This window comes from Oncorhynchus mykiss, chromosome 2, assembly GCF_057628025.1.
Source record: "Oncorhynchus mykiss isolate SJ-2025 chromosome 2, ASM5762802v1, whole genome shotgun sequence".
NCBI lineage: Eukaryota > Metazoa > Chordata > Actinopteri > Salmoniformes > Salmonidae > Oncorhynchus > Oncorhynchus mykiss.
The window spans coordinates 57,348,778-57,567,264 of record NC_143023.1 but is presented as its reverse complement, the minus strand read 5'-3'; the positions used below and the strand labels follow the sequence as shown (position 1 = coordinate 57,567,264).

General features: G+C 42.9%; 11 protein-coding genes and 2 non-coding genes across 22 annotated transcripts; 2 read left to right on the top strand and 11 right to left on the bottom strand.

Moving 5' to 3' along the window:
* Positions 1–21,134: 21,134 nt before the first annotated feature.
* LOC110492368 (transmembrane emp24 domain-containing protein 6) lies at positions 21,135–24,040 on the bottom strand. Of its 2 annotated transcripts, XM_021566627.3 has the most exons (5): positions 23,772–24,040; positions 22,905–23,031; positions 22,659–22,813; positions 22,201–22,353; positions 21,135–21,282 (listed from the first exon to the last, which is right to left on the bottom strand). In XM_021566627.3, the coding sequence occupies exons 1-5, from the start codon at positions 23,991–23,993 to the stop codon at positions 21,196–21,198; spliced, it is 744 nt and encodes a 247-aa protein (XP_021422302.1). In that variant the 5' UTR covers positions 23,994–24,040; the 3' UTR covers positions 21,135–21,195. The 2 variants fall into 2 exon arrangements, with proteins under 2 accessions (XP_021422302.1, XP_021422308.1); XM_021566633.3 differs by having other exon boundaries at positions 21,135–22,353; positions 23,772–24,037.
* A 311-nt stretch (positions 24,041–24,351) lies between these two features.
* On the bottom strand, positions 24,352–28,986 carry LOC110492381 (transmembrane emp24 domain-containing protein 6). Of its 2 annotated transcripts, none has more exons than XM_021566646.3 (4): positions 28,341–28,986; positions 27,941–28,067; positions 27,635–27,801; positions 24,352–24,999 (listed from the first exon to the last, which is right to left on the bottom strand). In XM_021566646.3, the coding sequence occupies exons 1-4, from the start codon at positions 28,533–28,535 to the stop codon at positions 24,763–24,765; spliced, it is 726 nt and encodes a 241-aa protein (XP_021422321.3). In that variant the 5' UTR covers positions 28,536–28,986; the 3' UTR covers positions 24,352–24,762. The 2 variants fall into 2 exon arrangements, with proteins under 2 accessions (XP_021422321.3, XP_090059450.1); XM_090203324.1 differs by having other exon boundaries at positions 24,352–27,234; positions 28,341–28,837.
* Positions 28,987–29,166: 180 nt separating this feature from the next.
* Positions 29,167–37,729, bottom strand: LOC110492347 (zinc finger DHHC-type palmitoyltransferase 7). 2 transcript variants are annotated; one of them, XM_036951386.2, is made up of 8 exons: positions 37,419–37,729; positions 36,346–36,454; positions 35,891–36,196; positions 35,437–35,561; positions 35,065–35,161; positions 34,574–34,655; positions 31,925–32,055; positions 29,167–31,228 (listed from the first exon to the last, which is right to left on the bottom strand). In XM_036951386.2, exons 3-8 carry the CDS (start codon positions 36,188–36,190, stop codon positions 31,049–31,051), a joined length of 915 nt encoding a protein of 304 aa, XP_036807281.1. In that variant the 5' UTR covers positions 36,191–36,196; positions 36,346–36,454; positions 37,419–37,729; the 3' UTR covers positions 29,167–31,048. The 2 variants fall into 2 exon arrangements, with proteins under 2 accessions (XP_036807281.1, XP_036807283.1); XM_036951388.2 differs by having other exon boundaries at positions 36,346–36,450; positions 37,419–37,725.
* Positions 37,730–51,294: 13,565 nt separating this feature from the next.
* LOC110492386 (pro-adrenomedullin-like) lies at positions 51,295–53,215 on the bottom strand. Its single transcript, XM_021566659.3, has 4 exons — positions 53,073–53,215; positions 52,459–52,574; positions 52,189–52,311; positions 51,295–52,017 (listed from the first exon to the last, which is right to left on the bottom strand). Exons 2-4 carry the CDS (start codon positions 52,560–52,562, stop codon positions 51,648–51,650), a joined length of 597 nt encoding a protein of 198 aa, XP_021422334.3. The 5' UTR covers positions 52,563–52,574; positions 53,073–53,215; the 3' UTR covers positions 51,295–51,647.
* A 34,274-nt stretch (positions 53,216–87,489) lies between these two features.
* On the bottom strand, positions 87,490–112,616 carry swap70b (switching B cell complex subunit SWAP70b). The gene is made up of 12 exons (XM_021566512.3): positions 112,246–112,616; positions 108,069–108,209; positions 103,975–104,148; positions 101,390–101,617; positions 100,864–101,010; positions 100,603–100,711; positions 99,983–100,164; positions 92,781–92,888; positions 91,762–91,928; positions 91,056–91,254; positions 90,586–90,682; positions 87,490–90,370 (listed from the first exon to the last, which is right to left on the bottom strand). Exons 1-12 carry the CDS (start codon positions 112,339–112,341, stop codon positions 90,252–90,254), a joined length of 1,767 nt encoding a protein of 588 aa, XP_021422187.1. The 5' UTR covers positions 112,342–112,616; the 3' UTR covers positions 87,490–90,251.
* Positions 112,617–115,098: 2,482 nt separating this feature from the next.
* Positions 115,099–137,977, bottom strand: LOC110492278 (wee1-like protein kinase 1-B). 4 transcript variants are annotated; one of them, XM_021566469.3, is made up of 9 exons: positions 135,939–137,977; positions 134,708–134,931; positions 134,310–134,376; positions 133,948–134,120; positions 133,510–133,778; positions 132,269–132,456; positions 131,987–132,157; positions 118,182–118,327; positions 115,099–117,104 (listed from the first exon to the last, which is right to left on the bottom strand). In XM_021566469.3, exons 1-9 carry the CDS (start codon positions 136,413–136,415, stop codon positions 116,966–116,968), a joined length of 1,854 nt encoding a protein of 617 aa, XP_021422144.3. In that variant the 5' UTR covers positions 136,416–137,977; the 3' UTR covers positions 115,099–116,965. The 4 variants fall into 4 exon arrangements, with proteins under 4 accessions (XP_021422144.3, XP_021422152.3, XP_090059306.1 ...); XM_021566477.3 differs by having other exon boundaries at positions 134,720–134,931; XM_090203180.1 differs by lacking the exons at positions 115,099–117,104; positions 118,182–118,327 and adding an exon at positions 126,891–127,820.
* Positions 137,978–140,721: 2,744 nt separating this feature from the next.
* On the top strand, positions 140,722–148,059 carry LOC110492272 (uncharacterized). The gene is made up of 8 exons (XM_021566455.3): positions 140,722–140,926; positions 141,212–141,431; positions 143,494–143,871; positions 145,417–145,538; positions 145,932–146,091; positions 146,333–146,585; positions 146,789–147,382; positions 147,559–148,059. Exons 2-8 carry the CDS (start codon positions 141,219–141,221, stop codon positions 147,774–147,776), a joined length of 1,938 nt encoding a protein of 645 aa, XP_021422130.3. The 5' UTR covers positions 140,722–140,926; positions 141,212–141,218; the 3' UTR covers positions 147,777–148,059.
* A 719-nt stretch (positions 148,060–148,778) lies between these two features.
* LOC110492414 (A-kinase interacting protein 1) lies at positions 148,779–150,322 on the bottom strand. Of its 4 annotated transcripts, none has more exons than XM_021566735.3 (5): positions 150,243–150,322; positions 149,788–150,006; positions 149,573–149,659; positions 149,375–149,485; positions 148,779–149,206 (listed from the first exon to the last, which is right to left on the bottom strand). In XM_021566735.3, exons 2-5 carry the CDS (start codon positions 149,935–149,937, stop codon positions 149,063–149,065), a joined length of 492 nt encoding a protein of 163 aa, XP_021422410.2. In that variant the 5' UTR covers positions 149,938–150,006; positions 150,243–150,322; the 3' UTR covers positions 148,779–149,062. The 4 variants fall into 4 exon arrangements, with proteins under 4 accessions (XP_021422410.2, XP_021422403.2, XP_021422417.2 ...); XM_021566728.3 differs by having other exon boundaries at positions 149,788–150,144; positions 150,243–150,316; XM_021566742.3 differs by having other exon boundaries at positions 149,788–149,991; positions 150,243–150,313.
* A 1,231-nt stretch (positions 150,323–151,553) lies between these two features.
* Positions 151,554–156,048, bottom strand: rpl27a (ribosomal protein L27a). Its single transcript, XM_021566755.3, has 6 exons — positions 155,979–156,048; positions 154,318–154,392; positions 153,679–153,742; positions 153,516–153,591; positions 152,700–152,874; positions 151,554–151,726 (listed from the first exon to the last, which is right to left on the bottom strand). Exons 2-6 carry the CDS (start codon positions 154,318–154,320, stop codon positions 151,598–151,600), a joined length of 447 nt encoding a protein of 148 aa, XP_021422430.1. The 5' UTR covers positions 154,321–154,392; positions 155,979–156,048; the 3' UTR covers positions 151,554–151,597.
* LOC118944168 (small nucleolar RNA SNORA3/SNORA45 family) lies at positions 152,288–152,418 on the bottom strand. The gene has a single exon (XR_005039480.1). It is a non-coding gene; the product is annotated as a small nucleolar RNA SNORA3/SNORA45 family (small nucleolar RNA).
* On the bottom strand, positions 153,215–153,344 carry LOC118944169 (small nucleolar RNA SNORA3/SNORA45 family). Its single transcript, XR_005039481.2, has one exon. It is a non-coding gene; the product is annotated as a small nucleolar RNA SNORA3/SNORA45 family (small nucleolar RNA).
* Positions 156,049–166,568: 10,520 nt separating the features above from the next.
* ric3b (RIC3 acetylcholine receptor chaperone b) lies at positions 166,569–175,141 on the top strand. Its single transcript, XM_036951336.2, has 6 exons — positions 166,569–166,844; positions 168,214–168,437; positions 168,827–168,908; positions 170,651–170,744; positions 173,059–173,189; positions 173,408–175,141. The coding sequence occupies exons 1-6, from the start codon at positions 166,733–166,735 to the stop codon at positions 174,541–174,543; spliced, it is 1,779 nt and encodes a 592-aa protein (XP_036807231.2). The 5' UTR covers positions 166,569–166,732; the 3' UTR covers positions 174,544–175,141.
* A 45-nt stretch (positions 175,142–175,186) lies between these two features.
* On the bottom strand, positions 175,187–190,573 carry LOC110492362 (proteasome subunit alpha type-1). Its single transcript, XM_021566614.3, has 10 exons — positions 189,633–190,573; positions 187,676–187,720; positions 187,415–187,516; positions 187,121–187,224; positions 186,668–186,756; positions 186,338–186,408; positions 186,076–186,205; positions 184,150–184,229; positions 183,854–183,958; positions 175,187–175,472 (listed from the first exon to the last, which is right to left on the bottom strand). The coding sequence occupies exons 1-10, from the start codon at positions 189,633–189,635 to the stop codon at positions 175,413–175,415; spliced, it is 789 nt and encodes a 262-aa protein (XP_021422289.1). The 5' UTR covers positions 189,636–190,573; the 3' UTR covers positions 175,187–175,412.
* Positions 190,574–218,487: the final 27,914 nt, after the last annotated feature.

Here is a 218,487-nt window from a genome sequence, read left to right as displayed (position 1 = left end):
GTAACAGTATAACTTTAGACCGTCCCCTCGCCCATACCCGGGCGCGAACCAGGGACCCTCTGCACACATCAACAACAGTCACCCACGAAGCATCATTACCCATCGCTCCACAAAAGCCTCGGCCCTTGCAGAGCAAGGGGAACCACTACTTCAAGGTGTCAGAGCAAGTGACGTCACCGATTGAAACCGTATTTAGCGCGCACCACCGCTAACTAAGCTAGCCGTTTCACATCCGTTACACTAGGACTAAAATCTTGACATCTTGGGAGCACTTACATTATGCAAAGTGTCTGCATAATCTGGGAATCCGGACCATGAGACTTGAGTTTTTACCAAAACGTTCTATTTTGGTTTCATCTGACCATATGACATTCTCCCAATCTTCTTCTGGATCACCCAAATGCTCTCTAGCAAACTTCAGACGGGCCTGGACATGTACTGGCTTAAGCAGGGGGACACGTCTTGTCATGTATTGTCATGTTGTGTCTTGTTTCTGTCCTTTCCTTTCACCCTGTCTCCCCCTGCTGGTCGTACTAGGTTACCGTTTCTGTCCCTCTTTCCCCCAGCTGTTCCTTGTCTTCTCTGACTACCTCATTCACCCCTTTTCCCACCTGTTCCCTTTTTCCCTCTGATTAGGTCCCTATATCTCTCTCTGTTTCTGCTCCTGTCTTTGTCGGATTCTTGTTTGTGTGTCTTATGCCTGAACCAGACTATCATCGTGTTTGCTGCAACCTTGTCCTGTCCTGTCGGAATCTACCTGTCCATCTGAGCCCACGTGTGTTCATCATTAAAGAAACTCTGTTTGTTAATTCGCTTTTGGGTCCTCATTCACGCACCTGACAGAAGAATCCGACCAAGAATGGACCCAGCGACTTCGGATCCTCTCCACTCAGCCGTCGAGATCCAGGGAGCGATGCTAGGCAGACACGAGCAGGAATTGTCTGCTGCTCGACATGCCGTTGAGACCCTGGCCACCCAAGTCTCCAACCTCACAGAACAGGTTCACCATCTCCGCCTCGATCCACCGACCACTTCCAGGGCTTTCGAATCTCCGGAGCCCAGAATCAATAACCCGCCGTGTTACTCTGGGGAGCCCACTGAATGCCGCTCGTTCCTCACCCAGTGTGATATTGTGTTTTCTCTCCAGCCCAACACTTACGCCAGGAGCACTGCTCGTGTCGCCTACGTCATATCTCTCCTTACTGGACGGGCTCGTGAGTGGGGCACGGCAATCTGGGAGGCAAGGGCTGAGTGTACTAACCAGTATCAGGACTTTAAGGAGGAGATGATACGGGTTTTTGATCGATCTGTTTTGGGGGAGGAGGCTTCCAGGGCCCTGTCTTCCCTATGTCAAGGTAATCGATCCAAAACAGACTACTCTATTGAGTTTCGCACTCTTGCTGCCTCCAGTGGCTGGAACGAGCCGGCTTTGCTCGCTCGTTTTCTGGAGGGTCTCCGCGCAGAGGTAAAGGATGAGATTCTCTCCCGGGAGGTTCCTTCCAGCGTGGATTCCTTGATTGAACTCGCTATTCGCATTGAGCGACGGGTTGATCTTCGTCACCGAGCTCGTGGAAAGGAGCTCGCGTTCTCCGTTGCCCCCCTCTCCGCATCACTACCATCTTCCTCTGCCGGCTCGGGTGCTGAGCCTATGCAGCTGGGAGGTATCCGCATCTCGACTAAGGAGAGGGAACGGAGAATCACCAACCGCCTCTGTCTCTATTGCGGTTCTGCTGGTCATTTTGTCACTTCATGTCCAGTAAAAGCCAGAGCTCATCAGTAAGCGGAGGGCTACTGGTGAGCGCTACTACTCCTGTCTCTCCTTCAAGATCCTGCACTACCTTGTCGGTCCATCTACGCTGGACCGGTTCGTCAGCTTCCTGCAGTGCCTTAATAGACTCTGGGGCGGAGGGCTGTTTTATGGACGAGACCTGGGCTCGGGAACATGACATTCCTCTCAGACAGTTAAGGGAGCCCACGGCCTTGTTCGCCCTGGATGGTAGTCCTCTCCCCAGGATTCAGCGTGAGACGCTACCTTTAACCCTCACTGTTTCTGGTAATCATAGCGAAACCATTTCTTTTTTAATTTTTCGTTCACCTTTTACACCTGTTGTTTTGGGCCATCCCTGGCTAGTTTGTCATAATCCTTCCATTAATTGGTCTAGTAATTCTATCCTCTCCTGGAACGTCTCTTGTCATGTGAAATGTTTAATGTCTGCTATCCCTCCTGTTTCCTCTGTCTCTTCTTCACAGGAGGAGCCTGGTGATTTGACAGGGGTGCCGGAGGAATATCACGATCTGCGCACGGTGTTCAGTCGGTCCAGGGCCACCTCTCTTCCTCCACACCGGTCGTATGATTGTAGTATTGATCTCCTTCCGGGAACCACTCCCCCCCGGGGTAGACTATACTCTCTGTCGGCTCCCGAACGTAAGGCTCTCGAAGATTATTTGTCTGTAGCTCTTGACGCCGGTACCATAGTCCCCTCCTCCTCTCCCGCCGGAGCGGGGTTTTTTTTTGTCAAGAAGAAGGACGGGTCTCTGCGCCCCTGCATAGATTATCGAGGGCTGAATGACATAACAGTGAAGAATCGTTATCCGCTTCCTCTTATGTCTTCAGCCTTCGAGATCCTGCAGGGAGCCAGGTTTTTCACTAAGTTGGACCTTCGTAACGCTTACCATCTCGTGCGCATCAAGGAGGGGGACGAGTGGAAGACGGCGTTTAACACTCCGTTAGGGCACTTTGAATACCGGGTTCTTCCTTTCGGCCTCGCTAACGCTCCAGCTGTCTTTCAGGCATTAGTCAATGATGTCCTGAGAGACATGCTGAACATCTTTGTTTTCGTTTACCTTGACGATATCCTGATTTTTTTCACCGTCACTCCAGATTCATGTTCAGCACGTTCGACGTGTCCTCCAGCGCCTTTTAGAGAATTGTCTTTTTGTGAAGGCTGAGAAGTGCACTTTTCATGCCTCCTCCGTCACATTTCTCGGTTCTGTTATTTCCGCTGAAGGCATTAAGATGGATCCCGCTAAGGTCCAAGCTGTCATTGATTGGCCCGTCCCTAAGTCACGCGTCGAGCTGCAGCGCTTTCTCGGCTTCGCGAACTTCTATCGTCGTTTCATCCGTAATTTCGGTCAGGTGGCAGCTCCTCTCACAGCCCTTACATACCTTAAGGGAACATTTCGGCATTTCGTGTATGATCAGTGAGAAAGTCCATATTGCAAATGTACGGTCCCTTACCCGACGTCCGAAATCGTTTGTAAAATTCGCGGTCGGCGTCGGGCCGTGCGGTAGGGCCAGACCTACCGGGAAGTCATCGAATGAACTTTGTCGGACTTTCGGTTCCCGTTTAAAAAAAAAAACAAGTTTCGGACCGTTTTTCCGCCGTCCCGGACACTCCCACCAGATGGCATACGGAATCATATGGCAATTTGGCAAAACATCACGAATCGCGACGGGGCCTTATCTCAAAAACTGAAAATATTTCGAAGCCGAAACTTGGCGAGCGTAGGTTTGGCTCAAGGGGCAGTTGGCCCCGAACGGGATGGCGTCTAGGCCTCGACGGTTTTTGAGCTACGGCCATTTTTCTGGGATTAAAGGCTTAAAATGGAAGTAGAGAAATTATTTTTCCACTTCGGGTCAAAGCCAAGGAGCCTCCGGTGTCAATAAAAAAAGAACCAGCCATTTATCTATCGTCATTTAAGAGAAACGGAACAATGACAAATTGGTGATGGTCACAAATAGGCATTTTTTTTTTTCAACGGTTACAGATCCAGTTGCAGGGTGTTCATACGAATCTTTTTAAAGTGTGCTGCGGAGCTCTGCGACATTTCTGTGATTTTCTATGATTTTCTGAAATAACACAATAACCGACCATTAGAATAGTAGGCCCAAAATGAAGCCTGCCCCACAATGTCATTTGCTTTTGAGTGACAGTGAGAGAACCGTTAGGGTGAGAAGAAAAATTCCACCACATGAATGTTCCTAAGGTCCTCCCGATCTCAACAAGCCTAACCTTGACCGTGTGGCATTAACCCTTCACAGTAAAACAGGGTTTTTTGATCTCACAGATTACAGTTTCATCTCTCCCCATAGGAATACATTGCCTGCACCCCTAATTTCAACCTGAGGCCTATGTGGGTTATGAATGCCGTATGAACCTGTCTTCGGTACCAGTCCATCGGGCCACTATGAGGTCTACCTGTGTCGATTCTAAGCTTCCTGGACCAACCGGAAGTGGTTCAAATGCCCCTAAAAGTGTTTACCCATACACTGCATGCAGTTTGATAGACATAGTGCATTCAACCCTGTGTAGATCAGTCAATTCTTAACGTAAGGACTTAAAACTCAGGATTCTGTAACAGCATACCCCAATGAGGATATGTGGTGACTTATAGCTTCCTGTGCCAACCGGAAGTGCCATAATTGGTGTCTCAGGGGCTGTTTCGAAGGGTTAAAAAATTCAGATCTGTCCAAAACTTCATATATGTGATTAGGCAACCCCCATGAACTGTAAATCAGTCATTTTTCCCAAAAAAAATCAAAGGAAAAAAAAATTGCACTAAAACACAACTTGGATGGAGGGACGTATTGGGGTGCGTAGAGACAGACAGTGGCCGCAATAGTTAGCTTTGTTCGAGCTAAAAAAGAACGGTCGGACCTAGAGTTCCGAAACTTTAGAAACCTGTTCTAGACCTCCGGGCCATGGTGCGTGGCGAGTTACGTGGCTCTAGACGGTTCTCGGACCGAGAAACAGCCTCGTACATTCGCAATAACTTCAATTCATTTTTGCATCACGAAAATGACGACGTTTAGAAAAGTCTCAGAGACGCAAGGCTAGGTGCGTTGAAACCGGCTCGGCCCATAGAGACGGACCCCAAAGTTTCTGTCCGATAGCTCGTTCAAGGACCCCGTAGCAAGGCATGGAAATAAGTGGATTTTCAGCACCAATTAGGGTTTTTCTCGGACACCAAATGACCTATCGAGCCGAAACTCGGGATTCGGGGTCGCCTCACATAGGACTTCACATAATGTCCGAACTGGACCCGCAGCTAGAACGTAACTATGTGTTTTACCTTTTTATTATGTTTTAAACTAGAGGCGCTGTGAATTATGGGACTGCTCTGACATATATGATAGTTGGCATCTAAATGAGTAGGAAACAGTGGGTTTGGTGTCATAATGACATCTAATTGACTGATGGACACTGACTTGCTAGTTGACTTTTGTACATTTGCAATATGTTTAAACAGAGAGGGACCATCACCAAAATGGCATTCCGAAATCAACACAAAAAATGGCATCACCATAGTCTCCAGACTGTGCTGAGTTCAACGAGCTATCCCGCTTGACCGTAGCTCGCTCGGTCTAGGCGCAGCAACCATTAGAATATTAGGCCCAAAATGAAGCCTGCACCACAATGTCATTTGCTTTTGGGTGAGAGTGAGAGAACCGTTAGGGTGAGAAGAAAAATTCCACCATAGGAATGTTCCTAAGGTCCTCCCGATCTGAACAAGCCTAACCTTGACCGTGTGGCATTAACCCTTCACAGTAAAACAGTGTTTTTTGATCTCACAGATTACAGTGTCATCTCTCCCCATAGGAATACATAGCCTGCACCTCAAAATTCAACCTGAGGCCTATGTGGGTTATGAATGCCGTATGAACCTGTCTTCGGTACCAGTCCATCGGGCCACTATGAGGTCTACCTGTGTCGATTCTAAGCTTCCTGGACCAACCGGAAGTGGTTCAAATCACCCTAAAAGTGTTTACCCATACATTGCATGCAGTTTGATAGACATAGTGCATTCAACCCTGTGTAGATCAGTCAATTCTTAACGTAAAGACTTAAAACTCGGGATTCTGTAAGTGGCCATGTCAATCAAGACATGTGGTGATTTATAGCTTCCTGTGCCAACCGGAAGTGCCATAATTGGTGTCTCAGGGGCTGTTTCGAAGGGTTAAAAAAGTCAGATCTGTCCAAAACTTCATATATGTGATTAGGCAACCCCCATGAACTGTAAATCAGTCATTTTTCCCCAAAAAAATCAAAGGAAAAAAAAATTGCACTAAAACACAACTTGGATGGAGGGACGTATTGGGGTGCGTAGAGACAGACAGTGGCCGCAATAGTTAGCTTTGTTGGAGCTAAAAAAGAACGGTCGGACCTAGAGTTCCGAAACTTTAGAAACCTGCTCTAGACCTCCGGGCCATGGTGCGTGGCGAGTTACGTGGCTCTAGACGGTTCTCGGACCGAGAAACAGCCTCGTACATTTGAAATAACTTCAATTCATTTTTGCATCACGAAAATGACGACATTTAGAAATGTCCCAGAGTCACAAGACTAGGTGCATTGCGAACGTCTCGGCCCATATAGACAGACCCCAACGTTTCTGTCCGATAGCTCATTCAAGGACCCCGTAGCAAGTCATGGAAAATAGTGGATTTTCATCACCAATTAGGGTTTTTCTCGGACACCAAATGACCTATCGAGCCGAAACTCGGGATTCGGGGTCGCCTCACATAGGACTTCACATAATGTCCGAACTGGACCCGCAGCTAGAACGTAACTATGTGTTTTACCTTTTTATTAGGTTTTCAACTGAAGGCGCTGTGAATTATGGGACTGCTCTGACATATGTGATAGTTGGCTACTAAATGAGTAGTAAAAAGTGGGTTTGGTGTCAATTGATATCCATTTGGTGTCATAATGACATCTAATTGACTGATGGACACTGACTTGCTAGTTGACTTTTGTACATTTGCAATATGTTTAAACGGAGAGGGACCATCACCAAAATGGCATTCTGAAATCAACACAAAAAATGGCATCACCATAGTCTCCAGACTGTTCTGAGTTCAACGAGCTATCCCGCTTGACCGTAGCTCGCTCGGTCTAGGCGCAGCAACCATTAGAATATTAGGCCCAAAATGAAGCCTGCACCACAATGTCATTTGCTTTTGGGTGAGAGTGAGAGAACCGTTAGGGTGAGAAGAAAAATTCCACCATAGGAATGTTCCTAAGGTCCTCCCGATCTGAACAAGCCTAACCTTGACCGTGTGGCATTAACCCTTCACAGTAAAACAGTGTTTTTTGATCTCACAGATTACAGTGTCATCTCTCCCCATAGGAATACATAGCCTGCACCTCAAAATTCAACCTGAGGCCTATGTGGGTTATGAATGCCGTATGAACCTGTCTTCGGTACCAGTCCATCGGGCCACTATGAGGTCTACCTGTGTCGATTCTAAGCTTCCTGGACCAACCGGAAGTGGTTCAAATCACCCTAAAAGTGTTTACCCATACATTGCATGCAGTTTGATAGACATAGTGCATTCAACCCTGTGTAGATCAGTCAATTCTTAACGTAAAGACTTAAAACTCGGGATTCTGTAAGTGGCCATGTCAATCAAGACATGTGGTGATTTATAGCTTCCTGTGCCAACCGGAAGTGCCATAATTGGTGTCTCAGGGGCTGTTTCGAAGGGTTAAAAAAGTCAGATCTGTCCAAAACTTCATATATGTGATTAGGCAACCCCCATGAACTGTAAATCAGTCATTTTTCCCCAAAAAAATCAAAGGAAAAAAAAATTGCACTAAAACACAACTTGGATGGAGGGACGTATTGGGGTGCGTAGAGACAGACAGTGGCCGCAATAGTTAGCTTTGTTGGAGCTAAAAAAGAACGGTCGGACCTAGAGTTCCGAAACTTTAGAAACCTGCTCTAGACCTCCGGGCCATGGTGCGTGGCGAGTTACGTGGCTCTAGACGGTTCTCGGACCGAGAAACAGCCTCGTACATTTGAAATAACTTCAATTCATTTTTGCATCACGAAAATGACGACATTTAGAAATGTCCCAGAGTCACAAGACTAGGTGCATTGCGAACGTCTCGGCCCATATAGACAGACCCCAACGTTTCTGTCCGATAGCTCATTCAAGGACCCCGTAGCAAGTCATGGAAAATAGTGGATTTTCATCACCAATTAGGGTTTTTCTCGGACACCAAATGACCTATCGAGCCGAAACTCGGGATTCGGGGTCGCCTCACATAGGACTTCACATAATGTCCGAACTGGACCCGCAGCTAGAACGTAACTATGTGTTTTACCTTTTTATTAGGTTTTCAACTGAAGGCGCTGTGAATTATGGGACTGCTCTGACATATGTGATAGTTGGCTACTAAATGAGTAGTAAAAAGTGGGTTTGGTGTCAATTGATATCCATTTGGTGTCATAATGACATCTAATTGACTGATGGACACTGACTTGCTAGTTGACTTTTGTACATTTGCAATATGTTTAAACGGAGAGGGACCATCACCAAAATGGCATTCTGAAATCAACACAAAAAATGGCATCACCATAGTCTCCAGACTGTTCTGAGTTCAACGAGCTATCCCGCTTGACCGTAGCTCGCTCGGTCTAGGCGCAGCAACCATTAGAATAGAAGGCCCAAAATGAAGCCTGCACCACAATGTCATTTGCTTTTGAGTGACAGTGAGAGAACCGTTAGGGTGAGAAGAAAAATTCCACCACTTGAATGTTCCTAAGGTCCTCCCGATCTCAACAAGCCTAACCTTGACCGTGTGGCATTAACCCTTCACAGTAAAACAGTGTTTTTTGATCTCACAGATTACAGTGTCATCTCTCCCCATAGGAATACATTGCCTGCACCCCTAATTTCAACCTGAGGCCTATGTGGGTTATGAATGCCGTATGAACCTGTCTTCGGTACCAGTCCATCAGGCCACTATGAGGTCTACCTGTGTTGATTCTAAGCTTCCTGGACCAACCGGAAGTGGTTAAAATGCCCCTAAAAGTGTTTACCCATACAATGCATGCAGTTTGATAGACATAGTGCATTCAACCCTGTGTAGATCAGTCAATTCTTAACGTAAGGACTTAAAACTCAGGATTCTGTAACAGCATACCCCAATGAGGATATGTGTTGATTTATAACTTCCTGTGCCAACCGGAAGTGCCATAATTGGTGTCTCAGGGGCTGTTTCGAAGGGTTAAAAAAGTCTGATCTGTCCAAAACTTCATATGTGTGATTAGGCAACCCCCATGAACTGTAAATCAGTCATTTTTCCCCAAAAAAATCAAAGGAAAAAAAATTGCACTAAAACACAACTTGGATGGAGGGACGTATTGGGGTGCGTAGAGACAGACAGTGGCTCCAATAGTTAGCTTTGTTGGAGCTAAAAAAGAACCGTCGGACCTAGAGTTCCGAAACTTTAGAAACCTGTTCTAGACCTCCCGTAGATGGTGCGTGGTGAGTTACGTGGCTCTAGAAGGTTCTCGGACCGAGAAACAGCCTCGTACATTTGAAATAACTTCAATTCATTTTTGCATCACGAAAATGACGACATTTAGAAATGTCCCAGAGTCGCAAGACTAGGTGCATTGCGAACGTCTCGGCCCATATAGACAGACCCCAACGTTTCTGTCCGATATCTCATTCAAGGACCCCGTAGCAAGTCATGGAAAATAGTGGATTTTCAGCACCAATTAGGGTTTTTCTCGGACACCAAATGACCTATCGAGCCGAAACTTGGGATTCGGGGTCGCCTCAGCTAGGCCAACACATAACATAAGAAATGGACCCGCAGCTAGAACGTAACTACGTGTTTTATGGTTTTTTTATGGTTTGTACCGAAGGCGTTGTGAATTTTGGGCCAGCTCTGAAGTATGTAATAGTTGGCTACTAAACGAGTTGGAAAAAGTGGGTTTGGTGTCAGTTTGTATCAGTTTGGTGGTCAGAATGATATCTAATTGACTGATGGACTCTTGTCCACTTGACTCTTGTACATTTGCAATATGATTCTATAGTGAAAAAACATCACCAAAAGCGACATTCTGAAATCAACCCAAACGAGCGATTGAGATGACCCAGAATCACTGCAAAGCCATCCCGAGTTCATCGGGCCAGTCAATTTCACATTCCTGCAGGATTTTTATAGCATGACAAATTCGTGATGGTACCTGCCCATTGAAACATATTGCAAATGCACAGTGACTTTGAAAAAGTAAGGAAACATAAACAAATTCGATAAACAAATTCGTGATGGTACCTGCCCATTAAAACATATTCCAAATGCACAGTGACTTTGAAAAAGTAAGAAACAAAAAAAAATACATCTAAAATTTTTTGAGCAAGACAAATTCGTGATGGTACCTGCCCATTGAAACATATTGCAAATGCACAGTGACTTTGAAAAAGTAAGGAAACATAAACAAATTCGATAAACAAATTCGTGATGGTACCTGCCCATTAAAACATATTCCAAATGCACAGTGACTTTGAAAAAGTAAGAAACAAAAAAAAATACATCTAAAAAATTTTGAGCATGACAAATTCGTGATGGTACCTGCCCATTGAAACATATTGCAAATGCACAGTGACTTTGAAAAAGTAAGGAAACATAAACAAATTCGATAAACAAATTCGTGATGGTACCTGCCCATTAAAACATATTCCAAATGCACAGTGACTTTGAAAAAGTAAGAAACAAAAAAAAAAACATCTAAAAAATTTTGAGCATGACAAATTCGTGATGGTACCTGCCCATTGAAACATATTGCAAATGCACAGTGACTTTGAAAAAGTAAGGAAACATAAACAAATTCGATAAACAAATTCGTGATGGTACCTGCCCATTAAAACATATTCCAAATGCACAGTGACTTTGAAAAAGTAAGAAACAAAAAAAAATACATCTAAAAAATTTTGAGCATGACAAATTCGTGATGGTACCTGCCCATTGAAACATATTGCAAATGCACAGTGACTTTGAAAAAGTAAGGAAACATAAACAAATTCGATAAACAAATTCGTGATGGTACCTGCCCATTAAAACATATTCCAAATGCACAGTGACTTTGAAAAAGTAAGAAACAAAAAAAAAAACATCTAAAAAATTTTGAGCATGACAAATTCGTGATGGTACCTGCCCATTGAAACATATTGCAAATGCACAGTGACTTTGAAAAAGTAAGGAAACATAAACAAATTCGATAAACAAATTCGTGATGGTACCTGCCCATTAAAACATATTCCAAATGCACAGTGACTTTGAAAAAGTAAGAAACAAAAAAAAATACATCTAAAAAATTTTGAGCATGACAAATTCGTGATGGTACCTGCCCATTGAAACATATTGCAAATGCACAGTGACTTTGAAAAAGTAAGGAAACATAAACAAATTCGATAAACAAATTCGTGATGGTACCTGCCCATTAAAACATATTCCAAATGCACAGTGACTTTGAAAAAGTAAGAAACAAAAAAAAATACATCTAAAAAATTTTGAGCATGACAAATTCGTGATGGTACCTGCCCATTGAAACATATTGCAAATGCACAGTGACTTTGAAAAAGTAAGGAAACATAAACAAATTCGATAAACAAATTCGTGATGGTACCTGCCCATTAAAACATATTCCAAATGCACAGTGACTTTGAAAAAGTAAGAAACATAAAAAAATACATCTAAAAAATTTTGAGCATGACAAATTCGTGATGGTACCTGCCCATTGAAACATATTGCAAATGCACAGTGACTTTGAAAAAGTAAGGAAACATAAACAAATTCGATAAACAAATTCGTGATGGTACCTGCCCATTAAAACATATTCCAAATGCACAGTGACTTTGAAAAAGTAAGAAACAAAAAAAAATACATCTAAAAAATTTTGAGCATGACAAATTCGTGATGGTACCTGCCCATTGAAACATATTGCAAATGCACAGTGACTTTGAAAAAGTAAGGAAACATAAACAAATTCGATAAACAAATTCGTGATGGTACCTGCCCATTAAAACATATTCCAAATGCACAGTGACTTTGAAAAAGTAAGAAACAAAAAAAATACATCTAAAAAATTTTGAGCATGACAAATTCGTGATGGTACCTGCCCATTGAAACATATTGCAAATGCACAGTGACTTTGAAAAAGTAAGGAAACATAAACAAATTCGATAAACAAATTCGTGATGGTACCTGCCCATTAAAACATATTCCAAATGCACAGTGACTTTGAAAAAGTAAGAAACAAAAAAAAAAACATCTAAAAAATTTTGAGCATGACAAATTCGTGATGGTACCTGCCCATTGAAACATATTGCAAATGCACAGTGACTTTGAAAAAGTAAGGAAACATAAACAAATTCGATAAACAAATTCGTGATGGTACCTGCCCATTAAAACATATTCCAAATGCACAGTGACTTTGAAAAAGTAAGAAACAAAAAAAAATACATCTAAAAAATTTTGAGCATGACAAATTCGTGATGGTACCTGCCCATTGAAACATATTGCAAATGCACAGTGACTTTGAAAAAGTAAGGAAACATAAACAAATTCGATAAACAAATTCGTGATGGTACCTGCCCATTAAAACATATTCCAAATGCACAGTGACTTTGAAAAAGTAAGAAACAAAAAAAAATACATCTAAAAAATTTTGAGCATGACAAATTCGTGATGGTACCTGCCCATTGAAACATATTGCAAATGCACAGTGACTTTGAAAAAGTAAGGAAACATAAACAAATTCGATAAACAAATTCGTGATGGTACCTGCCCATTAAAACATATTCCAAATGCACAGTGACTTTGAAAAAGTAAGAAACAAAAAAAAATACATCTAAAAAATTTTGAGCATGACAAATTCGTGATGGTACCTGCCCATTGAAACATATTGCAAATGCACAGTGACTTTGAAAAAGTAAGGAAACATAAACAAATTCGATAAACAAATTCGTGATGGTACCTGCCCATTAAAACATATTCCAAATGCACAGTGACTTTGAAAAAGTAAGAAACAAAAAAAAATACATCTAAAAAATTTTGAGCATGACAAATTCGTGATGGTACCTGCCCATTGAAACATATTGCAAATGCACAGTGACTTTGAAAAAGTAAGGAAACATAAACAAATTCGATAAACAAATTCGTGATGGTACCTGCCCATTAAAACATATTCCAAATGCACAGTGACTTTGAAAAAGTAAGAAACAAAAAAAATACATCTAAAAAATTTTGAGCATGACAAATTCGTGATGGTACCTGCCCATTGAAACATATTGCAAATGCACAGTGACTTTGAAAAAGTAAGGAAACATAAACAAATTCGATAAACAAATTCGTGATGGTACCTGCCCATTAAAACATATTCCAAATGCACAGTGACTTTGAAAAAGTAAGAAACAAAAAAAAATACATCTAAAATATTTTGAGCATGACAAATTCGTGATGGTACCTGCCCATTGAAACATATTGCAAATGCACAGTGACTTTGAAAAAGTAAGGAAACATAAACAAATTCGATAAACAAATTCGTGATGGTACCTGCCCATTAAAACATATTCCAAATGCACAGTGACTTTGAAAAAGTAAGAAACAAAAAAAAATACATCTAAAATATTTTGAGCATGACAAATTCGTGATGGTACCTGCCCATTAAAACATATTCCAAATGCACAGTGACTTTGAAAAAGTAAGAAACAAAAAAAAATACATCTAAAATTTTTTGAGCATGACAAATTCGTGATGGTACCTGCCCATTGAAACATATTGCAAATGCACAGTGACTTTGAAAAAGTAAGGAAACATAAACAAATTCGATAAACAAATTCGTGATGGTACCTGCCCATTAAAACATATTGCAAATGCACAGTGACTTTGAAAAAGTAAGGAAACATAAACAAAAAAACATCCCAAAAAATGTTGGGTAACCAGCTGCATATTTTAGATCACAAGCTTGAATTTTGAGCATGACAAATTCGTGATGGTACCTGCCCATTAAAACATATTGCAAATGGACAGTGACTTTGAAAAAGTAAGGAAACATAAACAAAAAAACATCCCAAAATTTTTTTTGGGGGTTACCAGTTGCATATTTTAGATCACCAGGTGCACATTTCAGGTCACCAGGTGCACATTTCAGATCACCAGGTGCACGGAGGAAAATATTTACTTTTGACTTTGACTTTTGACTTCCTATGACATCATATTGCAAATGGAGAAAACATATGCCTTATGCACAAGTAAAACAAAAAGAAATATGTAATACAAGTTGACCAAGGTATAGTTTGAGCAAAGTAAAGTTTGAATTTTGAGCATGACAAATTCGTGATGGTACCTGCCCATTAAAACATATTGCAAATGGACAGTGACTTTGAAAAAGTAAGGAAACATAAACAAAAAAACATCCCAAAATTTTTTTTTTGGGTTACCAGTTGCATATTTTAGATCACCAGGTGCACATTTCAGGTCACCAGGTGCACATTTCAGATCACCAGGTGCACGGAGGAAAATATTTACTTTTGACTTTGACTTTTGACTTCCTATGACATCATATTGCAAATGGAGAAAACATATGCCTTATGCACAAGTAAAACAAAAAGAAATATGTAATACAAGTTGACCAAGGTATAGTTTGAGCAAAGTAAAGTTTGAATTTTGAGCATGACAAATTCGTGATGGTACCTGCCCATTAAAACATATTGCAAATGGACAGTGACTTTGAAAAAGTAAGGAAACATAAACAAAAAAACATCCCAAAAATTTTTTTTTGGGTTACCAGTTGCATATTTTAGATCACCAGGTGCACATTTCAGGTCACCAGGTGCACATTTCAGATCACCAGGTGCACGGAGGAAAATATTTACTTTTGACTTTGACTTTTGACTTCCTATGACATCATATTGCAAATGGAGAAAACATATGCCTTATGCACAAGTAAAACAAAAAGAAATATGTAATACAAGTTGACCAAGGTATAGTTTGAGCAAAGTAAAGTTTGAATTTTGAGCATGACAAATTCGTGATGGTATCTGCCCATTAAAACATATTGCAAATGCACAGTGACTTTGAAAAAGTAAGGAAACATAAACAAAAAAAATCAAAAACATTTTGTTGCACATTTTAGATCATCAGTTGCACGGAGGAAAATCGTTACTTTTGACTTTGACTTTTGACTTCCTATGACATCATATTGCCAATGGAGAAAACATATGCCTTATGCACAAGTAAAAAAAAATATATATATATGATAATAAAGTATGACTAAAGTATGTTGATAAAGTTCTTATATATGTGTAATTGACACAAAAATCGAAAGAATTTTGAAAAAAGGTCCAGAAAGCACTTTTTTAAGGATGTGTGAAGTTTTTTACCAAATTTTGACATTTTTGACTTTTGACTTTTGACTTCCTATGAAATCATATTGCAAATGGACAAAACATATGCCTTATGCGCATGTACTTAAAAAATATATATATATGATGACAAAAGTATACTCATACAGTTCTTACACATGTGTAATTGACAAAAAACTCGAAAGAATTTCGAAAAAAGGTCCAGAAAGCACTTTTTTAAGGGGTTTTAAGTTTTTTTTTTTTTATTTCATTTTTCAAAATTTGGCTTTTGGATGTTGACTTGGATGCCATTTGCAATATGAAATGCCCCGGTGGAACGCACACGCCCCCTATTGGAATTTTGAAGTGTTACAATTGGCAATTGCCATATGGCATTTGCAATATACTTTGCATGAATCAACGCCAAATTGGGTGGTATTGACCATCGTGTACATGGTTTGTCCAATGCCAATATACCGCCATTTGTTTTTGTCCAAATCAGGGGGGTATTCCCTTACTTCTGTCAAGACGTGCTTTAAGTGGTCCGTTTCCGCCCAGGGAGCTTTTGATCTCCTCAAGAATCGTTTTACATCCGCTCCTATCCTTGTTACACCTGACGTCTCTAGACAGTTCGTTGTCGAGGTTGACGCGTCAGAGGTGGGCGTGGGAGCCATTCTTTCTCAGCGCTCCCTCTCTGACGACAAGGTCCACCCATGCGCGTATTTTTCTCATCGCCTGTCGCCGTCGGAACGTAACTATGATGTGGGAAACCGCGAACTGCTCGCCATCCGGTTAGCCCTAGGCGAATGGCGACAGTGGTTGGAGGGGGCGACCGTTCCTTTTGTCGTTTGGACTGACCATAGGAACCTTGAGTACATCCGTTCTGCCAAACGACTTAATGCGCGTCAGGCGCGTTGGGCGCTGTTTTTCGCTCGTTTCGAGTTCGTGATTTCTTATCGCCCGGGCTCTAAGAACACCAAGCCTGATGCTTTATCTCGTCTCTTCAGTTCTTCAGTAGCCTCCACTGACCCCGAGGGGATTCTCCCTGAGGGGCGTGTTGTCGGGTTGACTGTCTGGGGAATTGAGAGGCAGGTAAAGCAAGCGCTCACTCACACTCCGTCGCCGCGCGCTTGTCCTAGGAACCTTCTTTTCGTTCCCGTTCCTACTCGTCAGGCCGTTCTTCAGTGGGCTCACTCTGCCAAGTTAGCCGGCCACCCTGGCGTTCGGGGTACGCTTGCTTCCATTCGCCAGCGTTTTTGGTGGCCCACCCGGGAGCATGACACGCGTCGTTTCGTGGCTGCTTGTTCGGTCTGCGCGCAGACTAAGTCCGGTAACTCCCCTCCTGCCGGCCGTCTCAGGCCGCTTCCCATTCCCTCTCGACCGTGGTCTCACATCGCCTTAGATTTTGTCACCGGACTGCCTTCGTCAGCGGGGAAGACTGTTATTCTTACGGTTGTCGATAGGTTCTCTAAGGCGGCTCATTTCATTCCCCTTGCTAAGCTTCCTTCTGCTAAAGAGACGGCACAAATCATCATCGAGAATGTTTTCAGAATTCATGGCCTTCCGTCAGACGTCGTTTCGGACAGAGGTCCGCAATTCACGTCTCAATTTTGGAGGGAGTTTTGCCGTTTGATTGGGGCTTCCGTCAGTCTCTCTTCCGGCTTTCACCCCCAGTCTAACGGTCAAGCAGAACGGGCCAATCAGACTATTGGTCGCATCTTACGCAGTCTTTCTTTTCGCAACCCTGCGTCTTGGTCAGAACAGCTCCCCTGGGCAGAATACGCCCACAACTCGCTTCCTTCGTCTGCGACCGGGCTATCTCCTTTTCAGAGTAGCCTCGGGTACCAGCCTCCGCTGTTCTCATCTCAGTTCGCCGAGTCCAGCGTCCCCTCCGCTCAGGCTTTTGTCCAACGTTGCGAGCGCACCTGGAAGAGGGTCAGGTCTGCACTTTGCCGTTATAGGACGCAGACTGTGAGGGCTGCTAATAAGCGTAGAACTAAGAGTCCTAGATATTGTCGCGGTCAGAGAGTTTGGCTCTCCACTCAGAACCTTCCCCTTAAGACGGCTTCTCGCAAGTTGACCCCGCGGTTCATTGGTCCGTTCCGTATTTCTCGGGTCATTAATCCTGTCGCAGTTCGACTTCTTCTTCCGCGATACCTTCGTCGCGTCCACCCGGTCTTCCATGTCTCCTGTATCAAGCCCGTTCTTCGCGCCCCCGCTCGTCTTCCCCCCCCCCCCCCCCCCATCCTTGTCGAGGGCGCACCCATCTACAGGGTCCGTAGGATTTTGGACATGCGTCCTCGGGGCCGTGGTCACCAGTACCTCGTAGATTGGGAGGGGTACGGTCCTGAGGAGAGGAGTTGGGTTCCCTCTCGGGACGTGCTGGACCGTGCGCTGATCGAGGATTTCCTCCGTTGCCGCCAGGTTTCCTCCTCGAGTGCGCCAGGAGGCGCTCGGTGAGTGGGGGGGTACTGTCATGTATTGTCATGTTGTGTCTTGTTTCTGTCCTTTCCTTTCACCCTGTCTCCCCCTGCTGGTCGTACTAGGTTACCGTTTCTGTCCCTCTTTCCCCCAGCTGTTCCTTGTCTTCTCTGACTACCTCATTCACCCCTTTTCCCACCTGTTCCCTTTTTCCCTCTGATTAGGTCCCTATATCTCTCTCTGTTTCTGCTCCTGTCTTTGTCGGATTCTTGTTTGTGTGTCTGGTTCAGGCATAAGACTATCATCGTGTTTGCTGCAACCTTGTCCTGTCCTGTCGGAATCTACCTGTCCATCTGAGCCCACGTGTGTTCATCATTAAAGAAACTCTGTTTGTTAATTCGCTTTTGGGTCCTCATTCACGCACCTGACACGTCTGGCACTGCAGGATTTGAGTCCCTGGCGGTGTAGTGTGTTACTGATGGTAGGCTTTGTTACTTTGGTCCCAGCTCTCTGCAGGTCATTCACTAGGTCCCCCCGTGTGGTTCTGGGATTTTTGCTCACCGTTCTTGTGATCATTTTGACCCCACGTGGTGAGATCTTGCGTGGAGCCCCAGATTGAGGGAGATTATCAGTGGTCTTTTTTGTCTTCCATTTCATAATAATTGCTCCCACAGTTGATTTCTTCAAACCAAGCTGCTTACCTATTGCAGATTCAGTCTTCCCAGCCTGGTGCAGGTCTACAATTCTGTTTCTGGTGTCATTTGACAGCTCTTTGGTCTTGGCCATAGTGGAGTTTGTAATGTGACTGTTTGAGGTTGTGGACAGGTAAGTTCAAACAGGTGCCATTAATACAGGTAACGAGTGAAGGACAGAGGAGCCTCTTAAAGAAGAAGTTATAGGTCTGTGAGAGCCAGAAATCTTGCTTGTTTGTAGGTGACCAAATACTTATTTTCCACCATAATTTGCAAATAAATTCATTAAAAAATCCTACAATGTGATTTTCTGGATTTTTTTTCTTCTCATTTTGTCTGTCATAGTTGAAGTGTACCTATGATGAAAATTGCAGGCCTCATCTTTTTAAGTGGGAGAACCTGCACAACTGGTGGCTGACTAAATACTTTTTTGCCCCAATGTATACACTTTTTTTAATGCAAAAAGTGTGTGGCTCAAAACAGGTAGGGCATCTTGGCTGGAGCCTACAACTATACGATTTACCTGCAATCCCAGAAATTTGTCATGGATCCCAAATCGTTGCAAAATAACATCTTAAAATCGTGTAATGTATGATGTGCTTAAAGATGCACTCCAGGATCTTAAGCACAACAAATTCATAACATATAGTACAAATTGGATTCCTAGCAAATTGCAAAAAAATTAAAGTACACAATTTGATGACCTAATACACAAATGGGGACCACTTTTGGCTCGTGAGTACCACTTTCAAAACTACTTGCTGAAATTTTACAAAGGTTCGAGAGTGCTTCTTTAAGGCTGCATTTGCATAGGCAGCCCAATTCGGATATGTTTCTAGTAATTGGTCTTTTGACCAAACAAATCATGCTCTTTTGCCAATAATTGGGCAAAATATCAGTATTGCGCTGCCTGTGTAAACACAGGCGCTGAGTGGAATTTTGTGTCCGAGAATTTTTGATGAAAGCAATGCTTTTCAATAAGAGTCATCCATTTCAAATGGTCCGTCTTTTTACATATTCAAATTGTCTGACAATAGTTGACTTGAGTTGTACTTTTGACAGACCAAAACGGAAAATGATGTAGGTCATATACAATTTCATCCATCTAATCAAAGATTTATACAGGCAGCCCAATTCTGATAGTTTGCCACTAGTTGGTGTTATGACCAATCAGATCAGATCTTTTGCCAATAATTTGGCAAAAAAAATCAGAATTGGACTGCCTGTGAAAACGTAGCCAATGTTCTCTACAAAAGGCTTCTATATAGATCCTTTAGGGGTGCTATACAAATTTCGTCATTTGACGAATCACATCCGATTTTTTTCACATCAGCCCTTTTTTAGAGCTGATCTGATTGGTAAAAAGACCAATTAGTGAAAAAATGTTCCGAATAGGGCTGCCTGTGTAAATGCAGCCATTGAACCTTTTTTCAAAGAGTGTGGTAACCTTGCTTTCACCTATCCAACAGTTAACCCACTGTTCCTTGGCCGTCATCGAAAATAAGAATTTGTTCTTAACTGACTTGCCTAGTTAAATAAAGGTAAATAAATAATTAAAAACAGAGCATTTTGATTTCTATATAGTATCATTAAGGGCTGATTCTGTAGTTTCTAAAACACCTTTTAAATAACTCAAATTCAAGAGGTGAGCTATTTTTCAAAATATCACTTTTTCCAAGAATAACCTCTGTTCCATGCGATCTCTCGCAGCATCATTGTTCAGGCTAGCAAAGCTTAGTAACATTAAACCAATTGGCTATTCTGTTCTTTTGAAATGTTTCTTTACATAATGTTTCTTTGTAAAATGACATTTTGATGGATTTCTTTGATGAATTCAACTCTTGAATTGTTGCGTTTTTTTATTTTTTTACATATAGCCCACAGCAGGGGCAGACAACCATATTCCTAAAGTCCTGCAGGTACCAAACTGAGCAACTTATGCTGGTCATGCATTCAGTGTTGCCAACTAATTTTCAGGGTAAGAGGCAGGTTGATTTGCTGCTAAATTACGTTCTGATGTCATTGCGTGATAACGTAGAACACACAATAACGTTACTCAATAAAAAACTTTTTTTTAAAAATAACGTTACTCAAATTGACTGGCCAGCTCGGCAAAACATATGATTTGACATTTGTTCAGGGACAGACTCCCACTCTTTTCTGTACAATTTTGATTGAGACATGTTGCGCTAGTTTACGATAACTTGCTAGCTAGCAACTTCACTAGCAGTACGAGATATCACACCAAAGAAGCCATTAACGATAAATAATAAACTAAAGACGTCAATTCAACAAGCATATTTCACACCACAGGCTGCTGAATTAGATTTTGATTTCGGCACAAATTATTTTAAACCTTTATTTAACTAGGCAAGTCAGTTAAGAACAAATTCTTATTTTCAATGACGGCCTATGAACAGTGGGTTGGGTGAACTGCCTGTTCAGGGGCAGAACCACAGATTTGTACCTTGTCAGCTCGGGGGTTTGAACTTGAAACCTTCCGGTTACTAGTCCAACGCTCTAACCACTCTAACCATGTGGCTCCCCCATTTGTTGTTTCAGCATTGTCTCAATATGAACAGTCCGCCGTTCAACTAGCCACGTGCGACACTCACACGCCGTTTCGAGCCTACTGGAGTTAGCGGCAGGCGGAGAAGCAACATCCCCGGCCATAGTAAGGATGAAGCCTGAGCTGGAATTGCCAGCGAACTGAAGCTGGATAGCATTAGAAAACCCTAAGTAGATCTAGCTTCAATCACGGTATACCTGTCAGGGTGGCTTAACCATTGCCCACAGTAACAAACTAATAATAATGCTATTATGTTCTTAAAAAATATATACTATTCTAATGTTACCTAAGACCTTCATAAACAACCACATTTTTTCCACTAGCAAATATGACATTTATTTGATTTAAAATCTTGACATCCAAAAGACTCGTCATTGGCTCGAAGTGGGGTCCCTCGAGGCTGTTTTTTTTTCTATACTCTTGCCATTAGCTTCCTCTGCAACCATGATGTAGACTGGCTGAAATGTAAGGAACCTTGTTTAAATGCCCATGTTACGGTGACTATAAATACAGTGTACATGTTATCTTTGTTGTTTGTGTGGGGGGGAGAAAACAATTGTTGTCCTGCTAGAAATGACTAGTAGAAACACACATTGCTGTTCTGAATATGTAGCCCAGGCAAAGTCAAGTTACACTTGGAGATTAAAGTATGATACTTTAAGTGTAACTTGACTTTGCTACATATTCAATTGAGAATGTGGAATAGGAATAGTACATGCTGGAGTTCCTAAAACACCTCTAATCAGTTTAGAGGTCCCTGTCTTGACAAGACTGGCTCCAAGACCTATGAAAAACTACACAATTGAAAAGACAACTGACCTTGAGTAGTTGTCTTTCCATGTGTGCATTTTTTATATATGCACCTTGGATACTAAATTGCTCCCTGCTGCCATCTTGAAAAGAGAGGTTGTGAACATGGCCTTTGCAAAGGTATATTATGGCTATTCATCACCCCATAGTGTTTGAAATCATAGCTCATTGGATTTGGGGGGGGGGGGGGGGATTTGTGCAGGAAATGTAAAACATGCTAACTTGGGTGATAATGACTTGCATGGGATTTTTTGGGGACAGAAAAGCCAGTTCTGGCTTTTCTGTCCCAAAAAAATCCCATGCAAGTCATTATCACCCAAGTTAGCATGTTTTACATTTAGCTTGCCATCTCTCCTTGTCCAAAGCCTGCTTACCCGGGTAAGCAAAAAAAAAAAATTAATGTTTTGTAATTTGGATGAACTATCCCTTTAACGTTGAACAAACACGATCCACAAAGCAACACAAGCAGTGAGTGACATTTTACGAGCCATCCTTCATCAACAGCGGGGTCTATGGGTGTCTGTGTGGAAAAGCCTCTTGAGGAAGAAGAGCTGCAGGTAGCCCACCATGATGATGACCACACTCTGTACCGCAGACCACCAGGTGACGTAGTTGTGGTTGAAGAGGAGAAGGTAATGGTCAGCACCTCTCCTCATGCGAGCGTAGTTGTAGTGCCGCCACATGTGTAAAATGTGACCTTGTATCTTGTTGGTACTCTCCTAGAAAAAAAAGGTTAGGCATAATTGATGACATGTTTTCTAATCTGTTCAAATTGACATGATCAGCTATAAGCCATAAAAGGCTCCGTGGACCCTCCGGTTGTACAACCGATGTAAAATGCATTGGATACAATGGTTGTGATGCGTTATGTTTTTCAGGAATTGTCTGCACAACAAAATGTTTACACAAGCACTGTGGAGACACCACACGAGGAGTGTAAATATTTTTGTGCAGGCAACCTCAGAAATGTCCTTCAGATTAATTGTGAAAGTCCAGAACCCTCTAGTGCAGGGACATCATGTACCTCAATGTTGGACAGAGTGTTGTTGAGGACTTTTTCTCCTTCCTTTGTCTCTCGCTGCATCTCCTCAGCACCCTCGTAGTACACACCGAAGTTGAGAAAGACTCGGACGCCACCAAAGTGGTTCTTATAGTTCCCCAAGCACATCTGATAAAAACCTACAGATAGCAAATGGTTGATTCTCATCAACACGACAATTCAACTTATGAACATAACACAAATGAAAGAGCAGATGTCTGTGGACTTTACCGGTCACTTCAGTTTGGAAGTTGATTTCTCCAATGGTGTCGTCTGTTGAGGCCATGAGGGCCCCTTCTGGGGAAATTACGGTCACGTAAAGATGGTTGTCACTGGCTAGTCCTGTCACCCACTGGACCTGCACACACACACACATGGAACATTGCACAGCCATAATTACCTGATGTCCCTTGATAAAATGTGTTATTTATGCACTACTTGATCTTGGTAAAGCTACACACACAGCTACCATTTTATCACAAAATGTATTTTTAGTCTTCCATTCAGTTATCTTAGTTCTACGTTGAAGCTAAGCAAAGATAAGAAGATAAGGAGTAAAAATGTCTAGCTAGCTGATAAGTCCAAGGTCATGCAATACAATACAAGCCAGGTTCCATAAAGTTACTGGGGTATTATTATATGAAAGCTTGTTCCTATACTCTTCCTCAACTTAAAGTTATCTTCAAACAATATTATTGTAGCACATTTTATTGGCACAATACTGCGCAGATCATTTAGCAAAGGCAGGGAGTAGTCCCGAAAAAGGGGTTTGAACTTGGGACCTTGTAATTGTCAACCCAACACCAGCTGTTCCCCCAACCTCTTGATGAGGTCGCTAGATGTTGGGTTGAGACAGTATGTACCTTTGGGCTCCCGAGTGGCAGTGCCTTAGACCGCTGCGCATCTTAGTCACTACAGACCCTGGTTCGATTCCTGGCTGTATCACAACCGGCCATAATTGGGAGTCCCAAAGGGTGGCGCACAATTGTCCCAGCGCCGTCCGGGTTTGGCCGGCATTGTAAAAAATAATTTGTTCTTAACTGACTTGCCTAGTTAAATAAATATGAAATAAAATAACAAACGGTAAAATGTGCTTACCATGTAGGTTAGGTAGAAGTTCCCACTCTGGTGTGCAAAGTGCCAAAAGCACTCTAGCCCCGAGGCTGGCACCACGATGGCAAAGGCATATCGATCGGACCCTCGGAACAGGTTGTGGTCCTTCAGGCCTAAGCGGGGCTCTGTCTTTTGTCCGCCGCCCCCATGCCCCATAAGGAGTATGACGAGAACAGAGTACCACACCTCAACATGCATGGTCTGCATTCATACACTCACAAAACTCATACTGTTTGGGAGTGGTATACTAGAGGTAGCTACTTTTTTTGTTTGAGCCAATTATACAATACTGTATCATGCCCAGGTGAATGATTAACCACAGTTGTGTCCATTAGGCACAAAACAGTTTTCTTCTGAGTAAAACAGGGAGGAACTACCTGGACCAGTCCAAATAAGAATGGCTTATTTTCATTTTCCATTGCGTAATGTTAAGCTTGTCCCATAATGAACACGACCTAATTGTGTAAAATAAAAAGGTGCTCAACGGTAACGTGCTGCTAACCATCACTGAGTCGGAACACAGAAACTTAAATCCACACCAAATATATGCACTGGAATGACAACATTTGTCAAAAGGTGTGCGACTTTAATCAAATCCAACATAGACACATAGGGAGCAGAACCCATTAGTAACACTTACATTAACAACAGGGTCGGGGTCAATTTGATTTTAATTCAATCAATGTAATGGAATTTAAGGCTGCGATTTTATCCGATCAGTGGTAGATCCGTGTAACAGCACACGTGAAATTCAAAGGTCATTAGAGATTGAGCCAACATATGCAGCATTTACCGTGAATGCAGTCTCCACAAATGCAGGAACATTGCCTTTAAAAGGTGCATAGCCCAAAAGGGGCGATCGGATTGAATCCCGGCCTTAAATTGTTGAGGGCGTCGTTACTGGTTGACTGAATTCAAATGGAATTCATCCCAACCAGGGCACATGAGGGACTGAATACTAAAAGCACCCAGGGACTCAGCAGCGAGTTCTCTCTGGTGCTTCTGTAGTGGGCCTGGTGTTGAAGAGCCTCTTGAGGAAGAAGAGTTGCAGGTAGCCCGCCATGACAATGACCACACTCTGGACCGCAGACCACCAGGTGATGTATTTAGAGTTGGAGAGGAGGAGGTAGTAGTCGGCGCCTTTCCGCATGCGGCCAAAGTTGTAATGTCGAAACATGTGGAAGACGTAGCCCTCCACACGATGGGAAGTCTCCTAAAGTGGTTTGGAGAGTAGTGTTAAAACGTTATTATTATTTAACCCCAACTGACATGGTTAATGCTGGAGATAGGCCAAATACATTGAGTAATATATCCAGACATATATTACCGTCATTGACTGAGTCGAAAAATAGTGTAAATGTTTTAAAAAAATTACATTTTAGCCAGAAGTTACAAGTAGTTTGTTTGGGCATGTTCACATTTTAGTAGCGTATGATATTGTCACAGGTGTGACGAATGCCCTTATTACTGTCCATGCCCATATGCGCTTAATTGAGAGCAATGTGACTGGTTCTCTATGTGATCGTCTCTCTTTAGAACCCTTGTTTCTGTCGTTGGAGGTGTGGTTGCCCAGGTGCAGGGCTTAGTGGCTGAGGTGGTGTTGGGTTTTCTAAAATTAGTATTATGATGATGGAATGATGACTAAAGTTGTTATGCTTTCCCTGCACTGAAACAGGTTTTTGTTTGATTTGATTGTTTTGTGTTATATCCTCCCTCCATTTTGTTTGCAAAACTAAAGTTATCTTGGTTTATGGAAGCCGAAACTCAGAGGGGGAGTGAACTGTTACCTGCCTTGTGGTGTAGGCGGATCTATGGTACTGAACTGAGTTGTCACAGCCCTCTCGGCCAGGGTGTCACATTCTCAATGAGTGGCATAACATTAAACTGTGCTGGCCATGTACTATATAACCCCTGGGTAGTCTACTGCATGTTGTCGCCCTACAGGTTGTTGAGGCCTCAGGATGGTGGAATCGGTTGCTCCCTCTTCCCTTTGCAACCATTCCGAGCATAAACAGGGGCCCTATGGGCAAGTTATTATGGTAAGCTACAACAAATCATGGAAACTATTTACTAAACTGAAATGATTACCAAATAAATGTAGTAACCACAAAAGCTTTGTTTTTAAGCTTTTGGGGAGTTAATCTGCCGGGTAAATGCGGCCAGGATATGGCAAGGATTCAGGAGATGGCTTGTCTATCAATAACTAGCGGGGAAAACTTGTCTAGGTAACCAACTTAATTCTTCGTACCTGTACTACTAAAGTTAAAAAGCATCCGTTTGGTGTAAACATGGGTGAGTTTTCTTCCATATTTTTGTTGCACCAGCCTTGGCACTAACCAGCCTTGGCACTATTTCTTTTAAATCCATGTCACATTGAGATTGACTTTCTAATTTAAATCTAACCTATGGCCTGACCCATTACCTTATTTATTTCTGCCCCCACCCTAGTTGCAAGAACTGACATCCCAAACAGCAGCAGGAATGAACAGGGTTCACAGGATGAAAAAGGACACAAGATCAGTTGGATTTTATTTATTTTTTATTTTACCTTTATTTAACTAGGCAAGTCAGTTAAGAACAAATTCTTATTTTCAATGACGGCCTAGGAACAATGGATTAACTGCCTGTTCAGGGGCAGAACGACAGATTTGTACCGGTTACTAGTCCAACGCTCTAACCACTAGGCTACCCTGCCGCCCCGATAACAAAGCAAGCAAAGTAAGAAATATCTTCCTTTGTACACAATCAGTGAAAGCATTACCACGTTCAGACCACATAATAGGTCAACAATATGTGATTATACTAAAATCGCGATTTCAACTGGTTATTCAGTACAGCAACCGTAACGTTAAAAACGCAGGCATCGTGTTCTGGAGTCGGGTCTGTAAGAGGAGTGGCCTGGAGGCTGGGCCAAGGAAAAGTGGACAACACAGGGAGGGAGGGGTGTTGCAGCGCTTCCAATCACATAAGGGAGAGAGTGAAAAAATGAGCCTGTTACTGATTGAACCATAACGACTTTAAAAAGGGGACATTTGAAAGAAACTTGACTGATTTAAATGCGACTTTGAGTAAGAACTTCAACCAATTGTTTTGTACTTAATTGCCCTAAATTTATATTTACAAAAAAAGTGTGTGGAAACGTAAACATTTTTCTGGGCAAGTTTGTCACAGGTGTGACAATTAGCCTCCATTGTTTATCACGCATGCGTCTGCCTTCTTGATTGATCCTGTAATTTCATTGGCTGTTTCTTTAAATACAATTTTTTTTTGTTTGAGGTGTTGCTGTCTAAATTGAGAGAATATATTTGACTTATCTTGATTTGAAGTTGAATTCATGTTTAGGTAGTGCTTCTCTCGAACCTGCACTAAAACCTGTTTTTTGTTTGTATATTTCATGGCGTTCTCCTGTGTGTTCCTTGTCCATCGACCAGGCTCAAAAACGAGTAGTCTGAGGTTGGTGGAGAAGGAGAAAATACAATGTGTAAACTTGCAAGTTGTTGTTGACCTTGATTTCGCCACTTAACCCAAACTTTTAAGCACAGCATTTGTAACATATTGTACGACTTGGATGATGTAGTACACAAAAAGCGGAGACGTGTTTTGGCTCGTGAGCACCACTTTCAAAACTACTGGCTGCAATTCTACAAAAGTTCTGGAGCATCACTTTAAGAACCTGCATGTTTGGCAGAGCTCCCCATGCTCTTCTTTAAACCTCACAATATATGATATGTGATATTGGACAATAAGATTGTGTGTATGCTGACCTCATTCATTTCCATGTAAAATGGACAAAAGTTATCGTAACATATTGGATCGTACATGCAGTCAAACCCCAAATAGAGCATTACCTCGATGATGGACAGAGTGTTGTTCAGGTCTTTTTGGACTTTCTTCTCCTCCTCCTCCTTCTGTTTCCGTTGGTCATCAGAACTGTCATAGTACACCCCAAAGTTGAGGAAGACCTGCATGCTGCCAAATCGGTTGTGGAAGTTGCTGAAGCACATTTGATAGAAACCTAGAATTCAAAATACAAATGAGTTACATACTTCCACCACATTTCAAAGGGTGTACTGTTTTTTTGTTGTGTGTGTGTGTGTGTGTGTGTGTGTGTGTGTGTGTGTGTGTGTGTACGTTCAAAAGGAGGAACAATGTACCGGTCTCCTCAGCTACAAAGTTGATTTGACCCGTAGCTTCGTCAATTTTGGACAACAGCAAGCCTTTAGGAGAGTTGACAGTGACGGATAAGTGTCTGTCGTTGCCGACACCAGTCACCCACTGGACCTAAACGCAGACAGATGGCTCTCGTTCACTGTCATATGGGACGGCCATGTGCTGCAAACCATATGTTGGGGGCTCTGTAGACTGCCTCAGTAAATGACAATGGAGTAAACCCTGAACAGTGACTTTTTATCTGAATATTATACATTTTAATCCTTTTAATAAAATGTTCAGGCCAAGCCAGGCAATAATTAGTAGGCATAACTCCAAGATAAATATGTTGCACAATAAAAACATGTCCTGTTATTGTACTACTAAACTAGAACAACATCTTACCATAAAAGTCAAGTAGAAGCGCTCCCCTTGGTGTGCAAAGTGCCAGAAGCACTCCAGTCCGGAGGCACGCAGCACAACAGCAAAGTCATACTGGTCCGCTCCCCAGAACAAGTCCTTGTCCGCTGGTAGGTCTGGACGGGGGTCCACCAAACCCAATAGAGCCAGGAGCACAATGAAGGATACCCCAAATAACATGTCTGGTCCTCTTGAATGGATACGTTTTTATAGCAATGAGGTGCAGGTTGCTACTGTCTGCCAGTGTGGATGTGTCGTGGCTTGTGGGACAAGAAATGATTAACTACAACCCGTATGTCTGCTTCACTAAAAAGGTGGGGCTCCGGGGTGAAGCTTCCCCAAGGTATAGATCTAGGATCAGCCCCCCCCACCCCCTTTATACACCTAACCAATAGTGGGGGAAGTGCAAAACTGGCCCAAGGTCAGCGTCCAGGGGCAACTTCATCCTACTCCCTATGATGGGTGGAGTTGTGTGGTATGGGAAAATACAGGTCCCTTCACATATGGCGTTGACTAAGCTGGTCCCAGTTCCCTCCCTAGCCTTTTCCCTCAGCCATAACCCTTTAGCGTTTGCGGATCTGAAGGGCCTGGACAGGCATAAGCAGTGTAAAAGGTGAAGCTTCCATTATATTGCTTCCACCTTAGAGATCTGCCAACATCAAAGGGCTACAGGAAGGGGAAGGGAGCGAATTGGGACCAGTGCTTCACATACGGCTTTCTGAGTACAGCAAATCATTCACCAGTTCCAAGTGGGCTTTTTGAAGTGCTGCTATCTTCTATACAGTCAGTAATGTTGACAAAGAAATCAGGATTTGAGAGGTAGAAATGAAGTTCATTTAAACGGGAGCCAGGGAAAAAGTTAGCATGAAAGGCTTCAAAACAGAAGTACATAACATACTGTATAATCTCATAACAAGAGCATTTTAAAAAAACAGCCAAGTCCTCCTACATTACTTTATCCAGTCCATCAAATGTCAAATGAAAAAAATCATAACGGTTCATCAGAATTATTTTAAGATCAGTATGATAGGAACTTCCCCTGTATACATAGGAGAGTATAACATAGGAGTGTATAGCATGGAGTACTTGAGGGAAGCACATGCACATACTTTTGTGTTAAAGCTCATAAGGTTGTGTACAGTACTGTATTTCGACTTGATAAAGTAAATACCATACAGTGCCATGTAAGCATTTGACTGTTTGAGATAATCATCGACTCTGCTGGAGTCATATAGTCCATTACACACAAATTACCATTTAAAAAAAAAAAAAGGTAGACTCAGCGTTATGACGTTGCCACGACCAGCACCGAAGACAATGAGATGAAAGACTTGGCTCTCAGAGACACACAGAGTATCTGCCAATAGGCACGGGTGTGCTTCGCGCTGCTAAAGTGGTAGCTACGACGGCACCACAACAACAGAAAAGTTTAGCCCCGCGCTTCAACGCTCTTAGTTGTTGCGGAAATGGGCCCAATATTGCTGTTAACGTCGTGCAACACTGAGTTTACCTTTAAATTAGAGTACAGTTAAATTATCATAGCATTCTTACTACCTATTAAAAATAACCATGATGCTAACTTTTGGCTAATGAATCCAGTTCCTATGCCTTTAAAAATGGTCAACTTCACAGCAAATGTCAGACACATTAGTAAAAGTTGACGTGATTGCCTCATGCAGAATCCAAACTGCTGATTATAGTAGTTCTCTACCATCTTGCTGGCATTAATTATTCATATTTCATATGCCTCATTCCCCACCCCAACTCATCGAACTCCTACAAGTGGTAAAAAACACTTTTTTTTTTGGTATGCAAAAACAACAGGATTCACCAGCAATATATCCAGCAATATACTGTTTTCATTAAAAAAAAGTATGATATGGTTATAGTAGTGGTTAACACCAATTCCAGCGCATTGTTTTTCCAGAGGTGCAGCTATCTATGGCCAGGGAAGGACACTTAAACCTAATTTATACCCTACATACAGGATGCAAGATCTCCAATTAGCTACGTAAAACGGCGACCCTACATAGTTCCGTAGCCAAAATACGCAGACGTGTGCAGGTCCAGCAATTTGTAACTCGATACAAGTACAAGATTGTCATTTTGAGTAGCTAATTGAGTTCTTGTATGTATCGTGAGGTATAAATTAGGCTTTACTCCCCCCCCCCCCAGGAGTGAGGAAGAGCAGAAAACAACTAGTGTCTTTAAAAGGAAGTCAATAACTAAACAACAGAACAGTCCTCTGAGATACTAGTGGATCCTCCCTTTAGGCGGCAATTTAGGAAATGTTTACTGTGTAGTATGTTGTGTTTCAGTCCGTTTTAGGACGACAGCGCACTTTCATTTGATCTTTCAACAGTTTTCGATGGGTCTCTTGATCTTTTGATTCCTGCTCCATGTCAGCTACAGGGAGACGTGACGTTCAGAAGCACCATTGTCCATGCGGTTGTATAGAACTTGAGTCTTCCTGGTAGCCGGGCTCGTGTTCATTAGGGCACGCAATGGAAAATATTTAGCAAAAATAAAACAAGAATGTACGTTTCTTATTGGACAAGTCCGCATAGTCCCTTTCCTGTTTCAATCCGTTTTCTTCCGTTTGATGCCTAAATGAACAGGACCCTGGTGTCAGAGACCGGTTCCAAAGATTGTTCTAGACAGTTTCTTAACGAAGCTGCTCATAATGTGAGAGGTCAGACTGAGAACTCGGCGCCGGCTTTCCTGGAGCTAGTGGTGAGTAGCCGGCGCAGTCGGAGACCGGCAAACGGGTTGATCCACAGCAGTGACGGCTGGCCACCAAACACGCTCCTCATGCCCTCCCAGCGAACTTGCCTCTCCCAAGTGGGCTTCTCATTCTTCAGACGCTCAATCTCCTAGTAACACACACACACACACACACACACACACACACACACAGAGAGAGGGGTAAACGGGCAACGCACAGTGAGAATTCAATAAAAGATGAGCTAATGGTCAAATAACCACAATGGTAAAAAAAGCCTGCCATAGGTCACGAGTCTCAACATCACCACCACTAAGTTTCTACTTTCTTACATTACTAACAGTTTTCTGAAGGAGGCTGATGTCTCATTTGTAAATAGGCCCCATTTCCCTCCTGATTCTATTGACAAATGGGACTTCACTACCATGACCATGTGCTTGTTCAGAGGGGCAGGACACTTGGAAACAAATCCCAATAATGCAGAATAGAGAATTTTATTGTTGATAGAAATGGTCAATGTAGAATGGCGTTCTGTAATGCCTTTGCCCTACTGAATAAGCCCTGCATGTCTATCTATGGTTTGTCTATGTGGTTTGGCTCCTCACCGTCTTGTTGCAGATGGAGTGGACCTGAGAATGTAATGTATAACATGGAAACAATTCTTAATCATGCACAAGACTCCATCTAATCTGCATTGTATATCTGAGGTTGTGTGTTCAATTCCCACAAGAATCACATAACACAAATTGAAAATGTAGGCAATCACCGTGCAGAAACTTACTTAGGATTTTTTTTTTTAAGATTTAAAAAATGTCTGCTAAGTGGCATATACTGTTAATCTCCTCACTGTCTCATCATTGCAGATGGAGTGGACCTGAGTGCCAAACATGATAGCTGTGAAGCTGAGGAAGAGGAGGCCCTCAAGGCAGAGGAAGATCATCAGCATCACCGTCACCGGAGGGGAAAAGTCACTGCACTCTGGAGGGGCAGAAACATCATCCAGCATAATGACATCAACACTGACCTCAATGTAGTTATATTTGAAGCTGCAATCCTGAATTTGAAAACCAAAAAACGGCTGCCCCGCCACTTGGTTTGCTATAAAGCTGAGGGATGGGGCAAAAGAAAAATAACCCCTATCAAATTCATAGATGGAGCTATGGATGCAAAGTATGATTGTCCACAAAATTAAAATGGTCATTTTGAAGCTGTAACATTTTCTGAACAAAGACTTTATTTACAAGCAATCTTACAAATGCTTATCATAAATAGTCACCCCCTTGGATTTATTCACATTTTATTCTGTTAAAGTGGGATTAAAATGGATGTAATTGCAATTTTTTTGTCAACGATGTACACAAAATACTATGTAATGTATATATATTATTACATTTGTTTTAAATTATACGTACAGTTGAGGTCGGAAGTTTACAGAATAATAGTTTCTCTCTCATCACATTCCCAGTGGGTCAGAAGTTTACATACACTCAATTAGTATTTGGTAGCATTACCTTTAAATTGTTTAACTTGAGTCAAATGTTTCAGGTAGCCTTCCACAAGCTTCCAACAAAAGAATGTGTGAATTTTGGCCCATTCCTCCTGACAGAGCTAATGTAACTGAGTCAGGTTTGTAAGCATCCTTGCTCGCACACACTTTTTCAGTTCTGCCCACAAATGTTCTATAGGATTGAGGTCAGGGCTTTATGATGGCCACTCCAATACCTTGACTTTGTTGTCCTTAAGCCATCTTGCCACAACTCTGGAAGTATGCTTGGGGTCATTGTCCATTTGAAGACCCATTTGTGACCAAGCTTCAACTTCCTGACTGATGTCTTAAGATGTTGCTTCAATATATCCACATCATTTTTAATTCCTCATGATACTATCCATTTTGTGAAGTGCACCAGTCCCTCCTGCAGCAAAGCACCCCCACACGATGCTGCCACCCCCGTGCTTCATGTTTGGGATGGTGTTCTTCGGCTGGCAAGTCACCCCCTTTTTCCTCCAAACATAACGATGGTCATTATGGCCAAACGGTTCTATTTTTGTTTCATCAGACCAGAGGACATTTCTCCAAAAAAGTACGATCTTTGCCCCCATGTGCAGTAGCAAACTGTAGTTTGGCTTTTTTATGGTGGTTTTGGAACAGTGGCTTCTTCCTTGCTGAGCGGCCTTTCAGGGTATATCGATATAGGACTTGTTTTACTGTGGATATAGATACTTTTGTACCTGTTTCCTCCAGCATCTTCACAAGGTCCTTTGCTGTTGTTCTGCGATTGATTTGCACTTTTCGCACCAAAGTACATTCATCTCTAGGAGACAGAACGCATCTCCTTCCTGAGCGGTATAACAGCTGCGTGGTCCCATGGTGTTTATACTGGTGGTTGAGCCCTCCTCAGTTTTCTCCTATCACAGCCATTAAACGCTAACAGTTTTAAAATCCCCTTAGGTGACAGTGAAATTTCCTTCCTCTCCGGCAACTCAGTTAGGAAGGACGCCTGTATCTTTGTAGTGACTCGGTGTGTTGATACAACATCCAAAGCCTAATGAGTATCTTCATGTTCAAAGGGATATTCAGTGTGTGCTTTTTATTTTGCCCTTCTTTGCGAAGCATTGGAAAGGCTCCCTGTTCTTTGTGGTTGAATCTGTGCTTGAAATTCACTACTCGACTGAGGGACCTTACATTTAATTGTGTGTGTGGTATACAGAGATGAAGTAGTCATTCAAAAATCACGTTAAACCCTATTATTGCACACAGAGTGAGTCAATGCAACTTATTGTTTGATCATTATTTTTAAATGTTTTAATTATGAACTTCTCTCATCGCTGCAACCCCCCAACGGGCTCGGGAGAGGTGAAGGTCGAGTCATGCGACGCTTCTTAACACCCGCCCGCTTAACGCGGAAGCCAGCTGCACCAATGTCCCCACCACAAGGAATCGCTAGAGCACGATGAGCCAAGTAAAGCCCCCCCACTGGCCAAACCGTCCCCTAACCCAGACGACACTGGGCCAATTTTGCACCGCCTTATGGGACTCCCGGTCACGGTCGGTTGTGACACAGCCTGGGATCGAACCAGGGTCTGTAGTGACGCCTCAGACCGCTGCGCCACTCGGAAGGCCCATTGTGTGATTTGTTAAGCAAATTTGTGCTCCTACATTTATTTAGGGTTGCCATAAGAAAGGGGTTGAATACTTGTACACCCATGACATTCGAGTTATTTTTTTATACATTTGTAAACATTTATATACATTTTCTTTTAACCTTGACATTATGGTGTATTTTATATAGATCAGTGACAAAATAATCACAATTAAATCAATTTCAATCCCACTTTGTTATGCAACAAAAAATATGAAAAATACTTATGATGGGTACAGTATTTTGGCAAGGAAAATCCCAGATTGTGTCTTTAAACAGGGCACAGTGAAGTCAATGTAGTTGTATTTAAAAAAGGAACAGTATATTTAGACAACGACTCATATAATGACACTCACCACTCCACTGGACTTTGACACAGGTTACGAACTGGTACCCACTCAGAGTGAGAGCGTGGGTGGAGATCATCGCTATATACATCTGGGGGATAAAAAGAGAAGGTATTATGACTTAACTCTAGTATTGATGGTAAAACATTCATTTCAATTCATTGTGCATTGACAATACCCATAGGCATAAAGATATAACAAAAAGCCACCTGACGACCACAGCCTACATGATCACAGCCTATCCTTATAATAAATTGGATTTCTCCTATCTGGCGAGAGTTAAAAAGCACAGCAACACCAATGTTTGCTTGTAGCAATCAGTTAACAGGGACTGTTTGGTTTACGGGCTTTTATGATAAGCAAGGTGAGACGATGCCACAAATAAAGATGACAGTTAGCCTAATCGTTTTATCAAACCCATTGTTTCCATGCAAAACTACCCAATAGCATTTCCATTGTGCACCTGGACTTAAACAATGTGGATCTGAGATGGAACTCACAGTGAAGAGGACAAAGAAGCGCTGGTTGTTCTCTCCGACACAGTTGTTTACCCATGGACAGTGGTGATCCATCTTACGGATGCAGCGCTTGCAAATACTACAGGAGAAGGAAACAAAACCATGGTCATTAGGCACCAAACGGAAGAAAATTGACTGAAACTGACAGGGACTACTTGGACTGCTCCAATATGAAATGTTCCTTTTTTTTCATTGCAAAAGTTTTACTACGGTGTGGACTAATGAACAGGACCCAGCATATTGGCCTAAATAGGGAATTTTGCCTAGTTACTCGACCAGGAAAAAAACCTGGCCCTAGATACCATAAATCATAATACACAAAGCATTTCTTTTTTTTTCATTTCTTTCTTTCACCTGCAGTGGTGGGCTCTCTCAGGTTTGATGCTGCAGCATTTGGGACACTTATAGATGACTTCTCCTGGTTTCAGCTTCAGGCTCTCCATGTATTTCTTGGTGGCGTTGCCTTTGGGCACAGCTCCCTAAAAACAGACAATAATGGACAGAATGGACACAGGCAGACTGACATATTTGGACAGACTCATTCAAAACCTCAAGGAAACTCCTCGTAAGTCAGTTCTCTGATTGCTAATAGGACAACACGCATGGTTCCTATAATGTGCCCATGGGCATCAGGGTGCTCTCATATGACATTCTTTCTGACTGCTTATTTTACTGCTCGCATGGTCCGTCTTGCCCTCCATTCAAAGTCACTCCCTTTTTTCAAGTCACCCAACATTACAACGCATCCTCGCTTCTTTGTTACGGTGGGCCCTAATGAGCACGGCCCTGCAGTGGTCAGTTCACTCACCGGGTCGGTGAGCATGGTGCGCAGGTGCGAGCTGAGTGCCAGCACGGCCAGGCAGTTGAAGACCACGCCGTTGACCACAGCGTACCAGAAGCTCTTGGAGGGCAGCAGCATGACAAAGGTGACCACAAAGTCGGCGTAGAGCACCAGGAACCAGGTGATGAAGGCACAGACCATGCCACAGCCGTCCTGGATGAACCACACCCGTTCCGCCTCCCCTACTGCGGAACCCGCTGCAGCCTCCTCCCTGTCCAGCAGGGGGTGCTGTTGCTCTACATCTCGCAGCCGATGACCTGAAGACATGCTGCCCTGCAGGGAGAGACAGAAAATGGGAATATGAAAGCCCAGAAAGAAAAATGTAGTATTTGTTCAAATAAAACGCTTTGGTCTAATTGTGGACATAGGTTATTAAGCCCTACTTCGTGCCCATTGACTAATTAGGAGTGCTTTGTACTCACTTTTTGTTAGTGTCCTTTAGAGTGCCATTGTGTCCAATATTCAGCACTACTGATGAGAGCATCCAGGGCCTGACTTCTCAGGCCACATAGTTGAAAGTGAACAGCCTTGCTGTAACAGGGGTGTATTCATTACAGAAACCATTTACAGTTTAAGAATCAAAAGGTAGCAAACAGAGAAAATGGATCAAAAGGGCGAGTGCCCTACCTGGGGTGTATTCATTACAGAAACCATTTACAGTTTAAGAATCAAAAGGTAGCAAACAGAGAAAATGGATCAAAAGGGCGAGTGCCCTACCTGGGGTGTATTCATTACAGAAACTGTTGACCGTTTAAGAACCATACGGAAACAAACAGCAAAAATAGAGTTTCTATTGGACACATTCAGGTAGTTCCCGCCCAGTTTCGGTTGCTTCTGTTTAAGCGGAATGAATACAACCCTGAATTTGTCCAATATAAAAAATCGATTGCGTTTCCATTTGTAATCATTTCTCCAAACAATTGCAAAACTAGCGTTTCTATTAAGACAGATTCGGGTAGGTACCAGCCTGTTTGCGGGAACCTGTCCAATAGAAACGGACATTTTGGTTCGATTGGCAACTGTTTTGTGTAATGATTACGGTGACAGTTCAACAATCCATATCTATAAATCAGAGGTCAACATCTGATCCAGTAACAAATGGTGTGTGCACAGCAGATGGAATACCATTTGCACATCCCTTTTAAACAAACACCTTTGAGAATATGGCATTGTGCAGCTTGCTAGCTAACGCCGTCGTAAACACATATAAAGACAGCTAGCTATTAGCATGTCTAGCCCTCCGTGGTGGTTGACGTTAATAGGTTGTGCAGTAGCAAAGTTCACTCAACTACTTACTAAACAAACGATTGACATCCGACAGTAGTAAGCTAGTGGTGTCGTCAAACTTCTCTTTGACTGATAAACGTTAGCTAGATAACGTTAGCCGACAGCTGGCTAGAAGTGCTAACATTTACACCTGTCTAACATTAGTGAGCAGCTGTAGGTATTTGCGCTAGCATTATTAACGTTAAATATTAAGTAACTCAATTCTTACCCTCAGACAGTTTACAAGTTTCCTTCTGATGGAATAAGGCTTCGACTTCATTCATGACAGAGCCCCACTCAAGGCAAGTAGCTAGGCTAACGCTAGCTACACAACAATGTTTGGGAAGGTGCATTTCCGGTATGGTAGAATATTTTGAGAACTGTCCAATTTTGTTATGATCAGATTTCTATATGTTTTAAAATGTTTTAATCATTTAGCTACTTATTTACTTATTTACTTTATTAAATCAGAAGTTTTTGTGCAACAGGCAAACATAAACCTACCTGTGTACTGTAGGGTTTAGCCACTGGGCCCCTCCCATATTTATGTTACCTATGTTACTGCAGGCAGTACTAAATAAGGTGCCATACAATCTTGAATAAAGAACATTTGTCATTTTGGAGGATCATTCCTGTAAGAATGTGAGAATGCATAAAGCAATAACAAGTTTTGAAACAGGCCCTGAAAAAGTTGGAACATACAGTGCCTTGCGAAAGTATTCGGCCCCCTTGAACTTTGCGACCTTTTGCCACATTTCAGGCTTCAAACATAAAGATATAAAACTGTATTTTTTTTTGTGAAGAATCAACAACAAATGGGACACAATCATGAAGTGGAACAACATTTATTGGATATTTCAAACTTTTTTAACAAATCAAAAACTGAAAAATTGGGCGTGCAAAATTATTCGGCCCCCTTAAGTTAATACTTTGTAGCGCCACCTTTTGCTGCGATTACAGCTGTAAGTCGCTTGGGGTGTCTCTATCAGTTTTGCACATCGAGAGACTGCATTTTTTTCCCATTCCTCCTTGCAGAACAGCTCGAGCTCAGTGAGGTTGGATGGAGAGCATTTGTGAACAGCAGTTTTCAGTTCTTTCCACAGATTCTCGATTGGATTCAGGTCTGGACTTTGACTTGGCCATTCTAACACCTGGATATGTTTATTTTTGAACCATTCCATTGTAGATTTTGCTTTATGTTTTGGATCATTGTCTTGTTGGAAGACAAATCTCCGTCCCAGTCTCAGGTCTTTTGCAGACTCCATCAGGTTTTCTTCCAGAATGGTCCTGTATTTGGCTCCATCCATCTTCCCATCAAATTTTAACCATCTTCCCTGTCCCTGCTGAAGAAAAGCAGGCCCAAACCATGATGCTGCCACCACCATGTTTGACAGTGGGGATGGTGTGTTCACGGTGATGAGCTGTGTTGCTTTTACGCCAAACATAACGTTTTGCATTGTTGCCAAAAAGTTCAATTTTGGTTTCATCTGACCAGAGCACCTTCTTCCACATGTTTGGTGTGTCTCCCAGGTGGCTTGTGGCAAACTTTAAACAACACTTTTTATGGATATCTTTAAGAAATGGCTTTCTTCTTGCCACTCTTCCATAAAGGCCAGATTTGTGCAATATACTGATTGTTGTCCTATGGACAGAGTCTCCCACCTCAGCTGTAGATCTCTGCAGTTCATCCAGAGTGATCATGGGCCTCTTGGCTGCATCTCTGATCAGTCTTCTCCTTGTATGAGCTGAAAGTTTAGAGGGACGGCCAGGTCTTGGTAGATTTGCAGTGGTCTGATACTCCTTCCATTTCAATATTATCGCTTGCACAGTGCTCCTTGGGATGTTTAAAGCTTGGGAAATATTTTTGTATCCAAATCCGGCTTTAAACTTCTTCACAACAGTATCTCGGACCTGCCTGGTCTGTTCCTTGTTCTTCATGATGCTCTCTGCGCTTTTAACGGACCTCTGAGACTATCACAGTGCAGGTGCATTTATACGGAGACTTGATTACACACAGGTGGATTGTATTTATCATCATTAGTCATTTAGGTCAACATTGAATCATTCAGAGATCCTCACTGAACTTCTGGAGAGAGTTTGCTGCACTGAAAGTAAAGAGGCTGAATAATTTTGCACACCCAATTTTTCAAGATTTGTTAAAAAAGTTTGAAATATCCAATAAATGTCGTTCCACTTCATGATTGTGTCCCACTTGTTGTTGATTCTTCACAAAAAAAATACAGTTTTATATCTTTATGTTTGAAGCCTAAAATGTGGCAAAAGGTCGCAAAGTTCAAGGGGGCCGAATACTTTCGCAAGGCACTGTATGTTCACATAATTTAATTACAACATGTGGGACTTTAATTCAATCATTCCTTGGTTATGGAAACCTAGTTCTAAAAACATGAAGTGATGATATTGTGTGGAAACTTCAGTTTTAGGCCAATACCTTGACTCTGTGTATGTATTTTTCTAGTCAGTAGATCCGTTATCACTGAATCTGATTGTGTGTCGAAACCTGCTTGGGATCTGCTTTTGTTCTGTCACGGGCATTGGTATAGCATACATTTTTCACTGCCTGTAATTATTATCTTACATGATGTGTGCTCTGGCAGTGAGCTAGCTCGAAGGACAAGATTAATGTCCTAACGACAAGACCTATGTACTGCATGTATTGTAGCCTAATTTTCTTATAAATTGTTAAACAAATATGTGGCATTTCCTGTCTGAAATGTGCTAATTATTGTTTTCCCAAATTAGTGTCATCCCAAACTAATGCAATATGGTGTAATTACAGACCGCAATTCAGGGCATTTCTTGATGTGGTCGTCCCTTGGTATCAGGAAACACCCATTGGTGCTTGCCATTGGTCAGTTCCGGTGTTTTGAGGGTGATGGTTTCTCAACACTGATGATTTTTGTACATCGCAGGTTAGGATAATTAACGTTGCAGGTTAGGTGAATTAGGATGGCGGGTTATGAGAATGAGGTTAAGGTTAGGAAAAGGGTTAGGCTTAGCTACAACGATACAGTTGTCCCCGATGCGAAAGCAATGACCACGGACCAATGGCCAGCATCAATGAGTGTAACTTTGTATTAAGAAATGCCGATATCAGAAAATGCCCCTAATTGCAGTCTGTAATTACATCCTTCTCAACTAATGTGCTAACTTGGTTTGAAAGAATCAGACCTGGGTTCAAAATACTATTTGAAATCATTTCAAATAATTTAGCTGGGATAGTTTGAGCTAGCCTGGTGCAATGGAACCAATAGAATAGTCTTCCCATCTGGGACTCCAGGCAGGCTTAGTTAGGCAATCGCTTAAAGTATTAGAACATTTGTATTGAACACATTTCAACCCAGATCTGTTAAAAATAAATAGAAGGGAGTATGTCAATCACAGGAGGTTGGTGGCACCTTATGTTAAGGTGCGTGAATGAGGACCCAAAAGCGAATTAACGTAAACAGAGCTTCTTTAATAAGAAAACAAACGTAGGCTCAGATGGACCGGCAGGTTCCGACAGGACAGGACAAGGTTGCAGCAAACATGACGATAGTCTAGTTCAGGCATGAACAACACAAACAAGAATCCGACAAGGACAGGAACAAAAACAGAGAGAGATATAGAGGACTAATCAGAGGGAAAAAGGGAACAGGTGGGAAAAGGGGTGACGAGGTAGTTAGGAGGAGACAAGGAACAGCTGGGGGAAAGCGGGGGAGAAAAGGTAACCTAAAACGACCAGCAGGGGGAGACAGGGTGAAGAGAAAGGACAGAAACAAGACACAACATGACAATACATGACAGTACCCCCCCACTCACCGAGCGCCTCCTGGCGCACTCGAGGAGGAAACCTGGCGGCAACGGAGGAAATCCTCGATCAGCGCACGGTCCAGCACGTCCCGAGAGGGAACCCAACTCCTCTCCTCAGGACCGTACCCCTCCCAATCTACTAGGTACTGATGACCACGGCCCCGAGGACGCATGTCCAAAATCCTACGGACCCTGTAGATGGGTGCGCCCTCGACAAGGATGGGGGGGGGGGGGGGAAGACGAGCGGGGGCGCGAAGAACGGGCTTGATACAGGAGACATGGAAGACCGGGTGGACGCGACGAAGGTATCGCGGAAGAAGAAGTCGAACTGCGACAGGATTAATGACCTGAGAAATACGGAACGGACCAATGAACCGCGGAGTCAACTTGCGAGAAGCCGTCTTAAGGGGAAGGTTCTGAGTGGAGAGCCAAACTCTCTGACCGCGACAATATCTAGGACTCTTAGTTCTACGCTTATTAGCAGCCCTCACAGTCTGCGCCCTATAACGGCAAAGTGCAGACCTGACCCTCCTCCAGGTGCGCTCGCAACGTTGGACAAAAGCCTGAGCGGAGGGGACGCTGGACTCGGCGAACTGAGATGAGAACAGCGGAGGCTGGTACCCGAGGCTACTCTGAAAAGGAGATAGCCCGGTCGCAGACGAAGGAAGGGAGTTGTGGGCGTATTCTGCCCAGGGGAGCTGTTCTGACCAAGACGCAGGGTTGCGAAAAGAAAGACTGCGTAAGATGCGACCAATAGTCTGATTGGCCCGTTCTGCTTGACCGTTAGACTGGGGGTGAAAGCCGGAAGAGAGACTGACGGAAGCCCCAATCAAACGGCAAAACTCCCTCCAAAATTGAGACGTGAATTGCGGACCTCTGTCCGAAACGACGTCTGACGGAAGGCCATGAATTCTGAAAACATTCTCGATGATGATTTGTGCCGTCTCTTTAGCAGAAGGAAGCTTAGCAAGGGGAATAAAATGAGCCGCCTTAGAGAACCTGTCGACAACCGTCAGAATAACAGTCTTCCCCGCTGACGAAGGCAGTCCGGTGACAAAATCTAAGGCGATGTGAGACCACGGTCGAGAGGGAATGGGAAGCGGCCTGAGACGGCCGGCAGGAGGGGAGTTACCGGACTTAGTCTGCGCGCAGACCGAACAAGCAGCCACGAAGCGACGCGTGTCATGCTCCCGGGTGGGCCACCAAAAACGCTGGCGAATGGAAGCAAGCGTACCCCGAACGCCAGGGTGGCCGGCTAACTTGGCAGAGTGAGCCCACTGAAGAACGGCCAGACGAGTAGGAACGGGAACGAAAAGAAGGTTCCTAGGACAAGCGCGCGGCGACGGAGTTTGAGTGAGTGCTTGCTTTACCTGCCTCTCAATTCCCCAGACAGTCAACCCGACAACACGCCCCTCAGGGAGAATCCCCTCGGGGTCAGTGGAGGCTACTGAAGAACTGAAGAGACGAGATAAAGCATCAGGCTTGGTGTTCTTAGAGCCCGGACGATAAGAAATCACGAACTCGAAACGAGCGAAAAACAGCGCCCAGCGCGCCTGACGCGCATTAAGTCGTTTGGCAGAACGGATGTACTCAAGGTTCCTATGGTCAGTCCAAACGACAAAAGGAACGGTCGCCCCCTCCAACCACTGTCGCCATTCGCCTAGGGCTAAGCGGATGGCGAGCAGTTCGCGGTTTCCCACATCATAGTTACGTTCCGACGGCGACAGGCGATGAGAAAAATACGCGCAAGGGTGGACCTTGTCGTCAGAGAGGGAGCGCTGAGAAAGAATGGCTCCCACGCCCACCTCTGACGCGTCAACCTCGACAACGAACTGTCTAGTGACGTCAGGTGTAACAAGGATAGGTGCGGATGTAAAACGATTCTTGAGGAGATCAAAAGCTCCCTGGGCGGAAACGGACCACTTAAAGCACGTCTTGACAGAAGTAAGGGCTGTGAGAGGGGCTGCCACCTGACCGAAATTACGGATGAAACGACGATAGAAGTTCGCGAAGCCGAGAAAGCGCTGCAGCTCGACGCGTGACCTAGGGACGGGCCAATCAATGACAGCTTGGACCTTAGCGGGATCCATCTTAATGCCTTCAGCGGAAATAACAGAACCGAGAAATGTGACGGAGGAGGCATGAAAAGAGCACTTCTCAGCCTTCACAAAAAGACAATTCTCTAAAAGGCGCTGGAGGACACGTCGAACGTGCTGAACATGAATCTGGAGTGACGGTGAAAAAATCAGGATATCGTCAAGGTAAACGAAAACAAAGATGTTCAGCATGTCTCTCAGGACATCATTGACTAATGCCTGAAAGACAGCTGGAGCGTTAGCGAGGCCGAAAGGAAGAACCCGGTATTCAAAGTGCCCTAACGGAGTGTTAAACGCCGTCTTCCACTCGTCCCCCCCCCTGATGCGCACGAGATGGTAAGCGTTACGAAGGTCCAACTTAGTGAAAAACCTGGCTCCCTGCAGGATCTCGAAGGCTGAAGACATAAGAGGAAGCGGATAACGATTCTTCACTGTTATGTCATTCAGCCCTCGATAATCTATGCAGGGGCGCAGGGACCCGTCCTTCTTCTTAACAAAAAAAAACCCCGCTCCGGCGGGAGAGGAGGAGGGGACTATGGTACCGGCGGCAAGAGCTACAGACAAATAATCTTCGAGAGCCTTACGTTCGGGAGCCGACAGAGAGTATAGTCTACCCCGGGGGGGAGTGGTTCCCGGAAGGAGATCAATACTACAATCATACGACCGGTGTGGAGGAAGAGAGGTGGCCCTGGACCGACTGAACACCGTGCGCAGATCGTGATATTCCTCCGGCACCCCTGTCAAATCACCAGGCTCCTCCTGTGAAGAAGAGACAGAGGAAACAGGAGGGATAGCAGACATTAAACATTTCACATGACAAGAGACGTTCCAGGAGAGGATAGAATTACTAGACCAATTAATGGAAGGATTATGACAAACTAGCCAGGGATGGCCCAAAACAACAGGTGTAAAAGGTGAACGAAAAATTAAAAAAGAAATGGTTTCGCTATGATTACCAGAAACAGTGAGGGTTAAAGGTAGCGTCTCACGCTGAATCCTGGGGAGAGGACTACCATCCAGGGCGAACAAGGCCGTGGACTCCCTTAACTGTCTGAGAGGAATGTCATGTTCCCGAGCCCAGGTCTCGTCCATAAAACAGCCCTCCGCCCCAGAGTCTATTAAGGCACTGCAGGAAGCTGACGAACCGGTCCAGCGTAGATGGACAAGGTAGTGCAGGATCTTGAAGGAGAGACAGGAGTAGTAGCGCTCACCAGTAGCCCTCCGCTTACTGATGAGCTCTGGCTTTTACTGGACATGAAGTGACAAAATGACCAGCAGAACCGCAATAGAGACAGAGGCGGTTGGTGATTCTCCGTTCCCTCTCCTTAGTCGAGATGCGGATACCTCCCAGCTGCATAGGCTCAGCACCCGAGCCGGCAGAGGAAGATGGTAGTGATGCGGAGAGGGGGGCAACGGAGAACGCGAGCTCCTTTCCACGAGCTCGGTGACGAAGATCAACCCGTCGCTCAATGCGAATAGCGAGTTCAATCAAGGAATCCACGCTGGAAGGAACCTCCCGGGAGAGAATCTCATCCTTTACCTCTGCGCGGAGACCCTCCAGAAAACGAGCGAGCAAAGCCGGCTCGTTCCAGCCACTGGAGGCAGCAAGAGTGCGAAACTCAATAGAGTAGTCTGTTATGGATCGATTACCTTGACATAGGGAAGACAGAACCCTGGAAGCCTCCTCCCCAAAAACAGATCGATCAAAAACCCGTATCATCTCCTCCTTAAAGTCCTGATACTGGTTAGTACACTCAGCCCTTGCCTCCCAGATTGCCGTGCCCCACTCACGAGCCCGTCCAATAAGGAGAGATATGACGTAGGCGACACGAGCAGTGCTCCTGGAGTAAGTGTTGGGCTGGAGAGAAAACACAATATCACACTGGGTGAGGAACGAGCGGCATTCAGTGGGCTCCCCAGAGTAACACGGCGGGTTATTGATTCTGGGCTCCGGAGATTCGAAAGCCCTGGAAGTGGCCGGTGGATCGAGGCGGAGATGGTGAACCTGTTCTGTGAGGTTGGAGACTTGGGTGGCCAGGGTCTCAACGGCATGTCGAGCAGCAGACAATTCCTGCTCGTGTCTGCCTAGCATCGCTCCCTGGATCTCGACGGCTGAGTGGAGAGGATCCGAAGTCGCTGGGTCCATTCTTGGTCGGATTCTTCTGTTAAGGTGCGTGAATGAGGACCCAAAAGCGAATTAACGTAAACAGAGCTTCTTTAATAAGAAAACAAACGTAGGCTCAGATGGACCGGCAGGTTCCGACAGGACAGGACAAGGTTGCAGCAAACATGACGATAGTCTGGTTCAGGCATGAACAACACAAACAAGAATCCGACAAGGACAGGAACAAAAACAGAGAGAGATATAGAGGACTAATCAGAGGGAAAAAGGGAACAGGTGGGAAAAGGGGTGACGAGGTAGTTAGGAGGAGACAAGGAACAGCTGGGGGAAAGCGGGGGAGAAAAGGTAACCTAAAACGACCAGCAGGGGGAGACAGGGTGAAGAGAAAGGACAGAAACAAGACACAACATGACAATACATGACACCTTAATTGGGGAGGATGGGCTCATGGTAATGGCTGGAGCGGAATGGGTAGAATGGTATCAAATACATTCAATTAGCATCATTCCGTCCGTTATTATGAGCCGTCCTCCCCTCAGCAGCCTCCACTGAATTGTCAATGGGTAATATTAAAATCCTGATAAACTGGTAGTCATTTCATAACACAATGGCATAAGGGGACCACGCTGTTCTGTGTCAAAGGCCCAGCTATGTTGACTGACTAAAATCACAGTCTCTATCTGTCTCTATTTGAATGTCCCAAAATAAGATTTAAAGTTAAAAAAATTCTACTTAGCCAAATTCCAATAAACTGGTAAAAGTCCTGCATAGTCAAAATCATGTTTTTCTTTAAATTCAATAATATTTGGATGAAACCAGATCAAAGTAGGATTACCAAAGTATGAAAAACGACTATTGCTGGTACATTGATAAAGTTTGATCATAAAGTTACTGGTCCCCTCCCCCTGTTAAAACCTTGAATTCAGGAGGCGGGATTATAGGGGCTTTATGTAACATCACATAAAGCCTCTCATTTTAGTTCACAAATGGTAACGTCTTATTCTCATACATAATTTAAATAAGTACCATCTTGTAACCAGAAGGTGTGTTGTAGGGTAAAACCTAGTCAGTTGTACAACTGAAATGTGTCTTCCGCATTTAAGACAACCCCTCTGAATCAAAGAGGTGCGGGGGGCTGCTACATCCATGTCTTCAGCACCCGGGGAACAGTGGGTTAACTGCCTTGCTCAGGGGGCAGATGACAGATTTTGACCTTGTCAGCTCCGGGATTCCATCCAGCAACTTTTCAGTTACTGGCTCAACGCTCGAACCACGAGGCTACCTGCCACACTGTGTTCACAGAGGGGCCCGGTTTACATAGCTAGGTAGCTAGTCTACTGGTTCCAAAAATGTACTTCAGAATATCAGCAATTAGAATTACAGATTTTTCTGTAATTTAAGGCATTTAAGGCAAGGATACTTATAGGTCTCCCCTTTGTCTGGTGAGTTACTGGTTAGCTAGGTCTTCAGCCAGCGTGGAACAAAAGAGGGGGAAGAGTCGCTCAAAACTCAGATACAGTTATGTCAATACATGAAGAGATGCCAAATGGAAGAAGTATAAAAGTTCTTGATATCATTGATAGTCATTGTTTATGAATATTGTCTGGCAGTCTATATAGTACCCAGACCTCATCCTGTCCAATTCTTACTGAAAAAGTCCCAGATTAAACATGGCTGACATTTCCATTTGCGCAAGCTAGCTATGTTAAACAGACAACATTATGTCTATATTGATTATTTTATAATAACCAAACAGTTGCATAAACCAACACAAATAACTTGTGAAACCATGATGTGATGTGGATTTTGCATTCTAATTTCAATGTGCTTGAGATGACCTCAATGTGTCCATGTCACTTGTTGACATAGGTGTCTCAAAGAACTGTCAGTCAAGGTGAGCTCCCTGCCCACTCAGCTATTAGCTCCCCTCCCACTCAGCCTCTTTTCAGACTTCCTGATAGTTAGACATGAGAGAAAATTTACATTTTCTCAAATTCATAGAATTTGTATTGGGAAAAATGTTACGGGGGATGTTTTGGTCACTCAAAAGGCTATTTTACATAGAAATCAGGATGACTGTGCGGGACCTTTAAACCATATTAATCATCAATCAATGCAGATTAAGTAAATACATGCCATCTTGTATATAGAACTTGTTGTGCTTGTCTCCAAGAGCTTGTTGTTTTTTTTTAAAGCAAAGATGGATGGTGGATTGATGGGGGTCAAGGTTTTTTTCACAAAACACACAGGAACATGAGGATGGCTGAAGAAGCGCAATTACATTACTGTAAGTAGTCACAGAGGAAGATAGATGGCAGTAGAACACTTCTCAAAATCTCCCTTGCAAGCTGCCTTCCCTCATGCTTTACTGTGAGATAGCTACATAACAAAGTAGCACCACAATTCCACTGGCTCCTAACCCAAATCTTCTGAGAACTGCCAAACAAAAAGGCTGCATTTACATAGGCAGCCCAATTCTAATATTTTTTTTCCATGAATTGGTTCATTGACTGGTATGTGATTGGTTCAGACCTTTTCACATCAGATCTTTTTTTAGAGCTGATCTGATTGGTCAAAATACCAATTAGTGAAAAAAATATCAGAATTGGGCTGCCTGTGTAAACGCAGCCTAATTGACCCCTTCTCTCCACTTGCGTTTTCAGTAACCATGTTTAGATTTGGTCAGCCAAACAAATGTCACCACTTTCCAAAGAGCAGGATCATCACAGTCTGTTTACCATGACTTAAAATATTCATAACGCCACTGAATGAAACCGCTGAAGCGAAGGGAAAAAATGTATATAACTTTAGGTGTATGGATATTTTAATGTTTGACCGTGTTGCTTAGCTTCACATAAACATGATACATGACCAAGTACCTATTGACACATTAAACTGCAGTACTACACAACTGCTAATCGTACACGTTACAAAGCCGTTATACTCTATTTCATATCATACACAGAAAATTGGCCAGGGTTACCTAGTCTTGATTTTTCAGTGTAACATTTCTAGTGTTAATTCAGGTGTTCAATTATCACCGTAAGTGTTAAATTAATCAAATCAAATCAAAATCAAATTTATTTATATAGCCCTTCGTACATCAGCTGATATCTCAAAGTGCTGTACAGAAACCCAGCCTAAAACCCCAAACAGCAAGCAATGCAGGTGTAGAAGGTGTAGAAGCAAATGAACTTTTCATTGGTGTAAAAGAACCCCACTGTTGGTGTTAATAAACAGAGTTGAATGTTAGAGTGCGATTTTGTCAGTTTTACTCTGTGGGGAGTAAAATGTTCCCATCAAAACCACACCCATCATTATCATATTTCCCAGCATTTAGGTAGCTATATTTTTTGGATATATTTAATTTTCGTTTTTTGCATGTGCATGGTTTAATGATAAATCATATGCTATACACAGATAAATAACATACATTTTTCTGAAATGAATACAATCAGTTAATTAGATTTATTACACCTGTTACTGAAACGGTTGTTCCAGTTAGGTGGTTTCCTTTCTCAATGTTTTTAATTCTGATAGTAATTCTAAATTCAGGTTGCAGGTAAATCGGTTCGGATGGCTTAACTCTAGCTGGATTCCGATTGAAATTGCACATCACTTTGCAAGCCAAAATAATGTTGTTTAGCGGCCTGATGTAGCCTGTAAACAAGGAGTGTCAGGCCACTGTACTAGGGTAAAACTAGGCCTCAAAATAATTCCATATGAGATATGTAATGTACAGTGCATTCCGAAAATATTCAGATCCCTTGACCTTTTCCACATTTTCTTACGTTATAGCCTTATTCTAAAATGTACTAAATTATTTTTCCTCCTCATCAATCGACACATGATACCCCATGATGACAAAGTGAAAACAGGTTAAAAAAAAAACCTGACAGAAATGCCTTATTGACATAAGTATTCAGACCCTTTGCTATGAGACTCGAAGTTGAGCTCAGGTGCATTCTGTTTCCATTGATCATCCTTGAGATGTTTCTACAACTTGACTGGCTGGAGTCCACCTGTGGATAAGGGTACCAAAACAATTCTGTGGATCCAATAAGACTCTTCCTAGAGCTGGCCGCCCAGCCAAATTGAGCAATCGGGGAAGAAGGGCATTGGTCAGGGAGGTGACCAAGGACCTGATGGTCACTCTAACAGAGCTCCAGAGTTCCTCTGTGGAGATAGGAGAACCTTCCAGAAGGACAACCATCTCTGCAGCACTCAGTTAGAGTGGCCAGACGGAAGCCACTCCTTAGTAAAAGGCACATGACAGCCCGCTTGGAGTTTGCCAAAACGCACCTAAAGGACTCAGACCATGAGCAACAAGATTATCTGGCCTGATGAAACCAAGATTGATCTCTTAACCTGTATGCCAAGCGTCATGTCTGAAGGAAACCTGGCACCATCCATACGGTGAATCATGGTGGTGGCAGCAACATCATGCTGTGGGAATGTTTTTCAGCGGCAGGGACTGGGAGATTAGTCAGGATTGAGGGAAAGATGAACGGAGCAAAGTACAGAGATCCTTGATGAAAACCTGCTTTCGAGTGCTGAGGACCTCAGACCGGAGACAATGACCCTAAGCACAAGCCAAGACAATTCAGGAATGGCTTCGGGACAATACTCTGAAGGTCCTTGAGTGGCCCAGCCAGAGCCCAGACTTGAATCCAATCGAACATCTCTGGAGAGACCTGAAAATAGCTGTGCCAACCTTGTAGCGTCATACCCAAGAAGACAAGGCTGTAATTGCTGCCAAAGGTGCTTCAACAAAGTAAAGGGTTTGAATAATTATGTAAATGTCCATTTTTTATTTTTAATACATTTGCAAAGATTTCTAAAAACCTGTTTTTGCTTTGTCGTTAAGGGGTATTGTGTGTAGATTGATTGTGGGGAAACAATTTAAACAATTTTAGAATAAGGCTGTAACTTAAAACATTTTGGAAAAAGTTAAGGGGTCTGAATACTTTCCGAATGCACTATGTACTCGTATTTAAATTGCACTTCTCTCGATATGTACACAAACTCAAGTTCAAGTACAGTATCAATGAGCACAAAATACAGAATCCAAGGCCTTGATAACCAAACATTGTAGATCTCTGTAGTCCCAAATACAGTATTTCTGGTACAACGCTTCTCTCACCACCATTGATTTAGTTTTGAACTGATATTGGTAGTAGATGTTGAATTTGTAAGTCAATCGCATTTATATAGGTCCTCTTTTCCTGTTAGGCTCCAGTCCCAGCCCAAGTCCCAAGGTAAGAGAGGTCACTCTTTTACAGTAGTTGACATTAACAGACTAACTACACCGCTCGCGTCGCGTGCGCTGCAAAATACATTTCGGAATCTGTTATTCAATTATTGCACCCACACTGCTCGCGCGTGCCAACTAGCGTCTGCGTTGCCAAGGGCTAAAATAGAAGTCAGTTCTATTTCTGTTGCAGTTCCATCTCCTCATTGGTTATACCCACGTGGGTGACTGAAAGACAAACAAAGTCGGTGGCGGTAATGCACCTAATTTATGAAAGTTGCCAATCGCAAAATAAAGTCAAGAGAAGAAAAAGCCTGGAAGGAGGAGAAATGACTAGGAACGATTCGGTTGACCGTTTATGTGGATTAATTGGCGGAGTAGAGGACCTTGTGCATTTCAGGTAAAATAACTCAATGTTTATATCCCAGGACAAATTAGCTAGCAACAGCAAGCTAGCTAAAAAGTACAAACTAGCTAGCAAGTGCAAGCTAGCTAGCTTGCCATAAATGTTTACTGCTTTTCAGCCTGTCCCCAAATTAATATAATTGGTTCAGTGTTTGTTTTGATATTTTAACCTGCATGTCGTGATCGCGTTTGGTGTGGGGGGACAAAATATATTTATGCACGATGGCGCACGCGCGCTGACAGTTTGGGTTCCATGTAATTCCAATTGGAATCCAGCTAGTGAGAATATCCAGCATTTGGAATTTTTATTCACCTGCAACCTGAATTAAAAATGACAGCTGGGTTGGGAAGATAAACATATGAAACAAGGAACAACCATTTCAGTAACAGGTGCAATAAGACCAAGTAACAGATTGGATTAGAAAAAATGTTATTTATATTTGAGAAGCATAAGATTAAATAATTAATGTACATGCAAAAACATAGCTATTGAAACAATAAAAAATTAACCTGCAATAGAGCATGCTAGGAAATATGATAATAATGGGCGTCGTTTTGGTTTAACCCTGGCTATTAAAATCAACACTTGGTGTTTTACACCAAAGAGTGTTAATTTATGGCCTGAATTAACACTAGAAATGTTGGACTGAAAAAAATCCAGACACTTCTTATCGCTTCCCTCTTTCACTGCTTTCTTTCATCCACAGTGGCATGAAATTCATTTCCTACTCCATTGACTATGTCCATCCTTTCCCCCACACAGGAAGGGAATGGTCAGGAATAGGACCTCAGCAGTATCTCAGCCAGCCAAAAAAAGCACCTGGCGTTCACTAGATTGACACTCCTCTTCTCTGCCTGACTCAAGTTTGTCTGAACAGGGTAGCCTGTAGATGGATTCCTTAGTGGCTCTCGCTGCTCCAGCCCAATCTCAATCTCCCCGCTTGGAGAGTTAGCAAAGCATAGAGCTGTGGGAGACCTGCGGCGGCGGCGACCGTAACCCTGCGAGCTGATCTTATCCTCCGGGGCTCTGTTGACCTTTAACCTGTTGTTGAGGATGTGCAGCCGATGGACCAGGTTTTGCAGGGTGCATGTTCCCAGAGAACAGCCAGGTCTTTTCACTGAGGTCACAATGGATCTTCTGGACCTGAAAGAGATCGAAGGAGATGAGACAAGAAATCAGAGATTTACGAAGATTTCTAAAGATGACTGAAATATAAATGGGCTTGACCAAAAAAAAAAACAGTTGAATGTGACATTTATAGCAGTAAAACCAAAACAAGCAACAGTGACCATTATTTAAATATAATGTGATTACCTGGAATTAAATACAGAGGAGTCTGTCTCCTCTCTCTGCCCTGGTCCACTGAGGATCCCTGAGTCTAAGGCAGAGCTGCTGTGGAGAGCTGCTCTCAAGCGACTCGGTAGCCAGCCTCTAAATCTACCAAACGAGAAGGCATGGTTAATGCAGAACTAACCCAGTTCTCCCGAGACATATCAAAGACAGAGCACACACCCTATCCAATAATCCTGTACACTCTATTGAATTAGATGGTGGCCACTGTTTGTCTTTCGTCAATCAGCTTACCTCTTTTTCAAATTGGAGTTGAGGCCAACTTTGGTGCCTTTCACCAGAGGTAAAATTGTGGCTAGAACACACAAGCAGATGGTGGTTTGAAGAGCCACTTTCATATTGGCTAGAACCTGTGAATAACAATGGAATGAATTAGCATGATTTCCAGAACAGTACAATTCTCACCTTTCCCCACAAGTAGTTGAGACAATCTCCTGGCTCCAAAAGTATACCTGGATTATACCATGCTTACATAAGAGGGTCCAAAAGGCAGGTTCCCTCCAGCCCCTGGTCATTCCTTTATTGCAGGGTTACATTTTGCCTAATGTAATAGCTGGACAAAAACTGTATTAGCTAGAATTCCTCTGTGTTCAGGAATGCCATACATTCTAAATGGATGAGACTGGGTTATTTCCTTCAGTAAGAACAATATATTAAGAAAGCTGCACCTCTGTACACACACACACACACACACACACACAAAACTGCTTATCTTGGACAACAAAGACAGCACCCCTGTCTATACATTCCTGCCGTGACATCAGCAACAACAAAAAATATATGTTTTACCTAATACAAGTCAGAAACAAAAGATACATTCAGAAGTTCAAATGACAGAGGTGACTTACCTCAGTCTCAAAACAATTTTACTTCACCGGGAGGTTGTGAGGAAAAAGAGTAGTATGTATCCCAATGGCTCCCAGTTGCATACATTCAATCTATCCAGTTGGCTAGGTGTCTTTTTCAAGGCTATAGAGTTACCTATTAGTCTGAGTGTACACAGCCAAATGAGAGGCTTTATAGGGGGGATGGGAGGGACTTATACCTGAGTGACAGTCAATGTGGGAGGGGCTTGTGTATGTGAAAGGTTCTCTCATCCCATTCTCCAGCAGACAGCGGGATAAGCCATTGTCAGGCTCGTGAGGCGCCCATGTAATGTAGCACAGCTATACACTGAGTGCACAAAACATTATGGACACCTGCTCTTTCCGTGACATAGACTGACCAGGTGAATCCAGGTGAAAGCTATGACCCCTTATTGATGTTACTTGTTAAATCCCTGTAGGAAATTAGGGTTAAGTGCCTTTTCACCTTGCCGGCTAGGGTATACAAACCAGTGTTTTTTTTTTGCCCAAGCATCAGCTGTAACTCATTGCTGATCAGACTCCACACTTGTCCTCACTCTCCTTAATCACCACTGCCACCCTACTTGACCAAACTAACATTCCTCCTCTTTGTTCTGCAGTGCATGTCACATTGCACAACGCTGCGGTGCTAGCCGTATCAAGTTTTGCATCTCCATTTTTGTGCATATGGAATATTTTTTTCAGATTTTTTATTTCAGCTCATGAAACGAACACTTTACATGTTGAGTTTATATTTTTGTTCAGTGTAGTTTTGTCCCGTGGAATAGATATTGTCGATCTACAGTTAATGTTTCTCCTTATAATCCTGGACCATGGGACCACCATTTTATTACATTTGCAATCGCAAAATGAATGATTTGCTTAGATTCCAAACAAAGATGATCAAAAGCCGCGCTATAAATTGTTGGACGACCCAAAGATTCCTTGATGCCCTTCCAGACTCCCTGACTCCCTCCCGACCAAGAACCCGATGATCACTCTGACAGTGCTCCAAAGTTAATCTGTGGAGATGGGAGAACCTTCCAGAAGGAAAACCATCTATGCAGCACTCCACCAATCAGGCCTTTATGGTAGAGTGGCCAGACGGAAGCCACTCCTCAGTAAAAGGCACATGACAGCCCACGTGGAGTTTGCCAAAAGGCACCTAAACACTCTCAGGATTCTATGATGTGATGAAACCAAGATTGAACTCTTTGGCCTGAATGCCAAGCGTCACGTCTGGAGGAAACCTGGCACCATCCCTACGGTGAAGCATGGCGGAGGCTGCATCATGCTGTGGGGATGTTTTTCAGCGGCAGGGACTGGGAGACTAGTCAGGATGGATGCAAAGATGAACGGAGCAAAGTACAGAGAGATCCTTGATGAAAACCTGCTTGAACCCGATCGAACATCTCTGGAGAGAATTGAATATAGCTGTGCAGCAACGCTCCTCATCCATCCTGACAGAGCTTGAGAGGATCAGCAGAGAAGAATGGGAGAAACTCCCCAAATACAGTTGTGCCAAGCTTGCAGCATCATACCCAAGACTCTAGGCTGTGATCACTGCCAAAGGTGCTTCAACAAAGTACTGAGTAAAGTGTCTGAATACTTATGTAAATGTGATATTTCAGTTTTAATTTGATACATTTTTATAAATTATCAAACATTTATAAGAACCTGTTTTTGCTTTGTCTTGATGGGGTATTTTGTGTAGATTGATGAGGGGCGAAAAACGATGTAATCAATTTTAGAATAAGGTTGTAACGTAACAAAATGTGGAAAAAGTCAAGAGGTCTGAATACTTTCCGAAGGCACTGTATACAGTGGCGCAACTAGAGTTCTCTACATGGGGTGGCCAGGGGGTGGTCAAGGCTACTTCATGGGGTCCATAGACCATGACAGAACATTTGTGTGTAACCCTAACCTGGCATCTGAGGAGCATGAATTAATCCTATGATTGCTGATTAGAGGTAGAAGTGATAATTCACTTAACCCGGAGTTCTTCAATGTGACAGATAGGGTGGTCCAAAAGGGTTCACTAGAATTCTTTAACATACTATGAATAGTCAGTGTCTACCTTGGAACTGCAGCTCTCACTCACACACACACACACACACACACACACACACACACACACACACACACACACACACACACACACACACACACACACACACACACACACACACACACACACACACACACACACACACACACACACACACACACACACACACACACACACACACGGGTCACTCTCTATTCTTGAATATATAATCTGGTGTTGGGCATCCAAAGTATATTTTTTGGTGCCCATCAATATTACAAACTAACATAATTATATTTACGCTCATATATATTATGTTTTGGAATTGGCCTAATCAAGACCAAATTAAATCTGTGTGACATGACACGTTTTGGATTTATATTTTTAGAATGTCAGTGTACCAGTTAGTACACAGTGCAGGTTTTTAATCATGACCAGAGGGAGTGCCTAAGTGCCAAATTATCCTAGGTCAATTTAAAACAGCATAATTATGCGGTTCTGGTGAGAACTGGCAAAATGTTTCACAAACTCAATCATGTTGAGGGAGTGTGCCAGCCTTGACTCAACACTGAGAATTCCGAGGTGACTTAACTTGTCATCAACCATTGTTGTCCTAAGGTGGGTTTTAAATCAGTTTTAAAGCTGAGAAGCTTCTCTCGCAAGAAGCACTGCTGACTGGTGTAACAACAGAAACCTTACAAAGTCGAAATAGCTCATGGAAGACCTCTTTATAAAGGGTCTGGAAACACAACAACGTCAAGGAGAGTATACGGTCTGTTCCTTCCACTTCCCTCTCTCCTATCAAGAAGTTGCTTGGTTTGATGAACCTCATGTTTGAGGTCCTCTAAATCTGCCTTAAAGGTCTGAGCAACGGCAAACAGAGGCTCTTCGTTCAAGAATGTTGTACACTTTTTGTTGAGAGACAGGACCCCTTGCATTATCTCGCAATTCTTCTTTGAAAAACGCTTCTGCAGCTCAGCTGTTAGACTGTCAAGAACCTGATAAAAGACAGCTCTTTGGAAGCTCTCACCATCACTTTGGTCACTATTTTTCTATCCTCAATGAGTCGTGAAATCTTAAGCTTGTTTTAGGCTGTCTTTTACACACTGTTTGTACACTTATTTTGCAATGCTCTGCAATCTCTTCAACCTCTTTCCATAGTTCTCCATAGTAACCCTCACTTCTGTAGTCCTGTGGTGTGTCTGTAAGGGCACCTACTAGATCCACAGCCCTTGCTAGATCAAGAGAGCTTGATTGGAGCAAGTCAGAAAGACATTTGGCATCCCCAAGCACATTACAAAAGGTAACCAAAAGCCCTATGAAGTGAAAATCTATCTGAGAAAGAAGGCCCCTTGACTCCACTGATCTATCACCACTATTTTCAAGTGTGATTTTCTGTAGCACTCTCAGAACTGCTGGAAGCCTGTCCCTCAGATCACAGCATGCCATGTATCTGCATGCCCTCCTTACGTAAGTCTCTGTCATTCCCTGGGCTGCTGCTGTGGATACAGCTCTTTCTGAACTGCAAGCCACTTGAGATGAACGTACGAGCCAGATACAAAGTTATGAAGCTTCTGCAGGAGAGCAATCAAAGCTAACTGCCTCGGGTTCTGATTTTACAGCATCAACAAGAACCAAATTTAAACAATGTGCAATACAGTGCACGTCAAATGCAAATCTTGCACTGTTGGCGTATTCACCGTCGTAGCCTTGCCCCACAAGATTATTTCTGTAGTCCAGACCATGTTTTTCAGAACTTCCTTCTGGATTTGGTGGCTTGTGTACTTAGCATTGCCACATGCATTCCTCCTTTTCTCTACGAGAGGGTCATGATTTGCTATTTCTTCTAAGATTGTCAAAAATGTACCCTTGTTGTGAGAGTCATTAGACTCTCGGTGACCTCTCTGCGCTATATTTCGAGTGGCAGTTAATAGGAGCACATCTGCAATTGTTTTAATGTAAGTACAGTTTTCCTCCACTTTCTTTTTCCGGACCTCATTTATGACATCTAACATTGATGAGTTGCTGTCAATAGCCCTTACATGCTGATTCCAAGCATACATAGCATTGATATGATGCTCTGCTCCGAATGGAGCTTAAACCCAGAATCTTTCAACAGCGTCTTTTTCCAGTTACAAAAACCCTGACTGTGATGTGAAGGCAGATTCAGGTGAATTGGGCAGAGAAACCTGACTGTGATGTGAAGGCAGATTCAGGTGAATTGGGCAGAGAAACCTGACTGTGATGTGAAGGCAGATTCAGGTGAATTGGGCAGAGAAACCTGACTGTGATGTGAAGGCAGATTCAGGTGAATTGGGCAGGGGAAAATGCCTACAGGCGAAACAATAAGTCGAATCTTGAGTTACAGAATGGTAAAGCCATGAATCGTCCTTATACCAGGAGCTGCTGAAAGCCCTTTTCCTAGTACCATGCTGAGTTCTGGGAAGTGTTTTCAAACACGGCTGTACGGGACCCTCCTTCTCTGGATCTTGAAATGTCTGAAATGCACGTTAAATAATGTGTCATATCTCTATGGAAATGTATAATTAGGGGTTCCACAATATTAGATACTAACAGCTGCTAAGTAAAATGTGTAGTAAAGTATAGGCCTGGCCTACCATTGGGTCCTTCTGGAACAGCATATCTGGTGCTTGGTGCAGTTGGGAGGGGCTCGATGACACCTCCTGGCAGAGGTCTCAGTGTCATCCCCTGATACATCTACTACTTTAAAATCACACAAGAACCATTAGTGTATAAACAAAGTAAAAATTCCACAGCCATCAAAACAAGAACACACATGAATCAACAACCAACTTTTTAAAGTGAGTCTTAATTTGACAAAATCATCTATTACAAGCTGAAGCTAAACTTACATTCTGAACTGGGCATGTGACTGACTGCCTGGTAGATGCTCTGACCTGGTGGTGGTAGACTGGGTCCTTGTAAAGTCTGACCACACTGACTCTGACTAGCCTCAGGTAGGGAGCTGCTCTGGGGTCCAGTGGTGATGCAAGGCCTGGGGTCTGTTTGCACCTGATCTGCCTGTTTGTGCTTCTTTAAAAATAAGTCTGATATCTCTCCCTTTCTTTTCGTGTTTAATTGACCCTATGCAAAAACAAGACAGTCTATGGTTACATCGAAGCATCCAATTACCCAAATGTTAGTCCAATCTCAATCTTAATTACAAATCTCCATTATCATAACTATACCTTAAAATCAACTACCAGCCAAAGTTACTAGTTAGATCATGGCTAGCCCTACTCTGCAGTAAGTAACTTAGCTAGCTATAATTCCTTACACCTTTACGATAGCAAACAGGCTATCTGCAAATTGTGGTAATCTTTTGAGTAGCGTTAACAGATTGATGATAACAATTGTTCGTTTTGAGTTCAAGTACGAAAGTCTATCGGAGTTAATGAATTTCAAATTGCTGGATGTTAACTTGCTGAACACTGACAGCTGTAGCCTACTAGTTACCCCACATTAGCTAAACATTCATATACTCTAACTTACAACCATGCACTGTACATGCGTGTATTAACGTTACTAGCACAGACGTAAACATAATGTTAGGCTAAATTGGGAAACGATCTCTCTTATCTGATTAACTGTCTGTTAATTAATGGAGCCAAAGGTCTAACATTAATTTACACAGCGACTCAACTCTTGAAAAAGTTGTTCAGAAAACCTAAACCCAATGCTAAACCTTAAAACTTCCTTCAAATATGATGCTTTCGCCAATCGCGAAAAGAGCTCGTGGAGCTGTGGAAATATTTTTTCTTCTTCTTCTGTATGTTCTTGTTCTTGTTCTTCTGTATGTTCTTGTTCTTGTTCTTCTATATGTTCTTGTTCTTCTTCTCATTATTTTGTATCTCTCAACCAACATTAATATTCTCTCCTCCTCGACGTCGATTTGAAAACGTCAAAATAAATGCTTCTTTCAACAAGAGGTGAAAATGAGATGTCAATCAGGATCAAACTGCCAGTAGCGAATGAAATGTTGGGGTGGCATCCGGGGTGGCCAATCAGATGTCAGATGACTAAATATTCTATCAGATCAAGCGTTAACCGGCGATAGCTGACACCCGCGTAGCTGCCGCTCGTTCAGCACAAAGCAAAGTTTTGGAACGTTCAGATAGAAATAGGCTATGTAGAACAAACATGCAACTCTGACGTAAAATAAGGAATCATGTCAGCTCTATTCATGGCATTTCTTTGTGCAAATTTCGAGAATGTTTGGCAACTGAACATGACCCTGATCTTTTGGCGGTGTCGGAGGTGTAACTGCATTGGAGCTATCAAATCAGTGAGAAGCTGCTCTTGATCATTGTCACGAAGCCACACCCGTCCCACTCACGTGCCCAGTGCTCCATCGGGGGCACAGGGGCACATGCCCCCTAAGATTTATCCTGTTTAAAAGTGATTATATATTTATTTTTTTATTAAAGTGGCTTTTATTTTAGTTGGCATTCCTGCTGGCAAGGTTGGTAGACTTTAGAAAAGCAAGCAATAACTAAATGTACTGAATAAGATACATTCCTTTCAATCTTTTACCCAGTTTTTTTTAGCAGCGATGCTGATGGTTGAAAAAATAATAATAATCACAAGTCAAACAGATACAGACAGCCCATGAAGTATGCTTAGATATGCAGACAAATTGACATATTTCTGGCATAGAATTCAGCATAATGACTATGGCTCTAGATTGCAGGAAAAAAGTTGTTTCAGGTGTTTGAAAAATGCAAAATGATACAAAACGGGAGGCCTAGTACCCCTCTGGAACACCCCCAGCCATCTTCATGTACTTTGTGCCCCCTCAGATGTTTGGGGTGCATGAACCCCTGCGAGAAAGTGTAGGCGATATAGAAATAATGATGCTCAAATAGAACAATTTTATCAGCCTAATCGAGATGTAGTAGATGACATCTCACATTCCAGTGTTTGAACTTCTAAACAAAGCTGCATGGGATGTATCTTAATGTGATTCCGTGCAGCCAATGGCAATGTCAGCTTTAGGTATAATGCCCGGAGCCGCTTGTGGATTTGACAGCTGTAACGCAGTCCCACCTCCGACACTGCCAAAACAACCACTATGCGGATGTTGGCTAAAGCTTGTCTGATTGAATAGAGCCCTTAATCCAATTAGTCAAGGACTACATAGCCCAGAAATTAGTACTCTGTAGTCAATGTCTCAGAATTATTTTATTTATTCTGAATTTATTACAATTAGGCCTAGTCCTGATTTAATTGAAGCTCTGTCCAAGAAATTGCACCCATGTATACCCAGAAACATAACGATTTAGTTCAAAAGATGGCAAGCGACATTCACTGCAACATTGCAAATAGGCAGTTCATTAACTGTGGTTATGACAATGGCACTTTAAATGGTCCATTAAGTATTATGGATGTGTTTTAAACAGGCGATAAGAAGCTGTGAATGTGCCCAATTGAGATGCACTGCCAGTCTGCACAGTTTCCACTAAATAAAAGTGCTTTGAAACCAAATTGCATGCACCGCGTTTCTACAGAATGGAGATGAAGGACCTTTGGGCAGGATAACCACTGTGGCTTATTTCATTGGGTCGTATTGTATTAGTCAGGATTCGTAGCATTGAAAAATGTCAACTCACTTAATGAATCAATCAAATGTATTTATAAAGACCTTCATACATCAGACGTCACAAAGTACTATTCAGCAACCCATCTCAGAACTCTTCTGTTGACCAGAGCAGTGTACATTTAAAGCAAGCCAATGTGTTCACTAGAAAGTTGCCCAAAGTTGTTGAAAAGCATTGGGATGATAGATTATGATAGTTACGGGGAATTGAAAGTTCTGCAAATGAGAAATATGGCCAAAGAAGCTGGTTGCCAACAGGTAATATGATCTGATATCGGAAGACAGCTATCCGTGTTTCGAAGCCGGAGAAAAAAAATCTAGATTAACTAGACACATGAACTGCCTATTTGCAATGTTGCAGCGAATGTCGCTTGCCATCTTTGTGTGCTTAACAAGTCACATACATTAGAAACTTGCAGGACTCATTCTATGTGCAATAATAGTGTTTAACATGATTTTTGAATGACTACCTCATCTCTGTACCCCACACCTACAATTATCTGTAAGGTCCCTCAGTCGAGCAGTGAATTTCAAACACAGATTCAACCACAAAGACCAGGGAGGTTTTCCAATGTCTTGCGAAGAAGGGAACCAACTGGTAGATGGGTGAAAATAACAGACATTGAATACCCCTTTGAGTATGGTGAAGTTATTAATAACACCCAGTAACTACAAATATAAAGGTGTCCTTCCTAACTCAGTGGCCGGAGAGGAAGGAAACCACTCAGGGATTTCACTATGACGCCAATGGTGACTTTAAAAGAGTTACAAACAGAATCGAGCTAAGCATAAGCATAGGCAAAATCCTAGAGAAAAACCGGGTTCAGTCTGCTTTCCAACAGACACTGGGTGACAAATTCAACGTTCAGCAGGACAGCTAGTTTCCGTCCTCCTCTGGGTACATTGACTTCTATACAAAACCTAGGAGGCTCGTGGTTCTCACCCCCTTTTCACTTTCACTTACTTAGCCAGCAAATGCAGCTAGCTAGTTTAGACTACTCAAATACGCTCAATCTCCATCAATGTAGAAGCAACAGCCATTTTTCACACTTTGGTAGTCCTGGTTTCTTCCAAATATCATCCAATTTCATGAAAAAGTTGATTTGACTGTTTGGGACTTTTAACACAATACCCTACCTGTTTCATAAGGCCCTTCATAAGGCCTTAATTTGATGGCCTAGTCTTTAACCTAATGCAGTGGCCTCAAACTCATACACATCACTTAGAACCAAAACCACACCCCAACCCCACCACATTATTATATTTCCCAACATGCTCTATTGCAGGTTGATTTTGAGAAGCGTATCTTTGTGCATGTACATTGATTGTGCATGTACATCAATATGATGAATTAATTAATATTATGCTTCTCAAAATGTAACTTTTGCATGGTATCCAGTAGGTAGTTACAGTCTTGTCTCATGGCTGCAACTCCCCTACAGATTCGGTAGAGGCGAAAGTTCGAGAGCCATGCGTCATCCGAGAACACAACCCTGCCAAGCTGCACTGTTTCTTGACACTGCTCGCTTAATGTCCAATGTCCAATCGGCGAGTCAATTGCAGGGATGCTTGGATTGTACTACTGGAGTGAATTTGAAGAATCATCAGCTGACCTGAACAAGTTGACTAACGTAATATCTGGCTATATTGAATTCTGTGTTGATTTAGTGATCCCAAAAAAAACATGTAAGATATTTCCTAACAACAAACCATGGGTGACCAAAGAATTGAAAATGGTGCTTAGCAAGAAGAAACAAGTGTTTGTCTCCGGGAATCCACTCTAAAGAAAAGAGGTACAGAGAGAGGTGAACAAAGAGATAAAAAAGGCGAGATGCCGGTACAAGGATAAGGTGCAACAGACACAGCGAGACTCTCGGTCTGCCTGGTTGGGCATTAAGAATATGGCAAACGCCCCCTTCAAAGGGAGGCAATGTATTGATCCCTGCCTGGACGAGACAGCCAATGAAGTAAATTGGTTATTTGCCCGTTTTGAAACAGGGGTGCCCCCGCTCCCCTGGACTGTCTGGAGGAGGATGTCATGCCAACCGAGAGCGCACTTGTCATCAATGAGGAAGTCGCACAACGAGTGTTCAAAAGCACTGGAGCATGAAAGAGCCCGGGGCTTGATAACATAAGTGGTCGTGTCTTGAAACGCTGTTCCACTCAGCTGAGCAGTGTCTCCTGCTCTGTCTTTCAGCGATCCCTGGATACCTTGGAAATTCTATCTCTGTGAAAAAAATCTGTTTGTTGTACCTGTCCCAAAAACCTCTCATCCATCTGCATCAAATGATTACAGACCTGAAGCTCTTACCTCTCTCTTGATTAAATCTCTTGAAAAGATCATCAAGGCATACATAATCAACACCACCAGACACCTGCTTGACCGCCTCCAATTTGCATACCGGTCAGAGAGAGGGACAGATGATGCCATCCTCTCGCTCGTATCATGTTCGCAGATTTCTCCTCGGCATTTAACACAATCAATCCGTTGGTCCTCGCGAACAGACTGAGAGGAGACTTTAGACTTGATGCTATGCTTATCACATGGATCACCAACTTCCTAACTGATAGGTCTCAGCAGGTACGAGTTGGCAACACACTCTCTTGAGGTGTGCACTACTTCAGTTGGAACCCCCCAGGGCAGTGTTCTTTCACCAGTACTATGCATACTGTATACAGACAGCTACTCACAATACCCCATAATGACAAAGCAAAAACAGGATTTAGAAATGTTTGCTAATTTAAAAAATAAAAATTTTAAAAATAAAAAACTGAAATATCGCATTTACATAAGTATTCAGACCCTTTACTCACTACTTTGTTGAAGCACCTTTGGCAGCAATTTCAGCCTCGAGTCTTTTTGGGTATTACGCTACAAGCTTGGCATACCTGTATTTGGGGAGTTTCTGCAGATCCTTTCAAGCTCTCAGATTGGATGGGGAGTGTTGCTGCACAGCTATTTTCAGTTCTCTCCAGAGATGTTCAATCGGGTTCAAGTCCGGGCTCTGGCTGGGCCACTCAAGGACATTCAGAGACTTGTCCCGAAGCCACTCCTGCATGTTGCCACCACCATGCCTCACCATAGAAATGGGGCAGTTTTCATCGAGACATGACGCTTGGCATTCAGACCAAAGAGTTCAATATTGGTTTCATCAGACCAGATAATCTTGTTTCTCATGGTCTGAGAGTCCTTTAGGTGCCTTTTGACCAACTTTAAACAGGCTGTCATGTGCCTTTTACTGAGGAGTGGCTTCCGTCTGCCCACTCTACCATAAAAGCCTGATTAGTGGAGCGCTGCAGAGATGGTTGTCCTTCTGGAAGGTTCTCCCATCTCCACAGAGGAACTCTAGAGCTCTGTCAGAGTGACCATCAGGTTCTTGGTCACCTCCTTGACCAAGGCCTTTCTCCCCCGATTGCTCAGTTTGGCTGGGCGGGCCAGCTCTAGGAAGAGTCTTCTTCCATTTAAGAATGATGGGGGACACTGTGTTCTTGAGGACCTTCAATGCTTCAGACATGTTTTGGTACACTTCCCCAGATCTGTGCCTCGACACAATCCTGTATTGGAACTCTACGGCAATTCCTTTGACCTCATGGCTTGGTTTTTGTTCTAACATGCACTGTCAACTGTGGGACTATATATAGACCGGTGTGTGCTTTTTTCAAATTATGTTCAATCAATTGAATTTACCACAGTTGGACTCAAATCAAGTTGTAGAAACATCTCAAGGGTGATTAATGGAAACAGGATGCACCTGAGCTCAATTTCGAGTCTCATAGCAAAGGGTCTGAATACTTATGTAAATAAGGTATTTCTGTTTTTTATGTTTTATAAATTAGCAAAAGTTTCTACAAACCTGCTTTCACTTGTCATTATGGGGTATTGTGTGTAGGTTAATTATGCATTTTGTTTATTTAATACATTTTAGAATAAGGCTGTAAAGTAACAAAATGTGGAAAAAGTCAAGAGGTCTGAATACTTTCAGAAGGCACAGGTTTTTAGAAATGTTTGTTAATTTCTTTTTTTTAAATAAAAAACGAAATATCACATTTACATAAGTATTCAGACCCCGTTACTCAGTACTTTCTTGAAGCACCTTTGGCAGCGGTTACAGAATCGAGTCTTCCTGGGTATGACGCTACAAGCTGGGCACACCTGTATTTGGGGAGTTACTCACATTCTTTCTGCAGATCATCTCAACCTCTGTCAGGTTGGATGGGGAGTGTTGCTGCACAGCTATTTTCAGGTCTCTCCAGGCTCTGGCTGGGCCACTCAAGGACATTCAGAGACTTGTCCCGAAGCCACTCCTGCTCCATTTTAGAATAAGGCTGTGACATCACAAAATGTAGAAAATGTCAAGAGGTCTGAATACTTTCAGAAGGCACTGTATATGTCACAACAGGTGTAAATATGACCATATTGTGTGTGTTATGTGTTATGACCATATTATGACAGGTTATTATGACAAGTTATGTCAGCTGTCATGACATTTTATGACATTGTTATGTCAAGTAAAGCGTTACTGAAAAATGTGTTATTTCTCTTCGCGTATTATAAGATTAATCAATCAATCAATTGCACAAACATAGATATTAAAATAAACAATAAAAAAATCTACCTGCAATACAGCATGCTGGGAAATATGATAATGTTTTTGGTTAAAAGTGAAAATGTTTCAGGCCCCTGCATTAAGGTAAAACTAAGAAATACATATAGCATTGTGATAAAACATTTAAATAATGTATGATAACATATTCTCTTAGCACCGAAAATGGATGAGTGCAACAACCATGTCTCTGTCACTAACTAATACAGTAATGGGTAGTAACCAATTATTTATATATACGCTAGATGACTGACAGGGGGGCGCAATTTTGAAGCCACCACGCTTCCGCAATCCCTAAACGTTGTAAAAATATTTTAGAAACTATAGAAATGTTACATTTGTTTTTGCAACATTTATTCTATTTCAGACACCTTAATGCATACTTTGAAATTGTATTATGTTATTTAAACATACAGATTAATAATAAACAAATACATAAAAATATTTTCCTTAAAGTATCATTTTTAGAATGTACTAATGTCATGGTCCCCACTACAGCTACAAAATACTAAAATACATGTAATTTTGGCCTTGAAAGAATTAATGGGGGACTCAAACATCTATGGAGGACTCCCTTGAAACGTCTATGGAGGACGACTTCTTCTGGGGAGTGCCAATATGGCCGACCTGTGGCTTCAAAGCCTCTCATTGGCCAATACATAGCATCAGCACACATGTATACACTACATGACCAAAAGTATGTGGACACCTGCTTGTTGAACATCTCATTATAAAATGATAGACATTAATATGGAGTTAGTCCCCCTTTTGCTGCTATAACAGCCTCCACTCTTCTGGGAAGGCTTTCCACTAGAGGTTGGAACATTGCTTCGGGGACTTGCTTCAGCCTCAAGAGCATTAGTGAGGTCGGGCACTGATGTTGGGCGATTAGGCCTGGCTTGCGGTCGGCGTTTCCATTCATTCCCAAGGTGTTCGATGGGGTTAAGGTCAGGGCTCTGTGCAGGCCATTCAAGTTCTTCCACACGGATCTCAACAAACCATTTCTGTATGGACCTCACTTTAGATATCACATGGGTGTTGTCATGCTGAAACAGGAAAGGGGCTTCCCCAAACTGTTGCCACAAAGTTGGAAGCACAGAATCGTCTAGAATGTCATTGTGTGCTGTAGCGTTAAGATTTCCCTTCACTGGAAGAAGCCTAGCCCGAACCATGAAAAACAGCCCAAGATCATTATTCCTCCTCCATCAAACTTTACACTTGGCACTATGCATTCGGGCAGGTAGCGTTCTCCTGACATCTTCCAAACACAGAACCGTCCGCTGGACTGCCAGATGGGGAAGCGCCATTCAATCACTCCAGTGAACGTGTTTCCACTGCTCCAGAGTCCAATGTGGGCGAGCTTTACACCACTCCAGCCAACGCTTGGCATTGCACAAGGTGACCTTAGACTTGTGTGCGGTTACTCTGCCATGGAAACCCATTTCATGAAGCTCCAGATGAATAGTGCTGACGTTGCTTCCAGAGGCAGTTTGGAACTTGGTAATGAGTGTTGCAACCGAGAACAGACAATTTTTACCCACTATGTGCTTCAGCACTCAGCGCTCCAGTTCTGTGAGCTTGTGTGGCCTACTATTTTGTGGCTGAGCCGTTGTTGCTCATTGATGTTTCCACTTCACAATAACAACACTTTCAGTTGACCGGGGCAGCTCTAGCAGGGTAGACATTTGACGAACTGACTTGTTGGAAAGGTGGCATCCTATGACGGTGCCACGTTGAATGTCACTGAGCTCTTCAGTTAGCCCATTCTACTGCCAATGTTTGTCTATGGAGATTGCATGGCGGTGTGCTCGATTTTATATACCTGTCAGCAACAGTGTGATTGAAATAGCCAAATCTACTAATTTTAAGCGACGTGTCCACATACAATATCAGTCAAACGTTTGGACAAACCAACTATTTCAAGTTTTATTTATTTTTTTACTACTATTTTCTATATTTATACAGAATAATAGTGAAGACAACAAAACTATGAAATAACACATATGGAATCATGTAGTAACCAAAAAAGTGTTAAACAAATCAAAATATATTTTATGTTTGAGATTCTTCAAAGTAGCCATCCTTTGCCTTGATGCCAGCTTTGCACCCTCTTTGCATTCTCTCAACCAGGTTCACCTGGAATGCTTTTCCAACAGTCTTGAAGGAGTTCCCACATATGCTCACCACTCTGATGCAGCACTCCATCACTCTCCTTCTTGTACAAATAGCCCTTAAAACCACCTGTAGGTGTGTTGGGTAATTGTCCTGTTGAAAAAAAAACTGATAGTCCCATTAAATGTAAACCAAATGGGATGGCGTATCACTGCAGAATGCTGTGGTAGCATTTATTTGGGCTGCAAATCTAATGGTAACTCTAATGAACTTATCCTTTGCAGCAGGGGTAACTCTGGGTCTTCCTTTCCTGTGGCGGTCCTCATGAGAGCCAGTTTCATCATAGCGCTTGATGGTTTTTGCGACTGCACTTGAAGAAACTTTAAAAGTTCTAGAAATGTTCAGGATTGACTGGCCTTCATGTCTTAAAGTAATGATGGACTGTCATTTCTCTTTGCTTATTTGAGCTGTTCTTGCCATAGGGCTATCTTCTGTATACCACCCTTACGTTGTCACAACACAACTGATTGGCTCAAACGCATTTAGAAGGAAAAGAAAATCCACAAATGAACTTTTATCCACAAATCAACTGTTAATTGAAATGCATTCCAGGTGACTATCTCATGAAGCTGGTTGAGAGAATGCCAAGAGTGTGCAAAGCTGTCTTTATGGTAAAGGGTGTCTACTTTGAAGAATCTCAAATATAAAATATGTTTTGATTTGTTTAACACTTTTTAAGGTTACTACATGATTCCATATGCGTTATTTCATGGTTTTGATGTTTTCACTATTATTCTACAATGCAAAAAATAGTAAAAATAAAGAAAAACCCTGGAATGAGTAGGTGTCCAAACTTTTGACTGGTACTGTACTTTTGAATATACAGTTGAAGTCAAGGTTGGAGTCATTAAAACTCGTTTTTCAACCACTCCACAAATTTCTTGTTAAACAAACTATAGTTTTGCAAGTCGGTTAGGACATCTACTTTGTGCATGACACAAGTATTTTTTCCAACAATTGTTTACAGACAGATTATTTCACTTATAATTCACTGTATCACAATTCCAGTGGGTCAGAAGTTTACGTACACTAAGTTGACTGTGCCATTAAAAAAAATCCAGAAAATTATGTCATGTTTTAGAAGCTTCTGATAGGCTAATTGACATCATTTGAGTCACTTGGAGTTGTACCTGTGGATGTATTTCAAGGCCTACCTTCAAACTCAGTGCCTCTTTGCTTGACATCATGGGATTTTTTTTTAAAATCAGTCAAGACCTCATAAAATGAATTGTAGACCTCCACAAGTCTGGTTCATCCTTGGGAGCAATTTCCAAATGCCTGAAGGTACCACGTTCATCTGTACACACAATAGTATAAACACCATGGGACCATGCAGCCGTCATACGCTCAGGAAGGAGATACGTTCTGTCTCCTAGAGATGAACGTACTTTGGTGCGAAAAGTGCAAATCAATCACAGAACCACAGCAAATGACATTTGTGAAGATGCTGGAGGAAACAGGTACTAAAGTATCTATATCCACAGTAAAACGAGTCCTATATCGACATAACCTGAAAGGCCGCTCAGCAAGGAAGAAGCCACTGCTCCAAAACCACCACAAAAAAGACAAACTACGTTTGCAACTGCACATGGAGACAAAGATCATACTTTTTGGAGAAATGTCCTCTGGTTTGATGAAACAAAAATAGACCTGTTTGGTCATAATGACCATTGTTATGTTTGGAGGAAAAAGGGGGAGGCTTGCAAGCCGAAAAACACCATCCCAACCATGAAGCACGGGGGTGGAAGCATCATGTTGTGGGGGTGCTTTGCTGCAGGAGACACTGGTGCACTTCACCAGATGTGAATAGATGGCATCATGAGGGAGGAAAATTATGTGGATATTTTGAAGCAACATCTCATGACATCAGTCAAGAAGTTGAAGCTTGGTTGCAAATGGGTCTTCCAAATGGACAATGACCCCAAGCATACTTCCAAAGTTGTGGCAAAATGGCTTAAGGACAACAAAGTCAAGGTATTGGAGTGGCCATCACAAAGCCCTGACCTCAATCCTATAGAACATTTGTGGGGTTAAAAAGTGTGTGCGAGAAAGGTGGCCTACAAACCTCACTCAGTTACACCAGCTCTGTCAGGAGGAATGGGCCAAAATTCACCCAATTCATTGTGGGAAGCTTGTGGAAGGCTACCCGAAATGTTTGACTCAAGTTAAATAATTTAAAGGCAATGCAACCAAATACTAATTTAGTGTATGTAAACTTCTGACCCACTGGGAATGTAATGAAAGAAATACAAGCTGAAATAAATCATTCTCTCTACTATTATTTTGACATTTCATATTCTTAAAATAAAGTGGTGATCCTAACTGACCTAAGACAGGGAATTTTTACAAGGATTAAATGTCAGGAATTGTGAAAAACTGAGTTTAAACGTATTTGGCTAAGGTGTATGTATATTCCGACATCAACTGTATGGTGTACATCATTGCTGGTAACTCTTCAATTTACTTGAAAGGCAAGGCACTGGGAAATATTTGAATAAGGCTTTAGACTAAGCATTGTGTTCATTTAACATTGTTCTATTGTCTATATGGGTCCACAGACTCAACACTTTCAGTGTTGTTTTAACACAAAAAAAGTACACTGTGGAATTTGCTGTGCAGTATGTCAAGATACAGTATTAAGGTTATAGTTAGAAAATAATTTCATATGCAAGGGATAATTTCCATTGTGTATAACCAGCATTGACTTGATGAAAACTGAGACAATTTTTTGGGGAGGTAGTGTCTGCTCTCTGCTTATCTACAAGGCTATCATCATTATTAATTGTCAGGGAAGGTGTGGCGTGTGCATTGTTGGCACAGGAGCTTAAGGCGGAATTAGGTAATGCTACAAATGTCAAGTGTGTTTTGATAGCATTTTGAACGACCTGACAGTAAGTCAAGTCCTCTAGAATCTATACAGAGACAAGGCCGTGGGTGATTGATTGGACACATGCCAAAACGTAGGCACACTATGCTGTCATGGTAAAAAAAAATGTGTTCTTTGGAATAGCCAAACCATGATTCAATGGTGTGTGTTCAAACATGACTGTGCAGTGTCTTGATTCAAAAAAAATGTTTTCTTAATCAATACTGCCGATGTAATCTGTGTTCCTTTCCTCTTGGTCCATTCATCAATGGGGTGGCAGGAAGCCTAGTCGTTAGAGTGTTGGGCTAGTAACCAAAAGGTTGCTAGATCAAGTCCCTGAGCTGACAAGGTAAAACATATGTTGTTCTGCCCCTGAACAAGGCAGTTAACCCATTGTTCCTGGGCTGTCATTGTAAATAAGAATTTGTTCTTAACTGACTTGCCTAGTTAAATAAAGGTAAACAAAATCCCCTCTCTCTTCCTCATTCACCTGCTGCTTCTGTTGATGTTCTCTTCACACTCTTGGCTGTGGCTTTCAGTGACTTATTGAGTTTTTGGATGAAGCTGTTATTATTTTTTTAAACAACAATGACATAGTGGATCATGTGATTCTACATAACTGACCGCATTGGCCAGGCATGCGTGGGTCTTGTGTTGAATCAGATCCCCCAGAAACCTCCCTTGGGATGCATCATGGTAAAAGGGCTAATTAAACCTCAGCCCATACACTATATTAAGGAACCGCACATCAACAGCCAACTGATTTAGGTGATACTTTCTTGTTCCCTTCTCTTTTCTGTTACATGCATTTAAGAAAATAATGTCAAGGCCCCAACATTCCACCTGGATACACTCCAAACAATGGAAATTCACTGGGTCGGATATGCTCCGTGGAAAAATACAGATCTGAACGTTTGGGGGACAGGGTTCGCTTCTGGATAATCCTGTTTATGACTCTGTAAGTAGGGCCAATGGAATAAAACTAAATAGTGGATTCATTTCTGTATTGGTGGTTTCGATCTACAATACACTGGTCGGTCAGAATTACATTTGTTTTTTAGAACAGTATCATACACTATATATACAAAAGCATGTGGGACACCCCTTCAAATGAGTGGATTGGGCTATTTCAGCCACACCCGGTGCTGACAGGTGTATACAATTGAGCACACAGCCATGCAATCTCCATAGACAAAACATTGTCAGTAGAATGGCCTTACGGAAGAGCTCAATGATTTTCAACAGGTCAGTTCATCAAAATTGCTGCCCTACTAGAGCTGCCTGGGTCAATTGTAAGTTCTGTTATTGTGAAGTGGAAATGTCTAGGAGCAACAATGGCTCAGCCGGGAAGTGGAAGACCACACAAGCTCACAGAACAAGACGGCAGAGTGCGGAAGCGTCTGTCCTCGGTTGCAACACGAACTACCGAGTTCCAAACTGCCTCTGGAAGCAACATCAGCACAAGAACTGTTCGATGGGAGCTTCATGAAATGGGTTTCCATGCCATCTTATGTTGATTAATGGATGGAGCCAAAACGCTCTCCAGTGGTCTTCTGGAAAGGTTTCACTGAGAGCATGGAAAGCATGTGAAGAAGAAAATTGAAATGTTCTTATACTAGTTCTGTGTAGGTTTCACTGAGCACATTTTTCCTGACTCTGACCCAATGGCACAGATTAACATCAGCCTTGGGAAAGCATATCTATAACATTTTGAGTAGCAAATCCATTTCTTTTGAGATACTGCTACTCAGATGTGTGAAACTCATGGCATGAGGACTACATCGGGCTCGTGGAGCTCATGTGAATTTAAGTGACAGCCACATTGCAAATGGTCAACTTTGAAGCCACAGATCAATCAAATCAACTTTTTTATAAAAAAATATATTTTGAAATGATCTTCCAACTATTGGGTCATGGAGGAATCCATCACAACACCATTTGGGTACAATATTTGTCACTAAGGCAATAAGCGGCACAAATGCGTATCACATTTCCCAGATATTTAGGACTTGACTCTGAGGGGTACACTACAAAGCAGGATCAAGGAATTAGCTAGCTAACTTGCCTAAATATCATGAAATACATATGGAGCATCAGCATCTGTGGGTTCGATTACAGGCTCAAAATGGCCAGAAACAAAGACCTTTCTTCTGAAACTCGTCAGTCTATTCTTGTTCTGAGAAATGAAGGCTATTCCATGCGAGAAATTGCCAAGAAACTGAAGATGTCGTACAACGCTGTGTGCTACTCTCTATTCTTGTTCTGTGAAGGGAGTATCACACAGCGTTATATGAGATCTTCAGGTTCTTGGCAATTTCTCACATGGAATAGCCTTCATTTCTCAGAACACGAATAGACTGATGAGTTTCAGAAGAACCTCTAAAAAGGTTTTGGGGTGTTGTTTTAACACTTTAGGGTTTAAAGCTTTATTTGCATATTTCCCAGGGTGCCTTTTGCGTGAATTTTACAGTTACCAGTACCACACATGACTGTGTTTGCTAGTGACAGAGATATTCAGTGACTTCCAGTCCCATAGCCTTCACCAAGTGAGTGCTTAAGTTAATATTTTATAACTGAAAATAAATACATATTTTTTAAATTTTGTTTATATGTTTTACAAAACATACACATACAAATGACAGCATACACAGACACACAAACATCAATGACATCACACCTGTTCACACCCCCATCTCCAGCGCCCGCATCTCTGCCACATGGGCTTAATAAACTGCACCATTTTGTTTCTCTCCATCGCCCACGCATTTTCAACATTTAGATAGTAAAGCATTTTACCTTTCCATTGTGTTAACGATGGAGGATTGGTTGATTTCCAGTTTTGAAGTATATGTTTTTTCAAGGCAATTAAAGAGAAAAATATTGTTCAACTCATCGGGTATCTCCCTGCACCCTCATAAAATAAACTCTTTATGACAATACATTACATAAGGCCATACTTTGCCAGCCTAGTTTTACCCTATCCCAGTGGTCTGAAACTCCTGGTTTGCAGGCCACATCGGGCAAGTCACATTATGCTGGCTTGCAAAGTGACATGTAATTCCTATTGTAATCCAGCAAAATGTGACTTTTTTATCTCCCGCAATCCACTTAGGATGACTGCCAAGGTAGGAAAAATGTATCAATGAGACTACCTTAACCATGTAAACTGGAACAAGTTTAACTGATAACAGATTAGATTCAGTGGAGTGGGTGTCTGGGTTTAAGGGTCTCTTTCCTGAGCTTAAAAGGATAAACATTCAACATTGGCCATGCTCTCAAACCAGCATGATTTAATATGATGAGATGAGACATTGTTTACTTTACTGACCACTGGATATTCACTCAGTCGTGCTGGTGTGTAGTTCACACTAGGTAGAATTCAATGCTGTATCTGACTTCAGTGGGCAAATGCTCACCTTCAATGGCCACTGGCACACTTGAGAAGGGTGCTCTTCACGGATGAATCTCGGTTTCATGGCGTTGTGTGGCGTTGTGTGGGTGAGCGGTTTTCCGATGTCAACGTTCTGAACAGACTGCCCCATGGTGGCGGTGGAGTTATGGTATGGGCAGGCATAAGCTACGGACAACGAACACAATTGCAGTCTGAGCTGGCATGGTTACAGGTGGTCTGCGGTTGTGATGCAGGTTGGACATACTGCCAAAATCTCTAAAACAAAGTTGGAGGCGGTTTATGGTAGAGAAATTAACATTCAATTATCAGGCAACAGCTCTGGTGGACATTCCTGCAGTCAGCTTGCCAGTTGCATGCTCCCTCAACATTTTTGACATCTGTGGTGTTGTGTGACAAAACTGCACATTTTAGAGTGGCCATTTATTATCCCCAACACAATATTTATTTGCATTTTTTACAATTTAACAATCATCAGAAAAATATGACACAGGTAATGCCACGTTATCCCCCCCACCTACACAAAACAGCAGGCTACATGGGAGCACATCATGCAAAACCCTCCCCAACCCAGTATTAGCTTCAATGATTAACAACAAACAAATGAAACAGAATGACCTTCACATCCAAAGCTAGAAAATAAATGATTATTAATTATTCAACGCAAAAACAACTAAAAAATACATGAATGAAGAAAAGAATCATGAGGCAGCTAAGGTAACTCTAGAAACTGCTGAAAGTCACCCTAGACGTCAGTAAATTCAAAGGGTTTATTATGTAAATTGTACATTGTTTTTCAGATGGAATAGGAAGTTAGTTCTTTAGCCACATCTGCGTGTTTGGCAGAGTGTCACTCTTCCATATAAAAGCTGTGCATTTATTGGCTGCAACCAATATTAACTGGTAGAACGGAGTTATCTTCAAGAAAATGATGGATCTAGTGGTAAAGTCATATTCGTGACCTGTGATAAGATCTGAATAATGTCTTCCCAATAATTGCCTAGTTCAGGGCAGGACAAAAACAAATGCATAAGTGTGCCCACGCCGGTTTCACGGCTTGGGCAAGATTTTAAATATTTAGAATTGATCTTATACAGTCTCTCTGGTGTAAAGTAGACCCTATGTAAAAAATATTGAATTGCATCAACTTGTGCCTTGTGTTAAATGAAAGACGCTGACCATCTAAAAAGAGCTTTCGCCATTCTCCTCCTCAAAAAGGAGACCACGGTCATCCTGCCACTTCATGCAAGCCTTCAGAGCTTGACGACTAGAATACATGTAAGAAATTAAACCTTTTACCTCTTTCCTCTCGAACCACAGTTAATCAGTTGTAGATTTACTCGTAGACTGAATCCTACCTCCCTGTTGATTGGCAATACAATGCCTAACCTGTTGGTACTTGAAGAAATTGAGGTAACTGAAAATGAGATGCCATTTGTTGAAAGGATAGTTGTTCACCTTCTCTGTAGAGATTACCAAATGTTTTAATTCCTTTGTTGAACCAAGAAAATGTAATACCATCTCTCAGGGCTTTGGGTAAGATGGGGTTATTATATAAAAAGTGTTTGTTTATATATAGATCTATGCCCTTCTGTTTGTTTACAGATTTTAAATCAATATATTTAAAGTGTTTTTAATTAAAGGGTTGTTTGTGAGACCTAGCAAAGCTTTAGGTGGGCTAATACAAGGTTTAGATGCTAATGAAACAGGGGAAAGACACTCTTCCTCTGTCTGTCTCCAAGAGGGTGAACTCGTTGTATTTTGCCATACTCACACAGCCTTTAACTGAGATGCCCAGTAATACACCTGGAAGTCAGGTAGAGTAAGCCCTCCTTATTAGTATGGTTTGTATAAAGTTGTGAGTTTCACTCTGGGGGTTTTTTCCTTTCCATAGAAATTAAGAGACCTTCCTATTAAGTTGTTTGAAAAAAAACTTTGGGAATATGAAAGGGCAAGGTTTGAAAAAGGTACAAGAATTTTGGTAATATATTCATATTTTCAAAATGTACCTGCCCAATAAGAGAAGGCTGTAAGCAAATTGAAGTGGGTCTAGGGTGACAGGTAAGGTGGAGGGGGAGGTGACATGATCCTTGACTAGTCTCTCAAAGCACTTCATGATGACAGAAGTGAGTGCTACGGGGCGATAGTCATTTAGTTCGGTTACCTTTGTATTCTTGGGTACAGGAACAATGGTGGCCACCTTGAAGCATGTGGGGACAGCAGACTGGGATAGGAGAGATTGAATATTAACACACCAGCCAGCTGGTCTGCGTATGCAGTCTGGGCCGGCAGCCTTGCGAGAGGTAACACATCAAGTGTGCATATGAAGTGGCTATGTGGAGCGTAAAAGTGATCATTTGCAAAAGATCCTATAGGCTAGATTTAGAGTTATTTGGCAAGGTTAGTTGCATGGTGTGACGATAGGCTATTGATGATTTGAAAGAGTAGTAAAAGAAAGCTTGAGTTCCTTGCCTCAGGCTACAGGCTGCACAGCTGATCATATTTTCACCCATCAGACTATTCTCAATTTAATCTTGTATTTACCATTTAGAATGACCCATTATCAAAATGGGCAGGAACAGGGGCAGGGGAAAAAAAGTATTGTAATCTGTTGGATATTCCGCCTAAACTCTGTATACCATGCATGGGCTCTCAAACCTTGTTCCTGCAGCTACCCAGTGCTTAATTTGGGAAACCAAGTGAAATCTGTTCGGGAACATCAACAGTAACATGTTTTGGCAACAAGTTATAGTGCACTAAACTGTTGACAGCCCGTCTGCGCGATCAAGAATTCAAGGATTCTCTATTTACTAGGCCATTAAAAATCAAATACAAATTCAATATTTTTAGGCTAACTGTAACCTGCTCTGCACAACTAATGGGTAAACAGCCTTGCCTAGGGTTATACATTCTCTCCCACTCATGCATATACATTTTGAAGTGTAGCATAAGGTAACCAGTCCATCCAGTAAGCATAATAATACAGTCTACATTCAAAGGCGATTAGTCAAATTTGTTTACCATTTGGAGTTATAGGCTAGACCAATTATGCACCACAGATATCTTAAATCAGTTTTATGTTTTTCTGCAATGCATAACATTGGGGCGACAGGGTAGCCTAGTGGTTAGAGCGTTGGACTAGTAACCGGAAGGTTGCGAGTTCAAACCCCCGAGCTGACAAGGTACAAATCTGTCGTTCTGCCCCTGAACAGGCAGTTAACCCACTGTTCCCAGGCCGTCATTGAAAATAAGAATTTGTTCTTAACTGACTTGCCTGGTTAAATAAAGGTAAAATAAAAAAATAAAAATAACGTGCGGTAGGCTATGTATTGTATAACAGCACAATCATATTTTTAATTCAAGGTTTCTTCCCCCCCGGGGCTTGGGCTCATAACTTTATACATAAGCTCTAATATGAATTTGGATGTTTTGAATTAATCATCACCTTAGATAGCGCTGCCCATTTCATTAAGGCTTTGAAACAACATCCACAACAACCATGTTTTAACCCTGCGGTTGAACTTCTTTCTTCAAATTGATTATCACAGTGAGGTAAAAGTACGATAGGCCTACTGTTTTGATGGTAAGTGTTTGATGTGATTTTCAATTGCATTGAAGTCAGTGGTTAGAGGGACAACAGCAACCTGAATACCAGGCCATTAAGATCCGATGGTAGTTAGCAAGTTGGGTACTACCAGAGCCTGTCCATAGTGCATAAAAGGAGATTACCATACCACCGGTCAGCTGTAATTTTACTGCGACCATGACTCATCACTGCCGTTGTGGCAGTAATACGGTCACCACAACAGCCCTAGTCAGTGCTAAAACTTGACATGTGATAACAATACAACAGATGAAACTGAATGACATTTACTCTCACGGTTGGCCAAAAGGAACTATCTGAAAGCCACACCCCTACTAAGTCATGCCACCAGTCTTAAAAATACAAATAAACTATGTGACCAACTGGCTGGGTCAAAATAACCCAACGTGTGTTCTGTCCACTATTTACCCAGTGCTGGGTTGTTTTTAACCTAGCATTTGTTGGAGTGCTGGAGGGTTGTCAACACGTGTGTTAAAGGAAAGCCAAAAAAACGAATCTTCCATTGAAAGTACTGTCACGACTCCCACCGAAGGTGGCTCCTCTTCCTGTTCGGGCGGCGCTCGGCGGTCGTCGTCACCGGTCTACTAGCTGCCACCGATCCCTTTTCCCTTTTCTGTTGGTTTTGTCTTATTGGTTACACCTGTTTCTTGTTTAGGTTTTAGTTGGGCTATTTAAGCCAGGAAGGGGCTGAGCACACGGCCCTGAGGGGCCCCTGTATTGAGGATCAGCGTGGCGGATGTGTTGTTACCTACCCTTACCACCTGGGGGCAGCTCGTCAGGAAGTCCAGGATCCAGTTGCAGAGGGAAGAGTTTAGTCCCAGGGTCCTTAGCTTAGTGATGAGCTTTGAGGGTACTATGGTGTTGAACGCTGAGCTGTAGTCAATAAATAGCATTCTCACATAGGTGTTCCTTTTGTCCAAGTGGGAGAGGGCAGTGTGGAGTGCAACAGAGACTGCATCGTCTGTGGATCTGTTGGGGTGGTATGCAAATTGGAGTGGGTCTAGGGTTTCTGGGATAATGGTGTTGACGTGAGCCATTACCAGCCTTTCAAAGCACTTCATGGCTACGGATGTGAGTGCTACGGGTCTGTAGTCATTTAGGCAGGTTACCTTAGTGTTCTTGGGCACAGGCACTATGGCGGTCTGCTTAAAACATGTAGGTATTACAAACTCGGACAGGGGGAGGTTGAAAATAAGTGAAGACACTTGCTAGTTGGTCAACGCATGCTTGCAGTACACATCCTGGTAATCAGTCTGGCCCTGCAGCCTTGTGAATGTTGACCTGTCTAAAGGTCTTACTCACATAGGCTGTGGAGAAAGTGATTACACAGTCTTCCGGTACAGCTGGTGCTCTCATGCATGTTTCAGTGTTATTTGCCTCGAAGTGAGCATAGTAGTTTAGCTCGTCCGGTAGGCTCGTGTCACAGGGCAGCTCTCGGCTGTGCTTCCCTTTGTATTATCTAATGGTTTGCAGGCCCTGCCACATCTGACGAGCGTCAGAGCTGATGTAGTACGACTCAATCTTAGTCCTGTATTGATGCTTTGCCTGTTTGATGGTTCGTCGGAGGGCATAGTGGGATTTCTTATAAGCTTCCGGGTTAGAGTCCCGCTCCTTGAAAGAGGCAGTTCTAGCCTTTAGCTCAGTGCGGATGCTGCCTGTAATCTATGGTTTCTGGTTGGGTATGTACAGTATGTACGGTCACTGTGGGGACGACGTCATCGATGCACTTATTGATGAAGCCAATGACTGATGTGGTGTATTCCTCAATGCCATTGGAGGAATCCCGGAACATATTCCAATCTGTGCTAGAAAAACAGTCCTGTAGCTTAGCATCTGCTTCATCTGACCCCTTTGTTATTGATCTAGTCACTGGTGCTTCCTGCTTTAATTTTTGCTTGTAAGCAGGAATCAGGAGGATAGAATAATGGTTAGATTTGCCAAATGGAGGGCGAGGGAGAGCTTTGTATGCATCTCTGTGTGTGGAGTATAGGTGGTCCAGAGTTATTTTCCCTCTGGTTGTACATTTAACATGTTTATAGAAATTTGGTAAAACAGATTTAAGTTTCCCTGCATTAAAGTCCCCAGCTACTAGGAGCACCGCCTCTGGGTGAGCGTGTTCTTATTTGCTTGTAGCGGAATACAGTTAATTCAATTCTATCTTGGTGCCAGCCTCTGACTGTGGTGGTATGTAAAACAGCTACAAAGAATATAGACAAAAACTCTCTCGGTAGGTAATGTGGTCTGCAGTTTATCATGAGAAACTCTACCTCAGGCGAGCAATGGCTCAAGAATTCCTTAGATATGGTGCACCGGCTGTTGTTTACAAAAATACATAGACTGCCGCCACTTCTCTTACCAGACGCCGCTGTTCTATCCTGCCAGTACATCGTATAACCAGCCAGCTGTATGTTGATATTGTCGTCGTTCAGCCATGACTCCGTGAAGCATAAGATGTTAGTTTTGAATGTCCCGTTGGTAGTTTAATCTTCCCAATAACTTGACTATTTTATTGTCCAAAGATTGCATGTTTGCGAGCTGAATTGAGGGGAGTGTTTTTTTTTCCGACCGCCTCCTACTCCTCAGAAGGCAACCTGCCCTCTGGTCTCTCTTTCACCGCCTCCCCATCACGCAGATCACTGCGGTCGCGGCCTGTTCCCTAGAGAGCCATATATCCTCCACCTCGGGCTCGTCAGAGTCGTGAAAGAAGAAAAAGGATTCTGCTAGTCCGAGTAATCGCAGTCCTGATGTCTAGAAGTTATTTTCGGTCATAAGAGACGGTGGCGGCAACATTGTGTAAAAAAAAAAGTTACAAACAACGCAGATAAACAAACAAAAAAAAACACAAATCGGTTGGGGGCAGGTTAAACGTCTAACTTCTGTCCCGGCACCATTAAGGAATGGCAATTAAGGAATGACAGAGCAGTAACAGATAAATCCTGTTAATTTGACATTGTTAAACACTGGGCCAGAGTCCGTCGATAGAAGGGGGAATCGGGGGACATTGCGGTCAAGGTTATGTGTAATTCCCTTCTCTGGCACAAGAACAAAGCAGTCAATGTTGTCTTAATTCGTAAATAGCAACTGCTGCTCTACCTGTATGACACACTACTCCCACAGGGCACAATACATACAGTGCCTTGCGAAAGTATTTGGCCCCCTTGACCTTTGCGACCTTTTGCCACATTTCAGGCTTCAAACATAAAGATATAAAACTGTATTTTTTTGTGAAGAATCAACAACAAGTGGGACACAATCATGAAGTGGAACGACATTTATTGGATATTTCAAACTTTTTTAACAAATCAAAAACTGAAAAATTGGGCGTGCAAAATTATTCAGCCCCCTTAAGTTAATACTTTGTAGCGCCACCTTTTGCTGTGATTACAGCTGTAAGTTGCTTGGGGTATGTCTCTATCAGTTTTGCACATTGAGATACTGACATTTTTTCCCATTCCTCCTTGCAAAACAGCTCGAGCTCAGTGAGGTTGGATGGAGAGCATTTGTGAACAGCAGTTTTCAGTTCTTTCCACAGATTCTCAATTGGATTCAGGTCTGGACTTTGCCTTGGCCATTCTAACACCTGGATATGTTTATTTTTGAACCATTCCATTGTAGATTTTGCTTTATGTTTTGGATCATTGTCTTGTTGGAAGTCAAATCTCCGTCCCAGTCTCAGGTCTTTTGCAGACTCCATCAGGTTTTCTTCCAGAATGGTCCTGTATTTGGCTCCAAACCATCTTCCCATCAATTTTAACCATCTTCCCTGTCCCTGCTGAAGAAAAGCAGGCCCAAACCATGATGCTGCCACCACCATGTTTGACAGTGGGGATGGTGTGTTCAGCTGTGTTGCTTTTACGCCAAACATAACGTTTTGCATTGTTGCCAAAAAGTTCAATTTTGGTTTCATCTGACCAGAGCACCTTCTTCCACATGTTTGGTGTGTCTCCCAGGTGGCTTGTGGCAAACTTTAAACGACACTTTTTATGGATAGCTTTAAGAAATGGCTTTCTTCTTGCCACTCTTCCATAAAGGCGAGATTTGTGCAATATACGACTGATTGTTGTCCTATGGACAGAGTCTCCCACCTCAGCTGTAGATCTCTGCAGTTCATCCTGAGTGATCATGGGCCTCTTGGCTGCATCTCTGATCAGTCTTCTCCTTGTATGAGCTGAAAGTTTAGAGGGACGGCCAGGTCTTGGTAGATTTGCAGTGGTCTGATACTCCTTCCATTTCAATATTATCGCTTGCACAGTGCTCCTTGGGATGTTTAAAGCTTGGGAAATCTTTTTGTATCCAAATCCGGCTTTAAACTTCTTCACAACAGTATCTCGGACCTGCCTGGTGTGTTCCTTGTTCTTCATGATGCTCTCTGTGCTTTTAACGGACCTCTGAGACTATCACAGTGGTGGATTGTATTTATCATCATTAGTCATTTAGGTCAACATTGGATCATTCAGAGATCCTCACTGAACTTCTGGAGAGAGTTTGCTGCACTGAAAGTAAAGGGGCTGAATAATTTTGCACGCCCAATTTTTCAGTTTTTGATTTGTTAAAAAAGTTTGAAATATCCAATAAATGTCGATCCACTTCATGATTGTGTCCCACTTGTTGTTGATTCTTCACAAAAAAATACAGTTTTATATCTTTATGTTTGAAGCCTGAAATGTGGCAAAAGGTCGCAAAGTTCAAGGGGGCCGAATACTTTCGCAAGGCACTGTATGTGCTAGGAAACTAATGATGATACAGTGGCACACAGGTAATTCTACCTATAGGCACTGCCACATCAAGCTCACAGACTTTCACCCACTAAAAGAGTGCTTTCTGAAACGGTTAACTTCTTCCTCTTCTCCCTTATACTGCTTTCAGGTATTTTTTAAGACAGATATTCAGGTATTTTTAGAGAGTCTACTTTTTTAAAAGGATGCTGGTATAGAATGTGTTGGTCAACTCAACTTCGGCTTACTCAGCCCCAGCCAGAAGAAATCAAGAGAGAAGTGTAACAGATGTATATCGTACTCTACCTGCGTGGTGTTTTGTCCAAGTAAATCACATCAGCCAGTGGTCCCAGTTGAGCATCATTTATTTCTGTTGCTGTTGTTAAATAGGAAACAGCACGTTAGTTGTGCAGGGCTTAACTGTATTGATGGCTGTCGATGGCAAAATCTGTAGCATCAAGACAACTGTGTTAGCAGTGGGCTTATGTGACCATGACGTCGGTGTACGCTAGCTAACACACTTATTTACAGCAATCATATGCCAAAGCACATCCCAGAATGGCCCTCAATCCCTAACAGGTACCATATGCACACACATGTATAAATCAGTAATGTACAGAAAACTTGTGCACATTGTAAAATAGAAAACAGTATTCAGAACGTGACCTACCCCTTGCATCACATTTTCATACTGGGAAGACCTGACGTTCGTGATCTCCCCCTATCTGCAAGCGGGGCCAATCACAACACGCCTTATTGTCATCAGAGTTGAACCAACCAACAAGAATGCTCAAACATTAAATACACCTTTCTTTAGAGGCAAGTGGAAAGATAACCAACCCTGTTACAGAAGCATAAACTGATGTGCTGATTGGTTAGAGTGCAATACTGTCCATGGTACGGTCCATGGGGGGTGTTGATGCAGGTCCTTTTTGCTGAGACACATTTGCACACATTCCTCAGTGTTCTTGGGGGAGGATGAGGAGAGAGAGTCTCGCTTTTAAAGCTCTGTGTCTTGTCACATATACAACATTCCACACACAGATACACAGCAAACAGAGTAGCCCCCCATTCCATGTCCACTTCAGGCTGCACACTTACCTGTACCTGTGTGTGCATGTGTAACCTCTAGCCATAAACCTAATAGAAATCCTGCTGTAGAAGGGGGGATGGCACACCACTCACCTTTTACTTGGCTCAATTGAAAAAGATGTGTTTCATTTTCCTGCAAAGGCCTTTGGCATGACCTTCCTGTAAGAGAGCAGGGTAGACTGAAGTTAGAAACTCTGATTGAAGCCAGATTCCTTTGTCCCAAACGTTGAATCTTTGCCTCCTCACAAATTCCAATTCATTTAAAAAATATAGATATATATTTCACCTTTATTTAACCAGGTAGGCTGGTTGAGAACAAGTTCTCATTTGCAACTGCGACCTGGCCAAGATAAAGCAAAGCAGTTTGACACATACAACAACAGAGTTACACATGAAATAAACAAACATACAGTCAATAATAAAGTAGAAAGAGTCTATATACAGTATGTGCAAATGAGGTAGGATAAGGGAAGTAAGGCAATAAATAGGCCATGGTGGCGAAGTAATTACAATATAGTAATTAAACACTGGAATGGTAGATGTGCAGAAGATGAATGTGCAAGTAGAGATACCGGGGTGCAAAGGAGCAAGATAAATAAATGAATACAGTTTTGGGATGAGGTAGTTGGATGGGCTATTTACAGATGGGCTATGTACAGGTGCAGTGATCTGTGAGCTTCTCTGACAGCTGGTGCTTAAAGCTAGTGAGGGAGTCTCCAACCTCAGTGTTTTTTGCAGTTTGTTCCAGTCATTGGCAGCAGAGAACTGGAAGGGAAGGCAGCCAAAGGAGCAATTGGCTTTGGGGGTGACCAGTGAGATATACCTGCTGGAGTGAGTGCTACGGGTGGGTGCTGCTATGGTGACCAGTGAGCTGAGATAAGGCGGGGCTTTACCTAGCAGAGACTTGTAGATGACCTGGAACCAGTGGGTTTGGCGACGAGTTTGAAGCGAGGGCCAGCCAACGAGAGAGTACAGGTCGCAGTGGTGGGTAGTATAGAATGCATCACTGCCTGGTACGGTAACTGTACGGCGTCCGACCACAAGGCACGACAGAGGGTAGTGCGTATGGCCCAGTACATCACTGCCTGCCATCCAGGACCTCTACACCAGGCGGTGTCAGAGGAAGGCCCTAAAAATCGTCAAAGACCCCACTCACCCCAGTCATAGACTGTTCTCTCTACTACCGCATAGCAAGCAGTACCGGAGCGCCAAGTCTAGGACCAAAAGGCTTCTCAAAAGTGTTTACCCCCAGGACATAAGACTCCACCCGGGAGGCCGTCATCAGGTAATCAAATGGCTACCCTGACTATTTGCATTGTGTGCCCCCCCAACCACTCTTTACACTGCTGCTACTCTCTGTCTACCAAATATGCATAGTCACTTTAACTACACATTCATGCACATACTACCTCAATTAGCCCTACTAACCGGTGCCCCCGCACAGTGGCTACCCGGGCTATCTGCATTGTGTCCTGCCACCCGCCAACCCCTCTTTTACACTACTTCTACTCTCGGTTTATCATATATGCAGTCACTTTAACCATACCTCAATTAGCCCGACTAACCGGTGCCTGTATATAGCCTCGCTACTGTTATAGCCTTGCTACTGTATATAGCCTCGCTACTGTTATAGCCTTGCTACTGTATATAGCCTCGCTACTGTTATAGCCTTGCTACTGTATATAGCCTCGCTACTATTATAGCCGTGCTACTGTATATAGCCTCGCTACTGTTATAGCCTTGCTACTGTATATAGCCTCGCTACTATTATAGCCTTGCTACTGTATATAGCCTCGCTACTGTTATTATTCACTGTCTTTTTACTGTTGTTTTTTTATTTCCTTACTCATCCATTGTTCACCGAACACCTCTTTTTTACTTAAAATTGCACTGTTGGTTAGAGTCTGTAAGTAAGCATTTCACTGTAAGGTTTAAACCTGTTGTATTTGGCGCATGTGACAAATAAACTTGAAAAGGCTCATCTCAATAGATGATCCAGGTGTCCTCTGACATGGCGCAAGTTGGGGGGGGGGGCTTTCCTCTTTTGTTCTCTTTTGCTTCTTTATTCCTCAAGGAAGGGGGAGGCCGATGACATCAGAGGGCACCATTAGGTCAACTCCTTGAATGGCCTACTCCATGCAGTTTTAACTTGTCTAAAAAAATATATATATATTTTGCTCAAAACATTTTTTACCCTTAAAGTACAATTCCACCACTTTTCAACCTCATTTCCCATTCTCCAGCACAATACCAGTGTAATACTGTGTATTACCAGACAAAAGTTTGGACACACCTACTCATTCAAGGGTTTTTCTTTATTTTTTTACAAATTTTCTAAATTGTAGAATAATAGTGAAGACATCAAAACTATGAAATAACACATGGAATCATGTAGTAACCAAAACAAAGTTAATGATATGCTGTAATATATAAACACATTACCTAGCAGTCTATCTGCTTGCACCAATCCCATGGATGTATGGTAAAATACAAACCCCATCTCCCCTCAATGAATGTCATTTATTAATTCCTTCATTACAATGACCGTAATACGATAAAAGTAACGCACTGCATTTTTGTATATTTTGGTACATTTAGGGTATTTTACATTTTGTACCAAGATACAGTTTGATGAATTGATACTCATCTCCGTTTATGAGCTGAGCAAGGACATATGAATCATTGACCTGAACAAAAATTCTCTGCAGACCTTTTAACCTAAACCTACCTTCGAGACTAATGATGTACAGATACTCTGATAAACTGTGTGTCTCGCCAGATGCTTGGTTAAGGTCACTCAACTTTTACTAAACCAACAATGCCTGAGAGGTTCATTGTCTCCAAGGACACTATGGCGTAGCCCCTTTAGTTGAGTATTATAAACTCAAAACAAACAGCATGTCCAGAGACACTTAAGGCTCCTTAACTTGGAGTACCCCTTCACAGCAAATACCTGAAATTCCTTCGTTTTTACATTTGCAGGTATTTGCAATACCTGGGAGTTTCGTTTTCTGTTAATTAAGGTGTCTTTACTTTTACTCAAATGTGACAATTGGGTACTTTTCCCACCACTGATAACCATCATATCGAAGTAAAGTTCTAGTCACGCAATGACGTGTGGTCCTCTCACTATGGCTCGTGGGGAAAGCATGCAGTTTATTAGGCTACAGATGAAATAAATGACGATGAATCTCATAGAGTGGTGAAAGTTCAAAGGGATGAGCTTGATGCACCTTTCCAAATAAATATCGAGGGTCTTATTCTGGTGACTTTATCGATGCTTGGCTGCCGCTCTGTCGTCCATAATAGTCTCAGGTCATATCTGCGATCTGTTGGCTAGTTCGCATGTGCCAATACTAGGGTGGGAACACTCGCTGTATAACACATCATCAGTAGAGTTGAAAATGTGATGGAAACCCATTTAACTTGCATTTTTTTATTTAGCACATGGGAATTTAACCGCAAAATGTATTTTTACGTGCACTACATCATAACGGCACAGCATTTTATCCACAACAGGTCAATTTGATAAACATGTCGCTGGTGGCACAAAGCGAATATTGTTTTTAATTCGGACTTGTTGATATTGCCATGAAAATATGTTGCCAATTGGATGGAAACCTAGCTACAGACTAGAAAAGATAAACTTCTAGTTCAGAGATTTGGCTTCTGGTGGAAAAAGTACCCAATTGTCATATTTGAGTATAAGTAAGACACCTTAATAGAAAATGACCCGAGTAAAAGTGAAATCACCCAGGAAAATACTACTTGAGTAAAAGTCTAAAAGTATTTGGTTTAAAATATTCTTAAGTATCGAAAGTAAATGTCATTGTTAAAATATACTTAAGTATCAAAAGTAAAAGTATAAATTAATTCAAATTCCTCATATAAAGCAAGCTAGAGGACACTCCGACATTAATTATAAAGGAACAATTTGTGTTAAGTGAGTCCGCCAGATCAAAAACAGTTGGCATGATCAGGTTTGTTCTCTTGATAAGTGCATGAATTAAACCAGTTTCCTGTCCTGCTAAGCACTCAAAATGTAACGAGTACTTTTGGGTAAAAATAACATAATTTTTTTTAGGAATGTAGATAAGTAAAAGTACAAGTTGTCAAAAATATAATAAGTAAAGTACAGATATACACAAAAAATACTTTAGTACTTTAAAGTATTTTTTACTTAAGTACTTTTTCACCACTGGATTTGGCCAAAAAAGCTATAAAAACTATTTATTTCAATATGAACGAAAGTTAAAGTTGTTCGGCAGATAAATACAAAACAATGCAGATAATCTTGGTTTACATCTCACTGTAGATTATATTTTATTTTAGAAAGTGGAGGGTTTATGCAGTGAAGTAATGGAAATAGGGACCCCAAACACACACTGTTAATTTTAACAGCATAACATGTTGTATTATCCATTGCATAAGTAAATTATGTTTAGGAGATGACCAAATGAAGGATAACCTGCGTTTTCTAAATCTATAGTGCCCCCTGGAGTACATAATTTGAAAGTAACATACCATTCCTCTTGTTTCAATGGCAGCATCATATCAATTAGAGACTGGGGTCTTGTGTCTATTATGTTCTATTGTGAATATTGTTACATGATATATCAACAATCAGTTCTCTACTTACGTGTGCATCCTTGCAACAACTGCATACAATTATTGTTTAAGACTGAACCCTGTAATAAAACATGACACCAGTCTTCAGCTATTTAAACACATTAACGACTACAAAACACAAAAAGTTGTATACTGACAATTTCACAAATGACAATTCCATCCCCCACCATGAGCGTGGTTCTGGCACCGTGCTACAAAGCCCTGTAATTTGCTACACTGTAAAGGGGTTGCTGTGAATTTGACAGTTACAGGCAATTCAGTGGCAGGTAAAGAAATTCTGCATTTCATTTTCCAGTACACCTACAGTAATATAAATACGGTATCAAGTACTGTGTAATGACAGAGTACAATACCTTAAAATGTACTATTATAAAATAAATGAAATGCTACTGTAATCGGAATGAATGGATGATTGAAGGGAGGGGTTTGAATTTACTTTTCGGTAATTACAAAGGATTGGTGCAAGCGGGTGGTTGCTAGGTGAAGTTTACACATTACAGCATATTAATGAATATTTGAGTGTCTTATATCACGCATACTTCTAGGGGCCAACAAAGGCTTTTAAACTGGCCGGAACTACAGGGCAAAACAGACCAAAAGCACATGAAGATACAACGCTTAACCATTTTTGTTCCACTCCAATCTGTCCCCTATAGAATTTAAATAGAGAGCAATAGTAATGGTGTCTTTTAGTAGGCGCCAACACCGCCATGGCTCGTTGGCCAAAGTCTTTCGGGAAATGAAATCAGGTTTTTGTAGGGGTTTTGGATAAACGCTGAAAATAAAGTCTGTGGTAAACACAGGTTTACGACCTTACACGTTTTGTTCTATGAGATATTCTTCATCGGGAAACATCGCTGTGAATTTTGAAGCATTTCTGTAATCAAAACAAGCATGAAAGCACATAGGTGATGGTACCTGACTGATATCTCATAGATTAAAACATATAAGATCTCCGAAGCCTGTGTTAACGTCAGACTTTATCCCAAAACCCCATTAATTTCCCCCATAGGGATGGCAGTAAATAATTTTCAGTTTTTAGGACTACAACATGGGGAGTTCTATTGATGGGGAACTATAACCACGTAGGAGTTAAAGTGATAGGGCACTCTTACTCACCAGGTGCAACAAATACAGCCTTTACAAGGCATTCCTCAAAATATTTGAATGAGCCAGAAACAACGATACCATGCATCCACTAGTGGCCGAGGGCTGTCGAGTGGCGCAGTGGGCTAAGGCACTGAATGTCAGTGCTAGAGGCGTCACTACAGACCCTGGTTCAATTCCAGGCTGTATCACAACCTGATTGGGAGTCCCATAGGGCGGCGCACAATTGGCCCAGCGTCGTCCGGGTCAGGCTTGGCTGGGGTAGGCCGTCATGGTAAATAAGAATTTGTTCTTAACTGACTTGCCTAGTTAAAGGTTTCAAAAAAATAAAAAAAATAAAGGGGTTTTGGTGTGCCAAAGATATGGTAGGGTACTGTATTCTATGTGGTGAAATTACAGTAACATTTGAAATACAGCAATTCTTTCCTAGCCCATAACATTCTCCCACAATGTTGCCGTAAATCGTTTATTTTAATGTTGATAATACCTCCGATTACTGTACAGTTTTTCATTACAGTGTAGCAGCAATGTTTCAAGTGTAACACCGCAAATGTCCCATTTCTCACAGTATGTGTACGCAAAAATGACATTTAATAAAATGGGAGTAGTACAGTATGATGGCTAGTTATTTGATTATTATTTTCATAAGTAATGAAATTTGATGATGTTAACGTGGAGTTTTGTTCATACTACTTTATGGGTTATTAAGTGCTATCACTTTGGCAATGGAACCAAAAACGGTAACCCACAAACGGATAAAAATTATGCAAGCTGTAGTTTTACATTTACAAAAGACACAAACAATTGTGAAATCCCTTAGGAAGAAAATGTATAATCAAAACACGGTCAAAAACGTTTTGATAAAAGGAATCTAACGTTTCGGACCACACTCCACCTTCCTCAGACATTGAATTACTAGTGTCAAGTGCGCAGCTCCTTCAGTCCATCATATGAAAGCAATTTGAATCTGGCTGTTCATTTTACTCTCAGGCTATGCAGGTAGTATCAAGATCTGTGCAGCACCTGGGTCGAGTTCATTAGGGCACGAAACAGAAAACGTTTCAAATCGATTTGCAACGGAAAAATAAAATTTGCCTTTCCTATTGGACAAAAAGCCTAGGTAGGCCTTCTCTGTTTCAGTTTGTTGACTTCCATTTGGGGCCTAATGAACACAACCCTGGTATCTGTAAAAGTGAGCCTGCCTTCCCTGTTCCCTTTTGAGTTAATGAATGCTGAAGACGCAACATTGCACACTGAGGGCAAAGTTGCATCAATGTTCCATCAATGATTCAGCAACCATGAGTGTGTTGAATGGGGGCTCTACTGGGTCTGGGCGGGTCGGTTCTTCCTCTCCTGCCAATCTTTCTTCCTCAGGCTTAGTTCTGCATCAGTGAAGGCTGCTGGGCCCCAGTTAGTGATCTTCTGAGGCCCCTTTGAACCTGAGAAAACAAAAATCATAAAGGTCTTTCACATCACTGCAGACAAAGGAAAGGAAATGAGGAAGCCACTTTAGATTATTGAGATGTGCCCAGGCCACAGACGGTGAGAAAGCAAAATACCAGAACAGACAGAGAGGGAAGATAACTAAATGAAGAGAGTATTGATAAAAAAGGAGGAGAGAGGGAAAGTGTGCAGTAATATAGTGTTGTGTTACCTGGTTGAATGAGGCGGACCAATCCCTCATGGTGGGCCACTTTATGTTTCCAGGTCCTGGTGTTGTTCGCTGCGTCCTCCAGTTTCTGCATTACGTCCTGTGACAAACAAAGAAGAGACGATCTCAGTCGATTTGTGCAAGTAAGTCATCCCATTTTCAAATTAAGTGGAAGTTGGTTTTTAATACTGAAACAGGACAACCCACGGCTCACCTGTAGAACTCTGGTGCCCCCTACAATTGCCGCCTGGTAGTAGTTGCCAAGACACCGCTCTAGCACCCCCTAAACATCTAATTAGGCATCATTCTAGCACCACAACTCAAGCACCCTAGTTCTAACAGACCCAAATTTAGTCCCTACTCCTGAACTGAAAAGCAGGCTCAATGAAGAACCTCTGTCGAAAGTACATTTTAGTCCAGAAGCAGGCCGTGAATCTTCAATCCTGGAAACCGACCCCTAATGCATGCCTCACCTGGTATTGCTCCAGTGCCCCCTGCCTCTCACTCTCTAGCTGCTCCAGCTGCAGCATGGCGGCCTGCAGGGCATTCTCCTTGGCCGTTCCCTCCTTCTCCAGCTCCTGCTTCTCCGCCTCCGTCTCAGAGATGGCCCTCTGCTGGTGGAGGTGGATCTGCTCCAGCTCAGCCCTCTTGGTGGCCTCCTCCTCCAGTAACCTGGAGAGAGGACGCGGACAGAAAAGTCCAGGGAACAGATGCGTGTGTCACATTCAAAACAGGGGAAGAAAAAAAAAGAGATGCGTTGATCAAAAACACAATTACGCTGCAAACATAAATCCACCCGTAGCGTATACACGCGCACGCGCACCCGCACAAATTCCCTACTCAGAACACAATGTGAGAAATTGCTGGAGCCCAGAGAAGCACAAGTGTCAGCAGAGAGGAAGGAAGGAAGTGTTTCTGTACTGGAGGGACTGTTGCCCGCGTGTATGTAGCCCCCACGTGAATCCATTGATGGGGGCTTTGTGTGTGTGTGTGTGTGTGTGTGTGTGTGTGTGTGTGTGTGTGTGTGTGTGTGCACGCGTTTCCCTCTTCCTCACTGACAAACTCCACTTGTCAGACAATTACAGTGACTCAGCCAGAGAGACAATGAAGTCCATCACCGTACATTCATCTCAAGAGTGCATGCGTATATGCCTGCTTTTCTGTGTGTGGAGCACTGACCGGGCCTGGAGCCTGCGAACCGTCTCCTCGTCCTGCCTGGCGCTTCTCTCCTCCTCCAGGGCGTCCTCCAGGCGGTGGTACATGTCCTCCAGCTCGCGGACGCGCTGCAGGTACTGCTCCAGCTCAGTGGACTTCTGAGCCACCTGCTCCTCCATCTCCTGTCGCACCTGAGGACCGGCGAGAAGACAATTGTATAAAAAGAGCACTACAGGTATCCAAGACTAAATCTAGTGGTGCTCATGGACCGGACGACCCATTCACTAGGAGTCAGCGCTTAGTAGGCTGTAGCACTCATTTAACTTACTTAAAATGCATTAAACTCTACTTTGGGCGAACTATCCCTTTAAAATCACTCATTTAACCCATTGTGTACCACTCGCTTCCTTTTCTATCTTAAGCTCACTAACTTCCTATCATTCAGCCCTACCATTCAGACTATGACAGTTAATGATTGGAAACACTTGCCATTGCGAATGCCAATCTGTAAAAATGACGTTCATTTTCTTTTTTTTTTAATAACAGGAAGAAAGAAAAAGGACGCAACCCTTGTGGGTACATCCTGTAACAGAGCAGACATAGACTTGAGAGAATAAAATAAATGGAAAACCTCATTGATAGATGGTCCTATAAACAAATGTCATTTATAAAGTCTGCCAGTAGGATGTTTGGACTAAATGTCAAAGGTTATGAGCTTAAGAGAATAAACAGGGGGACAAAATAACTAGAAAGTTTAAATCCTTTTTCATGGACGCAGGAATTAACTGAATAAATGAAGAGAAACAGCTGATAAAGCTGTATCACTGGTTAGGGACAACTTGTACCTACACCTTGAAGTCTCACAGGGTGCAGTGGGTCGCTGAAAAGCCAGCGTAATGAAATAGTAGCCAACTAAAGGGGTGCGGCCCAATTTGTTGAAGTCAATTAATTAGCTGGCCACATAGGGGTTAGTAGTCAGCTGTTGGTGTAGCTTACAGTCTAAACAATCTCTTTTGGTCACTAAATTGTGTGTAGGTAGGTACCATTTTCTCCCTCTCAAGGTCCACCCTGTAGCGATCCTGTTGTTCAGTCTGCGTCTGCAAGAGTCTCCTCTCCTCCTCTGCCGCGTTGGCCGCCGCCTCCTCCAGTTTCTGACAAATAGCGGAGGGAACAGTCATTACATAATTGAGCATAATTGACGACAGATACACCTGACGCAACGGTACATCTTTGCACTGGCGGAAGGGCTATAGGTCCAGGGTTGTGTCAGAAATATATTTTTTTATCATTTTCACTGCATGAATTATGGGACTGCAGCTGATGGTAGCGCGAAAGGGCTGGGTTTTGATGAATAAAAGTTAGAGGCTTGCTCCTCACTGGCAAATTAAAATGTGCTCCATGGCTAAATATGTGGTTGCTTCAAATTGTGTATTTACGGTCTTATGTCATCAACTCCAATCTGAATGTTAGTCCATTATAGCCTAGTTTGTTAAATAGCCTACAGAAACAAAATGTAGGCCATATCCCATCTTTGTTAAATACGTTGAACATGTTTGCATTCCACATTGTTCTAAGTTACTGCGGCAGGCAGCCTAGTGGTTAGAGCCGTTGGGCCAGTAACAGAATGGTTGCGAGATCGAATCCCGGAGCTGAGAAGGCAGTTCTGCCCCTGAACAAGGCAGTTAACTCACTGTTCCTAGGATGTCATTGTAAATAAGAATTTGTTCTAGTTAAAAACAATTTAATGGTTTCAATATGTAAAACATAGCATATAGTAGCCACCCTTTGCCTTGACGACAGCTTTGCACACGCTTGGCATTCTCTCAACCAGCTTCATGAGGTAGTCACCTGGAATGCATTTCAATTAACAGGTGTGCCTTATTAAAAGTTAATTTGTAGAATTTCTTTCCTTCTTAATGCGTTTGAGCCAATCAGTTGTGTTGTGACAGGTAGGGGTGGTATTCAGAAGATAACATTTACCAAATAGGGTCATGGCAAGAACAGCTCAAATAAGTAAAGAGAAATGACAGTCCATCTTATTCATCGTAAGACATGAAGGTCAGTCAGTCCGGAAAAATTCAATAACTTTGAATGTTTCTTCAAGTGCAGTCACAAAAACCATCAAGCGTTATGATGAAACTGGCTCTCATGAGGATCACCACAGGAAAGGAAGACCCAGAGTTACCTCTGCTGCAGAGGATAAGTTCATTAGAGTTACCAGCCTCAGATATTGCAGACCAAATAAATGCTTCACATAATTTAAATAACAGACACGTCAATATCAACTGTTCAGTGGAGACTGCATGAATCAGGCATTCATGGTCAAATTGCTGCAAAGAAACCATTACTAAAGGACACCAATAAGAAGAGACTTGCTTGGGTCAAGAAACATGAACAATGGCCATTAGACCGGTGGAAATCTGTCCTTTGGTCTCATGAGTCCAAATTTGAGACTTTTGGTTCCAACCGCTGTGTCTTTGTGAGATGCAGAGTAGGTGAACGGATGATCTCCGCATTCAACTCACACTTAACCAGCATGGCTACCACAGCATTCTGCGGCGATACGCCATCCCATCTGGTTTGGGCTTAGTGGGACTATAATTTGTTTTTCAGCAGGACAATGACCCAACACACCTCTATGCTGTGTAAGGTCTATTTGACCAAGAAGGAGAGTGATGGAGTGCTGCATCAGATGACCTGGCCTCCACAATCACCCGACCTCAACCCTATTGAGATGTTTGGGATGAGTTGGACTGCAGAGTGAAGGAAAAGCAGCCAAACAGTGCTCAGCATATGTGGGAACTCCTTCAAGACTGTTGGAAAAGCATTCCTCATTAAGCTGGTTGAGAAAATACCAAGAGTGAGCAAAGCTGTCATCAAGTCAAAGGGTGGCTACTTTGAAGAATCTCAAATATAAAATAGATTGATTTGTTTAGCACCTTTTTGGTTACTACATAATTCCATGTGTTATTTCCTAGTTTTGATGTCTTCACTATTATTCTACAATGTAGAAAATAGTACTTTTTTATAGAAAAACCCTGGATTGAGTAGGTGTGTCTAAACCTTTATGTAAAAGCGATATTTCTCCATTTCATTTTCAAATAAATTTGCAAACATTCCCATCACTTTGTCATGAGGTGTTGTGTGTAGATGGGGTGAGAGAACATCTATTGAAGCCATGTTTAATTCAGGCTGCAACAACAAAATGTGCAATAAGTCAAGGGGTATGAATACTTTCTGATGGCACTTAACTTATAAAATGCCTCATGCGCTTAGTTCAACTGTCATACCCAATCAGGTACCCAAAACACAACCTTGTTTGTAAACAATGAACATGTAAACCAACACTGTGTAGCCTCAAAACATGGTTCAAGCGTTCATTTTGATCTCATGGAAGTGCTGTCCTTGCATCCATAGCTCGGTCTATGAATTTGAGTTCATTTCTACAACCCCATCCTTCAGCTGTTCAACACAATGGCAGGCAGGACACTTTTTAAAAATTGTTTGAACTGCATCGTCCCTTCCAACAACTACGTTATTTTCAATCAAACTTGGTTGTTAATTGAATCCGGAGTAAGCCGAACGTCTAGAGCTGCCGACCTGTTGAAGTAGAAATCAAGATTAGTGATCGCTGTTCTGACCTCCAGAAGCCGTTTTCGGTCGTAGGAAATAAATGGCGAAGACATGACGTACAAAATAATTTGAAATCAACATAAGAAACAGCAGCTGAATTGTTCAGGACCCTGTAAAACAGCTGCTATCCACGACAGTGGCATCTTCAAAACTGGCGATTAATCCTAATTTGACTCTTTCCGTGCAGCCGTGACTTGTCAATTGACCTAACTCGTTCGTTACTCACTCACTACCTACCGCAGGTTAGTGTGAAGTGACCAACCGATCACAGAATGGCTAACGTGTACAAGTGAACCCAGGGTTAAAGGGTTAATAAAGGGCGCCGACCCCTCACCCTCCAGTCCTGTGTGTACCACAGACCTGTCCTGGACTGGGGAGCTTGAGAGACGGGAACTTGTTGCACCTCAATGGGAGATTGTTGTTCATTCATTATGCATTGAGTACTAGGGGCACAATGAACGTTCAGACACAGGGACATTGTTGCCCCAATAAATCCAATGATTGTCCACAGCTACACTGCATGTGTTACATTGGACAATAAAGTTTTATGGTATTGTCGTATGGCTCATTTGAGCTTGTCCAGATGACTAGTCATGGGTCTCATCTATAAGAGCTCTGCTACAATGGGTATTGAAGAGAAGCACTGGTATGTACCGGAACTTAGAGCGCCATCTTCCTTACCAATCTCTACAGAAAATAGAGGGCGTGAACATATTGAATATGAAATGTTGTTAGTACAATAACACCGACCAGTGAAATAACATTTCCGAATGTTTTTTTCACTCATAACCCGAACTGCTTTGTGAATATAAAAATCAGCTCAATACGTGTTAAAGAGATCAATGGAATTCAACCAAAACAATGGAAACGCCACGAGGGGGAAAGATTCAGAATCTCCTCATTGCCGCCCATCAAAATCAGCCTACAATTTAAACAATAGTCCCGGTGTATTTCACATAATGTTAGGGTAAAAAGTATAATACTAGTATGGATGTCGTCGCAAATCAACGGCATTACACTTTTTAAAAACGGCTTCAAATACCCACCAATTTCTATATGGCTAGCTATGCAACCAGCTTATACGAATGGGAGTTAGCATTTTGCAGACATTTTGTCTGAACCCGAAAAGAACAACTTCTAAATATTATGCAGCGAAAACAAACAAATACAATCTACCACATTGTGGGCCTGTTAGAACACAAATTATGACGAATATTCACTTTCTTAGATCCGATTGAATGGTCGCGAATGGCCTCCATCCCATTAACCTCTTCACCGCATGTATAGGAGAATATTGCCATCATGTATTTGATTTTAACTGTCCATGTTGTTTTCTGCTGCCGAGTGAAATGAGGAAACATCTCATTTAAGTGACATTTCATCTGTAATTAAAAGACCCAACTGAGCAGTGATAATTGGACTTCAACTGTGAATAAACGGCATCAAAAGGCCAGACTAAAATAACTTTCAAATCGGGATTAAGAGAGTTGACTGGGAAAAGTGAAAGTGACAAAAAGCTAAGCTAAGCTAAACACACACACACACACACACACACACACACACTTCATTCCCCTGAACAGCGCAATCCACACTCTCACATTGCGAAACCATTGAGGAAACCAGAAAGTGGGGCTATTCTATTGTTAACATTCAGAAGCACACGTGGCAACGAATCTACCACCAACGGTTTCTGTGGGAGGAACTTCACACATGTAAAGTTACAGTCTTTCAGGTGACCTACATCCCGAAGTAGCACTGTCTTTTCACTTTCATAGGTCTTCTCTTCATTTAAGTGATGACGGTGATGAACCACTTTCCCCCCTGCCCCCCCCCCCCTCTGACTGTTTTAAACGTGTTCCAGCAACTAGCCTCGTGACTTCCAGACTAGACTAAGAACAGTGGAGATAGTAGGTGACTACATTTGGTAACACTTTACTTGACACCCATAACCATGTCATAATATGACATAACCTGTCATGATATGATCATAACACTGTCATTGCCCATATATTTACACCTGTTGTGACGTGTTATTTTATGGCTGGTTATGACACCTACACTAGAGTGTCAAAACCCACATTTATTCCCCCCCCATAAAAATCTTTGCCAATAAGTATCCTTTTGTTTGAACGTTTGTTTATAAAATCCTTTTTCATTTAAAAAAAAAAAAATCATCTTCATTCATATTTGAAATAACTTGTACAGATATACACTTTATGATACTGTCATGAAGCATTATGACCATCCTGTGTCACTTTACTTGGACTAAGAAAATACACTTTATGACACTGCCAATAAGCATTATGACCATCCTAATCACATAAGCCAGATAGGCCTATCACGTACATGCCCTTACTATCAGTCATCCGTCTTGTCTTGCTCCTGAAATCTGCTCCTGCATTCATCCCAGTCTTCAGCATATATACAGTGGGGCAAAAAAAGTATTTAGTCAGCCACCAATTGTGCAAGTTCTCCCACTTAAAAAGATGAGAGAGGCCTGTAATTTTCATCGTAGGTACACTTCAACTATGATAGACAAAATGAGAACAAAAAAATCCAGAAAATCACATTGTAGGATTTTTTATGAATTTATTTGCAAATTATGGTGGAAAATTAGTATTTGGTCACCTACAAACAAGCAATATTTCTGGCTCTCACAGACCTGTAACTTCTTTTTTAAGAGGCTCCTCTGTCCTCCACTCGTTACCTGTATTAATGGCACCTGTTTGAACTTGTTAGCAGTATAAAAGACACCTGTCCACAACCTCAAACAGTCACACTCCAAAATCCACTATGGCCAAGACCAAAGAGCTGTCAAATGACACCAGAAACAAAATTGTAGGTGAGCAGCTTGGTTTGAAGAAATCAACTGTGGGAGCAATTATTAGGAAATGGAAGACATACAAGACCACTGATAATCTCCCTCAATCTGGGGCTCCACGCAAGATCTCACCGCGTGAGCAAACATCCCAGAACCACACGGGGGGACCTAGTGAATGACCTGCAGAGAGCTGGGACCAAAGTAACAAAGCCTACCATCAGTAACACACTACACCGCCAGGGACTCAAATCCTGCAGTGCCAGACGTGTCCCCCTGCTTAAGCCAGTACATGCCCAGGCCTGTCTGAAGTTTGCTAGAGAGCATTTGGATGATCCAGAAGAAGATTGGGAGAATGTCATATGGTCAGATGAATCCAAAATAGAAAGTTTTGGTAAAAACTCAACTCGTCGTGTTTGGAGGACAAAGAATGCTGAGTTGCATCCACAGAACACCATACCTACTGTGAAGCATGGGGGTGGAAACATCATGCTTTGGGGCTGTTTTTCTGTAAAGGGACCAGGACGACTGATCCGTGTAAAGGTAAGAATGAATGGGGCCATGTATCGTGAGATTTTGAGTGAAAACCTCCTTCCATCAGCAAGGGCATTGAATACAAAACGTGGCTGGGTCTTTCAGCATGACAAGGATCCCAAACACACCGCCCGGGCAACGAAGGAGTGGCTTCATAAGAAGCATTTCAAGGTCCTGGAGTGGCCTAGCCAGTCTCCAGATCTCAACCCCATAGAAAATCTTTGGAGGGAGTTGAAAGTCTGTGTTGCCCAGCAACAGCCCCAAAACATCACTGCTCTTGAGGAGATCTGCATGGAGGAATGGGCCAAAATACCAGCAACAGTGTGTGAAAACCTTGTGAAGACTTACAGAAAACGTTTGACCTCTGTCATTGCCAACAAAGGGTATATAACAAAGTATTGAGATGAACTTTTGTTATTGACCAAATACTTATTTTCCACCATAATTTGCAAATAAATTGATAAATTTATTTTCTGAATTTTTTTTCTCATTTTGTCTGTCATAGTTGAAGTGTACCCATGATGAAAATTACAGGCCTCTCTCATATTTTTAAATGGGAGAACTTGCACAATTGGTGGCTGACTAAATACTTTTTTTGCCCCACTGTATATAGACCCTGTAAAATTATCACTGTAATTGCTCACACAATGATATCAGACATGCACCTACCCCAATGCACTGTTGCTGATGATATATATACATACACACAAAACGTTCCATTACACAACAGCCTACTATATATATACATACATGGATACATATATATATATATATATATATATATATACACATATATATATGTATACATATATATATATATATATATATATATATATATATATATATATATATATATATATATATATAAACATATATATATATACATAGTAGGCTGTTGTGTAATGGAACGTTTTGCGGGTTTTGACACTGTTATGTAGGCGTCATAACCAGCCATAAAATAACGCAATACGTGTCGCAACAGGTCTAAATATATGTGTCATGACAGTGTTAGGACCATATTATAACAGGTTATGACAAGTTATGTCAGCTGTTATGACGTATGACATGGTTATGAACGTGTCATAATGTGTTACGACACTGAGTGTCAAGTAAAGTGTTCACCTCCCATTTTCACACTACCTTACTGTGCTGACTTCAAGGTTTTCTTTTCACATTGTGGATGCATAACTAGGCCAGCACAGGGCAGCTCAACTCAGTAGTTTGAAAATGGAGGACGTTGACCGGTGTGAGTGAGCTCACCTTCCTCATGGCCTCCAGTTCCTGCTGCTTGTCCTCGTTGGCCGTCTGCAGCTCCTTCATCCTGAGCTCCAGCTCCTCCTGCTCCGCTTGCTGTTTCTGCCTCAGCTCCCTCCGCTTCTGGCGGGACTCGCGGTGCGGCGCCGGCCGGCCCAGCTTCAGCAGACTGATACACGTCTGGATGGCTGAAATGGAGAAGAGACACCAAGACAGGGGTCAGGTCCAAGGCTGGGCCATGTTCAGTATAGGAAAAGGTTGTGGAATGTTGCAGGTAGAAATGCGATGAGTAACGCTGATATGACTACTTATTAATCGTGACAGAGGCGCGTGACTATTCTACGTAACATATTTCTATCTGAATGTTCCACAATGTTGAGCTCTGCTGAACGTGCCCCTGTACTTATACCAATGAAAAAAGTCTAGATGTCCAGTCCTATACTTTCCATAATAACAACAGGAGATCAAATGCATGGTGAGAGAATTGCGAACTAGAGTTACATTACACAACAGGATTCAAAACACAAAAACTATATACATTTGTAATCTATGAATACGGTATGAGCAATGTACAAGTGCTTTCATTTCTGATGATTACATCCAAATGAAATGCGTCCTCTTCCTACCTTGTATCCATTCCTGTTTCCTCTTCTTATCCGACGCGCTGATCTCATAGCTTTTGTCGGAGCATTTGACGTAGAACAGGCACTTCTTCCCTTCCTTATCCGGTAACGACTGTAAAGACAATTTCATTTACATTTTTTTTACACTCTTCCAACAACATGCATTTTATAGTTCGGTTAAGGGTTCAAATGAATGAATGAGCATTGGTCGTTGTCGTTTACTGTTGTCGTTTGTGTTTGTTGATGTCGTTTAGTGTTCCTTGCCTCCACACAGCAGTTTCCATCCAGCAGGATGTCACCCTTCTTCTCTGCCAGGTCCTCGCTCACGTAGTAGGATATGGAGTTGGGCTTCAGGAGGAACCAGCGCTCTGTCCAGTTCTTTCTCTTGTGACCCTTTTTCATCATGTAGCCCTGCAGCAAGCGAAAAACAGGAAGGCTCAGACAGTTGTGTTTCTGTCTTTTGTCGGTTTGTGTTAATATCGGTGTTGAAAAACTAGCAGAATAATTGCTTAGTTGACCGCCGCACAGCCACCATGATGAGTTTGTGGTGTTGCATTTGAGATTCTAAAATCGTCAATATTCATGTGGTCCATATAAAAAAAAGCGACATTACACTCAGCCAGACATTGTTTTGGTGTGTGGTGTTTAAAAGCTCAATCCATGCTACAGTATTGCTGGTACATAACACTGGTCAACGCTATCCATCGACCATGGACACGTCACATGACGGTAGTTTGGTTGATATCAACATTTGCCAAGGCATGGAGATCTAAATGGCTCTGAGGCCGACCTGTTTGAATACGTCAAGGATGAGCTCGTGGAAGACCTCGGTGATGCCCATAGAGAGGGTCTGGCGGTCCATGCCCTTGCTGAACGTGCCAGTGCCCACCAGGGTGATTATCTCCCAGGCACTCAGGCACTGCTGCTTGGTGCAAAGCTCAAGCTTGTAGTCCTCAAAGCGCTCCTCCACCCAGCTGCCACCCATGGCCTCCGTCAGCTTGCGCAGGAAGTACTCGATCTGAGGGGGGTGGGGGGTTGGGAAGAGACACAGGTGAGTACACAGACATACGTCAGCACGCACGGGCACGCTTATTGTGTTATGTAGGTGGGTGGACTTGCACGAATCCTTGGCTTATGCGAGCCGGTGCGGCTCATAGGACAGGAGCAGCGGCATGGATCCCAATAAATACTACTACTACCACCACCACCACTACTTCAGGCCCTCTCCAAATACTACCGCTGCACCATCGAGAGCGTCCCGGAATTGCTACGTTCCCGACCGCAAGGCCCTCCAGTGGGTGGTGAAGATGGCCCAGTACATTAATAGGACGGCGCTCCCACCCATCCAGGACATCTTGAGGAAGCCCCGCAGCATCATCAAGGGACCAACACACCACCGGCCACGAGCCGTTTACTCCCTTACCGTCAGGCAGACGGTGTCGGAGGATGAGGACTGATACCAACAGGCTCTACCTACAAGCCATCAGACTGCTGAACACTTGAACTGGACTGACCACCTGCTCTGGTTCTCCACACCTTAGCACACAAGCGCGCACACATCACAACTGCTGCTACCATACTATTATTGGGATTTTCTAAATAGTGCACAATTTAAAAACACTTGCTCCCCCAATTCCCCCTTCCCCAAAACACATGCAAAGAAATTGTGCCTTCCTGTGTTATACTTATGCTAAAATGTTTACTCTAGTCAGCCATTTACTTCATGTTCGTATTCTTATCTTTTATGATTTCTTATTGTTGTTGCATTGTCGAGAAGCCCCACACTCTTCTAAATTTACATCAACAACATAGCTCAGACAGTAGGAAGCTCTCTCATCCATTTATAGGCAGGTGATAAAGTCTTATACTCAGCTGGCCCCTCCCCGGATTTTGTGTTAAATGCTCTACAACAAAGCTTTCTTAGTGTCCAACAAGCTTTCTCTACCTTTAACCTTGTTCTGAACAGCTCCAAAACAAAAGGTCATGTGGTTTGGTAAGAAGAATGCCCCTCTTCCCACAGGTGTGATTACCTCTTACAAGTACTTGGGAGTATGGCTAGACGGTTCACTGTCCTTCTCTCAGCACATATCAAACCTGCAGGCTAAAGTTAAATATAGATTTGGTTTCCTCTATTGTAATCGGCCCCATTTCACCTCAGCTGCCAAACTAACCCTGATTCAGATGACAATCCTAACCATACGAAATGTATAGATTGGCAGGTAAGGGTGCTCTCGAGCGGCTAGATGTTCTTTCCCATTCAGCCATCAGATTTGCCACCAATGCTCCTTATAGGACACATCACTGCACTCTATACTCTTCTGTAAACTGGTCATCTCTGTATACCCGTCGCAAGAACCACTGGTTGTTGCTTAGTTATAAAACCCTCTTAGGCCTCACTCCCTCCTATCTGACATATCTACTGCAGCCCTCATCCTCCACATACAACACCCGTTCTGCCAGGTCCCCAAAGCACACACATCCCTGGGTCGCTCCTCTTTTCATTTTGCTGCAGCTAGCGACGAACGAGTGGCAACAAACACTCAAACTGGACAGTTTTATCTCAATCTCTTCATTCAAAGACTCAAATCACGTCTCTACCTTCTTGCCCTTTGTGCTGTTGTCGGTGCCCAATAGTGTTCGTACCATGTTGTGTTGCTACCATGTTGTTGTCATGTTGTGTTGCAACCATGCTGTTGTCGCCATCCTATGTTGTCGTCTTAGGTCTGTCTTTATGTAGTGTAGTGTTATGGTGTCTCGCCTGTCATGATGTGTGTATTGTCCTATATTAATTAATATAGATTTTTCTTATCCAAGCCCCCGCAGGAGGACGTTTGGTAGGCCGTCATTGTAAATAATAATTTGTTCTCAACTGACCGGCCTAGTTAAATTAAATTAATAAATAAAAAAAACAGGAAGTTGCTAACTTCCTTTTCTGTGAGAGCGGATTGGGAGTGGCGAGGGTGTTTCTCCAAAACGGTATGTAAAATGCAACAGTGGATCAGAACAATACTTCTTTACCCATAACCCACTCCCTTCTTCTGTAGTCCACTGTGACAGGAGGTAGAGGTTTCATTGATGTGCACTACGGAGCACGAAAATAATGTTGTATCATGAGTTTGACTAATTAGCTTTACAACTGATGACTGATGTAGTTGGTAATGATCAACCCAGATGTTGCACAAAGTGAGGTTTGTGTCGGGGCTAATTGTGCCAGCATCAGAGCCCTGGTCATGTTCATTAGGACACGCGGCGAAAATGTTTTAAAACATTTTGCAAAAGAAAACAGAAATTAGCGTTTATTGGACAGTGCCTGGCCGTTTCAGTCCTTTTTCTTCCATTGGGTGCCTAATGAACACGACCCCTGTCCAATCTTACCTCCTCAGTGACTATGGCCAGTGGGTATTTGTCTTCGGACAGGAAGTTGAAGATGCACCAGATCTTGAAGGCGTCTTCATCCGAGATGAGGAGGTGTGTCCTGTTGAGGTTCTTCCGAGCACACAGGGTCCAGCACATTCTGTTAAAGTCCTGCCGATTAAAGTTGTCCTGGACCTGAAATCAGGCAACATTTCTCAGCTCACTTGGCTGGAGACATACATTTTTCATATGAGGAAAAACACAAATTAGACAATAGGCTGGTCCTGTACTCAGGACATCTTCAATGTTCTCTTTATGCCACACTATCATTAATTTAAAAGTCCAAAAATGGATCTCGGGTTGCCCCTTTAACTCAAATTCGACAACAGAGAGGGAGGAAACCCTTGGAAACAGTACAATCAGTGCTGTAGAGGGGAAATGTTTTCTTCCAGCAGTGAATGAACATACACTGGCGTTTCCATGGGAACTCTTGGCAAGCGTTCTGCAGAATCATGTAGATTAGGAGCACCCACAGTGGCACTGGACTAGAATACTGTTCTAACACAGGACATCCTGACACCACATTCACATTAACCTCAGCTCACTTAGCCGTTTATGCAGATGTAGGACTCCTCTGCATAAACGGAGCAGTCATGCTAAAACACAACAGAGAGATGGGCCTGATATTGACAATCAGCCATCTAAAAATAGCAAGAGATAACCAGCAGATAAACAAACAGAGATACTATCGAAATGCAAGCTGCATGTGTCTCATCATCATCATCATCATCATCAGGAGCCTGGACATCTTAAGGAGTGTTTAAAACATCCTCCTTAATGAATAGATGGACATATATCCACAACAATGGCATACATTCATACATTTCTATCATTGTTGAGTAATCTGATGGATAGTTTCACAGTAACACCAGTGAGGTTAGCAGATAGAGGCGGAGGGAGGAGCAGTAGAAAAGTTGTGAAAGTTGGATTGGTATGAACTAGCAGCTCTCGCTCTTTGTCCTCACAATGTCATGTCATTGCTCGGCTCGTTCTCGCGCCGTACTAGCCGGTCCAGACTGAGGCAGTGGCTCCCTTTCCCTCTACCTCAATCCCTGCCATTCTCCCACTCTCTGCACATCAACAATGGGGGGCTTTGTCACGGCCCCTCCAGCACCCAGCGCTGCCTCTCCACTGCCGATACACGTGTTCATTAGTATTCTCTGCAGTGGAACATCCTAAGTGGTTTACAAACAGTCTTATCACTGTCCTTGGGTCCTCCAGGAGGCTGAAACATCCTATCATTAAATGATCACACCACACAGAGATGCCCGTTTATATACTGAAGTCAAAAGGAAAAAAAAAAGAGAGAGGGAACAAATGTAATTGTGAAATTAAATGACAAAAAAAAGTACATCTATCAAAAATATGATAGCGCCAATGGATTACTCGATCATGAAAGCTGGATCGAAATATGTTGAGGTCTAGGCAAAGGCTATGCCTAAGACTGATAAAGGGACAGAAGTTGAATCATCATACTAACTTCGCAAACAAAGCAGAATGACACGGTGAAAAACGTCGTCAGCATACTATAAATACAGAATTATACAGAAGCAAGACATGAAATTAGGAAATAATTCTGCCACAGCAGCCTTAAAATGTTGAATAAAAGCCTTGAACTATTTTGGTGCTCTTGATGTTTGTGTAGCCTTGCTTTCTTTCATTCCCCTTCTGACATCAGAGCGCCCAATGAACAATTGCATTCCAGGTTTCTACAGGGTTAGTCGACTAGAAGGAATGCTGTGCTCCACATAGTGAGCGACTGCAGAGGTCCACATGGGAGAATGGGGAATTCTGTGGAACAGTCAGCGATGGACTTGATTGTCTCTCCGGCTGAGTCATGGTCATTGTCTGACAAGTGGAGTGAGTCAGTGAGGAAGAGAGTCACACACACACAACCTTTAGGGTGGAGTATCCCTGGGGAGTGGGGGCAGTGCCCCCAACCTGTGTGGTAGGGTCATAGCCACTTGGGGGGAGGGGGGGGGGGGGGCTCTTGACATTTGTCTATGTCATACCTTGGTAACTGAAACCTTGTCTAAGTACTTGAGCTATGAGAAGTTGAGGAAGTGACAGAAGAGAATATAGCGCTACATCGGATACGACGTAGATACGATGCTCATTGTATGTGGCAGGGCTTGCAGATGATAAAGGATTACATAGGTGTTCCTTTTGTCCAGGTGGGAAAGGGCAGTGTGGAGTGCAATTGAAATTGTGTCATTATGCGAATTGGAGTGGGTCTAGGGTTTCCGGCATGATGGCGTTGATGTGAGCCATGACCAGCTTTTCAAAGTACTTCAATGCTACCGATGTGAGCGCTACGGGGCAGAAATCATTTAGGCAGGTAACTATGGTGGTCTGTTTGAAACATGTTGGTATTACAGACTCGGTCAGGGGGAGGTTGAAAATGTCAGTGAAGATACATGCCAGTTGTTCCGCATATGCTTTGAGTACACGTCCTGGTAATCCTTCTGGCCCCGGACTTTGTGAATGTTAACCTGTTTAAAAGTCTTGCTCACATCCACTACGGAGAACATGATCACACAGTCATCTGGAACAGGTGGTGCTCTCATGCATGCTTCAATGTTGCTTGCCTCGAAGCGAGAATAAAAGGAATTTAGCTCGTCTGGTAGGCTCGAGAGGCAGGGCTTCCCTTCGTAGTCCGTAATATTTTTCAAGCCCTGCCACACCCAACGAGCATCAAAGCCAGAGTAGTAGGATTCAATCTTAATCTTAGTCCTGTATCGACGCTTTGCCTGTTTGATGGTTCGTCTGAGGACTTCTTAAAAGCGTCCAGATTAGTGGTGGCTGAATCATGTTATGGGAATACTTGTAATCGTTAAGGACTAGGGTGTTTTTCCAGGATAAAAACATAAAACTGCTTTCCACCAGATACCGGGAGATTAATTCACCTTTCAGCAGAACAATAACCTAAAACCCAAGGACAAATCTACACTGGAGTTGCTTACTAAGAAGACAATGAATGTTCCTGAGTGGCAGAGATAGATTTTGAAGCAGATTTAATTCAAAACTATGTCAAGACTTGAAAATGGATGTCTAACAATGATCAACAACTAACAGAGCTTGAAGAATTCTGAAAATAATAAATGGGCAAATCCAGGTGTGGAAAGCTGTTACAACGTTTCCCAGAGAGACTTATTTGTAATCGCTGCCAAAGGTGATTCTAACATGTCTCATGGGGTTGAATACATATCTAATCAAGAGGTAACTCAGGCAAAAATGTAGTTTAGCTTTAAAAAACAAATACAAAAACAGATTTGAACACAAATATAAACACAAAATGTAAAAGGTGTTGGTTCCATGTTTCATGAGCTAAAATAAAAGATCACAGAAAATTCCCATCAGCATAAAAAGCTTATTTTGCTCAAATTTTCTGCACAAATATGTTTACATCCCTGTTAATGAGCATTTCTCCTTTGCCAGTGAAGCTGATTAAACAGCATGAGCATTACACAGATGCACCTTGTTCTAGGGACAATAAGAGGCCACTAAAATATGTGATTGTGTCACAACACAATGCCACAGATGTCTCAAGTTTTGAGGGAGAGTGCAATTGGCATGCTGACTGCCAGCCCCTCCACATCCAGCTGATTCACCTGCGGGATCGTCCGCGGTGGTGCTGAGGAGTATTTCTGTCTATAATAAAGCCATGTGGGGAAAAACTAATTCTGATTGGCTGGGCCTGGCTCTCCAGTTGGTGGACCTGGCTCCCAAGTGGGTGGGCCTGGCTCCCAAGTGGGTGGGCCTATGCCCTCCCAGACCCTCCCCTTGACCAGTCATGTGAAATCCATAGATTAGGGCCTAATTAATGTATTTCAATTCACTGAATTCCTTATATGAACTCTAACTCTTAGAAATTGTTGCATGTTGCATTTATATTTGTTCAGTATATTTGAGTGTAATATCTTGTTCTTCTTGTTTATAACTGTTCTTTACTTTGTCATGTATTTGTATGTTTTATGTAGACCCCAGGAAGAGTAGCTGCTGCATGTGCAATTGGTGATGAGGATCCTAATAAAACTACTATATGTGGGGCTCACCTTGTCCAAAATGAACTTGTTCAAGTAGGGCATATAGCCCTGTGTAGAGACGGGGCCTTCGTCGTCATCTTTGAAGTGCTCCTCAAGGGCCACTGGGTCATGGGGGATCCTCATCACAGTGCACAAGTTATGAGAGAGCACCTGCAATGGGTGAAAATTATTATTATTATTTTTAAATTAATTTTGTCATTGTTTTGTTGGGGGGGGTTTACAGGTACCATATACAACTATTATAAACATGAAGTAGTGAGTCTCCACCCCAAACTTCCCATCCCATCCCCCAAGCAACCAGAGAAAGAAAAACTCCCCATACAATTCCTTCCCCGTGGGCCTGAAAGCAAAGACATTTGTATACATGTATTACGTTTTATAGATTGTTTGTATGTGTTGGGCTGAGATTATTCTTTACAGAGTCAAGTTTATTTGTCACTACTTATTAACATCTATCATCTAAATATATGTTCAATCCAGCAACAACGCTCAATTAACATCCCTCTCTCTCTACGTAGTGAGTCAGTTGAACACGTCGGTCACTGGAAGGGTTCTAGTCAACTACACCTGACCTCACTTGAGGCACTGATGGCCTGAGTAGAAAAGGAAACTATTGATTTATCCCATCAGAGTCTGTGACAGTGCCCTGAATGATTTCAGCACTAGGATACAAATACCTTTAAGTGCCCTTCTCACAAAGATAGTCCTCGACTTCGAATGTTCTGTACTATGCATTATGCCATTTTTAAAAAAAACTTAAGATATACTGTACCAAACACCTTAATTCGATGACAAAAACATCTAAATGACTTACAAATTTCTTGCGTCACAGATTAATTGTGAGGATTTTGAGGAAGTCAAAAAGGCTTCCATGTCTACATTGTCTCATGCGGCACAAACATTAACCAAACGTGGAATCTGTCAGGAAACACACCTCCAAGACTAAAATCGAATGTTTCTAATTAGCAGCAGAAGAACAAAACGTGGCAATCGGCGTATTCAGTGGCTCTTTAATTACGGAGCATTTTTAAAGTTAGTTGTTACATCTACTCCCGCTCCCTCTCTCTGGCGTACGTTGTCACCAGTGTAAATTGCAGCGCGCTTGTGGTTAGCCATCTCTTTGAAAACAACTTGTGTGTTAAACATTGTTGCATTTAAAGTGGAACTGAAAGAATTTTAGCAACATTAAATCTTATTCAAATCTGGTTATATACACCCCCAGGAAGAATGACATTTTTTTGATTTAATATTTTCTGACCAGCAACCACTTCGATTTCATTTTTACATTTTCAGAAATTCTTAGAATGTTTGGGAATAACGTATACTAAGGAGTGTGAAAATTATATAGTAATATACAGTGGGAAAGCAGCCTTGCGTTTGGCCAATTAATAGACACTTCAGTAAATTCAACCTAATAAAAACATCTGTCTTGTCCAGGACCGGAGTCTACACAGACCGATGCACTTTAGCCAATCAGAGCTACAGTAGGCCTTTATACAAACAAGCCATTTGCCACACGGGCCTGCCATCATTCACTTTGAACGGGACTGTGTGTTTACAGGCAGTTAGTTACAACAGCGTGACTTTAGATCATTAGAACGCATTCACCAAATGGCACAAAATACACCTGAATGGATTTCTGCAAATACATAAATGATGCACATCAACAACTAATGCTAGAGCAAGATTAGCTAAAATCTAACGAAGGAACATTAGATAAACCCTCTCAAACTTTTTCAGCTAGTTGGCCATCAAAATGACACTGATAAATGATGGGGAATTGTTGCCTCCTCGTCCTTCTGCAGCTTGTCTGCCAATGCATGCTTGCCCCAACCAAGCACCCAAGCTAACTAGCTAAAGTTGGCTAGTTTACTAGCTAGCTCCTCCCAGAAACAAATGAGAGAACACCTCACTCTGACCATTTTACTCGTCGTAGCAGAGCTGGTTAGGCTGTATACATGTTATCTAGAGCGTTCTTGATGATTGACTTTTTTTTGCCTATGTTTACTGACACTGGTCATATTCAAGGGTGTTGCGCATTAGTAAGAGAGATATGCTAACTGGATAAAAGTAATTCCAGTTCTTGCTAGTTGACCAAATAACACCTGCATCTCTACCTGTGTATAGCCACCAAAAAATGATATGAGGGGAAATAGTCAGTCCCTCACCCACTCATCCAGTGGCATGACATCCTCCTAGCAGCTAGCTAGCTATGTAGCTAATGTTAGGCTCCGGGTTTTTAGCTTGCTACATAAATGGATGTTTTTTTTGTCTGTTTTTGTCCAGAATATTGAGTCATTGAAAGTGAAACAGTGCATCCCAAATGGAGCCAGCAAAAATGTACCAGGCCAGCTGTGATTTACAACCTGACAGCAATATTTTTTGGACTACCAAGAAATGTATTGGTGAATTATATTAATCATGCATTGAACTGTATCCATCTATTGTGCCAACAATGCCTTAGTGTACGTCATGGAACGTTGAGTAAAATAAAACCTATTTTTAAAACCTCTAATAAAGTTTGTTTTGTAGCATAAATTGGGAATTTGATATTTATGACTGATATGACTGTTTCATATCTGCTACGTAATTAAAACACTGTCAGTTCCACTTTAATTAGGTCACCGGTTACTTTGTGTGCTTAAACATGAAGAAAAAACACTGCAATAGGAAGTAATAGTTGTACATTTCAATTGGGAAATGCTTAATTGTTGTGTTTTTGCATTATTATTATGTCTGAGTTTACGGACTGCTTATCCTTTAACATCACGCAGTGTGACTGCCGTCTTTCCATCGGCCCTACGCAGTGGCGTATTGGTGCCTGGAGAAGTGGATATGCCAAAAAGTTCCCAAACAGCCCACCCAGCGAAGGAAAGGCACCCTGTGTGGAAAATGTTTTCCAATGGTTTGCAAGTTTTCTAATAGATTATTCAAATTTTCACTCTCAAAATCACACTTTTTAAAATAGAAAAAATACCAAAATGTGACGGTCTAAGTGTACAACAATGCTTAAACCACATCAATCTGATTGGGTGGGCCTGTCAGGGCCTGGCTCCCCAGTGGGTGGGCATCTATCCACCCAGGCCCATCCATGTCTACGCCCCTCATGCATACATCCCATGATGACAATTGCGCATCACAAATAGCCTACTAACCAACACTTTGGACTAAAAACTTTTATAATACCTAGTTTGTATACCCATTGTTGCCTTAGTTAGCATTTACTGGTAGATATAAGTTGAAACGTATTTCCTATCCTACCAGCTACCAATGTTATTATTCTGTGAGCTGCTCCATGCCAAAACCAGTTGAGCGCTGCATACACACTCTTGCTGCCTGCTAATGATTTTCTGTTAAAACTAGGCAGTGTGCGCAGCGCGCATGATAATTACAATCGCAAACTACTTTGTGCATGACTTCTTTATTGTACTACATAATTGATTCATCGTATACCCCCACTACTTTACTTTGATACACATCAGTAGGTATTACAAAGTGGGTATAGGGTTTATACCTGCATATACCCTCCACTACACCACTGGCCCTTTGTGTTATACAAAAGGTGCACTCTCCTTCACGAGTACGACGCTATTACGGTTGCTGTCACACACTGAAGCCCGAAAGGTTCGCCACTGCGCAAACATGTCTACAATATATATAAAGGCTGTTAAGATACTGTATTAATGTTTCAAGAAAGGAGTGTGTATATTTGGCCGGTTTCCAGTAGTACAACACTGCTTTCCTGTGTTTATTTTGTCTCAAAGTATTTCGACCAGCTAGCTGAAGGACAAACCACACAGACAACCGATAAGAGTACATTTAAATGTAACTTCATTCTACATTCTAGCTTGTAAGGAACTTTTACACGATTTGGCAGGCATTCGTTTCAGGCTGTATATAGGCTACCAATTAATTGTGTATTACAGCTTGATTAATCTGACTACCACCGGATCTGAGCTGTAACAGACTGGCAAATGATTTGGGCGAAAATTAAATAATCCCAAACTCATCCTCTACGACTAGTAAAAGGGTCCGTCCAAAATCAGATGGCCTTCACTTTGATGCCAACTTCTCTGTTCAGGACGAGTTTCCTGCTTGAGCATGTCAACATTGTTTAGTCAAATAAAGAAAACGACGTGCCTGGGTTTGTTTGACAAAAACACAGTATATAAATATACTTCCATACCTTTAACTGCGACTTGGACACTTTCCCGCTTTTGTCCACGTCCAACGCTGTGAAAGCATGCCATATTGACTTTAAAAGTTCGTCCCGTAGTGCCATTGCGCTTGCTACTTGGTTGACTGCAGCAGTTAGTATATGGGAAAGTTGATCATACTGGGACACAACGAGACAGTCAGTCACCTGACAAGCTCCACAGCAATGTCATGAAAATGCTTGCTTGTAGCACCGCTCAGCGCCGAGGGAGAGCGCAAACGTTTCTTCTTCTTCCGTGAGTTTTCACCGCGGATGGCATCCAATATGTAACATTACCGACCCAAACTGAACTATAGTATAAATCCATTACACTTTGTGATACAACATGGGAAAGGGGAAACAGGAAACATTTTAATATATAACGAATTAACCCGACACTCATTAAATCGCAACACCTTACTTCACTACTTTAATAACCCTATCCAGCCCAGCCCAGCATATGTATCAGAGTCGGGTCTTTTGCGGGCATTTTAAAGTTTGTTTCTAGTATTAGGCATCACGGAGTTAAGGATTAATTGTTATAAAACGCTTCATATTATCTGGATACTTAATTATTAAAAAGTAATGCTAACCATTTTTCCTTTTCTTTAAGAAAGGGTATGGCATACCCTCACTCAATTTGAGCCCTGGTTTTAACCAAGCTATAAAGACTGCATGGTGACAGTATTGGAGGATTTGGCTATACTGACATATACTGGCTATGCTGACAATTAAATCTATATGGATAACATAATTGCGTCTGTTAAACAGGTATGCCTACCTCTTTTTTTCACATGAAGAAATACGCTCCCTCTTGTTAGTGAAGTCAAATAAAAATTAAGACAATTGTTGAAATGAATTACTTTCAGGGCCCTTTGATTACGCCGCAGCCGTTCCAAAGCTGGTGTCTGCCCGTTGGCTTTTTCAGTCGAGTTTCTCTTGCACTCTCTCTCCACATTAATTTTATTGAATCTTTATTTAACTAGGCAAGTCAGTTACGAACACATTCTTATTTTCAATGACGGCCAAGGAACAGTGGGTTAACTGCCTTGTTCAGGGGCAGAAGGACAGATGTTTACCTTGTCAGCTCGGGGAGTCGATCTAGCAGCTTTCGGTTACTGGCCCAACGCTCTAACCACTAGGTTACCTGCCGCCCAATTAATAAGATAATGCTTTAAAAAAAGTGTCTGTCTCTTTGACATTGTAATATATTTGGTCTATGGGCTACATAAAACACACATAAGGCATTACTCTTATTACCGTCGGCTACATCATTTATATTAAATTAATTGGATGGAGCGTTGATGGCGAGCCGCAGCGTCGGGTCTCTCCAAAAGACCATTGGAGAGGCACGCTGGCCATGGACAAGCTAAATATTTTGGGCACTGCTTATCATAGGGCCGCATCAGCGCTCATCTTTAGCCCTAATGCCACTGGATTTTGTTGGAGATGCGTCTTGGACAGTTTAGCTCGGGAAATGCCGCCCTCGTCAAACTGCCGCTCTAGCAGGCTGCCCAATCCTGCCTAATGGGCAGGCCGGCCGTGGGGCCTAATCATATAATTATATTTAGAATCCCTATTAATTCAATGGTATCTCTTTGGGCCTAATCATAAATATTGGTCCTTTAACACTCCATGTTTTCATCCGATTGTCTAACAATCACTTCAGAGGGCTCCTTTACTAGGCTACCCGCACACGTTCATCCACTCACAACATACTGCACTGCAAGCCTCCAAACAAAGTGGTGAAAGAAAACAGACATCTGTTACGCAAAACACCAAAAAGTGTAAAGACATTTGGCGATTGTCATTAGGCCAGAATTAATGCCTCCACTGCTGCCTGCTCGCGTCTGTTTCAGCCGCTCATCTCAGCCTTGGCAAAATGCCAGTGTTCTTTCTATACTTTCCATAGAACAAACTTCCCATAGGCAACCAAAACGAATATGTCATGTATTTGTGTTATATTAAATATAGGGGAGGGAGTAAAATGTAGGCAAGCAACAAACATTTCAGAACTACTAGTCGAATAAGACATGGGAGATGACGAATTATGGCAGCGATTTATTTATAGTCTAATACACTTGAAACAAATAGCCAAACCATAAACTGCAGACATTACTAGTGCCTCCCCCGGAGTCAAACCAACAAAAAAGAAAATGAAACACAGCCTAGCGTGATCAGAAATCTCAACTAGCAAGCAAGTCGCAGCTATGAAGAATTGAGCACGTGCGCGTTAACGCTAGGGGGGGGGGGGGGGGGGGGGGGGGCACATAACACCGGTACCACCCCTGACTAAAGTTATGATAAAACATGTATTTTTTTATCTTCTAATTGCGTTGGTAACCAGTTTATAATAGCAATAAGGCACCTCAGTCGTTTGTGGTATAGGGCCAATATACCACAGCTATGGGCAGTTCGTATACAAGGCCATACCTGGATACCGCCCACAGCTGTGGAATATTGGCCATATACCACACCCCCTTGGGCCTTATTGCTTAATTATAAACCAGGTGGTTCGATCCATGACTGTATAACATGGTTATGCCAAACATTTACTTTTGCAGTTCTAAATAAGTTGGCTTTATACAAGGGGTGGGTCAAATCCTGGATGCTGATTGGTTAAAACTGCATTCAAGCCCGTGTCTATTCAACAAGCCCTGTTATGTCGTGCTTAAGAAAAAGCCCTTACCCATGGTATATTGGCCATATACCACACCTCTGCAGACCTTATCGCTTAAATATACAATAGGCAAGACCATAGCTTACCATTTTCCTGTTCATGGTTTTATAGTACTTAAGGGGCATACACAGGTTTATGTAAAATAAAGTGAGATGAATGAAGAATGCATTTGATAAGAATTTATTAAAATAAAATACAGGCTATAAGTAATAACCTTTAGCAATGTTAAACAGGCTCCCTGCAGTGACAGTAAAATAAAAAGGCAATTCATTGTCACAAAACAGGTGAACCTACAGAACAATGATTGTTTTAATGCAACACAGGCAGGGTTGGCGGCTATAAATGTACCAGTTGTAATATTGGCAAATGAAAGTAAAACATTTTTTAAAACAGGTTTGATACACACACACTTTTCTTACATGTATTGCATGATCCATTTAGACTCAGAAGAGAAAAAAGTGAACATTTCTTCAAAAGTATATAATTATGGTACACAAAATATGATCACCTTAATAACAATGATTTAAAACTACCCCAATTGGAAAACAAAAAAACATCAACCCCCTTGAACACAGACAAACATGAATAGCAGCAGGTTGTGTGTGGCAAGTTCCCCCGTTGCCTTCAAAGTGCTCTTAATTAAAAGCGTGGTCAGATCCAGACCCTCGGATGGCTGACATCAGGCAGTAAGGTGCGCACATCTGTGGTCTGCTACATTCACACACTGAGAAGGGCTTCTCTGTGCCCCTCTCCAACAAAAAGCAAGACTAGGCTTTCAAGGAAGTGCAGGGACTACAGTGGAGAGCCTTGCCAATCTACTTAGACTTGGGGCTGACAAAGAATAGGTACAGTAAGGAACGAGAAGTCCACCACCAGGATTATTGGTAATTTGATTGAAAGGGCCAAGTCTTCCTACAGAACTGACTGTTTGACAAGTCAGTACTGATTGAGTACAACAAAGTCTCAGAGTTGGACAAGAAAGGCCCACCCACAGCATTGAGACAGGGTAAAGTCCCCTGTGACCATTGGAAATGAGGCCCATTTGGCTGTACAGTGGTCACCAACTGGGCGAACAACTGGTCGATCTCCAAGGCATTCCTAGTAGAGCGCCAAACATTTCTGTAAAAAAAAAACAGAAAGCCCTACGTTCCTATTTTTCTTTATTTGTTTTGCGCTGTTGGCAGTAGGTGCACTTGATTCAGCAGCCATAGAGCCGGGAAGGCGACGTGTTCCCATGTGTGAAAGGTAGAACTCCGCCTACCCGGCAGGCCCAGAGAACAAATCAACAGCACCTATAGGCCTACCGCTGGCCAAGCAGATAGCTCAGATCATTGTCTGCTGTTTCATCGAACCATACTGTAAAAATAAACCTTGAACGCACACCAAAGTTGATACTGTGAGATTCCGGAAGTTTTAAAACCATGACTAGAGAGAACGAATACATCAAAGAGCTGTTGTTTTTATGTTTAAGTTGTTATTCAGCACCGTCAACACTTCGTGCATTTTATGGCTTATAAAAATGTGGAACATTCTCCCTACTTCCATTCATGCTGCAATGAACGAGTGCAGCAAAGTGTTCTGATAAGCTTGCCAAATTTACGGCTTGTCTATTACCAGCATGATGATATACCACATTTAAAAATATATATAATTTCTAAATGGTCTGAGAACATTGGCAGGGCAATTCAAGCATAACCAATTTGCAGTGATAATGAATTGGGCCTATAGACTACTGCACAAACCTCATTGTTACAGAACTGTTTTCAATTGGTTAATGTTGCATAGGCTTAATACGTTTTTAAGTTAAAAAATAAATTAAATTAAAATTAAAAATAATAATAAATCTGCACGGAAAATCGCAGCTTGCATTTTGACCCAGAAAAGGTTGGTGACCACTGCATTAATTAAGTAGAATCCTTGCCACTTTCTTCGAACAGAATACGTAGTCGGAACCTCAAGATTTTTGTTTTCAGTCCATGATCCAGCACCATTATTGCTCCCCACTCAGGGGGATCTGTGTTTGAGTCAGTCTCAGTAAATGTTCAGGCTCATTGAGCGGTTCATTTTCTTGCCGACGAGTCTGGAGGTTTTGGGGTTGGACTGGACAGTGGAGTGGGTCAGAACTTTCTCCTCAGCTGCAGTTTTGTCAATCTGGGCCTTCTTCAGCTCCCTGGGGAAAGCAATGTAGAACAGTTAGACAAACCCTGAATTAGGGATGCACATTTTTGTAAATTCTGCTGCAGACTAACCGACCCTTATTAACCGGTAAAAACATTTTCCAAACAGTAAAATTAGGTGACAAACAGAAAATACTATGCATGCATACAAGGAACTGACATGTTTCATTAAAAGAGTTTAATGGAAACGTGCAACAATAGCAAGCCCATCGTCTTACATTCAAAAGGCTATATAGCCTATTATTGAACATGCAACTCCTGTAATGAAGCAGCTAATAAAACTTCATTTTCAAACATTTGCCAAAATGCAATTGGCGGGAAAACACTGTTTTAAACAATTCTCCTAATGGGAGTTGTGTTAGAAACTTAGGACGGGGAATCCAATAGCAACAACTAGGATGGGTTGCTAATATGACTAGGATTGTGCCTTTGGCTTCTGGACAAAGGAAAAAAAAAGTTGATATGAAAACCAATAGAACAGGAGAGAAATGCTGCTTAATGGCATGGGGAAGTCTTTATAAAATAATTCCCTCCACGTTGCTATGGTTGGATTTTGGCTAGGCTACTACGAAGCAAGGTAAGACGCGCCTCATTATTTGAAGTAAACCGTTCAGGTTTAAAACAATTATACTGCCTCAAGCTCTTACCAGTGGTGGGTGACACGCTGATAGCCGGCCTACCACTGACTATAGCCTATACACTCGAATGGAAAGCGCACTTTAATTATGAGTCGCGATTAAGAAATATAAATATTAGCTATTTTTAAATATCGTGGCAATCAAAAAAAACTGTTTAAAACGCGATTGCATTTAGAATTATGTTGCACACTGACTGGCTTACGAAAAGCACGCTTTCACTCCAGTATACATCTTTTTTTGAGAGGCTGTTCTCACGCGGTCTGACAGGTTGTAGCCTATTCCGCACCTCAAACTTGCCTCTGTATGCCGATGTAAAAGCAAGAGCAAAAAACGAGCTAACCACTGCCTTTAGTGTGTTGACAGAAACAGCAACCTTCCAGGAAAAACATTCTGCTGCAGTCGATCGTTGTTTCAGTGCCTTTCTGTACTTACTTCTGAAGCTGGGCGTTCTTGGACTTCTCTGCGTCGAGTTCCACACGGAGCAGGTCGGCACTCATTCTAGCTGCCGTCAACAGCACCGGGTGCTTGAGGAGGTCAAAGGTGGACGGCCGCCTGGCGGGGTCAGGGTGGATCATCAGCTGCAAGGTGAAGGAGAAAAAAAACATGAGTACTAGCTAGCAATAATGAATAGGCTAACACAATCCAAGGGATGTTTGAGTGCACAGTTCAAATAAATAAAATTGTTATCCCATGCACCGAATACGACAGGTGTAGACTTGAACGTGAATGCTTACTTCAAATGAACTAGATCCCTTTCAATATCACACAGCTTCATCAGTTTGTCTTACACAAGGACAGTGAGCACCACTGAAGGGCAGTGGTACAGAAGTGTATAGGTAGAGAACTAATGATGTGGATTTTTTGGGGCTGATACCAATAGCAATTTCCGGGGGTCAAGGAGGCCGATATTTTATATCATTACATTTGAAGATTTTAATGACAACATTTCCCATGTACACAAGAAACATGGCTGTTCTCTGCGACTTTACTATTACACTTAGCTATTAGTAGAAAGTCATTATTCATGTTATTTATTACCTCTAAATATTAGTCTAGTATACAAATTAAGACATTTCAGATTGGAGGGTAATTAAATAAGATAGAGGATTCCAATTGACGCACTAAACCATTCAAGTCCAATGCTTCCCCCCCACCCACCTTTCCGAGCAAATCGCATAACGTCACCAACGCTGCTGCGGTCATTCTCTGTGGCAATATGTTGTTCAAAGTGGATAAGGAGGACGCATTAAAATGAGAGAAATCATATACGACTGGAAAAATATGCTACTGAAAATATTAGGGTATAAGGCTATGCATCCAGTGGGATGAATCATGAAAGGAGCTGGTCTACGTTTCATTCAGTTGCACCCCAATTAACAAGAGGAAACACAAAACTGACACCCGTTGTCATTTCTCGCACATACGCTGAGCCTGCAACAATACCTTTGTTTCTATCGGATTAAAGAGATCAGACGCTAGGCTTGTTTTAGGAAACTTTCTGAATGGACATAGAGAATTAGTGAACTCATACACGCACACCCACCCACCAGAAAGGACCCATCAATCAAAGCCGCCTGCAGCGCATCCCACTCAGACACACAAGCATATCACATTTGTCCTTTCCCAAAATTGTATTAACCTTGCCTTAACTTCAAATTAGGGATGGGTGGTATACTGTATTTTACTGTAACTTGCATTGCCCAGTTTGAGATTTTACTTTACCTTCTATAACAGTATTTCATTGTTTGGTTTGTTAAATGTGAAAGACAACTCCGGCAGGTATAACGTCCGTTGTTATAGTTTAATTGTTTGCTACGAGTCATCTCCTTCTCCTCCTGCATGCCGTTAACCACAACAAGCCCTGCCGTCACTCAAGGAGAGAGCATTTCGACCATGGAGTCACAAGCACTCCTCATGCCTTTTGCACACCCTGTATATAGACTTTCTTTTCTCTACTGTGTCATTGGCTTGTTTGTTTACTCCATGTGTAACTCTGTGTTGTTGTCTGTGTCACACTGCTTTGCTTTATCTTGGCCAGGTCGCAGTTGCAAATGAGAACTTGTTCTCAACTAGCCTACCTGGTGAAATAAAAAATGTTTTTGTTGCCTTTCACTCTGCATGGTTAGATGGATGTAACAATGTTAGTGACATGCTGCTTTCCACAAGCATTCTATAAATGACCAGTTAGTGTATCTGCTAGTTTGTTTTTTCTTAACAAGGTGCTGCTAAAATAATTTGTTAACTGCTAATGCTAATTGTTATTTAGCTTGCTAAGTGTTTTTGCTTTGTCATTATGGGGTAGTGTGTAGATTCATTTTAGAACACTTTCATAAGCCATAAAACACACATTCCCCCAACAACCAGCTTTGCAGCTGCAATTAATTTGTGCATCCTGTTTCCATTGAACATCCTTGAAATGTTTCCCAATTGAATTTACCAATCAAGTTGTATTGGACATGATTTGGAAATGCACACACACACCTCACTATATAAAAGGTCCCACAGTTCACAGTGCATGCCAGAACCAAGCCATGAAGTCGAAGTAATTGTCCGTAGAGCTCCGAGACAGTAGTGTGTGGAGGCACAGATCTGGGTAAGGGTACCAAAAAATGTCTGGAGCTTTGAAGGTCCAAGAACACAGCGCCCTCCATCATTCTTAAATGGAAGAAGTTTGGATCCACCAAGACTCTTCCTAGAGCTGAGCAATCAGAAGAGAAGGGCCTTGGTCATGGAGGTGACCACAAACCCGATGGTCACTCTGACAGCGCTACAGAGTTCCTCTGTGGAAAACCTTCCAGAAGGACAACCATTTATGCAGCACTCCACCAAACAGGCCTTTATGGTAGAATGGACAGGTGGAAATTAGGCACATACAGCCCGCTTGGCATTTTCCGAAAAGCACCTAAAGGACTCTCAGACCATGAGAAACAGGATTCTCTGGTCTGATGAAACCAAGATTACGGACTACTGTGAAGCATGGTGGCGGCAGCATCATGCTGTGGGGATGTTTTCCAGCTGCAGGGACTGGGAGACTAGTCAGGATCGAGGGAAAGATGAACGGACCAAAGTACAGAGATATCATTGATATAAACCATCTCCAGAGCACTCAGGACCTCAGACTGGGGTGAAGGATCACCTTCCAACAGGACAACAATCCTAAGCACACAGGCAAGACAACGCAAGTCTCAATGTCCTAAGCGCTCTCACTTGAACCCGATCAAACATCTCTGGAGAGACCTGAAAATAGCTGTGCAGCGACACTCCCGATCTAACCTTACAGAGCTTGAGAAGATCTGCAGAGAAGAATGGGAGAAACTCCCCAAATAGAGGTGTGCCAAGCTTGTAGAGTCATATCCAAGAGACTTGAGGCTGTAATTGCTGACAAAGGTTCTTCAACAAAGCACTGAGTAAAGGGACTTAATACTTTTTGCTTTGTCATTATTGGGTATTGTGTGTAGATAAATGAGGGGGATTTTTTTTTTTTTTCAATTTTCAAATAAGGCTGTAACGTAAAAAGTCAAAGGGTCTGAATACTTTCCAAATGCACTGTTTATATACACTACCGTTCGAAAGTTTGGGGTCACTTAGAAATGTCCTTGTTTTTGAAAGAAAATAAGTGTCCATTAAAATAACCTCAAATTGATTCAAAATAAGTGTAGACATTATTAATGTTGTAAATGACTACTGAAGCTGGAAACTGTAGATTTTTTATGGAATATCTACATAGGCGTACAGAGGCCCATTATCTGGTACCATCACTCCTGTGTTCCAATGGCACGTTGTGTTAGCTAATCCACGTTTATCATTTTAAAAAGACTAATTGATCATTAGAAAACCCTTTTGCAATCATGTTAGCACAGCTTAAAACTGTTGTGCTAATTAAATAAGCAATAAAACTGGCCTTCTTTAGACTAGTTGAGTATCTGGAGCATCAGCGTTTGTGGGTTCGATTACAGGCTCAAAATGGCCAGAAACAAAGAACTTTCTTCTGAAACTCGTCAGTCTATTCTTGTTCTGAAAAATGAAGGCTATTCCATGCGAGAAATTGCCAAGAAACTGAAGATCTGTTACAACGCTGTGTACTACTCCTGTCACAGAACAGCGCAAACTGGCTCTAACCAGAATAGAAGGGGTGGGAGGCCCCGGTGCACAACTGAGCAAGAAGAAAAGTATATTAGAGTGTCTAGTTTGAGAAACAGATGCCTCACAAGTCCTCAACTGGCAGCTTCATTAAATAGTACCCGCAGAACACCAGTCTCAACGTCAACAGTGAAGAGCTGACTCCGGGATGCTGGCCTTCTAGGCAGAGTTGCAAAGAAAAATACTTCTCTCAGATTGGCCAATAGAAAAAGATTAAGATGAACCAAAGGGGCCTCCCGGGTGGCGCAGTGGTTAAGGGCGCTGTACTGCAGCGCCAGCTGTGCCATCAGAGTCCTGGGTTCGAGCCCAGGCTCTGTCGTAACCGGCCGCGACCGGGAGGTCCGTGGGGCGACGCACAATTGGCCTAGCGTCGCCCGGGTTAGGGAGGGCTTGGTCGGTAGGGGTGTCCTTGTCTCATCGCGCACCAGCGACTCCTGTGGCGGGCTGGGCGCAGTGTACGCTAGCCAAGGTGGCCAGGTGCATGGTGTTTCCTCCGGCGCATTGGTGCGGCTGGCTTCCGGGTTGGATGTGCGCTGTGTTAAAGAAGCAGCGGCTTGGTTGGTTGTGTATCGGAGGACGCATGACTTTCAACCTTCGTCTCTCCCGAGCCTGTACGGGAGTTGTAGCGATGAGACAAGATAGTAGCTACTACAACAATTGGATACTACGAAATTGGGGAGAAAAAGGGGTAAAATTCTAAAAAAATAAAAAAAAAGATGAACCAAAGAACAGACTACAACAATTGGATACTACGAAATTGGGGAGAAAAAGGGGTAAAATTCTAAAAAATAAAAAAAAGATGAACCAAAGAACAGACACTGGACAGAGGAACTCTTTTACTTGATCACCAGTATTTTCTAGTCAAATTTACTCCCCTTTACCTCCTGAGAAACCAGTAAACATTCCCCCGTTTCAAGTTAATTTGCCACTTCCTCTGCATCCATTTTGCTGTCACGTGTTCAGACTTTGTTACAACCAATTATTGATGTGATTATGATATGCTATGCTATAGGTCAGGCCCAATTGGTCATGTGCATGCGATGCATACATGTTTCATGTAAAGACAGCAAGGGTTGAGGGAATAGGGAATATTTTTCCTAAACAAAATTGGGGGATATCGCTAACATAACATTTCAGTCAGAAAAAGGCTGAAATTATGTTGCAGCTTCAGCAACACGGATGGCACATTAAACGCAGTTCAAGTTCTGTGGTGGTCGCTGCAGCAGGGAGGAGAGAGACAATGAGTGCTCGTCACACAGTCACTTGGTGTAAAAATATATATATTTTTTTTTACAGTGCATTAAGGCTGAGCCCAGCACAATCAGATCAATTGCTGTCAGATGCCCTTATCATTTGTGTGTCTCAGGGCTTGATTTGATTAACATATAGGATGTGTACAGTTGAAGTCGGAAGTTTACATACACCTTAGCCAAATACATTTATACTCAGTTTCACAATTCCTGACATTTAATCGCAGTAAAAATTCCCTGTCTAAGGTCAGTTAGGATCACCACTTTATTTTAAGAATGTGAAATGTCAGAATAATAGTAGAGAGAATGATTTATTCCAGCTTTTATTTCTTTCATCACATTCCCAGTGGGTCAGAAGTTTACATACACTCAGTTAGAAATTGGTTGCATTGCCTTTAAAATTGGGTCAAACATTTTTCCACAAGCTTCCCACAATAAGTTGGGTGAATTTTGCACCATTCCTCCTGACAGAGCTGGTGTAAGGGAGTCCGGTTTGTAGGCCTCCTTGCTCGCACACGGTTTTTAAGCCCACAAATATTCTATAGGCTTGAGGTCAGGGCTTTGTGATGGCCACTCCAATACCTTGACTTTGTTGTCCTTAAGCCATTTTGCCACAACTTTGGAAGTATGCTTGGGGTCATTGTCCATTTGGAAGACTCATTTGCGACGAAGCTTCAACTTCCTGACTGAGATGTTGCTTCAATATATCCACAATTTTCAATTCCTCATGAAGCCATCTATTTTGTGAAGTGCATCTGTGCCTCCTGCAGCAAAGCACCCCTACAACATGATGCTGCCACCCACGTGCTTCACAGTTGGGATGGTGTTCTTCGGCTTGCAAGCCTCCCCTTTTTCCTCCAAACATAACGATGGTCATTATGCCCAAACAGTTCTATTTTTGTTTCATCAGACCAGTGGACATTTCTCAAAAAAGTACGATCTTTGTCCGTATGTGCAGTTGCAAACCGTAGTCTGGCTTTTTTAATGGCGGTTTTGGAGCAGTGGCTTCTTCCTTACTGAGCGACATTTCATGTTATGTTGATATAGGACCCGTTTTACTGTGGATATAGATACTTTTGTACCTGTTTCCTCCAGCATCTTTACAAGGTCATTTGCTGTTGTTCTGGGATTGATGTGCACTTTTTGCACCAAAGTACATTCATCTCTAGGAGACAGAAAGCATCTCCTCTCTGAGCGGTATGACGGCTGCGTGGTCCCATGGTGTTTATACTTGTTCATCTGTACAAACAATAGTACACGTGGTACCTTCAGGCGTTTGGAAATTGCTCCCAAGGATGAACCAGACTTGTGGAGGTCTACAATTTTATTTCTGAGGTCTTGGCTGATTTCTTTTGATTTTTCCATACATCCACAGGTACATCTCCAATTGACTCAAATGATGTCAATTAGCCTATCAGAAGCTTTTAAAGCCATGACATTTTCTGGAATTTTCCAAGCTGTTTAAAGGCACAGTCAACTTAGTGTACATAAACTTCTGACCCACTGGAATTGTGTTACAGTAAATAAGTGAAATAATCTGTCAAACAATTGTTGGAAAAAGTACTTGTGTCATGCACAAAATAGATGTCCTAACCGACTTGCCAAAAACTATAGTTTGTTAACAAGAAATTTGTGGAGTGGTTGAAAAACGAGTTAATGACTCTAACCTAAGGGTATGTAAACTTCTGACTTCAACTGTATAAATTAATTAAAAATATAAAACATTTCAACCGATCGATTGAACAGACGACAGACTCTTGGTCGACCAAGATTTTTTTTGTCGGGGACAGCCCTAATGGAAATGATAATAAAAGTGCAAGAAATGCAGAAATTCATGTAAATGCATAAAATTACTTTTGTTTGGAATTGGATTGAATAGTACAAATTAGGGGTGACAAACATTTCATGGAGGGCCTAGTGTCTGCAGGTTTTAGTTTTTTCCCTTCAATTAAAGACCTAGACACCCAGGTGAGGAGTTATTTTATGAATTAAAGGTCACTAATTACTAAATCAGGTACAAGTGAGGAGCGAAAACCCGCAGACACTTGGCCCTCCGTGGAATGAGATTTACACGTGGTATAAATAGAGAAAGCCCCGTTGAAATCACTTAAAATTGGGTCTCCTGAGTAGCGAGTAGGGGGCTGAGTGGCGGGCTAAGGCACTGCATTAGCGTTGCGGTGTCACTACGGCCTGGGGTTCAATCTCCGGGAGTCCCATAGAGCGGCGCACAATTGGCCCAGCATTGGCCGGGTGGGCCATTACTTGGCTCATCGCGCTCTAGGGACTTCCTGTGGTGGGCCAGGCACCTGCAGGCAAAATTTGGTAATCAGTTGAACAGCGTTTCCTCCGACACATTGGTGCAGCTGGCTTCCAGGTTAAGCGACCGGGTGTTAAGGAGCGCAGCTTGGCGGGTCATGTTTCGGAGGACGCATGTCTCGACCTTCTCCTCTCCCGAGCCCATTAGGGATGCACCGATATGACATTTCTGGCTGATACCGATATCCAATATTTTTCTTGACAAAAAAACCCTGATGCCGATATTTTTTTTAGCAGCCTTAAGCATTCTAGTACAGTTAAATAGTTGAAACACACACTGACCAAAAATTATTTTGTTGGCATTTACGCATGTCCCCATTACCAATTAAAACATCAAAACCTATTTATTTCATTATACTTGCTGTGCTGTTTTGATGTTCAGTCGTTTCAGTTCTGTCTGTCCGTGGCCACTTCCTCTGTGCACACTGTCACTAGGGCTGGGCGATATGGCCAAAATATATCACAGTACTTACATTTTGTGTGTTTTTAATTGAATAAAAAAGGATGGTATTTTTAGTTTTTGAATAATTACAGGTCTACATTTGCTTTATGAGTAGTGAGTGATCCTAGGGTGGCAACACATACATTAAGTGATTTCAAATGAGTCTTTCTCCATTCTGATTGTTTTATACTGTTCAATTCAACCAAAACAAATTTCAGCACTTATCATTTCTGCATTTCCTGCACTCAATTGCAGTGGTGGAAAAAGTGCCCAATTTTCATACTTGAGTAAAATATACTGTTAAGGGAATTTTTATCAATGATGACTAATTATGTATACATTTCAATCAGGACTGACGAATCAGAATACTATTATGTTACTGTATATGTATGAATTTTCTTTTTAATCTTAGTACTGAATATAATGTGTGCAAATATAATCAAGAATTAGAACAATGACTGTCTGTTCCTTGGTAGAAATGAATGAACTATATCTCCAGACTGGCTAGAATGCTTATCTACACTGGCTGACCTTGGCTCTAGGCGAGGCGGGAAGGCTTGAGAACTATAGAGCCTTTCTACCAGTGTCAAGAAGAGACGGAACATTTAGAAAACGCTGACGTCATTTTCAGTTTATAACCTGTGGTAAAATGTGTAAGGAGCAGTACTCTCGTGAATAAATGCTGCTTGACTTTAAGACTGGGTTCTGTCCATTTCTATAAAATAAGGGTCATACAAATCCTTATGAATTGACAGAGTGTTTAATTTTAATTGTGTGTTAAAACAGAGGAATTTAATTCCTATAACAGATACGTAAATAGAAAATGACTCAGGTAAAAGTGAAAGTCACCCAGTAAAATACTACTTGAGTAAAAGGCTAAAAGTATTTGGTTTTTAAATATACTTAAGTATCAAAAGTAAATGTAATTGATCAAATGTACTTAAGCATCAAATCATTTCCAATTCCTTATATTAAGCAAACCAGATGGCACCATTTTCTTGTTTTTTATTTTATTTACGGATAGCCAGGGGCACACCAACACTCAGACATAATTTACAAACAAAGCATTTGCGTTTAGTGAGTCCTCCAGATCAGAGGCAGTAGATGACCAGGGATCTTTGCTTGACAAGTGTGTGATTTGGACCATTTTCATATAACGAGTCCTTTTAGGTGTCGGGGAAAATGCAGTAAAAATAACAATATTTTCTTTAGGAATGTAGAAGTAAAAGTTGTCAAAAATAAAAATAGTAAAGATACCAAAAAACACAACAAGTAAAAATACTTTCAAATACTACACACCACTGCTCATTTGAGAATTTCCACACTGCCACGTAGGGCTGCACGATATGGGGAAATAACCGAGGACTTCCTTTTAACCAAATGTTGCAATTGCTATTGGACTTGCGAATTAAAGCAACTGTTGGAATCATGGAAATAAAATGACTATTCTAATTCTATGGTTAGAATATAATAGTGGGCACTTTGAACACAGTGTTGTTTGAGATGACAACTAGTTAAAATGGTGTCATTATAGAATGCTAGTATCAAATCAAATCAAATGTATTTATATAGCCCTTCGTACATCAGCTGATATCTCAAAGTGCTGTACAGAAACCCAGCCTAAAACCCCAAACAGCAAGCAATGCAGGTGTAGAAGCACGGTGGCTAGGAAAAACTCCCTAGAAAGGCCAAAACCTAGGAAGAAACCTAGAGAGGAACCAGGCTATGTGGGGTGGCCAGTCCTCTTCTGGCTGTGCCGGGTGGAGATTATAACAGAACATGGCCAAGATGTTCAAATGTTCATAAATGACCAGCATGGTCGAATAATAATAAGGCAGAACAGTTAAAACTGGAGTAGCAGCACGGTCAGGTGGACTGGGGACAGCAAGGAGTCATCATGTCAGGTAGTCCTGGAGCATGGTCCTATAAATAGTAGATTTATATTAAGAAGCAAAGTGAAAACAGCATTGTCGTCATCAACATTGTTGCATGTGCTGCATTGACCAGACTGAACGCAAGTGCCTCATGGTTGAGGAACATCAAATGCGCTCCTTGATTGACAGGGGGCGTGGTTAGGTCTGTGTGGAAAGTGGCACGGTGAGAAAGAGCGGAGAGAGATGACTCAAGTAGTGAAGTAAACTATAAAAATGTATATTACACATGGCGTATCACATTTAACAAACCAAACATTCAAATACCAGTATAGAAGGTAAAGTAAAAACCCAAACCGGCCCCTTCATCAATACTGGTATATCATAATATACGATATCCCGCCCAGCCCTAAATGTCACTGTGTCCATTTCCATCTTGCCCAGCTGTGTAACATTTCACGTAAACTCGGTTTCTTGTCTACATTGAAGTAGCGGTCCTTGTACCTAGAGTTAAGCATGGTGGCGACACAGAGGCTCAGAATGCAACCGAATCGCTTGTTCACAGCCTCTAGTACAGTACTTTTGCAAGTTAACCCCACGGTCTGTCAGCAGTTTTGTTGAGCAGGCATTTCAATTCCATGACAGAGGGGATCACGTCTGCTGTAGACGCAGTTGATGAACTTATTTCTCGATTCAGTTGTTCGAATAGAGCTAGGTGTGTGTTCATGGTTTCAATGAGAGTCCACTGGATTGTACTGATTGTTGCATAGTCGGCTGCGTACAAGCCAATTACTCGTTTTTGTTCCAGAAGGATCTCCATCATGTAACAAGTACTATTCCAACTGGTGGAAATGTCTTGCCTTTCCGTTTTCACTCGAAGCCGCTCCTGTATTGCTTGCAGGCTATGCTAGCGGTGAGTGTTAAAAACAAATGACCCACTATCTTCCTACCGGTTGCCACTGTGTCAGATGGGTCAAAACACCTTAGTTCACAGCCAAACGCAGCCAGTTGCAGTGTGTGTGCTATGCACGGCAAACTGGCATCTCCGCATTCTTCCAAAGCCTTTGTCATGTTAAGTGCATTATCACGTAGCACAGCGTGTACTTTGTTCTTGAAGATTTTCCTAGTTTCAAACATGCTCTCAAATGCCATTGAAATGGCAGCAGCGGTATGAGAACCAGCACATTCTTGAGCATGCAATAACGGCTTTGTCAGTCAAAGCTAATAGCAGTGACGCCCATAGCAAGTAGGTCATGGATGTGCTTTTCAACAATACTGTGTAACTCCAGAAGGGGAACACCTGAAAAAGTGTCTACTTGGTAGAGTGTACTGGGGCTCGACCAGTCGGCAAAAGCCAACATCATCCACGACAGAGAACAGTTGCAATGAAATCCATTATCTTGCCGTTAACGGATTTCGTCTTTGAGTTGTCTCGCGGAAAAATGTTCTTACTCTTTCAAATGACTGAACTTGTTGGAAGTGTGCGCTTAGTTTTTTTCTGCTTTTGTTCGAAGTCGCTGAACGTCTGGGGGTGATGCACTTTCAAATTACTAATTACTAGGTTTGTGGTATGGGTGGCAATGTTGACACAACATTTTCATTTGAGCGAGTTATCCGTGGCACCACTTACTGATAAGGGTGAACTTCGGCCTAACCTTTTTTTTCCCCCCCTCTGTATTTTAGGGTTGCCTATAGCACAGGTGGTCGCCTAGATTCCCTTTAGCAGGCCTATAATATATAGCCGAATATATTCAATTCAAACGTACACGTCGTTCTTCTTCACTGTTCCCTTTTTGCACAATCCACGCTGGCAAATCTCTTCAACGAGTAGCTTATACGGTGCTTTCGGAAAGTATTCAGACCCCTTGACTTTTCCACGTTGTTACGTTACAGCCTTATTCTCAAATGGATTACATATAGCCCGCCCCCCCCCCCCCTCAATCTACACACAACACCCCATAATGACAAACCAAAAACTGGTTTGTCCTTTAGGTGCCTTTTGGCAAACTCCAAGCAGGCTGTCATGTGCCTTTTACTGAGGAGTGGCTTCCGTCTGGCCACTACCACAAAGGCCTGATTTGTGGAGGGCTGCAGAGATGGTTGTCCTTCTGGAAGGTTCTCCCATCTCCACAGAGGATCTCTAGAGCTCTGTCAGAGTGACCATCGGGTTCTTGGTCACCTCCCTGAACAAGGCCCTTCACCGATTGCTCAGTTTGGCCCAGCCAGCTCTAGGGAAAAGTCTTGGTGGTTCCAAACTTCTTCCATTTAAGAATGATGGAGGCCAATGTGTTCTTGGGGACCTTCAATGCTGACATTTTTCAGTACCATTCCCCAGATCTGTGCCTCTAAAAACCTGTTTTTGCTTTGTCATTAAAGGGTGTTATGTGTAGATTGATGAGAAAAATGTATTTAATACATTATCAAATAAAGCTGTAACATAACAAAATATGGAAAAACTCAAGGGGTCTGAATACTTTCCTAATGAATATAGACAAACAGCAATATAGTTTGAAACTTATTTGTAATGTGATCACATTGGCCAAATTGATACAGTGCTGCATTGCAAACGTAAAAAATATGGACCTGTTAGTGGCAGTGTATCAGATCATTTATATTGGTCAACAACTTATTTTCACATGTGAAAAGACGGGCAAAAAAAATCTAATAAAAAAGGTGTTCCCGAATAAATAATTGACGTATTCTGGCAGGACGATACTTCACAATTGGTGTGAACAGAGTTTTAAACAAGACATTCTAGTATTTATTTCGGACGAAAATAAGCCTTTTGTTTTCAAAGTTCATCAAAAAAATAAACCATGAAAGTCAGCCTATTTAAAACAGTTTTGACCCTTATTTCATTTCATGGCAGTCTCCATCCATAACCGTCAGTTACACAGTTATTCAATTACCGTCACCGCCCTACATGGGTGCTCTAGTTCCTCAACGGCACAGCTAGGAGCTCAAAAAAAGTACCTTTATAGTTGAAGACTCTTCCTTGAGTCATAAAAGTGCATTGAAATTGCTTAAGAACTGTGCACACTTTGGAAAGAGGTGCGTGGCCAATTGGAGACACCAGTTAGTCCAATTCCTCAAACCCTTGTGATTTTTTTGGTCTTACGTTGCGCCTACCCTACATTTTCCAGGAATAGTCTTATGTTAGTAAATTTATCCAGAGTATTTTCAGATTTCGTATCAGCAAATGCAGCAGTAAATGTAAAATGCACATAGAATCAACAGTATAATGTTTGGACTCGGTCTTGTGTCAGGTGAACTGTTGTGTCCTCACCTTAGGTCTAATAATGTTCCCATAATCCCCAAACTGTTCTCTTTCAATTGCTACCATCGTTATGCATATGCGTTTCATATTTCTTCTGTAAGAAACAATTCAATTTAGCCCTATCCATATAGGCCCATTCCCACAAGTGTAAAGGATTAATAAATACATTTTTAAAAGAAACAATAGATTTCACTTTGTTTTTACCAATCTAATTACATAACATAATGGTAAAGCTCTCGATAAACTGGGTAAATCAAGATGGCATAGGCCTACTCACAATACAGGTGAACGCATTTCAACAAGTGTGTGAGCATGCTTTGAGGTATTGAGCTTGTTTTGGCGTATTTCAGTGGAGTCTGTAGTGCTACAGATGACAAGCGATCCGTTGTCCTTCCATTTTGGGACTTGCATTAGCCTACTGATCAACAACATTTGTATAGAAGCAGCCTAATCTCTTCTTTCATAAAAAGGTGAACTGTCTCTAAAACTGGAGCAGACCGGTCACTCAAGGTACTCCTCTCACATGCAACAGTTCCTCAAGAAAGAGAAAGCAATTTAAACCAGTGAACGGTTTTGGACACAATCATCTTGCTTTGAATATTAAAACAAATAAACTTTTAGGAGGGTGAACTGCCGTTAGCTTCAGCTGTAAGCTAGCAGGCAAAGTTATGCTAGCTGAATGCAACCTATTTTGCTAGCTAGCAAAGTTATGCTAGCTGAATGCAACCTATTTTGCTAGCTAGCAAGACAGTTAAGACCTGTAGCCTGTATATGGACATTTTACCAAACAGTAAATCAATGATCACGTGTTATTATTCAAGTGTGCTTAAGCCAGGAGCTCCCAAACGCAAGCCAACCTATATGCAACAGTGCCCTCGCTCTAAATGGACTTCCGGCTGCGCAGGGCCGATTAGACTAGGAAAGGCTAATATAGTTCTTACCTTGAGTAGACTCAGGAATTGCTGAGAGAGAACTTGTGGGATGGGTGGAAGTTTTCCCTGACGGATCTGGTGCCACTTGTCCCCATTGCTGGGCATAGGCTCCGCCCCAGAGGCACTGATCACAGTCAGCGCCAGGGAAAAGACGTCTGCCTTTGTCAAGTTACTGTAGTCCTGGGAGAAAAGATTGACGTGATTAGGAAAGCTGTAGAGAACCATTTTAATGATCAAATACTACACTTTAGCCAGGGAGAATGTTAAGTTTCTCTTGGAGAGAACACTCACCTCTTGAAGGACTTCGTTTGCTAGGAACCTGCTGTCACCTTCCTCAACTTGAGGATTGTGTAACCTAGTCACGTGGCCAAGGTCACCTATTTTGTACACGACACTGGTGGCCAGTCCATCCTTTTCGTCCTCCTCGTCACACGCATCTACTACACTACCAACCGTCTTGCGTGAGATAAAAATATTGCCTGAAAGAGACAATACGCAAATTAGTTTTCTAACCAGGTTTCCATCCAACCTTTTTATGAGGGTAAAGTACATGGACACATTTTTTTTTTTAAATGACAAGGCCTGATGAAAACAGAACATTTCCCGGTAAAATTCCAAATGTCGACAAAATAAAATTACGCTAGAGAAGGTGGGATCTTGTCGGTAAAATGAATTATGCGAAGTAAACTTGGAGTCACACAATCACGTGTGGTTCTGCTACTATGACTCGTTGGGAAAAGCATGCAGTTTATTAGGCTACAGATTAAATAAAGGATGATGATCGTCACCGGGTGGTGAAAGTGCAAGGTGATGATCTTGATGGTCCTTTCCAATAAATATTAAGGGTCTTATTCCGGTGACAATCAGACGCTTGGCTGCCGTTTGACAAACAAAAATAACCTCGCTCTTTTGTCCCATCATAATAATAATAATCTCATGTAGTAAACTATGCGTGCTCTCTAGCCAACAGCGTGCAGATAGCACTGTTGGCTAGAAGCGCACGTACCAATACCAGAGTGGTCTCACTCGCTTTATAACGCAAAAAAAAACAACAGATTGTGACAAAACCATCAGTAGAATTGAAAATGTGATAAACCCATTTAACTTGTATTTTTTGTGTGTGTACATGGTAATGTAATGCCCAAAAAGTATTTATGTGCACTACATCATCACGCACAGCCTTTTATCTGAAACAAGTCAATTTGATGGAAACACATGTCTGGTGGGAAAACAAGTATATTGTTTTTATGCGGATTTTGGAATAATCTCCTGAAAATCTGTTGCCAATTGGACAGAAACTAGCCAATGACTAAGACATAAACACGTCAAACAAATTGCATTAAGCATTGAATTAGGGATGTGTTTCACAAGATTTCCTGCTGTAAAAAAAATGTAACTTGAAAACAATTTGACACGAGCAAGAGCAGTGTGCTGGTTTCTCTTATTTGCTGTTAAAAAGTTAAACAATTTGTTGTACTTCCAATTCACCTCCTGATACAAAAGGTTCATGCTTTCCCCTCAGTGGTACTTACTAGGCTTGATGTCCATGTGGACCAGCGAGGACGAGTGGATGTACTTGAGGCCGCGCGTCACCTGCAGCAGAAGGCCCTTCAGCTCCAGCTCCGACAGGAAGCCGAACCGCCGGTAGTTCTTGGCCGTGACGTCCGAGAGGGTGCCGGCGTTGCAGTACTCATTCTGGATGAGCATGCGGTCATCCTCAGCCCAGGCCGAGTAGTAGCGCACCACGTGAGGGTGCTGGCCCAGCACGGCGTGGGCGTACACCTCCCGGAGGGCATTCTGCCTATGGTGGGAGGAGGGAAGTACAGATGTGGGAAGATTGAGCATTTCTTCAAGTTTGATGTTTACCGTGCCTGTTAAGACTGTGGATATGACATCTCGCTACTGCCAGCTTTAAGTCTCGAGACGGACTTCAGCAAGTGTCCATGTGCAATAGATCAACTCCAACTTACTCATCCACAGAGCCGACCAGGGGCTTCTTTGAACACTTGATAGCGTACACGCAGCCATCCAGTCTTTTCACACACTTGAAGACTGCACCATACTCCCCACAGCCAATCTTCTCCAGCTCGTGGAACTCTGAGGCATACCTGGAATTCATGTCGCTCTCCATCATGGTTATTCTCTGAGGATAGAGAGTGAATAGAAAATCATATTAATCCAAATAATATATAGTTACACCATGTTATCGTTATCTCACAATAGACTATTTAACTGCATACGCGCAAATGCACATTAGGTTGAGAGCTTTGCTGATGGGATAAAATAACATGACCACAATGCTGTAAAGAATTCAGGACAAGAAAATAACTACCTTTGGTGGGAAAAGGACCTCTTCCTCTGTTTCAGCATCACTCACCTCCATGTCCTCACCACAGGAGCTGAATAAGACGAGACAAAGAGCTTGTTAGCGCACATTCTACACACCAACAGCAGAGTTCATTAGTGACCATGATGGGTTCTTGGTTTCCTGCCAGACTTTTGCCGTACTCATGATTGTCAACGGATTTAACGAACCAGGCTAGAAATAACAATGGGCTACAATCTGTGTGTCCCGACATACAAACAAACACATTCAGGTATCACGTAATAAGATAAAAACATAAGTGTTAAATTATTGTCTGTTGAAAATTGGACTAAGTTATATTGCTAGATAATCCAATACTTAGTTGGGAAAAAATAAAGTCAGTCCTACATTCTAACAATGCTTACTGAGTGACATACTCGTTACAGTGTGCCCTCTTTCTGCTGTTCCTGAGTTGAGTTGTAGACTGGATGAGGAGGGATTCGGGGGTGAAGGGGTTGATGTTGACCAAAGGGGTCTGGATTCTCCTGCTGTCCGGACCAGGTTTTCCTGTGGATTCTACATTCCCGAAGAGGGCTACTCTCCTACTTGAGGACGCTGAGCTGGCAGTTCTGGCTTTGTTCAGCAAACTCTGCAAATGACATAATTAACATATTCAAGACATGTCGAGACACTTACACAAGCCTTTTGATAAAGTTAAAATACCCTTAATGAATTGAAATAACATTATCACATATAAATAACTAATTGAGTAAAGTTGAAGGGAAATTGAAGTGAAAATCTAAATATGCCTTTCAATGTAAATACTGATGTCTGATTTGGAATCTGACTGACGAGATACACAGTGGGGCAAAAAAATATTCAGTCAGCCACCAATTGTGCAAGTTCTCCCACTTAAAAAGATGAGAGGCCTGTAATTTATCATTGGTACACTTCAACTATGACAGACAAAATGAGAAAAACATTTCCAGAAAAATCACATTGTAGCCTACTTTCTGAAGTGATTTGTTTGACAAAAATCAGATGAAAACGTCACAACACCCATGATACGCAAAACAGCCTGTGCAGCGAAAAACACCAGTAAATGGGATAAGATGTTTACATGCAACAGTATCCCAGCTAAGATCAGCATCTCAGGCATATTATTAGGGTTTTGCATAACTGGGACAAGATTCTTCGGGTTATTGTAAACAGGATATGATGTTCATACGCGTCAACTCAAAACAGAATATAACGGGATATGTGTGTGTATGTAAACGTGGTCAAAAGTGGGTTCTTTCGAAAGCTAGTTGTTTTATTTTCTTACTTTCTATAAAGAGAGTGGCAATTGGTGCAAAAATCATGCATTTCATGAAATGTATATTATAAAATGCATAAACTGGCAAACATTGCTACTCCAACGTTAATGCAATATAAATAGTTACATCTTCCTTACTACAAGGGTGGCACATGGTGCACAAATCATATCAGAAAAATATATTATATATCAGAAAATGCATAAAATGGCTACTACTAGTTACTCCATAAATGTTAGCTAGCGTTAGCTACATCGCACCAAGTTGTCAAAACAATATTAGCCAATAATAGTGGGTATGCTTCTTATAGGTTGCAGGTTTTCTGCATGAAAAGTTATCTAACCTTTGGTGTGTGTGGAGTATGAAAAAGGAGTAGTTTTTTGAAGGTTTTGTGTGGCGGTGTGTCGGGGCAGTCTGGAATAGGTGAGCTCGAGCAGTCCCCGTCTTCCTGAATGCATGACCGCTCCGGTGAACTCCAGTACACCCGAGAGTTTTTCCGTGGTGACGCCGGGGAGCCTTTCATGAAAATAACGCTACTGGGGGACTGAAGGTGAGACGGATGACTGAATCCTTCTTCGCCCATCCGGCACCGTTCCACATCATCCGCAGTCCGATTCAAAGGGCTGTCGTCCTCCAGTCGTTTAATATCGACACGGTCCAGTCGCATTGGAGGGTCAATTTCTGTAAAACCCGATACGTCTCCTGTATTGTCATCAATCCGGGCGTCTTCTTCGTCGTTCGGTGCAAACGTTAACTTTTTACCTATTGGTCGGGCGTTGGGAGATACATTTCCATGACGACGATAACTGTAACGCTGCATTTTTTCATTTAAACCCTGGCTATCACTTCTTTAAAAAGTGGGTTGTTTGTATTTAGCTAACAAAACGATTGTAACCAACTCAACTGTTAGCTGATCCGCGTAAATTACTATGCAACTATAACGTTAGCTAGCTAAATTATCTACCCACCAGTATATATCACAATACGATTATTAGCGTGTGATAAAGAGTCACTGTGCACCAGAAAAGTCAAGAAACCGACGTCGGCTAGCCGCGCAGCAAAATTGACATTAGCTAGCAAGCTCCAGTAAATTAGCTACTGCAGCAAACGAGAAGTATGGCAAAAAGTAAACACACTTGCTCAGAGATCTCCTAGACCTTACATTCCGAACACTTTGTCATTAACTTGACTTGATGTATCGCACATTTTACATAACTAGCAAGCCTATGTTCATCTGATAAATTTGCCCCGAATACGTGTATATACATTTCTACGTTCGTTAATATAAATCTAGCTAGACGCCCATGCCGTGGCCACTCCTACTAGCTAACGTTACATGCACAGATAACACAATGAGACAGATATTTCACTGGATGTATAAATGTGAAGCATCCGTTTTTCGGTTCCACTCACTACCAAATATGGTAGTGAGAGGAAGCCTACGCGGAGAAGTGGAAACAAGATGGGTTTTGGCCGACATTCTCCAAATAGTTTTCTGTTACTAAAACTCCGATGTATTATGAACAATGGTGGAATACGTTTTGTAGACCTTAGCCTTTACAAAAGTGTTTAAAATGGCGCTGTTTAGGGGGGGGGGGGCAAGAGTTATTGCACATGCGCACTTCCCAGAGTAGGCGTTTCCTAACGGAAATATGCAGTTATATACTTGCACGCGCCAATAGGGTATCGCTAGCGCGTGTTTGTCTCTTCCCACCTCTTTGCTTGTTCTACCCACGATGACTCATTTGTTCCCATTGGAAACGAAAAGCTGTGGTCTCTTGGTTTAGTTATAAAAATCTTTGTTACGAGTTAACCAAGTTATTTTAGCTACGGCAGAAAATGGCTGCGCGGCAAAGCAACTCCTTGTCCAGAAACAGTAACCCCCAAAAAAAGAATCGGCTATTTTAAAACATTACAAACTAGAAAAAATGTATTTTCTAGCTAGCTATGTTTACAAAAATGGTTTTAATGTTCCTCCTATCACGCGCATCGTGCAGTACTTCCCCGCGACCGTTGAGATGACCTACTCAGCAGCCAATAGGTGCGACCCATGAGTTTTCAAAAGAAGAGCGTTCCGGTGTGTGTAACCAAAGATGAGGTAATATTTTGACAAGATGGTAGGTAGGCAGGCAGGACCATCTCTAGCCAATGAGCAACATGTCGGATTATTCTGTAGGTAAATCCGAGCTCTCCCTTATGTTACATTTCTATGTATTTATTTTTGCATGTCCATCATCCGTTTTGTATAATGTGTTACAAATTTGCAAACGTACAATACGTTACAATCGTATGATATGTTACAAATGTAAAAATCTACCAGCCACTCAGCCAAAATAATTTTTTTTGTGCTAAAATTACACCAACAAAACACAGAAAACAGATGAGCATGCTTTATAATGTTTCCAAAACAAATGTATTACTAGTAAGAAGTCATGTGTTATAATTGTTTCATTTCATTTTTTGGGACCTGAGTCTTAACCAAAATATTACAGATTACCCCAAAAATGTGTTCATGTTACTGGAGTAATGTGACTCAAGTCATGTTTGTGCCTGTGAGATTGAGTCTGACTAGTAGAAGTGTTGTCTTTTCTTCTGTCGTGGAAATTCTTACACAGGGACACTCAAAGTACATTTTTAATTAATCATTGTTTATTTGTCAGGGTGCTGGAGAGGTTAATAATACAACAGGGGCAGGCAGTAGACAGGTCAAGGCAGGCAGGGGTCAGTTAACCCGAGGTGGCGCAACGGTACCTGACAGCAGACAGGCTCAGGGTAGACAGAGGTCAAAAATCCAGAGGTGGGGTACAGGTTAGCAGGCAGAGTGATCAGGCAGGTGGGAGTCAGGACAGGCAAGGGTCTAAACCAGGAGGGTGAGAAAAAGAGAGCCTTGGCAACGCAGGAGCTGAGACACAAAAACACTAGTTGACTTGACAAACAAGATCAACTGGCAACAGAGAGCACAGGTAAAAATACACAGGGGATAATGGGGAAGATGGGCGACACCTGGAGGGTGGAAACAATCACAAGGACTGGTGAAACAGATCAGGGCGTGACAACTGTTGTGTCATCGGCAAAGAGACATCTATTACAAAACACCAAAAAGTGAAATGACCATCTAAGATGGTCAAGCCAAGCCTTTGATAGGGGTTAAGCCTAAAAGGTAGAGAGGGATGTATTTTGCTGAATTTTTTTGCATATATTTTATATAATTATAAATATCAGATTTCCCTCTAGCTCATCATTGTCTGCAGCCTGCTCTGATCATAGTGTAATGAAACAGGCAGGGAGAGTGAGCTCTTTTGTGGTGGCTGGTGAACCCTCAACCTTATGGCCCTGCTTAGTATCGACTGTGCCCCAAAAGCATGCTGAAGTGGCAAAGTCAACATCCCGGTTTATAAACACAGGGTCGCTACAGTTATTATATGTGGTCGTAAACATTATTTTGAGTTAATACTACGAGGGGGAGGGTGTTCCATTTATTTTACAGTACTAGGGGAGGGTCATGTGCGAATATCTGTAACTTTGGGGAGGGGGGTGCATTTTATTTTATGACACCTTTAGTTGGACCAGCCCCTCCCCCACAGTACATTTAGCTCTGTCCCTTAGAAACACCTTTGGTGTCGGTTACAGCTGTGATTCTTTTTGGGTAAGTCTATAAGAGCGTTGCACACCTGGATTGTGGAATATTTGCCCATTTTTATCAAAATACATCTTCGAGCTCTGTCTAGATGTTGGGGATCATGGTCAGACAGCAAATTTCAAGTCTTACCATTGATTTTTAAGCAGATTTAAGTCAAAACTGTAACTTGGCCACTCAGGAACATTCACTGTCTTCTTGGTAAGCAACTCGGTGTAGATTTGGCCTTGTGTTCATTGTCATTTAGGTCATTATTGCGGCGTCACTACAATATTCTTGATCCATCCTCAGTTTTCTACCATTACAGACATTGAACTCTGTAGCTGTTTTTAAAATTACTGTCCTGCAGCTCAGTTCAGAAGGGCGACAGTATCTTTAGTGCGACTGGGTGGTTTAATATATAATCCTATAATCCGCAGCATAATAATTAACTTGACCATGTTTAAAAAGATAAGAAATGTCTGATTTGTTGTTGTTACCCATCTACCAATCACTGCCCTTCTTCATGAGGCTTTCAAATAGCTCCCTGGTATTTGTAGTCTGTGCTTGAAATTCAATACTTGAATGAGGGAGCTTACAGATAGATGTATGTATGTATGTATGTATGTATGTATGTATGTATGTATGTATGGGGGACAGAGGACGGGTTAGTCATTCAAAAATCATGTCAACCCCTATTATTCCACACTGAGTGAGTCATTGTAATTTATGTGATTTGTTCAGCCAAATTCTAGGCTAATTTATGCTTCCCTAAACAAAGTGGCTGAATACTTATGCAACGACTATATCAAATAATTCTTCCAATTTGACATTGCAGACAATTTTGTGTAGATTGTTGACAAAAAATGACAAATAAATCCATTTTAATCTCACTTTGTAACACAATAAAATGTGAAGAAATCCAAGTGGAAGTAATTTATTCTGTCATTACATTACAGTTACTGTACATTGTCTCCTATCACTTGTATGTAGCAGTAAGGCAGCACTTAGAAATAAAAGTTGACCAACTCATGTTTTTTTTTTCTATTTTTGTAATATTCTATTTATTTGACACAAGGTCTCATTTTCTAAAATGGATGCAACATCTTTTGAGTGCTACCTCTAACACATCTAACACACTCAACATTGGCAGCCACGCTCATGAAATGTCAATCTAAGTGAGTTAAGAAAGCAATTAAAGGTAATTTCACGTAATTAAAGTGCCCAAGAAGAGTCGGTGGAGGAACAAGAAGTATCCAGGGGCTCCTAACATGAAGCCAATAAAGGCTGTATTTTACTTTGATAGCATAATCCTCAAAGACAAACACAGGCCAGTCAAATCTTTCAGGGCTTCCTTTTCACAGAGACACAACATATTTGCCATATATTTACCTTAAGACTAAGCAACCAAGTTGTAACGTCTGTGTTATATAACGTTACCATCTCATCGCTTTTAGCCTGGTCCTATATCTGTTTGTGCTGTATAGGCAACTCGTATGTTCGTTCCTGTGACAAAGACCCTAGGAGTTGGCTATGCAGCACTAGATCTGGGACCAGAATACTCAGCTTTCACTAGTTGACTGACAGTTATGCAGCCCAATGAGGCCACGATAACATTCAACCAGACGTCTCCATGGCAACTCAAGTAAACAATGGAGTTTAGTGGCTATCTGCAGACTAGAGACAGGCAAGAACACTCTTGGGGATTCACAGAGGTACAGTAGCCTATCATTTGATACTATTAAACAGCTAAACGTATAACAATGAAAGTATAATTAATTTCTGCCTCAAATAAATATATATTTTTAAATCATATATGGAAAACATCCCTGTCACTGCAGAATTGTTTTTAGGAGGGAGCTCTTCATTTATTCCTTTCATTGTTTGTTTACAGATCTTGGTTTATATGTCTCTTATACTTTGAGGATACAGTATACACAACATGTAGGCCTAATATGAGACATTTCAATAGGTATCTTCATTAATACTTTGACATCTAGGTCAAGGATGGTGTCTGTCTCCCAGTCACCTGGTGAGCCTCACAGGAGGCTCCTTCCATTGTTCCTGGGCCTGAGGAACAGGAATGTGTCCTTTGTATTGGACACCTCAGAGGCCATGAGCACTGCTCTGGGGTCAGTGAAGCGCCTGCTCATCCAGACCCTGCTGAACAAGGCATCCCTCAGAGACTCGCTCTTCAACATCATAGGCTTCTCATACAAGGTACTGTGCAACTCACAATGTTAATGCTGTAAGCATTATCATCAAATCAAATGTTATTGGTCGAAGATGTTATCCCAGATGTAGCAAAATACTTCTGTTTCTAGCTCCAACAGTGCAATAATACCGAACAATACACACATCTCAAAAATAAAAATAAGGAATATCAGAATGAGCAATGTCAGAGTCCGGAATATAAATATGTATATGATGGTGTGTGTAGACAGTATATGAATAGAAAAGGTGTGTACAGCAGTAGTTCTATGGGATGCGCCTCAACTAGAACACAGTATAAACATATGAAGTGGGTAAAACAGTGTGTAAACATGATTAATTAAAGTGACCAGTGTTCAACGACTATGTACAGCTGAAGTCGGAAGTTTACATACACCTTAGCCAAATACATTTAAACTCAGTTTTTCACCATTCCTGAAATTTAGGTCAGTTAGGATCAACACTTAATTTTAAGAATGCGAAATGTCAGAATAATAGTAGAGAGAATTATTTATTTCAGATTTTATTTCTTTCATCACATTCCCAGTGGGTCAGAAGTTTACATACACTCAATTAGTATTTGGTAGCATTGCCTTTAAATTGTTTAACTTGTGTGAAACGTTATGGGTAGCCTTCCACAAGCTTCCCACAATAAGTTGGGGGAATTTCGGCCCATTCCTCCACACAGAGCTGGTGTAACGGAGTCAGGTTTGTATGCCTAATTACTCACACACTCTTTCAGTTCTGCCCACAAATTTTCTATAGGATTCAGGGCTTTGTGATGGCCACTCCAATACCTTGACTTTGTTGTCCATAAGCCATTTTGCCACAACTTTGGAAGTATATTTGGGGGTCATTGTCCATTTGGAAGACCCAAGCTTTAACTTCCTGACTGATGTCTTGTTTCTTCAAAATATCCACATAATTTTCCATCCTCATGATGCCATCTATTTTGTGAAGTGCACCAGTCCCTACTGCAGCAAAGCACCCCCACAACATGATGCTGCCACCCCCGTGCTTAACGGTTGGGATGGTGTTCTTTGGCTTGCGATCCTCCCCCCTTTTCCTCCTAACATAACTATGGTCATTATAACCAAACAGTTCTATTTTTGTTTCATCAGACCAGAGGACATTTCTCCAAAAAGTACGAGCTTTATCCCCATGTGCAGTTGCAAACCATAGTCTGGCTTTTTATGGCGCTCTCTGAGCGGTATGACGGCTGCGTGGTCCCATGGTGTTTATACTTGCATACTATTGTTTGTACAGATGAATGTGGTACCTTCAGGCGTTTGGAAATTGCTCCCAAGGATGAACCAGACTTGTGGAGGTCTACAATTTTATTTCTGAGGTCTTGGCTGATTTCTTTTGATTTTTCCATGATGTCAAGCAAAGAGGCACTGAGTTTGAAGGTAGGCCTTGAAATACATCCACAGGTACACCTCCAATTGACTCAAATTATGTCAATTAGCCTATCAGAAGCTTCTAAATCCATGACATAATTTTCTGAAATTTTCCAGGCTGTTTAAAGGCACAGTCAACATAGTGTATGTTAACTTCTGACCCACTGGAATTGTGATACAGTGAATTATATGTGAAATAATCTGTCTGTAAACAATGGTTGGAAAAGTTACTTTTGTCCTAACCGACTTGCCAAAACTATAGTTTGTTAACAAGAAATTTGAGGAGTGGTTGAAAATGAGTTTTAGTGACTCCAACCTAAGTGTATGTAAACTTTGACTTCAACTGTACATAGGGCAGCAGTCTCTAAGATGCAGGGTAGAGTACCAGGTGGTTGCCGGCTAGTGACAGTGTCTAAGTTCAGGGCAGGGTACTGGGCGGAGGCCGGCTAGTGGTGACTAATATGCCTGTGTGAGTGTTTTACATGTGAGGAGTGTGTTTAGGGAAGATAATGCAGTGGTTCAATACCGAGTTGTAGCAAAATGCCTTTTTCCCAACCCTGGCGTATGGCTAACGGTTTGTCACATTCTGCTCAGCATTTTGATGCATTATGAACACCTTATACATTCCTTCCTGGGTTTTACCATTGTTGTCCCATGTTGCCCAACCCTAGGTAACCCGTTGGTCTGAGCACATGGTGCCCTGTGCTCCAGACACTGTCTACGAGGCTCTATCCTGGATTCACTCCCTCAGCTCCAGCCCAGGTAGGGACCTCATGGCTGCCCTGAGTACAGCCTTCAGCGACCCAGCCTGCCATGCTGTCCACCTGGTCACCACCGGTCTCCCTGACCACCCAGAGGAACTCCTCCGGGCCTTGTCAACCATGGCAGGGGAGAGGCCAGTCCATGTGTTCCACCTGTCGCTATCTAAGCAGCAGCAGAGCAGCAGCTCTCTGGACAGCAGGACTCAGGACTTCATCCAGTGTCTGACTCACGCCACAAGAGGGAGCTGTTATGTTCTCCCTGTCGGGATGGATGGGGCAGTAGAGCAGGTGGGGGACCATGAGAGTTGGTGATTCATTTACAGTGATTGAGTCTTAATGAATTTGAGTGTCCACTCCTCATCATTGAGCACTTACTTGATTAATTAGCCATTGTCGGGGTTAGTAGAAGGAAGGTCACCTCCACCAGATTTCATTGTGTCAGTGTGATTTTAGACAGTAGCCAAGTTTGTTATTATTACACTCATATAGCAGTCAATACACACTGAAATCCATGAGCATACAAAATATTCACGGATAAGAGCAAGTAAAATGTAACCCGGACGCCAGCCACACCAATGTGTCAGAGGAAACACTGTACACCTGGCAACCGTGTCAGCGTGCATGCGTGTCAGCGTGCATGCGCCCGGCCCGCCACAGGAGTCGCCACTAGATTGCGATGGGACAAGGACATCCCCGCCGGCAAAACCCTTCCCTAACCCGGACGACGCTGGTCCAATTGTGCGCCATGTGTATAGACAGTCTCCCGGTCGCAGCCGGCTGGGACAGATTCTGGACTCGAACCATCTAGCACAGCTAGCAACTGCGATGCAGTGCCTTATACCGCTGCACCACTCAGGAGGCCCGGAAACCCATTTCATGAAGCTTCTGACGAACAGTTCTTGTGCTGAGGTTGCTTCCAGAGGCAGTTTGGAACTCAGTAGTGTGTTGCAACTGAGGACAGACTATTTTTTATGCGCTTCAGCACTCGGCGGTCCTGTTCTGAGCTCGTGTGGCTTAACACTTCGTGGCTGAGACGCTGTTGCTCCTAGACATTTCCACTTCACAATAACAACACTTACAGTTGACCGGGGCATCTCGAGCAGGGCAGAAATTTGATGAACAGACATGACGGTACCATGTTGAAAATCACTGAACTCTCAGTGCGGGCCATTTTTTTTATTTTTTATTTATTTTATTTTACCTTTATTTAACTAGGCAAGTCAGTTAAGAACAAATTCTTATTTTCAATGACGGCCTAGGAACAGTGTTCGTTCTGCCTGTTCAGGGGCAGAACGACAGACCTTGTCAGCTCGGGGGTTTGAACTTGCAACCTTCCAGTTACTAGTCCAACACTCTAACCACTAGGCTACCCTGCTGCCCCATTCTACTGGCAATATTTGTCTATGGAGATTGCATGGCGGTGTGCTCGATTTTATACACCTGTCAGTTTGAAGGGGTGTCTACATACGTTTTGGCCACATAGTGTGTTTCCACCTACTGTTGACATCCCGGGCTGTGCTGCCAATGACTGATAGGAAGATGAGAGGGCCCAGAAGAGTTCCTTGAGCCACACCTCCCACCAGCTCCTGCCAGTCTGAGAGGCTGTCTTGGTAGTGTACCTGTTGTTTGTGGCCGGTCACAAATCTGTAGAGCCAGATTTTTTTTTTTAACACATTAGCAACTGTTACATCTATAACAAACTGGTGAGCTGGTCCAGCAAAAGTATTGAATTTAACAAGAAATGTGATTTCCCAAATCTCTTAAGTTTAAGTCACAAAAAGAAAAAACATTGAATAGGGAGTTATGATTAAAGTCTTGGGTGTGTGCTTCCAGGTGATTCCATTGTACACTGCTGAGAGCCAGCCCTCAGTGCCGACCTGTTCTCCAGTGAAGTCCTGCAGTCAGTCCACCTCTGTTGTTCCACTACAGCCTTTACTGCCCTTATCTCCTCTCAGGTTGGTCTCCTGGATTACCAAATTTCAAACAGCCTCACACAGAATACAATGTATACACTGGGATTGTAAACCACTAGCCTGGATACCAGTCTGTTTAGCAAACATTCCACTCATCATGCTCAACACACTTTGGCACATCACACAGAGTACAAGGAGTTGAATATTAGCTCAGCAGACTGGTACCCAGGCTAGTAAACCACTTGCTATAACCACAAAATAATCAAGCATTTCTGGGACAATTTGTCTATTGTGTGTACAGTATCTAAGCTTTTATGGACCGGATTTATGTACGGTATCTAAGATGTGTATAGACATGTCATTGGCTACAACTCTGCACTCTGGTTCCCACTGAGGTAAAAAAATTAAAACATATTTATTGTGGTTGTGCTGCAGGTGTATGCTTGGTAATCCCTTCTGTCCAGTTAGTAGCTGTGTGTTGTCAGGGAGGGCCCTGTCGGTATGCAGCACAGAGTTTCTCCCAGGCTGCCGTGTGTTGGCCAGGAGGGAGCTGGATGGCCTTTACTATTTGGGCACTGTAACGCAGCTAGTCCAGGTAACAAGCAGACATCCCTTCACGCATGTCATCTTTTAAAAGATATTGAATATTATTATCATATCGCCTAAGCACAATATCATTCAAAAATGAAAGCACCAAACACCATGAGAGGCTTATGTAAGATGTTGGGTTGCTATCTTTAGCCTACCAGTGAATATACTGTAATGATGTGCCAATTGAGCTTGGTTCCTTGCCTCCCGATGCCATGAGCAAAAATGTATTTTCTTCTGTCCCCCAGGGTCGAAGAGGAGTGTACGTGGTTGAGTTTGACAGGCCGGGGACGAGGAGACCCGAAGGGGGAGACGATCACGCTATGAGGATGTCCCAGCAACAGCAGCTAGTCTGCTCTCCAGACATGCTGAACCACACTCAGGCCCACACACACTGTCTGGTCCCTGGGGATGCAGTGTTGTCCCCGTGGGAACCTGACCTGAGGAGATACGGTCCGGGGAGAGTGGTCTCCGGAATGGAGACACGAGATTCAGTGACAGGTAAGGTGCGGTTTGATCAGAAGGGTTGACTATTACATTGTCTCCCGCTGTGAAAGAGTCATGACTCCGGATATGAGAATTATGACAGATGTTTCACCCCTTTCATATCAGTAATGCTCAAAGTAGGGGCTGCACAGAAGACCAGTGTGTGGCACTATATTATAAGTTGCACTCTAAGCTGAGGTCTGTATTTGCCCTTGCAGTAGAGAGTGGGAAGGGGCTCCAGGTGCTGCTGTGGAATGGTAGGCTGATGCAGGTGCCTGGGGATCTAGCTGTGTGGATCCCTGCTTCTCAGCATGAGCGGATCGTCAGGGAGCTCCAGCGAATTCCTCTGCCGCCATGCTGCAATGACAATTTGCTCCACGTCCACAGCACCATGTGGGCTCCCTATCTGTACTGCACTGGAACACAGTGCTGTCCATCAGCAGGTGGACCATGCCATTGTCAAATCATGCAGCCATGGTGGCCACTGAGAGTTCCGCCTTGTCATGTGCGTGGCCTGAGAGAGAGGGAGGGGCTAGAGAGGAAAAAGCGGCAAGACCGGGCAGAGCTAGAGAAGAAGGTGGACCTCCAGTTGGGAGAGCTCAAGGAAACTAAAGAGGTCGAACCTGAGACATCATCTTCATCCTCTTCATCCCTGTCGGGTGATGAGGAAGCTGGGGCCATAAGGGGAAAGTCTGTCAGCCTGTTGGCCAGCACAGAGCCCTCTCCCCTGGACAAGCTGGGGCCAGAACACGGCCAACCTGCCTGGAGGTACTGGAGGAGAAGCCATCCAGAGCCACAGCACAGACAACCAGGTATTGAATATACTCAGCTAAAACTGAGTGATTCTTTATGCACATGCTGCTACTGGGCATGTTGAAAATAGCTGTATATTGGAAAAGCAGAGTAACGTAAGACTGATCAAACAAACCAAAAGAAAAACATGCATGTTTACACCATACATATGATCCAATGTCTGTTGATTTTTCAGAGAAAGTACCAAGGGGAAAATTCCAGTCTATGGAAATCAGCTACCCTGACGTCGAGATCAGTGGCTCACCTAATCACAGCTCCATGTTTCAGCCACTTCCTGGCTGTGAGAGGAGGGTGACCATCAGGGATGTGTTTGGCCTGACAGATTCCAAACCTCGTCCAAAAACGAGACTGCAGTTAACCGCTGGCAACACGATCACAGGTGTTTATACATGATGGTTTTGACTATTGAAGACGAATCTTGTGGGGTCTTAACTCCCACACCTGTAGAAATACAATGCCCAGAGCTTACCCATGATGTTGCACAACAGTGTAAGTCAATAAGTCATAGTTTTAGTCAAAGTATGATTTTTTGATCTTGAAGTGCCAGATCCAAACGTGTGACTTCGGATGTTTCCGTGAGTCTTGCGTGTCTTTTCCTATGGAGATGACGTGCAAATTACTTCCAGCCTACGTGTCATTTCAGGGCTGGGTTTTAATTAAACATTACCACCCACCAGCATGGCAATGTCTATTAATCAGAAACACTTGCTGCAAAGTTCCCTATTCAAGAGTTGTCGGGAGAGCCAAACAGCTTTTCTTTGTAGTCTACACTTGGGTTTCCACTTGATAAAGTCAAAATTGGCTACATCGTAAAACTTCATGAAAACAAAAATGAGCTTTTTGTTCTTTAAGGTTAGGTTAAGGTTAGCAGTGTGGTTAAGGTTAAAATGAGAATTCAGTTTAAAATCTGATTTTAAGAAAATAAAATGTAGAAATAGACAGGGTTTATGGCCGTGTTAACTAGTGACGACCCTACACTTGACCGCCTTGCCATGGAGCAAATAAAAAATGTGAAAACTGTTTTTGCACCTCCCCTTTTAACAAACTACCATAATCGATACATTTCACTTATTGAGCTAGTCTGCCTGTCACAACTGAAATGGTGCTCACATAACTTTCATGAGCTGGCTAAGGTTAGCATGCTAGCTAGTTACACTGACAACTGTCAGTCAGTGCCCCATTTGTTGATATTTCTCTGCTACACGTGGAAATCACCACAATCCCATCCCCAATTCCTGAATGCGTATTAGCAGCCTGCGTCAGTCTTCTAGGTGGAACCTAAACAGGAATGTACACTTTAGGACAGGAATTACTCGAAATAGGGGCAACAACTTCCTCGAAGGTGGCTGTTAAACATTTGCTTGAGTTGACAAGAAAAACTGTGCCAAAAACAAATTACCATTGATATAAAATATACTTTATTATACTGATATGGTAAAAAATACATAATTACGTGATGCATTTAGGCAGACATAAGACAATAATTGAATATAAAAAATGTAATCCTGATCAGATCATCAAAATATGTCTTCTCATTTGGCAGCAAATTAATAAATGTATTACTGAAAGCCACAAATTCATCCAGAAGACAAGACTCACTTGAAAATACATATGTAAACGTTCCCGATTGGACAGTTTTGTTATTTGTAGCAGAACAGTCAAAGGGGATTGGTTAGGGATTAGAGGTGAAAGGTGAGGTTCATACTCTCTCCTGCATTAATGCGTACTAGCCGGGTCTGTTGCTGCGAGTCCTGCATTCCCGCGGTAATCGCATAGGTACCTGGTGACACCTCAATGTGGAAATCCTCAGGTGATGACCGTGCCTGGAGAAACACAAGCATATCTTAGTATCTCAAACACATGACAAGTAAAGCCATTTCAAATGGAATGTTTTTGTTGACTTTCTCCATTTGAATGTATGGGATCTGTCCTAAACTTCTAAATGTACAATATGACAGGTTGCTGCACTTAAAAGGCTAACTTTGCCTTACATGTTTCCTGATCTGCAATGAGGTCCCTGGGCATTGGTGAGATTGAGAATGGTATCTGCACACATGGGTTCTCTCCTTTTCCATAGGCTCATTCTCCGATGTGTAAAAGTTCTGTAATACAAACAAAAATTCACCCAGCATTCACAAATGCATGCACCAAATAAGGGCAATAGGATTGGGTTGGAGCACATACAATACCTTGCATTGATATGTTGTCTGAGCCATGAATTCCGCTATGGTCTCAAAAGCATCATCCAGGCTTGTGTGGGCTGAGTTTCCCAGAACCTAAAATATGGACAGTTGGGGATATGATAAAGACACCGTTTCCAAAAATACTCATTAGCCCATATAGTTCAAAGAGATCAGAGAAAAGACGATAGCGAAGACATAAAAACAATTACACGTAGGCCTACCTCACTCCCGGCGTTGCGATCCGTTGGTGTTGTATTGGGAGACGGACTCGTCCAGTCTACGCTCCGTCTCGACGCTCGCTCCAGTACTTCCAGGCCTAGTCTGGCGGAGCGGCGCAGTGATGACTCCAGCTGCCAGGCTTGTGTTGCCATGCGAAAACACGGGGAGTCAAATCTCTGCCGTACCCGAGACACTGACAAACGACCCTTTTATGACAAGGACTAAAATTGTAGCATACTGTTAACGTGACACAACGCGGCCGTCACAACCTCCCTTGGATTGTAGTGCGCTCTAATTATGTGGTTGCGTATCATACATATGACAGAGCAGCAACGTGCAGTGAACACTCCATTAGATCCCTAGAAATTCGAAAATATGTTGAACATGAATTAATTCCATCCTATCCTGTGAATTTGTATGGACGAGACAAACAATTTATTCACGTAAAGTTACTTACCCAAACACTTGGGCCTGTTTTGGTTACTTTTGCGCGGTAAAGACTACGTCGTCACATTTCCGGTCTAGGGCACCGCCCTTATCTGGATTGGCTCAAACCAGCTCATTCTCTCAGCAAATTAGCCCTGTATTATGACAAGTGTCACTATACTTCGAATAATTTTTCAAATATTGAACATTATTTAAAAATGGGCATTGTTCATGGCCTGAATCGTCATTTGATGTGCTGTGAAATGGTTAGAATGTTGGATGTAATAATGTCTAGACTCAAAATAGTTAAATGTTCTCTCTTTTAGGTTGTTTTAATATACGTATGTAACAGACCACTTTCACAAAGATATAAAATAACCACACGACATAGGTATGCCAACTTATAGCAGACAAGTCTAGAGATCAAAATAACTGCCAAAAGAGTGACACAGCAGTCTAAGACACTGCATCTCAGTGCTAGAGGCACCACTACAGACACCCTGGTTCGAATCCAGGCTGTATCACAACCAGTCGTGATTGGGAGTCCCATAGGGCAACGTCATCCGTGTTTGGCCATCATTGTAAATAAGAAATTATTCTTAACCGTCTTGCCCAGATAAAGTTAAACACATTTGATTCACCAGTAATCAAACCCTGGTCCATTTGGGTACAGGTTGACCCAGCCAAACACTGACACCTCATTCATCCAATTATCCAGTTAATGTGTTCAAGGCAATTTGTAGATCAGTGAATCTGTCCAGGCAGCAATCTCTCAAACACAGCTATTCTCAACTGGTGTCAGTGACGAGTATAAATGTAATGAAAAAAATACATCTGAATTTAAAACCGAGACTACGTATTATTGAATAACTTAATCTCTGAACAATTTCACTCCATTTTCAAGAGCTATTAGCACCATTTAGCAGATTTTGTTGTTCCAAACCAGTGAGTAACATTCAACATGGGCAAAAATGACATTTTATATAACTGCTAGTTACTATCAATACAGCAGTAAAAATATTTTTTCCATATTGCATTTAGGCGACAAAAAAAGTGCTGCAAATAATGGGTGACATTGTTTAACTTGGGTCCCGAGGCAAAACCAACTGAGAACCACTGCTCTAACACCTTAATTAGCCTAGTCAGATTAGTACATGTTGAGTTGGAACAAGTCCACACACCCGGTAGTTACCAGGAACAGGGTTAGTGACCAATGGCAAAGGCATGCTATGCAGCAAATCAATACATTCTCAGTTCCTTGCGCAACAACTTTTACCTGACAATGTGTGAGATAAGCTTCAGACAACATTTACATCTTCAACAGACCACAAGACAAAGCCAATCCAATTTATACAGTTTATTCTTGCAAAAAACATTGACAGGAGCTTATGCCATCAGCACGCAGGCTCCTCCCACTGCCTTGATCTTCTCCTCTGCCCGTCGACTGAAGAACTTTGCCTTGACGATCACAGGCTGCTTGGGCAGTTTGCCTTTGCCCAGCACTTTGAAGTAGCCCTGTGGAGACAGAACCAAAATTGCTTAACACAGCTACACTAAAAGTTTGACATCTCTCATTGAGTCACCCACCTTCCCACAAAGTCAGTCCTATTAAGTACATGGCCCTACATGCTGCATCTGCTAAATGAATGATTCCAAACGATAGGCAGCAGATCCAGTTACGCAAGTATAAAGACATGCATGGCCATCTCAAACTACTAGCTACCGTCTATATCCACTTGATAACCCCTCATAGCAGCTCCTTTCACACCAATGCAAGTCTAAGATTCAGTGCCAGAGGTCAGCATGGCTACAACAAACCTGATTTTTAAGTCTAAACCATTGACACCCTGGAGCTACTGGTCAAGAAGCCCATGTTATTCAACAACCGCAGCAGGCCGTCATTTGTGCAAGCCTCTAATTAGGGATTTCATTACATCAGTTAGGTTTGAATGGCCAGCTAGTACACAAGCAAGTTCTCCACAGCCCAAAGTTAGATAATTCTGCATGACAGCGTGTAAAGGCCAAGAGCTCCTGCTCAAACATGGCTCTAGAACAGTCCTGGCAACAACGTATAACACTTGTAACTGTCCATGTGGCCGATTGACCTATTACAGGGCCAGCCGGTGAATAGGAACAGTCTTCACTCTTAGAGAACTCTAGCACACCAAAACAATGGTGTTTGTCAAGATGTGACTCTGAGTCTCTGACAGCATCACCCGTGTGGCACACTGAACACAAAGCTATTTATAAGCTACTAACCAGGGGACTGATGACCTGAATCAGGTTTTAGCATTGGGCTAAATAAAAGGCCCGTAGAGTAGACTGGTCATATTAAAAAAAAAATCTACATTGCCATAACCGGAGGCAAGTCAAATTGTTCCTCAAATAAAGCCAAATCTACCTTAACCATTACACTTAAAGGGGAATATGCATGAACCAGCACCGTCACCTGGGACCAGACATATGGTGCTCTGGGGAAGATACTTACAGCGCGCACGGCATCAATGATGGGCGCAGGGCCTTCGGGCTTCTTGGCGTAGTTGAGCCTGGTCTGCTCGCTCACGAGTGTCCACAGTTTGTCCAGGTTGACAGTGGGGCAGTGCACGGTGTTCCTCTTGAGATGGTAGTGTCTCATGCCCACCTTACCAAAGTACCCAGGGTGGCTGTGGAAGCACAGAGACCAGACAGGACACGCCAAGCATATTGTATTAAACCAAATTCTTACTGGTGATGAGGTTGAAGCGCAGTCTTAACACTGTCATGACAATGTAATCAACAGATGACATCAGAAGTGGTGGGACTGAAAATCCACCAGAAAGCAAAACCCATCAGCAAAAAATAAACACAGGACTTTGTATGTGTTGTCAATAGTAACTTCACAGCATGACAAGACAACCTGTCGCACAAAATGAATGCGACAAGGAACTATTTCATCCTACAGCCATAAGTAAAGTGAGCAAAAAAACATCTTATAGTACTAGAGGTGTTGGCAAAAATATCAACACTTGTAACTGCCCATGTGGGTGACTAGCCTATGAGAGGGGCCAGTCGGTGAATAGGACCAGTCTTCACTCTTAGAGAACTCTAGCACACCAAGACAATGGCGTTTGTCAAGATGAGACTGAGTCTCTGATAGCGTCACACACTATGCTGAGGATCACTCCCTCTTAAAAAACACAACATTGATCATGTTTTCTTACTACTCAAGCCACCAGACAATACAGTGTACACCTACAGTAAAGGTTCACAACGAATGTTACATCGTTTCTTACTAAAACAAAAAATATTAAAGTACTCTACTCACTATTTGTCGAAGTTAATTCTGTGGTGATGCATGCCACCGGCGTTACCACGACCTCCAGGATGCTTCCTGTGCTTGCCTAGGAAGAGAGAAACAGTTCACACGTTTTGCAATAGCTACCAGTACTATCCACAAGTATCACCAATGTTGACCATGCTCAACTCACCGATACGACCATGTCCGTGGCTGACGTGCCCACGGAGCTTCCTGGTCTTGGTCTTCTTGGTAGGCTGCAAGACATAATTTACTTTAGTATAACAAAATAAATATCACGATTGGACAAGATGTAGGAGACATTTATCCATGTCAACAACCAAACAGAATAATTCATGATGGGTTGCAAGAACGAGATAGATAGAACACAAACATACGATCGAGCTTCCACTTCGCTTTCACGCGACCCTACTTATGGCAGGCAACGTTAGCGACTAATAGATTAGCTAGTAAACTAAACTACCACAACATAGATGTGGTCATAATGGCTGATGTTGCAAGTATTTCGATATAAAATATTTTACAAGGACTGTTCATTTAAGTTTCGTGACAGAACTAAGAATGAACGAAATTGTAACATTGTCAGTAAACGTGGGTCGCTACCAAGCAAAGGCCTGTACAATATTCGGGAGAGCTCGCCTGTTTACAACGTTTTTCTGCCGTATTCTCCTTAATAATGACAATGGATAGGGACAATGTCTATAACATATATGACAACTAAACAAATTTGTGATTTTTCTACTCGTACAACACAGGATGGACATAGATTTCAACCTAATTTTACAGCAGAAGTATGCACGACGACACTTACCATCTTGGAGGAGAGTTGAAAGAGGAACGCGAATCTGAAATCTCACGGTTTTGTACGAGATTTACTGCCCGACAACTTTCATGGAAACCAACAGCGACATCAGACGGACACCAAGAGGAATACAGAATATACATCGATCATTTGACCTCGTTTATGAAACAGTGATATTCATTCTTGAATTAGATTGAATGAGATTTATTTTTTAACCCAAACAAAACCAAATGATTAACCTTTGTAGGCCTGCATCAAACTGAAGTGAAAGCAAAAGTCAATAGGCAGTCTGTAATTTCTAATTAATCAGAAATATTGAAAGGGATATTTCCTCTATGATCTGTTTATGTCACACATGTAGCAGAGAGAGAGAGACTGTAGCAAAGATCTCAATTGGAGTAACACCAAGTTAATTTATTTTCATGGTAATACATAATTGGGCAGCCCATGATGTATCGTATTTTCCAGCATAGTAGGTGGCGGCATGCACTTAAACGGTTGTTTGCCGACCGCCATGATATCATAGAAGAAGACCAACACTAAATTCAACCCAAGTTATTTTTTGCATTGAAGAAGAACCCACTCAGTGGTGTAGTGCAGGGTATACGAAGGTATGCCCATGTTCTTTCAGTAGCCTAGGCATGGTGTATACTGTACTCACTTCTTAATCCCCATTGATGTGTATTAAAGTAGTGTAGTGGAGGCATATGCTGTATCAATTAATAAGGGTAATGGAACAGATCAGAATGTTTAGTTTAAAATGTTGATAAAATATAATTTCTTCACAATTTAAGCGCAGCAATGTGCGCATAGCGGTAGGCATAAGCCCAAATGTTCCAACATTCTATTTGCGGGAAAACAACATTTTAAAATGTTCATATCCATATCCATATCCATATCCATTAGAAAATTAGAGAGGGGAGATGAAATCATCATGGGTTACTAATATGATTGGGATAATGTATTTGGATGCTAGACAATGAAAGCAAGTTGATTTGAAGACCAATAGAAAAGGAGAGCGCATAAGAGGAAGTGTTTATAAAATATTTCCCTCAACATTTCTATGGTTGGACTTTGAAGCAAGGTAAATAAATACATGTCTTACCTGTTGCCCCATATTCTGAAGTAAAATGTCAAGGTTTCAAACAATTAAGGAACAGGGAAAATATATAGCGATGCTAATGATAGGCCTAATCTTCTGGAAAGGCTTTCCCAAAAACCTTCAATTAAATGTTAACGAGCTACAAAGTAGCCTATGACTACCTTTTTAAAATTGTATTTATTTAACCTTTATTTAACTAGGCAAGTCAGTTAAGAACACGTTCTTGTTTGCAATGACTGCCTACCAAAAGCCAAAAGGCCTCCTGTGAGGACGGTCTGGGATAACAAATCTAGGACAAAATACACATCACGAAAAGAAAGACACCACAACACTACATAAAGAGAAACCGAAGACAACAACATAGCATGGCAGCACACATGACAACACAGCATGGTAGCAACATGACAACAACATGATAGCAACACAACATGGCAGCAGCACAAAACATGGTAGAAACATTATTGGGCACAGACAACAGCACAAAGAGTAAGAAGGTAGAGACAACAATACATCACGTGAAGCAGTCACAACTGTCAGTAAGAGTGTCCATGATTGAGTCAAATTCTACCTGGCAGAATTATATGATGATTATTTGCATCAATCCAGTGGCCATTTGTTTTGCAAACGCCATCTCATGTGCACTACAGAAAGACAGCTAACCAAACAACAGTGTTGGTGCTATCAGACATGAATTAAAGGGCAACTACACTCAAAAATCTAAATGTCTTCGATTTTTCTCAGACCTCAAAAGTGGTCACCTGATGTGGTTTAAATATTGCAGTGGACTTATAATAAAGTGCGACTTTGAGAGCAAAAACCTGGAAAAAAATATATATAAAAAACAGAAACTGGTGAATTTCTGACTCCGTTGACAGCCTCATTTTCTATTTCAATAATAGGCCTACTATTAGCTTACTTGCACAGTACATCTTGGGTTGGCCTGACTGTGAAAGACCAATATAATATTTATCATTTTAGGTCCTTCAGAATACGTGTCACTGTTTCTTATATATTTTTTTGCACGGGGCGCCTTCCTTTGCCAGGTGGGCTGTCAAGGACATTTTTAAACAAAATGAGAGTCTGTCTACTTCTCCAAGCACCACTGAAACCACTTGTTATATTTATCTTTGATGGAACACGTGAGTGATTTTCTCTGTAATGCATTTTAAAGAGGTTGCTTTTTTGGACATGTTACTAATATGTTTTGACGAGGGGACAATAGGAGTAGTAGCCCGTCTCAGATGATGGCTTCATATTAAGGCTCCATTATGTGATGCTGTAGCCTACTTCCCTGTATTGTTTAAGATTAACATACAGTATAGCATATTTATCTTATTGTGATGTTGTTCTCAGTCGTATTACATCACAAGCAGTTCAACAGTGTAAGCCACACAGAGATCCTATTAAAATGTAAGTTGTAATATGTCATTCTACGGTAAGCCACATGCAGCCTACTACATTTCCATCTACAGGAGGTGCCTGTGAGTTATGGATTTCACAAAAATAAATTTTACACTGAGAATTTACTATTACTTTTGCCGTGCTGTGCAGACTGTCATGTCAAGTCAAGTCCAGAGTGTGTGTGCCCTCTGCAAGAAGAGGTAGTTGTGCAAAAAGTGCACCAACAAACACCATTCCCATCATACAACTAACAATCCTACCTGTAGGTTTGTGGCTCTGTGAAAATGCACCAGCATTATCACCAACCCCAGCAAAGAGTAGTACCATCGCTCACATAGACTAATTGCACTTAAATAGTCACATGATGGCTTGGACCATTGTAGGCATACAGCAGGCACATCTTATAGACGATGCACAAATGAACACGTCAGCCTTACCAAATGGACAGTGTCCCGAACAACATACAGCTGCAGCCATACCACGACAATTCCACTGCCAACATACACACGAGAGACGCCCCTCGGGAGCAGCGAAGGCTTCTGGAGAACCGAAGAGTCCAGGTGGAAGTGAAAATGTCTGCTGTGGAGAACTCTGTCAATCAGACGCGGCTGGAGTGAGTGTAGAGAAGAGATGCCAGCAGAGGTCAAATGGGTAGCTGAAGCTTAGCTGCCTCATATGGAAATGCTACGTTGTGGTTTGTGTCGCCTATACATGAAACTGTCTTGATTTATGTACTTTTACCTGTCTTATTCTTTCTTTTCACCTTCATTTTATATTTTTGTTTGGTTAGCAATATTTAATTCCCTTATTAAAAAAAAAAAAAACTTAAGTAAATCTGAGGGCCTTAGTGTGTAATACAGTGATTTATGTAGGTTAGAAAGCATCAAGACAATGAAGTGGAAGGCAGAGGACCAGATCAAAATGGTGAAGATACTTATATCATAGGAGCTGGATAAAGGCATCAGCCAATTAAACAAGGAACTTGAGGTACAGCATCCCATTTATGTGAAATAGTCCCCCCTCCCCATCTGTTTCACAGATAAATAAAAAGCTCAGTGGGGTCCGAGTTGCTGTGTCTCTTGTACTGTTGTTTGGGTTATTGATGTTATGTCTAAAATTAAGGGAGATTCCTAGTCGGTTGTACAACTGAAATATATCTTACCAATTTAGCCCAACCACTCTGAATCAGAGAGCTGCGGAGGGCTAATCAACATCCACGTCTTCGGCACCCAGGGAACAATGGGTTATTGATGTTATGTCTAAAATTAAGGGAGACTCCTAGTTGGCTGTACAACTGAAATATATCTTACCAATTTAGCCCAACCACTCTGAATCAGAGAGCTGCGGAGGGCTAATCAACATCCACGTCTTCGGCACCCAGGGAACAATGGGTTAGGGGCAGAACAACAGATGTTTGACCTTGTCAGCTCAGGGATTCAATCTAGCAACTTTTCAGATACTGGCCCGATGCGCCTACCCGCCAGGCTACTTGCCACCCCAAGTGATTTGTGGCTTGTTTTTATTGTTATTGTTTTTGTGTCTGAAAAACAAGAAAAAAAAAACAAGGTTGAAGTTTGAAATATCCAATGAATGTCGTTCCACTTCATGATTGTGTCCCACTTGTTGTTGATTCTTCACAAAAACATACAGGTTTATATCTTTATGTTTGAAGCCTGAAATGTGGCAAAAGGTCGCAAAGTTCAAGGGGGCCGAATACTTTCGCAAGGCACTGTACATACCGTAGAATGATAAATCAGGCAATTATTATTCTCAAGCTAACCAAAAACATTTAGCTACGAACGCCTGTTCTTGCCATTTTCAGTTGAAGTCATCTAACTTACTTTCATGACAACTCATAAGCAGGCCATGTCCTATTTGCTTCATAGTAAATATATACAGTAATCACATTTCATGACAGTGTAACGGTTAGCTCTTATTTTACAGAAGGATGAAAGAATGCAATATGTCTGTCAGGGAATGCTATTCTGATATGTCAGATGAAGAGTTAGACCAGAAAGTCAGGGTCAATAAGGCAAAGATGCCCCATGCGGGCTTTAGAATGGTCAAAGGAAGTCTCAGAGCAATGGGCCATCGTGTACAATGGCGAAGAGTTAGGGAGTCTCTGCAGAGTGTAGATGGTGCAGGTATCATTGCCAGAATGATCCAGCTTCGTTGCGTTGCTCGGCAAAAATACTATTTTCCTGCTCCCCTGTCTCTCGTCCACATTGATACAAATCATACATTTATAAAGGTACTAAGATGTATAATGTCTCCATCAAATATAAGAAGTTATTAACTTTTTTATTCTTACTTATTCATAGACACATTTTCAATGATGTATGTAATTGGAGTTGTTCTTCATCAACTGGTAATACATAAATAATGAAGCAGGTGTCACGGTCGTCGTATGGAGGAGACCAAGGCGCAGCGTGGTAAGCGTACATTCTTCTTTAATTAAAGAACTCCCAAAATACCCAAGGAATATGGCTACCTAAATATGGTCCCCAATGAGAGACAACGATAAACAGCTGCCTCTGATTGAGAACCAATTTAGGCAACCATAGACATATAAACACCTAGACATGCAAAAACCCCTAGACAATACAAAAACTAAACAAACCACCCTCGTCACACCCTGACCTAACCAAAATACTAAAGGAAACAAAGATAACTAAGGTCAGGGCGTGACAGTCCCCCCCCCCCAAAGGTGCGGACTCCCGGCCGCATACCTAACCTGGGTGGGCATCTAACCTCGGTGGCGGCTCTGGTTCTGGATGCCGCCCCCCTTCTTTATACTGATCCCTCCGCCTTTGTAGTACTGACCCGTGGATCATCGCCTGAGGCTCTGGACTGCGGATCATCGCCGGAGACCCCGGGCTGAGGACTGTCGCTAGAGGTTCCGGACTGTGGCCCGTCGTTGGAGGTTCCGGACTGTGGCCCGTCGTTGGAGGTTCCGGACTGTGGCCCGTCGTTGGAGGTTCCGGACTGTGGCCCGTCGTTGGAGGTTCCGGACTGTGGCCCGTCGGCGGAGGTTCCGGACTGTGGCCCGTCGGCGGAGGTTCCGGACTGTGGCCCGTCGGCGGAGGTTCCGGACTGTGGCCCGTCGGCGGAGGTTCCGGACTGTGGCCCGTCGGCGGAGGTTCCGGACTGTGGCCCGTCGGCGGAGGTTCCGGACTGGGTACTGTCGGCGGACGCTCTGGACTGGGTACTGTCGGCGGACGCTCTGGACTGGGTACTGTCGGCGGACGCTCTGGACTGGGTACTGTCGGCGGACGCTCTGGACTGGGTACTGTCGGCGGACGCTCTGGACTGGGTACTGTCGGCGGACGCTCTGGACTGGGTACTGTCGGCGGACGCTCTGGACTGCCGAGGCGCACTGTAGGCCTGGTGCGTGGTGCCGGCACTGGTGGTACCAGGCTGGGGACACGCACCTCAGGGCGAGTGCGAGGAGCAGGAACAGGGCGTACTGGACTGCCGAGGCGCACTGTAGGCCTGGTGTGTGGTGCCGGCACTGGTGGTACCGGGCTGGTGACACGCACCTCAGGGCGAGTGCGGGGAGTAGGAACAGGGCGTACTGGACCCTGGAGGCGCACTGGAGGCCTGGTGTGTGGTGCCGGCACTGGTGGTACCAGGCTGGTGACACGCACATCAGGGCGAGTGCGGGGAAGAGGAACAGGACGTACTGGACTGTGGAGGTGCACTGGAGGCCGGGTGCGTGGTGCCGGCACTGGTGGTACTGGGCTGGTGACACGCACCTCAGGGCGAGTGCGGGGAGCAGGCACAAGACGTACTGGACTGTGGAGGTGCACTGGAGGTCTGGATTGTAGAGCTGACACAACCCGTCCTGGCTGGATGTTTATTTTCACGCTGCAAATGCAGGGCGCTGGCACAGGGCGCACTGGGCTGTGCAGACTCACCGGAGACACAGTGCGCAGAGCCGGTGCAGGATATCCTGGTCCAAGGAGGTATACTGGAGACCAGGAGCGCTGAGCCAGCACCTTCCTTCCTGGCTGGATGCCCATTCTAGCCCGGCCAATGCGAGGAGCTGGAATAGAGCGCACCGGGCACGGTGCCTGACCAGTCACACGCTCCCCACAGTAAGCACGAGGAGTTGGCTCAAGTCTCCAACCTGACTCAGGCAATCTCCTGGTGTGCCCCCCACCCAAAAAAAACATTATTGGGGCTGCCTCTCTGGCTTCCGTGCTAGCCGCGTACCCTCATTTCGTTGCCGTTCCTCCATTCTCCGTAATTTCTCCTCGTAGTATCGCCGTTCCGCTTTCGTTGCCTCTATCTCCTCCTTAGAAAGGCGATACTCCCCCGGCTGCGTCCAGGGTCCTGCTCCATCCAATATTTCCTCCCATGCCCATACTGACTGCTCCTCCTGAACACGCTGCTTGGTCCTTATTTGTTGGGTTCTTCTGTCACGGTCGTCGTATGGAGGAGACCAAGGCGCAGTGTGGTAAGCGTACATTCTCCTTTAATTAAAGAAAGAACACTGAACAAACTAACAAAACGAACCGTGAAGCTAATATGAGAAGTACAGACAGGCAACTAAACATAGAATAAGAACCCACAAAATACCCAAGGAATATGGCTACCTAAATATGGTCCCCAATCAGAGACAACGATAAACAGCTGCCTCTGATTGAGAACCAATTTATGCAACCATAGACATACAAAAACCTAGACTTACAATAAACCCCTAGACAATACAAAAACTAAACAAACCACCCTTGTCACACCCTGACCTAACCAAAATACTAAAGGAAACAAAGATAACTAAGGTCAGGGCGTGACAGCAGGTTAATAGGTTAAACATTTCATTTTTAATTCCAATGTTTTTTCTCAAGATACAACATTGTCATCTTTGGCAGTATATATGGATTTTCAAGGAAGGTAAGTATATTATTTTGTATTCATATTGCATATTTCCCATCACCTAATGAACAACCACAATACCAGTGTGGTGTTAAGCTTTCTGTGCTGTATTGACATATCCTGAAAATGAATTCTGCTGCTTTAGATTGAACGGTCATATGTTAGTTTTCATATCTATAAAAAAAAATAAGCTGTTTTCTTTACGTTCAGAGTGCGAGCTGATCAAGGGGTCAAAAATGTCGATATTGCCAGATGTATGTTCACTGTCCGAGGAACAGGCCGCGGAAGCTTTATTTCTGGCAAAAGTGTCCGGTGTTCTTTTTCTCTCCTCCATCTCTGCCTGTCTTGTTGTACATGGAACCTGTCTCACATGCATTAATTTAAAAAACCTAAAGATGTCAGCTGCTGATTTTCAGATTTACACCACATAAACACTCAGCCATTTTCACTGGACTATCAAACCCCTGTTGCTGCCAAGTCATGATTTCCCTGGGTGTTAGCCTTGCAATAACAAACGCTTATGGGGAGATGTTTGGAGTGCTGTGACATGTCAGTACTTCAACTTGCTGCACAGTTTGGAGGAAGAAGGCTACCTTGACCTGTCAAATTCTCTCCACCTCTCCTGTGTGGATATGTGTCTTTACCTCGTCTGCGGGCAGATCTGCAGCATTTCACAGAGAGTTGGAATAATCACACTTTAAGTACAGAGGCGAACCTGACACCTCCCCAACTGTCGCCTTAGCACTACACAACGGATTCAAATGATCAAGTCATCATCAAGCTTCAAGTGGTATTTATGTATTCATTTGTGATCTGGTAATGTAAAAGTCTTATAATGACATTATCTTATATTGTTTGTCCTCATGTGTCTGTTTTTCAGCATAAAGTACTCTGTAGCCACTTAGTGTGGACACCAGGTGACACTACACACACACACACACAGATTCCTGTTGAACACAGTCTCGTTAACAACCTTATTTTCTCAATAACAGTCTCTCTACTTCACTTCATCCCACTCCCCCTTCTCCCTAAATCCTCTAGGTTATATCAGCTGTGTCCTTATTTTTCAACTTCTATGTTTCGATAGTGTAAACAAATACATTGGTGCTTTCAATATCAATGAAAGAGTTGCATGAATTTCTTGTTAAATTAATGGATGTTTCTCAAGTTACGATTCGGCCACCTCAAATCAAACTGGGATAGAGAGGATACACATTACCCTGTTAATTGCCTGGGATTTAGTTTGAAATGGCTTACCTCCATGCCCATCAACAAAGCTGATCTGTCCCAGTTCTGTATAGAGTAATGCATTTATTTTCCAATTCTATACATTTGACTTTATACAGTATCTAGTACTGGACTTGGAGTCTGAATCTGAACCTGAATCAGAGTTAGTCTGAGTCTGTTTGGGATCCAGGTCTGAAATCTGGATCTGATTAAGATTCACTGGAAATATTATCAGACCTGGAGCCAAACCCAAAGTCAGAACTGAATCCGTCAATAGAGTTGGATCCAAAGTCAGAATCGGAAACAAAATTGGAATTTGATTGAGAGACTGAAGAAGGGGAGGACATTGAGGGGTGTTTTGGGGTGTCCAATGAGCAGCCTGAGAAGGGGTATGGGACAACAGGGATGGAGAGTGAGGATTTCTGCGCTGTGTATTTGAATGGAGGCGACTTGCTGTGCTGTGATGGCTGCCCAAGGTCTACCACCTCTCCTGCCATGTACCACCCCTTCTAAGCTTCCCACTGTACGTCTTGAGATCCTATTTTCTGGTGTTTAGAAACGTTTTATAATGATTTATAAAAAATAAAAAAATCAATTAGAGCTTTTACATCCCGCAAATGTTACAAGTGTGGATACAATTTAATGAATGTCTAGAATACTGTGGTGCAAAACAGAAACTGTCTTGGGTTGGCATTGTTGACAATGTTCAAAGAGCTACAATATGAAATATGTAACCAATAACCGTACCGACAGTTTATGTAATAGGGAAAGCCCCTGGATAGGATGAGAACGTTTGACTCTGACCCTCTCTCGCTGCCCTACAGGGGTGACTGGGTGTGCATATTGTTTTCCGGAAGTGACCCAGACCCTGGGGTGGAGTATGACTGTAGGACCATACACCCCTTCGACAGACCACCAGGTGGCAGGCACACCCTACACACTGTCCAGCCTGGACCGAAGAGTGGGTTATGTTGATGATGATGATGATGATGATGATGACTTGATTGCATTCATTAGGAAATTATTTCCGTGTCGTACAGCAAGCAAGCATACACGGGTAAACATAGAAAGATTTACAGCACATCACAATACACATATATCAAAGGAGTCCACATAAGAGCTCGCTTGCTGCTTAGGACTGGGGACTATTGGGGGTGGAATTACAATTCATTTCTTCCTGGTACCGGACCTTCTGTACGTGCTTACACGTGCACCAAAACAAAATGATGGGCCTAATCGTAGAATGACATATAGAATCCATATTAACTCCATAGGATCTCCATGGGCCTAGTCGTAGAATGACATATAGAATCCATATTAACTCCATAGGGTCTCCATGGGCCTAGTCGTAGAATGACATATAGAATCCATATTAACTCCATAGGATCTCCATGGGCCTAGTCGTAGAATGACATATAGAATCCATATTAACTCCATAGGATCTCCATGGGCCTAGTCGTAGAATGACATATAGAATCCATATCAACTCCATAGGATCTCCATGGGCCTAGTCGTAAAGGTCTGTCATTTCACTTTTAAAACGTATGACTTTTTATTGTGCCATAAACACAACCAGTCATGATGTTTTCATCGGATTGTCAGACAATTAGGTCAAAGGGCTCCTTTACTAGGCTACCCCGCGCACGTTCATCCACTCACAACATATCTCCAGCCTCCAAAACAGTGGTGAATGGAAAGAGACCTCTGTTACACAAAACACCAAAAAAGTGTAAAGACATTCGGCGATTGTCATTGGGCCAGAATGAATGCCTCTGCTGTCTGCGTGCGTCTCGGTTTCAGCCACTCAACTCTGCCTTGGCAACATGTCAGTGTTCTGGTCGAACCACAATGCATTTAGAAAAGTAGGCCATACCAGTGGCTCCCAAACATATATACATACAGTTGAAGTCGGAAGTTGACATACACTTAGGTTGGAGTCATTAAAACTCGTTTTTCAACCACTCCACAAATTTCTTATTAACAAACTATAGTTTTGGCAAGTCGGTTAGGACATCTACTTTGTGCATGACATGGCACAAGTCATTTTTCCAACAATTGTTTACAGACAGATTATTTCACTTATAATTCACTGCATCACAATTCCAGTGGGTCAGAAGTTTACATACAATACGTTGACTGTGCCTTTAAACAGCTTGGAAACTTTCAGAAAATTATATCATGGCTTTAGAAGCTTCTGATAGGCTAATTCACAAAATTTCAGTCAATTGGAGGTGTACCTGTGGATGTATTTCAAGGCCTACCTTCAAACTCAGTGCCTCTTTGCTTGACATCATGGGGAGATCAAAATAAATTAAAAGAAAGACCTCAGAAAAAAATTGTAGACCTCCACAAATCTGGTTCACACTTGGGAGCAAATTCCAAAAGCCTGAAGGTACCACGTTCATCTGTACAAACAATAGTACGCAAGTATAAACACCATGGGACCACGCAGCCATCATACCGCTCAGGAAGGAGACGCGTTCCGTCTCCTAGAGATAAACGTACTTTGGTGCGAAAAGTGCAAATCAATCCCAGAACAACATCAAAGGACCTTGTGAAGATACTGGAGGAACAAATCTATCTATATCCACAGTAAAAACGAGTCCTATATCGACATCACCTGAAAGGCCGCTCAGCAAGGAAGAAGCCACTGCTCCAAAACCGCCATAAAAAAGCCAGACTACGGTTTGCAACTGCACATGGGGACAAAGATGGTACTTTTGGAAAATGTCCTCTGGTCTGATGAAACAAAAATAGAACTGTTTGGCCATAATGACCATTGTTATGTTTGGAGGAAAAGGGCGGATGCTTGCAAGCCAAAGAACACCATCCCAACCGTGAAGCACGGGGTGGCAGCATCATGTTGTGGGGGTGCTTTGCTGCAGGAGGGACTTGTGCACTTCACAAAATAGATGGCTACATGAGGAGGGAAAATTATGTGGATATATTGAAGCAACATCTCAAGACATCAGTCGGGAAGTTAAAGCTTGGTTGCAAATGGGTCTTCCAAATGGACAATGACCCCAAGCATACTTCCAAAGTTGTGGCTAAATGGCTTTAAAAAAAACTTGTGACTCTACTGGACTTGTTCTTAAAATGCACGACTTGGACTTGACTAAAGACTCGACCCATTCTACTTGGGAGTTGTATTGAGACTTGGACTTTGTGACTCGAATAACAGTGACTTGGTCCCACCTCTGCTAAATCAGTACAGCCTGTCTTGGCTCATATTGTCTTGGCTCCCGTGGTGTGAAAAGGGATGCTCAGTTCTGAGCTTCACAGATAGTGGTTTCCTTGTATCTACATGGTAGGAGTAATAACATGTCATATTTCATGTTATGGGGCAATGTATGCTGGGCTAATCTATAGACTATGTAGTAAGGGAGTGGCTGGCCTGAAAAATATGGGGGGACAGATGAGATGAGCTTTGGGGCCTTGTCCAATGCAAAGGGGGTACTTTTCCCAGTTATTACCAATATCTAATCTATCACACAGAGACAGTAATTATAGCAGGTATAAAGAGTTCAAAAAACGACTTTACCATATTGACAAAAAATGGATGCAGTGCCATCACATCCTTTCTATTTTCCTTTCTATTTGGTCGAAATTAATAAAGGTTCTCTGGCGCCATCTACTGGAGAGGTGCACCCACTACAAAGGTTACACTTCCGTTTTTCAGCGAAGGACGTGTGCACAAATGGATGATGCTGAGGAGCCCGACGCAGCATCCACTTGACCCTCTGTGTTGAATTGTTTGTGTATTCGTGTTGCCTTTTAAGTACATTTACCTGCAAAAGCAACCGTGCGGCTGTAACAATGTCGATGTCAACATTTCAAAAGGTTACGCTAGTGTCTTGTCTCGTGCTCTGCGTTGCTCTTCTGCTTCCGAAAATGCTGCTAGGCGGAGGGAAGGGTGCACAGACCGAGGGTAAGGTTTAAAAACGCTCTAAAAATGTTAAATATCTGTATTATTCTAGCTAACTATTATAGATTCGTACGTAGGCTTACCTTTCCTTGCATTTTAACACATTTTTTATTTTTTACTGCACATCGTCGTTTATTTCTGGTTATCTTTGAATAATACCAGCTACATCCCTACAGAGGGCGCTGTCATCACCGGGGAGGAGTGGTGGGTCAGCTGTTTGTTCACCCGCAACAGCCTGACTTTATGTGAAAAAAGTTCAAATCGGAGTCCCGCACCCGACCCCAACACTCACATATAGAAATTGCGCTACAGGCTACTGTCAAAGACGGGGGGACGATTTTTTAACTGGGTGCAGTATTTTTTTGTTGCCTGATTTAGATATGTTTCTGCCTATAATTTCCGAGATTTTGGTAGGCTATTTGTTAGTCAACTTGTCTATCAATTAGGTAGAAGAGAAGCTTGCATGTAGGCTGTCATTGTGTTGCCCTAAAAGACTAAATAAACCCATGCTCACCAGAATAATGTCATAAATCGATAGAATGAAGGCTTCAATCTAGTTGACATTGGTAAAGTGTTCCCTGTCATCTTTCACGGAGCAAAGACGTTTAGGGACCAGGGAGAAAATGCAATAACTCTGGTGGAAAAAAATTCTGTGCAAAATGTCCAATTTACATCAGTTTGACCAGTTGTAAGGAAATATAAACCTTTGGTTGAAATACTATCAGCTTCTATGATGCTGATGCTGATAGATACCATCTGAGGTTCTAGCTGATCATTCACATTCTCTCAAGATGCTGAAATAAAGAAATCATATTTCTCTACTCCTGTTCCCAAGTAAACATTTTGTTTACATTTGGTGTACTATTTTACTGCAAAAAAAATTGCTTAATTCTGCAGGACTTAATATAAAAGCTATGTGAGAGGTTATAGGTTTTACAGTCAGTGTCCAGATTTCAGTTTCCATTTAACCCATCTGAACAGTAGGCTTCCCTTGACGTGCCACAGGCCTATTTGAAGTCCCCATCTTGTGACTGTCGAATTTGCGTAGCGCCTCACAATCATCACACATAACATAGCCGGCCGGCACTGCTGTCGTCCTCTCCTTCCACTTCACCAAATCTTTCCCAAACATTAGCCTACTTTTCTGTCCCTCCCTTCTCTTTATTTTCAACTCTCCATTTTGCAACTTTCCTCTTATTGAATTAAAGTCAGACATGCATTATGCATTATCAAGGCTACGACAGCAGGGCTACCTTATCACAACAGCGTAAGTCCAACTCACCGTCGCAACAAAGTTGTTATTCCAGTATATCCAGTATGTTAATTCCAGTATATCACAGTATCGGGTTCATCTACCACATTTGCTTTGCAGGTTCAGGACGGTTTCCTCCCATGGTGCACCGGCAGATGGCTCCGGACAGTCAGGGCCAGAGGGCTGCTGGGTCCACCAGGGCACACAACACCGAGGCTATCGCCAGGGCTAAGGGGGGTGGGGGCACAGGGGTAGGAACCGGGGGCAAGTCCAACCTGGCAGGGCAGATCATCCCCATCTACGGCTTTGCGATCCTTCTTTACATCCTCTACATCCTGTTTAAGGTGCGGTGTTGTGGGGTTGACATAGGATATATACATACACGCACAGACAATAGGGCTGAGCATTTTAAAGAATGTGTGTGTTCCTCCAGTACTCTCATGAAAATGATTTAGAGTTACAGGCATGTTAGCGTTTTAAATGTGCAACGGGGCTGAAGACAAAAAGTTTGCATGCGAAAATGTATCGAATACAAACCGTGAAACAAGTAGTCTGGCCCAGCCCTAACATGCGTACACATGCACATACTAGGAAGACACGCATGGAAACACAGTCCATTGTATCCTATTCTCACAGAAAAGGTCCAAATCAAATGCCCATTTATAATCTGCGTGTTGTATGTTTAAACCCTTAAATCCTATTGTTGAATAATGTTTTTTTCTCTTCTCAAAAGATAACCTCAAAGGGGAAGTGCGCTGTACCTTCTGAACCTAGATTTCCCTCAGTAAGAGCAGAGAACCGGAAGAGAAAGATCAGTGAGTTACAAACTGTAATCTCACGATTCTTAAATCGTTCCTCTTTAAGAATCAGTTATATTGATAACTCTATACAAAGAAACAGCATCATTCATTTAAATAGTTTCTCTCTAAAACATACAGTCGTGGCCAAAAGTTTTGAGAATGACACAAATATTAATTTTCAAAGTCTGCTGCCTCAATTTGCATATACTCCAGAATGTTATGAAGAGTGATGAGATGAATTGCAATTAATTGCAAAGTCCCTCTTTGCCATGCAAATTAACTGAATCCCCCAAAAACATTTCCACTGCATTTCAGCCCTGCCACAAAAGGACCAGCTGACATCATGTCAGTGATTATCTCGTTAACACAGGTGTGAGTGTTGACGAGGAAAAGGCTGGAGATCACTCTGTCATGCTGATTGAGTTCGAATAACAGACTGGAAGCTTCAAAAGGAGGGTGGTGCTTGGAATCATTGTTCTTCCTCTGTCAACCATGGTTACCTGCTAGGAAACACGTGCCGTCATCATTGCTTTGCACAAAAAGGGCTTCACAGGCAAGGATATTGATGCCAGTAAGATTGCACCTAAATCAACCATTTATCGGATCATCAAGAACTTCAAGGAGAGCGGTTCAATTGTTGTGAAGAAGGCTTCAGGGCACCCAAGAAAGTCCAGCATGCGCCAGGACCGTCTCCTAAAGTTGATTCAGCTGCGGGACTGGGGCACCACCAGTACAGAGCTTGCTCAGGAATGGCAGCAGGCAGGTGTGAGTGCATCTGCATGCACAGTGAGGCGAAGACTTTTGGAGGATGGCCTGGTGTCAAGAAGGGCAGCAAAGAAGTCACTTCTCTCCAGGAAAAACATCAGGGACAGACTGATATTCTGCAAAAGGTACATGGATTGGACTGCTGAGGACAGGGGTAAAGTAATTTTCTCTGATGAATCCCCTTTCCGATTGTTTGGGGCATCCGGAAAAAAGCTTGTCCGGAGAAGACAAGGTGAGCGCTACCATCAGTCCTGTGTCATGCCAACAGTAAAGCATCCTTAGACCATTCATGTGTGGGGTTGCTTCTCAGCCAAGGGAGTGGGCTCACTCACAATTTTGCCTAAGAACACAGCCATGAATAAAGAATGGTACCAACACATCCTCTGAGAGCAACTTCTCCCAACCATACAGGAACAGTTTGGTGATGAACAATGCCTTTTCCAGCATGATGGAGCACCTTGCCATAAGGCAAAAGTGATAACTAAGTGGCTCGGGGAACAAAACATTGATATTTTGGGTCCATGGCCAGGAAACTCCCCAGACCTTAATCCCATTAAGAACTTGTGGTCAATCCTCAAGAGGTGGGTGGACAAACAAAAACCCACAAATTATGACAAACTCCAAGCATTGATTACGCAAGAATGGTCTGCCATCAGTCGGGATGTGGCCCAGAAGTTAACTGACAGCATGCCAGGGCGGATTGCAGATGTCTTGAAATAGAAGGGTCAACACTGCAAATATTGACTCTTTGCATCAACTTCATGTATTTGTCAATAAAAGCCTTTGACACTTATGAAAAGCTTGTAATTATACTTCAGTATTCCATAGTAACATCTGACAAAAATATCTAAAGACACTAAAGCAGAAAACTTTGTGGAAATTAATATTTGGCCACGACTGTACAATCAAATAGTTTAGCTTCACTTCAGACAATGCCATCCTGAAAGGTCTTAACTGACCCTCTCTCCTCCTCTCGCTCTCCTTCTCTCTAGCGGACTTTGAGCTGACTCAGCTGCAGGATAAGCTGAGGGAGACAGAGATGGTGATGGAGAGGATTGTGTCCAAAGCCAGCTACAGTCCTGAAAGGTTTGTTGTTTACCTGGCCAAAGTCTTGCTCCACGGACATCTCTCATTTCTTCTCGTTTCAGTCTCTCTTTGCATACCAAAACACATATATTCAACTTTTTTAAAAATATATTCTGGGTCTCTTTCCTTTCCCACCTTACACCATTTTTGCCGGCCAAAATATTGGATACATTTTTTTTTAAATTTAGGAATAAAATGTTGAATACAATCTGAATTGAACAATGTATTTACATTGCTATTAATGTGTGTACTTAACTGTTATTGCATGTCCCATTGATTGAAGTAGCATACCTGTAATAAATTCTAATGGGTAGACCCTAAGTCATGGGTTCCCAAACTATTTTGGCCCACGACCCCATTTTCATAACCACACACACACATATATATATATATTAACAGCTAATGTTTACTTTTATTTGGGGCCATGGCAGTCAATTGAAAAACATTTTAACAGTATTTCTGATTGTCTTCTCAACTCACAAACACATACGTTTAATGTGGGGCTATGACAGTCAATTGCAAATTAGTCTGACAATGTCTCTTATCTCACCACCACTAATGAGATGGGCGTGCTTGATGCATGTCGCGGCGGAGCTTCTCAAAGTCAGGGGGCGTGGTTGACAGTGCGCACCTCATCTCTGCTGTCACATCCAACAGGGATCGATATTTGGTTTTAATGCAGACAAGAGCACTGAATGCACCTTCACGCGGATATGAGCTGGCGAACGGTAGTACAAGTTGTAATGCTCAGAGGGAGAGGGCAGGGTATTCCCTTTGAGTCAAAAAAACTCCTCCGTAGTCACCTGTGAATGCATTGTCTACAGCATTCGGTCACATGGCAGCTCGATCAGCTGTTCCGATTTCATTTACCTGCATGTCAACTGAGCCACGATCGCAGTCAAACGGATTAGGAAGTAGGTCCCAAAGTGCTCTTCCCAGCATTGGTGAGCAGTCACCACTCGTGTGGGACACTTACTGATGCTGTTTTTTGTTGTTGTTAGAAACATGGCACCTCCGATGGAAGGGGGTCATGGTTGGCTTTTGAAAGACTCTCTCCAATAAGAATTATTTCCTCTGAATCCACCAAGTCGGTCACTCATCTGTAGAGTGTTTTTGTATTCTCTGCATGCTTGCGTTCAGTTTCCCAAATGTCTGTTACATATAGACAAGGAGACATGTTCTTTTCATTACGCAGAAATTCAACCAAGTCTGTTTTCTTTTTTACATCCATTGTGAATGACAATAGTTTCTCTCAATGCAAACTCAGTTCGTCTCTCTTAGCAAACTCCAAGTGGGCTGTCATGTGGATTTTACTGAAGAGTGGCTCCATCTGGCCACTACCATAAAGGCCTGATTGGTGGAGTGCTGCAGAGATGGTTGTGCTTCTGGAAGGTTCTCCCATCTCCACAGAGGAACTCTGGAGCTCTGTCAGAGTGACTATCGGGTTCTTGGTCACCTCCCCTTCTTCCCCAATTGCTCACTTTGGCTGGGTGGCCAGCTCTAGCAAGAGTTGGTGGTTCCAAACTTCTTCTATTTAAGAATGATGGAGGCCACTGTGTTCTTGGGGACTTTCAATGCTGCAGAATTTTTTTGGTACCCTTCCCCAGATCTGTGCCTCGACACAATCCTGTCTCGGGGCTCTACGGACAATTCCTTCGACCTCATGGCTTGGTTTTTGCTCTGACATGCACTATCAACTGTGGGACCTTATATAGACAGGTGTGTGTCTTTCCAAATCATGTCCAATCAATTGAATTTACCACAGGTGGACTCCAATCAAGTTGTAGAAACATATCAAGGATGATCAATAGAAACGGGATGCACCGGAGCTCAATTTTCAAGTCTCATAGCAAATGGTCTGAATACTTATGTGCCTCTGCCTCACCACACATTGTTTTCACCTTATCAATTGCAGCCGGGAATATCAAAGTCTCTGCAATAGTGCGTGGTTTCATATCGTAACGGGCCTAGCCATTCACTATGTGAATGATTCAAGTGCAACGGTCAAGTGCGGCCTTTTCCCATGATCTAAGGGCGCGCTCTGGTTGAATTTGATCTTTTAGATTAGATTTATTTTTTATTTGGATGTATTTAAGGTTAACCACATAACAATGATTTTGAGATACAAAGACTATATTATAAGGTGTGTGTGTATGTGTATATATATCAACAACAACAAAAATGTGTGAATCTTTTTCTTCTTCTGAATTTTGGAAATTCTCCCACGACCCCATTTTCACATCAGGTGCGACCCCTAGTTTGGGAATCACTGCCTTAAGCATACTTACCTATGCTTCTGCTGCTCTCCCTGCAGGGTGACAGGGGTGAGTGCCGACCAGGAGGAGAGACTGCTTCTCCAGCTGAGAGAGATCACGCGGGTGATGCAGGAGGGCCGCCTGGTGGAGGGGGTTGCCCCCGCAGAGATGGGGGCACAACACTGGGAAGGTAGACTGGGATTGAAGCCCTTTTTCTGTACCACCCCACACCATTGTGGGCATTCTTCTAAACAACATGTCATTTGTGCTTTTTTAATGGAAGTCAAACTTTGGCTCTTTTATGACGTCATTCATTTTGGTGTAACATACAGTAAGTAGGGTTTAATGCCTCTGAGGGCTGTATGGAAACGTAATGATATACTGTTTATGTATCCATGGTTGAATTAGGTTTCCCAGAGGATCCCCATCCATGCTGGGAAGAGCCCTTCTGTGGATACGACCATACCCAGGCAACCAGCACAGAAGAGCAGCCAGAGAGGACCGACGAGTGTGGGGCTGACCAGGAGGGTGTGGCTTACCAGGAGAAGGGTGGGGCTTACCAGAAGGAGAGTGGGGCTTACCAGAAGGAGGGTGGGGCTTACCAGAAGGAAGGTGGGGCTGACCAGGAAGAGGGTGTGGCAAACAAGGAGAGTGGGGTTGACCAGGAAGAGGGCAGGGCTGACCAGAAAGACGTTGGGCTTAACCAGGAAGAGAGCGTAGTTGACCAGGAGGTGGTTGGGGTTGACCAGGATGAGGGCAGGGCTGACCAGAAAGACATTGGGCTTAACCAGGAAGAGAGCGTAGTTGACCAGGTGGTGGTTGGGGTTGACCAGGAAGAGGGCAGGGCTGACCAGAAAGACATTGGGCTTAACCAGGAAGAGAGCGTAGTTGACCAGGAGGTGGTTGGGATTGACCAGGAAGAGGGCAGGGCTGACCAGAAAGACATTGGGCTTAACCAGGAAGAGAGCGTAGTTGACCAGGAGGTGGTTGGGATTGACCAGGAAGAGGGCAGGGCTGACCAGAAAGAAGGTGGGCTTGACCAGGAAGAGAGCGTAGTTGACCAGGAGGTGGTTGGGATTGACCAGGAAGAGGGCAGGGCTGACCAGAAAGAAGGTGGGCTTGACCAGGAAGAGAGCGTAGTTGACCAGGAGGTGGTTAGAGTTGACCAAGAAGAGGGCAGGGCTGACCAGGAGGAGGGTGCGGCTGAGGATGATGTAGGTGTAGCTAAGGCAGGGGCTGATTTGAATACTGATGAGGAGGGATGTGCTGATTTGGCCACTGGGAATGAGGAATGTGGGGCTAAGCGTGATGTGGGTGGGACTGAGGTGGAGAAAGCAGGAATGGACAGGGAGGAGGGTGGGGCCAATGACAAGCTGGGTCTGGCTGATGAAGACAGGGGTGGTGCAGAGGAGGAGCTTGAGTTTACACTGAAGATGCCCACCATGTTGGAGCGAGAGGAAAAGGACGGTGTTAACCTGTCAACGGAGATGTCAACTAGCCGTTCTCGTGTTAGAAGGAAAAGGAACAAGAAGCAGAAGAAATGACCAAAAGAAAACAGAGTTGATTGACTTCCCCTAAATTCCTTCCTATAATTGGGAAAGTAGAGTGCGCCCCACAAACTTGAGTCTGGCTATGCCCGTCTAGCAACATTTCTTCCTAGCCTCCAATGCTTCCAAACAGGATGGGCCATAGCATGAAGGTTAGCAGTAGCCAGTCTATAAACATAGGATCAAAAAGCTCCACCCGAGAAAGATGGTATCTCTTCCTAAGTGACAGTCTGAAGCAGAAGTCATACCCACAGTATTGTACCAATGCTTTGTTCAGATGTTCACTATCGCATAATAGCTTTGGCACAATGCGCATTACAGTGAACTGAATGATTTGGAAGGCACTGTGCTCCTACAGTCTTGATTCACATCTGGGCTTGAGAGTATGCTTGTTGTCCTCTTAGTGCAATAAACCATAATTAGAATACATGGGAATGATCTTATTTCATGGGTATAAGTTATTGAAAAAGCATTCACTTTTATACACTATTTATTCACTACTGATGACTATATATACCAGGAGCGTTATGTCAGCGTTACAAAAAAAGTAACTACTGTGGAATCTCACAAATAAAATATTCTGGTTTGACAACAACCTTGTCTCAAGTGTGTGATAAACAAAAACAACAATGGCACCTAGTTCAGAAAAAAAGGTGTATTACTTACAGAGAATGTAACATTCTACCAATAGAAAAGCAACATCCAATTTTATTAGCGGAAAGCATACAATTAACTTATTTTCATTGAGTAGCACATTGTCGCTACACAGAATTGACCCATGGCAGTTCAGCGAGGGGTGCTGAGCTGGATTTGTTTTCTGGCCACCGCAGTGTGACAAAGTGTGTCATCATTCTGCATCCTCAGTCTCAGATATCCATTGGCTCATCCGGTTTGTCTGCCGCAGGCTCATCTGCAGCCCCGATAACCTAGGACACACAGGGCGGGACACATCACATCTTGATTACCGTTCAGATAAAAATGGAAAACAAAAGTACTTTCTTATGTCAAACTACCAGGAAGTCTGAAAAAATACTGAGTGGGAGGGAAGCTCACATTGACTTTGGGTTCTTTGAAAATGCTTATGTCAAGCAACATGGACGCAGTGTTGCAGTGAGATTATCTCAAGCAAATTTGCTGATACACAAATCGACATTGAAATTGCATGCGACATCCAATCCTATCATACACCACATAATGGTTTCACTACTGATTTGTTTATATCCAACTGTTTGGTTATTGTAACAGTATCAATAGACAAAATGTTAGCTGTATAGTTTAGCTAGCAAATTCAAATGGAATTGGCAGCACTGTTTATCAAGCTAGCTAGTTCATCTTGAACAATTTCAGGGTGAGGTCTGGGTACTTTTCATTAAATACATACATACTCAGTGGCCAGTTTATTAGGTTCCCTCCTACAGACAGTGAGTCACATGGCAGTGGCTTGATGTATAAAGCAGGCACCGAGGCATTCAGTTACTGTTTGACTGAACGTTAGAATGGGAAAAACGAGTGACCTAAGCAACCGAGTGTGGTATGATCGTTGGTGCATGTCGTGCCGGTTCAGTATCTCCGAAACAGCCGGCCTCCTGGGCTTTTCACGCATGACTGTGTCGCGGGTTTATCGTGAATGGTGCGACAAACCAAAAAACATCCAGTCAGCAGCAATCCTGTGGGCGAAAACAGCTCGTTGATGAGAGGTTGAAGAATGGCAAGAATCCTAAAGCAAACAGGCGGACCACAAACAGGCAAATAACGGTGCAGTAGAACTGGTGTACAGAACGCAAAACTAGGTGGTCCTTGTCACGGGTGGGCTATTGCAGCAGACAACCACACCAGGTTCCCCTCTCATTCTCTAAAAACAAGAAGTGGCTCCAGTGGGCATGCGATCACCAACACTGGACAATTGAGCAGTGAAAAAGCATCGCCCGGTCCGACAAATCCTGGATCGACAAATCCGGGTTCATGCTGATGGCAGTCAGGATTTGGCATAAGCAGCATGAGTCCATGGACCCGTGCTGCCTGGTGTCAACGGTACAGGCTGGTGGCGGTGGTGTAATGGTGTGGGGAATGTTTTCCTGGCAAACGTTAGGTTCCTTGATACCAATTGATACCAGTTTGTACGCCACAGCGCATCTGAACATGCTGGCTGAAAACCTAGCTAGCCAGTTACTAGCTAGCACCAGGAAGAAAAATATGAGCTTACACCAGACACAGATGAAAGCAGAAACATTAGAAGAATATCATTAAAAACATTTTTAAAAAAGTATTTACTGACACACTGCAGTCAAATTTCTGCACCAGTAGACTAGCTACCTAGCTATGTAAACCACACGCCTTCTGCGATGTTGGTTACATGGTGGTACTTATTTAAGTTAGGTAAGAGAATAAGATGTTACCATTGGTGTATTAAAATTAGACTTTTTGTGATGTCATGAAAAGCCCTTAATAATCCTACCTCCATCCCGCCTCCTGAATCCCAGTCTAAAAAGTGAGCGGGTATTTCTGACATAGCGAACCAGTTGTGTGTACTGAGAGGCACGAGGAAGAAGACAATGGCGGAGATGGGGCCACCATCAGTTGGTGGTGGAAATGAGGAAAATGGACTTTCGTCCAAAGAAATGGAAAGAAATAAGTTAAATTGATGTGAGATACTAGTGTTGATACTTCTACAAGATACAATGGAGAATTATGTTTTCTGAGATGATGGACGCCTGACTTGGTGAACCCATTGAAGACATCCAAAGTAGTGGAGAAAGCTTTGTGTAAAGTAAAAAACCACAAGAAGTGGGCTTCATCAAATTGTGTGTGTCTAAGGTGTTGGAACTCACAAAATTTGGAGAATATGATGTGTCGTGCTTTGAGCTACAGAGCAGGGCACCTATTAAAAGAGTCATTTTGGGAGTGTCGGAAGAAGAATTCCTGAAATGGTTGTTGTATGCTGGATGATGTGGAGTCCCTCCCGACCCAAGTGCAGCTGACACAGATGAAAGCGGAAACCTATAAGCAGGGTCAAGAACTACAGGAAACGTATGATCTCTGTAATTGCAAACAAAGGTTTCTGTACCAAATATTAAGTTCTGCTTTTCTGATGTATCAAATACTTATGTCATGCAATAAAATGCAAATTAATTACTTAAAAATCATACAATGTGATTTTCTGGATTTTTGTTTTAGATTCCGTCTCTCACAGTTGAAATGTACCTATGATACAAATGACAGACATGCTCTACATGCTTTGTAAGTAGGAAAACATGCAAAATCGTCAGTGTATCAAATACTTGTTCTCCCCACTGTATATATACACTGTATGTATGTATGTATGTATATATATATATATATATATATACACAGTGCCTTGCGAAAGTATTCGGCCCCCTTGAACTTTGCAACCTTTTGCCACATTTCAGGCTTCAAACAAAGATATAAAACTTTATTTTTTTGTGAAGAATCAACAACAAGTGGGACACAATCATGAAGTGGAACGACATTTATTGGATATTTCAAACTTTAACAAATCAAAAACTGAAAAATTGGGTGTGCAAAATTATTCAGCCCCCTTAAGTTAATACTTTGTAGCGCCACCTTTTGCTGCGATTACAGCTGTAAGTCGCTTGGGGTATGTCTCTATCAGTTTTGCACATCGAGAGACTGACATTTTTTCCCATTCCTCCTTGCAAAACAGCTCGAGCTCAGTGAGGTTGGATGGAGAGCATTTGTGAACAGCAGTTTTCAGTTCTTTCCACAGATTCTCGATTGGATTCAGGTCTGGACTTTGACTTGGCCATTCTAACACCTGGATATGTTTATTTTTGAACCATTCCATTGTAGATTTTGCTTTATGTTTTGGATCATTGTCTTGTTGGAAGACAAATCTCCGTCCCAGTCTCAGGTCTTTTGCAGACTCCATCAGGTTTTCTTCCAGAATGGTCCTGTATTTGGCTCCATCCATCTTCCCATCAATTTTAACCATCTTCCCTGTCCCTGCTGAAGAAAAGCAGACCCAAACCATGAAGCTGCCACCACCTTGTTTGACAGTGGGGATGGTGTGTTCAGCTGTGTTGCTTTTACGCCAAACATAACGTTTTGCATTGTTGCCAAAAAGTTCAATTTTGGTTTCATCTGACCAGAGCACCTTCTTCCACATGTTTGGTGTGTCTCCCAGGTGGCTTGTGGCAAACTTTAAACGACACTTTTTATGATATCTTTAAGAAATGGCTTTCTTCTTGCCACTCTTCCATAAAGGCCAGATTTATGCAATATACGACTGATTGTTGTCCTATGGACAGAGTCTCCCACCTCAGCTGTAGATCTCTGCAGTTCATCCAGAGTGATCATGGGCCTCTTGGCTGCATCTCTGATCAGTCTTCTCCTTGTATGAGCTGAAAGTTTAGAGGGACGGCCAGGTCTTGGTAGATTTGCAGTGGTCTGATACTCCTTCCATTTCCATATTATTGCTTGCACAGTGCTCCTTGGGATGTTTAAAACTTGGGAAATCTTTTTGTATCCAAATCCGGCTTTAAACTTCTTCACAACAGTATCTCGGACCTGCCTGGTGTGTTCCTTGTTCTTCATGATGCTCTCTGCGCTTTTAACGGACCTCTGAGACTATCACAGTGCAGGTGCATTTATACGGAGACTTGATTACACACAGGTGGATTGTATTTATCATCATTAGTCATTTAGGTCAACATTGGATCATTCAGAGATCCTCACTGAACTTCTGGAGAGAGTTAGCTGCACTGAAAGTAAAGGGGCTGAATAATTTTGCACGCCCAATTTTTCAGTTTTTGATTTGTTAAAAAAGTTTGAAATATCCAATAAATGTCGTTCCACTTCATGATTGTGTCCCACTTGTTGTTGATTCTTCACAAAAAAATACAGTTTTATATCTTTATGTTTGAAGCCTGAAATGTGGCAAAAGGTCACAAAGTTCAAGGAGGCCGAATACTTTCGCAAGGCACTGTATATATGTGTGTGTATTTTAACCCAATAACGGTTGAATTGAAGCAGTTTAAGCTGCCTATCGATCATTGTTTTTGCAACAAGGGGTGTATTCATTACGGAAACCATTTACGAAACAAATGGAAGCAAACAAAGCAAAACTAAAATTTCTATTGGACAAATTTAGGTAAATTTAGGTTTCGTCACATTTACTAAATGTTTTTCAACAGAATAGGCATAATGAATTCACACCAGTAGAGAGTCAGTGAAAAATGTGCTGTTGCAACAGCTGCATGGTGCGGATCCCAGCCTAAGGAATACAAGTTTGAGTTCCTCCCTTCTAAACTGTTAAGACTTCAGTGTGGCTTTTGACATTCTCGATCGTAGTCTGCTGCTGGAAAAACGTGTGCTATGGCTTTACACCCACTGCTATATTGTGGATAAAGAGTTACCCGTCTAACAGAACACAGAGGGTGTTTTTTAATGGAAGCCTTTCCAACATAATCCAGGTAAGAATCAGGAATTTCCCAGGGCAGCTGTCTAGGCCCCTTACTTTAAATCTTTACTAATGCCATGCCACTGGCTTTGAGTAAAGCCAATGTGTCTATGTACGCGCATGACTAGACACTATACATGTCAGCTAATACAGCGACTGAAATGACTGCAACACTTAACAAAGAGCTGCAGTTAGTTTCAGAGTGGGTGGCAAGGAACAAGTTAGTCCTAAATATTTCTAAAACTAAAAGCATTGTATTTGGGACAAATCCTTCACTAAACCCTAAACCTTAGCTAAATCTTGTAATGAATAATGTGGAAATTTAGCAAGTTGAGGTGACAAAACTGCTTGGAGTAACCCTGGATTGTAAATTGTCATGGTCGAAACATATTGATACAACAGTAGCTAAGATGGGGAGAAATCTGTCCATAATAAAGCACTGCTCTGCATTCTTAACAGCACTATCAACAAGGCAGGTCCTACAGGCCCTAGTTTTAATCGCACCTGAACTACTGTTCAGTCGTGTGGTTAGGTGCCACAAAAAGGGACTTAGGAAAATTGCAATTGGCCCAGAACAGGGCAGCACAGCTGGATCTTGGATGTACACAGAGAGCTAATATTAATAATATGCATGTCAATCTTTCCTGGCTCAAAGTGGAGGAGAGATTGACTTCATCACTACTTGTATTTGTGAGAGGTAAAATTCAAAAAACAAAAAAAGGTATCTTCACAGTCCCCAAGTCCAGAATGGACTATGATATAAACCAGTACTGTTTTGGGGTTCGAACCGGATCAGAACAATATTTTGCTGATCGGAGTAGTGGAGCAAAACAATAAAAAAGTAGTGGTTCTCTTTCAATTGGAAAATAAATGTCAGTTGCAACACATTAGAAAGTAACCAGCCCAGTCTGAGGTCCTGAGCACTCTGGATCAGATTTTCATCAAGGGTCTCTGTACCTTGCTCTGTTCATATTTGCCTCGATCCTGACTAGTCTCCCAGGTATTTTGTATTTCTATAAAATGTGAAAAATGTTGAAAAACCTGTTTTCGCTTCGTCATTATGGGCTATTGTGTGTAGATTGATGAGGATTTTTTATTTATTTAATCCATTTTAGAATAATGCTGTAACGTAACAAACTGTAGAAAAAGTCAAGGGGTCTGAACACTTTACGAATGCACTACATCTTGAAACGTATCGAATTGTCTTGAAAGGCAAAGATCCACATCCCTACTATCTAGATATGTAAACCCACGCGCCTTCTATAATGTTGGTTACAAGGTACTTATTTAAATTAGGTAAAAGAATAAGACATTAACATTGGTGTATTCAAATTAGGCTTCTTTTTCTCTTCTTCTCTCAAAAACCCCTTAATAATCCCACCACCTCAAGTGTTTGGCATGGGGGAAGGACCAGTAACTTTATGATCAGCTTTACTTGAGGACCAAAACGTTGACCGTGGCGCCATACAGGTTGCAAAAGAGTTGGGAAGAGATTGGATGTGCCCATTCCTTGGCACGTGGTTTATGAACTGATATGCAAAACAACACTTGATTCAAAACTTAGTTTTTCAATTTAAATAAAAAATTGCCATAAACAGAATGTTATGTATACTGAACAAAATGATAAAAACACATGTAAAGCGTTGGTCCCATATTTCATGAGCTGAAATAAAAGATCACAGAAATGTTCCATACGCACAAAAAGCTTGTTTCTCTGAAATTGTGCAGACATGTTCACATTCCTGTTAGTGAGCATTTCTCCTTTGCCAAGATAATCCATCTACCTGACAGGTGTGACATTTCAAGAAGCTTATTTAACAGCATGATCATTACACTGTACTGGGGACAATAAAAGGTCACTAAAATGTGCATTTTTCCCCCCCGAAAACACAACGTCACAGATGTCTCAAGTTTTGAAGGAGCGTGCAATTGGCATGCTGACTGCAGGAATGTTCACCAGAGCTGTTGCCAGAGAATTCAATGTTCATTTCTCTACCATAAGCCTCCTCTGTCCTTTTAGAGAATTTGGCAGTACGTCCAACCGGCCACACAACTGCAAACCACGTGTAGCCACGCCACCCCAGGACCTCCACATCCGGCTTCTTCACCTCCGGAATCATCTGAGACCAGCCAGCCGGACAGCTAATGAAACTGAGGAGTATTTCTGTCTAATGAAGCCCTTGTGGGGTTAAAACTCTGATTGAACGGGCCTGGCTCCTCAGTGGGTGGGCCTATGCCCTCCCAAGCCCACCCATGGATGCGCCTCTGCCCAGTCATGTGAAATCCATAGATTTGGGACTAATTAATTTATTTAAATTGACTGATTTCCTTATATGAACTGTAACTCAGCAAAATCGTTGAAATCTCAAATTTGGACTCCGGTCTAATGTCCATTGCTCGTGTTTCTTGGCCCAAGCAAGTCTCTTCTTATTAAAAGGTGTCCTTTAGTAATCAAATCAAAAAGTTTACTTGTCACGTGCGCCGAATACAACAGTCAAATGCTTACTTGCAAGCCCTAGCCAACAGTGCAAGGTATTAGGTAAATAATAGATAAGTAAAAAAAAAAAATTAAAAGCTGTAAAATGACAGTGAAAATAACAGTAGCGAGGCTATATACAGGTGGTACCGGTACAGAGTCAATGTGCGGGGGGCACTGGTTAGTTGGGCTAATATGTACATCTAGGTACAGTTAAAGTGACTATGCATAGATGATAAACAGAGAGTAGCAGCAGCGTAAAAGAGGGGGTTGGCGGTAGTGGTTTCTTTGCAGCAATTCGACCATGAATAGTTGATGCATTTATTTGGGCTGCAATTTCTGAGACTGGTAACATTAATAAACTTTTCCTCTGCTGCAAAGGTTTCTCTGGGTCTTCCTTTCCTGTGGCTGTCCTCATGAGAGCCAGTTTCATCATAGAGCTTGATGGTTTTTGCGACTGCACTTGAAGAAACTTTAAAAGTTCTTGAAATTTTCTGGACTGACTGACCTTCATGTCTTAAAGTAATGATGGACTGTCGTTTCTCTTTGCTTATTTGAGCTGTTCTTGCCATAATATAGACTTGGTCTTTTACCAAATAGGGCTATCTTCTGTATACCAACCATACCTTGTCACAACAACTGATTGGCTCAAACGCATTAAGGAAAAAATTCCACAAATTAACTTTTAACAAGGCACACCTGTTCATTGAAATGAATTCCAGGTGACTACCTCATGAAACTGGTTGAGGGAATGCCAAGAGTTTGCAAAGCTGTCATCAAGGCAAAAGGTGGATACTTTGAAGAATCTCAAATATAACACTTTTTTGATTACTACATGATTCCATGTGTTATTTCATAGTTCTGATGTTGTTTTAAAAAAATTAGAAAAACCCTTGAATGTGTCCCTTGAAAATCCCTTGAAGGTGTCCAAACTTTTGATTGGTAATGTATATCAAATGACTTTATTCTTGCTGTGTAACTACTGTAATACATTTTTTTTAAAAAGCCAAATAAATACACTTTATGGTCAAACTTTAGAGGCAGGTATTTTTCCTACTTTGATCTGGATTGCTTGCTCTCTGGGGATTCAGGCTCGGTTTGATCTAATCTGCTGATCTAAAACGGGCTTGATAAATACACCTGATTGATCTGGTTTCATCCAAATGTCATCCAATTTCATGAAAAACATGATTTTGACTGTTCGGGACCATCAAGTGAAATTTGTGATGTCACGTTTGTTAACCATTCTATAATATTATTATAATCTCATCTACAAATATCTTTGAGAGTGCATTATCCTAGCCTAGATACCAAATGAATTGTTCTGTTTCAGTGTGGATCCAGGCTAGCATTAATCCAACCACTTTCCACAGTAACTCCAAGTCGACTCTTACCTTTCTCTGTGGCCTCTCCTCCAGACCCTCAAGGAAAGGACCCACGTCATCATCGTCGTAGATGGTGAACTCCATGTCTTTCCCCACAATGCCGATTGAGACATTCTGAAAGGCAGGGAGAACTACTCAGTAAATCCCAGGGTTGTGTTCATTAGGCACCAAACAGAGAGGGACTGCATTTTATTTTCATGTTCAAAACGTTTTAAAACATTTCTGTTGGGTGACCTAATGAACACAGCCCTGAACTGTGGGGAACATGAGGGTTATGACAGGTTGGTTGAGCCATATAAGCTTACCTTAGTGGTGAGGTCCTGTTCAGCTGGGAGTGTTTCTCTGAGCCCAAGCAGACCATGCCTGACCAGCTCATTCAGATTACCTGAGTATAGTCAATGCAATGGACAAAAGGATAAATGCACAGAGCAGGTGCTGAACGTATACAGTTGAAGTCGGAAGTTTACATAAACTGAGTTTAAATTTGGCTACGGTGTTTCACAATTCCTGACATGTAATCCTAGTAAACGTTCCCCATCTTAGGTCAGTTAGGATCATCACTTTATTTTAAGAATGTGAAATGTCAGAATAATAGTAGAGAATTATTTATTTCAGCTTTTATTGCTTTCATCACATTCCCAGTGGGTCAGAAGTTTACATACAGTCAATTAGTATTTGGTAGCATTGCCTTTAAATTGTTTAATTTGGGTCAAATGTTTTGGGTAGCCTTCCACAAGCTTTCCACAATAAATTGGGAGAATTTTGGCCCATTTCTCCTGACAGAGCTGGTGTAACTGAGTCAGGTTTGTAGGCCTCCTTGCTCACACACGCTTTTTCAGTTCTGCCCACAAATTTTCTATAGGATTGAGGTCAGGACTTTGTGATGGCCACTCCAATACCTTTACTTTGTTGTCCTTAAGCCATTTTGCCACAACTTTGGAAGTATGCTTGAGGTCATTGTCCATTTGGAAGACCCATTTGTGACCTAGCTTCAACTTCCTGACTGATGTCTTAAGATGTTGCTTCAATATATCCACATAATTTACCTCCCTCATGATACCATCTATTTTGTGAAGTGCACCAGTCCCTCCTGCATCAAAGCACCCCACAACATGATGCTGCCACCCCGTGCTTCACGGTTGGGATGGTGTTATTTGGCTTGCAATCCTCCCCCTTTTCCTCCAAACATAACAATGGTCATTATGGCCAAACAGCTCTATTTTTGTTTCATCAAACCAGAGGACATTTCTCCAAAAAGTACAATCTTTGTCCCCATGTGCAGTTGCAAATTGTAGTCTGGCTTTTTTATGCCGGTTTTGGAGCAGTGGCTTCTTCCTTGTTGAGCGGCCTTTCAGGTTATGTCGATATAGGGCTCATTTTACTGTGGATTTAGATACTTTTGTACCTGTTTCCTCCAGCATCTTTACAAGGTCCTTTGCTGTTGTTCTGGGATTGATTTGCACTTGTTGCACCAAAGTATGTTCATCTCTAGGAGACAGAACGAGTCACCTTCCTGAGCGGTATGACAGCTGCGTGATCCCACAATGTTTATACTTGTGTAGTACTATTGTTTGTACAGATGAACGTGGTACCTTCAGGCGTTTGGAAATTGCTCCCAAGTATGAGCAAGACTTGTGGAGGTCTACATTTTTTTTTCTGAGGTCTAGGCTGATTTCTTTTGATTTACCCATGATGTCAAGCAAAGAGGCACTGAATTGAAGGTAGGCCTTGAAATACATCCACAGGTACACCTCCAATTGACTCAAATGATGTCAATTAGCCTATCAGAAGCCTCTAAAGCCATGACATCATTTTCTGGAATTTTCAAGCTGCTTAAAGGCGCAGTCAACTTAGTGTATGTAAACTTCTGACCCACTGGAATTGTCATACAGTGAATTATAAGTTAAATAATCTGTCTGTAAACAATTGTTGGAAAAATGACTTGTGTCATGCACAAAGTAGATGTCCTAACCGACTTGCCAAAACTATAGTTTGTTAACAAGAAATTTGTGGAGTGGTTGAAAAATTTGTTTTAATGACTCCAACATAAGTGTATGTAAACTTCCGACTTCAACTGTAGGTGTGTGTGAGTGAGATATGATACAGCGAAACAAGCCTCAAACAGTATCTACTTTATAGTATGTGTAGTAGACATATGTGTGCCCTCAGGTATGCATTTGTGTTAGTAATTGTGAAAACCACAAATACAGTGTGTGTGTGCATGCTCTCACAGTCCAGGAAGGTGTCCATGTGTCTCTCTAGGTATGTGCGGGCAGACTGGGAGCGAGCTCCAATGGACATGGCTTTGCAGTCAAAGTAGTTTGCAGAGGGGCAGGTCTGGAAGATATGAGGCCCCATGTCCTACAAGAAGAGACCAAATGACTTTGATACTTCACATTACTAATAAGTATTGCTTTAAGAATCACATATACAGAGGTTTACACACCTTGATCAGCATACATAGTTTCCCTTAAAAGATTACAAAGAACTTACATCGTAGCCAGCGATAAGCAGTCCCACACCATAGGGTCTTCTTCCATACCTCTGTGTGGGAATTTGAGTTTCTGAGGGACTGGTCAAGGCGTACCTTGTCAACTGTCTAGAGAGCACAGCGCTCCATTTCCCAAACCTCACCGCTTATCTCAAGAAAGTGCCATTTTTGACATTGACACATTGCATACATTTTTATTGGAGTATCAAAGTTTCAAACGGATTGTTTTGGGGTCCCCTAGGACTGTCCTAAACTAAGCAAAATGTTAATGCATGGCAAACTGGGTGCAGGCTTCTAGGGATCAATAATTGAAAGCAAGACTGAAAGGATACTGCTTCCGATGAGAGTGACGAGGCGCGATGCTGGGAGAGGCCTGTCAAACACGAACCTGGAGTCCAGGCATTCCTGCCTCATGAAATTACTGTTGAAGATAGAAGGGGAAAGAAGTGGTTATCTTGACACAAACTACAGTAGACATACATTGCAGACAGACACATGGTTTTTCATACATTTTATTTCTACAACTGGACAACTGGTGTGTGTGTTGTAGGTAGTCTAGTGTTCGGCAGGTACCCTAGCGGTTAAGAGCGTTGGGCCAGTAACCGAAAGGTTGCTGATTCGAAACCTCGAGCTGACTAGGTGAAAAATCTGTCAATGTGCCCTTGAGCAAGGTACTTAACTCTAATTGTTCCTGTAAGTCGCTCTGGATAAGAGCGTCTGCTAAATGACTCAAATGTAAAAAAAAAAAATAATAATAATAATAATAATAATAATGTAAATGGTACCAGAGTAGCCTGGCATCTGCAGTCAGCCCGGCAATGGAGATGCCAATGTGTTCATCAACGTGGAGGATCTTCTTCTGGTGAGCAGCCAGCTCTGACTGGGCTCGCTGTGGAGAAACAAACACCAGTCTCACTCAACAGCCCATTGACAGTCACTGCGAGTGGCTCACGCCACGCGTCCAATGTAGCAGGTAAAAGACATACCGTTTTCCTGATACCCCAGTGTAGCTCCTATGTAACTCTTGAAAAACCAAAACTGTCAGTGTAGAATAGAACTGGGATATTAACGGGGAATACCTTGAGAGCAACCAGGACTGCATGGGTTCTGGACTTGAGCCCCACTGTAGCCGAACCTTGTTTCACCGCCTCCATGGCGTATTCGATCTGGTGAATGCGCCCCTGAAACACAAGTGCATCGATAACGTTAACTTATTTGGGAGACACTGCAGGGAACCTCATTCCCTAAACATTTAGATACAATTTAATGTTCACACTCTAGTGAGTACGTGAGAAAGTTGCAAGCAATCATGACCATATATGGCAAAAAAAGTCCCTTACCTGAGGACTCCATACTGTGACATCGTTGTCGTACTGGTTACGGAACTAGAGAGAGAGCGAGAGAGCGCGAGAGAGAGAGTGAGAGAAAAGGCAGTAGTGTCAATATTTTCAATGTACATTTGTCTAGCAATACACATGACATGTTTTACTTATGTAGTTCTCTTGCATTGCAATGAGTTATCGACCAAAAAACTGTTGTGGACTGCACCTCAACACAGAATGTGTTTGCCACCCTAGACTCTTCCAGACAAAAGTATTGCATTGCTATAAATAAATCATAGAGACAGCTAGAAACCAATCTTGTGGCTTTGTTTACAGCCACCTGTCATGGGGGAGCATCTAAACCAGAATCTACCCTTACAGGAAAAGTTGATATGGCGAATCTCCTTTAAGCCCAGGAAGCAGCCATTGACCTGCTTTTCAAGCGTAATAATCTCAAAATACATTTATTACTCATCAAATTAAGTTTCAATTTGCAACTATCGTCATTTACTGCCATCATGGTATGTACTTCCAAAAAATTTCTAAATAAAAAAATTGATTTCATGGAAAAAAGGCCTATTCGGCACCTCCAATCTATTGAGCTGTTGTAGACTTACAACCTGTGCATTGAAGGTGTCAAATATGATTGTTTTCTTCAGTTGCTTGCAGTGGTGGAAAAGGTACCCAATTGTTCTACTTGAGTAAAAGTAAAGATACCTTAATAGAAAATGACTCAAGTAAAAGTCACCCAGTAAAATACTACTTGAGTAAAAGTCTAAAAGTATTTGGTTTTAAATATACTTAAGTATCAAAAGTAAAAGTCTAAATCATTTCAAATTCATTATATTAAGCAAACCAGACAGCCCGATTTTCTAGTTTAAAAACATATATTTTCAAATAGCCAGGGACAACACTCAGACATCATTTACAAATGAAGCATTTGGGTTTAGTGAGTCTGCCAGATATGAGGCAGTAGGGATGACCAGGGATGTTCTTTTGATGTGTGGAACATTGGACCATTTTCCTGTCCTTCTAAGCATTCGATACTTTTGGGTATCAGGGAAAATGTATGGAGTAAAAACTACATTATTTTCATTAGGAATGTAACGTAAGTGGAGTAAGCTGTCAAAAATATAAATAGTAAAGTAAAGTACATACACCCAAAAAGCTACTTAAGTAGTACTTTAAAGTATTTTTACACAATAAAAAAAAAAACTATATTTGTTGAGTAACGAACGTATTTTAACGTTATTAAATTTGAAAAGCTGGTGACTGGTGGCAAATTGAATGGCTGCTTCCTGGGTTTAAAGGAGATTCGCCATAACGTTTCCTGTTAAGCCAGATTCATGAGTGCACCCATAGAATTAGAATAGGACCTCTATGGGTGCACCTCTCATGACGTCGAACATGTTTGAAGTTTCAGAGATACAATAGGAATGATAGCTTTGTTCAAGCAACAAAGTAGCTGGTCCCAAACAGTTGGAAGAAAGCATCTAGTTAGCTAGAAGTTTTCAATTTGCATCCATAGGTTGAGTGCAAAGAACACTGGCATTCGGTAAAAGTTGGGTAACGAAAGTGAAACACTCAACATTTACTAGGCTAGCTAGCTAACACAGCTCGGTAGCTAGCCAGCCATCTAAATTAGCTAGCTATGTTAGCTCCTAGCTAGCTACATAAACTAGGTTGGATACTTTATTTAATCTATTGTTACAGCTAGCTAGATTGCCAATAAGGCAGTAGCTAGCTAACTCGTGCAAAATCATAAACGTCCATAGACGCTACTATAGTAGCTATGTTTAATGCTTACTCACAGTGCACTCGTTTCGTAACGTTAGTGTTCATAGACTAAACTATTTTAACGAGTGATAGCTAGCATCTTTATCAAACACCTTTGTCATTCAATGTATGCAACAATCTGTATTATTTAAGCAAATATTCAAGCTTCAAACAAAACGCATGCTTTATACACTCTTACCATCTCTGCTGCTGAACTGTGACTTGGTTTGATTTAATTTCCTAAATCTGTCACGTAAGGCAAAGCAGTAGATCTCAGAAGTCTGTCCAGTCGATGAAAATTCGAAATGTCATCAAAGATTGGAAACTTTAATCATTTTGACTTGACCAAAGACAGCTATCTATGTTTAAATGTACTTTTAATGCCAGGATTCCTGTCAATTCTGAAAGTAAATTTAGATTTTTGATTATTTAAGTTTATTTCACATTCATGGTCCTCGGAGGTTGCAATAACTAGAATAAAATACTTGCAGTAATACAAGCAACCCACATTTTGTTATAGCATATTTCTTTTTTGCAATGACAGGCATAATTGCAGTGTGCCTAGATGAGCACTTTGAATGTCAACAACAACAATACACAATATCATTCAGTAACCTGTTATTTTTCTTCACAAAAATTGTCACACACCTCGAGGACCTCTGCTAACAGAAATCTTAATCTTAATTTCAGTTTCAGGCTCAGCATAAAAAGTTTTCAGCGTTTAATGTCTCTTTCTAGGGACATTTCTATGCATTTATAAAGGTCTCCATCAACAGTTTCGCTCTAAGCTTCTCCCACTCTTTTTTTTCTCTCTTTCTCCCCCTATCTCCTCATCTCTCACTCTCTCTTCTCTCTCTGCCCACCGCACTGTCTGTTTTTTTGGGGGGTTGAAACGGCTGGACACTGAGAGCCTGGACCCTGTTAAAGATATCTGATGTACCCTTGATCCGGGGGGAGATGAATTAAAGGAGCTGTGCTGACGAGCCCACCTCCCCTGCCAAGACAGAGGCGGCAGCAGCAGCCATTACATCAGCGCGCCTCCTTTGTGATTGAGATTGTAGTAGCTGTGCTGAGCTCAGCATGTTTCGCCAGGGCTTAATTTAACTCTGCCAAACGGCCACCTTTTAATTTTTCAAATGGAAGAGTGTCCTGAGTCACTCTGTGACGGGTCCAAGCCACGCTGCTGGCCCTCACGTGGGGAAGGAGGAAGGCGGAGGTGTTTAAAGGTGTAGCGGTATTGGTCGGGAAGACAAAAGTAACGTTGCTTACCCAGACCATGTCTCGGAGAAGAAATACATCAGTGCATTGACAGCTGCGCTTAGCTATATCAATCAATGACACAACTAAATGTGTTACCAAAAATCCAGGCTATGCTTAGCTATCAATCAATGGCACAATAGTGTACGTGTTACCACAAACCCCAAAGAATAGTCGCAATTTTGGTGGGGGAATATATGTTTTTGAAGCCCTAATAGGGCTCAGGCCCTTTTGACCCTCGTTATTCTCATCACAGACAAAATCAAGCATTTGTATAACTTCAAGTTGTAGTTGGATTACAAAAGAGAAGCATCAGAGTTCTCCCAGCGACTCACTGGTGAGAGATGATGAGGCATCAGCACCAGCGGTGTACCTGGATGTAACTCTAGATATTGGATTACTTGAGTATTCTGAGTAATTAAATGTGTCTAAATATGCCCCCATCTCGCACCCTGTCACGTTCTGACCTTAGTTCCTTTATTTTGTCTTTGTGTTAGTTTGGTCAGGGAGTGAGTTGGGGTGGGTAGTCTATGTTCTTTTTTCTTTGTTGTATTTCTGTGTTCGGCCTGGTATGGTTCTCAATCAGAGGCAGCTGTCGATCGTTGTCTCTGATTGAGAATCATACTTAGGTAGCCTGTTTTCCCCATTTTGGTTGTGGGTGATTATTTTCTGTTTAGTGTTTTCTGCACCTTACAGGACTTTTGGTTTTTTCTCGTTGTTATTTTGTATTTCAGTGTTCAGTAAATAAAACATCATGAACACGTACCACGCTGTGCTTTGGTCCACATATTCTTCATACGACGACCGTTACACACCCATGTTGCTTAAAATAGACCGCCGATGTGTTTAGCCTGGAAATCGACTGGACTAATGGGAGCGACAGGCAGTCGGTCTGGATTAAGCTGGCAGGTACCATGAAGTGGGTCAAGGATCATCAGCAGCACACGGAATGAGCGGAAGGCCCCCCCTCAACAGGTTTTATGAGAAGCTATACATCTTAATTGACTTTTAAATTTTCCACCAAATGCCAGGACACGCAGCAGCAAGTGTGGGGCGGTGGGGGAGTTGAGTCATGCAGAATCTTGCCATCCGTTTCCTTGCGTTTTCCAAAAGAGCTTACACAGCATTTTGGCAAGAAATGGCTGAAGAGGCTTTTTCTGTCTTAAACCGGAAAGAGCACATTGTGGAGCACTTATTAATATCCGAGCCATACAGATTACTGCTTCACTCAGCCTTTGGATCTAATAATAGCTAGCCAATACATGGCAAATCTCATATGCTTTATACTGCACAACTGCCTCTTTGTGGTTCAGAGGTGATCTATAATTATTCATTTGAAGTAATCAATAGATTGTACTCGTACAAAGCCTGATTTAGATTAATGTAGATAATAGATAAACAGCCATGTTACTTGGTTCTCCCCTGAATAGTCAGGCTTTGGAAGTTCTGACTGACAGCTGTGATGGCTCTTCTGTGTGTGGTGTTGTGTGGGACACTAGCATGCTGGGAGATGGTGTGTCTTTTGATGCGCTATCGTTTCATGCTGCTCTGACAGGTGTGATTGTCCGGTGGGGAAGATTGACTGGCAGTCTCTGGGCCTTCTGTGTCCTTTGGAGAGAGGAGGAGAAAATGAGACCATGCATGAGGAGGAAGCCCAAGCTATCCCTTTGTGGGTAGTCCCCAGCTAGTCCCCCTTTTGCCTGTCAACCATGTCATGTGAAATCAACAGTTGGTCTCAGAGGGGTTCATCTAGGAAGATTTCACTCAGGACCATTCCCTCAAGGGAAGGGTGATCTAGGGAGGTCTTTTGATGTAATAGAGAATAACTCCAAATGTGTTTCAAACCCCCAGGTGCAGCAAGGATGTTGTTGCAACACACACAGCTTAGTGTGAAATAAACACAAATTACTTCAAAATTCATGACAGGCACATGAATAAGTCAACTATTTTGTGTGTATTGCACGATTTTCCTCACAACGCATTTTGTGTGTATTACACAATTTTCTTTCTTCATAACGCTTTTGTGTACATTACACAAATTCCAATTGAAAAATTAACTTTTTTTGTGGCTGTCACGAATTTCCAATTTGTGAATAAGCAATTTGTGTCTATTTCACAATATGAGATACTGGGTTGGTTTATCATGACTGATTCCCTGGCAAGGTGTCAGGACTTCAGCCGAAGTCGGTTCCTCTACTTGTTCGGGTGGCGGTTGGCGTCGCCGGTCTACTAGCCATCGCCGATCCACTTTTCATTTTCCATTTGTTTTGTCTTTGTTTCTATACACCTGTTTTTCATTCCCCTAATTATTATTAATGTATTTAACCCTCTGTTTCCCCCATGCTGTTGTGCGGGATTGTTTTATGTCATGTTCGGTATGTTGGTGACTGGTTATTTCGACGGGTGCTGTTTCTTGCCCGTGCGTAAAAGTTGATGTTCCTGTGTTTGTGTAAGTGTATTGTTTTACCTTGCACCATTCATTATTCTGAGTTGCTCCCAATTCTCTGCTCTCCTCCACCTGACTGCATACACCAGCTACACCCACCATTCTGACAGAATCCCGCACCTATCAGGATATGGACTAGGCAGGAGCAGACAACCACATTTTAGGGGTCGAGGAGCGCGTTCAGCAGCATGCGGCCATACTGCAACATCTTGGCACCAGCATGGATGGCATCCTGCAGACGATGGATCGCTGGGAGAGAAGAGGAGTGCCTCCAGCGCCTCCGCCTACACCACCAATGGCAACACTACCCACCCCTCCTTCACCTGGTCCCAGTGGGATTCGGCTTGCTCTTCCGAGGGAGTATGACGGGATGGCTTCGGAATGTCAGGGGTTCCTACTCCAGCTGGAGCTTTACCTGGCAACCATTCACCCGGCTCCCTTGGGCCGTGAGAGCGTGTCCGCCCTTGTCTCCTGCCTCTCAGGGAAAGCCCTGGAGTAGGCCAACGCCATATGGGGGGAAGGAGAAGCAGTGTTGGACCAATTCGAGGAGTTCACCTGCCGCTTCCGGGCAGTTTTCGACCACACACCTGAGGGTAGAGCGGCACGTGAACAGCTTTTTCACATTAGGCAGGGGACGAGGAGCGCACATGAGTTTGTGTTGGACTTTTGGACCCTGGCCGCCAGCACGGGATGGAACGACAGGGCCCTGATCGATCACTACCGTTGTAGTTTGCGTGAGAACGTCCGTAGGGAGTTGGCCTGCAGGGACACCACACACAACTTTGACCAGCTGGTGGACATGTCCATCCGGTTGGATAACCTGCTGGCTACCCGCGGACGTCCAGATCGGGGGCTGTTGGTTCCACCCCCCAACACCACCACTGCAACGCCCATGGAGCTGGGAGGTGCTGCACTTAGGGCGACCGGAGGAAGGGCCGTTCCATGCACCATCTGTTGCCGCAGAGGGCACACTGCCGGCCCGTGCTGGGGAGGTTCCTCTGGGAGTCGAGGCAGCAGGCAGGGCACTCTCGTGTCACCCCAGGTGAGTCGGCACCAGGCTCATCCAGAGCCCCCTGTATTAATTTTCCTGAATTATTTTTTTTAATTTTTTTTATTTATTTATTTATTTTTTCTTCCCACGCATTCCCACTAAGGCACTCGTAGATTCAGGCGTAGCTGGGAATTTTATTGACAGATCATTTGCCCATAGGTTAGGGATTCCCATGGTTCCTGTGGACATGCCCTTCCCTGTGCACGCCCTAGATAGTCGACCATTAGGGTCAGGGCTAATTAGGGAGGCCACCGCTCCACTGGGCATGGTTGCGCAGGAGGGTCACAAGGAGAGAATCAGTCTCTTCCTTATTGATTCTCCTGCGTTACCCGTAGTGCTGGGCCTACCCTGGTTGGCCTGTCATGACCCCACTATTTTGTGGCAACAGAGGGCTCTCACAGGGTGGTCCCGAAAGTGCTCGGGGAGGTGTTTAGGGGTTTCCGTCGGTGCTACTACTGTGGAAAGTCAAGACCAGGTCTCCACCGTGCGCATCCCCTCTGAATATGCCGATTTGGCTCTCGCCTTCTGTAAGAAGAAAGAGGAGATGGCAGCTATGGAAACATATGTCTCTGAATCTCTGGCACAGGGATACATTCGGCCCTCCACTTCACCTGCCTCCTCGAGTTTCTTTTTTTGTGAAGAAGGATGGAGGTCTGCACCCATGCATTGACTATCAAGGTCTCAATCAAATCACGTTGAGGTACAGTTACCCGCTACCTCTTATCGCCACAGTGATAGAGTGAATGCATGGGGTGCGCTTCTTCACTTCACTGGATCTCAGGAGCGTGAACAACCTGGTGTATCCGGGAGGGAGACGAGTGGAGGACGGCGTTTAGTACCACATCAGGCCATTATGAGTACCTCGTCATGCCGTACGGGTTGATGAATGCTCCATCAGTCTTCCAATCCTTTGTAGATTAGATTTTCAGGGACCTGCATGGGCAGGGTGTAGTGGTGTATATCGACGACATTCTGATATACTCCGCTACACTCGCCGAGCATGTGTCCTTGGTGCGCAGGGTACTTCAACAACTGTTGGAGCATGACCTGTACGTCAAGGCTGAGAAATGCCTGTTCTTCCAGCAAGTCGTCTCCTTCCTAGGGTATCACATTTCCACATCAGGGGTGGAGATGGAGAGTGACTGCATTTCAGCGTGTGTAATTGGCTGACTCCCTCCACGGTAAAGGAATTGCAGCGGTTTCTAGGGTTTACCAACTACTACCGGAGGTTTATCCTGGGCTTTGGTCAGGTAGTGGCTCCTATTACCTCACTGCTGAAGGGGGAACGGTGCGTTTGCAGTGTGTCCGAGGCTTAGGAGCCGTGCTCTCTGAGCGCTCGGGTACGTCACCAACGCTCCGCCCCTGTGCCTTCTTTTCGAAGAAGCTCAGCCCGGCGGAGCGAAACTATGACGTGGGGGACCGGGAGTTGTTGGCTGTCGTCAAGGCCTTGAAGGCTTGGAGACATTGGCTTGAGGGGGCTAAACACACTTTTCTCATCTGGACTGACCACCGCAATCTGGAGAACATCTGGGCGGCGAGGAGACTGAACCCTCGCCAGGCAAAAGTGGGCCATGTTATTTACCTGTTTTGTCTTCACCCTGTCCTACAGACCAGGTTCCCAGAACTCTAAGGCAGACGCACTGTCCCGATTGTATGACACAGAGGAGCGGTCCATGGATCACACTCCCATACTCCCGGCCCCTTGCCTGGTGGCACCGGTAGTGTGGGAGCTGGACGCGGACATAGAGCGGGCGTTACATGCAGAGCCCACTTCCCTCCAGTGTCCAGCTGGGCGTCTGTACGTTCCGTCTGCTGTCCGCGACCGTTTGATCTATTGGGCCCACACGTCACCCTCCTCTGGTCGTCCGGGCATCGGTCGGACAGTGCACTGTCTTAGTGGGAAGTACTGGTGGCCCACCTTGGCTAAGGACGTGAGGGTTTATGTTTCCTCCTGCTTGGTGTGTGCTCAGTGCAAGGCCCCTAGGCACCTGTCCAGAGGGAAGTTACAACCCTTACCCGTTCCACAACGGCCGTGGTCGCACCTGTCGGCGGACTTCCTAACGGATCTTCCTCCCTCACAGAGTAACACCACGATCCTGGTCGTTGTGGATCATTTCTCTAAGTCCTGCCGTCTCCTCCCTTTGTCCAGTCTCCCTACGGTCCTACAGACTGCGTAGGCTCTGTTCACACATGTCTTCCGGCACTACGGGGTGCCTGAGGACATAGTATCTGAACGAGGTCCCCAGTTCACGTCAAGGGTCTGGTGTGCATTCATGGAACGTCTGGGGGTCTCAGTCAGCCTTACCTGAGGTTTTTACCCAGAGAGTAACGGGCAGGTGGAGAGAGTGAAATAGGATGTGGGTAGGTTTCTGCGGTCCTATTGCCAGGACCGGCCGGGGGAGTGGGCAGCGTTCATACCCTGGGCAGAGGTGGCCCAAAACTTACTCCTCCACTAACCTCTCCCCCTTCCAGTGCGTACTGGGGTACTAGCCGGTTCTGGCACCGTGGCATCACAGCTAGATCGAGGCTCCTGCTGTGGACGACTGGTTTAGGCGCTCAGAGGAGACATGGGACGCCGCTCATGTGCACCTTCAGCGGACCGTGAGGCGTCAGAAGGCTTGTGCAGACCGCCACCGCAGTGAGGCCCCGGTGTTCGCACAGGGGGACCGGGTCTGGCTCTCAACCCGAAACCTGCACAGGCTACAGTCACGACTTCAGCAAAAGTCTATACACCTGTTTTTCATTCCCCTAATTATTGTTCATTTTTTTAACCCTCTATTTTCCCCATGCTGTTGTGCAGGATTGTTTTATGTCATGTTCGGTATGTTGGTGACTGGTTATTTCGACGGCTGCTGTTTCTTGCCCGTGCGTAAAAGTAGATTTTTTTTGTGTTTTGGCAAGTGTATTGTTTTACCTTGCACCATTCATTATTCTGAGTAAAGTTACGTTGCTCCCAATTCTCTTCTCCCCTGCTGCATACACCAGCACACACACCATTCTGACACAAGGTTACTCATATCACTGGTGAGAGTGGAAGGTGGAGTGTTTTTTCTCAGATAATTAGAAGCTTTTGTCATTCTCATTTCAAAGCATCTAACATATTCCCTCCCTAAAATAGTACATAAAGATTATTGGCTTTTTCAATTAAAAAATAATCCCACAACAAGCACTGACAGACAAAACGCAACTCAAATTATCCTTCTCTCCATACTGTATGACACAGAGTGCCTCAGCACCATCTGTTTCTTCAACTTCCTCCTTTGTGGGTATTGATGGAGAAAACGGTCGATGCCAAGTCTGGGAAGCAAGAAGACGTCAAATCATTACCAAACTCAAAGTATTTCCCTGGCTCCACAGCAAATGCTCAAACATTAATTGCATTTGCTCATCCGATACTGTTCTTTTGGATTAGCTAATGTGAGAGGTCACTTTTTGAGATGGGAGAGATTCTTGGCTCCACTTCACCTGTTTTATGAGCAGTCTCTTTAATTTTGTCACATTTTTTTTCTCTGGAGCTCCACAACAAATATGTGAGCTGCTCTTTCAGCCTTCATGGGTTAGGTACTCACTGGTCAAAAACTGGTTGAATCAACATTGTCTCCACGTTATTTCAACCCCAAAAATCTATGTGTTGACATTGAATCAACTTGGAAAACAGATTGACTTTGGAAAAAGTCATCAACCTAAGGGGATTTTGTATTTTTTTCACCCAACTTTTAACCTAAATCCAATGATATGGTGACCTTTTGATTGATTTCACTATGAATTCACTTTAGTTGAAAACTCAACCAAATGTAAATCAAAACTAGACGTTGAACTGACATCTGTGCCCATTGGGTATGAGATGATATTCCTCAGGAATGGGTCCTTAGTTAATCTCCTGTGAAGCACAATATCTTATATTTTCCTAAAACGGACGATATTGTAACATGCTGACCACGCTTGCGTTGCGTGTGCAAAATAAATGTACACATACACGCGCGTGCCCAGTCTAGACAGCATGTAACTCATCAACAATAATACTGTGTTATAAATAAGGTTACAAATCCCAGTTGGAAAATTCTTGGAATCAGCTGGGTTAAGCAGAAGATCCATGAATCTTCCAACCAGGATTTCCACAAAACCTGGTAATTTTGGGAAAGTTACCAGAATTTTTCATCCCTAGTTATAAAAATACAAAATATTATTTATGAAAACACAGCAACACTATTGTAAACTTTAGCTATCTCGGAAACCCAGAACTAATTGCGTCAGATGGTCGATACATAGTCTGTCCACGAGAGATTAGCGCACCTCAGATATCCCAGTTTATTCCGATGAGCATTGTATTTCTCTCTTTAGCCAGTAAATATTGTGCGCCTTCACAGCATAGTGTACTAATTGATTTAAGACACCCAATAACCAATTCAAATCACTGTCAATGTCTATTTGACAGTTTTGAGATTAATGTTGTACACATTTATAGAACACAGATTATTAAAAAAAACATGACAGTTTTAGACAACACATACAAGGTAATGGTATGATATTATTATGAGGACAGGAGATTTAGACAACACATACAAATATGAGGACGTAAAAGTTAGTGATTGATTCATACCCTTCATTTCAGTATATAATGTAATCCAGGTCAGACAGAAGGATTCAGACAGAAGTGTTCTACAGGGATGGATTGGCCATCTGGCAATTCTGGCAAATGCCAAATGGGCTGGACCATTTTGTAGTTGGGTGGGCTGGTTGAAATTGACGCACGCCCCAAAAATGTTTTGTATAAAAATAAACCATGAAAAGGTTGACAAGGCCTGTGGCCCATGGGCCTGTTAAGAAATGTTTTAAAGATATTTGCACAATTTCTCTGTTATTCAAATCTATAGTGAGCCTTTGGCTGATCAGTGGGCAATGACGGCCACTCTACCAAGATGGGCCGGCTCGGTTTTCTGATAGGCTGAGCTGAGGTCACGCAATCTCATATTCAAAGTCAAACGCGGCATCAGTAAAGAACCTGCTCCGACTTGTCATCAGTTAAATAGCCAAGATCATGTATCATAAAAAACAGAAAGGGTACCTATAAACGCTGAAAGAACACATTGTCACCTCTATCAAAACGTCCTACTTATGGGGCGGCTAAAACCATGATTTGGTCAAACAGTAAAGTGCATTATCCCCATGATTCCTGTAATGAAAGTGTCTGTCCTGCCCCAGTGCCCTTGCTGGGGCCTGCTGCTGTGATGAGCGAACCATTCTCTCCTCCCCACATGCGCTCGAGAGAAAAATACATTCTGTTCTTATAACGTTTCAAAAATGCAATTGCTGGAAAAACACAGTGTTGGTTGCTTCGTCTCCTTGTCCCTGTCAAATAGAGGAGGGTCTCAACTCTCTGTAGGTATACTTTTTACTTCTCAGCTCTCAACAATATCAACTATTTTACAACCAAGATATTTGATATGGCTTTGAGATATATACCCACATGCGTGATTGCATTCTACAGGCAATTCTCTGAGCGGTTGATGCCTTTTTTTCTCCCTTTGATCAAGGACTGTCTGGCCAAAAAACAGCTTCCTCATACTTTATGTCTTGCAGCGATTACTTTACCTTACTTTACATCTCCTATAGACCAGTGTCACTTTTAAATGTCTATTATAGTTGATTGATAAAATATTAACTCTGCACCTAGAATCTGTGCTGCTCAATCTCATCGACAAAGACCAAACAGGTTTTGTGCAGGGTCGTCTCTATTCTGATCATTTACGTAGATATTTTGACATTCTTTTTCATATTAATGATCTTAATACCCTAAATGTTGTAGTCTTCCTTGACGCTGAAAAAGCATTTGACAGAGTGGAATGGAAGGTTTAATTTTGGTCCAATATTTATCTCTTGGATTCAAATTCTTTCTAATTCACCAATGGCCAACACCCAATACTCAGCCCCCTTCCTGTTGTCTCGAGGGACAAAGCAAGGCTGTCCGGTCGGCGCAGGACTTTTTGCTTTGGTCATAGAACCCGTTGCTGCCATTGTTATAGGCGTTGGTTTTTCTATTTATGTTTTAAGGTTGGACTTTAGCACGTAGGGCGCACCGATTGGTGTCACCTCGTTAGTCAGTATGTGTTACAGCTGTGCTGGTTGCCATCTCATTAGTGGGAAGGTGTTTCACCTGTGCTGGCCCAGGTGCTATTTAAGAGTGGCTGGCCTAGTGCTCCAGCTGTCTTGAGGGATGTGGAGGGTCAACACCCTTAGTTGGCGTGCCCTATTTGATTTATAGAAAAATATACATTTTTTCTGATTTCCCTGGGTTTGTTTAATGTCTTTCAGTTTGGTGTGGGTTTTTAGCAAATTTAGTTGGTTTCTTTTAGGTTCCAGTTGTTGCTAGTCAACTTTCAGTGGACCCCCCCCCTCCCCCCCATGAGTGTCTTTCAGAACCCCTCCTAAAATCCCACCTGTTTCATTTTGGCTGTTGTCAGTGACTCTGTTAGTTCCCCCTTCTGTTTTGAGCACCATTTTTTTGGTGTTCTTGCTGAGGAACATAACACCATGATTAGATCACATGGCCAAATTTGAGGAATTACAATTGGAAAAGAATACCATATTATATAATGGTATGCGGATGATGTCTTGCTCTATCTTCAAGACGCCTCATACTCAATTCCAGTCCTCTTGTCATTGCTTGAGGATTTGTTAACTATCTGGTTATGAAGTCAATTGGTCCAAGACAGAGATTATGCCTTCAGAAGGTATTCACACCCATTGACTCCACATTTTGTTGTTACAGCCTGAATTTAAAATGGATTAGATTGAGATTTTGTGTCACAGGCCTTCAAACAATACCCCATAATGTCAGTGGAATTCTGTTTTAAGAAAAAATATATATATATATTAAAAGCTGAAATGTCTTGAATCAATATGTATTCAACCCCTTTGTTATGACAAGCCTTAATAAGTTCAGGAGTAAAAATGTGCATAAGTCACATAAGTTGCGCAATAATAGTGTTAAACATGATTTTAGAATGACTACCTCATCTCTGTACCCTACACATACAATTATCTGTAAGGTCCTTCAGTCGAGTAGTGAATTTCAAACACAGATTCAACCACAAAGACCAGGGAGATTTTCCAATGCCTGGCAAAGAAGTGCACCTATTGGTAGATGGGTAAACATTTTAAACAAGTAGACAATGAATATCCCTTTGAGCATGGTGAAGTTATTAATTAGACTTTAGATGTTGTATCAATACACCTAGTCACTACAAAGATACAGGCGTCTTTCCTAACTCAGTTGTCGGAGAGGAAGGAAACTGCTCAGGGATTTCACCATGAGGCCAATGGTGACTTTAAAACAGTTACAGAGTTTAAAGGCTGTGATAGGAGAACTGAGGATGGGTCAACAACATTGTAGTTACTCCACAATACTAACCTAAATGACAGAGCAATAAGGCACTAAAGTATAACTGCTAGAAATGTGGCAAAGAAGTGAACTTTATGTTTTGAATACAAAGCGTTTGCGGCAAATCCAACACAATACCTCACGTAGTACCACTCTTCATATTTTCAAGCATGGTGTTGGCTGCATCATGTTATGGGTATGCTTGTCATCGTCAAGGACTAGGGAGTTTAAAAATAAAAACAGAATAGAGCTAAGCACAGGCAGAATCCTAGAGGAAAAACCTGGTTCAGTATACTTTCCAACAGACACTGGGAGACAAATACACCTTTCAGCAGGGCAATAACGTAAATCACAAGGCCAAATATACACTGGAGTTGCTTTCCAAGAGGACATTGAATGTTCCTGAGTGGCCTGATTACATTTTTGACTTAAATCAGCGTGAAAATCTATGGCAAGACTTGAAAATGGCTGTCTAGCAATGATCAACAACCAACTTGACAGAGCTTGTAGAATTTAAAAAGAATAATATGCAAATATTGTACAATCCAGGTGTGCAAAGCTCTTAGACTTACCCAGAAAGACTCATAGCTGGTATCGCTGGCAAAGTGTTTGCAAATAGATTATACAAGTGGTTAGGCATTTTTAACCCACAAATGTTTCTTAAAAATACTTATGAGAAGTTGTCAATTTCTCCTCAAACCTCCATCATGAGAGACTTTCATGAATGTTGTTGATGTTAGTTCTGTGTGTACAGTTAAGGGGAAGGAGTGCTGCTTTGTTTTGAGCCAGCTGCAGCTTTGCTAGGTCTTTCTTTGCTGCACCTGACCATATTACCAGACAGCAATCAAGATGGGACAAGATCAGAGCCTGAACATCTAGTACAGTTGGTCTTTGTGACTAAAACGCAGAACATCTTTTTAGATTAGACACACCTCTCACCATCATCACCACAACTTTGTCAATATGACTTGACCATAATAACTGAACCTCCAATGTTGTTCCTAGGATTTCAGCTTCTTCAACTTGTACAATGGTCACACCATTAATGCACAACTACAGTTGAGGTTTAGGTCTCAGAGAATGGTTTGAAATAAATACAATGCTTTTGGTTTTCGATGTATTTCAAATCATATTGTATTTCTCACATGCGCCGAATACAACAGGCGTAGTAGACCTTACCGTGACCTTACCGCGTGTCCTTTGAGGACACGTGCTGGTAATCCGTCCGGCCTGCGGCTTTGTGAATGCTGACCCGTTTAAAGGTCTTGCACACATCTGCTACGGAGAGCGTGATCTCACAGTCGTCCGGAAACAGCTGATGCTCTCATGCATGCTTCAGTGTTGCTTGACTCAAAGCGAGCACAAAAGGCATTTTGCTCTTCTGGTAAGCTTGCCTCGCTGGGCAACTCACGGCTGGGTTTCCCTTTGTTGTCCGTAATAGTTTCTGTGGTTCACAGAGGGAACCACACATGCGGAGATCATCTGCTCACCTAAAATCGCAAATTTGGACTCATCAGACCAAAGGGCAGATTTCCACCGGTCTAATGTCCATTGATCAATTTTCTTGGCCCAAGTAAGTCTCTTCTTCTTATTGGTGTCCTTTAGTAGTGGTTTCTTTGCAGCAATTCGACCATGAAGGCTTGATTCACACAGTCTCCTCTGAACAGTTGATTTTGAGATGTATCTGTTACTTAAACTCTATGAAGCATTTATTTGGGTTGTAATCTGAGGTGCAGGTAACTCTAATGAACTTATCCTCTGCAGCAGAGGTAACTCTAGGTCTTCCTTTGCTGTGGCGGTCCTCACGAGAGCCAGTTTCATCATAGCGCTTGATGGTTTTTTGCGTCTGCACTTGAAGAAACTTTAAAAGTTCTTGACTCACCTTCATGTCTTAAAGTAATGATGGACTGTTGTTTCTCTTTTCTTATTTGAGCTGTTCTTGCCATAATATGTGATCCATTTCAGGAACCTAGGAGTATGTCGCAAGTCACTACTTCACAGGAGAGCCATTTTAACGTTTGTCAATTTTTTATGAAGATGCATTTTATGGCACAAATGCCTTCAGGAACATTTTAACTTTCATGTGCCTTCGTATCTGTAAATACGAATAAAATTGAAACACAGAAAAAGTCAGCAACCTTCACACTAGCCGTAATTGGCTGAGATAATGAGTGGGCTGGACATGCTGAGAGAGGAGTTTGGATATGTCTGCCATTGTTACGATCGTCGTAATAACATTCGGACCAAAGCGCAGCGTGATATGGGTTCCACAACTTTTAATTTGTGAAACTCACAAAAAGCAATATAGAGCAAACGACACGTGAAGCTACGGAGTGCTCACAGGCAACTACACATAAACAAGATCCCACAAAACACAGTGGGGAAATGGCTGCCTAAATATGACCCCAATCAGAGACAACGATAAACAGCTGCCTCTGATTGGGAACCATACTAGGCCAACATAGAAATAAACAACCTAGATTACCCACCCTAGTCACACCCCGACCTAACCAAAATAGAGAATAAAAAGGCTCTCTATGGTCAGGACGTGACAGCCATATAGCAGGCTTCTGTCTATTTGAGCTGGTCAGTCTGTGTTGGTAATCCTGTCGAACGCAGCTTTTTTTTAATGTATCATGTAGTGAAGCTGCATAAGTTTTACATTTTCAAACTATGTGTCACGACTCCGACCGAAGGTGGCTCCCCTTCCCGTTCGGGTGGCGCTCGGCGGTCGTCGTCGCCGGCCTACTAGCTGCCACTGATTATTTCCTCCCCCTCCTTATGTGTTCATTGAGTGCACCTGTTTTGAATTATGTATAATTAGTGAGGCTTTATTTAGTCAGCCGGCCCGCCTGGTTCCTTGTGCGGGATTAATTATTGTGACCTTCTGTGTTGTGTAAACTTGTGTGCACGTCTGTGAGTTACGTGCTTTCCCATTTCGTGGGTCTTTTCTGGACAGTTTAAGTCCCCCTGTTTGGGGCGTTTTGTTTTGTATTGCGCCCTGTGTTTTCGTGGGGTTGGCTTATGTTCGCCGTTGTGGTGCATTAAAATAGCACTCCCCTGAACTCTCTGCTTCCTGCGCCTGACTTCTCACCCACTACACTCAGAACGTTACACTATGTGCAACTGTGGCATGGCATCCGTGACAGTGAGACGCATCCATCATGCATGATGATAGTCTAGTGTTAGCCAGCTACATTTTCAGATATTACAAGTTTCTAATTTTGACAGAAAGTGGTTTAATTTCAAGCTAAAGTGTACTGCTAGCTAGCTAGCTAACGTTAGCTGTCTGGTTCCCTAGCTGACATTATTATTTGTATCCCAGAGCTGTTTGCGTTGCTAGTTAGAGCCTAATGTTAGCTAGCTAACATTGATCCTGGTTGGTTAGCTCCCAGCATATTCATGCACTGTAGTAACGAAATGATTTGAAACTATGTTCATTGTTGTTTAACTAGCTAATATTAGCTGGCTGGCTCGTTAGCTAATATACGTTACGTGACTTGTGTGTTTGTGATCTTACACGTTGTTTACCTAGCTAGCTAGCTACATGTCTTAAGCTAAAGTGTACAACACCCGTTGAATATGGCCGGTGTCAGTAAATGTCTGCAAAAAAGTGTAATGAAATTGTTGCCAGCAGAGCTGGTTAATTAAGCTGTTTTCATGTTATCCATAGGTAAACAAATCATTGGCCAGAGCGTCAAGTGTGCCCTCTGAATGCTCTGAGAGCAAATCGATATGGGTGGGGCTAAAGCTTAAGAGGGTGTGAACGATGCTGGATGGGTGTAGACCAAGAATAGCTCTTCACTAGATGCCAAAATACTCAAAGGCCATTTTCTCAAAAGTGAGTTTACAAGTGTATCAACTTTCTAAGCAGAATTACTTTCCCATTGTTCCTCAAATGCAGTGTATGATATACAATTTTGTAGCTCTGAGTCTCTTTTATCCAACGTAAAAAACACCAACACAATATATACCATTCAACTGTTGCTACATAAGACCGAATCACATATGAGTCACATATGGTGAGTCACATATGGACTTGGTCTTTTACCAAATCTTCTGTATACCACTCCTACCTTCACCCCAGAAATCAAACACATTAAGAAGGAAAGAAATTCCACAAATTAACTTTTAACAAGGCACACCTGTTAATTGAAATGCATTCCAGGGGACCACCTCATGAAGCTGATTGACAGAATGCCAAGAGTGTGCAAAGCTGTCATCAAGACGAAGGGTGGCTACTTTGAAAAATGTCAAATATATTTTGATTTGTTTAACACTTTTTTGGTTACTACATGATTCCATATGTATTTCATAGTTTTGATGTCCTCACTATTATTCTACATTGTAGAAAGGAGTAAAGCAAATTAAAACCCTTGAATGAGTAGGTGTATCCAAACTTTTGACTGGTACTGTATGTAATTAATTTCTATTGAACAAAAATCTGGACATTCTGGAGTCCTATTTTGACAGTAAAATAGCAACTATAGTCTTAATTGTCAACCCAAAATACTTGACAATCACTGGATTAGGTTGCACATCAAAATATCTTGAATCATGCATTTCTGATTGGATGTGTTAGATGAAACAACTTCTTGAATATCTCAGTAGTCTATTATATTTCTCAATAAAGCACTATGAATGACTTTACAAAATGATTACTCATTTGTGATGGGCTGGTGCCACCAACTGTAAAAGTTAGTGGCACCAGGGGGAAATTTTTTATCTGGAGCCATGTTATCAGGTTTCGGGTATGACCCAGATGCAGACAGTGTCAAAGAAGCAAAAGTGTATTTCTAGTACAGGGGCAGGCAAACGACAGGTCAACGACAGGAGGTCAGTAATCCAGAGAGGGTGCAAAAGGTCCAGAACGGCAGGCAGTCTCAGGGCAGGCAGGCTCAGGGCAGGCAGAACAGTCAAAACCGGGAAGGACTAATAAAAAGGCGCAAGAACAGACAGGAGCAGGGGAACAAACACTGGTAGGTTTCAGGAAACAAAACGAACTGGCAACAGACAAACAGAACACAGTTAGAAATACACAGGGGATAATGGGGAAGATGGGCGACACCTGGAGGGGGGTGGAGACAAGCACAAAGACCGATGAAACAGATCAGGCTGTGACACATGTAGTAGTAGATAACACTTAGGGTAGGCGTTGATTCAGGGGAAAACATATGACAGGCACTAATAAGTCATTAGCCTGGCTTTTATAACGTATAAGGCTTGAACATACGGACGGACAGATCGATAGATAGATAACAGGAAGTACAGAATTGGTGGCGCATGCAGGTGTTTATTAAATGCCAGGGCCAAATTCTTGTTCCAGTCCACCCTGTGGAACTGTATCCCATCAAAGAGGACTGATCATGAGAGCAAAATAGGACAGAGAACCTTGTTGATCAATATTGTGGGTACAGACATGGAAAAATACAAGCCATAGTATCAAGAGCTTAACAAATACGTATTTCTGTGTACATCGGACACTTTTGAATGAGCTCATGAACTTACTATGGGACATTTAACAGCAGAACGCTTAGCAAAAATACAATTCTGAAATTGCATGTGAAGACTCTTTTTAAAAAAACTAAATTACGTTGTCATCTACAGGTATTTTTATTTCCTGTGGTAGATAGTGAAACTTCAGGCCAGGATTCATATAGTGGTTTCCCACATTGTGCTTTCAAAGTTGTTTGATTTGCACAGCAGCGTATCTGTTATGAAGGGGGTTGAAATACATAACACACAATCAGAAATACACATTCTTCTGTTGATTGAATCTCAGCCGTAATAAAGTTGCGCCTGATCCTAGATCAGCTATCCTACTCTGAGACCCCTTTATGAATACCAGCCCAGCGATTTATAAAAACAAGTTACCAGTCAATGTCCTCATCATAACAAATGTCTGGGTTTGCATACACGCCTGCTAAGATCTAACGCTATAAGTTAGTGTTGCAGGAGTTAGGTGGGTCACGAGTGGTCAATTGTTGTTCCTGAGCTACCTGGCTGCTCCTCTGGCTAATCTATTCATTAAAGTCGTTAATGGGCTCTTGTGCTTTGGAATCCATCAAGTCACAATAATGGATTTTTAAGATTGACAACTTTTACTGCGTTTGAATGATTGGCCCCATTTCCAAGCGCGGAGGGAAAATGCAATCGCTGCATCTGAACATGGTGTATTAATTTCATTGTCGCCACACCATCCAAGCCATTAGCTTCAAGACTCAATTACGCCAATGAGGGTGACACAGCCATAGAGGTGAGAGATTAGTGTCAGAGGTGAAGAAGGGGATGGCCTCCTGCCGCCTCCTGCTTCGGTTCCTCTGAAGAGATGCAACATGCATGAAGTGAATGGTGGCCATGGATGACAAGGAACTCAGAAGGTGTATAGATTGTTCCAGGTCCTCTCTTCAACGAGCAGGTTGACTGACATGCATGAGGTAGCGCTCACACTAGTCCCACACAAGGGTAACGATACGTTCCATTTTCTCCCCTTAATCATCAACAAAATAGTTAGCCTATGTATATTAGATTTTTCGAGAAAATTAAGTCGCTCTCATACCTGTGTAGTAACACTTATTTATTAATACAATAACATTGTTATAACACATTATTTCAGTAATTGCGTTGTAATTGCACAGTGATTCCAGAAATGGAAATGGAACCATTCCTATTTCTTGTGTGTAATGCTCAACCATTACCATGTGATTATAATGCCGTCACTAAAGTACCCTTTAACAACATGCTATTACAATGTTATTACTGTAGCAATTACAGGGTTTTTACACAGGTATTAAAGCAAAGTAAAGCGTCACAGCGTTTTTCTCAAACACTCAGCGATCTGGTTGTAAGACCAGATATTTTAACTAGTCACTTCAGAAATGAAATGCACAGTTCAGAAAGATTCTGAGACTCTTAGAGACTTTTAAACTCTCAGCTTTGCTGTGGATGCAGAAATTAACGGCCGACATTAGCGTCTGCCATGTTTCATACCCGCATACCGTTTAACTTTCTATAAATACCGTGGGACTCAGTCCAAGTTGATCAAGTGTGATTGAATCTGAAATGGCTCCAAATGTGGGAGCCAAGTTTTTTTCGAGGGGAATTGCTTGCCTCCATTCTGGCTTCTGAAAAGGCACCCTTCTGATTTCTTCTCCAGTGGTGATTGAGCCAAGCACACAGTGGTGTCGCTGCAATATCAGTGCCCCAAAGCAAGATGTGTATCTTTTAGAAGTGTAGAACTGAGCCGTGTATATTGCTGCGTTAGATACGTGTAATGTGCCACTGTGTGAAAGTATCTCGTTGGTGTTCATTAACTCTGATCAACACAGATGACTGTGTTAAATGTCAATTGGAAGAGCTTCATTGGTTCCTTCATATCGAATCCTATCCCAGGTAAAACAAATCCCAATCCCATGTACAAGTGGATATGGATCCCAGGGGGATATCAGATATATGAAAAATAACCAGTGAAAATATCTGTTGTTCCAGGTGATATGAGTTGAACAGTTAAGACTTTAACAATACATAATGGCTGTAATGCATGTGATGCTCCACCTGCAACATTTTTTCTGCCTATTTGTGGTGAACCATATGCATTATAACCAAACCTTGTCTCTGTGGTTGTATGTTTTTAAGTGTTTTTCACGGTGTAACTTTCACATGCAACAACTTCATTAAATATTTAAGACATATTTCAAAGGCACTTTTCAGAAATGTTTTTTTATTCTCTCAAACCACATACTTTTTTAAATGTCTAGAGCAGTGCATGAAGTAGAATGAAAAGGGAGCCGGTACTCATGGTACTGTATAAAGATCCAGTACTCAGATCTGTTAGCCCAGCACCAGCCCACATTAACCACTGGTCTAGACGTTGATTGTTGAGGGGGATATTATATCTCTGGACTCTTTTTCTTGAATGGGAGTGGAGGAAGCAGTCTACTACAGTAGCAGAGCTGTGCTTGTAGACAGCATTGGATGATGTCAGGGCTAGTCAAGCTTCTTCCCACTCCCTATACGCCACGGACATCTAATTGATGCCCCAAAGTTTCAACAATTAAATGTAATTTCCCTAACACTGAAAAAGGGTCCATATCAGGGGATATCTTTACATGACACGTTTTTGATGTTCTAGAAAATACAGACCATTTCCAATGAATATTTTGAGTTTTGTGGATTTTAACCATATTTTGAATCTGGATATGTCTTTTAGACATATACGATATTCGGATTACTCAGAATATCACACGTGGACATTTCCTATGGCCAGATATGGACTCATTCAATATTCTGAGATACTTTTGTAAGTATAGTGGACGTGGACACCCCTATTTCAGCCACACCGTTGGTGACAGGTGTATAATATCGAGCACACAGCCATGCAATCTCCATAGACAAACATTGGCAGTAGAATGGCTTTACATGAAGAGCTCAGTGACTTTCAACAGAGCAACGGCATAAGATGCCACCTTTCTAAAAAGTCAGTTTGTCAAATTTCTGCCATGCTAGAGCTTCCCTGGTCAACTGTAAGTGCTGTTATCGTGATGTGGAAACGTTTAGGAGCAACAACGGCGCAGCCGCGAAGTGTGAGCTTGTAGGCCACACAAGCTCACAGAATGGGTCCGCCGAGAGGCCTCCCGGCTCTGTCGCAGCCGGCCGCGACCGGGAGGCCCGTGGGGCGACGCACAATTGGCCTAGCTTCGCCCGGGTTTGGGAGGGTTTGGCCGGTAGGGATATCCTTGTCTCATCGCGCACTAGCGACTCACCACTAGCATGGTGTTTCCTCCGACACATTGGTGCAGCTGGCTTCCGGGTTTGATGCGCTCTGTGTTAAGAAGCAGTGTGGTTTGGTTGGGTTTTGTTTCAGTGGACGCATGGCTTTCGACCTTCGTCTCTCCCGAGCCCGTACGGGAGTTGTAGCGATGAGACAAGATAGTAACTACTAACAATTGGATACCACGAAATTGGGGATAAAAGGGGGTAAAATTCAAAACAAAAAAAAACTAAAAAAAAAGAATGGGACCGTCGAGTGCTGAAGCGTGTAGAGTGTAAAAATCGTTCTCGGTTGCAACACTCACTACTGACTCCAAGCAACGTCAGCACAAGAACTGTTCGTCGGTAGCTTCATGAAATGGATTTTCATTGCCGAGTAGCTGCACACAAGCCTAAGATCACCATGCTCAATGCCAAGGGTCGGCTGGAGTGGTGTAAAGCCCATTGGACTCTGGAGCAGTGGAAATGTGTTTTCTAGAGTGATGAATCATGCTTTGGATTAAATACGACGATGTTGGCTTCGTTCATGCCTAAGTACAAAGGCTTAGATATGTCAGCATGTTGACACATACCCTTTCTGGTGTGCGTAATGATGGATCCCAGGACTGGTGGTTAGTATACCGGTGACATCGAACGCCGGAGGGGAGGAGCGGGAGTAGACATGACAGGAGTGGGAGTAGACGTGATGTTGGGATCCAGAATGTCTTGTCTGAGAAAGGAGATAAGGTGAGATAAGGTAGTCAAAGGAAAGCTGTAACCTATGTCACCGAGCTGACCCTCCGGTGAACCTTGAATGGCCCCACAAACTGGGGGCTCAGTTTCTTGCAGTGCAGGCTGTCACGTTCGTTATAAGAATCAAACCAAGGCGCAGCGTGGTTTGTGTACATTCTTATTTATTTAAAGAATGAACACTGAACAAACTAACAAAATGAACCGTGAAGCTTGTCTGACAGGCAACTACACATAGACAAGATCCCACGAAACACAAAGGGAAAATGGCTGCCTAAATATGATCCCCAATCAGAGACAACGATAAACAGCTGTCTCTGATTGAGAACCATATCAGGCCAACATAGAAATACAAAAACCCCTAGACTTACAACAACCCTAGACATACAAAACCCACCCTAGTCACACCCTGTCCTAACTAAAATATAAAGAAAACAGAGATATCTAAGGTCAGGGCGTGACACAGGCGGAGTGAGAGGTTCCTGATAGAAAGCCAGGCACTATCCCTAGGGTGTAACACAGGTGTCGCACTGCGGTGACAGTCTGCCTGCTCCTTTTGACAGTGGACGGCACGCTGGAGTCTCACGGGAGCATCGCTCCACACTTCTTCTGCGTGCTGGAACCACTCATCAACCACAGGAGCTTCGGTTAGGCACGGGGTCCACAGAGCCAGGGCTGGCTGAAAACCCACAGCACAGTGGAAGAGGGTCAACCCAGTAGAGGAGTGACGTAGCAAGTTCTGGGCGTACTCTGCCCATGGAAGGAATCGAGCCCATTCTCACTGCCGGTCCTGACAGTGACTCCTTAGGAACTTCCCCTGCTCCTGGTTCATCCTCTCCACCTGAGGCCGGTACCCGGAAGTGAGACTGACCGTGACCCCGAGCATTTCCATAAACGCTCTCAATACCCATGGGGGCCACGGTCGGAGACGATGTCCTCCGGAAGGCCATAATGCCGGAAGACCTGCTGAAATAGTGCCTCAGCAACCCGGAGAGCAGTAAGGAGAACAGAAAGAGGGATTAAACGACAGGATTTTGAAAATCAATCAACAACCACCAAAATGGTGGTAAAACCATCAGGGGAGGGGGGATCAGTAATAGAGTCAAGGGATAGATGGGACCAGGGACGCTGTGGCACTGGAAGGGGAAGGAGTTTCCCTGCTGGAGTGTCCGGGGGGATTTGTTTTAGGCACATACGGAACAGGAGTTGACGTAGCGGGTGACATCCTTTGCCAAGGTGGGCCACCAGTATTTCTCAGAGATGGATTGGGTAGTGCGAGAAATACCTGGATGTACAGTGACGACAGCTGTGTGTGCCCAGGTCAGTAGCTTATCTGTTACGGTGCGTGAATGAGGACCCAAAAGCGAATCAACTTAAACAGAGCTTCTTTAATTACCAAACATAGGTAGGCTCAGATGGACCGGCAGATTCCGACAGGACAGGACAAGGTTACAGCAAACATGACGACAGTCTGGTTCAGGCATGAATGACACAAACAAACAAGAATCCGACAAGGACAGGAGCAGAAACAGAGAGAGATATTGGGACCTAATCAGAGGGAAAAAAGGGAACAGGTGGGGAACGGGGTGAATGGGTAGTTAGAGGAGACAAGGGACAGCTGGGGGAAAGCGGGGGAGAAAAGGTAACCTAACACGACCAGCAGAGGGAGACAGGGTGAAGGGAAAGGACAGAGACAAGACAACATGACAGTACCCCCCCACTCACCGAGCGCCTCCTGGCGCACTCGAGGAGGAAACCTGGCGGCAACGGAGGAAATCATCAATCAGCGCACGGTCCAGCACGTCCCGAGAGGGAACCCAACTCCTCTCCTCAGGACCGTACCCCTCCCAGTCAACTAGGTACTGATGACCACGGCCCCGAGGACGCATGTCCAAGATTTTACGGACCCTGTAGATAGGTGCGCCCTCGACAAGGATGGGGGGGGGGGGGGGGAGACGAGCGGGGGCGCGAAGAACGGGCTTAACACAGGAGACATGGAAGACCGGGTGGACGCGACGAAGATATCGCGGAAGAAGAAGTCGCACTGCGACAGGATTAATGACCTGAGAGATACGGAATGGACCAATGAACCGCGGGGTCAACTTGCGAGAAGCCGTCTTAAGGGGAAGGTTCTGAGTGGAGAGCCAAACTCTCTGACCGCGACAATATCTAGGGCTCTTAGTTCTACGCTTATTAGCAGCTCTCACAGTCTGCGCCCTATAACGGCAAAGTGCAGACCTGACCCTCTTCCAGGTGCGCTCGCAACGTTGGACAAAAGCCTGAGCGGAGGGGACGCTGGACTCGGCGAACTGAGATGAGAACAACGGAGGCTGGTACCCGAGGCTACTCTGAAAAGGAGATAGCCCGGTCGCAGACGAAGGAAGCGAGTTGTGGGCGTATTCTGCCCAGGGGAGCTGTTCTGACCAAGACGCAGGGTTGCGAAAAGAAAGACTGCGTAAGATGCGACCAATAGTCTGATTGGCCCGTTCTGCTTGACCGTTAGACTGGGGGTGAAAGCCGGAAGAGAGACTGACGGAAGCCCCAATCAAACGGCAAAACTCCCTCCAAAATTGAGACGTGAATTGCGGACCTCTGTCCGAAACGACGTCTGACGGAAGGCCATGAATTCTGAAAACATTCTCGATGATGATTTGTGCCGTCTCTTTAGCAGAAGGAAGCTTAGCAAGGGGAATGAAATGAGCCGCCTTAGAGAACCTATCGACAACCGTAAGAATAACAGTCTTCCCCGCTGACGAAGGCAGTCCGGTGACAAAATCTAAGGCGATGTGAGACCACGGTCGAGAGGGAATAGGAAGCGGCCTGAGACGGCCGGCAGGAGGAGAGTTACCGGACTTAGTCTGCGCGCAGACCGAACAAGCAGCCACGAAACGACGCGTGTCATGCTCCCGGGTGGGCCACCAGAAACGCTGGCGAATGGAAGCAAGCGTACCCCGAACGCCAGGGTGGCCGGCTAACTTGGCAGAGTGAGCCCACTGAAGAACGGCCAGACGAGTAGGAACGGGAACGAAAAGAAGGTTCCTAGGACAAGCGCGCGGCGACGGAGTTTGAGTGAGTGCTTGCTTTACCTGCCTCTCAATTCCCCAGACAGTCAACCCGACAACACGCCCCTCAGGGAGAATCCCCTCGGGGTCAGTGGAGGCTACTGAAGAACTGAAGAGACGAGACAAAGCATCAGGCTTGGTGTTCTTAGAGCCCGGACGATAAGAAATCACGAACTCGAAACGAGCGAAAAACAGCGCCCAACGCGCCTGACGCGCATTAAGTCGTTTGGCAGAACGGATGTACTCAAGGTTCCTATGGTCAGTCCAAACGACAAAAGGAACGGTCGCCCCCTCCAACCACTGTCGCCATTCGCCTAGGGCTAACCGGATGGCGAGCAGTTCGCGGTTACCCACATCATAGTTACGTTCCGACGGCGACAGGCGATGAGAAAAATACGCGCATGGGTGGACCTTGTCGTCAGAGAGGGAGCGCTGAGAAAGGATGGCTCCCACTCCCACCTCTGACGCGTCAACCTCAACAACGAACTGTCTAGAGACGTCAGGTGTAACAAGGATAGGAGCGGATGTAAAACGATTCTTGAGGAGATCAAAAGCTCCCTGGGCGGAAACGGACCACTTAAAGCACGTCTTGACAGAAGTAAGGGCTGTGAGAGGAGCTGCCACCTGACCGAAATTACGGATGAAACGACGATAGAAGTTCGCGAAGCCGAGAAAGCGCTGCAGCTCGACGCGTGACTTAGGGACGGGCCAATCAATGACAGCTTGGACCTTAGCGGGATCCATCTTAATGCCTTCAGCGGAAATAACAGAACCGAGAAATGTGACGGAGGAGGCATGAAAAGTGCACTTCTCAGCCTTCACAAAAAGACAATTCTCTAAAAGGCGCTGGAGGACACGTCGAACGTGCTGAACATGAATCTGGAGTGACGGTGAAAAAATCAGGATATCGTCAAGGTAAACGAAAACAAAGATGTTCAGCATGTCTCTCAGGACATCATTGACTAATGCCTGAAAGACAGCTGGAGCGTTAGCGAGGCCGAAAGGAAGAACCCGGTATTCAAAGTGCCCTAACGGAGTGTTAAACGCCGTCTTCCACTCGTCCCCCTCCCTGATGCGCACGAGATGGTAAGCGTTACGAAGGTCCAACTTAGTGAAAAACCTGGCTCCCTGCAGGATCTCGAAGGCTGAAGACATAAGAGGAAGCGGATAACGATTCTTCACTGTTATGTCATTCAGCCCTCGATAATCTATGCAGGGGCGCAGAGACCCGTCCTTCTTCTTGACAAAAAAAAACCCCGCTCCGGCGGGAGAGGAGGAGGGGACTATGGTACCGGCGTCAAGAGCTACAGACAAATAATCTTCGAGAGCCTTACGTTCGGGAGCCGACAGAGAGTATAGTCTACCCCGGGGGGGGGGTGGTTCCCGGAAGGAGATCAATACTACAATCATACGACCGGTGTGGAGGAAGAGAGGTGGCCCTGGACCGACTGAACACCGTGCGCAGATCGTGATATTCCTCCGGCACCCCTGTCAAATCACCAGGCTCCTCCTGTGAAGAAGAGACAGAGGAAACAGGAGGGATAGCAGACATTAAACATTTCACATGACAAGAGACGTTCCAGGAGAGGATAGAATTACTAGACCAATTAATGGAAGGATTATGACAAACTAGCCAGGGATGGCCCAAAACAACAGGTGTAAAAGGTGAACGAAAAATTAAAAAAGAAATGGTTTCACTATGATTACCAGAAACAGTGAGGGTTAAAGGTAGCGTCTCACGCTGAATCCTGGGGAGAGGACTACCATCCAGGGCGAACAAGGCCGTGGGCTCCTTTAACTGTCTGAGAGGAATGTCATGTTCCCGAGCCCAGGTCTCGTCCATAAAACAGCCCTCCGCCCCAGAGTCTATTAAGGCACTGCAGGAAGCTGACGAACCGGTCCAGCGTAGATGGACCGACAAGGTAGTGCAGGATCTTGAAGGAGAGACAGGAGTAGTAGCGCTCACCAGTAGCCCTCCGCTTACTGACGAGCTCTGGCCTTTTACTGGACATGAAGTGACAAAATGACCAGCGGAACCGCAATAGAGACAGAGGCGGTTGGTGATTCTCCGTTCCCTCTCCTCAGTCGAGATGCGGATACCTCCCAGCTGCATGGGCTCAGCACCCGAGCCGGCAGAGGAAGATGGTAGTGATGCGGAGAGGGAGGCGACGGAGAGCGCGAGCTCCTTTCCACGAGCTCGGTGACGAAGATCAACCCGTCGCTCAATGCGAATAGCGAGTTCAATCAAGGAATCCACGCTGGAAGGAACCTCCCGGGAGAGAATCTCATCCTTTACCTCTGCGCGGAAACCCTCCAGAAGACGAGCGAGCAAGGCCGGCTCGTTCCAGCCACTGGAGACAGCAAGAGTGCGAAACTCAATAGAGTAGTCTGTTATGGATCGATTGCCTTGACATAGGGAAGACAGGGCCCTGGAAGCCTCCTCCCCAAAAACAGATCGATCAAAAACCCGTATCATCTCCTCCTTAAAGTCTTGATACTGGTTAGTACACTCAGCCCTTGCCTCCCAGATTGCCGTGCCCCACTCACGAGCCCGTCCAATAAGGAGAGATATGACGTAGGCGACACGAGCAGTGCTCCTGGAGTAAGTGTTGGGCTGGAGAGAAAACACAATATCACACTGGGTGAGGAACGAGCGGCATTCAGTGGGCTCCCCAGAGTAACACGGCGGGTTATTGATTCTGGGCTCCGGAGATTCGAAAGCCCTGGAAGTGGCCGGTGGATCGAGGCGGAGATGGTGAACCTGTTCTGTGAGGTTGGAGACTTGGGTGGCCAGGGTCTCAACGGCATGTCGAGCAGCAGACAATTCCTGCTTGTGTCTGCCTAGCATCGCTCCCTGGATCTCGACGGCTGAGTGGAGAGGATCCGAAGTCGCTGGGTCCATTCTTGGTCGGATTCTTCTGTTACGGTGCGTGAATGAGGACCCAAAAGCGAATCAACTTAAACAGAGCTTCTTTAATTACCAAACATAGGTAGGCTCAGATGGACCGGCAGATTCCGACAGGACAGGACAAGGTTACAGCAAACATGACGACAGTCTGGTTCAGGCATGAATGACACAAACAAACAAGAATCCGACAAGGACAGGAGCAGAAACAGAGAGAGATATTGGGACCTAATCAGAGGGAAAAAAGGGAACAGGTGGGGAACGGGGTGAATGGGTAGTTAGAGGAGACAAGGGACAGCTGGGGGAAAGCGGGGGAGAAAAGGTAACCTAACACGACCAGCAGAGGGAGACAGGGTGAAGGGAAAGGACAGAGACAAGACAACATGACATTATCACCGTAGGAATGTAGATGTGCTCAGGAGGACAGTTAGTGGGTGCGGGCTCCCTCACCAGAGCCTAGCGGATGTCCACATCTATGTCCCAGACCACAGGGGCAACGAGGGAGGATGGGATTATAGGTGCATTCTGGACAGGACCCTCTCCTGAATCGTAGAGGCGGGACAGGGCATCGGCCTTGTTGTTCTTTGAACCTGGGCGATAGGTCAGCGTGAAGTCAAAGCTTGTAAAGAAAAGGGACCACCTTGCTTGGCGCGGATTCAGACTCCTCACTGTCCGTATGTCCTCCAGCTACCGATGGTCGGTGAGGATGACAAATGGTTCCTTGGCACCCTCCAGCCAGTGTCTCCACTCCTCTAATGCCAACATCAACGCCAGGAGCTCACGATTACCAACGTCGTAATTCCTCTCTGTAGGGGAGAGTTTCTTCGAGAAATATGCACACGGATACAATTTCTGTGGATTATCCTGTTGTTGAGACAGAACTGCCCCCACGCCCACATATGAAGCGTCCACCTCCACCACAAAGGATATCGTGGGATCTCAATGTTTGAGCAATGGGGCAGAGGTGAAACGTCCCTTGATTAGACAGAACAACCTATAGGGACGACCCTTCAGGAGAGAGGTGAGAGGAGCGTTGACGGAGCTGAAGTTCCTGATGAAACGGCAGTAAAAGTTGGCAAACCCCAAAAACCATTGTAACCCCGTTATGGTTGTTGGGACTGGCCATGACCTGACCGCATCTACCTTCTTGTCATCCATCCTCACTCCCTGCGGGCTGATTTGGTAGCCTAAGAAGGAGACAGCCCTCTGACGAAATTGGCACTTCTCAGCCTTGACGAACAGGTGGTTAGCCAGGAGGCATTCCAGGACTGCTAGAACGTGAGTGATGTGATCCTCCAGGGTAGCCGAGTAGACCAGGATGTCATCGATATACACGACCACCTGGCATCCAAGCATGTCCCTGAACACCTCGTTAACGAATGCCTGGAACACTGATGGAACATTGGCTAAGACAAATGGCATGACTAAATGCTCGTAGTGACCAGACATCATGC

Bases quoted from the DNA above. Each gene is read 5' to 3' on its own strand.
- LOC110492368 (XM_021566627.3), bottom strand. From the start codon at position 23,993: ATGCAGACCATGCATGTTGAGGTGTGGTACTCTGTTCTCGTCATACTC. The intron at 22,814-22,904 runs GTAAAGTCCACA...TGCTATCTGTAG, and splicing joins CTTCCAAACTGAAGTGACCG to GTTTTTATCAGATGTGCTTG. The intron at 21,283-22,200 runs GTGGGCTACCTG...CTTACATTTCAG, and splicing joins AGAGTGTGGTCATCATCATG to CCAGTCTACATCATGGTTGC.
- LOC110492381 (XM_021566646.3), bottom strand. From the start codon at position 28,535: ATGTTATTTGGGGTATCCTTCATTGTGCTCCTGGCTCTATTGGGTTTG. The intron at 28,068-28,340 runs GTAAGATGTTGT...GTCTGCGTTTAG, and splicing joins GCTTCTACTTGACTTTTATG to GTCCAGTGGGTGACTGGTGT. The intron at 27,802-27,940 runs GTACATTGTTCC...TTTGAATTCTAG, and splicing joins CTTTGTAGCTGAGGAGACCG to GTTTCTATCAAATGTGCTTC.
- LOC110492347 (XM_036951386.2), bottom strand. From the start codon at position 36,190: ATGTCTTCAGGTCATCGGCTGCGAGATGTAGAGCAACAGCACCCCCTG. The intron at 35,162-35,436 runs GTGAAAGAAAGA...CTTCTCCTGTAG, and splicing joins GAGAGAGCCCACCACTGCAG to TATTTGCAAGCGCTGCATCC. The intron at 34,656-35,064 runs GTGAGTTCCATC...TTTATCCCCCAG, and splicing joins GCTTCTTTGTCCTCTTCACT to ATGTATATAGCGATGATCTC.
- LOC110492386 (XM_021566659.3), bottom strand. From the start codon at position 52,562: ATGAAAGTGGCTCTTCAAACCACCATCTGCTTGTGTGTTCTAGCCACA. The intron at 52,312-52,458 runs GTAAGCTGATTG...CTCGTTTGGTAG, and splicing joins AACTCCAATTTGAAAAAGAG to ATTTAGAGGCTGGCTACCGA. The intron at 52,018-52,188 runs GTAATCACATTA...GATCTCTTTCAG, and splicing joins TCCTCTGTATTTAATTCCAG to GTCCAGAAGATCCATTGTGA.
- swap70b (XM_021566512.3), bottom strand. From the start codon at position 112,341: ATGGCACTACGGGACGAACTTTTAAAGTCAATATGGCATGCTTTCACA. The intron at 104,149-108,068 runs GTGAGCCCCACA...GCCTGATTTCAG, and splicing joins ACAAGTTCATTTTGGACAAG to GTCCAGGACAACTTTAATCG. The intron at 100,165-100,602 runs GTAGGAAGAGGA...TCTCCATTTCAG, and splicing joins GAAACAGGAATGGATACAAG to CCATCCAGACGTGTATCAGT.
- LOC110492278 (XM_021566469.3), bottom strand. From the start codon at position 136,415: ATGCAGCGTTACAGTTATCGTCGTCATGGAAATGTATCTCCCAACGCC. The intron at 118,328-131,986 runs GTAAGAACTATA...TTCACCTTGCAG, and splicing joins AATTCCTGAGTCTACTCAAG to CTGATGATCCACCCTGACCC. The intron at 117,105-118,181 runs GTAAGTACAGAA...TGCTTTCCCCAG, and splicing joins AAGAACGCCCAGCTTCAGAA to GGAGCTGAAGAAGGCCCAGA.
- LOC110492272 (XM_021566455.3), top strand. From the start codon at position 141,219: ATGGTGTCTGTCTCCCAGTCACCTGGTGAGCCTCACAGGAGGCTCCTT. The intron at 146,092-146,332 runs GTAACAAGCAGA...TCTGTCCCCCAG, and splicing joins CTGTAACGCAGCTAGTCCAG to GGTCGAAGAGGAGTGTACGT. The intron at 146,586-146,788 runs GTAAGGTGCGGT...TTGCCCTTGCAG, and splicing joins GACACGAGATTCAGTGACAG to TAGAGAGTGGGAAGGGGCTC.
- LOC110492414 (XM_021566735.3), bottom strand. From the start codon at position 149,937: ATGGCAACACAAGCCTGGCAGCTGGAGTCATCACTGCGCCGCTCCGCC. The intron at 149,660-149,787 runs GTAGGCCTACGT...TCCATATTTTAG, and splicing joins ATCGCAACGCCGGGAGTGAG to GTTCTGGGAAACTCAGCCCA. The intron at 149,486-149,572 runs GTATTGTATGTG...TTTGTATTACAG, and splicing joins AGACAACATATCAATGCAAG to AACTTTTACACATCGGAGAA.
- rpl27a (XM_021566755.3), bottom strand. The intron at 153,592-153,678 runs GTGAGTTGAGCA...CTCTCTTCCTAG, and splicing joins CCACGGACATGGTCGTATCG to GCAAGCACAGGAAGCATCCT. The intron at 151,727-152,699 runs GTAAGTATCTTC...CTGTCTCCACAG, and splicing joins TCATTGATGCCGTGCGCGCT to GGCTACTTCAAAGTGCTGGG.
- ric3b (XM_036951336.2), top strand. From the start codon at position 166,733: ATGTCGATGTCAACATTTCAAAAGGTTACGCTAGTGTCTTGTCTCGTG. The intron at 168,438-168,826 runs GTGCGGTGTTGT...TCTTCTCAAAAG, and splicing joins TCCTCTACATCCTGTTTAAG to ATAACCTCAAAGGGGAAGTG. The intron at 173,190-173,407 runs GTAGACTGGGAT...TGGTTGAATTAG, and splicing joins GGGGGCACAACACTGGGAAG to GTTTCCCAGAGGATCCCCAT.
- LOC110492362 (XM_021566614.3), bottom strand. The intron at 187,517-187,675 runs GTAAGGGACTTT...CTTGTGTTTCAG, and splicing joins TCACAGTATGGAGTCCTCAG to GGGCGCATTCACCAGATCGA. The intron at 184,230-186,075 runs GTGAGAGCATGC...GACTATACTCAG, and splicing joins CATGGACACCTTCCTGGACT to GTAATCTGAATGAGCTGGTC.